Source organism: Scyliorhinus torazame, chromosome 3, assembly GCF_047496885.1.
Source record: "Scyliorhinus torazame isolate Kashiwa2021f chromosome 3, sScyTor2.1, whole genome shotgun sequence".
NCBI lineage: Eukaryota > Metazoa > Chordata > Chondrichthyes > Carcharhiniformes > Scyliorhinidae > Scyliorhinus > Scyliorhinus torazame.
The window spans coordinates 50835908-51119732 of record NC_092709.1 but is presented as its reverse complement, the minus strand read 5'-3'; the positions used below and the strand labels follow the sequence as shown (position 1 = coordinate 51119732).

The 283825-nt window shown below is 48.7% G+C and overlaps 1 protein-coding gene across 1 annotated transcript; it reads left to right on the top strand.

The window, feature by feature from the left end:
- The first annotated feature begins 48130 nt into the window (after positions 1–48130).
- LOC140408452 (ADP/ATP translocase 4-like) lies at positions 48131–242361 on the top strand. Its single transcript, XM_072495676.1, has 6 exons — positions 48131–48432; positions 114467–114594; positions 123192–123309; positions 139169–139323; positions 168923–169048; positions 242060–242361. The coding sequence occupies exons 1-6, from the start codon at positions 48219–48221 to the stop codon at positions 242249–242251; spliced, it is 933 nt and encodes a 310-aa protein (XP_072351777.1). The 5' UTR covers positions 48131–48218; the 3' UTR covers positions 242252–242361.
- The last annotated feature ends 41464 nt before the right edge of the window (positions 242362–283825 follow it).

The window sequence follows — 283825 nt, the reverse complement described above, 5'->3', positions numbered from 1 at the left end:
AAGGATGTACTTTTAAAATAGAAGTGTTCTGAACAAGTAAAGTTGCCATAGTCCCAGATGACCATAGGTTGCTTTCCCCTTTTGAGTGTGTGTGGTGGGGGGGAAGAGGAGCTGACTGGTGGTGATTAACCTGAGGATCACCACACCTCCGGCGAGGAGCAAAGTTGAGAAGGCAGGGCCTTCATGAATAACCTCAGCTGGTACAGGAATTGAACTCGTGCAGTTGGTCTTGATCTTCATCACAAACTAGCTGTCCAGCCAATTGAGCTAAACCAGCCCCTACAGATATGGCTAATAGATCAATGCAGTGAGTAATCTAAAAATTAAAATACATGATTCTTGTTCAGAGATGAACTTCAAACTGCTGAGTTCAAACCTTTTTCTTACTTTAAGCTGACAAAAAGGCCTCTAATTGCACAGAATGTAATTAAGATAGATACAGCTGCTTGAACCTAGACTTTTGACACCTTTACGGTAATTTAGTTCATCAAGAACAAACCCTTTGCAAGCCGTTGCTTTCCTGTTCCCAGGCTGCCTTAACTGTTTCACTCAGAAGACATGAATTCAAACTGGACTATCTAAAAAATGGTTATGGTAAGATCCTTAAATGTTACTTCAAACTGATATTGAACCCTAAAAATTAATAGTATTATCAAAATCATATATTAGGAAAATGAAAGAAAAATGTGTATTTAATTTTGTATGTCTTTAATAAAAAGAATACTTGGAAAAAGTAAGTGCTATTGAGCATGCCATTACTTCACAGGAAGATTATTTAATCCGGAGGATGTTGCTCAAATGAAGTGGCCTTACTGAATCTAGGGAAAAAAACACAAAAGAGAGACTTGGGCTGGGATCCTGTGTAGCCATCTGGGATGGCCACTTCCAGAACACAAAATGGATGCTCGCAATGAATGTAGGGAACTATGGACAATGTTAGGAAAGCAAGCAGGCACAGAGCCTGTATGCGTATTGGGAAGGCAGCTCCCAGATGGGACAGGAACTGTAGGTCAATTAACATATTGATAGCCCATCTCCGGGAACAAAGGAAAGACACTCAAGCAACCGATACAGCTCCAGACATCCCGGCGCCAGTTCCCCAAACCGAAAGTGCAAACAAAGCAAGACCAACGGCCACCTAAGACACGTCCAGCCATCAGGGCACCCACCCCTTTATTGGTCAAGATCAATACCAGTGATCAAGATGCGGCCCAATTAATTGGGGCCAAGTTTAAGGCCCGCCCAAAAGCACGGGAAGCCCCTCCGGGTATAAGAAGAAACCCTGAGAGAGAATCGCTCTCTTGGATTTGGCTCTCAAAGCAGAGAGACCCATCCACCAGCTGCACCAGAAGCAAGTAAGTCCAAGGTCAACGCTCACTACCAGATGAATGACCTTAGCTGTTCTCCTGTACCACTTCGAACCCAACACCCTCCGATCCGAACAACGGCCATTGTTCCTCCTACTGAGTGGGCATCCGAAGCTAAGTATAGGCGTTAGCATTAGAGATAGTTTAGTTTGTAGTACTTTGTGCATGAGTAGATAATACTGTGTGTGTAAATAAATAGTATTGACTTTGAACTAACTAACTGGTGTATTGGCTCTTTGATCAGTATTCGGATTTGAACCTTGTGGCGGTATCGAGAGATACCTGGTGACTCTAAAGCAAACATAATTAGGATTAAGGAAGACGACCATATTGACCGCCATATTCATAACCAGAGAAACAGAGCAACATTACTGGCGACTCTGGTGGGACTCAACCTAGAAGTGGCCTAGTCACTCTGAGAGAACCCAAAATTTGAATTAGAATCCAATTGGAAACAGGAGAAAACCACAAGCGTAAGACCAATACTGATCAAACCTCCAAGATTCGGAAGTGTGTTATTTGCATGTGTACTAACAGGGATATAAGGTAAACCTGAGAGATTTTGTTGCATAAAACTGTCGGGAGTTTTGTAGGCCGGAAAATAGCGTAAGCCGTACCTGTGTTTACATCACCACTTTATCACCCCCTGTTCCAAATTCGGTAGAGATCCCAGAGATAGCTATAGAAATGGCAATGAAGGCAATGGAACGTCTTCTGAACCCCCAAGAATTCGAGGTGGCAGCGACCAGTAGAGTAGGATGTCCCGTATGGGACGAGGAAATCAGAAAGTACCTCAAAGGGAAAGGATGGCCCCTTTGGAGCGAATTCTGCGCGAATGATGAAACAGGTCCCGGACGTATAGGGCATACTTGGTGGGAGAACCTGACAGCGATCCAGAGGAAGAGCTTAGGGAAAGCTCGCAAGCCGATGGCAATCGTGCCCTGCCTGGCATAATTGCGAGGCACAGAGGAGGTCGTAAGGACGCTCAGTAGAGAGATTGAAAAGAGAGAAAAGAATAGTGAAGGAGACGTGAATGAGTATGAGAAAGAGAACAGGGAACTGAGAGAGCAGTTAGCGGCGAAGGACAAGGAGATGGCTGATGCCAAGCGAGCACACCAATATTGTCTCGCCTATTTAAGCAGCTTTCAGTTGCAGTACGACAAAGCCTACCAAGAGTGTAGACTGGGACTGTACTCATTGGAGTTCAGAGGGATGCGGGGGGATCTTATTGAAACATATAAAATTATGAAGGGAATAGATAGGATAGATGCGGGCAGGTTGTTTCCACTGGTCGGGGAAAGCAGAACTAGGGGGCATAGCCTCAAAATAAGGGGAAGTAGATTTAGGATCGAGTTTAGGAGGAACTTCTTCACCCAAAGGGTTGTGAATCTCTGGAATTCCTTGCCCAGTGAAGCAGTTGAGGCTCCTTCTTTAAACATTTTTAAGAAAAAGATAGATACCTTTCTAAAGAATAAAGGGATTCGGGGATATGGTGTATGGGCCGGAGAGTGGAGCTGAGTCCACAAAGATCAGCCATGATCTCATTGAATGGCGGAGCAGGCTCGAGGGGCCAGATGGCCTACTCCTGTTCCTAGTACTTATGTTCTAAGCCACACACCGCACGGTGTTGGTAAGGGAGGAAATGGAACAACAAGTTGAGTAGTTACAGAAACAGTGTAACGATTTAAAAGCAGCCCTACGAGCACTCCACACTTCCATAACGGAACAAAGGCAGAGCTCGGTAGACCACGCAAAGTGCTGGAAGCAAATTGCAGAATTGCAATCTCTGCTTTCTGTCCAAAATGGGTTCCAGAGCACGCTTGGACCCCAATTAGACCAAGAAAATGGCCCCGATTGACAGGAGTTAAATGAGACTGCCCACAGATATGTACATAGCACATGTACACAGGACAAGCCACAAAAGAGAAAAGCACCCCAACCCCCGACTGCAGAGGCAGAGCACAACCCTATGAACCCTGTCACCACACAGCGCAGGGCCACAACAGAAGGAAACCCAGATTTCTGATACACCACCCCATTAACCGTCACTCAATTACGGGACGCGTGCGACAAAATAACACCGTTCCTACCCACATCGGACCCCCACCATTACTTTGCAAGAGTAAAACGACAAGCGACCATGTACGGCCTGGGTGAAAAAGAGCAAGTGAAGCTCACAGTTTTAAGCCTCGACCCTTCAGTCGTGGCAGCCCTTCCCAACCCACAAAATGTATGAGGAGGCACACTCCAAGAAATGCATCCAGCGATCCTCGATGCGATCGGCTATAATAAAGGAGACCCCGTAGAAGGCCTAAACAAGCGTAGGCAAAAAGAGCACCCCATAGCGTTTGCTGGATGCTTGTGGATACATTTCACAGCGGTGTTTGGAGAGTTAGCCTGTGCCCATTTGACCCCAGATAATATGGCCAAATGGACCTGCATCCTAGTCTCTCATGCGACAGAGGCAGGACAGAGAGCTTGCGCAAATTACGACCCCTCAGAAGAGGCCCACAACGAGAAATGGGTTTTGAAAAGATTGTCCCGCACTTGGGAACACTCCATCCAAGGTAAAACAGCTTATGGCAAAGCGGAAGAGCAGACCGGCACCCTAAATAAGAATAGGGCAAAGCCAATTCACAGTGTTAGCGCCCGTTCTGATAATGCAGATATGAACGGCATATGACGTTGTTCAGGCTCCCCAACTTGGGTCTGCGACACCCTTTGGGACAAGTCTGGTAGACCAGTAGTGGCAGACACAGTCCGGGGACCCCCTGTAGATTTTCTTTGGGACACAGGAGAGTCCCGCACCATGCTCAACTCCTCCACGATGTTTCAGCGAGACAAGTGGCCCACTATAGACACCATTACACTCAGCGGTTTTACAGGGCATTTGCAGCAGGGACACTTCACAGCCCCAATCCAGATAGGGAGCATTTTTTGGGGGGGGGGAAATATATTTATTCAAATTTTTCAACAAATTTTCAACAAACCCCCCCCCCCCCCCCACAACAAGAAAAAGAAACAAAAACACAACAAGCAGAAATTATACACTGGATTTCCCCCAAATACAATAACCCCCCATATAACAGTAGAAAACACAAATAGGGAAACCCCCCCCCCCACCTTAACCCAAACGCCACCCCAAAAGGACCCCCTCTTCACCCTCGGGGTCTTATTCGCCCACACAAATCCCATGATACTCCTGCTTACCCGTTTGAAAAAGGCCTTGGGGATCAAAATGGGAAGGCACTGGAACACAAAGAGAAACCTCGGAAGGACCGTCATTTTGATCGACTGTACCCTACCCGCTAGTGAGAGTGGCAGCATAACCCATCTTTTAAAATCTTCCTCCATCTGCTCCACCAACCACGTCAAATTGAGCTTGTGCAGGGCCCCCCAACTCCTAGCTACTTGGATCCCCAGGTACCGAAAGCTCCTTTCCGCCCTCTTCAGTGGTAGCTCGTCTATCCCCCTTCCTGGTCCCCTGAATGCACCACAAAGAGCTCACTCTTCCCTATGTTGAGTTTATACCCCGAAAAGTCCCCAAACTCTCTAAGGATCCGCATGACCTCCGCCATTCCCTCCACTGGATCCGCAACATACAACAACAGGTCATCGGCATACAACGACACCCGGTATTCCTCTCCCCACCGAACCAATCCCCTCCATTTCCTGTGTAGCCACCTAAGTTGGCCAACTCCTGTTGCTCTTTTTAGCCTTAGTTTATTAGCTCTGATTATGTCACCTTTGCTCACGGGTCGCCAGGTATCTTTCTGATACCGCCACGTGGTTCAAGCTCAAGTTATGATTAATAAGTCAGCTTAGTAAGATTGAAATCAACGGTCATTTATTATATATACAGCAATAAATACTTATACAATAATCCTACTATCTATATAGAAACCTATCACTACTGGCCAATACTTAACTTTAGGAAGAGCCCACCAGGTCAGGGAAACGAATGGCTTATCGAATCGGATCTGGCCCGCGGGATTCAAAAGGCTGATACAGGTCGATGGCTAGGAGTCTTTATCGGATATCGATCGCTGGATTCAAACTTACAGTTGCTGGTTGATGTTCTTGCGAAGGTCTCGAGCAGGCGAAGAAGGGAGAGAGAGAGCGATCTGAACTTGGCCCCTCACTTTATAGGGCCCAGGGGCTTCCTGCCTCTCGGGGCGGCCCTTACCCTGACCGTAAGAAGGAGGTTGGCAGCAAAAGACTGAGAGGTGGATGATGCCAATAGGGCACACCAGTCTTGTCTGGCACACTTAAGCAGCTTCCAGTCCCAGAATAAAAGGCTTATCAGGACATGCAACGTGCATTCCTGGTACGTGAAGAAGCCAAGAAGCAGGTAGAAGCATTGCAGAGGCAGTGTAGTGACCTGAAGGCAGCGTTAAGAGCACTCACTGCTGCCACCACGGAGCAAAGGCAAAGCTCGTTAGACCACGCAAAGTGCCGGAAGCAGATTGCAGAGCTGCAATCTCGGTTTTCAGTCCAAAAGGATTCCAGGAAACCTTCGGAGCAAAATTAGATGAGGAAGACGGCCCTGATTAGAAAGAGTTAAACAAGACAGCGCAGAGATATGTTCAGCGAACATGTGCGCAGGGAAAGCCACAGAAGAGGAAAGCACCCCAACCCCCCACAGAGCAGATAGTTCAGGCTCCAATGAACCCAGTCACCACCCACCGCACAACCACATCAGACGACACAGAATTTTTGTACCCCCTTAACTGACCCAATTACGGGACGCGTGCGAGAAAATCACACCGTTTCTCCCCACCTCAGACCCCCACCATTTCTTTGCCAGAGTAAAGCAGCAGGCGACCATGTACGGCCTGGATGAGCGAGAGCATGTAAAGCTCAGTTTTAAGTTTAGACCCTTCAGTCGTAGCAGCCCTTCCCGACCCACAGAATGCAGGAGGAGGCACCCTTGCAGAAATGTATACCGCGATTCTGGATGCGATCGGGTATCACCGGGGTGACCCCGTAGATGGCCTCAATAAATTCAGGCAAAAGAAAACCGAGCACCCCACAGCGTTTGCTGGACGCCTGTGGATCCACTTTGCAGCAGTTTTTGGAGACTTAGACCGCGCCCATTTGTCCCCAGACAACATGGCCAAATGGATCCGCACCCTTATCTCCCATGCCACAGAAACTGGACAGAAAGCGTGCGCGAATTATGATCCCTAAGAGGAGGCTCATAACGAGAAATGGGTCGTAAAAAGATTGTCCCGCGCTTGGGAGCGGTATGTACAAAACAAACCCGCAGTTAAAAATCCCGAAGAAAAGCAGGCTGACGCAGATATACAGGTAGTTAAAACACACCAGAACCCCGCATGGGTAAATGAAGGAAAGAACAGCCCCCCACAAAAGTCACAGGAGTGTTACAAATGTGGAGAGTTGGGACACTTTGCAAGGGAATGCAATGCCCCACGAAAGCCACAGAGAGCCAAGCAGACGGGCACTCTAAATAGGAATAAGACAAAGCCCATACATGGTGTGAGCACCCGTTCAGATCAGGCGGACCTGACCGGAACGGACTGACGGTGTTCGGGCTCCCCCAGTTGGGTCTGCGACACCCTTTGGGATAGGTCCGGATGACCGGTAGTTGCAGCGAAAATTCAGGGACAGCCCATCGAGTTTCTCTGGGACACAGGAGGATCCCACAGCACAATAAATTCCTCCACCATGTTCCAAAAGGACATGTGGCCCACTACAGACACTATCACCCTCAGCAGCTTTACAGGCCACTCACAGCAGGGACACATCACAGCCCCTGTACCCATTCAAATCGGCAACATCACCACCAAGTACCCCGTAGTCTTAGTCGATCTGCCCCACTCAGCAGAACACATTCTGGGAATCGATTTTATGAATTCCCACAACCTATCATTTGATCCAGTCAACCAGTGTGTCTGGAAAATGGCAAAATCCGCAAGAGCCCCCGCAACGCTCAACATAGGTGAATACGCGAACAAAATTAGCACAGTAGACAAATTTTGGTTTAACCCGACCACGCTTAGCACGGACAAGCAGGTTAGGGCAGTTTTACAAAAGAACAGGACAGCATTCGCGACCCACAAACACGACTGTGGACGGATGACTGGTTCCGTACAAATCACAGGACCTGACCCTAGACCCCAAAAACAGTATGATTTCCCCAAGAGGCAGAGGGAGAAATCTCAACGGTAATAGCTTATTAGAGCAGGGCGTACTTGGATCAGTAGCCTCCACTAATAATGCCCCGATTTGGCCAGTGAGAAAGCCCGATGGATCATGGCGACTGACCATCGATTACCGGGAACTCAACAAAATCACCCCAGCAGCAGCCCCCACAGTAGCAACAAGTCCCGAGACCATGCTCAAGCAGGGACTCAATTCCCGATACTTTACGGTTTTGGATGTCAGTAATGGATTCTGGTCCATTCCATTGGCAAAGGCGTGCCAGTACAAATTTGCCTTCACCTTTAAAAATCAACAGTACATGTGGACATGCCTTCCACAAGGATTCCACAACTCCCCCTCCATTTTCCACCAACAGCTGGCAAATGGTTTAGCCAAATTCTCTTGCCCCGAATATCTGGTCCAGTATGTAGACGACCTACTACTGCAGACACCAAGGAAGAGCACATCGAGCTTCTGGCCGAACACCTCGAACTTTTACATTCAATTGGTTGTAAAGTTAACCCCAAAAAGGCCCAGATTTTGGAAGACAAGGTGATATATTTGGGAACAATTATCACACATGGTAAACGCGAGATTGAGCATAAAAGGATTGACTCGATTGCTAAATTGCCCCTTCCCCAGAACGTTCCAGCCCTCCGGTCACTTTTAGGACTGGTTGGCTACTGCCGAAACCACATTGACGGTTTCGCCAGCAAGGCAGCACCCCTCTCAGACCTCCTAAAGAAAGGAGCCCCCTGGGAATGGCTTCCGCAGCATACGGATGCTGTGGACTCTTTGAAACAAGCACTCATAGCAGCCCCCGCACTACAAGTTCCAGACCCGCTTTCCCCTTACACTAGAGAGGTAGCAAGCACAGACCGCACCCTTTTGGCCGAGCTCCTTCAGGAACGGCACAAACAGTTAAGGCTCGTGGCTTACGACTCCAGAGTTTTAGATGCTGTGGAGCAGGGATTTTCAGCCTGTGAAAGGCACCTGCCCGCAGTATTCTGGGCAGTACAGTATTTTTCGTACATTACCGGACTGAACCCCATCACTATCCTCACGGAACACACCCCCACCCAACTTTTACTGGACGGACGACTCAAGGACGGTACAGTTAGTCGGATTAGAGCAGCTAGATGGACCCTTCTTTTGCAGGGACGGGACATCACTGTTAAAAGTACAAAGACCCACACTTTTTTAGCCGACAACCTACAGTACCCCGGAACCCCCCATGAATGTGAAATTATCTCTCCACACCACAACACAGGCCCCTTTATTGCGAAAACACCCCCCAGAAAGATAGGCAGTTCAACCCAGAGTCCCAAGCACACAGACACGTGCAAACCCATAAGGATATATGTGGATGGATCTTCCACAATATTAGAAGGGAAGCGCATAACAGGATACGGTATTTATGTCAAGGACGTGCAGCGACGCGCCCTAGAAGAAATAGCAATAAAACTTCCAGGACACTTGGGCGCGCAGGCAGCAGAACTTGCGGCCATCACGTACATAGTGGAACACCCAGATTCCTTCCCCAGCCCAGCAAACATATACTCGGACAGCCTCTATGTCTGCAACAGCCTTATGGAATTCCTGCCCCTGTGGAAAGCAAGAGGATTTGTTTCCGCAGACAGAAAACCCCTCCCCTCAGCCCCATTGCTCCGTCACATTTTAGAGAGAGCACAGAACAGGACTTTTGGGATAGTCAAAGTTCGTAGTCACCATCGTTCCTCCCCCCCTCTGGAAACGTAAAAGCCGACGCACTGGCTAAAGCAGATTCCTGGCATGGATATTTTTGGACACCCCCCCGAAAGCGCACCAGTGAATGCAGTTCAGGTCTCGCAGACTAAGATCGAGGATTTAGTGCAGGCCCAGAAGTAGGACAGCAATCTCAGGGAGATTTTAAAAGGAAACTATCTAGGACCCTACGAGAGGTTTAAAAATGCTCTGACCACACATGACGGTGTGGTGTTAAAAGACACCCTTTATGTGGTTCCTGAACAGGACAGGAATCAACTGACTTGTTTGTTCCATGACAGTCATGGACATCAGGGAATCGATCCCACTACAGCCCACCTCAGGCAGCTCTGCTGGTGGCCGAGTTTAAAAGAAGATGTTACTCACTACGTTGAGAATTGTCTTATCTGTGCGCAGAACAATCTGGACAAATACGCCAAAAAGGCTCAGCTCAGTCACACCCGACCCGTTAATGGCCCCTGGACTAACCTCCAGATTGATTATATTGGACCATTGCCCCCTTGCAGGAATGGTTATAAATATGTACTTGTGGTGATAGACACGTTTACCAAATGGGTGGAAGCTTTCCCATCCAGAACTAACACAGCAAAGACCACAGCCAAGATTTTGACCCACCACATCTTTACAAGATGGGGACTCCCCCCCCCCCCCCCCCCGCAGCATTGAATCCGACCAAGGTTCCCATTTTACGGGACGTGTCATGCAGAACATCCTCACGATATTTGGCATCACCCAAAAATTCCACATAGCATACCACCCACAGTCGAGTGGTATCGTGGAGCGCATGAATCGGACCCTAAAATCCACCCTCAGAAAAATGGTCCAGCAAAACAACACCACTTGGGACTCAGTCCTCCCTTTTGCGCTGATGTTTTTGCGAAATACGGTTTCCACATCCACAGGTTACACCCCCACACACCCTCACGACCGGACGCCCCATGAAAGGCACAGAATTTTTATTAGGTTTAGACTTGACCAGCCCCGAAGTGCCTTGCAGCAGCAGATGAGCTCGCCCCGCCCACGAACGATGTATTCCTACCCTCCCCCAACCTGTCCAGCCCATCGTCAGACACGACTACGACTCCACCCCCAGAGGCTCCACTCCGCCTCTCCCTTCCTCCAACTGACAGCGACAGCCCCAGCATACCACGCTACGATTACACCCCTGCACCAGGCCCCACTCCCAGCGACTCCGAACACGATTCCAGCGACCCCTTTGAAATAAATTATATTAAAGCCCCTGATATAGACCCACCGCCCGACGATTATGGATTACCCCCTAGCAGCTCCAACCTCGATACAAAACACTGGCACTGAGACAATTCGTTCAGGCTCATCTGGAATGATGAGATGGACCCCAATTCGCCCCAAGCAGCTTTGGCACAACTACTCCAGTCACGAGTATGGCAACCGGGAGAAGATGATGACTTAGAGTCTGACTCCCACCACACGAAATCCTTTGCGACTCTGTTCGCTTTAGAGCAATGAGGTGTCCAGATGATGGTAAAAAGGAACCGATGGAGATTTACGGTGTCCTTTCTGATGGAACCTGCACGATTTTTGTTATGTTTGTATGTTATTGTGAATGTTAAATGTTGTTTGTTAACTCAAGGTTTTCATGGCCCCACGCCACATCTTGATGCAGTCAGAACTACCCTTTTGATGCCAAATAGCTGTTAGAGGAACTAGTTTGTCCGCAGACAACTGATCGTAGCTACTCTTCTGCTTTGAAGGTAGGAGATGACCACAATAGGCAACCCCCACGACGATCACAAATTCTTACTGTTCTTGTCCGGTCACTCAGGCAGTGGAGTAACAGCACTGGTCCCCACCCTGCCTGAGGACCCCCATCTGGTCAGCTATGCTTGATAGAGCACATAAGGCACTGGTCACCGTCCTACCCGGGGATTCCACCAATTCTTGCCCCGCCGCGGCCCATACGCACCCCATTTGGAACTTTTAGTTAAAAACCCTTTTGTTTGTTTTACGGCGACCCTTAGGTTTCTTTCCATATGCTATTTACATCCTCAAACACTGGGATGGTACATTCACCGCATCGCCCACACAAGCTGTGAGACTGCTCACGCTGTGTCAGTATTTTTTTCTCGGATGTCTTGTCCCAAATATTTGGCTTAAAAAAAAAATGAGGGAGTCACAGATGGTGACCAATTATAATTGGTAATTGGCAATGACAGACAGACAGGCATACGAGATCTTAAACAAGATAATAACAGAAATTATGCTTGTGTCCACAGAACTCCGGAACCACAGAAGCCTCAGGAAGATTACGAAAGAAAGAAGAACATGAAGACAACCATCATGGTCTACATTTGGATCTTTGCGGGATCCCTACAGTTGCGCACAGACGCGACCTCCGTGACCTCTACCACACAGGCCGTGAATGTTTCCCATCCCTGATACACCAACCTGGTGTGACAAGTTCATTACTTGGTATTCCCTGTCCTACGTTGTAGAAGCTATTACTACTATTAGTACTTGCACTATTCTGCAGTGTCGTTCAGACACTAAGGCTTAGGAAATGGCGGAAGAAAGCCTCCTGCACTCCGGTATACACATTCAGATCCCCTATTTTCGGACTTCAACAAACCCCCCACCCTCTTTAAGTGAATTAAAGTGCATCCGTTTTTTTTGTGTTTGTTTGTTCTAATAAAAGAAATGTAAAACTCTATGCTTGACTGCCAAGCCAGAGAGATCTGTGTTGCTGCTACTGTACAGTTTAAAATGGTGAACATGTTTCATTGATTTAAGGATAGTTTAGTTAAGGACAGTTAGAGGTTCCAGTTTTTAAATTTTATTTTGTAATGCATGCCTCAATGTCATAGCACCCTGTAGAATTTTATAATGATGTGTGTACATAAAGTAACTTAGGTAAAAGCTCCAATCCATAGGACAGAGTAGCGTAGGGCCTATCCTTGCTTATGGGTGCCCGGGTTAGGAGGAGAACGAAGAAGATGCAGTAATTTGATCCTTCACGCTTTGCGTTGAGGATCACAAGGAGGTAATGTAGCATCTGGGATGGCCACTTCTAGAACACAAAATGGATGCTCGCAATGAATGTAGGGAACTATGGACAATGTTAGGAAAGCAAGCAGGCACAGAGCCTGTATGCGTATTGGGAAGGCAGCTCCCAGACGGGACAGGAACTGTATGTAGGTCAATTAACATATTGATGGCCCATCTCTGGGAACAAAGGAAAGACACTCAAGCAACCGATACAGCTCCAGACTTCCCGGCGCCAGTTCCCCAAACCGAAAGCACAAACAAAGCAAGGCCAAAGGCCACCTAAGACACGCCCAGCCATCAGGGCACCCACCCCTTTATTGGTCAAGATCAATACCAGTGATCAAGATGCGGCCCAATTAATTGGGGCCAAGTTTAAGGCTCGCCCAAAAGCGTGCGAAGCCCCTCTGGGTATAAGAAGAAACCCTGAGAGAGAATCGCTCTCTTGGATTTGGCTCTCAAAGCGGAGAGACCCATCCACCAGCTGCACCAGAAGCAAGTAAGTCCAAGGTCAACGTTCGTTACCAGACGGACGACCTTAGCTGTTCTCCTGTACCACTTCGAACCCAATACCCTCCGATCCGAACAACGGCCATTGTTCCTCTGACTGAGGGGGCACCCGAAGCTAAGTATAGGCGTTAGCATTAAAGATAGTTTAGTTTGTAGTACTTTGTGCATGAGTAGATATTACGTGTGTGTAAATAAATAGTATTGACTTTGAACTAACTAACTGGTGTATTGGCTCTTAGATCAGTATTCGGGTTTGAACCTTGTGGCGGTATCGAGAGATACCTGGTGACTCTAAAGCAAACATAATTGGGATTAAGGAAGGTGACCATATTGACCGCCATATTCATAACCAGAGAAACAGAGCAACACCTGGCAAAGTGGTTAGCACTGCTACCACATGGCACCAGGGAACCGGGTTCAATTCTGACCTTGGGTGGCTGTGTGGAATTTGCACTTTCTCCCCGTGACTGCATGGGTTTCCTCCAGGTGCTCCAGTTTGATTCTATGGTCTGCCTGCTAGACGCAGGATTCGGGATGGCCTGCAAAATCCCACATTAGGCTGAAATCTGGATTTGTGCTGGACGGTGAGTCTCCATGCCAGCCCTGTCAGCCATAGCATGTTTCTCGATGTCCCTACTGGTTTTCCCACCCCGGCGGTACCATGCGACTAGCTCATTAGAGCTATTTTACATTCCATTGAATGCTCGAGCCCCCACAGCTGAGAGTTCCGCTGGCTTGAATTGGTGCAAATATTAAGGAACGTGGACCTGGCGGCTTATAGTGCGAGGAATGGCAAGTTGGTAAGTACCCTCCAACTAAATGCTGTCAGGGTGCTAAGGGGGGTCCTTCATGTGAGATGGGGGTCAGGGGGGTTGTGGGTTGGAGAGTCTCAGGTAGGGGTTCTTCCATGCGACGGGACTCGTTTGGCGGCTCTCTCCATCTGCAGCCTTTAAGTCCATTAAACAGTCAGTCAGTATATAAAAACTAAAGTTTTTTCTGTTCTCAATTTACCCTTTTAAAAAGTCTGTTAGTATGCCTAGTTTAAAGGTCTGTGGGATTAAGATAAAAGGTATCCCTTTAAAGTGGTGGAAACCTTTGAAGTGGTTTTCACACAGCCAATTTCATTGCCCTTTGAGGTTAAGAGTTTGTGTGTATGACTAGTAGGCTGAAAGCTTTCAACTGCATTGTTTACATTCAATTTCACACTCCATTGCCTGCTGAAAGCCTTTTGATTGACAGGTTGAGTCAGTTTCAAACGGGAGAATCAGATTGTTTATTTTCATAGCTCTGCTGGGGTCCATTATGGTAGCAGGTGCTGCATCTTTGATCTTGTGTTTCCTGCAAAGGGTACAGGGGGTTGGTGTTGGAGGGCATTTGGTGATACTGGACTATGATATAAATTATAGGTGGCCCTGTAACTACATTTGTGCTCCTATATTACTTTTGATAGTTCTGATGAGACAAAGGGTACTCATTGGCTTAGATGCCTGTTTAGAAGAGGCAATTTGTAGAAATAGATAGTGTATACACAATGCTTGTTAATATCAGAAAGGACACAAAATAGCTAACTATTTTAGCAATACTAAAGACACAAAATGGCTGAACTAGCCACTTTCCTTTAAAAATAAGTTACAAACTGTGTAAACTACCTCATGAGAACCTGGGGAGTATTTCAACAGCCGCTGATAACAGCTTCCCAGAATAAGAAATGCTATGTGTCCTTGATAAGATCAAGGACCCCAGTTGCAGACAGGACATCATTATGTTAGTTTTGAATGACTTCTGTATGAAGTTAGGGGCGGGTAAGACAACACCCACTTTAACCATATATGTGATAACTGGGATGCTCGGAAAATTGATTGACTGCATGTAATGAAGTGTGACGCGAATATAGTTGATTGATTGTATGTAAATGAGAATACAACTAATTCCGCCCCTTGAATCTGTATATTAACCCGTGTAACCTTAGCTCAAGTGAGGAAAGATGCTGTCAAAGGCTGCGGAGCCTCAGGCCTTTCCTCCCAGAATTCTGATATAATAAACTGCTTTTTTACTTATACTCAGGCCTTCGTGTGAATATTTTCACCTATAACAGTTGGAATGAGGGTCTGCAGCATCTATTTGAGATCATAGCACCCTTTAAAAAAGGTGCAGGACCTATCAGATAGATTTGGTCCCACCCCCCCTCAGTTGCAGTGCGGACCCCGGTGTACCACAGAATGGCACGGGAAAGCTGACTCTGCAAAAATAAATTTCCAAGTGTCATTGCATGGAATGTCAGTGTCGCTCCTAGTGCCAGCAGGAATCACTCTGGAGCACTTAAGTCGCGGTTCGGGAGGAGTGCGCCCTTGATATATTATGTAGATGATTTTTGGAGAAAGGCATTTTAAATCCTAAATTTGCCTTTAAGTTTTATTTTTCAGATTGAAATTTACACATGTAAATCCCATTTTTTTTTTAAATTGTGAAAAAATATATACACTATCTCTATAGATTCAGCCCTATTCCACTACCATAAATAAAACACACAATCCTTATTTGCTACTTGCTTTTGTGTTTCTGCAAACAGTTCTCAAAGGTTTTTCTGGTATTTTTCCACATACTTTAAAATTGGATTATATCTCCACATTTGTCTATTTTCTTTTGCTATTTGTATTTTTGTATTTATTTAAGAAAATGTTGTTTTGTTCAGAGGATGTTGGTGTCACTGGCAAGGCTCTCATTTATTATCCATTCCTAGTTTTCTTTGAGACCTTAAACTGCTACAATCCTTGTACTGTAGGTACTGTTAAGGGAGTTCGGGATTTTGAAACTGCCAAGATAAAGTAACAGTAAATATTTTCAAGTCAGAGTGATTTGAGAGACTTGGAAGTGAACTTGCAGGTAATGCTGTTCCCATGTGCTTGCTGCCTTTGTATTTCGAGATGGTACGGGTCAGATTTGGTAGGTCCTCATCAGAGGAGCGAACTCTTGTCACATTCCTGACTGATGCATTATAGATAGCTTGGAGAGTTCACCACTGAATTTCCAACATCTAGTTTGTTTTTGTAGGTACAATATTTATATGGCTGGTTCAGCTAAGGTTCTGGTTAAATGATGATCTCTGGGATGTTGATGGTGGGGAGGTCAGTGCTGATAATATTGTAGAATGGCAAGGTAAGGTAGTTAAATTTTCTCTTTTTGGAGATATTTATTGACTGACACTTGTGTGGTACAAATGGTACATGCCACTTATCAGGGTGTGAGGGTTGTCCAAGCCTTGCTGCATGTTGGCACAGACTTGTAGGGCTGGGGTCTCTGTCGGCGGGATCCTACATTTTGCCAGTGCACTTACACCCGTGGATTTCCCGACAGCGTGGGGGTGCCCACAATGGGAAGCCTCATTGACCAGCTGCCGGGACGGAGGATCCCGCAGCCGGCAGGGGTGCGCCGCATCAGAAATTAGGTGCAGCAGGATGGAGAAATCCGCCCATTATCTGAGTTGCTCACCAATCTGAATTTTTGACCTCTATGATCGAGGGAGAAACAGCCTTTTTGAAACAGTTGAAAATTCTGAGTCTAGGACACTGCTGAATAACTCCAGCATTAATGTACTGATTGGCCTCCAACAACCAAAACCACTTTGTTATAGAGTGTTCTGATCATGCACATTTTTTTTGGAAAATCTTTCTATTGGCTTTTCTCATATTTATAAACAGTTGTTGTGCATGTACATTACATTTTTCTTGCCCGCACTAATTTGCTTCATTTTACAGAGAGGTTTATTTTGTACATTTTGTTGGCCTCTGGATCGGTTTATGATTCTCCCTCCACCCCCCCACCCCCCTTCCTCCACCCACCCCCCCCCCCCCCCCCGCCTCTTGGCTTCAGCACCCTTCCTCTTCTCTTGTGGTTTCCCCACCTTCCTTCCACCCCGCGCGCCCGCCCCCCGCGCCCCCCCCCCCCCCCCAGTTGCGCAGTCCTTTGATTCCTCATCTCTTTTTTTTCCCCTGGCTTACTCCTCGTTGCTGGCCTCAAATAGGTTTCGGAACAGGCCGACAAACTGCCCCCAAATATCCAGGAAGCCTTCCTCTGACCCTCGGGTGGCGTACTTAATCTTCTCCAGGTGGAGAAATTCCGAGAGGTCAGCAAGCCAGTCTGCAGCTTTGGGTGGTGCTGCCGATCGCCAGCCGAGCAGGATTCTCCGGTGTGCGATTAGGGAAGTGAAAGCAAGGCCGTTGGCCCCCTTCCCCATGTGTAACTCTGGCTGCTCCGATACCCCGAAGATGGCCACTATTGGGCATGGCTTCACCTCACCCCCACAACCTTGGACATTGCCTCGGAGAAGGCTGTCCAGAACCCAGCAAGTTTGGGGCAAGCCCAAAACATGTGAGTGTGGTTGGCTGGGCCCCTCTGGCACCGCTCACATTTGTCCTTCACCTCTGGGAAGAACCTGCTCATTCGGGTTCTGGTCAGGTGCGCTCTCTGCACCACTTTGAGCTGCATTAGGCTTAGCCTTGCACAGGAGTAGGTGGCGTTCGCCCTGCTCAATGCTTTGCTCCAGAGTCCCCACCCTACCTCTGTCCCCAGTTCGTCCTCCCATTTTTGTCTGGTCTCGTCCAGTGGTGTTCGAGCTCTGTCCAGTAGCTGTCCGTATATTTTCCCACATAGCCCTCCCTTATCGCTGCTTGTGCCAATCAGGTCCTCTAGTAGTGTGCTTTCTGGGGCCCCGGGGTACCCTACTGTCACTTTGCAGAGGAAGTGTTCTCTTTGGAGGTGTATCAATTCCTGTCCTTTTGCTAGTTTCCACTTCCTCGTCAGTTCGTGCAGTGTCGCCTGTCTGCGCCCGACGTAGAAGTCCCCGACTATCAGTGTGCCCCCGTCCCACCTCCATCTTTTGAAGGTGGTATCTAGCATAGCTGGGGGAATCTGTAATTGCCGCAGATGGGGGCCATTTTGGTTATCCCGAAGTGCTGTCTCAACTGGGTCCACGTTCTCAGCGTGGCCGCTACCACAGCTCGTTGTGTATCTTGCCGAGGAGGAGTGCTGCTGGAGTCAGGGCACGGAGAGTCGTTCCTTTACAGGATGCCTCCTCCATTTGTACTCAATCTGTGTAGGGTTCTTGTACCCATCCCCTCACTTTTTCTGCCGTTGCTGCCTAGTGGTAATATTGTAGGTTCAGTAAAGCCAAGCCCCCTTTGACTTTTCCTCTTTGCAGTGTCGGTTTAGGAATTCTCGCGTTCTTACCACCCCACACAAACGCCATGATTAGACGGTCTACATTTTGGAAAAAAGTCTTGGGGATGAAGATCGGAATGGATCTAAACAGGAAGAGGAACCTTGACAGTACGTTCATCTTGATCGTCTGCACTCTCCCCGCCAGGGAGAGTGGGAGTGAGCCCCACAGTTGAAGGTCTTTTCTTGCTTCCTCCACCTGTTGATCTGTGTCCAGTCTCTGGCTATTTGGATCCCCAGGTAACGAAATCTGTTCTGGGCCATTTTAAACGGGAGCCCCTCCAGCTCTGTCCCTCCCCTCTTTTGGGTTCACTGGGAATGCCTCGCTTTTGCCCAGGTTAAGTTTGTAGCCCGAGAAGGTTCCAAACTCTTTCAGTATTTGCAGTATTGCCTTCAGTCCCTCCTGTGGCTTTGAGACACAGAGGAGCAAGTCATCTGCATAGAGTGAAACTCTGTGCTCTCTGTCTCCTCTCCGAACTACCTTCCAGCTTTTCGCGTCCCGCAGGGCTATCGCCAGGGGTTTGATCATTGGCGCGAACAAGAGTGGGGACAAGGGGCAGCCCTGTCTTGTTCCTCTCTGTAGCTGGAAATATTCAGAGCTGGTGGTGTTAGTTCGTACACTCGATTTGGGAGCGTTGTACAGGAGCCTCACCCAGGCGGTGAACCCCGCTCCTAGCCCAAACCGTTCCAGCACCTCGAGGTAGTTCCATTCGACTCTATCGAAGGCCTTTTTTGCATCCAGGGAGACAATTACATCTGGGGTTCTCTCCCTGGTGGGGGGGGGTTCATCATTACATTCAGCAGCCGCCTGATGTTCACTGTGAGCTGCCTACCCTTGACAAAGCCCCGTTGGTGCTCTGCGACCACCTCTGGTAAGCAGCCCTCCAGCCTTTTGGCCAGGACCTTTGCGAGTATTTTCGCATCCACGTTCTGCAGTGAAATGGGTCTGTATGATCCACATTCCGTCAGGTCTTTTTATTTTTTGGGTATCAGTGAGATTGTGGCCTGCGCTAGCGTGGGTGGCAGGGTGCCCCCCCCCCCCCCCCCCAGTGAGTCCGCAAACATGTCCCTTAGGTGTGGGGCCAGGACTGGTGCGAAGTTTTTGTCGAAGTCCGCCGGGAACCTGTCAGCTCCCGGTGCCTTCACCGCCTGCATGGAGCTGATGCTCTCCAGGATTTCTCCCAGGTCTATTGGTGCTTCCAGCTCCCCCTGTCTGTCTTCCCCACCACTGGTAGTTCCATTCTGTCTAGGAACTGTTTCATTCCCACGTCCCCGTTGGGGGGCTCGGAGGTGTAGTCCCCGGTAGAAGGTCTCAAATGCTCGACTGGCCTCCTTTGGCTCTGTTACCAGTCTCCCTCTGCTATCCTTAACCTGTGCTATTTCTCTCGTGGCTGCCTACTTTCTCAGCTGGTGAGCCAATAGGCGGCCAGCCTTGTCTCCGTGTTCGTAGAAGGTCCCCCGTGTCTGGTGGAGTTGGTACACTGCTTACCTAGTGGATAGCAGGTTAAAGTCCATTTGCAGCTTTTTTTCTCCCTGCCAGCAGCCCTACGGTCGGGGCCTCGGAATATTTTCTGTCGACTTCCACAATGGAGTCCACTGGCTGTTGCCTGGCCACCCTCTCTTCCCAATCTGCTTGCCTTGTAGGCTGTCATCTCTCCTCTGATAACGGCCTTCAATGCCTCCCAAAACATGGAGGATGAGACCTCCCCATTTTGGTTGTTACTAACGTAATCGCCTATGGCCCGCGATATTTTTTGGCAGATGGCCTTGACTGCCAGGAGGTCTGTGTCCAGCCTTCACGTGGGGCGCTGGGCCCAGCCTGTCCACAACCTCACATCCATATATTGTGGCGCATGGTCAAAGATAACGATCGTGGAGTAGTCCGTTCCCATGATCCCTGGAAGCACCAATTTCCCCACTGCAAAGAAGTTGATGCAGGTGTATACCTTGTGCTCCTGCGAAAAGAATGAGAACTCCTTTTCTCTTGGGTGCAGGAACCTCCATGGGTCCACCGCCCCCATCTGTTCCATGAAGGCTCCTGACTCCCTAGCCATGCCAGACTTTTTCCCCGTTCTGGGGTTTGATCGGTCGGTCAGTGGGTCCAGCACACAGTTAAAGTCGCCCCTCATAATCAGTCGATATGTGTCAAGGTCGGGAATTTTCGCCATGGTCTTCTTTATGAATTCTGTGTCGTCCAAGTTGGGAGCGTACATGTTTGCCAGTACAACCGGTGCCCTGGGTTGGGAGCGTCCTTTTGCTAATTAATATTGCTACCCCCCTAGCCCTCGTCTCATAGCATGAATGGTACGCCGGTCCCACCCAGCCCTTCCTTACCAGCAGTCGATCCTTCTCCCTCAGGTGCGTCTCTTGTCGGTAGATTATGTCTGCTTTTAGGCTTCTTAGGTGGGCAAAGACTCTGGATCTTTTCACTGGGCTGTTGAGTCCCCTTACATTCCAGGTAACACTCCTGGTGTGGGGTTTGTGACCCCACCAGTCCTGCGGGATCACCGATACTTACCTGGTGGACGGGCCCTTGCACTTCGGTGTTTCCCTTTGCTAGGTGGCCGTCCAAAAAGACAAGGGTCGCCGCTCTCACCATGGGGACGGGCCCCAGCGTTCCAGGGTTTCCCTTTGTCCAGGGGGCCCCAATGTGGCCCCCAGCTGTGTGTACGCCACGTGGGTGCGCCCCTGCACTCCGGGGTCTCCCTTCGCTCTGATGCCCTCCAGAGTGGCTGTTTGCGATGCCATCTTGGTTTCTCGCCCTGCTCCATGCCCGCCGAGGCCTATGTCTGTACTGCTTCGCTATCTCACCTTTCTCTCTGCTTCTCTTTTGTTCTGCGCTCTCCCTCCGACTCCTCGCCCCCTCCCAGCCCCCGTCCCTCTGTCCCCCCCCCACCGTGTTCTTCTCCCCCCCCCCCGACCCCCCTCCCCTCCTTGTGCCAGGCTTTCCCTCTCCCCGAGAGGCGCGCCGTGGCCCTCCTTCATTCCTTCCCTCCCGTGTTGGCCCGCCTCGCTAGTATGGTGACTCTCCTCCCAGTATTCGCCCAGTTCTGGCCCTGTCTATGATCATGCATCTTATTTAAATCCATTGCTGATGTCATCAGTAAGTGCTGTCACATTATTAGTTGATCTTGTTACCTGTATATACTCGTAATTAACTGTCGTTAGTTCTAATTCTATTTTGATGTTTAGCTAGTTGCTCTGGTCTTTGACTCCATACTGTATTTTAAACTTCATTATTGTCATGTATGAAGAAGATTAACTTATAATACATTTTTTCTACCTTTTGGGTCAAGTTACCACATCTTTTTGGCAATGAGAATAAAAATATTCTAGTTTCAGGGCATCCAGGAAGCTTTACTAAGTTTACAGAGGCAAGACAAGTAAGGGTCTATCGGTGAGTTTGTGGAAGAGAACAAGAACTGGACTAAATATGTGGAAAGGTTAGAACACTTTTTCTTGGCAAATGGGATCGCAGACGAGGTTAGAAAGCATTTAAATCTGCTGAGTGTTACAAGCGAGTGAGAAATTTAGCTACACCACAGAAACCAGGGGATATTTCATTTGCAGGTTTAGTTGCACTCATTCGGAATCACCACAATCCTAAGCCCGCAGTAATTGCACAACGTTTCAAATTCCACAGTCATATTTGGAAGACGGAATAGTCTGTAGCTAACTTTGTTGCTGAATTGAGCCAGCACTCTGAACATTGCAAGTTTCAGGCAGGTTTGAAGACATGCTTCCGGATAGACTAGTTTGTGGCATTAATGAGGACATCATTCAGTGGTGTTTGCTGGGAGAAGCCACACATACTTTTAAGAAGGCTCTAGAAATTTCTCAGGGCATGGAAATGGCTGCCAATAATGCAAAAGATATTCAGAAGGTCAATGGCGGGACGTAGACAGGTGCACTGCTTCAAATAAAGAAAGAAGCTGCAAGTTAAAAGGTGAAGACAGTGGAGTGTTTTGGGTGTGGATCATTGTATGTTTATGGACACTGTCACCAGTGGAACAAGGGGCATTTAGTGAAGAAGTGCCAGGGTGCTAAGAGAAAGTCAAAGGCTGAGCAGGGAACTTCCAATGCAAGGAAACCTCTGCCCACGGTGCATCGCTTGGAAAGCTCAGACCAGGCAGAGGAGCACTATTACGACATGTTTAATATGAGTGAGGGGCGTACAGCGCCTATTTATGCTACGGTGGAGGTCAATTGACAAAAAAAAATCAAGATTGAGGTGGATACAGGAGCCTTTGCATCCGCAATCAGTGAGGAGACCTTCAGGATGATTTGGGGCTCTAAGCCGGCACTAACCCTTACTTAAGGCAGAAATCAACCTTTGGACGTACACCAGTGAGACTATATGATTGCTTGGAGCGTTAGGAGTCAACATTGCAAATAACAACCAAGAAGCAAGAGCACAGCTCCTGGTAATAAAGGCATGGGCCTAGTCTGCTCGGACATGACTGGCTCAAGAATATTCAGTTGGACTGGGGTGAGATAAAGCACACAAAGGTGACAGGGGATGTCATTCAGAAATATCCTGAGGTTTTCAAAGATGAATAGGGTACATTGCAAGGCACTGCAGTTAAATTGTTCGTGGATCCTCAAGCTACTCGCTTTTTCAACAGTGCCCTGTGCCATGAAAGGCAAAGTGGAGTGGGGGGGTCATCAGTGTTATTGTGCAGATCACAGTGTAGTCGCAAAGTTCCTGAAGACTGACGTATAATTAAGGCATTAGTCTCATTGTATTTCTCTCTTTAAGGGGAATTACGATTTAAGGGAGTCAAGTATTATCGAGAATTACGATTATGCATCTTATTTAAATCTATTGCTGATGTCACCAGTCGGGGCTGTGAAATCATTAGTTGTTACCTGCATATATTCATATTTAACTGTCATTAGTTCTAATTCTATTCTGTTACTTCGATGTTTAGCTAGTTGCTCCCTTTTAAGAGTCCATACCATATTTTAAACGTTATTTTTTATATATTAAAGAAGATTAAAACTAACTTTTTGTGGTCAAGTTACCACAATCTTCCTTTGTACTTGGTATAACTCCAGTCAGTGGAGTATTTCCCCGATTCCCATTGTCCAATTTTGCTACGGCTTTTTGATGCCATACTTGGGCAAATGATGCCTTGATGCTAAGGTCATTCATTCAACTCTCCTGTGGAAGTCAGCTGTTTTGTCCATATCTGTACAAAGGCTGCATACCGAAACTGGACATTGTTGAGCACATTATTGATGGGCAAGTGCCACTTGATAGCGCTGTTGATTCAGATCTTCCATTACATTGCTGATGAATAACAGTAGACTGGGCGATGATTGGCTGATTTGGATTTGTCCTGCTTTTGTAGATGGTAAAACCTGGGCAATTTTCTACATCGTCAGTGTTGTAGCTGGACTGGAACAACTTGGCTAGGGTGTTGCTAGTTCTGGAGCACAAGTCTGCTCCCCAGTACTACAGCTGGATTGCTGTCGGGACCCATAATCTTTGCTGTATCCAGTGTGCTCGGTCATCTCTTGATATCATGTTCAGTGACTTAATTAGCTGAGGTCTGGCACCTGTGATGGTGGGAAGCTCTGGAAGAGGCTGAGATGGAGCATCCAGCAGCGCTTCTGGCTACAGATCGTTCCAAATTGTTCAGCCTTCTCTTTTGCATTGTCATGCTGGATTCTGCCATCATTGGGACAAATGGATGTGCCCAGTGGGCAGAACTTTGATCTGTTAATTCTGACATTACTTTGTTCTAACTATAACCTGCTGCTCTCGCTGTTTAGCAGGTATGTCATAGTCCTATATTGTCACTTCACCGGATTGATACCTCATTTTTAGGCATGCTTGGTCCGGCTCTGTAATGCTCTCTCCTACACTCCATTGAACTAGAGTTGGTTCTCTGTCTTGTTGATGTCTTGTGATGGCGGCACGGTAGCACAGTGGTTAGCATCGTTGCTTCACAGCGCCAAGGACCTGGGTTCGATTGCCGGCTTGGGTCACTGTCTGTGCAGAATCTGTACATTCTCCCCGTGTCTGCATGCGTTTCCTCCTGGTGCTCCGGTTCCCTCCCACTGTGCAAAGATGTGCGGGTTAAGTGGATTGGTCACGCTAAATTGCCCTGTAGTGTCCAAACGTTAGGTGGGATTTCTGGGTTACGGGGATAGGGCGGAGGTGTGGGCTTAGGTAGGATGCTCTTTCAGGGGCCAGTGTAGACTCGATGGGCCGAAACACCTCCTTTTGCACTGTAATTCTATGATAATGCTAGAGTAAGGGATATGCCAAGGCGTGAGGTTATAGATTCTGGTGGAGTACAGTTTTGCTGATGGCGCACACACCTGATGGATGCTTAGATTTGAGCTGCCAGATCTGTTCTGAATTTATCCCATTTAGCATGGTGGTAGTGTCATGCAACAAAATGGAGAATATACTCAGTTTGAAAATGGAACTTTGTCTCCCTAACGACTGTGTGGTGGTCACCCTATCAATATCATCATGAAAAGATGCATCTGTAATATATTGATGAGGATAAGGTCAAGTATGTTTTCCCCTTATTGTGGTTCTGTCACTACATTCCATAAGCCCAGTTTGAAAGCCTAGTCCTCATGACTTGGCTGGTTCAGTCAGTAGTATTTCTATTGAGCAACATTGAAGTCCCCCACCTAGAGTCAATTTTATGATCTTGATATTTAGTGCTTCTTCCCAGTGATGTTCAACATGGTGGAGTACTGATTCGAAAGCTGAGGGAGAGAAGTAGCTGGTAATCAGCAGATTTACTTACCTATGTTTGGCCTGATGCTGTGTGATTTTCTGGGGTCTGGAGTCAATGTTGATGACTCACAGGTTTGCACCTACCCAGCAGTGTACAATTGCTGAATTCTAGCTGAAAGATATAATTCTGTGAGTACAACTATGTTAGGTTTAACTGATGTGTGGGACAGTCCTCAGAAGTTTAGCACAAATTGCAAGATGTTGGAGGACGACTTTGCAGGGCAACAGAGGTGGTTGTCTGTTGTTTTATGTGATGTTTGGGTCATGGTCAGGTGATCCATCTGGTTTTATTCTCATTTGACTTTTATGTAGTGGTTTGATATAACTTTCAAAGTCACTTCAGGGAGCAGTTAAAAATTAACCACATATAATTATGAGTCTGGAATCAGGCCAGGTATGTAGCAGATTTTCTTCCTGGCAGGGCATTAGTAAAACAGGTAGTTTTATTTTAACAACAATCCAGAGGTTTCATGGTCATCATTACTGATACTAGTGTTATAAAACCATGGGCAGAATTTTGCCATTTTTTTGGCAAGGTATCATACCGGGTAGGAAGAAATGAAAAATGAAAAAAAAAAAAATGAAAATCGCTTATTGTCACAAGTAGGCTTCAAATGAAGTTACTGTGAGAAGCCCCTAGTCGCCACATTCCGACGCCTGTTCGGGGAGGTTGTTATGGGAATTGAACTGTGCTGCTGGCCTGCCTTAGTCTGTTTTCAAAGCCAGGGATTTAGCCCAGTGCTAAACAGCCCCAGAAGAGGGTAGCCCGCTGGCAGCGTGTCAGATTTTTCTGCCGTAGCTTTAAATCCTTTGCCAAAAAAATAGCTGGGTCCCACGACGTGATGCTGGCAGAGCCAACAACGTAGGTTTTTAAAAGGGACTTTTTGAAAAATCGTTTTTAAAGGGCGCACCATTTAAAAAAAAAATTGAGACATCCCTCCCTCTCCCGAATACGCCAGTACCAGGGGGCAGTGTCCAGGCATGACCTTTTCTTCCCCTGGGGGCTGTAGTGTACCTCCGGCGGGAACTGCTTGCCAGGTGTACGTCGTGGGTACCTGTCATGATTCACGTCAGTGTGCCCTCAAGCTGACGTAATTGGGCAACTTATTGTGGGAAGAATAACAGGTGTAAAGGCCTGTTAATATTTACTTGATGCAAATGGAGATTCTGACTTTTAAAGTTGGGATTCTCCTTACGTCCTTGGCCTGGACAATCGATCGTGGAAATTCCACTGGCGTAAAAATCATTTGGGGACTCCCGTGCTATTCTCTGTCCCTTCTGCTGTTCTCACTTCCCAAAAATGAATGCAGAAAATGACCACCCATCCTGATGTTTTATATTGAAAATGACCACCAGGATAAGTTTAAAAGTGACTGACAAGTGAACTAAAGAGCAGTTCTTAATATGGCCAAACATATATTTAGCTTTGTAATTTACTATCAAAATAGAGCTGTGCTAACCTGGAAATAGTACACCAGTTGAAATCAACTTAAATGAGTATAAATGAACCATCCGCTGAATTATTCACAGATGGCCAGAAATGGGGCAAAATTCTCCGTTATCGGCGGAAAGTCCGCCGATCGGCGCAAAAAACGGCGCAAATCCCACTTGCGTCACGTCATAAAAATGGGTCGATAGTCTCCGGCCCGAAATGGGCTAGCAGCGACGTAACGGGATCCGCGCTTGCGCAGTGGTTCACGCCGTGCAGCGTCATACGCGCTGCACGGCGTGACGGCTCATAAGGCCGCGCAGCTCCCCCCCACCCGACCGGAACACCCGACCGCAACACCCGACTGGATGGCTGGCCGTCGCTCAGCCCCGAGGTTCGAGTCACGCGATGTGGAGGCGCTCCTGGACGCGGTGGAGCAGAGGAGGGACGCCCTGTATCCCGGGCACGGCCGCAGAGTTGCCCCACGCCACAGCCGGCGTCTGTGGAGGGAAGTGGCAGAGGCCGTCACCGCTGTGGCCCTGACACCACGGACAGGCACCCAGTGCCACAAGAAGGTGAACGACCTCGTCAGAGCAGGCAGGGTGAGCCTCCCCCATATCCCCCCCTCCCCAATATCCCCCCTCCCACATATCCCCCATAACCCCCCCTCCCCCATATCCCCCCTCCCCATATCCCCCATATCCCCCTCCCCATATCCCCCCTCCCCCATATCCCCCATATACCCCCTCCCCCATATCCCCCCTCCCCATATCCCCCCTCCCCCATATCCCCCTCCCCCATATCCCCCCTCCCCCATATCCCCCCCTCCCCCATATCCCCAAGTGAATCCAGCCCTAACCCTAACCTCTGCAATGCACGCGCAACCGATGGCGTGCATTCATATACCTGCCTAACACTGTTGCCTTTTACCCCTGCCACCCCCCCCCCCCCCCCCCACAGGAGAAGCGCGCACACAACAATAGGGAGCATGTGAGGACTGGAGGAGGGCCCGCTGATGAGAGGCCACTGACCGTACACGAGGAAAGGGCCCTGGAACTGGCTGGCGGACCTGAGGACCGGGAGGTTGCTGATGCAGAGGTCGGGGGCGTAGTAGCAAGTGAGCCACTGACAGCCCGTCCCCATATCCCCCCTCCCCTATATCCCCCTCCCCCGTATCACCTGATCACTGCCTGATGTCTAACCATGCATGCTTCATTGTGTATCGCAGGACCAAACGTCCAGGTACCCATCCCCGCAGATGCACACCGCCCGCAGGATGCCCCTCGGAGACCACAGGAGACGGAGAGACCCGCACCCTCCAGCATGCGACGCCCGCAGGATGCCCCTCGGAGACCACGGGAGACGGAGAGACCTGGACCCTCCAGCATGCGACGCCCGCAGGATGCCCCTCGCACACCACGGGAGACGGAGAGACCCGGACCCTCCAGCATGCGACGCCCGCAGGATGCCCCTCGCACACCACGGGAGACGGAGAGACCTGGAGCAACAGGGAGACGACACCCCCGTCACGTGCGGGAGCGACCACCCAGCGATGAGGGGGGCAGCCACAGGCCCCCGTCACATCCGAGCCAGGACACCACTACCCAGGACACCACTACCCAGGACACCACTACCCGGGACACCCCTACCCGGGACACCCCTACCCGGGACAGCACTACCCGGGACAGCACTACCCGGGACAGCACTACCCAGGAAGACGAAATACCGGACAGTGACTCAGAGTGGATGGGTGGAGACGAACCCCCACCCCAAAGTGCCATGGACTCAGAGTGGGACGAAGAGCACGACACAACGCCACTGCTGTCACCAACACCCTCCACCATCGCAGAAACACTCACCACGGTTGGGCACTTTAGTGATGAGGCGTCTGGTACACTCACTGGTGCGCACAACACAGCCGTCCCGGTACAGCAGGTGGAGGTAGGAACAGCAGAGGGACCGGGCGGTCGGAGGGCAGCCCAGGCCAAGCGAACATCTGCCGCCCAGATGGATCCCGGGTTCCTGCAGTTACCACACCCACACATAGATCCGATGCAACCACCGACCCGGAGACGAGCGAAGAGGGTGACGGGTGGCTTGCGGCGGCTGCGGTCGCAGGTGGAGGAGTCCACCCGCGTCCAGGAGCTGGGAGTGGTCCCGGTCATGCGTGCCACCCAGGCTGACACCGCACGGGTGGCGTCCGCAGTGGAGGCAATGGTTGCGACGGTGTCAGACATGGGGAACGGTTTGCGAGGCCTGGGGCCTTCCGTGCAGGCGGCGTCTGTGGCCCAGGAAATGGCTGCCCTCTCACAGGAGGCCATGAGCCAGTGCCAGCGCCAGATGGCAGAGGTGCTCAACGCCATAGCCCAGTCTCTGCAGGCCATGGCCCAGTCTCAGCAGGCCATGGCCCAGTCTCAGCAGGCCATGGCCCAGTCTCAGCAGGCCATGACCCAGTCTCAGCAGGCCATCGCTGAGGGCATCGGCCCCGGTGGCCATGTGCGAGCTGGCGTCGCACTGTCACAGACAGGGTTTGCCAACACCCTGGGCTCCATGGCTCCAAACCTGCAGACCCCTGTCGATACCAGCACGGGCCTCCAGGACTGGCAGCGCCAGATGTCGGGGGGGCGTCGGATGGCCAGTCCGTTCGCATCCCCCACCTATGTAGAGGCCTGGGGGCCATCGGGCACCCCGAGGGAGGAGGAGGTGGTGTGGTCCGTCCCGGCTCCCTCTGTAGGGGAGGTCCCGGTACACCGCGACACCTCGGACTCCCCCCCCTTCCGTCCCAGGTGGGCAACGGGCAGGACAGGCTGGCAGCTCGCCATCCCAGTCGCCCGGGCCGCAGCCTGGCCCATCTAGGCCAGGACGCCCCAGGAAACGGCCGCCAAAGGGATCCAGTGTCAGAGGGCAGGAATCACAGGAGTCCACCTCCAGTTCTGCTGTCCCGTCTGGGGAACCACGTAGACGTAGTCAAAGGGCCCGTAAGGCCAAACAATTAGACACTGAGTAAGTTGGCACGGGTGCAGGGCACAGATGAGTTTTAGGGGCTAGGGCACGTGCATGAACTCCTTTGGTTATTAAAGTCAATGTTACACCTTCCGAAGCTGCCTTTGTGCTCTGTCCAAAGTGTGCGGGCGTGTCATGTATGTTGAGCGCAAGTGTGTGTGTGAGGGGTGGTCTTACCTCAGCTCCAGGTGAGTCTGCCCCCTTCCCCCTGGGCCGCCATCAACATCCCCGGGCAGAGGACGGGACCGTGCGCTGCAGTGTCACAGCCGCATGCAGGGATGGTCCGGGTGGATGGTGGTACTGTGGCCATGGGTCAGACATAGTCCAAAGATGTAGAGCCAGGAGCTCATCGCAGGGCGGGTTGTCATCATCCTCCACGGCCTGCGATAGACACGCGTCCACCCGCAACTGTGTGAGCCCGGCCCGTTGTTCTGCCGGTTGATCGGCAATGGGGGGGGGGGGGGGGTGCATGCGTGTGGGGTGGTGGAGGGGGGTGAGGGTGCTGGATGGGTGGGGGGTGTGGGTGGTCGGCTGTTGCCATGGTGTGCGGTCTGTGGCCATACTACCCGATTCCCACGCCCATCTAATCAGTGAAGCGGGCGTCTATCAGTCTGTCCCGTGCCCGCTGGGCCAGCCGGTAACGGTGGGCAGCCACCCGCCTGTGTCTACCCCGTCTGCCCTGACCATTGCCCCCACCCCCCTCATCTGGGGAGGACTGTGCCTCTTCCTGCTGCTCCTCCACTCCGCCCTCCTCTGCCTGCGGCACATCGCCCCTCTGCTGGGCTATGTTGTGCAGGACGCAGCACACCACAATGATGCGGCCGACCCTATCTGACCGATACTGGAGGGCGCCCCCAGAGAGGTCCAGGCACCTGAAACGCATCTTCAGCACGCCAAAGCACCTCTCGATGACTCCCCTTGTCACTACATGGGCATCATTGTAGCGGTTCTCCGCCTCATTGCGTGGCCTCCGTATAGGCGTCATCAGCCACGATCGCAATGGGTAGCCCCTGTCGCCCAGCAACCAGCCCCTCAGCCGGGGATGGCGTCCCTCGTACATGCCGGGGATGGATGACCGCGACAACACGAATGAGTCGTGTACACTGCCTGGGTGACGGGCGCAGACGTGCAGGATCATCATGCGGTGGTCGCAGACCACCTGTACGTTCATCGAATAGGTCCCCTTCCTATTAGTGAACACGGCCCTGTTATCTGCAGGTGGCCGCACGGCGACGTGCATCCCATCGATCGCGCCCTGGACCATGGGGAACCCGGCCACGGCAGAGAAGCCCACGGCCCGGGCATCTTGGCTGGCCCGGTCCACGGGGAAGCGGACGTAGCGGTGCGCCATGGCATAAAGGGCATCTGTCACTGCCCGGATGCACCGGTGCACCGATGTCTGCGATATGCCGGACAGGTCCCCACTCGGTGCCTGGAATGACCCCGTTGCATAAAAGTTCAGGGCCACCGTAACCTTGACGGACACGGGGAGAGGGTGTCCCCCGCCAGTGCCACGCGGTGACAGGTGTGCCAGCAGGTGGCAGATGGGTGCCACGGTTTCCCGGCTCATCCGGAGTCTCCTCCTGCATTCCCAGTCCGTGAGGTCCTGGTATGACTGCCGGGGCCGGTACACACGGGGCGCCCTCGGGTGCCTCCGTTGCCGTGGGGCCGCGACGTCCTCCTCCCCCTCCTCGTCCTGTCGGTCAGGTGTCCCTCCAGCCTGGGCGGCTGCCGCCTGCCCCTCTGCGGCAGCCTGCGCCGCCTCTCTGGCACGCTCCTCCTCCTCCTCCTCCTCATCCAGGGCAACATAGACATGAGCGGCTGCCACCACGGCGGCCAACATCGCTGGATGATCTGAAAACATGACGGCCTGGTGGGGGGGGAGGGGAACGACGACATGTCATCATTGCCCATATCCCCTCCTCCCCCCAGCCAGGTGGCATGGACCGCATGGGTCCAACTGTTGGAGGCTGGCACCTGGCCAGGTGGACCAACTCATTTGCCCTCCCATCACCCTCCGCGGCACGGACCCCCCCCCAACCTCCACCCCAGCACGGACCCCCCCCCCCCCTCCAACCTCCACCCCGGCACGGACCCCCTCCCCAACCTCCACCCCAGCACGGACCCCCCCCAACCCCCAACCTCCACCCCGGCACGGACCCCTACCCCCCAACCTCCACCCCGGCACGGACCCCCCCCCAACCCCCAACCTCCACCCCGGCACGGACCCCCTCCCCAACCTCCACCCCAGCACGGACCCCCCCCCAACCTCCACCCCGGCACGGACCCCCCCCAACCCCCAACCTCCACCCCGGCACGGACCCCCTCCCCAACCTCCACCCCAGCACGGACCCCCCCCCAACCCCCACCCCGGCACGGACCCCCTCCCCACCCTCCACCCCAGCACGGACCCCCCCCCCCAACCTCCACCCCGGCACGGACCCCCCCTCCCAACCTCCACCCCGGCACGGACCCCCTCCCCAACCTCCACCCCAGCACGGACCCCCCCAACCCCCAACCTCCACCCCGGCACGGACCCCCCCCCAACCCCCAACCTCCACCCCGGCACGGACCTCTACCCCCCAACCTCCACCCCAGCACGGACCCCCCCCCAACCCCCAACCTCCACCCCGGCACGGACCCCCTCCTCAACCTCGACCCCAGCACGGACCCCCCCCAACCCCCAACCTCCACCCCGGCACGGACCCCCCCCCCCCCTCCCCAACCTCCACCCCAGCACGGACCCCCCCAACCCCCAACCTCCACCCCGGCACGGACCCCCCCCCCCAACCTCCACCCCATCACGGACCCCCCCCCCAACCTCCACCCCGGCACGGACCCCCTCCCCAACCTCCACCCCAGCACGGACCCCCCCCAACCCCCAACCTCCACCCCGGCACGGAGCCCCCCCCAACCTCCACCCCGGCACGGACCCCCCCCCCAACCCCCAACCTCCACCCCAGCACGGACCCCCCCCCAACCTCCACCCCGGCACGGACCCCCCCCCCCCAACCTCCACCCCGGCACGGACCCCCTCCCGGCACTCCCCCGGAGCCCAGCCTACTCTAACCACCCCCCCCCCCCGCCGCACACACACACACACAAGCCGAGACACACCTCTCCTCACGCAGTCTGCGGCCACGCCATTTCCTGCCCAGAGCCAACCCCCCAGGCCGTCACTCACCTTCACGCTGTCGGCGTGAGCCTGGAGCGCCGGGTCACGCCGATGAAAAGGAGGTTTGATTCACGTCGACGTGAACGGTCATCACGTCGACGGGACTTCGGCCCATCCGGAAGGGAGAATATCGGCAGGCCGAAAATCGGCTGCCTTGCGCAGACCCGTGGCATTCTCCGCGGCAGCGGCGCCATTAACGCCCCGCCGACTTTTCTTCCTTCGGAGACTTCGGCGGGGGCGGGGTTCACGGCGGCCAACGGCCATTCTCCGACCCTCTGGGGGGGCGGAGAATGACGCCCATGATTTGTTATTCAGGCGGGTGCTGATCAAGCAATTAAACTGAGTTGCTTTGTAAAATGGATCCTGGCTGAAACAGGGGCCCGCACCAACCATGTAATCTAATCAGGGCCCCAACCATCTTCAGCTGCTTCATTAATGAAAAATGAAATGAAATGAAAACCGCTTATTGTCACAAGTAGGCTTCAAATGAAGTTACTGTGAAAAGCCCCTAGTCGCCACATTCCAGCACCTGTTCGGGGAGGCTGGTACGGGAATTGAACCCTATTGCTGGCCTGCCTTGGTCTGCTTTCAAAGCCAGTGATTTAGCCCAGTGTGCTTAACCAGCCCCTGATGACCTCCCTTCCATCATAAAGTCAGAAGTGGGGATGTTTGCAGATGACTGCACAATGTTCAGCACCATTCGCAACTTGTGCAGCACCATTCGCAACTCCTCAGATAATGAAGCACTACATGTCCAAATGCAGAACGACCTGGACAATATCCAGGCTTTGGCTGGCAAGTGGCAACTTACATTTGTGCCACACAAGTGCCAGACTATCTCCTACAAGAGAGGATGTAACCACCGCCCCTTGACAATAAATGGCATTACCATCGCTGAATCCCCCACACAATCAACATCCTGGGGGTTACCATTGATCAGAAACTGAACTGGACTAGCCACATTAATACTTACCAGGGCAGGTCAAAGACTAGGAATTCTACGGTGAGTAACTCACCTGACCCCCCCAAAGCCTGTCCACCATCCACAAGGCACAAATCAGGAGTGTAATGGAATGGCCGCACGGTAGCACAGTGGTTAGCACTGTTGCTTCACAGCACCAGGGACTCGTGTTCGATTCTCAGCTTGGGTCTCTATCTGTGCGGAGTCTGCACGTTCTCCCCGTGCCTGCATGGGTTTCCTCCCAGAAGTCCCGAAAGATGTGCTGTTAGGTAATTTGGACATTCTGAATTCTCCCTCCCTATACCCGAGCAAGCACTGAAATGTGGCGACTAGGGGATTTTCACAGTAACTTCATTGCTTGTTAACATAAGCCTACTTGTGACAATAATAAAGATTATTAAATACTCTCCACTTACCTGTGAAGTAGGCCATTTTCCAAGACCATATTTTTATCTCATCTCATCAAACATTCTTCATTTATGAAACTGTTTTATTGGACTGGTTGGCACCGTTTAACATTTATTGGACTGTTTTATTGGACTGATTGGCACCGTTTATGTGCCCACAATGCAGAAGGGGACACCCGGATGGACATTCATTTAAATCCCCTTCTGCACAGCTGGGAGACCTTTAATTCGAAATTGATGGAAGACCCTTGTTCTGCCCAGCAACAGCACGAAGCTGCATCTTAATGATGGAAGACACTTGTTCTGCCCAGCAACAGCACGAAGCTGCATCTTAAAACGGCCCCATGGCCAGGAGATCGGAATATCTGCGAGTCAAGACCCTGGCAGTGGGATATATGGCACAACTGTATTGCAAAGACTTATGAAAGAATGAAATAATATATTAATAAAATGGCCAAGGCAGGCAAAGAAACCAGAATAGAAGGAATAAAAGAAATGTATAGATTAGATTAGCGTCCACTACACACACAGGACAAAGATGACATTAACACGTCATCTAGCAAACACAGAAACAAAGGCACAGCACAGCCACAGACATCGGAGGTCGATTTAGCTAAGGAGACACATCAGGGAGATAATGGAAAACAATTAGAGAAGGGAGGGACACCGGAGCGAGCACAGATAATTTCATCAACACGGGGACACACCATACAGATGCAAAATGACAAAGATGCATATTCTCAGTTTAAACCTGTCTGAGAGATCTAAATCAAAACTACCCTTTAACTATTATGTATGAGCAAATGTTCCTGCTCGAATTTGGATTCCTATAAAAATCCAGAGCGAATGTGTAATTGTCGAGATCAACGTGGGCAAGCCACTGTTTCTGAGCTGGGTGCGTGGGGCTCCCTGAAGGCTTCAGTAATTGTACAATAAAGAACAATGCTTTGAACCTTGCCTTGAGACTCGGCCTCTTGAATGCACTGGTACAAGGGATTTTTCCCTACAACAAATGGCGCTGCGAGAGCAGGGTTTGATGTCTGATTTCTGACTGGTGGCCACGGTCTGGAAGCCGGGATCAAATTCAAACAAATCTGATAAAAATCCAGGGCAGTCAACAACGGGTACAAGTCTCCGTTCAAAAAAGGCACCCTTTAAGGGTTAGGGCTTGTCCGTTTAAATGTTGTCCTAGAGAATTGTATAATCTTGCCTAAGTTTTTTTGAATTAAAACAGAGAATTTCTTTGGAGGAAAAGAGGACGCCGGACAGAGATACCGTGCGTTAAAGAGGTATAGGTCAAAACGACCGCGTGGAAGAAGGTAAGTAAAACCTTATGTGAAACTTTTAATAGAAGAAATAGAGGACCAGAGGTAAAGATAACAGTTTTTGGGGTATTTTGATAACGAGAATAAGGAATTAAGATTAAAATAAGGATAAGAACCGCATGCAGAACTAATTGGTGTGACTAACCCAGGATTGTAAGTGAAACCGCTGTCTGTGCCAAGGCAATAGGACAAGGGAGTGCTTGACTCAAGGTGCCCTACCTTAAATCTAACGTTAAGAGGAGGAATCTCCCACGCTAAGGTTGGGTGTTGAAGCAGGCACTGAGAGGCACAGGCACTCAGGGTGCAAGGCATGGACAGTGTAAATCGGGTAACAGCACAGACTCTGTAGGGGCGAACAACGCAGAGTCGACACAGTTACTGATTATAACAGGGGCTTTGATAACAGATACACATGTGTAAGTGTTGAGGAAAAGGGGACCCGATCCACCCTGACCAAGAGACACGACGACAGAGAGTCCATTAGGGGCCCGGGCGGAGTTTGATAACCTTGTTCGTCTGTAGGGAACACCACAATCCATAGCAGGGTACCAGGGAGCTGAGGCTCCCTCTTTGGGGTGACGGATCAGCCTTGCTAGTGGAAGTGGTGGTCAAGCGGGAGGCGTTGTACTTAAAGTGGGCTGGGGACTGGGGCCGACAAACCCACTAAAGACCAGCACACATCCCAATAAGACAATACAAAATAGACCAAGCGTGAGGTGTCAGGAATAGTTGGGGGAGCACAGGGGCCGAGACTCACTGGGGCCCCACTACGAGACCCTACAGCAATACAGACGGTGCTGGAGCAGTATCAGTGATAAGGAGATGAGAGAGAGAGTTGGGGCGCTTTTACTGTTGGAACCAGCACACAGGGGTTGCAGGACTGCTAGACAGAAAAATGGCAGACCACATTACTAAGGGAGAAACTGCAGTAGCTCGCATTTTTAAGTATTTGTTAGCCAGAGAAGCGATAGTTGCAAAGATGAAACAGAAAGGGTAGAACGCATCACAACCTTTGGAAGATCAAAGAAAATGGGTGGACGGAGTAAAACGGGGTAAAACAAAAGTAATGGGAGTAATGTTGGTGACCCAGTTAGCTGGACTAATTGAGAGGGTAAATGGCTCCATGGAGGAGAGACACAAAGAGACAGAACAAATTAAGGTGTTGCAGGAGAGAGTGAGGGAACTAGAACGCAGAAACCACACTGCGGAGATAGCGCTGAGATCAAAGGAAACGGACCCTCTGCCCTCATACGAGTCAGTGCAGAGCGATGCAACCGCTCCAGTATCAGAGTGGGACATAAAAAATTACAATCTAGCGCCAGTCACCAGAGGAGGGACGGCAGCACAACCGAAAGCAACCTATAAGCTTTTCACCCCAGGGGAAAGGCAGCAGATTATGGCCTCACTGGGGAAGTTAAAACCCAGAAGCGCAAACCTGGAATTTTGGGGTGAATTAGATACACTCTGGGTAGGGCACCAGTTGCATTTAAGGGACATACACCAGCTGGTATGGGCAGCCTGTCCAGCGCATAAATGGAGGCTAGTGGCAGGAGGGCCAGCGACCCAAGCAGCACAGGCCTATAATGGAGGAAGGTGAACACATGCCGTTCCTGTAACAGCTGAGATAGACGCCCAGCAGGCACCCTTCCACTTCACATTATTTAAGACTAGAAATCCAACGGGTCTTAGGGAACTCCCCCACTAATTGGAGCAGGATCACAAATACTAAACAAGGATGGGGGGAAAGTGCATCAGAGTTTGGAGAGAGATTATTCCAGGTATATAAGGAGTGTTCAGGACAGGACAATGTGGATAGGGGAGACAGGGCTTTTATCCAGGCATTCAAGGACGGACTATCAGAGGCACACCAAGAAATCCTTAAGATGGGGGTGATAGCATCCCAGGACTATGACGAGCTAGTCGAGTGGGCTAGCGGGATAAAGGAAGGGAAGGTTGCCCAGACAAAGCCCAGACCAGAGAGGACCGGAACCCCCCATAACGGAGGTGAGGGAAGAACCGAGCTCAGCTGCTACACGTGTGGCCAACCAGGGCATATGGCTAGATTCTGCAGGGGAGCACCATTCAGGGGGAGACCAGAGAATGGCCACAGGGCAGGGCACACCGAGGCAACGTGTTGGGGGAAATATGGGAGACCCCAAGACCACTACAGACCAACCCCGGACGCACCACATCCCCGGAATTCACAAGGGTGACTAGAAGGGACCCCAAACCCGGGAGATGGGAGACAGGAGAGGATTAGTGTAGCCAGCCCACAGAAGACAATGAATCCCGACAGAAGCCGGTGTCCACACACCCCACGCGTCGACCAACACCGGTCGAAATCTCACAACCTGTAGCTCCCGTTCAAAGCAGTAAAGAGGGAGATAGGATATATGTGGAAGCCTTGGTGGGGGGTAGGGAATGCCACATGTTAGTAGATACGGGAGCAGCAATATCAATTACAAACCTGCCCCTGCCACTGACCAACAAAAGAATATACATAACCGGGGTAGGGGGAGAGAGAATGCCCGCCTATCTTAGCGAGGCCACATTAGTAGAAGTCAACCACAAGTACATTCCAATGCAATTTTACGTATGTCAGAATAATGAGGGCACAATCATGGGGAATGACTTAATGAGGGAATACCAGGTGCTGATAGATTGTGGGAAAGGAAAAATAATTTGGCCAAAACCTGACGGTAGGAAGACCGAAATAGGGACATTAGCAAGCCACCTGGGGACGATCGGGGTAGCCCCCATTGTGGCCCAAGATTGGGATAAGGAAAGAGAAGGGTTCGGAGCCATCTGCGCTTCCATTCCCGAAGCCTGGGCTAGGACGAAATTAGATACCAGGCTAACCGACACAGAACCGATAAAAGTCCCAGGACCGGAACACAAGCCCCACTGGCAATACCCTATCAAGCGAGAAGCGCAAGAGGCAGTAGTAGAAATAGTCAAGGTTTTGATAGAAAAGGGCATCCTCAGGGAAACCACCAGCACCACCAATTCCCCCACATGGCCAGTCATAAAACCTGATGGGAGCTACCGGCTTACCATCGATTACACAGGTTTGAACAAAGTGACACCTAAATTACACCCCGTTGTGGCAAATCCCTTGACTATTTTAAACGGATTGGCACAAGACCACAAAATTTTCACGCTATTGAATATAGCAAATGGGTTTGGTCCCTTCCACTGGACACAGAATCCCAACACAAATTTGCCTTCACTGTGGGAGAGAAACAGTACACATGGACTCGCCTCCCACAGGGATTTCACAACAGCCCCGCCATATTTCACAGAACAATGAGCAATATCCTGAGTATGGTGAAATTGCATGAGGACAATACGGTCCTCCAGTATGTGGACGATGTGTTAATAGCGTCCAAAACAGAAGAGGGGCACAAAGCAGCCCTGTATTCAGTATCAAAAGGATTGGGGAATGCCGGGCTGAGAGTCAGCCCACATAAGGCACAAATTGCAAAACCTCAGGTCCTGTACTTAGGACACCTAATTTCCCAGGGAATTAACAAAATGCCTGAAGATCGCAAAACCGCGATTAAAAGGATGCCGTGACCAGTTACAGTAAGAGGGGTCTGGAAAGTTTTAGGCCTATTCAATTACAGTAGGAGTTTTATCTCTGACTTCGCAAAAATCGCAGAGCCAATTCAGAGACTAGTAAAGGGAGGAAAGCCAGCCTTAGAAAGTATAAAGTGGGGACAGGAGCAAGAGACAGCATTTGCAGAGTTGAAAGCTAGGTTAGTTTCAGCCCCAGGGCTGGGACTGCCAGATGGAAGCAAGGAGTTCCACGTATTCTGTGATAACCAGGACGGCTTCTATTCGGCCGTGGTGGCACAGATTCATGGGGATAGGAAGAGACCCGTAGGGTATTATTCAACGGCTGAGGGACCAGTAGTCACCGGGATGCCCAGGTGCATAGCCGCCCTAGATTGCGCAGCATGGGCTGTGAGGATAAGTGAGTGCATTGTCATGACAGACGATATTGTGTTACACACAAAACATATACTGGTGGAAATGCTAAACACGGGCAAACTCAAAACAGTCTCGAATATAAGAAGGGCAAGGTGGGAGGCCACACTCCTACCACCTAACAAGTCAGAGACCATCATTAGGGATACGGGAGAAAACCCCGCGGAAGGGATTTTAGCTATTGGGGAAGCGCACAGCTGCGGAGAAATTGACAAAGATAGCGAGGAAGAGAAGATTAGGGACGAACCCCTCCCAACAGCAGATCAGACCCTCTATGTGGACGGGTCCCGCAAATATGTATCCGGATCACCAAGGACGGTGGGGAGTAGTAGACCAGAACCTGAAAACCCTAGAATCGGGACGGATCGACGGGAGTCAGTCCGCTCAGGGAGCAGAATTAGTTGCCCTCACCCAAGCCTTGAGATTAGCAACAGGGAAGACCGTAAATGTGTACACGGACAGCCAATACACGTTCGGCGTGGTCCACGACTACATGTCCGCATGGGGAAGAAGGGGGTTCATTACCACAGGAGGTACCCCCATTAAACATCAGCAGCAGATAAGGGCACTGTTAGCAGCTAGTGAGCAGCCTAAAGAGGCTGCGGTAATTAAAATAAAAGCCCACCAGCGGGAACCAGGAGGTGACACCCCGGGGTGGATTAATTTCAAAGGGAATCAGGCCGCAGACACAGCGGCACAGAAAGCCTTAGAAAACAGCGACATTAAAAGCCTGCCCCTTGCAGCGATAGTGGTAGAACAGGAAGTAATTGATATACAGAAATTACACAGGGACATTCCCCAACAAGGACGAGATAGTTGGGAGGAGTTGGGCGCAGTTAAAGGGACAGATGGGGTGTGGAGAAAAGATAACCGGGTATTGGCACCAGGATGCATCCAGACCACATTACTGGAACTACACCACGGACTCCCCCACACAGGCAGGGATGCAATGATACATAGCCTGGGGAGAGAGTGGTGGTGGAAAGGATTGGGACGGGATGTGGCCACATACTGCCGCAGATGCACACAACACAACCCCGGGAAGCCCACAGAGGTAAAGATGGGACACCAACCCAGACCAAAGGGACCCTGGGAACAGATACAAATGGATTTCATAGGGCCATTGCCTCCCTCTCACGGGAAAACATACTGCCTGGTAATAGTAGATGAATTCACCACAACCAATTGTACAGCCCCAACGGTAGCCAGGATCTTGGCAGCAGAAGTCATTCCCCGATGGGGGATGCCAATTCAGGTTGATTCGGACCAGGGAACACACTTCACAGGAAAAGTTATGAAAAATATTTGCCAACTATTGGGAATAAAACAGAAATTTCACATCCCCTACCACCCACAAAGTTCCGGGATGGTGGAGAAGATGAATCGGACTCTAAAAGTAACCATAGCAAAAGCAATGCAATCCTCAGGTAGAAATTGGACAGAAGTCCTACCTGCAGTTCTGATGAGGCTTAGGGCGACCACAAATCGAACTACCGGCTTGACTCCATACGAGCTGATGACCGGGTGAGCAATGCACTTACCCGAAAGCATTATTACAGGCGGGACAGATGTGGGCCCGATAAAGGATAAGATCCGTCAATACATCCGAGACCTTAGCACCCAATTAAAGGGGATGCGCCAGTCCGTAATTCTAAATCAGGCACAGGTCGACACAAAAGAGGACTCAGAAATATTACCGGAGGTCCCAAAAGCCAGGAGTCGGGTCTTAACAAAAATGCTTCCTGCAAAACCAGGATTTGCCCCAAGATGGCACGGACCTTACGAGGTAATTATTAGCGGAGATACCTGTGCCTGTAGAGATATAAGGGGACATGGGATCTGGAAACACTGGACCGATTTGAAGCTGTATGAAGACAAATGAATTAAAGATACTATTTTTCTTTTATATTTAAATTCCACAGGGACCAGGACCAGATCTACTATCAAGACGTCGAAACAAACAACTTTTAATTTAATTACCGGTTTATTTTCTGTATATACTATAACTATAAAAAATACTGTTGCAAAAAAAAACGATTTGGGAATTGGGACACATTTGATGATAGCCATGACCGTAGTAAATATTGCTCCAACACATGAGGGTTAGGGGAGCAGCACCACCAATCGTAGAAGAAAACCTATTCCTGAAAACACATTCAGATCGATGGGAATAGGACCGCTTGTTACCCTTCAACGCGATCAGTAAACTCCCTATTCATCGCGACACCAGGGTGGCTCCCGCAAGAGTTATTCACTATCGACACATCAGGGGCACCCTGCAAGGAACATAGTGGGTACTTTAAACAAGAGATACAAGGGAGATGTGTAGAGCTCACTGAGCTGGGAATTCCAGGGTGGGTGGGACCCCAACAGGTAAGAGACACATGGGGACTACCCACAATGTTTTAAGGGAAAGGGATGGGGGTGCGTGCAGGCCTTTGTCCCTAAAATCGATTTGTGCGCTGAGACACATTGTGCTCTCCGGGAGTGCCGGGTCCGGGAAGGACACTTCACCTGTGACTGCAAGCAACAAAAATGCATTGCAGCCACCGCGGGTAGGCAGCTCATGTGTGGCAAGTGCAACTGCACCCACGTAAGCTCAGCCTTGTGGACATACCCATTCCATTCTCACCAAGGGGTACAATCGAATGGGCAGACCCAGGGGAGGGGAGGTTCCACAACATGGAACCATGGGGTCAGGTGACCCTGGGGTAATGCATGTTATCGGGTTAAAGAGGGTTATGTGTTTTTATTTAAAAATATATACATGACGGCCACAGACAGGCCTCCAAGGTTCTTTGCCGTAGGGACAATCAGACCCCTCACGGTTCCATGCCCAAGCGAAGGCCATGTCCAGAAACACATAGTGACCAGGGCCATCAGCTCAGAATTCTGCGCCGACTGGCAGGCCCCTGTCATATTAGAATCTTCTTTGGGATATGGATTTCTGGGGACACTATCCCTAGGGGGCGCAGCAGGAGTGGTCAGTGCCAAGAATAGGAATTTCTTCATATGCGGACTGACCATCTTAGGGAACAGCACCCTACAAGCACTAGGTGCAATTGACCAAGAATTCGCGGAGCTCAGACTATACACACAGCAAACGAGATATGCAGTAGACTATCAGTTAGCCAGACAATGAGGGGTATGCACCATCATCAAAGAAAAATGCATTACATATGTACATGACGAAACATTAAACATAACAGCAGCCATGTCCAGGATACAAAAGCAATTGGATAGCTTTAAACAGGGATTCGCAGGGACTGATGAGTGGTTAGGGTGGTTGTTTAACACAGTTTGGGGAGCATACATCATGAAAGGATTAATTTTAGTAGTAGCCATCCTGTTCACACTCTGCCTGGGCCTAACTTGTATTAAAATGATATGTGCGAATATTGTATCGAGAACGCTACCCACTGCCTGTATCCAGATGCAAGAATTTCACCACACCATAGAGGAAGAGGAACAACAGCAAGGACGCCATCTGCACAGGTCTATATACCTCTGAAGATAGTCCAAGGGGGGGTCAGCCATGAATGGGACCCCCTGGTCGAGAGGAGGGATTGAAGTAGGCCATTTTCCAAGACCATATTTTTATCTCATCTCATCAAACATTCTTCATTTATGAAACTGTTTTATTGGACTGATTGGCACCGTTTATAATGTGCCCACAATGGAGAAGGGGACACCCGGATGGACATTCGTTTAAATCCCCTTCTGCACAGCTGGGAGACCTTTAATTCGAAATTGATGGAAGACCCTTGTTCTGCCCAGCAACAGCACGAAGCTGCATCTTAATGATGGAAGACACTTGTTCTGCCCAGCAACAGCACAAAGCTGCATCTTAATGATGGAAGACACTTGTTCTGCCCAGCAACAGCACGAAGCTGCATCTTAATGATGGAAGACACTTGTTCTGCCCAGCAATAGCACAAAGCTGCATCTTAAAACGGCCCCATGGCCAGGAGATCGGGATATCTGCGAGTCAAGACCCTGGCAGTGGGATATATGGCACAACTGTATTGCAAAGACTTATGAAAGAATGAAATAATATATTAATAAAATGGCCAAGGCAGGCAAAGAAACCAGAATAGAAGGAATAAAAGAAATGTATAGCTTAGATTAGCGTCCACTACACACACAGCAGGACAAAGATGACATTAACACCTCATCTAGCAAACACAGAAACAAAAGCATAGCTCAGCCAGACATCGGTGGTCGATTTAGTTAAGGAGACACATCAGGGAGATAATGGGAAACACATTAGAGATGGGAGGGACACCGGAGTGAGCGCAGATAATCTCATCAACACGGACACACACCATACAGGTGCAAAATGACAAGGGAGGGACACCGGAGCGGGCACAGATAATCTCATCAACAAGGACACACACCATACAGATGCAAATTGTCAAAGATGCATATTCTCAGTTTAAACCTGTCTGAGAGATCTAAATCAAAACTACCCTTTAACTATTATGTATGAGCAAATGTTCCCGCTCGAATTTGGATTCCTATAAAAATCCAGAGCGAATGTGTAATTGTCGAGATCAACGTGGCCAAGCCACTGTTTCTGAGCTGGCTGTGTGGGTCTCCCTGAAGGCTTCAGTAATTGTACAATAAAGAACGCTTTGAACCTAGCCTTGAGACTCGGCCTCTTGAATGCACTGGTACAAGGGATTTTTCCCTACAACACCTGGATGAGTGCAGCTCCAACACCACTCAAGAAGCTGGGCACCATCCAGGACAAAGCAGCCTGGTTGATTGCTCCCCCCTTCCACAAACATTCAAACCCTCCACCACCGATGAACAGTGGGAGCAATGTGTACCATCTACAAGACGCAATGCAGTAACTCACCAAAGTTCCTTAGACAACACCTTCCAAACCCACATCTAGAAGGACAATACCAACAGATATCTAGGAATCCCACCACCTGGAGGTTCCCCACCAAGTCACTCACCACCCTGACTTGGAAATATATCGCCGTTCCTTCACTGTCGCTGGGGCAACATCCTGGAACACCCTCCCTAGACAGCACAGTGGATGTACCTATACCCCAAGGACTGCTGCAGTTCAAGAAGGCAACTCACCACCACCTTCTGAAGGGCAGCTAGGGATGGGCAATAAATGCTGGCCAAACCAGCGACACCCACATCCCGTAAATGAATTTTAAAAAAATGTTTAAATCACTGAACAATGGACCTGGAATTTGGGGTTCCTCACCTTGCTGTGATCAGTTTTTGATTGGAGGCCATTGGATAGCAAACTAACCTTTTTGTGTTAAGAATCTGCTTTTCCAGGCACAAACAGACCAGAATTAGTCGGTAACAGCGAGGAGAACTTGAGTCTCTCGCTGACCTTTCTGTAAGCCTGTGACCTATCTGACTAGCAAAGCACCACAAGCAATGTTTTCAACATAAACCAAGCATCTGCTGACTCCATAATAAAAAAAAGATGGTTTATCAAGTATTTAAATTGTTTCAATGCTGAATCTGGATAATAAAATCACCAAACATGGCTTGAAACTATCCAGTGCATCAACCTACAAAAGCTGTATATGCTTGACTTTGTTTTTGAATACCGAACAATTTAACCACCCCTCCCTCCTTGGAACTGAATATCTTGGATATATGTGAGTTTGGTGTTAAGTACAATACTTTCCTCTTTTGAAGCTTACGGGTTTTTCATGTATCTTTTATGGTTACAACACTTAAGAGGTTAAATAATAATAATCACTTATTGTCACAAGTAGGCTTCAATGAAGTTACTGTGAAAAGCCCGTAGTCGCCATATTCCGGCGCCTGTTAGGGGAGGCCGGTCCGGGAATTGAACCCACGCTGCTGGCCTTGTTCTGCATTACAAGCCAGCTATTTAGCCCACTATGCTAAACCAGTCCCTTGCTAAACCAGTCCCTTGCTAAACCAGCTGAAAAGCAAATTCGAAGTACCTGTTGTGTTTAATCGAGAGGTGAAAGGAGCGAACGAGAAGCTATTCTACCATTCATCACCTGGCCACACATAGCACTCGCTTTTAATACTTTATTTGGAATGAGTATGGAGGCTTTGGGTAGTGTAGCCAGTTAAAATGGCTAACTTCCGATTTAGAATGGCTAACTCCCAACTTAAAATGGCGAACGGCAAAGGCTGATGGGAAAGTCAGCCAACAGGACACAAACGAGCAGCTGCAGGTTGAGTGTGTATTTACCTCTGGAAAGGCCAGACAAGATCGATACCAGCAACCATCAGCATAACAAAACACCAGCCATCTGCATATTAATGAGCAATCCCCGGGAACAATGAGCAACATTTAGACACACAAAGCAAAACCAGACTCTTCGGCGCCAGCAGAAGCCTACACAAAGGGAGGTGAACGACCACCTCAGGACCGCCCATCGATCAGGGAACCGCTCCAGCATTGGAGAAAATCGAACCAAGTGATTGGGACAAAGTCCAATTACTTGGAACCAGGTACAGGGTCCGCCCCGAAAGGCGGGAAGCCCCTGGGGACTATAAGAATCAATCCCAAGTTCAAATCGTCCTTCGCTTCTTGACCGGGTCACTCAGCAACGCAAACCAACCCTTGACAGTGACCGGTCCAGCCGCCGCTGATATCCAGTAAGTCTTACTTCAACACTCGCTACGAGATAGGCGCTCCTAGCTACCAATCTGTACCAACTTCGAATCCCGCAGGCTCAGAACCCGAACGAAAGACCATTCGTTTCCCTGACTTGGTGGGCCAGTTCCAAGTTAAGTATTGGCCTGTTAGTCGTAGAAGTAGCTTAGACGTAGAATTTGTACATGAGTAGCGATTACTGTGTATAATAAATGTGCTTTGATTTAAATCTTACTAAGTGGTGTATTGGATTATTGATCATTACTCGGACTTGAACCACGTGGCGGTATCATAAAGATACCTGGTGACTCAAGAGCAAAGGTGATAAAACAGCAATTAAACTAGGGAAAAAGTTAGCAACAGTAGACTGCAGAAAGATTTATGACAGTGATTCCTGGGATGTGGGACTTCACAGATTGGGGAAGCTGGAGTTGCTCTCCTTAAAGAGAAGGCGGACAGATTTGATATAGGTAGCCAGAGGAGATAGAGAAACTGTTCACATTGACATAAGGGTCAAAAATCAGATTCAGGTGATTTAAAGTGAGGTGGTGATAGGAAAAACTTGCACGGTAGCACAGTGGTTAGCTTTACAGCAGGAGGGACCCGGGTTCGATTCCCAGCGCAATCTGCACGTTCTCTCCATGTCTGAGTGAGTTTCCTCCGGGTGCTCCGGTTTCCTCCACAGTCTAAATACGAGTTTGTTAGGTGAATTGGGCATTCTGAATTCTCCTTCAGTGTACTTGAACAGGCGCCAAAGTGTGGCAACTCGGGGATTTTCACAGTAACTTTCTTGCTTGTTAATGTAAGCCTACTTGTGACACTAATAAAGATTATTATTATTCTTTACACAGCTAGTCAGAATCTGGAATGTATTGGCTGAAAGCATGGTGATGGAATCAATTGTGGCTTTCAAAAGGAATTGGAAAAGCAACTGAAGAGAAATAATGTGCAGGGCTACAGGGAAAGGATGGGCAAGTGGGCTTGTCTCAATGAGTCACAATGGCCCGAATGTGTCCGTTTACTTTTTAAATTCCCCATCTGCCATGGTGGGTTTTGAGCTTTTGTTTCGCGAGCATTAACTTGGGCGTCTCACTTACTAGTTTTAGATCGTTATGCTAGGGCCAACAACAATTAATCCATTCTTACAAAATAGATGCATGACCATCATCCTTCAAGTAGCCAGGATGGAACACTTTGCAATATATAAATATTAAAAACTGCTGAAAATGTTCAGTACATAAATAGTAAGAACTGCTGGAAATGCTCGAGTCCAGGCAGCATCTGTGGCGAGGTAAACCAGAGTCAACATTTCACTTCTGTGCCTTCTTGTCAGAATTGGAAAATGCAAAATATAACATAGCAAGTACAAAGGTTAAAAAAGGGGGACAGAGGTAAAGAACTTGGGACCATTCTGTACCTCAAACCTTAGTAGTTTAATTGAACAGGATGCTACCTTAAGTGCTGAGCAGGTCCAGCATTTTCTGCTCAGATTTCAAAATTACAGCATTTTGCTCATGGTGTTACGTTTGGTACACTTCTGTGAATTAGAATTTCTACAGTACAAAAGGCCATTCAGCCCAGCGAGTCAGCACCGGCCCTCTGAAAGAGCACCCTACACCCAGGTCCACTCCTGCCCTATCCCGTAACCCCATTTAACCTGCATATCTTTGGATTGTGGGAGGAAACCCACAGACACAGGGAGCTGGTGCAAACTCCACAGACACCCACAGCAGGAATTGAACCTGAGTTCCTGGTGCTGTGAGGCAGCAGTGCTAACCGCTGTGTCACCATGTTGCCCATTACTAGTAGCAATTCCTGCAGACTATTGGCACGATGAAAACTACCTGTATCTACACACAAAAAATTAAATTGCGAGACACAAAGCTCTCTCCCACAACTTTCATTTTAAAAAAGGACACCGTACCATTTAAATCAACTCCAGTTTGCCCTGGCTCTGAATTCCTGGTGAAATTATAAATTATTTATGACTTTCAGGGAAAAAAATGGAGAGAATCCTTATGATCTTGAAAACATTAATAGAAATACTGGAAAACTACAAAACAGCTATGAAAATTAGCATTTTGAATTAATCACTCAGTTTTCCCCACCGTTACCGTTGTTTTCCAGACGTAACAGATCACCCCCGTGATAGAGACAAACGGGCTGGAAACATTAACTTAGTTCCCCTTCCTTTCCTATGCTGCCGGACCAGCTGGGTTCTGCCAGCCTGCTCTGTTTGTACCTGCGATACTATCGTGGCACGTGAGAGGTTGCTTCCCGCCTTTTTGCGGAAAAAAGTGGTCTGCGCAGTGACGTCTCATTGTCCGCGGCACGTGCGCTGTCGTAACAACCGGCAAGCTCCTCACGTGACCTCAAGGCCTCGGCAGATCACGTGTTCGGTGCTGCTCTCGCTCTCGGACGCTGGTTAACGGTGCTGGCCGCGTGCATTTCTCTCAATCTATCCATTACACATATAGAAATAAATATATACCGCTCTCGCTGTCAGCCATGGCCGCCCCTGGGTCGAATTTGTTTGACATGGCATCCTTTGTCAAAGACCTACTGGCTGGCGGTATCGCCGCTGCCATCTCCAAAACCGCGGTGGCGCCCATCGAAAGGGTCAAGCTGCTGCTGCAGGTCCAAGCGTCGAGCAAGCAGATCAGCGTCGACCAAAGGTACAAGGGAATTATTGACTGCGTGGTCCGGATACCAAAGGAGCAGGGTAAGTCGAAAGCAGGGGTGGAAGGGGAAATTAGGGGGGGGTGGAAGGGGAAATTAGGGGGGGGGGGTGGAAGTTTTTTTAAAAAACATGCCTGGTTGAAATCTGTGGACCTTGCCACTGATTTCCTTCACGGGAAATCTATGCGGATCGGATAGATTGTCATTCGGCCGTTACCTCAGGGCTTTAGGCTGCCATTGCCTTTCGCATGTTTAATGCTCGACGGCGCGATGGTAAACGTTTTGAATGTGATGGCGGTTTCGGGGAGGAGGGGAGCCGCGCGCGCGCGCGCCACCAGTCCCAAACACGTGGCCGTTTCGCTGCCGCAAGCCATCAGCCGGGCGCGGCGGCCCCGAGCCTGAGCCGGAGGTTCACACCCGTCTCCGCCGTGCTCCAACCCTGCCTCTGCCACTACTAGTCTCTTACCGCCGAAGGTTCGAGGTGACGATGACACACGACTGGCACAAACCGGCGTGTGCGCCAAGGATTCAGATTTGCTTTTGTATAAGCAGGCGGTTAATATATATATTTTTTGAACGGTGTACGCCCATTTTGGTTAAATGGTTCGATGGGCACTCTTCAGAGTGGTTTGCATTGCCCTTTTTAAATCAGAGTTGCGTTTTTTAAATCAGAGTGTAAGCATCCTTCCTTATAAGGTGAGACTTGGGTCTTGGATTGACCACCACATGATTACACACAATGGAAGTGGATATCTTTTCCAATAATTGATAATGTCAGTCATGCATCCGCTTTCTGCATGGTTCACGTTTTAGACAGTGAAGGAAATTGTCGGAATATTCTATATTGCGACCAGAAACGTGCATTTATGTCACTAACAGGAACAATGTTTTATATTCTGCGGTGTTAAGGGTATTACAGAACAATGTTGAAGTTAGGAGAGATTCACTATAAAATGTTAATTTGTGCAATTATGGTTTGTAAAACACATAATCTTCCTCATCCAACTTTTTTCCAGGATGGGAGTAGTGCACCTAGAGATTTGAGATTACAGTATCCGGTACATATAACAATGGATTTCATTGTTGCAGCCCCTGCACATGCTAAAGTATACCCAGGTAATAGTAAAAGTGAAGGATGGGGAAATCCACTTCTGGTGTAGGCCAGATATGCCGAACCCAAAGAAAATATAGTGCAGACAATAGCAATGATGCTTTGTCTTGCAATATTGCCTCCATATTGTTGCCTTTTGTACCTACTGTAAATATGGCAATCAATGAGATTGCCCTTCTTTCTTTGGATATCGATATATTGCTCAGAGTCGCCAGGTATCAAATGATACCACCACAAGGTTCAAATGGGCATCGATCAAAGAGCCAAATACCAGTTGGTTAGTTCAAGGTCAAGGGTACTTTATTTATACACACAATCATCATGCAACATAAACACTACTATTTAAACTACACCTATCAACTTTGACAACCTGTACTTAACTTCAGGCACCCGGCTTAGGTCAGAGGAACAGTGGCCGTTCTTCGAATCTGGGTCTATCTGGTCTGCTGCTCAGCTGGGCTCATCCGTCTGGTAGCGGGCGTTGAACTTGAACTTGCTTCTGGTGGTGCTGCACTTGGAAGGAGACGTTGCCGAGCGCCAGGTCAAAGAGAGGCCGAACACATGGTGGTCTCTCTTTTTATCCTTGGGGGGTTTTTGCGCTCTTTTGGGCGGTCCCTCAGTTTGGACCCCACTAATTGGGTAATTCTTAATCACTGTTTTCGATTTGAACCAATAAAGGGGTGGGTGCCTTGATGGCTGGGCGTGTCCTAAGTGGTCATTGACCCTGTTGTTTACACTTCCTGGGTACAGGAAGTGGCGCCGAAATGTCTGGGATTGTATCGGTCGCTCAAGTATCAGTCCTTTGTCTCGCGGAGATGGGCCATCAAAATGCTAATCGGTTGGGGGTTTCGATACAGTCTGGATTCCTCGCTCACAAATATACATTCAGGCTCATCTTGGCTTTTTGATTCGAGTCATGTCGAGGGTATCGGAAACTCCCCAATAACTTTCGTTTTCACATCCCGTGGGACCAATCGACCCTGTCCGATTGTATGGCCAAGGAAAGTGACTTGGGCTTTTCCAAATTCACTTTTGGCTAGGTTTATCACCAAACCCGCCTCCTGAAGTTGATCGAATAACTCCATAAGATGTTTTAAATGTTCTTTCCATGTCTGGCTGAAAACTACCAGATCATCGATATATTCCGCACAATTGGGTAATCCTGAAACGACTGTATTAGTTAACCGTTGAAATGTGGCTGGGGAATTTTTCATGCCAAACGGCAGAACTTTGAATTGGTATATACCATCTGGAGTCACAAAAGCTGAAATCTCCTTCGTCCTTTCGGATAAAGGTACCTGCCAGTAACCTTTAAGTAAATCCAATTTGGAAATAAAAGCGGATTGTCCCACTTTCTCAATGCAAATCCTCCAAACGTGGGATAGTCCGTTCTTGTAACTGCATTCACCTTTCTATAGTCCACACACAACCGTTGGGTACCGTCTGGTTTAGATACCATCACTATGGGTGAGCTCCATTTGCTGCAACCCACTTCAATTATGCCATTTTTAAGCATACTCTTAATCTCTTTGTTAACCTGTGCCAATTTTAAAGGGTTAAGTCTATATGGATGTTGTTTGCTAGGAACAGCATTTCCCACATCTAGATCATGTATAGCCATTTTAGTACTCTCCAATTTATCTCTACAAACATGCCCATGTGATATCAATAACTCTTTCAGGTCAGTTTGTTTTTCCCCTGGAAGGTAACAACAATTCATCCCACTTTTTAAGAACATCCTCATTTTCCAATTTAATTTGAGGTATGTCAAATTCACAGTCATCTGGATTTGGTTCGTCACTTTGAGTTAGAATCATGAAAACCTCCTTTTTCTCTCCTTCCCTTTCAAAGTATCTTTTAAGCATATTCACATGACACAGTCGGTGAGTCTTCCTTCTATCTGGTGTTTTTACCACATAATTCACCTCACTTAATTTCCTTTCAATCTAATACGGTCCACAAAACCTAGCTTTTAAAGGTCCACCTACCACTGGTAATGAGGAATTGAACTAAAGAGAATGGTACTAGACTGGGATGACCAGTTAGGATGTTAAGTAATGGGTTCAGAGACATTGCAATTAGTTGTCTCATTTATGTTAAGTATCCATTAATTGACACTGATATGTAAAGGGGCTTCAGGTGGCCTCTGTCAGGTGGTGTGTTAAGAGTTTTGTGCAGAGGCTGTGGAAGGGAAATAAATGGTGTTTGGTGAAAAGGAACAAGAACTTTAGACTCTTCATTTCACAGCAACTAAAATGTCTAACATAGGATAGTGTAGAAGTAGACCCTAATATAGGAGAATAGAAGATTATGATAGTGGATCTTAGACATTACTCCAGGTTGCAGAGAATGAACAAAGGGGCTGTGCAAAGCATGGCAAGAAGGGGGATGGGTAACCATTAGGACTGTTTCTTGGTGCAGAGGATGCTGGATGAAAAGGGCTGAGGAATGTAGAATGGGCCTATCAGGATTAGTAATTGTGACGATCAGCTTATATGGCCAGGTCAAGGAATGTGTGAGAAAGACCTATGAGAATCTTGCATTTGTTACCGTTACCTTATTTGGTCGTGTGTATGTGAAACATGATGCTACATGAATGTATATGAAAACAGATGCTTTGTCTCTTTATTCACTCACTCTGGAGAAGTCGGGAGGCTATAGTCTCTGGCCTTTGTCAGGGTGAGTGTAGCTTGCAAGCTGTTTGAAATAAAATAGATTGATACTTACGAATCCGACTCAGCGTTTGACTGAGACCAGACTGAGGGCAGAAAGAACTCAATATCGTCATTTGTTGTCAGAAGTGGGATTTCAAGGGCGAATTCCCGACTATCTGAAATCAGAATTAAACCAGCCTTGGACGGAGAGAGGGGAAATGGGCCCCCGGTGTGAGTAGATTATAAAGGACAACGTCAGTTTTCCGCTGCCTCATAGTCCAAAGCGGGTTTGGTCACTCGCCTATGGTCGGGTAAGATCGTTCGACGAAATCAAAGGTCAGTCTGACGGATTGGAAAAATTAATTTCAGTCGAATAGGTATGGCTGAGGGTCAAAACGTGACTGAGGGAATACGGGGTAATATAATTCAGTTGGTAACTGAGGTAATATTGCTTGGTAATTCAGTTGCGTGTGAGTTGAAAATTAAAATTGGTTATATTAAATTACACTTTCATTCGGCTACGGTCTTTAATGGGTTGAGGGAATGTCACAGAGACGATTCAGTCAAGACCGCTGATGGAATGTTCTGAAGACAATTCAATTCTGTACAATTACAATTGGCTAAGTTAGATTTTGTCCTTGGGAGATATGTCTTATGAGGTTTTTTTTTTTAAATGTTGGGAGGTGAATGGCCACTACGGGAAACCAAAGACTTGGAAAAGTAAGGGCAGTATCGGGGGAAAAAAGGGGAGGCTTCAAGATTGTTTAAATTTACTTTATATTTTGGGAGAGAAGTTTTCTTTGAGTTTTATTTACAGTTTTGAAGAAGGGGAAAGGGAAAGCCCCGTCCTTTACATTGTGTTTTCTTCGCAAATTCAAACTTTTATTGTCCAGTTGGTTGAGATGAATGAAGTATAATGCTTTGAATTTCTTTCGTTTGAGTGGAGATCTCAGTGGATGAATGAGCGTGTTTAATAAGAATTTGTGAACTTCCTCTGGTATTCCTAGTTTTTAAAATGTTGTATTTTGCAAAACGAAGTTGCACATCAATTAGGAGGTATACAAGGCAGTTAAAGTGAGATTTAAAACGGGGTAAGTATTTGAAAGTTCTTTAGAAAATCAGTAATAATGATTAACATGGTGGAAGTTATTTAGAACACAATTCTGAGGAAGTAAACAAAAAGCAAAATCAAAATGTATAAATTGGGATTTGTAAATGATTAGTTGAACTCGACATAGTCTTAGCTGCTCAAAAAAAGAGAGAACAAAGGAATCTAAAATTGAAATGCGAAGACGAGGCATTTGGTGTGGACTGGCCCATGTGCTCCTTTGTTAGAGGTAGCCATGATGTACCTACATTTAAAAATATTGTTCTGTGTGTTCCAAATTTGTAGAGATTTCAGTATTTTCATATAGCAAAAACTATGGATTATTAACTTTATTTTAAGATTACACGGGGAAAAGAAGATCCCAATAGAAAGGAAGAACGTCATTTTAGAGATTCCCAAACCGTAAGAGGGTTTAGGCAAGTACTGGGGACTATTTGACTACTGTAGGGCCTTGGTGTATAAGCACTCAGAACTTGAGGGGACGCTGCAAGCACTGACCCCAGGGGGTTAGGCAGTCCAGAGAGCAGGTAGAATGGGGACTGTAGCAGGATACCGCTTTCAAGAAAAAATTAATTAAACATGCCCTCGCGTTATATTGGGATAGTGAAGAGGGGCATTTTGGCAGTAAGGGGCCAGAGACATGGGGGACTGAATGTGACCAGTATTAGGAGGTAGTTGGTGAAATTGATATGGCACAGCTCCACCGGGTCCTAGTGCCCGCTGACTTGCAAGAAAGTCACTAGCAGAAGAAATGAAGTTTAGAATGTTTACTAAAGGTGCTGGCAACGAGGATAGAGGACTGTGTCCCGGGGGTGGTGCACGAAGACCAGACAGGATTCGTAAAGGGGAGACAATTAAATGTCAACATGCGACGGCTATTAGGGGTGATAATGATGCCCCCAGCAGAGGGGGAGGCAGAGATAGTGGCGGCAATGGATGCAGAGAAGGCATTTGATAGGGTGGAGTGGGAGTATCTATGGGAGGTGCTGAGGAGGTTCGGGTTCGGGGACGGATTTGTTAGCTGGGTCAAACTCCTCTATGGGGCCCCAACGGCAAGTGTGGTCACGGGTCGGCAAAGGTCAGAGTATTTCCGACTATACAGGGGAACAAGACAGGGATGCCCGCTATCTCCATTACTGTTCACGTTGGCAATTGAACCACAGGCCATGGCGCTAAGAGACTCCAGAAAATGGAGAGGGGTGATTAGAGGGGGAGAGGAACACCGAGTGTCACTCTACACGGATGACCTACTGCTGTATGTGACGGATCCAGTGGGGGGGATGACAGAGGTCATGCAGATATTGAGGGAGTTCGGAGATTTCTCGGGATATAGACTTAACATGGGAAAGAGTGAACTTTTTGTGATACACCCTGGGGACCAGAGTAGAGGGATAGATGGCCTGCCTTTAAGGAGAGTGGAAAGAAACTTTCGATACCTGAGGATTCAGATAGCCAGGAGCTGGGGAACCTTGCACAGACTCAATCTGACACGACTGGTGGAACAAATGGAGGAGGACTTCAAGAGGTGGGACATGCAGCCACTGTCACTGGCGGGCAGAGTGCAGGCAATTAAGATGATGGTCCTCCCGAGGTTCCTATTTGTGTTCCAATGTCTCCCTATACTGATCACTAAGGCCTTCTTTAAAAAAATAGACAGGAGCATCACGAGCTTTGTGTGGGCAGGGAAAGTTCCGAGGGTAAGGAGGGGGTTCTTACAGCGTAGTAGAGACAGAAGGGGACTGGCGCTGCCGAATTTGGGCGACTACTACTGGGCCGCCAATGTGGCGATGATCCGTAAATGGATGATAGAGGGAGAGGGAGCGGCGCGGAAAAGATTAGAGAGGAAGTCCTGTAAAGGGACGAGTCTAGAGGCGCTGGTGACGGCGCCACTACCGTTCTCACCCAAAAAATTTACCACGAACCCAGTGGTGGCGGCAACATTAAATATCTGGGGGCAATGGAGGCGACAGAGAGGTGTGCTGGGAGCCTTGGTGGGGTCCCCAATTAGGAACAACCATAGGTTTGCCCCAGGGAGGATGGATGTAGGATTCCAGAGCTGGCACCAGTTGGGAATTAGGAGGGTGGGAGATTTATTTATAGACGGGACGTTTGGGAGCGCTGGAGGAAAAGTATAAGCTGCCCCGGGGAAATTTCTTTAGGTATATGCAGGTGAGGGCGTTCACAAGACAACAGGTGAGGGAATTTCCATTGCTCCCGACACAGGGGATCCAGGATAGAATGCTTTCGGGGGTGTGGGTCGGGGAGGGCAAGGTATCAGAGATATACCGAGAGATGAGAGAAGAGGGGGAGGAGCTGGTGGGCGAACTGAAAGGAAAATGGGAAGAAGAACTCGGGGAGGAGATAGAGGAGGGTTTGTGGGCTGATGCCCTAAGCAGGGTAAATTCCTCTTCCTCGTGTGCCAGGCTTAGCCTGATTCAATTTAAGGTGCTGCATAGAGCACACATAATGGGAGCAAGGTTGAGCAGGTTCTTCGGGGTGGAGGACAAGTGTGGAAGGTGCGGCGGAAGCCCGGCAAACCACACGCATATGTTTTGGTTGTGCCCGGCACTGGAGGGGTATTGGAGGGGAGTGATCTCGAAGGTGGTGAAGGTCCGGGTCAAACCAGGCTGGGGGTTAGCTTTATTTGGAGTTGCGGATGAGCCGGGAGTGCAGGAGGCGAAAGAGGCCGATGTCGTGGCCTTTGCGTCCCTAGTAGCCCGGCGTAGGATTTTATTCATGTGGAAGGAAGCGAAACCCCCCGGACTGGAGGCCTGGATAAACGATATGGCGGGGTTCATAAAACTGGAGCAGATTAAGTTTGCGCTGAGAGGATCGGCCCATGGGTTCACCAGACGGTGGCAACCGTTCCTCGACTACCTAGCGGAACGTTAGAGGGAAGATAGATGACCAGCAGCAGCAACCCAGGGGGGAGGGGGGGGGGGGGAAGGGAGGGTGTGGGGCGGGGGGGAAGTTTCATTTTATGTTATTTGGTTAATTTACCATGTTAGTTAGTTATTCATTATTAGATTGTAGTTATCATGTTACTTGTACTGTTAACTTTTCTTTTTGTTTGATGTGTAAGGGGAAAAAATTGTGAATGAAAAACTTCAATAAAATATATTTTTTTTAAAAAAGAATGTTAACTACATTGCAGACAGAGCTTTAGGGAATAAAGATATGGGACCGGAGCTTAGATTAGGAGTATTACTTGCAGTATCAGGAAATGAGAATCTGATGGCAGGGGAAGATTTAATAAAAATAGAGGCAGAAATAAAAAATTAAGATATTAAAACCAATTGATAACGTAGAGGAAATAAGGAAACAGAAAGAAAAGTATTTTAAGTGACGAAGCTTAGAAGGAGTGTTAAGGAAAGCAAACCTAGCAATATAAGGAATGACACAGGGTTAATCAGCACACAATTCCAGCACACAATCCAGGGAGGCCGACACAGGCCGCAAAAGCAATATCCTTTGACCCGAGGTGCCAAATGTGAGCTGGAGATAACGATCAAAGAGTTAGAACAGCAGGGAATCATTCAAGAAGTCACATATGCATCAATAAATAGCCCACTTCAGGCAGTTAGCAAGCCTGATGGTACATTTAGAATGGTAACAAATTACAAAGCATTAAACAGGGTCACAAAAAAAAAGGATAAACGGTATTTAATAAATCCACAAACTACATTGGAGAAGGTGGCAATCAAAACTTATTTAACTAGTATAGATTTAGCCAATGGATTCTGGAGTGTTCCGTTAGACCCAGACAGCAGGGAAAAGACAACATTTACCCTTGGCACTGAACATTACGTATACTGTAAATTGACACAAGGATATGTTAATTCCTCAAACCACTTTCAGTCAATAGTAAGGGAGCTGATTAAAGATGATTTGGCTTTAGTATATATTGATGATGTGTTAATTGGAGATGATGATCAGGAGGACACATGTTGAAAGAGTGACCAAAATTATTAAAACACTTAGTGAAGCAGGATTTAAGATAGGATTAAAGAAATGCCAGATTGGCAGGAGCGGAGTCGACTATCTAGGGTATTCAGTGTCAAAGGCAGGTAGGGAAGCCAGTGTTGGGATGAGAGAGAAAGTTGCTAGAATCACAGTGCCCGTTTCACGAAACAGGGTTCAACAAATCATGGGAATTTTGGGGTGTTTGAGACCAGTAGTGGAAGACTTTAGTCTTTATGCTAAACCCATTTATGAAACTTTGGAAGGGGGATTTTAGGTGGACCAGTGAAGCACAGAGGAGTTTGGGCCAGTTAAAAACAGCTGTAGCAATATCCGGGCCATTAGAGGAGAGACATGAAGAGGATGATTTGAGCATTAAATTCGATCTGTACGCAAATGGATATGGTATGGTGCCATAGTACTCGGGCACCTATCAAACATTGACAGGAAATTGGTCAAGGGCTGAACAAAAGTTTTTGGAAATCGCTAAATGTCTGGCAGTCATAACAAAAAGGATAGCAGAGATTGAAAATTTATCAGCCGGGAAGAAAATTTATGTCACAACTGAATTTTTAGAATTGACAGAGTTGACCAAGAGACAGGGTTGCCAGCAAGGCGCGAATACAGCTTGATGGGAAAGATGGGAAACCATTCTTTTAAACCCTGCCTTAATGTTTATTCATAACATTACAAAGAGACAGAAACTTGACAATCAGTTAGCAGAACAGAGTTGGTAAATGCTTGGGTGGTATATACGGATGGTAGTAAAGTTAAGGAGGACGAAGAACAAGCCAGGTGGACATCCATTTTTTTTTTAATTCAGGAAAGAAAATGGTGGAGAAACAGGGGGTAGCATAAAAAAACAGACACCGATGGAAGAATGGTCATTAGAGTATGCAGACCCTCTTTTTCCTAGGAGCAGCAAAAGTAATTTGTACTTTTTAATCAAAGCTGATAGCAGCACGGGGGAAGTTGAATTAAAGAATCGGTGGCATCTGGAGCAAAGGAAATTGTATCAGAACTAAAACATCAGACCCCCAATTAAACAATAACAGGGATTATTATAATCCATAGGCAACCTATCGGCAGCAAATGAAGAAACGTAATCAGTAAGGAATTGAGAATATGGGATGATAGATCAAGGGTTGTTATTAATGGACCTCAGTTATAATGATTAATTGTGAACATAATGAAACATTGTGTCAAGGGTGTGGCACGTTCTGTAGCCCAGTAGTTAGGACAGGGAGTAATATGAAACCTAGGAGAATGGCAGATATAGAGTATTCAGGTGAGTTGATATTGCATTTAGAACAACAGAAATGGGGAAATGCTTTGGCTCCCAGGGAAATTTGGGGAATTCAGTTTGTCATGATTGTTTTGTGAAACATCAGGCAGCACTGATGATTGAAGTTTGCGACCACAAGATAGATTTTGGACATGGGATGGTGTGATAATGACAAATTGTAATTACTGCAGAGAAAACTAAGCTGACAACGAAGTGATTGGGAAAGGTGCAGGATTGTGGAGAAGTGACAAACTTGTGGTACCAATTAGTGAGGGAGTACGTAGTTTAAGAGATGTTGGGATGACCTGGGGACGTAAAATTAGCCTAACAGTGTTTCGAGACTGTATCACTGCAATGATGTTGTGCCACAGGATGGATCATATCCCCAAACCGCTCGGACAAGGGACAAAGGAATGTTTGGTTATGAGTGTCAGGGGATTACTGCACTTACTAGTATTATGTAATCAGTGGAGTGGGATGCCAGTGAATTGAAACCTGTTAGCAGCATTGATTGGACAGATGATAACGCTACAATGTCATGGTTGGAAATTACTTTCATAAAAATCCGGTCGTAATCAAAAATAAAGAAATTAAAGTGAATGCAGTAGCAATATCCAAAATGTATCAGGGAAAGTTTCGACCCGCTTGGATCACTGAGTTAGCAAAAGTGGAGGAGTTTGAGATTCTTCGAGTCTCACTCGGGTGCAATTATAGGAGGAGGAGGCCTAACAAGCCTTAATCGTATGATGTACGTCAATGATCAGGAACACAAATCCGTTTTTTTAAAAAGAGAATGGTGGCAATGGAAATCTGGAAGTCCTGGAGAGGGCACTTCTGGAACATCCAAACAAGAATAGAAAGATACAAATTAAGAAATAGGGCCCTCCCCGCCTTTGACCTGTTCATTTGGTTTTCAGATGGAGCAAAAATAATACAAACGAAGAACGAAAACTACACCCCAGAGAAGAATGTTTTAGAGAGTATGGGGGGGGGGGGGGAACTAATGATACAATTGGCTACATATTTGAGGGAATTATATGACAGAGCCCGGAGGAAAAACCTTACGGGTTAGAAACAAATCAAAATATCAAATTATTACTGAATAGTGAAACCTCTGGTCAGACATCTCTAACTGGACATTAGCTGATGGATGATCTGTGGTCTCCACGGGGTGCGTACTACGCGGTGAAGTTGCTACGGGTCTCGACAGACAGCCGCGACTGACTAGGAACCCCCACATTCTAAATGACAATAGTTTAAGAATCTTGGCAACTTGATGCCACAGCGGAAAATTTGTAACCAGTGCAGCAAACAATATTGCATTGGAGAGTGTAATAGTTATTACAGATGAAATGTCCTGAAAATTGTTAGGAACTGTTATGTATGGATTCATTTGGATTGTAATCCCAAAGGTTGACTGTATTAAATATGCAAGTGGTGTTGTTGCAAAGTACAAAAAAAACAAATAAATAATGGCAAGTATACACTTCATGCTGTAAGGAAAATGATAACGGACAAAAGGGATTTGAAGAAAACTGAGTTATTGTCTCAAGTGAGCCCGGGCTGGCAGACTACATGGTTCAGTACAATGTTAGACGTTAGTTTGAGGAAATCGGGAATAAATACAGCAAGATAATCAGTGGATAATACATGATATCATAATTTACCATTCCAATGAGAAGAGGAAAGCACTTCCTAAAAAAAACCAGGGAGGGACAAAAGACCTTTCTGGTCGCTGATGGACTGAGTTGTGTGCTGTTTCTAAGGGACATGAGGAAGCTTCTACGGTGCTGCTACCCCAAGGTAGTCAGATGCCTTGGAGGTGGTGGAACACACGGATATAGCTATTGTGTTACCTTCCGGAGTAGCGACAGCTATGGTTCACGGTGATTGGACTTGAGGAAAGAACAATACAAAGAGTCTATCGACACTGGTCTGCGAGGTGGATGAATTTACAATTGATTTCCGTGCACAGTTTACAAATCATGACATGTACACACAAATGACAAGGATCAGGGATATCTGCTAGTCAGTACAACTAGAAGGGGGATATAAACCCTAAAGCAGGATTCAGCTCAGAGTCCGCTCTCCTAGCTCGGTCATGGGGTTTTACCTGATGCACGGATTGATAATACTTGTTATTATAATGGTATACTGTATAATCATTGGATGCCTTAATATGTGTTGTAAGATGGCTATGACTCGGATGATGCCGATAGACTCGGCCCATCACCACTCACGAAGATGACATTGCGTTACTGGCGACCATCAAACCAGAAGGAACCCGGACGGAGAGCCAGTGGCTGTAAAAATGTGATGAGGTGTTTATGTACAGAATGTAATGAATTGCGGGACGGTCTTTCAGACCAGACATCGATACAGGTTATTAACCCGGGGATGTTAGGAGGTGGAATAGTTATCATTAAATGATAAAAGGAGGGAATGAGGAATTGAACTAAAGAGAATGGTACTAGACTGGGATGACCAGTTAGGATAGTGTAGAAATAGACCCTAATATAGGAGAGTAGAAGATTAGGATAGTGGATTTTAGACATTTGCAGAGACTGAACAAAGGGGATGTGCAAAGCATGGCAAGAAGGGGGATGGGCAGCCATTAGGACCGTTTCTTTGTGCAGAGGATGATGCAGAGGATGCTGGGTGAAAGGGGCCCCAGGGCTGAGGAATATAGAATGGGCCTATCAGGATCAGTAATTGTGAAGATCAGCTTATATGGCCAGGTCAAGGAATTTGTGAGATAGACCTATGAGAATCTTGCATTTGTTACCGTTACCTTATTTGGTTGTGTGTATGTGAAATTTGAAGCTACATGACTGTGCATGAAAACAGATGCTTTGTCTCTTTGTTCACTCACTCTGGAGAAGTCGGGAGGCAAAAGTCTCTGGCCTTTGTCAGGGTGAGTGTAGCTTGCAAGCTGTTTGAAATAAAATAGATTGATACTTACGAATCCGACTCAGCGTTTGACTGAGACCAGACTGAGGGCAGAAAGAACTCAATATCGTCAGTAACAACACTAAAACTTTATCTTCACTGGCAAAACTACGAACTTTGGAGTTTGTGTCCGCTACCCGTTTCATCACATTTTGTGCAACTTTCAAATGTTGTCTAGCCAATTCACCTCTATTTAATCGTTCCCTAAAGTTTGACACGTAATCAATAGTGTAACTTCCGATTTCTCACCCACCAATTTTTCTTTAATCAATTTAAGTGACCCTCTTACCTCATGACCAAAAATTAGTTCAAAAGGACTAAATTTGGTTCACTCATTAGGTGCATCCCTAATTTCAAACAGTACGAAGGGAATTCCTTTATCCCAATCCTCTGGATAACCTTGACAAGAAGCCCTCAACATTGTCTTTAATGTCTGATGCCACCTTTTTAACGCTCCCTGCGATTCTGGATGGTACGCAGTTGATTTAAATTGTTTTATTCCTAAGCTATCCATAACTTCTTTGAATAACCTTGACATAAAATTCGATCCTTGATCCGATTGAATTTCTGTGGGTAGTCCATATCTAGTAAAGAATTGAAGTAACTCCTCCACAAATAATTTTAGCTGTAATATTACGTATTGGAATGGCCTCTGGAAACCTAGTAGACACATCCATTATAGTCAAAAGATATTGATTCCCACTTGTGTTAGGAAGCGGTCCTACACAATCAATTAGGACCCTTGTAAAAGGGTCCTCAAATGCTGAATGGGTATTAAGGGCGCTGGTTTTATCACTGCTTGAGGTTTCCCTATCACTAGACATGTATGACATGATTGACAAAATCTAACTACATCTTTATGTAGTCCAGGCCAATAAAAATGTTTCTAGATTTTACCTTGAGTTTTCCTTATCCCGAAATGACCTCCCACTGGTACCTCATGTGCCACTCGCAACACCTCCTTTCTATACCCTACCGGCAATACTACTTGATGAACTTCTGCCCACTTTTCATCCGCCTGCATCTGAACAGGTCTCCATTTTCTCATCAAGACATCACTTTTACGGTAATAACACTGTGATGTACTCTCAGATTCCTCTTCCGTATATGCTTTCTGATATATCCGTTTTATTTCTACATCTTCCTGTTGGAACTCTGCCTATTTTCCTGAACTAAAAATATCCGCCTCATCCTCCACCTGTTCTTGTTCTTTTTCAACCATCTGATCATTTCTGATAATTGCACTTCAACTTCATCTTCACTCTTTGATTTCTCCTCTTGTCTTAACCTGTGACTTTGCGACCTGGTTACTACACAATCCGGAAAAATCCCAGGATATTCGTCCTTCAACACTTCAGTTGTCTGATTTTCCACTGGCTTATCAACCACAGTAGGCATCACTCCCACCTGCAATCCAGCTATATCATTACCCAAGATGAACTATTCCTGGACAAGATAGTTTCTTTATCACTCCTACTACCACTTCACCATTCTTCACTGGACTTTCCAACCTTACCTTATATAATGGAATGCTACTTCTCTCTCCATGAATTCCACATATCACCATCTTTTCTAGCAACATTCTTCCCAAACTACATAATTCCTCATCTCTTACCATTAAAGATTGACTAGCTCCTGTATCTCTTAAACTTGTGACTTCTTTACCTGCTCCTCCTGATACACATGAGTAAACTTTACCCACACAAGTAAATTCTTTAAAGATATCTGGCACCTTCTTATCAATTACTTCTTGAACAGGCTGTACAATTGTTTGCACCTCCTTCGCTTCCCTTGGGCTTTCCTTTACCACTCTAACAAACCCCACTGTCTTATCCTGTTTTGCCACATCAGCCTTCCCAGTGTTTTTCTTCAACCACCAACACTGTGACTTTACATGGCCTAGTTTATTACAGTGAAAACATTTGAAACTTTTCATTTCTCTTCCACCCTCCTGGATTTCTTTTTTAATCTGAGGTACACTCTCTTTATTATCTCCCATCAGATCACCTTTACCTTTACCATTTGAGTATTTCTCATGTCCCCAGTTTCTGTCCCTCACCGGCTGAAACTGATGTCGGAAACCAGGCCTTGATTTATGAACTAATTCATAATCATCTGCCATTTCTGTTGCTAAACTCGCAGTTTTAACCCTCTGCTCTTCCACATGAGTTCTCACTACATCAGGAATTGAATTTTTAAACTTCTCCAAAAGTATAATTTCTCTGAGAGCTTCATACGTCTGGTCTATTTTCAAAGCCCTTATCTACCTATCAAAATTACTCTGAGCTTTTCAAAGGTTTGACCAAATTATTTCCTTAAATTTCTAAAGCTTTGTAAGCTTCAGGCACTAGCTCATATGCACCTAAGATGGATTTTTTCACCTCCTCATACGTTCCAGGTACCTCCTCCGGTAGTGATGCAAACACTTCACTAGCTCTACCTACCAGCTTTGTTTGAATTGGTAATATCCACATGCCCTGTGGCCATTTCATTTGTTTAGCTACCTTCTCAAATGAAATGAAAAAGGCTTCTACCTCCTTCTCGTCAAACCTTAGCAATGCTTGGACATATTTAAATAGATCCCCACCACGTCTTCAACTATGAAGCTCTGTCTCACTATCCTCACCAATCTCATCCAACTGTATGTTTCCCTTTGCATTTGCCAATTTTAACTGATTTTCATGTTTCATTGACATTTTATGAAGTTCAAACTCTCTCTTTTTCCCTTTCCTCTCTATCCCTTTCTTTATTTCTTTCTTATTTTCTTTTTCCTCTCTCTATCTCTTTCATTGTTTCTTCTCTCTCCTTTTCTTTTTCTCTCATTGCATATTCAAGCTGCTTTAATTCTTTTTCATGTTCAAATTGCTTAATCTGCAACTGGAGCTTTGCCATTTCTAATGAGTCAGAACGTAGCTCCGGCAAATGTAAATGCTCGGCTACCGCTGTAAGTACCTCATTTTTTGCATTTTGCCAGGTAATGTTAACTGCAATGCTTTTGCCAAATCTAATAGTCTGCTTTTAGTCTCTGTCAGTAAGGTATTGCATGTTACCGTGAGCACCCCCAAAAACTCCTGAGCCTCTGAAAGAGCCATTGTCCACAACACACTCCCCACGTAAACTAAAATACCACATTTGAAAGCAACCACAATATGCTCACCCCTCACTGTCTTTAAGTTCGTTAAGCCAGTCCAATCGATAGACTTTTATCCCCTTCGAGCCCCCAATTGTTATGGGTCCGGGTTTACAGAACCCCAAAGTGTTTCATGGAGTAAAACCGACCCACAACTTTTAGTAGATTGTGGTGTGGGAAGTGCACAGCGTGCTCTCCAGGTGTGATACAGCAGAGATGGACAAATGGTTTTTACAACAAAACAATGTATATTCTATGAACTCAAGTTAACCTTTTAAAAACAAACATTGAATATCTTAACACCCATTACTTCAAAGATAACCCCAAAAGACTACAACACTAACTAATCCTTTAAACATTCAAAAGACTTCAAACCTTCAAAAAAATAACACATATTAGGTAACATTCAATATATTTATAGTCTTTGGATTTCAGAAATCAACAGACCAGCTCTGTGTTTCTTCCTGCAGCTCTCAGCAAAACACACAGCCACTCCCAGCTGCCTTCTCAAACTGAAACTCAAAAAAGCAGAAGGGAGCTCAGCTCCCCCCACCCTCTGACATCACTTCAGTAATATGATCAGCACCATTTCTTAAAGGTACATTGCTTAAACATCCATTTCTTAAAGGTACTCTCACATGACACTGCCCAACGCTAAAACTCACTCTGTCCTCTTTCTCTCTCAATCTGAAAGTTGGAAACTCCTACCCCGGAACTGTTTGCAACCAGGAAGCAGCTCCCAGTGCAGTTTGACTTGGTATCCACTGGAAAGTAGGTGAAACAGCGATGACGTGCGAAGGGCATAGTGTATGAGTAGGGGAGAAGGCAGGTCGTCTGTTGGCGCACCAATTGAGCCGGCAGGCGATCTCTTGGGAGATTATACAGGTCAGGAACTCGAAGGGTGGCTTAGTGATAGCACCGAGAGAAGTCAGTGCAGCATTTGAGGCTTTCTACAGGGATCTGTACAGGTCGGAGCCACCGGAAAGGGTGTCAGATATAGAGGTTTTTCTAGACAGGCTGTCCTCCCAAGAGTAGGGACGAGCTGAAGGCCCCATTGGTCCTAGATAAGGTGCTGAGGACAATTGGGTTGATGCAGACGAACAAGTTTCTGGGCCCTGATGGGTATCCTGTTGAATTTTACAAAATTCTCAGACCAGCTAGTACCAGTAAAAGTAGATATGTTCAACAATACTGTAGCTCAAGGCTATCTGCCTGATAACCTTACACAGGCCTCCATCTCCCTTATTTTAAAGAAAGAAAGGGACCCCAAGGAGTGTGGTTCTTACAGGCCCATTTCAGTGCCAAATGTGGATGTCAAGATGCTGGTTCTGCGGTTAGCCATGTGTCCCAGATATAGTGATAGAGGACCAGGCGGGACTTGTGAAGGGTAGGCAGCTGTCATCCAATGTACGGCGGGTTCTGAATGCTGTCCTCTTGCCGCCTTCGGCCCCCAACCCAGAAGTGATTATAGCTATGGATGCAGAGAAAGCGTTCGATAGAGTGGAGTTGAAGTATATCATTGAGGTACTTGGGAGGTTTGGGTCCGGGAAGAAATTGATTTCATGGGTGCGGCTGCTGTACTAGATCCCCATGGCTAGCGTTCGTGCCAATGGGACAAGTTCGGGATACTTCCCTCTGAGCAGGGGGTACTATTCAGGGATCCCCAATGTCGCCGCTCCTTTTTGCTCTCACGATAGAACCTCTGGCGATGGCACTAAGGGCTTCTGGAAGATGGAAGGGGATTGACCGGGGAGGAAGAAAACATAAGGTGTTGCTTTATGCTGATGACATGCTCCCATATGTCACTGATCGGGTCTCCTCTATAGACGAGATTGAGATTGCTGAGGACTTTGGCTCCTTCTCTGGCTATAAGTTAAACTTGAGGGAAAGTGAGTTCCAGTTAATCTCCCAGAAAGGGAGACAATTTGGGGGGTATTACTCTTTTGCCAGGCCAGACACACTTGGTATCTTGGCATCCATGGCATAGGTTTCTTAAGTTAAACTTTATAAGTTTGTTAGGTAAGGTGAGACTTGATTTGCAGAGATGGAGTAGCCTCCTGTTATCTCTGGCGGGCAGAATTCAAACCATTTAGGTGAACATTCTGCCAAGGGTACTATTTTTGTTCTAATGCCTTCCTATCTTTCTTTCTATATCGTTCTTTGCTAGGCTCAACAAGTAAGTGAATTCCTTTATAAGGGTGGATAGGGTGCTGAGAATTTGCAGGTTGTACCTCCCAAGGGGCCGGCAGTCGGGGGCTTGGCACTACCAATTTCCTCATGTATTATTGGGTGGCCAATGTGGAGAAGGTGTTGAGAATCGGACACCATGTTGGGAGGAAGGAGGCAAGTTTGATTGAACCTCTGGGCCCTAGTAACGGCACCACTCCCACGCCAACGAAATATACCTCAAACCCAGTGGTGATCTCTACTTCGAAGATATGGAGGCAACTCAGACAACATTACAAGCTGAGTGCCACATCATAATTGGCTCCTATAAATGGTAACCATTTGTTTGTCCAATCGGGTTTAGATTCAACTTTTAAGGCATGGAAAGGGAATGGGCTAGCACGCTTTAGAGACCTGTTTATAGATGGACGACTCGCCAGTTGGGAGGACTTCTCAGCAAAATTCCAACTAGCAGTGACACACCTATTTTGATATTTTCAACTGCATGACTTGGTTTATGGGGTTTGCCCTGCATTCCCCTCGGTGTCTTAGACTCCCCTTTTGGGGGAAATCTTATCAGTTGGCAAGAACTGGAGGGGGGGAAGATCTTGAATATCTATGAGCGGACCATCTCATTGGAATCTGTGACACTTGATTGGTTGAGATGAAATGGGAGGAGGAGTTGGGACCCATCTTAGATGAGGATGTGTGGAATGAGGCTCTCTAGGGTAAATTCCACCTTATCCTGCGTATGGCTCTGCCTCATCCAACTCGAGGGCCAGGATTCTCCCGCAATTGGCGCGATGGCCCGACGCCGCGCCAAAAGTGGCGCGAACCACTCCGGCGTCAGGTCGCCCGGAAGTTGCGGAATCTTCTGCACTTCCAGGGGCTAGGCCACTGTGGGGGTCCTCCACGGGGCCGCCCTTCAAGCCAGGAGGCGGCCGCTTGGCCCATCGGGGCCCGAAGAATTGCCGGGGGGACTGCTGCCAACGGCCCCCGACTGGCGGGGCGGGATTCACGCCACCCCCCCGGCGATTCTCCGACCCGTGGAGGACACGTGTGAGCGGTGTTCATGTGGGCCTGCCAACCATACCCACACGTTCTGGTCCTGTCCAAAGCTGGTGAGCTTTTGGGTCTCCTTCTTTAACACCATGTCAACGATTCTTAACATTTATCTGGAGCCTTGTCCGTTGGTGGCCAATTTCGGGATGTCAGACTCACTGGGGTTGTGGACGGTAGTGAAGGTGGGTGCACTCACCTTTGCCTCACTTATAGCCCGAAGGTAAGTTCTGCTGGGATGGAAAGTGTCTGCTCCACCTAGTGCTTCGTCCCGTTGCAAACCTTATTGAGTTCATTGAAAAGGTGACCAAACAGGTGGATGAGGGTAAAGCAGTTGATGTGGTGTATATGGATTTCAGTAAAGCGTTTGATAAGGTTCCGCATGGTAGGCTACTGCAGGAAATACGGAAGCATGGGATTCAGGGAGATTTAGCCGTTTGGATCAGAAATTGGCTAGCTGGAAGAAGACAAAGGGTGGTGGTTGATGGGAAGTGTTCAGACTGGAGTCCAGTTACTAGTGCTGTACCACAAGGATCTGTTGTGGGGCCACTGCTGTTTGTCATTTTTATAAATGACCTGGAGGAGGGTGTAGAAGGATGGGTGAGTAAATTTGCAGATGACATTAAAGTCGGTGGAGTTGTGGACAGTGCGGAAGGATGTTACAAGTTGCAGAGGGACATAGATAAGCTGCAGCACTGGGCTGAGTGGTGGCAAATGGAGTTTAATGCAGAAAAGTATGAGGTGATTCATTTTGGAAGGAATAACAGGAAGACAAGAGTACTGGGCTAATGGTAAGATTCTTGGCAGTGTGGATGAGCAGAGAGATCTCGGTGTCCATGTACATAGATCCCTGAAAGTTGCCACTCAGGTTGAGACGGTTGTTAAGAAGGCGTACGGTGTGTTAGCTTTTTTGGTAGAGGGATTGAGTTTTGGAGCCATGAGGTCATGTTGCAGCTGTACAAAACTCTGGTGCGGCCGCATTTGGAGTATTGCGTGCAATTCTGGTCGCCGCATTATAGGAAGGATGTGGAAGCATTGGAAAGGGTGCAGAGGAGATTGACCAGAATGTTGCCTGGTATGGAGGGAAGATCTTATAAGGAAAGGCTGAGGGACTTGAGGCTGTTTGCGTTAGAGAGAAGAAGGTTAAGAGGTGACTTGATTGAGGCATACAAGATGATCAGAGGATTGGATAGGGTGGACAGTGAGAACCTCTTTCCTCGGATGGTGATGTCTAGCACGAGGGGACATAGCTTTAAATTGAGGGGTGATAGATATAAGACAGATGTCCGAGGTAGGTTCTTTACTCAGAGAGTAGTAAGGGTGTGGAATGTCCTGCCTGCAACAGTAGTGGACTCGCCAACACTAAGGGTATTCAAATGGTCATTGGATAGACATATGGACGATAAGGGAATAGTGTAGATGGGCTTTAGAGTGGTTTCACAGGTCAGCGCAACATCGAGGGCCGAAGGGCCTGTACTGCGCTGTTATGTTCTATGTTGCGTGACCGTATCGACTTTTTATACCTAGAAAAGATCGAGTACACTGTTAGGGGATTGGTGGAGGGATTCTACCTGAGGTGGCAGCCCTTTACCTCTCACTTTTTAAAGAGTTAATTACATTCCAAAAGGGATGCAGGGGCGGTGGTAATTGATGAGAAAGGCACATGAGACACTTGTCTTTGTCAATCGAGGCATAGGTTACAAAAGCAAGAGGTCATGTTAAAGTTGTATAGAACCTTTGAGGTCACAGCTGGAGTACTGTGTGCAGTTTTAGTCGCCACATTATAGGAAGAATGTGATCCACTGGGATGTTTCTGGAATGAAACATTTATGAAGAGATGTTGGAAAGACTTAGGTTGCTTTTGTTGGAGCAGAGAAGACAGAGGGGCGACTTGATTGAGGTGCACAAAATTTCAAAGGGCATGAGACAGGCTGGATAGGGAGTAGCTATTTGGCTTAGTTGAAGGGTCAGTCACAAGTTCAAGGTAAAGGGGCAGGAGGTTTAGGGGAGATGTGAGGAAAACCTTTTTACCCAGTGGGTGGTGACGGTCTGAAATGCACTCACATGGAGGGTGGTAGAGGTGAGTTGCTTCACATCCTTTAAAAAGTACCTGTAAGCACTTTGCACATCATATAATTCAAGACTATGGGCCAAGTGCTGGCAAATGGGATTAGATAAAGGTCAGGTGTTTTTCATGTTTCCGTGCAGACCCATGGACTGAAGGACCTCGTTTGCACTTCTGCAATGTGTATTTCTGTGAAACCAAGGAGGAATTCAAACATGGAGAGTGGAGATAGAACTGTAATTTTGAAAGACACTTTTTCTTTAGGGAAGGGATGATGACGGAAGAGAGATAACACCTGAAAAAATAAAAACAGAAATGCTGGACAATCTCAGCAGGTCCGACAACATCTGTGGAGAGAGAACTGAGCTAATGTTTCGAGTCTGGATGATTCTTTGTCAAAGCTAGAGAGAATACCTTGGTACACTCCTCCACCACCACCTTGATAAAGAGTCATCCAGACTCAAAAGGTTAGCTCCATTCTCTCCACATATACTTTCAGACCTGCTGTGATTGTCCAGCATTTTCTGGTTTTGTTTCAGATTCCAGCATCCGCATTGAATTAAATTTGGGTCAAGCTAGAGGAGAAAGTTTTCAATCTAAAGCTGTTGAACTCAATGTTGAATCCAGAGGCCTAATCAGAAAATCGGGTGTTGTTTGTCTACTTTGCGTTGGGCATCACTGGAACATTGCAGCAGGCCAAGGACAGACATGTGGGCATGAGAACAAGATAGTGAGTTAAAATGGCAAGCAACAGGAAGTTTAAGGTCATGCTTGTAGGCTGAGCAAAGGTCTGCAAAGTGGTCACCAGTCTACGTCTAGTCTCCCCAATGTATAGGAGACCATATCGAGAGCAGCAAATACAGTAGACCAAATTGAAGAAACGCTGCTTCACCTGAAAGGAATGTTTGAGGCCTTAGACAGTGAGGACGGAGGAGTTAAAGGGTCAGGTATTGCACCTTTTGCAATATGGGAAGCGGGTAGGTTAAATAGCAAACTGATTCGTACCTGGCGCAAATCTGAACCTTGACTTTTCCTGCTATTTAACCGCCGCACTCTGGCCTGGCACAAATTGTGCCCTACATGTATCTTAATAGGTGCGACCCTGGCGCTGTGAAGCAACAGTGCTAACCACTGGTGTTGCTATATTTACTTGCTATAAATATGGCGGTTAATAAGGTCGCCTTTCTTAATCTTAATTATGAATATGCTTTCAGAGTCGCCAGGTATCTCTCGATACCGCCACGAGGTTCAACCGAATACCAATCAAAGAACCAATACACCAATTCGTTTGTTCAAAGTTATTTACACACAGTATGATTTACTCATGCACAATAACACAACAGGCTAAACTATATCTATCGCTAACACCTATACTAACTTCGGGTGCCCACTTAGGTCAGAGGAAAAACTTACTTGATTCTGGTGGTGCAGGTGGAAGGGTCTCACCGCTCGCGAGCCAAATCCAAGAGACTGAACCTTTGGCGGGGGTTCCTTCTTATACTCGGAGGGGCTTTGCGCGCTTTTAGGCGGGCCTTAAACTTGGTCCCAATTAATTGGGCAACTTCTCGATCACTGCCATCGATCTGAGCCAATAAAGGGGCGGGTGCCTTGATGGCTGGGCGTATCCTAAGTGGACGGTGGCCTTGCTTTGTCTGTGTCTTCTTGCTGGGGTAGTGGCGCCGGAATGTCTGGGACAGTATTGGCTACCTGAGCACTAGTTCTTTGTTTCCCGGAGATGGGCCATCAATGTAAATCGGCCTGGAGTTTTGGTTCCGTCTGCAGACTGCCTTCCAAATATACATTCAGGCTCTGTGCCTGCTTGTTGCTTTGCATTGTCCGCTGTATGCTCTGCGAGTGTCCATTTTATATACTGAAAGTGGCCACCCCGATGGCTACACTCACTCCTTGTGATCCTCAACATGAAGCTTGAAGGATCATATTACTGCATCTTCTTTGTTCTCTGCCCAAGTCGAGCACCCGCAATCAAGGACAGGTTCTATCCTACTCTGTCCTATGGATTCGAACCTTTACCTAAATTGCTTTTATTTACATCATAGCATTATAAAATTCAATGGGGCACTATAACATTCAAGCATGCATTAATTTCTTTTTCATTTAAAACACGGGGACCTCTAACTATCCTTCTCTAAACTATCTCTAGGCTGTTTAGTCAATCAAAAGAATTTACAAACAGTATAAACTATATAATAGCAGCATTACATCTCTCTGTATCTTGGCGATCAAGTACAGAATTTCACCTCTTTCTTTATTAGAACAAAAAAATTAGTCGATGCACTTTATTTGTTTAGAGAGAGTGGGGGGTTTGCTGGAATCCGAAAATAGGGGGTCTGAGTGTGGGAGACTTTCCTTCGCCATTTCCGAAGTCTCAGTGTCTGGATGACACTACAGAGTATTGCTATGACTAACAGTGCTTCTACGATGTATGAAAGGGAATACCATTTTATAAGGTTGTCGCACCAGTTTGGTGTGTCAGTGGCTGTCTCTGGGTGTAGTGTATGGCAGGGATGGGAAGCATTCACGGCCTGTGGGGTAGGGGCCAGGGGGGTCGTGTCCGCGCGCAACTGCAGTGATCCCACAAAGATCCAAACGTAGGTCGTGATGTCCGTTTTCACTTTTTTCTTGGTCTTCCTTTGTCTTCTGGTGTTTTGGATTTCCTGTGGACACAAGCATAATATCTATTATTATCTTGTTTAAGATCTCGTATGTCTGTCTGTCTCTCCTTTTATCATCAATTGCCCATTAGAATTGACACCATATGTGACTCCTTCATTTTTCTTTTTTAAACCAAATATTTTTGGGGACAAGACATCCGGGGAAAAAAATGCTGTCACAGTGCGAGCAATCTCGCAGCCTGTGTGATCTATGCACTGAGTGGGCGGACCATTTCTCCGTCCAGTAGCAAAGCGTTTCATCCAAGTGTTTGAGGATGTAAATAGCATGTGGGATAGCGACCTAAGCGTCGCCGGAAAACAAACAAAACTTGTGGCAAAGAGCATTCTTTAAACCACAGACTAAAAGAACAGTAAAAAAGTGTCAAACCAAAAGCTCCGAATGGGGTGCGTATGGGCCGCGGCGGGGCAAGAATGGGTGGAATCCCCGGGTCGGGCGGTGACCAGTGCCTTGGTGCACTACCCGAGCATAGCTGACCAGATGGGGGTCCTCAGGCAGGGCGGGGACCAGTGCCATTACTCCACTGCCTGGGTGACCGGACAAGAACGGAAAGAATTTGTGTTCGTCGTGGAAAACTGCCTCTTATGATTGCCGTTGAATCAGAAGAGTAGTCATGACTGTATCAATTGGTATCTGTCAACAAACGTGTTCCTCTAACTGCCATGTAGCATTAAAGGAGTAGTCGTGATTGCCTCAAAATTGACGTGGGGCCATGAATAAACTGTATCAAAGGGTCGTACACAATACAAACATTCAACATGTAGCATATCAAACTAAAATAACAAAACGGGCAGGCTCCATCAGAAAGGACACCGTAAATCTCAATCGGTTCCTTTTTCCATCATCTGGACACCTCATTGTTCTACTGCAAAGGGCTGGCCTGGTGGGAGTCAGATTCTGAGTCGTCATCTTCTCCCGGTTGCCACACTCGTGACTGGAGTAGCTGTGCCAAGGCTGCTTGGGGCGATGTGGGGTCCATCTCATCGTTACGGATGAGTCTGTAGGCATTGTCGTGGTGCCAATGCTTAGTGTCTAGGTTAGAGGCGTTATGGGGCAATCCATCGTCATTGGGCGGTGGGTCCAGTTCAGGGGCTTTTATATAAGTGGTCTCGAAGGGGTCGAACGTATCCTGTTTGGAGTCGCTGGGAGTGGGGCCTGGTGCAGAATTGAAATCGTGTGGCGGTTCCATGGGGTCTAACGTATCAGTGCTGTCGTTGTCGGTGCTGGTCGAATAAAGGGAGAGACGGAGTCGTGCCTCTGGGGGTGGAGTCGAAGTGGTGTCCGAGGACGGGCTGGACTGGTTGGGGGAGGGTAGGAATAGGTCGTCCATGGGCAGGGCGTGTTCGTCTGCTGCTGCAAGTGAGATGTGGTGGCTCTGTGTGCCATAAGCATTAAGCTGGTTTCTGTGAAACCATCCTGACTTGCCATTGGGATAAGTGATCTTATAAACGGAGGGGCTGACTTTATCTGAAATTGAGTAGGGTCCTGTGAATTTGGGGGAAAGGAATTAACTGGGGTTGTACAGGCAGAGCATGGCTTGCTGTCCTACTGAAAATTCTGTGGGGTGTACCGTTTAATCAAAACATACTTTACTTTTTTTGTGTGTGCTAAGCCTAACAGCTGCAGCGAGCTGGGCTGCTTTAACATTTTCGAGGATCTGGTGTATTGCTTTCTCATGGGGAGGGTGGTGACTGTGGGGCTGGCCAAATCAAGCCCTAACAAGTATTCTGTCCCTTTCATGGGTCGTCTGGTCATCAGGGTGTGGGGGGGTGTATCCTGTCAAAGTTGATAACGTGTTCCTTATGAACATGAGTGCAAAAGGGAGAACTGTGTCCCATGTGGTATTGTGCTGTTGCACCATTTTCCTGAGGGTTGCTTTGAGGGTTCTATTCATACGTCCTACGATTCCGCTTGATTGGGGGTGATAGGCGATGTGATATTTTTGTCGGATGGCGAAAATTGTGGGGACATTTTTCATGACGCGTCCTGTGAAATGTGAGCCTTGGTCTGACTCTATGCTGCGGGGAAGGCCCCATCTTGTGAAGATGTGCTGTGTTTGAATCTTGGGTGTCGTTTTAGCCGTGTTATGTCGATTACTACCAACACATACTTAAAACCATTCTTGCAGGGGGTAGGGGACCTATGTAATCAATCTGTAAATTCGTCCAGGGGCCATTAACGAGTGGGTGTGACTGAGCTGACCTTTCCTCGCATACATGTCTGGATTGTTCTGGGCGCAAATCAAACAATTTTCAATGTAATGCGTCACATTGGATTTTAAATCTGGCCACCAGCAGAGAGGTCTGAGGTGGGCAAGGGTTGCATCGATCCCTTGGTGTCCATGGTTGTCATGGAATTGGCAGATAATTTAGTTTCTATCTTGGGTGGGGACCACATAAATACCATCTTTGAAAATTATGCCGTCATGTGCTGTTAAAGCTTTTCTGTACTTATTGTTGGGGGCTGGGAAGTTCCCTTTGAAAACTTCCCTGAGCTTTTCGTCTTCCTTTTGGGCTTGAGCTAAATCTTGAATACTGGCCTGTGAGACCTGGACCGCGCGAGTGTACTGGGGCACTCTCGGGGGGGATTCCAAAAGTGACCATGTCTGGAACCTGCCTTTGCTAGGGCGTTTGCCTTAACGTTACCAGGGGGGAAGAACGATAGTGGTTACGAACTTTAATGATACCGTATTTACGATCTTTAGCTGTCCTGAGGATATGCTGGAGTAATGGGGCTGAGGGTAGGGGTTTTCCATCCGTGGAAACAAAACCTCTAGATTCCCACAGGGGTAGGAACTCAGTTAAGGTGTTGCAGACATATAGGCTGTCGGAGTATATGTCGGCTGGGGTCCGGAACCAGTCGGGGTGCTCTACAATGTATGCTACGGCTGCTTATTCTGCTGCCTGCGAACCTAGATGTCCAGGCAATTTCAGTGATACTTCCTCTAACGCGCGTCCCTGCACATCCTCTACATAAATGCCACAACCAGTGATTTGTTTACCGTTTAAAACTGGAGCAGCCATCCACATAAATCAGGAGCAATTGTGTCTGTGGGCTGGGGTCTCTGGGGTGTAGTACCTGGTTCTGGGGGAGCTGACTTGGGTACAAAGGGTCCTGTATTGTGCCTGGTGATGATGATCTCACACTCATGTGGGGTGCCTGCGTACTGTAAATTATCTGCTAGAAACATGTGTGTCTTAGTCCTTTTAACCGTAATGTTCCGTCCTTGTAGGAGTAGGGTCCATCGTGCTGCGCGAATTTGGCTGACTGTGCCGTCCTTTAGTCTACCGTCTAGTAGAAGTTGGGTTGGGGTATGCTCTGTTAAAATGGTTAAGGGGTTGAGTCCTGTTATGTACGCAAAGTACAGAACAGCCCAAAAAACTGCGAGCAAGTGCCTTTCGCAGGCAGAAAATCCTTGCTCTACTGGATCGAGAACTCGTGAGGCCGCTGAGGGTAATGGTGTCTGTGGTGGGCCATGTATCCCGTTGGAACATTGTGGAGGAATTTAGCATGGTGCGGGACCCTCCTGTGTCCCAAAGAAATTCTACGGGGTGTCCCCGGACTGTGCCAGCTACTAACGGTCTTCCGGACTTGTCCCAAAGGGTGTTGCAGACCCAAGTTGGGGAGTCCGAACACCGTCAATCGGTGCCGTTCATGTCTGTGTTCTCGGAACGGGCGCCAACACTATGAACGGGCTTGGTCCTGTTCTTATTTAGGGTATTTGCCTGCTTGTTTCGATGCTGTTTCTGGGGGGCATTGCACTCGGGCGTAATGTCCTAACTGTCCACAATTGTAGCACTCTTGGGATTTAGGCTGCTGTGGGCTGTTTTTTCCCCTCGTTTACCCATGCGGGGTTTTGATGTGTCCTGACTGGATGCATGTTAGCATCTGCCTGCTCTTTATCTGCTTTTCCGTATTCTGACTTTCCCTGAAGGGACTGTTCCCAAGCTCGGGATAATCTTTTTAAAACCCATTTCTCATTATGTGTATCGTCTGAGGGGTCATAATTGGCGCAAGCTCTCTGTCCTGCTTCGGTCGCGTGAGAGACTAGGGTACAAGTCCATTTGGCCTTATTTTCTGGTGTCAAATGGGCGCAGGCTAACTCTCCAAAGACTGCTGTAAAGTGAGTCCAAAGGTGTCCAGCAAACACTGTTGGGTGCTCGGTCTTTTTCTGCCTGCATTTATTGAGGCCTTCTACGGGATCCTCCCTTATTGTAGCCGATCGCATCGAGGATCGCTGCATGCATTTCTTGGAGGGTGCCTCCTCCTACATTTGCGGGTTGGGAAGGGCTGCCACAACTGAGGGGTCGAGGTTCAAAACTGTGAGCTTAACTTGCTCTTTTTCGTCCAGGCCGTACATGGTCGCCTGTTGTTTAACCGTTGCAAATTAATGGTGCGGGTCCGATGTGGGTTGGAATGGTGTTATTTTGTCACACGCGTCCCTTAATTGGGTGACGGTTAATGGGGTAGTGTACAGAAAATCAGGATCTCCGTTTGTTGCGGGATTGTGGACTACTTTGCAGTCTGAGGTGGGGGTACTTTCCTCTTCTGGGTTTTGTCTGGAGTACATGTTCCATGTACATAGCGGTGGGCAGTTTCATTTAGCTCCTGCCAATCGGGGCCATTTTCCTGATCTAGTTGGGGTCCAAATGTATGTTGGAAACCATTTTGTACTGAGAGCAGGGATTGCTGGTCTGCAATTTGCTTTCGGCATTTGGCGTGGTCTACCAAAGTCTGCCTTTGTTCCGTCGTGGAACTGTGGAGTGCTCGTAGAGCTGCTTTTAAATCCTGGCATTGTTTCTTTAATTGCTCAACTTGAAGTTCTGTGTCTTCTCGTACCAACACCGCGCGTTGCGTGTCTTGGTAGGCCTTATCATATTGAGACAAGATTGGTGTGCCCGTTTGACATCAGCCATTTCCTTGTCCTTCGCCGCTAACTGCTCTCGAAGTTGCCTGTTAACATTCTCGCACTCGCTAACGTCTCCCTCACTATTCTTCTCTCTGACCTGAATCTCTCTGCGGAGCGTCTTCACGACCTCCTCTGTGCCTCTCAATTGTGCCAAGCAGGACACGATTGCCATCGGCATACAAACTTTTCCTAAGCTTTTCTTATGAATCTCGGTCAGGTTCTTCCACCAAGTCTGTCCTATACTTCCGGGACCTGTTTCCTCATTTGCACAAAATTCGCTCCAAAGGGGCCATCCTTTCCCTTTTAGATACTTCTGAATTTCCTCTTCCCGTATTGGTCGCTACGACCTCGAATTCTTGGGGGTTCATAAGGCGTTCCATTGCCTTCATTGCCATTTCTACTGTAATCTCCGGGTTTCTACCGTAAATTTTGAACAGGGGGGAATAAAGTGGTGATGCAAACTCGGGTACGGCTCAAGCTAATTTACGGTCTACAAAACTCCTGACAGTTTTACGCAACAAAATCTACCAAGGTTATCTTATATCCCTTGTTAGTACGCATGCAAATTACACACTTCCGAATGTTGGAGGTTTGATCGATATCGGTCTTACGCTTGTGGTTTTTACTTTTTCCAATTGGGTTTCTAATTCAAAGTTGGGTTCTCTCGGAGTGACAAAGTCAGTTCTAGGTCGAGTCCCATCAGATGTCGCCAGTAATGTTGCTATATTTACTTGCTATAAATATGGCGGTTAATAAGGTCGCCTTTCTTAATCTTAATTATGAATATGCTTTCAGAGTCGCCAGGTATCTCTCGATACCGCCACAAGGTTCAACCGAATACCAATCAAAGAGGCAATAAACCAGTTAGTTAGTTCAAAGTCAATACTATATTTAGACACAGTATGATTTACTCATGCACAATAACACTACAGGCTAAACTATATCTATCGCTAACAGCTATACTTAACTTCGGGTGCCCACTTAGGTCAGAGGAACATTGGCCGTTGTTCGGATCCCGTATCAGCCTCCCCGAACAGGCGCCGAAATGTGGCGACTAGGGGCTTTTCACAGTAACTTCATTTGAAGCCTACTTGTGACAATAAGCAATTTTCATTTCATCTGAGGCTGTTGGGTTCGAAGAGGTAACAGGAGTACAGCTAAGGTCGTCCGTCTGGTAGCGAGCGTTGAACTTGAACTTACTTGATTCTGGTGGTGCAGGTGGAAGGGTTTCTCCGCCCGAGAGCCAAATCCAAGAGACTGAACCTTTGGCAGGGGTTCTTTCGTATACTCGGAGGGGCTTTGCGCGCTTTTAGGCGGGCCTTAAACTTGGTCCCAATTAATTGGACAACTTCTTGATCACTGCCATCGATCTGAGCCAATAAAGGGGCAGGTGCCTTGATGGCTGGGCGTGTCCTAAGTGGCCATTGGCCTTGCTTTGTCTGTGTCTTCTTGCTGGGGTAGTGGCGCCGGAATGTCTGGGACAGTATCGGCTACCTGAGCACTAGTTCTTTGTTTCCCGGAGATGGGCCATCAATATGTAAATCGGCCCGGAGTTTTGGTTCCGTCTGCAGACTATCTTCCAAATATACATTCAGGCTGTGTGCCTGCTTGTTGCTTTGCATTGTCCATTTTTCCCTGTACACTCTGCGAGTGTCCATTTTATATACTGAAAGTGGCCATCCCAGATGGCTACACTGTGCTACCATGCTGCTTGCAGATCTAACCATGATGCAGATGGCTAATATCGCCACTTTCATTACAGTATAAGTAGTAGTTCATTGGATGTGGGCATCGCTGGCTGGGCCTGTATTTATTGCCCATCCCTGAGGGCATTTAAGAGTCAACCACATTGCTGTGCATCTGGAATCACAAGTAGGCCAGACCAGGTAAGGATGACAGATTTCCTTCCTTGAAGGACATTAGTGAACCAGATGGGCTTTTATGACAATCAACAATGGTTTCATGGTCATCTTTATACTTTGAATTCAAATTTCACCATCTGCCATGATGGGATTTGAACCCGGGTCCCCAGAAAATGATCTGGGTCTCTGGATTACTAGTCCAGCTACAATACCATTACGCCACTGCCTCCCCCGTAAAGTGCTACAGCGGAAGCTCAGATTGCAGTCATTTGAGGTCAGCTTTAACTGCTGCTACAATCATGATTGTGGATTGCAGTGTTCACTATGGCCTGAAGGCTGTTGCTGTTTCAGTACCATTGTGCACGGTCATACAGCAACCAAAAAGTACCTGCACAGGCTGAGAGGTAAATTTGAGATCTGAGGCTTCTTAGATGTCCCTTACAATGGAATCTTACAATCTGCCAATGAAGATTAGTGAAAAATCAGGCTGTCAGTGTTGCAATGGCACAATGGTAGATGTATCCCAAGGACCGAGGGGGTAAGCCCATTGGCCAATGTTTGGTGGAAATCAGGAGAGGATTTAAGTAAGGAGCCAAGAAGAGCAGCAGTGCTTGCATACATTACTTACCTTTGTTATATGCCAGCTGTTCCTAAACTGGTGCACATAGTACTGGATATACAGGAGCCATCTTTGGGGATTATGGGGAATAAACTGTCGAATGGTGGAATTAAGTTTTGACACAAGTTAGGATGGTTCCTTTGGATGTTTGCTCTGCCTGTTGTATTTTTCCCAAATGCAAGTGCATGCAGCATAGTCAGGAACAGAATGGTAGATTAGTCCCAGGGGGAGGTCTGTGTGCCATTTGAGCATTCCCTCAGTCCACTCTTTGAGCTTCATTGAGGATTAATTCTTTACTAAATTGCTTGGAGCTGGCAGGATCACTTGAAGCAAAGTATCGTCCAGAAGGAGATCATCACCCACACTTAATAGCTTTGCTTTGGAGAAGCGAGACAACCTCTTTGGTTGGTGGCAGTTCCCCAACAGTGCAAGATTCCTGCTGGAGATTTGTTAGACTCGAAAAAAGTGGATGAGGATCAGGTGTGATGAATTCTGGCAATAGACTTTATTAGAGATCTCGAAGCGGCCGGAAGAGCAGGTCTGTCTCCCTGTCAGGCAAAACTCAACTTGCCTTACAGATGCGAGAGCACAGATTATATACATTATAGACAGTCTTTCTCACCCCCCCCCCCCCCCCAATATTCTGTAGTCTGACCTCTTTCAAACAATGTTTATTCAAGACCCTCAAGATCTCCATGGTGATGCTATTATCTTTAATATCTGAGGAGTCTCCTATTACCGTAGAATTGATAATGGGTCATGCTTCTAGATATTTGCTAGCTGAGACTCCTTCCTTCTAGAGGGGAGGAATTTATGGCTTTCCTTCCCATTACGAAAACAGTTAGTCGCTTATCGACTATCTTACCATGAGGCCCCAACTAGCTTCTTACTGCGAACTTAAAAACCTTCACTAGATCATTTTACTTTTAATACAAAGGATAATATGGTCACCATTCCTAATTACCGAATATTTTATAATGTTTGATGTATTAGATTTTAATGGTTTATACAAAGTGTGTCCTTAATATAAGCGTGTATCCGTGATTACCGTTTATAAAGGATATACAGAGGAATTCATAACAAATGTATGGCATTAATCACAGTTTATAATGTGACCTTCTACACCATTCCCTAAACATATTTTAGATAATACATTGTGTTGGATAATAACAATAGCTAAAACTTGTGTCATAGAATTTACAGTGCAGAAGGAGGCCATTCGGCCCATCGAAACTGCACCGGCCCTTGAAAAGAGCACCCTACTTAAGCCCCACGCCTCTACCCTATCCCCGTAACCCAGGAACCACACTTAACCTTTTTGGACATTTAAGGGCAATTTAGCATGGCTAATCCACCTAACCTGCACACCTTTGGACTGTGGGAGGAAACAGGAGCACCCGGAGGAAACCCACGCAGACACGGGGAGAGCATGCAGATTCCGCACAGACAGTGACCCAAACCGGGAATCGAACCTGGGATCCTGGAGCTGTGAAGCACTGTGCTACCGTGCTGCCCACATTACGGGTTAACCATATACTGTTACAAAGTCCAATAAAGGATCAAAAGTGATTACGTCTTTGCAACACTTAGAAGATAGATCATTATGTTAGCACCTGTGATTCTACTTCAGGTCTCTGATATCACACTCCTATACTAACAGCTGTTTCTGTTGATAGCAAAAGCGGAACAGTCCAGTTGTCTTGATGGATTAACACTGCTGTGATAATTGTTCTTTGTTCGCTTGGTCTTGGGCTTTGAATCAATGGGTATCATAAACAGCCTCTTGGTTTAATGAAAGCCACATTCATCTAGGCTACTCGAATTACACTTGTTGGAGGGAATAAACAACCTTGAGTCTTTTGAGATCGTATCGAACTTCAACAAAAACGGCTTTTATTCAACAAGCATGAGGGAGAGCAGAACTCGGAGCTGTATTTCCAGCTTGCTTCCAAACTACTGTGTTCCTCAAAGGTTCTTACACATTCTTATACCCTTTTTTGCTTACAACGCATTACATTTACATTAGGTCATATTTGTTATATTTCTGTTTTGATCACATTATGTGGATCCATTGTCCTGTGTGCTTTAACTTTAATCGTTTTCTGGACATATCCTGTTTACAATATCAAAGTGCTGTGTCTTGTCAAGGCGATTTTGATGGTTTATTAATTGTCCCCATTTCCCTGATACTTGATTAGTTTCCAGAGGTACAATGGTTCCTCTAGACTTCGTGGAGCCTCGTTAAGCGATATTGATTTTCTTACTGTTGCTGTAACCTCGGAAAGATCTCACCTGGGGTGCAACTGTGTTAATGCTGTCTGGGATGTGGTAATTTGTCGTGTCTCCACAGTTAGTGTGAATACTACAGTCAGGCTGCTGTCTGTTCAACCCTTTCCATTCATTCCCCTCATGCTGCAGCCCACACTCCCTGGGTTTTCCCTACTACAACACGTATCTGCTATCTTAAGCAGAGACCCCTGTCTGTTGCCTCTTAAGTTATCCACTGGCCAACCGGACATATGTTGCTGAGGTAAAAGTTAATTAAGTTTCTGTCAACAAGCCATAAGTTAATTCTGAAGGCAAATGGAACAAAAATTGTTAATGAGCAGGAACCAATGCCAGATGGCCTTGAGCTACTCCTGGGAGTGAGTATAGCAGATAAGAGGGGCCAGTCTCCTTTGATTTTGTCTAGTTTGCATGTTTTGTCAAAAATTAAGCCCTCCACCCCAACTGGACCCGCCTATGAGCGATCAGCAAAGCAAAGGCTATATCTCCTCCAACAACCAGAAGGTCGGCGCTATCGAGAAAACCTTCCTTGCAAAATCTTGAACCTGCAGGTATCTAAACCCTTCTCCATGTACCAACCCATACTTCTCTCCCAGCTCCTCCAAACTCGCAAATCGTCCCCCAAGAAACCGATCCTTCATTTCCTTAATTCCCCCTCTCATCCCATATCTGAAACCTCACATCCATCCTCCCAGCTCAAACCCATGATTCCCCTTAATCGGCATCTCTCCTGACCCGGCCCCCAATTTAAAATGTTGCCTAAACTACCTCCAGATCTTCAAAGCGGCCAACTCCACCGGACTTATGGAATACTTATCCGGTGTCATTGGGAGCAGCGCCGTTGCCAGCACCCGCAGCCCCAACCCCCTACATGAGCCCTCCTCTATCTTGCCCCATTAGGTCTCCCCTCTCCTTAGCCCAACCCCGCACCTTCTCCACATTCGTCTCCCAATAATTGTATAGTAAGTTTGGGAAACCTAGTCCCGTAGCCTATCGCGCTTTCTGCAAGACCACCCACCTATTCTCCCCCTCCCGCCCCTTCCCAAATACACAAGGAGGTCAATTTGTCCACCTGGCACTGAACTAGGAACATAAATCTCGGTAGCACATTCCCCCACCTGCCAATGACAGAGGGAAGTTGCCCTACATTACCAAATTGGCCTTCACCCTCCCCACCAAACTAGTAAAATGGAGCCTTTGGAGCCACCCCAATCCTGTGCCACCTGCACCCCCAAGTACCTAAAGTGCGTTGCCGCCAAACAAAATGGCAGCTTCTCCCCCATCCCTACTCTCAGCTTAGAGACCATAAAATACTCGCTTTTGCCTAGATTCAATTTATACCCGGAGAACGACCCAAATCTTTGGAGCGGCATTATACTCCCTTCCGATGTGCTCGTCTCTGAAATGTACAATAACATCATCAGCATATAAGAATGCCCAATGCTCCAAACCCCTCCACCCCCCACCATCCCCTTCCACAAACCCAAGCTCCTTAGCACAATGGCCAAAGACTATAGCCAGTGCAAACAACCGACATAGGACACCCCTGCCTCAGATCCTGTGCAGAGCAAAGTATCTCGAGTTCATATGATTAATGCAACCACTCGTCATCGGCTCCTTATACAATAGCCATACCAACGCCGCGAACCTCGGCCCAATTCCAAATCTTTCCAATACCGCCATCAAATAACCCCACTCTATCCGATCAAACGCGTTCTCTGCGTCCAGTGCCGCCACCACGTCTGTCTCCTCTCCCTCCACCAAAGACAGGATCACATTTAACAACCTCACATTCAAAAACAGCTGTCTTCTATTCACAAATCCCGTCTGATCCTCTCCTGTCACCTTCGGGAGTTACCCCTCCATCTTTGCCACCAGAACCTTTGCCAATATCTTGACATCTACATTCAATTGGGATATGGGCCAGTATGACCACCGGGTCCTTATCCTTCTTTAACAGCAGGGAAATCGAAGCCTGCCCAACACCTGTGGCAAGACACTCCCTACCTATCATATCCACAAACATTCCCACCATCAGCCATGCCAACTTATCCTTAAACTTCTTATTGTATTCCACTGGGAACCCATCTGGTCCCGCCGCCTTCCCTGGCTGCATCCTCCCAATTGCCTCCTTCACCTCCTGCTCCCCCACCGGCCCCTCCAACCCTGCCCTGTCCTCGTCCCTCAACCTCGAGCACTCCAATCCATCCAGGAACTGCTCATCTGTCGCTCCTTTTCCGGTGGCTCCGATCTATATAACTTCTAAGAGAACTCCTCAAATACTTTATTAATCTGCTCTGGGGCCACAACCAGCTTCCCCATCTTATCCCACACCTTAACTGTCTCCCTCGCCGCCTCTCTTTGGAGCTGGCCAGTCAACATATGTCCTGCCTTCTCCCTATGTTCATAGATCACCCCCACACCCTTCTCAACAGGCAGCACAGTAGCACAATGGTTAACACTGTTGCTTCACAATGCCAGGGTCCCGTGTTCAGTTCCCGCTTGGGTCACTGTGTGGAGTCTGCACGTTCTCCCCGTGTCTGCATGGGCTTCCTCCGGGTGCTCTGCTTTCCTCCCACAAGTCCCGAGAGAAGTGCTTGTTAGGTGAACTGGACATTCTGAATTCTCCCTCTGATACTCAAACAGGCGCCAGAGTGTGGCGACTCGGGGATTTTCACAGTAACTTTATTGCAGTGTTAATGGAAGCTTACTTGTTATAACTGACGCACTGCTTTCCCTGTGGACGCCTGGTTGAACTTCACCTGAAACTCCTTCCTCCTGGCTAAGAGAGCCGGGCCTGGGTCCCCCACATACCTCCTATTCACCTCCAGCAGCTGTTATAAATTTTTGGTGCGCCTTTCTCTCCTTGTCCACCTTAGCCTTAAAATAAATCCCCCCGCGCACTACTGTCTTCAGAGTATCCCAAACCACCGACTGCAAAACTTCCCCCGTGCAATTAAACCCCACATATTCCTCTATCACCATCCCAATCTTATTGCAAATACTCCGGTACCCTAACAGCCCCACGTCAGTTCTCCACCCCGGTCTCTGAGCCATCCCTTTCTCCAAAACCAAATCCACCCAATGCAGCGCATGGTCTGAAATCAATATTGCTGAATACTCCGACCTCCTGACACCCGGCCAATAACGCCTTCCTCACCATGAAAAAGTCTATTCTCGAATACACTTTATGTACCGGGGAGAAAAACAAATACACCCGCTGTCTGGTGCATAACCTCCACAGATCCACTCCCATCTCTCATCAGCCCAGAAAGAACGGCATAATCCCAAAGCCCAATATTCTCGTACCCACTGCAGCCCATAGCAGAGGGTGCACTACCCTTCCCACCAACCAATCCAAAAACCAAACCCCCAACTGTTTCTCCCGCAAATACAAAACAAATACACATCCTGAAACAAGAGATAAGCCTCTACACTGCATTTCACCCCTACCCCCTTCAGTCTGAAGCCAAATCCCAGTCCCATCTCTCAGTTTTACCTCATCAGTCCTTCAACTTTCACGAACATCTCCGCCGCTTCCACCGTCTCAAAGTTGAAGTCCCTTGAATTATAGGTCATCCCCAACTTCGCCAGGTAGACCACACCGAACTTCACACATTACTGAAGAGTATCCCAAAGAGTATCCCTGAAGAGACCAAAGGCTGCTCGCCAGCTCCACAGTTAAGTCCTGGTATATATGAATACCAGCTCCTTCCTCTTGTGTTCTGTTGCTTCCTTGATCATGAAGGTACACATAGAACACAAAGATGTGATTGCTACAAGTATTTATTCTTGATGATAACCATGCATTTCTATTTATAAACGATTCCATCTCCGTTACTGGAAGATGCGAACAAGTGCCCGCATCCCATCCGTCCCCCGACATATATAGGTCATAGAATCAGACAATTTATAGTGCAGAAGGAGGTCATTCGGCTCATCGAGTCTGCACCGGCCCTTGGAAAGGGCACTCTACCCAAGCCCACACATCCACCCTATCCCCATAACCCCACCCAACCTTTTTGGACACTAAGGGTAATTTAGCAAGGCCAATCCACCTAACCTGCACGTTTTTGCACTGTGGGAGGAAACCCAGGGGGAGAGCGTGCCGTCTCCGCACAGACAGTGACCCAAGCCGGGAATCGACCCTGGGACCCTGGAGCTGTGAAGCAACTGTGCTAACCACAAAGCTACCGTGCTGCCACAGGCACAGGTCTGTCGTGTCTGGTTCCACCTGATGGCAGGAGGTCATAGCTGTCCCTGCATGTATTGGTCAGTGTCTATGTACAGTGGCGCTAATATATACACATATATACATTGGTACTACTATGGACAATTATACATAGATATGCCCATACGCATATCACCACACAACCCTTTGGAGAAATATTTTTTTACAATCATGTGTCTTAAATATCCTTATTTACAATCACATTCCTGTTTTAAGAAAGAAGTAGTCAGTCACAGGTTCAGTCTATCAGGCTACCACCGCATTCTGGACGACTGTCTGAGTACCAGCTGAGCTGATGAGCATGCCCCATCTGCATCAATCATTGATCCTTCCCACTTCATATTTTATGCTGTCGATCATGTGACTGAACTTGTGAAAATGATGTTTCCAGACAGCTCGATTGCTTCTAAGTTTGCTTCACGCGGACCAAGACAACAGCAATTTCCAAGACTCTGGGCCAAGAGACAAAAGGTGACATCCTTGGGAAAATCAGGGAAATCCCATTCTCTATCTCCGATGGGACTTCTGACTGTGGTCCGGAGGAACAACTGTATCTTATTGTTTGGTTCTTTGACACCGATGCGAACAGGGTGATTAGTATGCTACTTGAAATAGCAATAACGAAAGAGAGATCAAGCTGCAAAAACATTTTCCAACGTCTGGGCAATGTTCTTAAGGAAAATCTCATTCCTTAGAAAAACGTGATATGCTTTTCTGCAGACAGTGCAACAGTGATGATGGGAGTCCACAATGGTATCGCTTCCTTTGTGAAGAAAGAAAACCCAGATATTTTCATTCTTGGATGTTCATGCCACCTTCTTCATCTGGCTGCAGAGAAAGAGGCAAGTCAGTTGTCATTCTCTCCAGTGGACTTGCTTGTTTTCCCAGTCTATTACTACCTTGAGAAGTCCAGCAAGCGCCACAAAGAGTTCACGGAAATACAAATATTGTGCAATCTAGAAAATCACAGAGTACTGAAACAGGCCTGCACGAGATGGTTGTCCTTGGAAAGAGCACTAGACAGATTTCTGGAACAATGGTCTGCGTTACAAGAGTACTTATCCCAAGAAGCCGAATCAGATAAAGGGTAAAAAAAGAATGAAGGGGGCTTGAGAAATGCTAAGCGACTGAAGATTGACACTTCTAGAAAGGCTTCTACCAAGCCTCCAGCGGCAGAGACCATCACCAAGGAGATTGCTTAACCTCCACACACACACACAGGGTAGTGTTACATGTAGCACATCATCACTGCTGTCATGAAACCGGCCCCATGCAACAGTGAGACCCAAAACTGCTGTTCTGGTGCATGGTAGCAAGACTGACAATAGTAAGAAAGATGGAAAAAGCAGCAGTTCAAGTGCTGGAAGCAATAAGAAGTCTCCCACAGCTAGCAACCCTGTTGCTACAGTCGAGCCATCTCAAGGCAAAGCTGCGGGATTTATGCAAAGCTTTATGACAGAAACAAACTATTGTATCTTTCTTCAGTATACACTTCCTGTGTACAACAGGCTCAATCTAGAGCTCCAAAATGAAGCTCCCAAGATACAGATTCTACATCAGACGTTGCTTGACTTTCTTCTGTGGTGATATACATCACTGAGTACACACGGGGTTAATGTACATACACTACACCTAGCTAGACACTAGAGGGAACACCAGAGACATGACACACAGACATTCAACCAATAGATCAGTAAGATAGGACACGACCAATGGGCAGTCACGATCCACACAGAGGTGACACTACCACAGGAGGGCATTACACCAACCCATATAAAAGGACACATCACACATGCTCAGTCTCTTTCCAGTGGAGACTCTCAGTGAGTACAGACACAGGGTTGATTGAATATCACTCCCACCACATGGATTGTAGCAGACTGGTTCGTCAGTCTGAGTAGCTATAGCAGGATTAACAGTAGCGTTGAATCCAAGTAGGAGAATTGTTAATAGTTTAATAAACGTGTTAAAGCTATCTCCCAAGTTTGAACCTTCCTTTGTCAGAGTGCACATCAAGGAAGCAGCTTATGCTACGTCAAGAGCATAACAAAACATGGTTCCAGGAGTGAACTGTTTCAATCCACATAGTTAAAAATCAGCAGACAGTGACTACCAGCAACAGCAGCCAGGCAAGATGATGTTCGAGATTCCGGTTCCGCAGTAGCTCGGGTACCAAGGCAATCTCGGTGAAAACTGGCGTTGATTCAAGCAGAGATTCGAGATCTACCTGGTAGCATCCAACCTAGATGGCGTGGCGGATGCAGAGAAAATAAAGCTTCTACTTACCATCGTGGGTCCAGAAGCAGCTGAAATCTTCCAGACCTTCAAATACTCAATGGGGCAAAACAAGAGCGATTTCCAGGCAGTCCTAGATAAATTCCAAGAGTTCTGCGAGGAACATACAAGAAGAAAAGGTAAAAGAAGCACCAAAACCCACCGCGAGGTAGGCTTGCAACAACGAACGGCAGTTTTGAATTGCAGCCATCTTGGAAAAGGTGCTGCACATGCGCAGTTGCACGAAGAGCGCACAGAACAGGAAGGTCCGTTTGCACATGCACGAGAAGCCGCGCATGTGCAATTGAGAACAAGGCCCCGAGTAAAGGAACAGCAATCTGCTCATGCGCAATCGCTTCCTACACACTACGTCCCACGCTTCTTGACGTCAGAGGCCCCGGACCACGCCCAATTAAGGGGGAAATGTCCCAAAACACGAGAGAAAAAATTTAAAGCCTCAAAACCAGATTCTTTCACCTGGAACGACAGCACAATGCCTGAAATTTGACCAGTAGCTGAAAGTAACCTCCGCAGAACCCTGCAACAAGCAGTTAGCACCGCCCAAAGAGATGCTTCGGTCCTTGAAGACTATAACTCAGACCTTGAATTCTTCTTTGGACATCGCGAGCCCAGTGCCAGCTCCGACACAAAACGTGATGATATGGTCTTGGAAGACAACGACTCAGACGAAGCTTTCACCTTGGGAGGCTACCCCAGTACCAAATCCGATCCGCAACTAGACGTGTTGTACATTGACGACCCCGACGACAAGTTCTTCGGATTTGAGGATTTTCAGCCCAGCAGATATGACATCCCGACTCGTGAGTGCAGGATTATGCTGCGGCCTGACACCAAGAGACAGAGAGCGGTACAAGCCCACAGAGAGCGGCCTGCTGCCACACAGAGAGTGGTCCACACACCGCGAAGGGTCCCCGACTCCGCACAGAGAGTGGTCCACGCACCACAAAGGGTCTCAGCCTCCACAGAAAGCAACGCAAGACTCCACAGTGCAGTCCTTGCATGAACAGTAAGTGATGACAGTTTCCACAGAGAGACCAATGCACAATTCCACACAAGAAATGTTGCAAGACTCCACAGAGGGAGTGACACAACCTCCACAGCGAGCTCGTGGACAGCCTCCTCTACATCAGAAGTTGCTTGACTTTCTTCAGGACTTGTTGCTTTGCTTTGTGAAAACTGCTGCAATTGCCAGTGTTCCATTGTCTGCTAGCTGCATGTACAAGGACAAATGCAATCAGAAGTCCGATGAAGACCTTGCCGTTGGTGAACAAGCCGGGCGGTTTTGCAAGATGGGATACCTTGCCTCGGAAGATAGGAGTAACATCTACTCATCAGTATGAAAGTACTATGTTGCAGTGTGTGATTATGTCACCACCAAATTTCCTCTTCTGGACAAATTGCTGCTACATGCAAGAGTGGCAAATCCAAGGGGGAGGGTGGTGGGAATCTTTACATCAGTTTGTTACTTTGCAAAGCGATTACATGTCACGGAAGATGTTCTGGATGATTTAGAAGTGGAATTTGCTCAATTCCATGTTGACACATTGGACAGTATTGCATTAGACAGACGATCAAATGAAGTTCGGATGGATATCTCCCAGCTGGGGGGGATAATCAATCGGTGAGCTGAAATATCGTCATCTTCCAAAAATCATGCTGCCAATCGCATATAGTAACGCCGAAGGTGAACGAATTTTCAGTCTGGTCAGGAAGAACTCCACAGTGTGTTGGACCAGTTTAGGAACCGAGACACTTTCTGACTTAACCCAGAAAGTCTAGGCTCAAGCCCAAGGACAGTGCTGTCATAAAATGCAATTGAATGCAAAACTGCTTGATTAGTGTAAAAGAGCTATATGTGCCGAGGTAAACCCTGAAATTAAGATGAAAGCAGGTGATTGCAGCACTGTCTTGACAAATGCAAATGACCTGCATCAGTAAAGTTGAATTGAGCTATGATACTGGTATAAGCACAATTTTGAACTTCATGTAAAAATGTGAATGTTTTGTTCAATTGTTTGATTCTTGGATTTACTGAATGTTTGAAACTTAATTTGTAAACACCCACTCATGATGATGTACATGTATGAAGTATTGGATTTGCATTTTCCATTTGTGTTTTTGATTTGTGCAATAAAGGTGTAAAGCTATACTTCAGATTGGTGGCCATTTTTCCTTTGAAATGAAATTCTGGATTTCACTGCCAACATATTGATTTTTGGTATCTGGAATACGGAGTTCTGTTGGGAAAGGTTGGCAGCAAACAACAAAATACTAAAACCCCATAAACCATTGCACTCCAAAAGGAAGCTATATATTAACATAAACCGAACAGAGCCCCAAATCTAAATCCAAACTGTAAAAACTCAACCCCAAGAACAAGAAAAAGCAAGAACAAACATGGAACCCCAACAATTCAACAAGCTTGTCCCCAACTCGATCACACCACGCCCAACCCATGTTTCATAATCAAAGACCCCTCTCACCTGGCTTACTAACTCTTCTAACGTCTTTCATCGGGAAGGAGATACAAAAGTCTGAGAACACGCACAAACAGATTCAAAAACAGCTTCTTCCTCGCTGTTAACAGACTCCTAAACCACCCTCTTATGGACTGACCTGATTAATGCTACACTCCTGTACACTTCACCCGATGCCGGTGTCTATATGTATTTACATTGTGTACCTTGCATTGCCCTAGATTGTATTTTATTTTCCTTTCATGTACTAAATGATCTGTTTGAACTTCTCACAGAAAAATACTTCTCACTGTACCTCGGCGGTACACGTGACAGACAAATCCAATCCAATCCAATCTTAACAAAGGAGTCCGTCTCTCCCTACATGTCAAATAAATAGTCCTTTCCATCGAAAGCCACTCTTAGCTGAGCCGGGTAGTCCACACCAAACCAGACTCTTAATTTTATACAGGGTGGCCATGGCTCTATTGAACACAGTCCTCTTCTTCAACAGCTCCCATGTTTTGGTCGAACCTTATGGCGTGGCTATCTCATTTAATGTCTCGAGGCTCCTTCGCCCATCTCAGAACCCATTCTTTCTCTTTGAAGCTATGGAACTTTACTATTGCCGCACATGGTGGATCCTCAGGAGGAGGCTTCTGCCAGAGTGCACGGTGAGCTCAGTCTAACTAAGGAAGGGACGTGACTCCACACTCCACCATCTTGCCCAACATCTCTGCGGCGAAGTACTGCATCCCCTCTGGCAGCCCCACAATTCGAATGTTTTGCCTCCTGGACCGATTCTCTAGATCATTCATGTTAGCCTTCAACGACTTGTTTGCTTCAGTCACCAAAGACATCTCCGCTTCCAATGAGGCAATCCGATCACTGGCTCGAAAGGGCCATTCCATATATTTTATCGTGACTCCATTGTTCACCGTTTTAGTTGCTGTGATATGAAGAGTCTAAAGTTCTTGTTCCTTTTCACCAAACACCATTTATTTCACTTCCACAGCCTCTGCACAAAACTCTAAACAACACGCCACCTCACAGAGGCCACCTGAAGCCCCTTTACATACCAGTGTCAATTAATGGATACTTAACATACATTCACCTGAGGAAGGAGCAGCGCTCCGAAAGCTAGTGACATCGAAACAAACCTGTTGGACTTTAACCTGGTGTTGTAAAACTTCTTACTGTGCTCACCCCAGTCCAACGCCAGCATCTCCACATCATAACATAAATGAGACAACTAATTGCAATGTCTCTCAACCCATTACTTAACAGTCTCCCCTTCCTTGGAGTAAAAAAAATAATTAGGTGAAAACAAAATTTCAAGAAACTCAAAAACAAACATGATTTCGTAAAACAGTCTTGACAGTTGATAGCTCATGTCGACCCATTTAATTTTTGTTATTTCCCTTCTGTCCATCATCTGCTTCAAACTTGCGATGTCTATCCGTAACCTCTTTTCATTGACACTTTTTGCCGAGTGCACATTTTCCCACAGGGATTTATTGTCAATGTGACAGTCAATAGGTATATTACCCAAATCCCCTAATCCCAAAATTTCTGTCAATATCATACTTATATAAAAGGCCATATCCACCGCCTCTACACCGTCTCAGCAGCCAAAGTGCTTTTTACCGCTCTCCTTATTTTCTTTGTTTCCCACACAAGCGGGCAACATTTACCATTGTTCCCCAAAAGGAAAATTATAAAACCTCCTGCGCTTGAAACCCCATCACATAAATTTGCGTAGGACGCATCACTATAAACTATGAGTTTCAAGTGCTTAAGGTCACCTAAAACCGGGAACTTCAAAACACACTCCTGTATTTTTAGTTTGGCCAACGCTTTATTTGCTCTTATTATGTCTTCCACTTTGGGATCATTCATTTTTGTACTCAACTCTAAGACATCAAAACTCACGTCCGGTCTAGTCTGTCTACCTAACCAGTTCAGTTGCCCAATTAAACTTCGCAGTTGCTCTTTTTCTATCTTTGAAACCATTGCGTCTTTTTGTGAAACTCGGCCACGACTAATTGCTATTGGGCTGATGCTTTCCAAATAAGATTTCTAACGTAAAGTTGCCCCAAACTTAGTCTGTCCAATTTCCAGTCCAATATATTTAAATGCACCGGAAGCCTGACTTCCAACCCTGAATTCTTTCCTCAAACCAGAGATTACAATAGCTTCAAAATCACTAGTCCCACCCCACAAAAAATCATCGACATGCATCATAAAAATGCCAGAAAGATTTCCTTTATACTGCCAGTAAAACATTGCAGGATCTGCTTTCAACTGACAACAGCCTAACTGTAACAAAACTGACCTTACCGAAAAATACCAGACTCTAGATGCATCATTTAATCCATATACACATTTGTTCAACTTCCAGAGTACCCCTTCTGTGTTAGCTGCTTTAGGAGGACGGAGATAAATGTCTCTCTGGAGCTGATGCCCCTGCAAAAAGGCAGCTTTTATATCTATCAATTTGCATTCCCATGCCTTTGTGGCTAATAGAGCCAAGAAGGTCTTTAAAATAACCTTTCCTGCTGTAGGTGAATCTACCCTTTAATCCTGATCTTCTAAGTTTTCTTCAAATCCCCTTGCCACAAGCCTGGCCTTTGCCTTATAAGTTCCATCCGGAAGAACCTTTTCCGTGCAAATCCATCTGTGGGATAGAGCTATTTGTCTCCTATCCGGTACTTCCGTGTATATCCCAAATTCACTCCAACTATGCAATTTTTGCTGTTTAGCTTCTTTAATAACTTTTTCATCTAATTTATTTGAAGCCACCAAAATCTCACGTGCATGTGGGCTTCTACTCCTATTAGTATTTGTAGTCCTACTCCTGTTCCGAGATCTTGACAAACTACGTCCCCTCTCCCGCCTGGTATCTCGTTCTGTACTGCTACTGCTTGATCTTTCCCTTCTGCTGTGGGATGTCCTTTCAATAGTTCTCGACCTTTTCCTGCGGACCTGTTCACTATCCGATGTACTATCTGAACTGGCACTGCGTTTCTGTGCCCTCCATTTTTGAACTTTGTTTTCCCAATCCATTGTCTTGACTCCTTTCCCTGAATGCTGTACATTCAACCAATGTTTATACTTTCTAGTGGCCTTCCCTGCTCTACTAATAACAGTTGCATCCTTCCATTGACTAGACCCTTCAGGCAAGTCTGTCACTTTTGTACCAACTTTTGGCAGTTGCCCTTTCGGAAAAATGGCCTGTTCTAATTCACCAGAAGTGTTGTGTTCCTCCACAGAAACCCTGTCTATATCAGTTAATTGGTCCTCATAGTTCTGTAACACATGCGTACCAGATGACTCTGGTTCCCCGTCATGTCTGTCTGCTCTGTCTAAATTTGAAAATTTGTAATCTGTACCCATTATCCTTGATGAATGGACCCTAACAGTTTGATTACCATGTTGCAAAATAATTGTTTTGCAATCTATGCCTATGATCTTCCCTGGGCCTTTCCATTCATTAGAATTGTCTCTCTTACAGTATACCATGTCTCCTTGCTGAAAAACGGCATCTGATGGCCGTACGTTATGTCTTAAAGCTCTGCGAATTCTTTCAGAGACTTCTGCTTCCAAAAAAGCTTTTCTACTGCTATGTAATGCATTTAAATGTTTAGCAAAACCAGAGCTAATTGTAGTCCCCTCCCAAGCTGGAGGCTGGTCATCCAAAATGGACGGAATTTTAGGATTTCTACCAAACACTAATTGATAAGGACTAAAGCCCCCAACCATATGCAATGAATTCTTTGCATGTACTGCCCATGCTAAAGCTGAATTTAGCCTGCAATTTGGTCGATCTGCCAAAATTTTCCGAAGCATGTCATCGTTGACAGCATGATTTCTTTCACAGACACCATTACTAAATGGGCTTTCTGCAGCCGTATTCATACCTCTGATATTCATGTTTTCACACATATCCCTAAACTCATCATTAGCAAATTCTCCCCCATTGTCGGTAAGGAATTTTGCCGGTGGACCCATTCCTGTCCCTATCCATTTTTCCACGATTTGATCCAGAATTACTCTCTTTTCTTTACTTCGTACAATCGTTGATTGACTAAATCTGGTTGCTAAATCGACAAAATGCAAAATAAATATATTATTTGCTTTATCCCAGATCTTAAGGTCCATGGCCACAATGTTGTTAAAATCCCTGGACAAAGGTAGGGTTAGTATCGGTCGTGCTGGTGTCCTTCTGTACTTCCTACAAACTTCACAGCGGTCACTAACCTGTTCTATTAGTTTAGTATAGTCATCATCCCTTACCCCTGCATCCTTTAATACATTTTTCAGCCTCCGAGAAGACGGATGTGCAAATTGCCTATGCAGTTTTAATACCACAAGCTTTTTATCAGCTAAAGTCTAATTTTCAACTGCCATTAACACATCCTTAACCACTCTACTTGAAAAATTATTTGTCAGTAATGGAATACAATAGTGTCCTGACTGTAAATTGTAAGTCCACCGTCTTTCCAAAAACTGTTGCCTTATCCTATTCCTTATCCAGTTTCATGTGTGCTTTCTTCATCGACGGTCTGCTCAGAAGCAAAGGTATCTCACTTGATACAACATCCGTGCTAGTGAAATGATTCACTCCGGCAATATTGCAAGGGATCACCACTCTTTTCAGCGACTTCAGAGTATTATCATTCCCAAACCTGAAACTTGTGGAACGTTCAAATTCCTTAACCTTGTTACGATTTTCAGCATTCAAAGAGTCCAGGTAACATTTTAACCAGTCAATTCCACACACAGTAGATGTGCAGCCACTGTCCAATACAGCACAGTTGAAGGATTCTGCAACCAACACCCTCATTACCGGCGTAAAACTGCTTGTCAATAGGACAATGCCTTCTTTCTGGTCACTATCTTTTTCCTCTTCTGACTCTTCCGTGTCATGTGTCGCTTCAAACACTCTTATCATAACGAGTTGGACAGTTGAAAGCATAATGGTATTGAGAGTCACATTGAAAACATCGATTTATCATGCCCCGTGCATTTCTGGGGTTCATCTTCCTATAGTAGGTTCTAACTGGGTTTCTGTCTTCATAATTTCCTTGTCTCGGTCTCCTTCTATAGTCTTGAGCCCTGTTCGTAGCCATACGATTTTGCCATTCTGTTACTAGTGTATCTTCCATATTCTGCCTTATTGCAGGCTGACCTATTTGGGTCATCAGAGCCATCGGAATCGAATGTTTCCGCAGAAACCTTTGTAAAGCTTTTGTCATCTGTTTGAATAAGGTATTCTTATCAGTAAACTGAACTCCTGTCAAAACCAGGAGCCTATCCATGTTGCTCACTCTAGCACAGTCAAGTAATTTAAAGGCCAACACAGACTGTGGAAATTCCAGATTGTGTTACTGCAGCGTTTTATATAGTCTGCCAAATTCCATTGTATAGTCTTCCATGGAGATATCCTCCATTTTCCGGTACTTATCAAAATCTGACCATGCTTCATACGCACTTAACAAGTCATGTTTCTGACTTCCGGGTGCGGCGATGACCAGCTGAGTCGCACGTTTCGGCAGCTCCCGGTGAAACGGACTTTTGGGCTCTTGATAGGAGCCCCAACGGCAATTTTGACGGCTAAAAACACTGTGCGGTAAACCAGAAGGGAATCCCCCCTGGATACGGATGAAAAAAGGAGGAGAAAGTGGCCGGATTGCAGTGGATCCTTTAAAACAGCAGCAAGGAAGGCAAGCAAAAACCAAGATGGCGTCGGAAGGTGGCAGTTTAACATGGGGCCCTGAACAACAAGAGTTCTTGAAATGCTGTGTGGAAGAGCTCAAAAAGGAAATGAAGAAAGAGCTGTTGGCCCCGATACTACAGGCGATCGAAGGGCTAAAGGAGGAACAAAAGACCCAGGAGCGGGAGCTTCGGGTCGTGAAGGCAAAGGCAGCCGAGAATGAGGACGACATACAGGGCCTAGTGGTGAAGACGGAGACGCATGAGGCACATCAGAAACGATGTGTGAAAAGGTTGGAGGCACTGGAGAACAACGCAAGGAGGAACAACCTGAGGATTCTTGGTCTTCCTGAAGGTGCGGAGGGAGCGGACGTCGGGGCATATGTGAGCACGATGCTGCACTCGTTAATGGGAGCGGAGGCCCCGGCGGGTCCGTTGGAGGTGGAGGGAGCATACCGAGTGATGGTGCGAGGACCGAGAGCAGGAGAAATTCCCAGAGCCATAGTGGTGAGATTCCTCCGTTTTAAGGACAGAGAGATGGTCCTTAGATGGGAAAAGAAAACTCGGAGCAGTAAATGGGAGAACGCGGTGATCCGCGTATACCAAGACTGGAGTGCGGAGGTGGTGAGAAGGAGGGCGAGCTTTAATCGGGCCAAGGCGGTGCTTCATAAAAAGAAGATAAAATTTGGAATGCTGCAACCGGCAAGACTGTGGGTCACATATCGAGGGAGGCACCACTACTTTGAGACGGCGGATGAAGCGTGGACTTTTATTGTGGAAGAAAAACTGGAAAGAGCGGGTTATTAAAAAGAACGTTTGAACAAAGTGGTGGGGCGAATGTGGGGGGCGTAGAGGGGGGTTAAAAAGGGGGGAAAGAGGAGTTTTATGTACTAATCCTGCGATGTGGTAACTTTTCTCTCTTCCACAGGTGGTGATGGGGGGAGGTGGAGGAGATGGGGCGACGCGGGCTTGGTTCCCGCGCTATGATAATCATGGCGGGAATAGAGAAGCAGGAAGGAGGGGGCGTCGCACGGTGTGAGCCGAGGTCACGGGGGGAAGCCGAGGTCGGCCAGAGTTTGCTGACTTCTGGGAGCAACATGGGGGGAGTAATTACGCTAGCGGGGGGGTGGGAGGGGGGAATTACTGGGTTGCTGCTGCTGGGGAGAGGGGGGAGCTGGTATGGGAGGGGATGGGCGGGGGGGGGCCCCGCCTGGGGGAGATACAGCTGCGTGGGAACCAGGTGAGGAGCTGGAAAAAGGGGATGGCTAATCGACAAGGGGGGGGGGGGTAGGAAGCCCCCCAACCCGGCTGATCACGTGGAACGTGAGAGGGCTGAACGGGCCGATAAAGAGGGCACGGGTATTCGCACACCTTAAGAAACTTAAGGCAGATGTGGTTATGTTACAGGAAACGCACCTGAAACTGATAGACCAGGTTAGGCTACGCAAAGGATGGGTGGGGCAGGTGTTCCATTCGGGGCTAGATGCGAAAAACGGGGGGGTGGCTATATTAGTGGGGAAGCGGGTAATGTTCGAGGCAAAGACTATAGTGGCGGATAACGGGGGCAGATACGTGATGGTGAGTGGCAAACTAGAGGGGGAGACGGTGGTTTTGGTAAACGTATATGCCCCGAACTGGGATGATGCCAATTTTATGAGGCGGATGCTAGGACTCATTCCGGACCTAGAGATGGGAAAGCTGATAATGGGGGGAGATTTTAATACGGTGTTGGAACCAGGGCTGGATAGGTCGAAGTCCAAGACTGGAAGGAGGCCGGCAGCAGCCAAGGTACTTAAAGATTTTATGGAGCAGATGGGAGGTGTAGACCCGTGGAGATTTAGCAGACCTAGGAGTAAGGAGTTCTCGTTTTTCTCCTATGTCCATAAAGTCTACTCGCGAATAGACTTTTTTGTGCTGGGAAGGGCGTTGATCCCGAAGGTGAGGGGAACGGAGTATACGGCTATAGCCATTTCGGATCACGCTCCACACTGGGTAGACTTGGAGATAGGGGAGGAAACAGGAGGGCACCCACCCTGGAGAATGGACATGGGACTAATGGCAGATGAGGGGGTGTGTCTAAGGGTGAGGGGGTGCATTGAAAAGTACTTGGAACTCAATGATAATGGGGAGGTCCAGGTGGGAGTGGTCTGGGAGGCCTGAAGGCGGTGGTTAGAGGGGAGCTGATATCAATAAGGGCACATAAAGGGAAGCAGGAGTGTAAGGAACGGGAGCGGTTGCTGCAAGAACATTTGAAGGCGGACAGACAATATGCGGAAGCACCGGAGGAGGGACTGTACAGGGAAAGGCAAAGGCTACATGTAGAATTTGACTTGCTGACTACGGGCACTGCAGAGGCACAATGGAGGAAGGCACAGGGTGTACAGTACGAATATGGGGAGAAGGCGAGCAGGTTGCTGGCACACCAATTGAGGAAAAGGGGAGCAGCGAGGGAAATAGGGGGAGTGAGGGATGAGGAAGGAGAGATGGAGCGGGGAGCGGAGAGAGTGAATGGAGTGTTCAAGACATTTTATAAAAAATTATATGAAGCTCAACCCCCGGATGGGAGGGAGAGAATGATGGGCTTCTTGGATCGGCTGGAATTTCCCAAGGTGGAAGAGCAGGAAAGGGTGGGACTGGGAGCACAGATCGAGGTAGAAGAAGTGGTGAAAGGAATTAGGAGCATGCAGGCGGGAAAGGCCCCGGGACCGGATGGATTCCCAGTCGAATTCTATAGAAAATATGTGGACTTGCTCGCCCCGGTATTGACGAGGACCTTTAATGAGGCAAAGGAAAGGGGACAACTGCCCCCGACTATGTCTGAAGCAACGATATCGCTTCTCTTAAAGAAGGAAAAGGACCCGCTACAATGCGGGTCCTATAGACCTATTTCCCTCCTAAATGTAGATGCCAAGATCCTGGCCAAGGTAATGGCAATGAGAATAGAGGAATGTGTCCCGGGGGTGGTCCACGAGGACCAAACTGGGTTTGTGAAGGGGAGACAGCTGAACACGAATATACGGAGGCTGTTAGGGGTAATGATGATGGCCCCACCAGAGGGGGAAACGGAGATAGTAGTGGCGATGGATGCCGAGAAAGCATTTGATAGAGTGGAGTGGGATTATTTGTGGGAGGTGTTGAGGAGATTTGGTTTTGGAGAGGGGTATGTTAGATGGGTGCAGCTGTTGTATAGGGCCCCGATGGCGAGCGTGGTCACGAATGGACGGGGATCTGCATATTTTCGGCTCCATAGAGGGACAAGGCAGGGATGCCCTCTGTCCCCATTATTGTTTGCACTGGCGATTGAGCCCCTGGCGATAGCGTTGAGGGGTTCCAAGAAGTGGAGGGGAGTACTTAGAGGAGGAGAAGAACACCGGGTATCTTTGTATGCGGACGATTTGCTACTATACGTGGCAGACCCGGCGGAGGGGATGCCAGAAATAATGCGGATACATGGGGAGTTTGGGGATTTTTCAGGGTATAAATTGAACATGGGGAAAAGTGAGTTGTTTGTGGTGCATCCAGGGGAGCAGAGTAGAGAAATAGAGGACCTACCGTTGAGGAAGGTAACAAGGGACTAACTTTCATTACCTGGGGATCCAGATAGCCAAGAATTGGGGCACATTGCGTTGGTTAAATTTAACGCGGTTGGTGGAACAAATGGAGGAGGATTTCAAGAGATGGGATATGGTATCCCTGTCACTGGCAGGGAGGGTGAAGGCGGTTAAGATGGTGGTCCTCCCGAGATTCCTCTTTGTGTTTCAGTGCCTCCCGGTGGTGATCACGAAGGCTTTTTTAAAAAGGATTGAAAAGAGCATCATGGGTTTTGTGGGGGCCGGGAATACCCCGAGAGTGAGGAAGGGATTCTTACAGCGTAGCAGGGATGGGGGGGGGGGCTGGCACTACCGAGCCTAAGTGAGTATTATTGGGCCGCTAATATTTCAATGGTGAGTAAGTGGATGGGAGAAGAGGAGGGAGCGGCGTGGAAGAGATTAGAGAGGGCGTCCTGTAGGGGGACTAGCCCACAGGCTATGGTGACAGCCCCATTGCCGTTATCACCGAGGAACTACACCACAAGCCCGGTGGTGGTGGCTACACTGAAGATTTGGGGACAGTGGAGACAGCATAGGGGAAAGCCTGGAGCCTTGGGGGGGTCCCCGATAAGAAACAACCATAGGTTTGCCACGGGGGGAATGGATGGGGGATATGGAATGTGGCAAAGAGCAGGAATAACGCAACTGAAAGATTTGTTTGTGGATGGGAAGTTCGCGAGTCTGGGAGCGCTGACCGAGAAATATGGGTTGCCCCAAGGGAATGCATTCAGGTATATGCAACTGAGGGCTTTTGCGAGGCAACAGGTGAGGGAATTCCCGCAGCTCCCGACACAAGAGGTGCAGGACAGAGTGATCTCAAAAGACATGGGTGGGGGATGGTAAGGTGTCAGATATATATAGGGAAATGAGGGACGAAGGGGAGACTATGGTAGATGAACTAAAAGGGAAATGGGAAGAAGAGCCGGGGGAGGAGATCGAGGAGGGGCTGTGGGCAGATGCCCTAAGCAGGGTAAACTCATCGTCCTCGTGTGCCAGGCTAAGCCTGATTCAGTTTAAGGTATTACACAGGGCGCATATGACTGGAGCACGGCTCAGTAAATTTTTTGGGGTGGAGGATAGGTGTGCGAGGTGCTCGAGAAGCCCAGCGAATCATACCCATATGTTTTGGTCATGCCCGGCACTACAGGGGTTTTGGATGGGGGTGACAAAGGTGCTTTCAAAAGTAGTGGGGGTCCGGGTCGAACCAAGCTGTGGGTTGGCTATATTTGGGGTTGCACAAGAGCCGGGAGTGCAGGAGGCGAGAGAGGCCGATGTTTTGGCCTTTGCGTCCCTAGTAGCCCGGCGCAGGATATTGTTAATGTGGAATGAAGCCAAGCCCCTGGGGGTGGAGACCTGGATAAATGACATGGCAGGGTTTATAAAGCTAGAGCGGATTAAGTTCGTTCTAAGGGGGTTGGCTCAAGGGTTCACCAGGCGGTGGCAACCGTTCGTCGAATACCTCGCAGAAAGATAGATGGAATGGAAAAAAGAAGGCAGCAGCAGCAGCCCAGGATCGGGAGGGGGGTGGGGGAGGAGGAACCAGAAAGACTCTCAGGGTTGTTAATATATACTGTATAATATGTATAGGTCGTTGCGACAGATAATTATATATTGGACTGTTAAATTATATTTTTGGAGAGTGTTACTTGTGATAAGGCAGTTTCCAATTAGGGTTAGTTTTCATTTTTGTTATTTATTATTTATTCATTTTTTGTTCATAAAATAGGCCATTGTTATTTGCGTTGTTATAATATTGTGTAAAGGATGCACAATGTACTGTGTTGGTTGACCAAAAATTTTCAATACAATATTTATTTTTAAAAAAAGTCATGTTTCTTATAAATCTGATCCATATAATGTAATAAAGTCTCCAGACCTTCTTCTGAGTCTAACTCTTCCAATTCCAGCTCAGAAAGTACTTTGTTTCGGATTTTACTGCCATATGGTAGAGAAAGAGCCAATGCCTACCTTGTTTTCTCTTTCCCAAAGCAGTTACCTTAGTCCACATAACTACTGCACTTCTCCATTGGTCGTACGATTCCCTTTCAGAAAATAAGGGAGGATAGTCATATCCAGCCATCTTTATTCTCGGTTCAGCCATAAATCACTTTTCTTTTCCTTTCTCACTCACTCCTTAGTTTGATCTGGAAAAGTTGTATCTTTCAACCCTCCACATTTACACAGCAACCATTCTCTGCTACCAATTGTTAACCATTTTAGTTGCTGTGATATGAAGAGTCTAAAGTTCTTGATCCTTTTCACCAAACACCATTCATTTCACTTCCACAGCCTCTGCACAAAACTCTAAACAACACGCCACCTCACAGAGGCCACCTAAAACCCTTTACATATCAGTGTCAATTAATGGATACTTAACATACATTCACCTGAGGAAGGAGCAGCGCTCCGAAAGCTAGTGACGTCGAAACAAACCTGTTGGACTTTAACCTGGTGTTGTAAAACTTCTTACTGTGCTTACCCCAGTCCAACACCGGCATCTCCACATCATAACATAAATGAGACAACTAATTGCAATGTCTCTCAACCCATTACTTAACAGTCTCCCCTTCCTTGGAGAAAAAAAAATAATTAGGTGACAACAAAATTTCAAGAAACTCAAAAACACCCTTTTTGATTTCCCACCCTTTTTTTTGTTTGGACGAGAAAGATAAAAAAAGTCACAGAAACAAGCGCCCTTCATTAACAATATCCAAAAGTTTCTGTGAACTCGCCCCTCTTTTCGTAAAACAGTCTTGACAGTTGATAGCTCATGTCGACCCATTTAATTTTTGTTATTTCCCCTCTGTCCATCATCTGCTTCAAACTTGCGATGTCTATCCGTAACCTCTTTTCATTGACACTTTTTGCAGAGTGCACATTTTCCCACAGGGATTTATTGTCAATGTGACAGTCAATAGGTATATTACCCAAATCCCCTAATCCCAAAATTTCTGTCAATATCATACTTATATAAAAGGCCATATCCACCGCCTCTACACCGTCTCAGCAGCCAAAGTGCTTTTTACCACTCTCCTTATTTTCTTTGTTTCCCACACTAGCGGGCAACATTTACCATTGTTCCCCAAAAGGAAAATTATAAAACCTCCTGCGCTTGAAACCCCATCACATAAATTTGCGTAGGACGCATCACTATAAACTATGAGTTTCAAGTGCTTAAGGTCACCTAAAACCGGGAACTTCAAAACACACTCCTGTATTTTTAGTTTGGCCAACGCTTTATTTGCTCTTATTATGTCTTCCACTTTGGGATCATTCATTTTTGTACTCAACTCTAAGACATCAAAACTCACGTCCGGTCTAGTCTGTCTACCTAACCAGTTCAGTTGCCCAATTAAACTTCGCAGTTGCTCTTTTTCTATCTTTGAAACCATTGCGTCTTTTTGTGAAACTCGGCCACGACTAATTGCTATTGGGCTGATGCTTTCCAAATAAGATTTCTAACGTAAAGTTGCCCCTAACTTAGTCTGTCCAATTTCCAGTCCAATATATTTAAATGCACCGGAAGCCTGACTTCCAACCCTGAATTCTTTCCTCAAACCAGAGATTACAATAGCTTCAAAATCACTAGTCCCACCCCACAAAAAATCATCGACATGCATCATAAAAATGCCAGAAAGATTTCCTTTATACTGCCAGTAAAACATTGCAGGATCTGCTTTCAACTGGCAACAGCCTAACTTTAACAAAACTGACCTTACCGAAAATTACCAGACTCTAGATGCATCATTTAATCCATATACACATTTGTTCAACTTCCAGAGTACCCCTTCTGTGTTAGCTACTTTAGGAGGACGGAGATAAATGTCTCTTTGGAGCTGATGCCCCTGCAAAAAGGCAGCTTTTATATCTTATCGATTTGCATTCCCATGCCTTTGTGGCTAATAGAGCCAAGAAGGTCTTTAAAATAACCTTTCCTGCTGTAGGTGAATCTACCCTTTAATCCTGATCTTCTAAGTTTTCTTCAAATCCCCTTGCCACAAGCCTGGCCTTTGCCTTAAAAGTTCCATCCGGAAGAACCTTTTCCGTGCAAATCCATCTGTGGGATAGAGCTATTTGTCTCCTATCCGGTACTTCCGTGTATATCCCAAATTCACTCCAACTATGCAATTCTTGCTGTTTAGCTTCTTTAATAACTTTTTCATCTAATTTATTTGAAGCCACCAAAATCTCACGTGCATGGGGGCTTCTACTCCTATTAGTATTCGTAGTCTTACTCCTGTTCCGAGATCTTGACAAACTACGTCCCCTCTCCCGCCTGGTATCTCGTTCTGTACTGCTACTGCTTGATCTTTCCCTTCTGCTGTGGGATGTCCTTTCAATAATTCTCGACCTTTTCCTGCGGACCTGTTCACTATCCGATGTACTATCTGAACTGGCACTGCGTTTCTGTGCCCTCCATTTTTGAACTTTGTTTTCCCAATCCATTGTCTTGACTCCTTCCCCTGAATGCTGTACATTCAACCAATGTTTATACTTTCTAGTGGCCTTCCCTGCTCTACTAATAACAGTTGCATCCTTCCATTGACTAGACCCTTCAGGCAAGTATGTCACTTTTGTACCAACTTTTGGCAGTTGCCCTTTCGGAAAAATGGCCTGTTCTAATTCACCAGAAGTGTTGTGTTCCTCCACAGAAACCCTGTCTATATCAGTTAATTGGTCCTCATAGTTCTGTAACACATGCGTACCAGATGACTCTGGTTCCCCGTCATGTCTGTCTGCTCTGTCTAAATTTGAAAATTTGTAATCTGTACCCATTATCCTTGATGAATGGACCCTAACAGTTTGATTACCATGTTGCAAAATAATTGTTTTGCCATCTATGCCTATGATCTTCCCAGGGCCTTTCCATTCATTAGAATTGTCTCTCTTACAGTATACCATGCCTCCTTGCTGAAAAACGGCATCTGATGGCCGTACGTTATGTCTTAAAGCTCTGCGAATTCTTTCAGAGACTTCTGCTTCCAAAAAAGCTTTTCTACTGCTATGTAATGCATTTAAATGTTTAGCAAAACCAGAGCTAATTGTAGTCTCCTCCCAAGCTGGAGGCTGGTCATCCAAAATGGACGGAATTTTAGGATTTCTACCAAACACTAATTGATAAAGACTAAAGCCCCCAACCATCTGCAATGAATTCTTTGCACATACTGCCCATGCTAAAGCTGAATTTAGCCTGCAATTTGGTCGATCTGCCAAAATTTTCTGAAGCATGTCATCGATGACAGCATGATTTCTTTCACAGACACCATTACTAAATGGGCTTTCTGCAGCCGTATTCATAACTCTGATATTCATGTTTTCACACATATCCCTAAACTCATCATTAGCAAATTCTCCCCTATTGTCGGTAAGGAATTTTGCCGGTGGACCCATTCCTGTCCCTATCCATTTTTCCACGATTTGATCCAGAATTACTCTCTTTTCTTTACTTCGTACAATCGTTGATTGACTAAATCTGGTTGCTAAATCGACAAAATGCAAAATAAATATATTATTTGCTTTATCCGAGATCTTAAGGTCTATGGCCACAATGTTGTTAAAATCCCTGGCCAAAGGTAGGGTTACTATCGGTCGTGCTGGTGTCCTTCTGTACTTCCTACAAACTTCACAGCGGTCACTAACCTTTTCTATCAGTCTAGTATAGTCGTCATCCCTTACCCCTGCATCCTTTAATACATTTTTCAGCCTCAGAGAAGACGGATGTGCAAATTGCCTATGCAGTTTTAATATCACAAGCTTTTTATCAGCTAAAGTTCCATTTTCAACTGCCATTAACACATCCTTAACCACTCTACTTGAAAAATTATTTGTCAGTAATGGAATACAATAGTGTCCCGACTGTGTAAATTGTAAGTCCACCGTCTTTCCAAAAACTGTTACCTAATCCAGTTCCATATCCAGTTTCGTGTGTGCTTTCTTCATTGATGGTCTGCTCAGAAGCAAAGGTATCTCACTTGATACAACATCCGTGCTAATGAAATGATTCACTCCGGCAATATTGCAAGGGATCACCACTCTTTTCAGCGACTTCAGAGTATTATCATCCCCAAACCTGAAACTTGTGGAACTTTCAAATTCCTTAACCTTGTTACGATTTTCAGCATTCAAAGAGTCCAGGTAACATTTTAACCAGTCAATTCCACACACAGTAGATGTGCAGCCACTGTCCAATACAGCACAGTTGAAGGATTCTGCAACCAACACCCTCATTACCGGCGTAAAACTGCTTGTCAATAGGACAATGCCTTCTTTCTGGTCACTATCTTTTTCCTCTTCTGACTCTTCAGTGTCATGTGTCACTTCAAACACTCTATCATAACGAGTTAGATAGTTGAAAGCATAATGGTATTGAGAGTCACATCGAAAACATCGATTTATCATGCCCCGTGCATTTCTGGGGTTCATCTTCCTATTGTATGTTCTAACTGGCTTTCTGTCTTCATAATTTCCTTGTCTCAGTCTCCGTCTATAGTCTTGAGCCCTGTTCGTAGCCATACGATTTCGCCATCCTGTTACTAATGTATCTTCCATATTCTGCCTTATTGCAGGCTGACCTATTTGGGTCATCAGAGCCATCGGAAACGAATGTTTCCCCAGAAACGTTTGTAAAGCTTTTGTCATCTGTTCGAATAAGGTATCCTTATCAGTAAACTGAACTTCTGTCAAAACCAGGAGCCTATCCATGTTGCTCACTCTAGCACAGTCAAGTAATTTAAAGGCCAACACAGACTGTGGAAATTCCAGATTGTGTTTCTGCAGCCTTTTATACAGTCTGCCAAATTCCATTATATAGTCTTCCATGGAGATATCCTCCATTTTCCGGTACTTATCAAAATCCGACCATGCTTCATACTCACTTAACAAGTCATGTTTCTTATAAATCTTATAAATGCTGTGAAATTAAGAGTCTAAAGTTCTTGTTCCTTTTCACCAAACACCATTTATTTCACTTCCACAGCCTCTGCACAAAACTCTTAACAACACACCACCCAACAGAGGCCACCTGAAGCCCCTTTACATATCAGTGTAAATTAATGGATACTTAACATAAATGAGACAACTAATTGCAATGTCTCTTAACCCATTACTTAACATCCATGGACTTTCACGGTTTCATTGGTCTTCTCCAGAGCCTCTCGGAGGGGGGCCTAGGCCTCTTCCATTGATTTGTAGCGGTCCTCTGACACAATCCATCAGTGTTTATCAAATTTCTTCGCCAAGGTACTAGAAAGCACCCCGACTGTTAGTAGTGTCTGGAGCCTCCAAGGCTGCCTCCGCCATTTTATCTGCCGACAAACTCTGAGAGTACTCCGTCGACGAACATCTGTCCACATTCTTTCTGAAATGTCTTTTCCGGACATTTCAATCATACCGGACCCTATTCCATAATGTAGGTTTTCAAAAGGAACACCCCCCCCCCCCCCCCCGATACTTGAGAGAAAGGGGTAAAAGGTGCAGTACTCCAGCGGGAGCCACCTCGTGCATGTCTTCGCCTGCATTATGCCTCCGAAAATCCTATTTTATATAAATGTGGGACGGTGTGGTACTATCCTGATAGAAAAAAGTCAGTTGATTTGTTTTTTTTATTCTTGCATGGGGTTTCCGCATTCCTGGCTGGGCCAGTATTTATTGTCCATCCCTTATTGCCCTTGAGAAGGAGATGGACTTTGGAATAGCTGCAGGCCATGTGTAGGTAGACCCATGATGCTGTTAGGGAGTTCCAGGATTTTGACCTCTTGAATAATGAAGAAATGACGATGTAGCTCCAAGTCAGGATGGTGTTCCCATGCTGCTCATGTCCTTTTGAGATGGTAGAGGTTGCTGGTTTGGAAAGTGTAGCAAATGCAGCATTATTACCTAAGTAGTAAGTTCACCAAAAACTTGCATTCATATTCCACCTTGTAACACAAACTGTACCAAGGGACTTCACAACTGGAAGTTGGCAGGGAGAGGAAAGGGAGCCTGTGATGAATGGGAGGAATAAGTGAGGCAAGCAATGAAAATAGAATGGATAATTCACGAGGAAATAGTAGCCATACAGTAGTGATGAATGGATGCTTCTCTGATTGGTGGAAGGGGGTGGCGAGTCCCGAGGGTTTGTTATAGTGACCATTGTGTTTCTTGTTACACATCAATGAGGTGGACTTGGATAAGGCCTCCTTCTGTGATATAATAATCTATGATTCTAAGGAAGTGGAGTAGATGGCTCCCACTTTTACCTACATCTATCCTCACAGCATGGTGTACAGCAATAGCAGACAATGAGATAGTAGTCCCAAAATCAGACAATTGGTAACAATTTGAAAAATCGTGAGTGAAAGTTTTTAAAGAGCAGAGATAGTCTGAGGTCGGGTGGATCCAATGCAGTTGACATTGTTCACCTAACTGGAGTGTACAAAATATTGCTGTTATACTTCTCTTTAAATTTACTCAGCAACTGATGACTCAAAGTATCTCCTACAACTCCAAATAGCACCTATGCTTGAATAATTGCAATCTGTCATTAAGGGATTGTTTAAACTGTAAATGTAAATTATTGTTTGTACATTTTAAACAAGGTTTAGATATTAAAGGAATTAAGATATTGAACCTGTAAGCTCGTAGTGGGGTTGGGTCGGGGGAGTGAGTTGGAGGGTCAGGTGGTGGAATCAGTTGATGAGGTCAGGTCAGATCGGATTGGATGGTCAGGGGAGGAGTGGGGTAGGTCATTTTTGTAAGGGCCCCGAAGAATCCAGCACGAGTTTTAAGGATACAAAATAATAACGTTTATTCACTATAACAATATATACATAGCAGTAGCAGTAACTTCCCTTGCTACCTTCTCCTTCCTCCTGGTTCCTGGACTGGCCAGCTTATTTATAGTAGGAGTTTCTCCGCCCCCCTCATTGGGGAAGTTCATACTCCCATAGGATTGTGGGATAATCATTAGGCCCCAGCCAATCGTCAGTAGGCAGGTTATAACATCCCTCCCCCCCAAAGTCCAAGGAATCCACCGTAGGCCCTGGCGAAGGGAGGCGTCGAACTCGTTTGGCCGCAGGCCGGACGCCATTTGCACGCGGCGCTGGATCAGGCGGCGTATAACGAGACGGAGACCGGCACTTCCGTGATGAACGGCGCGGTTGTACATCCACGGCCTGTGGACCCGAGGATTCCCCCTCTGATTCATCCTGTCTCTCCATCTCGGAGTCAGAGTCTGCTGCCTCCGTCATGTCAGCGTCTCTGTCCCCATTCGGTCCCGTCATGACCTGCGCAGGCTTTGAGTGAGGCACCAGTGGAAGATTTGGAGGACTACCTTCCCTTGTTTCTGGTCTTTGCCGCTGTTGAACTGAGCTCCGGGGGCGGGGAATCTTTTGCGGGGATGATCTTCTGGACCGGACGTGGTCTACATGTTTTCGCTGGAGACGACCCTGGGCTTGCACTTGGTACGATATAGGGCCCGTTTGGCGAAAGATTACCCCAGGAACCCATTGGGCACCACCAGCAAAACTCCGCACGAATACTGGGTCACCCGGCGCAAACTGCCGAATCGGACGATGCTGAGACAATCCCGGTCCCTGCCGTTCTTGTGTGCGGCGTACTTTTGCGCCAATGTCCGGGAAGACCATACTAAGGCGGGTGCGAAGTCTCCGGCCCATTAGGAGTTCTGCGGGAGCTACCCCAGTCACTGTATGGTGGGTGGTCCTGTACGTAAACAAAAACCGAGCCAGTCTCGTGTCCATTGATCCGGAAGACTGCTTCTTTAGGCCTCTTTTGAATGTTTGCACTGCACGCTCTGCCAACCCATTTGAAGCCGGGTGGTAAGGGGCAGTGCGGATATGGCGGATGCCGTTCATCTTTGTAAACCTAGCAAACTCCTCACTCGTGAATGGAGTGCCATTATCCGTGACCAGCACCTCGGGGAGGCCATGCGTGCTAAATGATAAACGCATTTTTTCAATTGTTGCACAGGACGTTGTCCCCTGCATCTTATGCACCTCCAGCCATTTGGACTGGGCGTCAATTAGTAGAAGGAACATGGATCCCTGAAAAGGGCCTGCGAAATCTGCATGTAAGCGTGCCCAAGGCCGCCCTGGCCATTCCCAGTGATGTAGGGGCGCGGCCGGCGGAAGCTTCTGATGCTCCTGGCAAATGGAGCAGTTTTGGGCCACCTTCTCAATGTCGGTGTCGAGGCCTGGCCACCAGACATAACTCCGGGCCAACATTTTCATCTTGGTCACGCCCGGATGCCCATTGTGCAAGTCTGATAATATCAGCTCCTGGCCTTTTTCCGGGACAACCACACGCGTCCCCCACAAGAGGATGCCGTCTTCCACGCTGAACTCTGACAGCTTGGAGGAAAATGCCCGTAACTCGCCTGGGAGCTGTCTATGCTGCCCACCATACAGGACTATGTGCCGAACCTTTGACAGGACTGGCTCCGTCTGGGTCCACTCACGGATCTGTGATGCCGTGACAGGCAAGGTGTCCATAAAATTGAGGGTTGCTACCACCTCACCGGTCGTGGGGGTCGACATGGGGCCGGTCGATAAAGGCAATCGGCTCAGTGCGTCGGCATTTGCTATCTGCGTACCTGGTTTGTGCTCCAGAGAATACTCATATGCAGCAAGCAACAAAGCCCAGCGCTGGATCCGTGCAGAAGCAATGGGCGGTATCGGCTTATCCTCTCTGAAGAGTCCCAGCAGGGGCTTATGATCAGTCACGATAGTGAAATGGCGGCCGTACACATACTGGTGGAAGCGTTTCACCGCGAAAACCACTGCCAGGCCCTCCTCGATCTGCGCGTACTTCTTCTCCGCTGCAGTCAATGTGCGGGAGGCGAAAGCTATCGGTCGCTCGGCCCCGTTCTCCATCTTGTGGGACAGGACAGCCCCAATACCATACGGGGATGCATCACATGTGACGAGCAAAGGCTTTCCCGGATCATAGTGGGTTAGTAACCCAGACGACGACAATTGTTGCTTTACCCGCCGGAAAGCGGTTTCTTGCGGCTGACCCCAAACCCAGGTGTGATTTTTCTTTAGCAGCAGGTGTAAGGGGGCCAGCGTAGTTGCCAGATTGGGGAGGAACTTCCCGTAATAGTTTACGAGACCGAGAAAAGAACGAAGATGCGAAGTGTCAGTCGGGGTGGGGGCATGTTGAATTGCACGCACCTTCTCTGCGACGGGGTGCAGACCCTCGCGGTCCACCCGATAACCTAGGTAGACTACTTCTTTTGCCTGAAATACGCACTGTGTGTGACGTAAACGGACTCCAGCCTCCGAAAGGCGTTTAAGGACAGCCTCCAGATTTTCCAAATGCTCTTGCTCCGACGTCCCTGTAATCAACACGTCATCGAGGTAGACAGCCACACGTGGTAAACCTCTCAAAATGCCCTCCATAACACGTTGAAAAATTGCGCAGGCAGAGGATACTCCAAAGGGCAACCGTGTATATTCATACAGGCCCCGGTGTGTGTTAATTGTTACATATGGTCGGGAGGCAGGGTCCAGCTCCAACTGCAGGTAGGCGTGACTCATATCTAATTTTGTGAATGAGAGTCCGCCTGCAAGTTTCGCGTAGAGATCCTCTATGCGAGGCATTGGGTATCGGTCGAGTCGGGAAACTGTATTCACTATAAGTTTATAGTCGCCACACAAGCGAACTGGCATCTGGCTTCATTACTGGCACAATTGGTGCTGCCCAGTCAGCAAAACGGACAGGCCTGATAATACCCAAACTCTCCAAACGAGTGAGCTCCCCTTCTACCTTCTCGAGCAAAGCGTAAGGCACTGGGCGTGCCCGGAAATAGCGCGGTGTGGCTCCTGGTTCAACTTGGGTACGGGCTACGGCCCCTTTTATTTTCCCCAGACCAGGCTGGAATACCTCTGGGTATCGTCCTAGCACCTCAGTCAACCCTCCAGAAACTGTTTGGAGGATGTGCTGCCATTGCAACCGCAATTGGCGCAACCAGTCCCGACCCAACAGGCTGGGCCCATGGCCACGCACTACGATAAGTGGGAAACGCCCCTCCTGGCGTCCATAGACAACAGGGGTCATTGTAGTTCCTGCAATGTCCAGTGGTTCCCCCGTGTAGGTGGCCAACTTGGCCTGTGAGTCAGTTAGTGTAAGGGTCTGTATACCCTGCTTGATGCGGTCGAATGTCCTCTGGGCGATCACGGAGACCGCTGCGCCAGTATCCAACTCCATCTCCAGCGGGTGGCCATTGACCCGTACTGTCACCTTAATGGGGGCCACACGGGGAGCTGCCACACAATGCAGCTGCAGGCAGTCGTCCTCCGTCTCCACGTCCTCAGGAGTGGTCGCCGCAGGTTCATCCACATGGAAGGTATGGCCTCTGGGCTGGTCCCAGTTACGGCCCCTGGGCTGGTCCCAGTTTCGGTCGGAACGACGGCGCCTCTGGCGTCCCCAGGACCGCCGTCCGCGACGGGGTCGGCGCCTACAAGTCTGACACGGACATGGCTCCTCATCCATTGGCTCTGGAGAAGGCTCCCTTCGGGGAGGAATGTCCGATGGCCACTGGCGTCGGTCTGGTCGTTGCCTCGCCCAAGGTACCGCAGGAGTGCGGGGGGACGTTTTTGGGCGGAAAGGGTTTCACCCCAAGGCATGCACTTCCATTCCCTGTAGCTCCTGTACTCCTCGCTCTGCGCTCTCTCGGGACAAGACTATTTGTATTGCCTGTTGAAAAGTCAATGTTGGCTCCGCTAACAACTTTCTCTGGGTGGCCGCATTGTTAATACCGCAAACCAAACGGTCGCGTAACATTTCTGACAAGGTCTCACCATAGTCACAGTATTCCGCAATCCCGCGTAGCGTGGATAAAAAATCGGCAAGGGATTCTCCAGGGGTCCTCTCAGCGGTATTAAACCGGTAACGCTGGACTATCGTGGACGGGGTTGGGTTAAAGTGTTGCCCCACTATATTCACAAGTTCGTCAAACGTTTTGGTGTCCGGCGCAGCTGGGTACGTAAGGCTCCTAATCACCCCAAACGTATGCGGTCCGCAGGCAGTGAGCAATATGACCACCTGGCGCTCATTTTCAGTGATATTGTTTGCCCGGAAATAGTAACGCATCCGTTGTGTGTACTGGTTCCAGCTTTCCAGCGCAGCATCAAAAACATCCAAACGTCCGTACAGAGGCATGGTGTAATAGAAAACGACTTCCAACCTGTATCCAACAAAAATCCAGGGAGGTGGCTTCAGCAGTGTAGACAGCTATTCACTTTTACCTTCGTCGCCAGTTTTGTAAGGGCCCCGAAGAATCCAGCACGAGTTTTAAGGATACAAAATAATAACGTTTATTCACTATAACAATATATACATAGCAGTAGCAGTAACTTCCCTTGCTACCTTCTCCTTCCTCCTGGTTCCTGGACTGGCCAGCTTATTTATAGTAGGAGTTTCTCCGCCCCCCTCATTGGGGAAGCTCATACTCCCATAGGATTGTGGGATAATCATTAGGCCCCAGCCAATCGTCAGTAGGCAGGTTATAACAGTCATGGATGGTCAAAGGATGGAGTTGGGGGTGGAAGGATCAGTTGTATAGTTACACAGGTGTTACACAGGTCTGTCTTGGCATTTCCTGGGAGACTATCCAGGTAAGTACATAGGAACTGTCCAAAGACACTCAGTTGGAGGAACTGTCCAAAGACACTCAGTTGGAGACTATGTGGAGGGTCCCAGTAGCAGGGGAATTGTCCATCGGAAATTTAAACTTACTGGATAATTCCCACAGAGTCATTGCATTCGGACTTCTGAGAGGTCCTATAGCGCAATCTTGGAGTGTATGTCTGGTTTCTGGCCATCTTGAGACTGGATGATCTGAGCCCTTAACTGCTTAATTTTCAGTATCTGCAAATCTTTCTGACGATATTGTTTTACATATTTGCCATCAGTTCTTACAAAAGCTCTTTCTATTTAGGATTTATAAGTTTTTGGCGTGGCAACTTAGCGAATGTGATTCGATATTTCCCAACTCAGGCTTTGAACTTTGCCTTCAAGGACAAGTACAAGCAAATATTTATGGCAGGAATTGACAAAGAGAAACAGGTACGATTAAATGATATAGCATTATCACAAATGTCTGGAACATTACTGTTCTAATGCTGAACATGCTATAAACCCTTCTGTCCAGTAACTTACGCAGTTAAAACTGTACTGTAATGATGTGTGGATTTCAAAGGAAGAATTGAGGATACTTTTATTCATTACATTTAAGGACTGCAATCATAAGTAGTGTCTTGTTTGAAGTAAATCGAGCTATTAATATTAGTCATGCCACTACGGACAGTCTGCAAATAAAGGCTTAATACTTGACCAAATGAGCAAGAAAAAAGGGCCCAAGGACAAAATGTATTTGGTTAGAGTTTAGGGATGTATAGGTGTATCCATTCGACCACCAAAAAGTGGAAAATATATAGAGAAGTAAATTTTCAGTGAGATCAAAGAGAACTATATGTAATAATAACGGGGGATTTAAATTATCTCAATATACACTTGGGTACTAATCGTGTAGGACGAGAGAGGGAAAAGAGGTTCATGAGAATTTTCTTGACTAGTATGTTTCAAGCTCAAACAGGAAGGGAACATTGCTGAATCTAGTTCTTGGGAATGAGGGCAAACAAAACTGGAGCTCCCTGGATGACAGAGACAGAGTAAGATGGAGCAGAAAATGGGCGTTGTGTGTGACAGATGCAAGTGTCAACCACGCTGAAAATAAGAAGTTTAGATGGGAAGTGAAAAAAGAAATGAGAGGAGAATGGCACCTAACATGACAGGAAATCCAAAAGTCTTCGACAGGCATATAAATAGGAAAAAAGGTACTAATGGGATGGTGGGGCTGATCAGGGTCCAATAAGACAATCTATGTATGGAGGCGGAGGACTTGGCTGAGCAGCAGCTAAATAAAACTTTTTTGAAAAGGTGTCTTTGGGATGTGGCACTGGCAAGACCACGATTTATTGCCCATCCCTAATTGTCCCTGAGAAGGTGATAGTGAGCTACATTCTTGAACTGCTGCAATCCAAGTCGTGTAGCTACAGGGCTGTTAAGCAAGATTCAGGATTTTGATACAGTGACATGGAAGGAAAAAGTCAGTGACTTGGAGGGAAAGCTGCATGTGTTCTTCTGTGTGCTGCCATTGGCCTGACTGGAGAAGTCAGGGTTTTGGGATGTCCTGGTGAATTGCTGCAATGTATCTTGTAGATGGAACACGCAGCTGCTACTTTGCCAGTGATGGATGGTGTGCTGATCAAGTAGGCTGCTTTGTCCTGGATGGTGTCAAGCTTCTTGATGTTATTGGATAAGTGGAGAGTATCCCATCCCACTCTTAACTTGTACCTTGTAGATAATTTACAGACTTTGGGAATTGGAAGGTGTTATTTGCAGCAGAATTCCCAGACTCTGTCCTTCTTTTGTAGCCATAGTATTTATGTGCTGGTCCAGTTAAGTTGCTAGTCACTTGACCCTCAGGATGTTGATGGGGGGAATCCAGCAGTGGTAATGCCAAAGGGCGATGATTCAATTCACACTTGTAGCAGAATGTCATTGCCTCGCACTTGTATGACTTGAATGTTACTTGTCAGTTATCAGCCCAAGCCTGAGTTTTGCCATGTCTTGTTCATACAGATATGGACTGTTTCAGCGTCTGAGGCATTGTGAATGGCACTGAATGCTGCAGTTATCAATAAACATTCTCACATCTGACTTACTGTTGGAAGGAAGGTTCTTGATGAAGTTGCTGAAAATGATGGGCCTAAGGATACTGTTACCCTGGGGAATTCCTATAGTCATATCCTGGTGGCCTCCAACAACAGAAACATTCTTCCTTGTGCTAGGTCTGACTTAACCCAGTAGATAGTTTCCCCCTGATTCCCACAGACTTATAGGGTTCCTTGATGTCTGACTTGGTCAAATGCTGTCAAGAGCAAATACTCTCACTTACTCTCTGGAACTCAGGGCTTTTATCCATGATTGGACCAAGGCTGTAATGAGGCAAGACTTGCATCTCTAATGTTGGGATCTCAGGAGGAGGCCAAGAGGAATCATCCACTCGGCATTTCTGGCTGAATGTGGCTGCAAATACTTCAACTTTGACTTGCATACTGATGTGCTGGGCTCTCCCATCATTGAGGCTGGGGAAATTTTATGAGGCTTCTACTCGAGTTAGTTGCTTAATGGTCCACCATTGTTTACAACTGGATGTGGCAGGATTGCATAGCTTTTGATCTGATCCATTAGTTGTGGGATAGCTTAGCTCTTTCTGCTGCATCTGCTATTTAGTACACAAGTAGTTTTGTATTGCCCCTTCACCAGGTTGGCATCTCATTTTTAGATATGCATGGTGGTGCTCCTGGTATGTTTTCTGTAATATAAAGGTATCTGGCATAGCAAGGATTAAAGTGGGACTGGGAAACAGTGCTACCCGCTGGAGCGTGATGTGAGGAGACACCTGAAAGTAGGGTCAGTTGTTGACTGGACAGAGACCTGGCAACCCTGGAGTTGGCTCATGGCTATGTATATATTCAGGAGGGACGATGACCAGCTAAGGTCATACCTCATCCATACACCTGAAGGTAGCGATCAGGAGGAACCTCCTCCTGATCCATCAAGGTGAAGCTCCGATTATGCACTTGAATAAATTAGAAGAAGATGACAACCAGGAGAGGGGGGGGGGTGTTAATGTAACACATGATCTGACTCTAGGGTCAGTTTGGACTGGACAGGTACTGGTGTGGATGCAAGCATGGAGATGGCTTGTAGCTTGAGATACCCTGTATATATGCTCCTGTTATCAATAAAAAGTTAATGTTCAACCATACAAGGCGCAGAAGCTCTTCGTAAGATCTACTGAACATACAGCATTTTCCTGCACTCCTCATTCAACCAGGGTTGATCCCCTGGTTTGATAGTAATGGTAGAGTAAAGGATATTCTGGACCATGAGGTTACAGATTGTGGTTAAATACAATACTACCGCTGTTGATGATGGCTCAGAGTGCCTCATGGATGCCCATTTTTGAGTTATTAGATCTATAAGTCTGTGCCATTTAACACGATGAATGGTATCCTTAGTGTGAAAGCAGAACATTGTCTGCACAAGGACTGTACAAATACTGTTAAGAATAGATGCATCAGGGACAGGTAGATTGGTGAGGATGAGGCCTCATGTTTAACCAGCTTGAGTTTAGTTTTTGTTGAGGTAAAGAGATTTGAAGTTGGTAATGTGATTGATGTTGTCCATACGGATTTCCAAAATTGATTTGGTATGGTGCCACATAATAGGTTGCCAACATAATTGAAGCCCATGGAATAAAAAGGGCAGTGGCATGAAGCAGAGTAGTGATGAATAGTAGTTTCTCGGACTGGAGGAAGGTATACAGTCGGGTTCCCCTCAACCACTGTTGTGTTTGATGTATAAATATTAATGACACACTTGGGTATACGGAGTACAGTTTCAAAATCACGATGACAGGACATTGAGCAACTAGTGGAATGGGTAAAACTGTGGCAGATAGAATTTAATACAGAGAAGTAGGAAGAAGGAGAAGAGGAAAGAAATATAAATTAAAGGGCGCACAATTCTTAAGTGATTGCGGGAACAGGAAAACCTGGAGTTGTACGTTGACGGTGGCAGGTTGGTTGAGAAAGTGGTTAAAAAGTCATGTGGGTCTCTTTTATTACAAATGGAGGCAAAAGTGTACAAAAGCAAGTAAGTTATGATGAACCTTTATTAAAACACTGGTTCAGCCTCAGCATTGCATCCAATTCTGGGCATTGTGCTTCAGGAAGGATGTGAAGGATGGTTTAAACTAGTATGGCAGGGGGGTGGGCGCGGGAGCAATAGGTCAGAAGGTGAGAGCATTGAGGGAGAACTAGGGAATAGGGACAGTGTGGCTCTGAGGCAGAGCAGACGGGGAGAAGTTGCTGAACACAGCGGGTCTGGTGGCCTGAAGTGCATATGTTTTAATGCAAGGAGCATTACGGGTAAGGCAGATGAACTTAGAGCTTGGATTACTACTTGGAACTATGATGTTGTTGCCATTACAGAGACCTGGTTGAGGGAAGGGCAGTATTGGCGGCAGCTAAACGTTCCAGGATTTAGATGTTTCAGGCGGGATAGAGGGGGATGTAAAAGGGGAGGCGGAGTTGCGCTACTTGTTCGGGAGAATATCACAGCTATACTGCGAGAGGACACCTCAGAGGGCAGTGAGGCTATATGGGTAGAGATCAGGAATAAGAAGGGTGCAGTCACAATGTTGGGGGTATACTACAGGCCTCCCAACAGCCAGCGGGAGATAGAGGAGCAGATAGGTAGACAGATTTTGGAAAAGAGTAAAAACAACAGGGTTGTGGTGATGGGAGACTTCAACTTCCCCAATATTGACTGGGACTCACTTAGTGCCAGGGGCTTAGACGGGGCGGAGTTTGTAAGGAGCATCCAGGAGGGCTTCTTAAAACAATATGTAAACAGTCCAACTAGGGAAGGGGCGGTACTGGACCTGGTATTGGGGAATGAGCCCGGCCAGGTGGTAGATGTTTCAGTAGGGGAACATTTCGGTAACAGTGACCACAATTCAGTAAGTTTTAAAGTACTGGTGGACAAGGATAAGAGTGGTCCGAGGATGAATGTGCTAAATTGGGGGAAGGCTAATTATAACAATATTAGGCGGGAACTGAAGAACATAGATTGGGGGCGGATGTTTGAGGGCAAATCAACATCTGACATGTGGGAGGCTTTCAAGTGTCAGTTGAAAGGAATACAGGACAGGCATGTTCCTGTGAGGAAGAAAGATAAATACGGCAATTTTCGGGAACCTTGGATGACGAGTGATATTGTAGGCCTCGTCAAAAAGAAAAAGGAGGCATTTGTCAGGGCTAAAAGGCTGGGAACAGACGAAGCCTGTGTGGCATATAAGGAAAGTAGGAAGGAACTTAAGCAAGGAGTCAGGAGGGCTAGAAGGGGTCATGAAAAGTCATTGGCAAATAGGGTTAAGGAAAATCCCAAGGCTTTTTACACGTACATAAAAAGCAAGAGGGTAGCCAGGGAAAGGGTTGGCCCACTGAAGGATAGGCAAGGGAATCTATGTGTGGAGCCAGAGGAAATGGGCGAGGTACTAAATGAATACTTTGCATCAGTATTCACCAAAGAGAAGGAATTGGTAGATGTTGAGTCTGGAGAAGGGGGTGTAGATAGCCTGGGTCACATTGTGATCCAAAAAGACGAGGTGTTGGGTGTCTTAAAAAATATTAAGGTAGATAAGTCCCCAGGGCCTGATGGGATCTACCCCAGAATACTGAAGGAGGCTGGAGAGGAAATTGCTGAGGCCTTGACAGAAATCTTTGGATCCTCGCTGTCTTCAGGGGATGTCCCGGAGGACTGGAGAATAGCCAATGTTGTTCCTCTGTTTAAGAAGGGTAGCAAGGATAATCCCGGGAACTACAGGCCGGTGAGCCTTACTTCAGTGGTAGGGAAATTACTGGAGAGAATTCTTCGAGACAGGATCTACTCCCATTTGGAAGCAAATGGACGTATTAGTGAGAGGCAGCACGGTTTTGTGAAGGGGAGGTCGTGTCTCACTAACTTGATAGAGTTTTTCGAGGAGGTCACTAAGATGATTGATGCAGGTAAGGCAGTAGATGTTGTCTATATGGACTTCAGTAAGGCCTTTGACAAGGTCCCTCATGGTAGACTAGTACAAAAGGTGAAGTCACACGGGATCAGGGGTGAACTGGCAAGGTGGATACAGAACTGGCTAGGCCATAGAAGGCAGAGGGTAGCAATGGAGGGATGCTTTTCTAATTGGAGGGCTGTGACCAGTGGTGTTCCACAGGGATCAGTGTTGGGACCTTTGCTGTTTGTAGTATATATAAATGATTTGGAGGAAAATGTAACTGGTCTGATTAGTAAGTTTGCAGACGACACAAAGGTTGGTGGAATTGCGGATAGCGATGAGGACTGTCAGAGGATACAGCAGGATTTAGATTGTCTGGAGACTTGGGCGGAGAGATGGCAGATGGAGTTTAATCCGGACAAATGTGAGGTAATGCATTTTGGAAGGGCTAATGCAGGTAGGGAATATACAGTGAATGGTAGAACCCTCAAGAGTATTGAAAGTCAAAGAGATCTAGGAGTACAGGTCCACAGGTCATTGAAAGGGGCAACACAGGTGGAGAAGGTAGTCAAGAAGGCATACAGCATGCTTGCCTTCATTGGCCGGGGCATTGAGTATAAGAATTGGCAAGCCATGTTGCAGCTGTATAGAACCTCAGTTAGGCCACACTTGGAGTATAGTGTTCAATTCTGGTCGCCACACTACCAGAAGGATGTGGAGGCTTTAGAGAGGGTGCAGAAGAGATTTACCAGAATGTTGCCTGGTATGGAGGGCATAAGCTATGAGGAGCGATTGAATAAACTCGGTTTGTTCTCACTGGAACGAAGGAGGTTGAGGGGCGACCTGATAGAGGTATACAAAATTATGAGGGGCATAGACAGAGTGGATAGTCAGAGGCTTTTCCCCAGGGTAGAGGGGTCAATTACTAGGGGGCATAGGTTTAAGGTGAGAGGGGCAAGGTTTAGAGTAGATGTACGAGGCAAGTTTTTTACGCAGAGGGTAGTGGGTGCCTGGAACTCACTACCGGAGGAGGTAGTGGAAGCAGGGACGATAGGGACATTTAAGGGGCATCTTGACAAATATATGAATAGGATGGGAATAGAAGGATACGGACCCAGGAAGTGTAGAAGATTGTAGTTTAGTCGGGCAGTATGGTCGGCACGGGCTTGGAGGGCCGAAGGGCCTGTTCCTGTGCTGTACATTTCTTTGTTCTTTGTTCTTTGAAGGCTTTAGAGACAGTGCAGAAAAAGATTTACAAAAATGGTTCCAGAGATGAGGGATTTCAATTGCATTTTAAAAAAGTAAATCCATTTAAGGGGCAATTTAGCGTGGCCAATCCACCTACCCTGCACAACTTTGGTTGTGGGGGTGAGACCCACACAAACACTGGGAGAATGTGCAAATTCCACATGAACAGTAACTCAGGGCCAGGATCAAACCCAGGTCCTCGACCCCGTGAGGCAGCAGTGCTAACCACGGCGCCACCATGCTGCCCTGTGGGGTGGGGGGGGGGATTTCAAAAACAAGGATAGATAGAAGATTGTTGTTCTTAGACAAGGGAAGGTCTCCTTACCAGGTCAACATTGCAATCACGATGCAGGCAAGCAGCAGCGTGTCTCCCAAGGGCCATTTGTGAAGATCTATGAACTGGAAATGGACCCTGCCATTAATATGCCATTAATATGAAAACAACATGCCTGACAAAGTATGTCAGTCAAAGTACACCAGTTTCAGTTTACATAATAGCTGTACTAGTACGCCTTACCGTTATAAAATTCTATAAATATTCTCCTGTCACGGGAACCCACTCACATTTTCTCCGAGCTTCTCTAGTGATGTTGTTAATGGAAAGCAGCCATCTGCATCTTAGTCTGATCATATAGTTTCTTACAAGCAACCTTTTACTGGTTTGCACACAAAGCCATCTGACCCCAGGAAGACACTCCAGGGGTATATCCCTGCAGTACTCCTGCAGAATATTTAGCCAAGTCTAGCTTACTTTCCCAGGAATATCTTGGTAGGAATTCTCTCTTCCCCCCCCCCCCCCCCCCCCACCCCACGCCGGGTGGGAGAATCGCCCGGGCGCCGCGCGAGTCCCACCACGCCGTCCCGACGCCCGCACGCGATTCTCCCACCACCACCCCCCCCCCCCCCCAAACCGGCGCAGCGCGAATCACGGCTGGCCGCTGGGAGAATTGCCGCTTGCCGTTGGTAATGGGTGAGCGGTCATTTTCCGGCCCAGATGGGCCGAGCGGCCTGCCCAACACGACGGGTTCCCGCCGGCGCCATCCACACCTGGTCGCTGCTGGCGGGAACAGCGCGGGAACGCTGGGGGTGGGGGGGTGGCCTGTGGGAGGGCGAGGGGGGTTCCTGCACCGGGGGGGGGGGGGGGGGCGCTCAAAAGGGGTCTGGCCCACGATTGGTGCCCACCGATCGGCGGGCCGGCCTCTCTAAAGGGGGACCTCCTTTCCTCTGCTGCCCCACAAGGTCGATCCGCCATCTTCTTGCGGGGCGGCCGCGGGGAGGACGGCAACCGCGCATGCGCGGGTGACATCATTTACGTGGTGCCGCTCCTAGCCCCCCGGGGGTGGGTGAATAGGGGGGCTCCGACGCCGGAAACGGCCTCCGACGCCGGAGTGAAACACCGGTTTTCACTCCGGCGTCGGGACTTAGTCTCCCGATGGGAGAATTGCGCCCCTTGTGTCTTGCTCATCAAATACCAGTGGCTCCAGTAATGGATCTTAAATAATGCATTGCAGTTTCATGTTTTTAATGATTCTGTTTTTCTTTATTATGTAACTTTGCCTTGGTACCTTTTAAACCATATACCTGACCTAGAACCTGGAAAGATGTAAAACTTGCAAGTAAACATCAGTGACTTAAGGAAGTATTGATTAGATGAAAAATAGTTGCACCATGTTTAGAAGCCTTGACAATTGTTGAGAAAACAAAATGAGTAGCTGCAATTGAAAGTGCTAATAACCAGTTCAAATATTATTTTACAAGTGTGATAATCTTTCCTTTTATGTTACAGTTTGGAAAATGGTTCTTAGGAAATTTAGCATCAGGAGGAGCTGCAGGTGCCACATCCCTCTGTTTTGTGTATCCCCTGGATTTTGCGCGAACACGCTTAGCTGTTGACATTGGGAAAGGTAGGAATGTTTGAAAGAAATTCCAGCCTGTTACTGAAACAACAGTATGCACGGTCAATGCGCTCTATACATGAAACTAATTAAACGGTGTGAGAAAACTCAGTTTAACAGGGCCAAAGCAGATGGGGTTGCTGGGTTACGGGGATAGGCTGGAAGTGTGGGCTTGAATAGGGTGCTCTTTCCAAGAGCCAGTGCAGACTCGATATGCCAAATGGCCTCCTGCACTGTAAATTCTATGAACCCCTGCCCCCATCTCCCCACTAACCTTCTACTCACCCCCCACTGCACTTCCGTGAACTAGCCCACCCAGCTATCCTGGCAGCCCCCACCCATGGCGCCTAGCATCCTACCCCCCACTGATTCCCCTCCAAGCGACTCGAACATTAGTGCAAACAAACCAAAACAACCCCTTCCCAAGCCCAAACAAAGAACAAAAAGCAAACCTGACGCCGAAAAAGAAAGAAATGGCCCCAAACATAAGTTGACAGCAGCATCACCACCAAATTCAAGGTCCACCTTCTCCTGTCAGTCTCTGACAAATTCTACCGTCTCCTCCACCGATCCAAAGTACAACTCCCGGCTTCGTAGGGCATCCACAGACGTGCCGGGTACAGTATCCCAAACTTCATCCCCTTCTTGTAGAAGGCCGCATTGACCTTGTTAGAACACTCTCTCCTCTTGGCCAGCTCTGCACCCAGGTCCTGGTGCACTTGGATTTCCCTGCCCTCCCAGTTGCAGCGCCTCGTCTGCCTGGCCCACCCCATTATTTGATCCTTGTTCAGGAACCGGTGCAACCACACCACCATCGCCCTCGGCGGCTCATTCCCCTGAGGTTTCCTCATTAGCGCCCTGTGCGCTCAATCCACCGCCAAAGGCCATACAAATGCACCCTCTCCTAGCAGTTTCTCCAGCATCCTCCCCACGTACGCGCCAGCATCGGCTCCTTCTATCCCCTCCGGCAGGCCCACAATCCTTATGTTCTGCCTGCGTACCGGTTCTCCAGGTCTTCAACCTTCTCCTGGAGCCGCCTCTGCTGGTCCCACATCAGCCAGATCACATTCTTAAGGGAATATTTATCTATGCTTTAGCCCCTTATTGAGTTTCATTGGTTCTAATTCTCAGCTGAGACCCCCTTGATTCATTCAGGAAAGTATCAGTCACTTAACAGGTGATTGGTTAATTAGACATTAATCAATGACTCCAAATTAATGATCTTTCTCATGGCTCCTGTCCCACGTTCAAACTCTCTGGGCTGGATTATCCAATTGGGAGAATATGTCCCCACGCCGGAGTGGAAACGATGGCGTTTTACACCAGGAAAACTGGCACAAAACGGCCACCAATTCTCCGTTTTGCTGGGGCTAACAGGACGGCCCGTAGAATTGCCTTGGCCGCGCATGCGCATGTGTATGGCGGCGGCCTGCAGTGGTCGACCATGCTTCATGGCGGATGCAGCCCGCGGACCCAGCCCGTGAAATAGTCCCCACCTTCGGCCGGCTCGCACACCCCGGACCGCCCCACCACAGTGCCCCCACCCCGAATAATGTGTGTGTGTGTGTCCCCGCAGATCGGCCTCCCCCAACTGTGGCGGCGCTGGACTGATTCCGCAGCCGCCACGCCGAGTTCCCGACGGGTGAGACCATGTGCCCCATGCCGTCGGGATCTTGGCCGGTCGGGGGTGGAATATCGGGGGACGGGCCTCAGGCAAAGGCCTGAGGTCGTTGGTCCGGCCAGAAGAGTACGCCGCTTTAGAGGGACGGAGCATCGCGTGAGTGGCACGCCTCCAATTCAGTCGGGAAATGTGATTCTCCGGCCGTTCGCCGAACGCAATACCACCATCGGTGACCAGAGAATCCAGCCCCCTCTGTCACGTCTGGTCTCAGTTACGATATTGTTTCAAATTCGTTGAATGTACCCGCATATCGCTTTTCTACAGTACATCTTTTGCAACATTTGAGACGGTCATGGTCAGGATTCAAAAGTTTAGTCAATTTTTTAACTTGATCATATTTCTACAAATTTAATAATTTTCAAGAACCATTTTATTTTCCACTATATTTTAGCTAATATTTTAAAGGACCCCTCTATAATTGTTGAACCCAACACTGCCGCTGAATCCAACTTTGCATTGATTTTAGTGAGACTCCGCATCACAAATTGATCAGTAAATTAAAAGCTTGTGGGATCTAAAACGTGTTGCCCTCATGGACTCTCCTTGTTACTTCCTCAAAAAATTCAATCAAGTTAGTTGGATATAACTTTCCTTTAATGAAACCATGCTGACTGTCCTTGATTATTCTTTTCTATAAATGACTTTTTTTTTAAATTTAGTGTACCCAATTCATTTTATTTCCAATTAAGGTGCAATTTAGTGTGGCCAATCCACCTAGCCTGCACATTTTTGGGTTGTGGGGGCGAAACCCACGCAAACACGGGGAGAATGTGCAAACTCCACACGGGCAGTGACCCAGAGCCGGGATCGAACCTGGGACCTCGGCGCCGTGAGGCTGCAAGTTTAACCCACTGCGCCACCGTGCTGCCCATAAAGGACAATTTATATTGTCTCTGAATTGTTTCCAATAATTTGGGTACCATTGAAGTTAGTCTGTATGACTCAGGTTAGACCATAAGACATAGGAGCCACTCGGCCCATCGAGTCTGCTCCGCCATTCAATCGTGGCTGATATTTTTCTCAACCCCATTCTCCTGCCTTCTCCCCATAACCCCCGATCTCTTTATTTCTCAAGAACCTATCTATCTCTGTCTTTTTAAAAAATATATATCTTATTAAAGTTTTCTAACACAATTTTTTCCCTTACAAACCAAAGAAATAAAAATAAAGGTAACATGATAACTGCAATATAACATTGTGTAACTAACATGGTAAACTAACCAAATAACACAAAGTAATACTCCCCCCCCCCCCGTCCCCTCTCCCCCCTCCAAAAAACCCAAACAATTTACCCCCCTCCCCCTGGGTTGCTGCTGCTGGCCATCTATCTTCCCTCTAACGTTCCGCTAGGTAGTCGAGGAACGGTTGCCACCGTCTGGTGAACCCTTGAGCCGATCCTCTCAGCGCAATCTTCATCTGCTCTAGTTTTATGAACCCCGCCATATCGTTTATCCAGGCCTCCAGTCCGGGGGGTTTCGCTTCCTTCCACATGAGTAAAATCCTACGCCGGGCTACTAGGGACGCAAAGGCCACGACATCTGCCTCTTTCGCCTCCTGCACTCCCGGCTCATTCGCTATTCCAAATATAGCTAACCCCCAGCCTGGCTTGACCTGGACCTTCACCACCTTCGAGATCACTCCCGTCACTCCCCTCCAATAACCCTCCAGTGCCAGACACAACCAAAACATATGTGTGTGGTTCGCCGGGCTTCCCCCGCACCTCCCACACTTGTCCTCCACTCCGAAGAACCTGCTCAACCTTGCTCCCGTTATGTGTGCTCTTATCAGCACCTTAAATTGGATCAGGCTAAGCCTGGCACACGAGGAAGAGGAATTTACCCTGCTTAGGGCATCAGCCCACAAACCCTCCTCAATCTCCTCCACGAGCTCTTCTTCCCATTTTCCCTTCAGTTTGCCCACCAACTCCTCCCCCTCTTCTCTCATCTCCCGGTATATCTCTGACACTTTGCCCTCCCCGACCCACCCCCCCGAAAGCACCCTGTCCTGGATCCCTTGTGTCGGGAGCAGCGGAAATTCCCTCACCAGTTGTTTCGTGAACGCTCTCACCTGCATATATCTAAAGAAATTTCCCCGGGGCAGCTCATACTTTTCCTCAAGCGCTCCCAAGCTCGCAAACGTCCCGTCTATAAATAAATCTCCCACTCTCCTGATTCCTACCCGGTGCCAGCTCTGGAATCCTCCGTCCAGCCTCCCTGGGGCAAACCTATGGTTGTTCCTGATCGGGGACCACACCGAGGCTCCCAGCACACCCCTCTGTCGCCTCCATTGCCCCCAGATACTTAATGTTGCCGCCACCACTGGGTTCGTGGTAAAATTTATTGGGGAGAGCGGTAGTGGCGCCGTCACCAGTGCTTTTAAACTCGTCCCTTTGCAGGACTTCATCGCCAACCTTTTCCACGCCGCTCCCTCTCCCTCTATCATCCATTTACGAATCATCGCCAGGTTGGCGGCCCAGTAGTAGTCGCCCAAATTCGGCAACGCCAGTCCCCCTCTGTCTCTGCTACGTTGTAGGAACCCCCTCCTTACCCTCGGGGCCTTCCCTGCCCACACGGAGCTCGTGATGCTCCTATCTATTTTTTTAAAGAAGGCCTTAGTGATCAGTATAGGGAGACATTGGAACACAAATAGGAACCTCAGGAGGACCATCATCTTAATTGCCTGCACTCTGCCCGCCAGTGACAGCGGCTGCATGTCCCACCTTTTGAAATCCTCTTCCATTTGTTCCACCAGTCATGTCAGATTGAGTCTGTGTAAGGTTCCCCAGCTCCTGGATATCTGAATCCACAGGTATCGGAAGTTTCTTTCCACTCTCCTTAGCGGTAGGCCATCTATCCCTCTACTCTTGTCCCCAGGGTGTATCACAAAAAGCTCACTCTTTCCCATGTTAAGCCTATATCCCGAGAAATCTCCAAACTCCCTCAATATCTGCATGACCTCTGTCATCCCCCCCCCCACTGGGTCCGTCATATACAGCAGTAGGTATCCATCTCTGTCTTAAAGACACCCAGCCATTTTGCCTTCACAGCCTTCTGCGGCAAAGAATTCCACAGATTCACCACCTCTGGCTGAAGAAATTCCTCTTCATCTCTGTTTTAAAGGATCGTCCCTTTGGTCTAAGATTGTGTCCTCTGGTTCTAGTTTTTCCAGCAAGTATAAACATCCTCTCCACGTCCACTCTATTCAGGCCACGTAGTATCCTGTAAATTTCAATAAGATCCCTCTTCATCCTTCTAAACTCCTAATGAGTACAGACCCAGAGTCCTCACCCGCTTCTCACATGACAAGCTCTTTAGGCCAGCACATCCTTCTGCAGATCCGGGCCCCAAACTGCTCACAATTCTCCAAATGGGGTCTGACCAGAGTCTTATACAGCCTCAGAAGTACATCACTGCTCTTGTATTCCAGCCTTCTTGATATGAATACTAACATTGCATTTACCTTCCTAACTGCCGACTGAACCTGCATGTTAACCGTAAGAGAATTTTGAACAAGGGCTTCTAAGTCCCTTTGTACTTCTGATTTCCTCAGCGTTTTCCCATTTAGAAAATAGTCTATACTTCCATTCTTCCTTCCAAAGTGCATAAACTCACAGTTTTCCACATTGTATTCCATCTACCACTTCTTTGCCCACTCTTCTAGCCTGTCCAACTTCTTCCGCAGCCCCCTGCTTGCTCAGTATTACCTGTCCCTCTGCATATTTTTGTATCATCTGCAAACTTAGCAACAGTGCCCTCAGTTCCTTTTTCCAGATCGTTAATGTATATTGTGAAAAGTTGTGGTCCCAACACCGACCCTTGAGACACACCACTAGTCACCGGCTGCCATCCTGCAAAAGACCCCTTTATCCCCACTCTCTGTCTTCTGTCAGTCAGCCAATACTCTATCCATGCCAGTATCTTACCCTTAACGCCATGGGCTCTTAACTTAGTTAACAGCCTGTCTATGGCCCCGCTGTCAAAGGCCTTCTGGAAATCTAACTAGATCACGTCCACTGGTTCTCCTTTGTCTAACTTGCTTGGTATCTGATTTGTCAGTCATGACTACCCCTTGACAAAGCTTTGCTTACTCAGTCCTATTTTATCATGCTCTTCCAAGTACTCACAGTCTCATCGTTAATAATGGACTCTCAAATCTTACCAATCACCAAAGTCAGGCTAACCGGCCTATAATTTCCCGTCTTCTGCCTCCCTCCCTTCTTACACAGTGGTGTTACATTAGCCACTTTCCAATCCTCTGGGACCCTTCCTGCCTCCAGTGATTCCTGAAAGATCACCACCAATGCCTCCACAACCTCCTCAGCTATCTCTTTTAGAACCCTGGGGTGTAGTCCATCCGGTCCAGGTGATTTATCCACCTTCAGACCTTTCAGTTTTCCCAGAACCTTCTCCTTCATGATGACCATTAGCCTCACCTCTGCCCCCTGATTCTCCTGGAGTCCTGGTATCTCACTAGTTTCTTCCAATTGTGAAAACTGATACAAAGTAATTATTTGGTTCCTCTGCCATTTCTTTGTTTCCTATTACTATTTTTCCAACCTCATATTCCAGTGGTCTAATGTCTATTCTTGCCTCTCTTACCTTTTTATATACTGAAAAAAACCTTCAAATCTTTTTTCATATTACTAGCCAGCTTACACTCCTATTTCACTTTCTTCCGCCTTATTGCTTTTTTAGTTGTCCTCTGCTCGCTTGTAAAGGCTTCCCAGTCCTCTGGCTTCCCACTAATTCGTGCCACTTGTATGCTTTTTCTTTTGCTTTTATGCTGTCCTTGATTTCCCTCGTCAACCATGGATGCCTTGTCCTCTCCTTGATTGATTTGATTTGATTTGATTTATTGTCACATGTACCAAAATACAGTGAAAAGTATATTTCTGCGGCCGAGGAACGTACACAGTATGTACATAGTAGACACAAGAATAATCAACAGAGAACATTGACAAATAGTACATCAACAAAACAGTGATTGGTTACAGTGCGGAACAAGGGGCCAAACAAAGCAAACCTTAGCATGTTTCCTCCTCCTTAGGATGAATTTCTGTTGTGCCTCCCGAACAATCCCCAAAGCTCCTGCCATTGCTGTTCCACTGTCTTCCCAGCCACACTCCCCTTCCAATCAACTCTGGCTAGCTCCTCCCTCATGTATTTGTAGTTACCTTTCTTTAATTGTAATTCCATTACATCTGATTTCAGCTACTTGTGGACACTGCCCTCTAAGGGTTCCGTCATGTCTGCCTCATTACACATCACCAAATCTAGAATTACCTGTTCCCTAGTAGTCTCTGTCACAAGCTGCTCCAAAAGACTATCTCTTAAACATTCCACAAGTTCCTTTTCTTGGGATGCACTGCCAACCTGATTTTCCCAGTCCATCTGCATATTGAAATCCCCCATGATTATTGAAATATTGCCTTTCTTGTATGCCTTTTCTATCTCCTGATTTCTTTTTCCCCCACATCCTGATTCTCCCCCACATCCTGACTACTGCTACATCAGGACCTTTTTACCTTTACGATTCCTCAACTCTACCCACACAGATTATATGCCTTCTGATCCTATATCGCTTCTTGTTATCGATTTAATTTTATTCCTTACTAACAATGCAACCCCAACCGCTCTGCCCATCTGCCTGTCCTTTCGATAGGACACCCAGCCCTGATCCCCTCGCAGCCACGTCTCTGTGATGCCCACAACATCGTACCGGCCAATTTCAAAGTGCGCAACAAGCTTGTTTACCTTGTTCCGTATACTGCGTGCATTTAGGTACAATAATACCCTCAGTCCTGCATTGACCACCTCTCTTCTCCTATTTGTCACCTTTCTTGCTCTGCCTGAAGTTAGATTCCTGCCACCTGATATACTCTCTGTCCTGTTAAGTGTTCTGGAAACTGAAGTAACCTCTCCTGAGCCCTTGGCTCCTTTAACTAGTTTAAAGTCCTTGTCGTTAACCTGCACTTCTACCTTCTCCTTTAACTTTGATTTTCTAATTCTCCATACAACTGAACCCCTCCCCCCACCCCACTATTTAGTTTAAAGCCCTATCTACAGCCCTATTTATTTGATTCACCAGGATTCTGGTCCAAGCAAAATTCAGATGAAGACCATCCCATCGGATCAGGTCCCCTCTTGCCCAGTAATGGTGCCAATGTCCCATGAATTCAAACCTATTTCTCCCACACCAATCTTTGAACCATGCATTTACCTCCTTAATCTCATCGACCCTGTGCCAATTGGCTTGTGACTCAGATTGTAATCCAGGGATTGTTACCTTTTGGTTCTGCTTTTTAATTTGGCTCCTAGCTGTTCATACTCCCTTAACAGAACCTCTGTCTTTGTTCTACTTATGTCATTGGTACCTATGTGGACCACATCAACTGGATCTTTACCCTCCGACTCCAAGTTCCTCTGCAGCCTACATGAGATATCCTGAACCTGAGCACCAGGCAGGCAACACAACCTTCAAGATTCTCAATCCTGTTCACAGATAACAGTGTCAATGCCCCTAACTATACTATCCCCAATTACGACTAGATTTCCTTTCTCTCCCCCACTTGAACGGCTCCCTATACCATGGTGCTGTGGTCAGTTTGCTCCTCCTCTCTCCAGTCCCCCTTCCCGTCTACACAGGGAGCAATAATCTCAACCTGTTGGGCAGGGACAAAGGCTGAGGCTCCTGCAACCTTACCTCCTCCTGGATCCCTCTATCTGCCTCACTCGCAGCCACACCGTCCTGTCCCTGACCACTGGCTAAATTCAAGGTATTTAATCTAAGGGGTGTGACTGCCTCCTGAAACACAGTTTCCAGATACCTCTCCCCCTCCCTGATGTGTCGCAGCGTCCGAAGCTCAGAATCCAACTAATCAACTCTGAGCTGGAGTTCCTCGAGCAACCAACACTTATATAGACGTGGTCACTGGGAGCCACAATGGGGTCCACCAGCTCCCACATTATGCAGGGAGAACACATCATGTGACCCTCCATCTATTTTATTTAATTAGATTCTAATTTTGTTTTTACTTAATTTTTTTATTTTTCTCCTTATCACCTCAGTCTAAAAGCAATTTATAAACAATATTTTAAATGAATTTTCAAATTTGGCACAGCTTTTCTATTAGCCAATCAAATCACAGCCCTTCTGTGATGTCACTTTTCAGTTTTCTTTCAGACCACTCAGAGAATCACTTACCTTCCCAGGCTGCACTCTGAATTTCCCCCGCTCACTGCTCCTGAAGTAAAAGTCTGGGAATCCCCAAAGGAAGTTTTTTTTATATCACTTATCTTCCCAGCCTGCACTCTGAATTTCTCCCACTCACAGTTCCCGAGCTGCTATCACTTCTTAAACAGAAGTACAACAGTAACAGTCCACCAGCATCAATCCTGCATTCAGAGAGGATTGGAAAATATGGTCAGCGCCTTGCTATTTCCTCCCTTGTCTTCCTTATCAGCCTGTGATACATTTTATCTGGAATTGTTGATTTATCCATTTTATGGATGCTTATCATTTTAATTCTGTCACTATGTTTACCCCATCCAATTTTTCACATTCTTCCTCTTTGCAACATGTTTTATCCTTCTCTTTCATGAAGACATGTGCAAATCATTCATTAAGAATATGCCCATGCCTTGCACCTCTATACACAAGATATCCTTTTGGTCTCTAATTGGCCCTGCTCTTTCCTTAGTTATCCTCTTGGTCGTTATGTATTTTTAAAATATCTTTGGCTGAGGCAAGAAAACCAGCATACAGCATGTTGGATGTACTCTCCAGATAATCCAGCATTCTGTGCAGAGAAACTTTGGAGATGTGGCTGCTGGGAATCCCAAAATCAAAGGTTGCCCGATCTCTGATAGGCAACACAGAAACACCCCCACAAACATGGGAACACTCATCCCCACATAGTTGAATGTACTGTACTTAGATTCCCAGAAGGCTTTTGTTAAGGTTATTGTGGAAAATAAAAGCTCATGGTGTAGGTAATAACACATTAGCATGGCATGAAAATTGGCTAGCTAACAGTAAATAGAGTTGGCATAAATGGGTATTTTTCTGGTTGGCAGGATGTGACAAGTGGTGTGTCACAGGGATCTGTGCCGGGGCCTTAACATTTTACAATTTATATAAATGATTTGGATGATAGGGCCAAAGGTATCGTTGCTAAATTTGCTGATGACTCAAAATAGATGGGAAGGAGGACATAAGGAGGCTACAAAGGGACATAGGAAGTGGGGAAAGATCTTGCAAATGGAGTACAACGTGGGAAAATGTGAAATTATCCATTTTAGCAGGAAGAATAAAAAATAAGCATGCTATCTAAATGGTGAGAGATTACAGAGCTCTGAGACTGAGAGGGATCTGGGTGTCGTGTGTGAACCATAAAAAGCTAGTATGCATATTCAGCAAGCAATTGGGGAAGCTAATAAATGTTATTGTTTATTGCGAGCGGAATTGAATACAAAAGTAGGGAGGTTATCCTTCAGTTATAGAGAGGATCGGTGAGACCATATCTGGTGTACAGTAGTGGTCTCCTTATTTAAGGAAGAATGTGAATGCATAAAGTGCATATTAGAAGCAGTTCAGAGAAGGTTTACTCTGGAATGGGCGAATTGTCCTAAGAAGAAAGGTTGGACAGGCTAGGCCTGTACCCCTTTAGAAGAGTAAAAGGTGACTTGATTGAAACCTTTGATCCTGAGGGATCTTGATGGGGTGCATATGGAAAGGATGTTTCCTCTTGTGGGAGAATCTAAAACCAAGGGTCATTGTTTAAAAATAATGGGTCGCTCATTTAAGATAGCGATGAGAATTTTGTTTTCTCTGAGGGTCATGAGTCTTTGGAACTCTCTTCCTCAGAAGGCAGTTGGAGCATAATCTTATTGAATGGCGGAGCAAGTTTGAGGGGCCAAATGGGCTACTTCTGCCCCTAATTCGTTGTTCATACATTCTTGAATGGAGGGAAATCAGAATATCATAGTTGGGGTACCTTATTTTTTTGAACATGGTGATATGGAAACATTCTGGTCATGAGGATTTGTCAGTCTTTGTGCCCTTTTTTTTATTCCAGTTATTTTGTCTATGATTTTTAAAAATTGAGTTAGTTTTGATATATCTTGCCTGTTTCTTGTCATGCTTTCATTTAATAACTAACAGTTTTCTCACTCTATTTGATGTTCTTTGTATCTTCTCCCATTTGCTATAATCTCTGCTACTTGGATTTTTATATGATGTTTCTTTTAATTTTATGGGCTTGTATTTGTTGGGCCAAGTGGGTCCGAGAGCCATAGCGAACCTCAGTCAGCTCCTTAGAACTTAATTGGCCACCATCATGTCTTCATGTGATTGATGTGCCCAGAAGCAGAGGTCCTATTTGCCAAGAACTACTAGCCTCTGATTGGTTAGCAGCTTTTGGCAGCCAGAGTGGTGGCTTCTAGTAGCAGTTTATCCACCCAATGTCCAAGATTTCAGGAAATACCCAAGCCCCAAGTGAGTGAAGACGATATTGGGGTCACAGGAGGGGATGTTGGATGCAACAATTGGGTGACTTTCACCAGCCACCCCTCTTCCCAATGTCAAATCCCTTGATTGTGCACAGAATGCTTTATAGTGAGGGATCCAGCCTAGGAAGCCAATGGCAAACCTAATAGATTTTGTTTGGCAGCTTTTGGGGTTTAATAGGTTTTATATCAATTAAATTCTTCCTGCTTGTCTTCCTTTATCCATTAACAGATTTTCCCAGTTTTTGATGGACAATATCCATCTCATCCCAATGAAGTAGGTGAAGAAAATAGGATTGAAGGATGCGATGATGTGCTCAAAGGAGGAGAAAAAAGGGACAGAGCTCCTTGGTGATGAGCACCACCGTACCCCCATGACAATTTGGGTGGGGATTTTGGTATGAGGAGAAATACTCAGTTATAAGACCATAAGACGTCGAAGCAGAAGTAGACCCATTGAGTCTCCTCCACCATTCAATGAGATCATGATTGATCTGATATAATCCTCAACTCCAATTTCCCACCTTATCCCAATAACCCTTGATTTCCTTACTGATTCAAATTCTGTCTATCTCAGCCTTGAACATACTTAACGAACCAGCCTCTACACCTCTCTGCGGTAAAGAATTCCACAGACCTTTTGAGAGAAAAATTCCTCATCTCTGTCTTAAATGGGTGACATGTTACCCTTTGATTATGCCCTCTGGTCCTAGACTCTCCCACAAGAGAAACCATCCTCTCGGCATCTACCCTGTCAAGCCCCCTGAGAATCATATAGAATTTACAGTGCAGAAGGAGGCCATTCGGCCCATTGAGTCTGCACCGGCCCTTGGAAAGAGCACCCTATCTAAGCCCACGCATCCACCCTATCCCAGTAACCCCACTTAACCTTGTTGGACACTAAGGACAATTTAGCATGGCCAATCCACCTAACCTGCACATCTTTGGACTTTGGGAGAAAACCGGAACACTCTCAGTAAGGTCATCTCTCATTCTTCTAAACTCCAAGAGTACAGGCACAATCTACCCAAACTCGCCTCGTAAGAAAATCCCTTCATACCTGGGATCAACCTCGTGAACTTTCTCTGGACTTTCCATATATAAGAGGACCAAAGCTGTTCATAGAATGCCAGGTGCATTCTAACTTGTGCCTTGAATAGTTTTAGCAAGTCTTCCCTATTTTTATGCTCCATTTCCTTTGAAATAAAGGCCAACATTCCATTTTCCTTCCCAATTACCTGCTGAACTTGCATGTTAGCTTTTTGTGATTTATGCACGAGGATCCCCAAATCCCTCTATGCTGAAGTTTTCTACAGTCTTTCTCCATTTAAATAATACTTAGCTCCTTCATCCTTCCTAACAAATGCATAACTTCATATTTTCCTGCATTGTATTCCATCTGCCAAGTTTTTGCCCACTCACCTAACCTGTCTATATCCCTCTGTAGACTCTTTGTGTTATCATCATTACTTGCCTTTCCACCTATTTTTGTGTCATCTGCAAATTTGGCAATAGTGCATTTGCTATAAACTGGCAGGTGATTGTGTTAACGTCTCACCTGGAAGAAATAACACCTGCAACAATGTAATATGGGTACACTATGATTTCAGACTAAATTATGTGCTCAAGTCCTGGAGTGGGATTTAGATCCTGACTCAAATGAGAGTACAGCCACTGAGACGGTGTAATGCAATTACTGTGATTAATTTGTAATGTGCAACCACAGTGACTCATTAGTCCAGCATGTTTCTTCACAATTCCATTGAATCCCTACAGTGCAGAAAGATGCCATTGAGTCTCAACTGACCCTGTGAAAGAGCATTCTTCCTAGGCTCATTCCTCCCCCCAATCCCTAACGTGCATATCATTGGACTGTGGGAGGAAACTGGAGCATCCCGGAGGAAACCACGCAGAAAGCGGTAAAGCATGCAAACTCCACAGTCAAGGCTGGAATCGAACCCGGGTCCCTGGCGCTGTGAGGCAGCAGTGCTAGCCACCATGCTTCCTGTGGTAGTCACCACTGTTGTATTATATTGTATATATGGGTATTACGGTAAGACCCCTGTACTACAGGTACGGGGGTAGATCCCTGCATCCTGGCTCTGCCCAGTAGGCGGAGTATAAATGTGTGTGCTCTCCGAATAGCAGCCATTTCCTAAGCTGCTGTAGGAGGCCACACATCTCTGTGTTATAAAGCCTCGATTACATTCTACTCTCGTCTCGTTGTAATTGATAGTGCATCAATTTATTACACAGAGATTTTTCAGAGATGGACCCCCCCATCAAGCCGGATCGCCTGCAGCTGCATCCTCAAGCGGACAACGCCAAAAAGGACTTCCAACATTGGCTAGCTTGCTTTGAAGCATACATCGGGTCTGCACAAGACCCAATCTCAGAAGCACAGAAGCTCCAGATTCTGTACCCGCGGCTGAGCTCCAACGTTTTTCCCCTTGTCCAGGACGCGCCTACCTACGCAGAGGCCATGGCGCTACTGAAGGAGAATTATGCTCAGCAGACCAACAAGATCTACGTCAGGCACCTCCTATCCACGTGGCACCAACTTCCCGGTGAGTCTGTGGAAGAGACTGTGACTGCCAGGCTGTTTTGGCCACTGAACATTCGAACTTGCTAATGAAAGACACGTTCGTTATGGGCATACGGTCTGACTACATCCGCAGCGCCTCTTAGAAGGGGCCACGCTTGACCTCGCGGTGACCAAGAAACTAGCGCTCTCGCTCATGGTCGCCTCGCGCAACGTTCAGGTTTATGCCCCCGACCACATGGCCCACCTCCCCCCCCCCCCACCCCCCCCCCCCCCCCCCGTGCATCGTGGACCCCATTAGCGACCGCCGTCAGCCAACCCCACGCCTACGCCGTGCGGCAGCCAACCAACCCCGGGGGACCCAAGTGCTACTTCTGCAGACAGACAAAACACCCCCGGCAGCGCTGCACGGCGCAGAGCGCTCTCTGCAAAGTCTGTGGCAAGAAGGGACATTTCGTTGCAATGTGCCAGGCGCGCTCAATCGACGCTATTGTCCCGGCACCACGCACATGCGGCCAGTGGGCGCCGCCATCTTCCTCTCCTCAGACCACGTGCGGCCTGTGGGCGCCGCCATCTTGCTCCCCTCACAACACGTGCGGCCCATGGGCGCCGCCATCTTGCTTGTCTCGGAACCAATGGGCACCGTCACCTTGCCTGCCCCAGGACACGTGCAGCCCAAGGGCGCTGCCATCTTGCCTGCCCCAGGACATGTGCTGCCCGGGGGTGCCGCCATCTTGTCCGCCTCAGGACCCCTGCCTGTCGGGCTCCTCATCGGGCCACTCATCGCCTGTAACCGCCGACGACCAGCCGTGTCTCGCCTCGGTCACGATCAACCAGTCTCGACCGCACAACCTCACGACCGCTTCGACAAAGGTGAAGGCCGACGGGCACGAGATATCCTGCCTTCTGAACTCCGGGAGCACTGAGAGCTTCATCCACCCTGATAAGGTAAGGCGCTGCTCCCTCGCAGTACACCCCGCTAACCAAAGAATCTTCCTGGCCTCCGGATCCCACTCCGTGGCGATCCGGGGGTACTGCATCGCCACCCTCACCGTCCAGGGCGTAGAGTTCAGCGGCTTCCGGCTCTACGTCCTCCCCAACCTCTGCGCTGCCTTGCTACTCAGCCTGGACTTCCAGTGCAACCTCCAGAGCCTAACCCTGAAATTTGGCGGGCCTCTACCACACCTTACTGTTTGCGGCCTCGCGACCCTTAAAGTCGACCCGCCTTGCGCTCACCCTAGATTGCAAACCCATTGCCACCAGGTGCAGATGGTACAGCGCCCAGGACAGGACCTTCATTAGGTCTGAGGTCCAGTGGCTGCTGCGGAAGGTATCATCGATGCCAGCAACAGCCCCTGGAGAGCCCAAGTGGTAGTGGTGAAAACCGTTGGTTGAGAGAGTACAGCTACTCCACGCAAACCCGCAGTACGCCTACGTAGCGTACCCCGACGGCCGCCAAGACACAGTCTCCCTCAGGGATCTGGAACCAGCTGGGTCCCCACACACCCCACCCCACCCCACCCCCCCCTTCCCCGGCGCCACCCTCCCTCCCCGGCGCACCCCACCTCAGCCCCCGCTCCAGGGCAATCCGTCCTCCCCTTACTCCCACCCGGGGATGAAGAGGATTTCGACACGCTCCCGGAGTCACCGAAGACCAAGCCGACGCCTGAGCCGCCACCAGCACTGCGGCGCTCTCAACGACAGATCAAGGCGCTCGATCGTCTAAATTTGTAACCTTCTCTGTAATTTTAAAACCAATCTGTATGTATATAGTTTTCCACCACCCTGCTGGACTCATTTTTAACAGGGGGTGAATGTGGTAGTCACCACTGTTGTATTATAGTATTATATTGTATATATGGGTATTACGGTAAGGCCCCTGTACTACAGGTACAGGGGTAGATCCCTGCCTGCTGGCTCCGCCCAGTAGGTGGAGTATAAATGTGTGTGCTCTCCAAACAGCAGCCATTTCATAAGCTGCTGTAGGAGGCCACACATCTGTGTAATAAAGCCTCGATTACATTCTACTCGCCTCGTCGTAATTGATAGTGCATCACGTCCCTAATTTTATATACGGAAATTTTTATTTGTAACTAAGATATCTTTCAATATAACTAAACGTGTTCTCTTAAACTATAGGCTCCAATGAACGGCAATTTACAGGCCTTACTGATTGCCTCGTGAAAATTGCAAAGCGGGATGGGCCTCGGGGACTTTATCAAGGATTTCTTGTGTCAGTGAATGGCATCATTGTATATCGAGCTTCCTATTTCGGGTGCTATGACACAATCAAGGTAACACCTCAAAAGCATTTCTGACCAGAATATGTGAAAAATTATGTTTACTTGGTGAGTAGGTATGATGCTTTCTCCAGCTACCTATTGCCAGGTAATTATGCTTTGAGAGTTTTTTTTTTACCTGTTAGCTTGTATATTTTTGATTTCAGTGCTTCAAACTCCTCTTAGTTCCTGGGTGCCAGAGATATCAGGGTGAATTCATAGTATATACAGGGAACAATTTTTTTAAATGTTTATTAAATAAGTTGTTTTGTTTAGTTTTTAAAATTTTGTTTATTTCAGCTACTGATTTTATCATGTGGCCTGTTGTGAAGTTCCTTGCCTCCGAAAGACAATCAGAAGAAAATCAAAGAAGACTGGCCTAAATTTTCACAAAGCCATGGCAACTCCAGGGACCTTAAAAATGCCAGGCAGGACACAGATCCGGAAGTCTCTAGTTCCTCCAATCCTATTTTCGCCGGTAGGGGCAGGGGTGGAACGTGACTCCCAAAGTTCAGGAAACGCTCAGTGGGGTCTTTTGAATTCAATGCTGAGTTCAAACAAACTCTACTCTCGCTAGAGTGGGGCCTTAAGCCACACTGTGACAGTTTGACATTTTTAGGGTAGATATAAATGCTCGTGAAGGCTAGATAAGATCTGTAGAACTGTCGAGCTGTGAAGTGATTTAAATGGCCTGCCCATAAAAATAAAAAAATTGCCTGCCACTGCCTGTTAATTGAAAAACAGTTTTCATATTTAAGAGCTATCATTACTGCTTGACTATGTTTCACAACTTATTATCACAGTGGAGCGCTGTACGTTGACAATTTAATGGATAATCCAAAGAGATTATTGAAGGAGCTAATTAAGACAAATGTTTGTTTTATAAAGGATTATGCACTTGAGGGCATTTAAATGTATTGATTGGTCTTTCATTAATGAAAGTGGTTTGTTTATAGGGAAGTCTGTACTATATATTTAGAATTTTCTTTTATCTTGGTTCCTGAGGTTGGCTCGTGGCAGATACTAAGTGAGTTAGGATCAAGGAGCTCAGGGCAAAGGGCGGTGGAGGCATCAGTTGGCATAGGGACTATAAAAGATCAGGGGGGTGGCTTGAGGGCGTAGTTGGCAATGGGTCCATAATGGGCTATGGAACAGGTAAGGGACACGAGTTGGTATGTATGGACAGGAGTTGAGAAGGGATGAGTTCTAGCAGATGTATTGAAACAACAAGGACAAATTACCAGAAAACAAAGGTGGACATTTTAATCTGCACACCTTGGCACTTGACAGCTCCTCCAATGCCAGGGAATGGTCCCACATTATTGAAGATTTCTTTGGATTCCTGCCATAAAATAATTGATAGATGCTGTAGCCCCCAAACATATGGAGCATGTTTTTTGCATGTACTGTCCATGTTGGAACAGTTGTTAATTTACAGTTTGATTGGTTAGCTAAAACTTTTCGAAGCATTTGGTCAGTCATGGTGCGATTTCTCTCGGATACCCCAATGCTAAAAGGAATTTCTGCTGGCATGTACATTTCTACATTATTCAGATTTTCACACGTACTCCTGAATTCATCATTGGCAAATTCTCCTCCACTGTCTGTTAAGAATTTCACTGGTGCTCCCAGCACTGTTCCTATCTACCCATTATTTTATCGATAATTACTTTTGTCTTCGCTAAAATTTATTGTTGACAGACTAAATCTAGTCGCTATGTCTACAAACTGTAGAAGAAAATTGTTTTCTTGTTCAGCCCATATGTTGAAGTCCATTGCTACAGTTCTGTTAAAAGTCTCCGGCAAATAAAAGACTTATTTATTACTGGTTGCGATAGCACTCTCCTGCACTTTTTACAAACATCACATTTTTCACTAATATCCTCGTCTAGTGTATTCCTAATCCTTCCTCTGCATCCGTTAACAGAATTGGCTGGACGGCTGGTTTGTGATGCGGAGCGATACTAACAGCGTGGGTTCCATTCCTGGACCAGCTGAGATCATTCATGAAGACCCCGCCTTCTCAACCTTGCCTCTTGCCCGAGTTGTGGTGATCCTCGGTAAATCATCGCCAGTTAGCTCTCAACCAGAAGAGCAGCATATGGTTCTCTGGGACTGTAGCGACATTTTGCTTTTACTGATCAAAGTGATTCACCCCTGCTATTTTATATGGAATTACTATTTTTAGTGATTTCAGTGTGTTACCATCACCAAACTTGAAACTCGTAGAACAGTAATAATCTTTGACTTTACTTAAAGGATCTGTGTAACATTTTAACCAGCCCACTCTACATACCATGTATGTACACCATATCTAGAACAGCACAATTGGACCAATCTGTGACTGCAATATTATTAAGAACCATGTTAAATGTTAGGGTATCCCAAATCCCAGAAGAGTAACTTGACATGCCAGTTCTTAATTGTTTTGCAATTTGATATGTGAGAAAAGATATTCAAACCAATAAGGAAAGGTAATCATTCAAATGAAAGAATGTTTATTAAACTAAAACACACAAGAAAGGCAACAATTTGAACAAAAAATTACAATTAACTACAATAATGGCTACCCATGCAATGTACCTGAATTAACTCCGTACCAAATCTATTTTCATAAACTCTGAGAATATCCTTTTCTAAAAACAACATCCCATAAATGTTAACATCGAGTCAAATGCAGCAAATATTTACGATAAATGATCTGTATCTTTACTGGTTTTGCGTACAATCTCTAGGGTTTAAAACAGCAGCAGCAACAGCAGATATCAGATGGGCTGATTTTAAATACATGGTAGAACTTACAAAAGTCCCAATCACAAGCGATAGAGCATCTGAGAAGCTCAGGGGGCTAAAGGCAGACAAACCTACCCTTGATCTGAAAAGAGCCATAGAACTGGGACTGCAGCATGCTCAGTGTTGTACGTTCCCCGTATCGGAAAAAAAGGTCTCCGAGTGGACAGCACCTCTGTGCCCTGTCCACCACCTGTTCACTACTTAGCCATGACACACAAGGACATGGGCCGATGGCCACAAAACTCCAGGATTGTGAAGGAAGCCTCTCCAGAAGATTTGGGGGAGCAGTCGCGAGAGTGCTGTGCCTGGGGCCTAAGAATACGCCCAAGACAAGGCTGTCAGAATCTTCAGTGCACTTACCGTCCAGGCCTGGGCCCTGAAAATCCACCAGGACAAACAAATGCAGTTGAACTACATCATCACCCCAAATTTGCCCCATCAAAATTAAACATTGGGTCAAAGGTCACACATTGGAAATGGAAGTGGACAAGGGAGCCATTGTTTTCACTGTGGGGGAACAGACCTTCAGGCTCCTCCAAGCTGGCATCATGAGCCCGCGGGACACGGAGTAAGTTGGTCACTTACACGGGGAAGCCTCTACAAACCATAGGAATCACCTTGACCCCATTCGCTCATGGGCAAAAATGGTCTAACTTCCCCTAATAGTTGTGCAAGGATCAGGCCCCCGTCTTCTGGAGAGAGACTGGCTGCAAAAAAAATCCAATTGGACTGGCAGCAGATCTTCAGGATGCAAACCTGGGAGCGGATATGAAGTCGTCAGGAAATATCCCAAGGTGTACAGGAGAGCCGTGACAGGATCAAAGGAGAAAGGGCAAAGATCTACGTGGACCCGGATGCTTTGTCTAAATATTTCAGACCACGACCAGTCCCTTGTGCCATGCTTACCAAGGTAGAGGCCTAACTTGGGCGTCTGGAGCACCTTGGCATAATACGCCTTGTACAGTTTGCGGAATGGGCTGTTCCAGTACTATTACATGACAAGGCGGTCCGCCTTGCAGAGACTATAAATTGACGATCAACAGCCCGGTATTCCATGCCGCATCTCGAAGATCTCTGCGCAACGCCGGGCATGAGCCATACGAACCTCCAGCTGGAGCTCAATATGGCATCCAGGAAGTTGGTCACCATCAACACCCATAAGGATTAGGGTTAGGGTTTTGGAGTCTCATTGACATCGCCATTTTGCAGCGCGTAATGGAAAATATCCTGAAAGGGCTGCTTAGGGTGGCAGCGTACCTAAATGTGTTCATCACAGGAGCCATCGACTAAGAACAGCTGCCAAACTTGGAGGGAGTCCTGTGACGATTCTCAGACTCAGGCTGATTCTCAAGTGGGAAAAGTACATGTTGCAAGCCGGCAAGGTGATAAAGAAGGCTTGCCACCCTGTAGAGGACAAAGTGAAGATCATGAAAGGGGCACCGACTTCGGAGAACATGACGGAATTGATGCTGTTCCTAGGCCTCATCAACTATTATAGGAAATGTAACCCCCACCTGGCCACCTTACTGGCACCTTTACACGCGTTGCTAAAGAAAAACCAGAAGTGGTCTTAGGACAAAGCATTCACGAAAGTGAAGCAACTGCTGCTGTTGTCCCAACATCTTGGCACACTATGACCCCACAAGGCTGCTGGTACTAACGTGTGATGCCTCTTGCTATGGAATTGGGAAAGTTGTCTCCCATCGGTGGACAAACCCGGTCTGGTCCTCATCAATCACTCCCGGGTCACAATCCTCAATTCTAGTGGCCAGGATCTTGGCCAACAGTTTGGCATCTACATTAAGGAGCGATATCGGCCTGTAGGAGCCACATTGCAACGGGTCCTTATCTCGTTTAAGGGTGAGCGAAATCAAGGTCCATGACATCGTCAGGGAAAGGGTTCCCCTTACCTTAGCCTCGTTGAAGGTTCTCAACAATAACGGGCTCAACAGCTCTGAGAATTTCCCATAGAATTCTACAAGATATCCGTCCGGTCCCGGGGCTTTGCCCAACAGTATACCCTCCTAACCTTTAACCAACTCCTCCAACTCAATCGGGGCCCCTAACCCCTCTACTAGCTCCTCCTCCACCTTCGGAAACCTTAGTTGGTCCAAGAATTGCTTCATCCCTTCCCTCCCTTCTGGGGGTTCTGACTCCTACAATTTACCATAGAAATCCTTGAAGACCTCATTAATCCTTTCCGAGCTCAGGACCGTGTTACCCCCCCTGCCCCTAATTTCCCCAATTTCCCTGGCCGCCTCTACTTCCGTAGTTGGTGCGCCAGCATCCTGCTTGCCTTCTCCCCAGACTCGTACACCGCTCCTTGTAACTTCCGCAACTGAGCCTCTGCTTTCCCTGTGGTAAGCAAGTCAAATTCTGCCTGCAGGCTCCGGCGCTCCTTTAGCAGCCCCTCCTCGGGTGACTCCGCATACCTCCTGTCCACCCTGAGTATCTCCCCCACCAACCTCTCCCTCTCCATGCTATCCCTCTTCTCTCTGTGGGACCTGATAGAAATTAGCTCCCACCTGATAACTGCCTTTAGCGCCTCCCAGACCATACTCACTGAAACCTGCCTGTATCATTGGTCGCCACATAGTCTTGAACACTCCTCCTAATCTTCCCACAGACCTCCTCATCCGTCAATAGTCCTACGTCCAGTCTCCATAGAGGGCGTTGGCCTCTCTCCGCCCCCAGCCTCAACTCCACCCAGTGCGGAGCATGGTCCGAGATCGCAATGGCTGAGTACTCTACCCCTTCCACTCTTGGGATTAGCGCCATGCTCACGACGAAAAAATCGATCCGCGAGTACACTTTGTGGACGTGGGAGATGAAAGAAAACTCCTTCGCCCTTGGCCGAGCGAATCTCCACGGGTCCACTCCCCCCATCTGGTCCATGAACCCCCTCAGGACCTTGGCCGCTGCCGGCCTCTTAGCCAATCTAGGTCTAGACCGGTCCAGTGCCGGGTCCAGGACCGTGTTAAAGTCCATGGCCCCCCCATTACCAGACTGCATGACTCCAGGTCCGGGATTTTACTCCACATTCGCTTCATAAAATCCGCATCGTCCCAATTCGGGGCATGCACGTTCACTAGCACCACCCGGGCCCCCTGCAGCTTGCCACTCACCATAATATATCTACCCCCTTTATCCGCCACAATACCCCCCCGCCTCAAATGCCACCCGTTTGCTCACCAAGATTGCAACCCTCCTGGTCTTCGCATCCAGCTCCGAGTGAAAGACCTGCCCCACCCATCCCTTCCTCAGCCTAGTTTGACCAGCGAGCTTCAGATGCGTTTCTTGTAGCATGGCTACGTCTGCCTTTAGCCCCTTTAAGTGCAAGAACACATGGGCCCTCTTGACCGGCCATTCGGGCCCCTCACGTTCCACGTGATCAGCCTGGTCAGACGGTTGATTACCCCCCCCCCTGCTGACTAACCATCCCCTTTTTTGGGTGTGGTGAATGTATTATGCCAATAATTCACCATTGTATTTGTATCTGTGCTGTTGCCCTTGTATTTGTATCTGTGCTATGCTGTTGCCCTTGTGGGATCCTTCTATGGGCCATTGTATGGCATTATCCATAGGGGAACATGTTGGGACATGTATGGGCTCTGCCCATGGCTCCTCCCCTTGAAGGGAGGTATAAAGAGCAGTGGACCTGTAGGTGGTTCTCAGTATTGGATCAGTCACAGGCAGGCACGCTTCTAAGTTGATTAAAGCTACAGTTTACTTCTACTCCCGTCTCGAGTGAATGGATGGTCGCATCAATTTAATCAACTTAAACGCAACTATGGAATCGGCCATCAAACCTGACCGACTGGAATTCAATCCGCAGGCTGCGGAGGCGAAAGACATTTTTTCGCACTGGCTCCGCTGCTTCAAGGCCTATCACGCAGCCTCCTCCACGCCTTCCGTCACCGACGAACAGAAGCTGAGCCTCCTCCACGCACGGGTGAGCCATCGAATCTCTGTTCAACTCGACGAGGCCTCTTAAGCAGACGCTCTCGTGATGCTCGATTGCCTCTATGTACGGCCCGTGAGCGAGGTCGACGCGCGACACATCCTCACCACTCGCCGCCAGCGCCCCGGGGAATCGATAGAAGACTACCTACGCGACCTCAAAGTCCTCGCACGCAGCTGCAACTACCAGGCCGTTACGGCCACTCAACATATGGAACTCGCCGTCCGAGACGTCTACGTGGCGGGAGTCCGGTCCAACTACGTGAGACAGCGCCTACTCGAAAAGGGGGCCTTGGACCTGGATCAGACGGTAAAGTTAGCCTCCTCTCTGGAAGTAGCGTTCCAGAGCCTTACCGCATTCCCGGCTGACCACTCGACCCCCTCGTGGACCCCGACCAAAGACTACCCTAGGCCTGTGCCGCGCGGCTGCCCGCCCACCATGGGGGGCTACCCTGCTATTTCTGCGGCCAGTCCCAACACCCCCGGCAGCACTGCCCGGCTCGTAATGCGAACTGCAGCAGCTGCGGGAGAAAAGGACATTTCGCCAAAGTTTGCAGGTCCAGGTCCAAGAACTTTAACTCACAGGCCCAATCCTCAAACTCACAGGCCTGCAGACCCCGCAGTGTGGCAGCGTGTCTGCCGACTCCGCCCCCTGCAGACGCGTCATCAGCCTCGTGCTATCTGTGGGGGCAGCCATCTTCCAGCCCTCTCAGCACGTGTGACTCACAGGGGCTGCCATCTGTTACGCCGCTCGACGCGTACGATCAACAAGGGCAGCCATCGCAGAACCGCCCCCGCACCTCCGTCCACGCCGGCTACCCGCAACTCAGCGCGGTCACCCTGGACCAGTCGCGACCCAAGCACCTCTGGAGCTCCATGGTGACCGTCCGGGTAAACGGGCACGAGACGCCTTGCCTTTCGACTCCGGGAGCACAGAGAACTTCATTCACCCGGACATGGTAAGACGCTGCTCGCTCCCAATTTTCCCGGCACACCAAACCATCTCCCTCGCCTCTGGGTCACACTTGGTGCAAATCCGAGGGTGCACTACCGCAACCCTAGCAATACAGGGCGCCAAGTACACCAATTTTAAATTATATGTGCTCCCAGACCTCTGCGCTCCTCTCCTGTTGGGACTAGATTTCCAATGCAACCTCAGGAGCCTAACCCTGAAGTTCGGGGGGCCCCTACCCCCACTCACCATATGCAGTCTCGTGACCCTACCCCACTCTTCGCAAACCTCACCGCTGACTGCAAACCAGTTGCCACCAGAAACAGGCGGTATAGCATACAGGACAGGACTTTTATCAGGTCCGAGGTCCAACGACTCTTGCAGGAGGAAGTCATCGAGGCCAGCAATAGCCCCTATAGAGCTCAGATGGTGGTCATCATGAACTGGGAAAAGAACCGGATCATTGTAAATTACAGCCAAACCGGTACACGATGCGTAGCCCCTTCCCCGGATTGCAGACATGGTAAACCAGATTGCTCACTACCGGGTGTTCTCCACGGTGGATCTGAAGTCTGCATACCACCAGCTCCCAATCCGCCCAGAGGACCGCCACTACACGGCTTTTGAGGCAGACAGCCGCCTTTTCCACTTCCTCCGGGTCCCCTTTGGCGTCACGAACGGGGTTTTGGTGTTCCAAAGAACAATGGACCAAATGGTGGACCGGTACGGGCTGCGGGCCACATTTCCGTACTTGGACAATGTCACCATCTGCGGCCATGATCAGCAGGACCACGACGCCAAACTCCACAGATTTCTCCAAACCCTGAACGTCACGTACAACAAGGAGAAATGCGTTTTCCGCACAACCAGACTAGCCATCCACAGCTACGTCGTGGAAAACGGGGTTCTAGGTCCCGACCCTAACCGTATGCGCCCCTTCCTGCAATTCCCCCTCCCCCACTGCCCCAGGGCCCTGAAGCGGTGCCTTGGGTTCTTTTCATACTATGCCCAGTGGGTCCCCAATAATGCGGACAAAGACCGCCCATTAATCAAGGCCACCATCTTCCCACTGGCTTTGCTAGGGTCGAGTGGGGCTATTTGTTTGCAGTGCTGGAACGGTTTGGGATCGGGCCTTAATTTGTGGCATGGATCTGGTTACTATATATGGCGCCTACGGAACAAATAACGTGAGTTCGAGATATTTTCAGCTACACGGGAACGAGACATGGGTCCTATGTTCGCTCTCCTTCTCGTGTTGCCGATTGAGCCTTTGGCCATCACTCTTGAGAGGGGAGGTAGAGCATAGGGGTGCCCCTGTGCGCTGATGATCCTCACTTGTATGTCACGGACCGATCCCCACAATGGGGAACCTAATGATGCTGTTGATGCAGTTTGGGGTGTGTCTCCACAATGGGCGACATAATGATGCTGTTGAAGCAGTTTGGGGTGTTTTCAGGATATAAATTGAATCTGGTGAAAATTGAGTGTATTTCAGTTACTACACCGGGGAAGGGAGCCATCCGGGGGGGGTGTTGCTGTTCTGCTTAACGGGCACTCATTTCAGGTATTTAGGAGTGCAGGTAGTTCGGGATTTGGCCCTGCTTCGTAAGTTAAGCTTTGAGCCTGGTGAGTAGGGTTAAGGCCCATTTACGGAGGTGGGATAGCCTTCCTCTCTTTGGCGGGCCAAGCCCCAATCGATTAAAGTTGAACATTCTGCTGAGATTTCTGTTCCTATTCCAGTGTTTGCCGGTTTTTCTACCAAAACGTTCTTTGTGGATGTGGAGAGATTGATTTCATCCTTCATCTGAGTGGGCAAGGTAGCAAGGATTTGACAAACGGTCCCCCAGAGGGACTGGCATTCAGGGGGTTTGGCATGGCCAAATTTGACATATTACTATTGGGCGGCGAATGCAGAGAAAATGTTCAGCTGGTATGGGGATCAGGAGGTAGTTTGGGTGCAGATGGAGTCAGGGTTGTGTAGGGGGTCAGGCTATGGGCATTGGTGACGGCCTCATTTCCGTTCTCCCCAGAGAAGTATTCGGGTAACCCGGTGGTGGTCTCCACATTGAGAATATGCACACAACTTTGGCAACAGTTTAAATTAGGGGCAGTCTCTAAGTTAGTGCCGATTTATGCAAACCATATGATTGAGCCGGCAAGGTTAGATGCCAAATTTAGAAGATGGGAGGATAAAGGGGTGGAAGGAATGAGGGATTTGTTTTTGAAGGAGTTGTCGGAGAAATTTGAGTTCTCGCAGTCAGAAATCTTGCTACATCTTCGATTGTGAGATGTGGGCTAATACAGTTGAATGTGGTGCATTGGGCGCACTTAACCATGTCTAGGATGAATATGTTGTTTGCCGGGGTGGAAGATGTGTGAGCATTATGGGAAGGGCCCGGCCAACCACGTGCACATAAGAACTAGGAACAGGAGTAGGCCATCTGGCCCCTCGAGCCTGCTCCGCCATTTAATGAGATCATGGCAGATCTTTGTGGACTCAGCTCCACTCAGCCCGTACACCATATCCCCGAATCCCTTTATTATTTAGAAAGGTATCTATCTTTTTCTTAAAAACGTTTAAAGAAGGAGCCTCAACTGCTTCACTGGGCAAGGAATTCCAGAGATTCACAACACTTTGGGTGAAGAAGTTCCTCCTACACTCCGTCCTAAATCTACTTCCCCTTATTTTGAGGCTATGCCCCCCTAGTTCTGCTTTCCCCGACCAGTGGAAACAACCTGCCCGCATCTATCTTTTCTATTCCCTTCATAATTTTATATATTTCAATAAGATCCCCCTGCATCCTTCTAAACTCCAATGAGTACAGTCCCAGTCTACTCAACCTCTCGTCATAATCTAATCCCCTCAACTCTGGGATCAACCTAGTGAATCTCCTCTGCACTCCCTGCAGTGCCAATATGTCCTTTCTCAGGTAAGGAGACCAAAACTGAACACAATACTCCAGATGCGGTCTCACCAACACCCTATACAATTGCAGCATAACCTCCCTAGTCTTGAACTCCATCCCTCTAGCAATGAAAGACAAAACTCGATTAGCCTTCTTAAACACCTGTTGCACCTGCACACCAACTTTTTGCGACTCGTGCACCAGCACACCCAGGTCCCTCTGCACAGCAGCATGTTTTAACATCTTACCGTTTAAATAATAATCCATTCTGCTGTTATTCCTCCCAAAATGGATAGCCTCACATTTGGCAACATTGAATTCCATCTGCCAGACCCTAGCCCATTCACCTAACCTATCCAAATCCTTCTGCAGACTTCCGGTACGCTCTGCACTTTTTGCTTTACCACTCATCTCTGTGTCGTCTGCAAACTTTGACCATTACACTTGGTCCCCAACTCCAAATCGTCTATGTAAATTGTGAACAACTGCGGGCCCAACACTGATCCTTGAGGGACCCCACTAGTTACAGGTTGCCAACCAGAGAAACACCCATTTATCCCCACTCTCTGCTTTCTGTTAGTTAACCAATCCTCTACCCATGCTACCACTTTACCATCAATGCCATGCATCTTTAGTTTATGCAGCAACCTTTTGTGTGGCACCTTGTCAAAAGCTTTCTGGAAATCCAGATATACCACATCCATTGGCTCCCCGTTATCTACTGCACTGGTAACGTCCTCAAAGAATTCTACCAAATTAGTCAGACACGAGCTACCCTTTGTGAACCCATGCTGCGTCTGCCCAATGGGACATTTTCCCTCCAGGTGCCCCGCTATTTCCTACTTAATGATAGATTCCAGCATTTTCCCTACAACCGAAGTTAAGCTTACCGGCCTATAATTGCCCGCTTTCTGCCGGCCTCCTTTTTTAAACAGTGGTGTCACGTTTGCTACTTTCCAATCCTCTGGGACCACCCCAGAGTCTAGTGAATTTTGATAAATTATCACTAGTGCGATTACAATTTCCCTAGCCATCTCTTTTAACACTCTGGGATGCATCCCATCAGGGCCAGGAGACTTGTCTACCTTTAGCCCCATTAGCTTGCCCAATACTGCCTCCTTCGTGATTACAATCATCTCAAGGTCCTCACCTATCATATCTTTATTTCCATCAGTCACTGGCATGTTATTTGTGTCCTCCACTGTGAAGACTGACCCAAAAAGCCTGTTCAGCTCCTCAGCCATTTCCCCATCTTCTATTATTAAATCTCCCTTCTCACCTTCCAAAGGACCAATATTTACCTTAGCCACTCTTTTTTGTCTTATATATTTGTAGAAGATTTTACTATCTGCTTTTATTTTCTGAGCCAGTTTACTTTCATAGTCTACCTTACTCTTCTTTATAGCTTTTTTAGTAGCTTTCTGCTGTCCCCTAAAGACTTCCCAGTCCTCTAGTCTCCCACTAATTTTTGCCACTTTGTATGTTTTTTCCTTCAATTTGATACTCTCCCTCACCTCCTTAGATATCCACGGTCAATTTTTCCCCTTTCTACCGTCTTTCTTTTTTGTCGGTATGAACCTTTCCTGAACACTGTGAAAGATCGCTCGGAAGGTTCTCCACTGTTCCTCAACTGCTTCACCATGAAGTCTTTGCTCCCAGTCTACCTTAGCTAGTTCTTCTCTCATCCCATTGTAATCGCCTTTGTTTAAGCACAAAACACTAGTGTTTGATTTTACCTTGTCATCCTCCAACTGTATTTTAAATTCCACCACATTGTGGTCGCTCCTTCCAAGAGGATCCCGAACTATGAGATCATTAATCAATCCTGCCTCATTACACAGGACCAGATCTAGGACCGCTTGTTCCCTTGTAGGCTCCATTACATACTGTTCCAGGAAATTATCTCGGGCACGTTCTATAAACTCCTCCTCAAGTCTGCCTTTACCAACCTGGTTAAATCAATCGATATGCAGATTAAAATCTCCCATGATAACCGCTGTACCATTTCTACATGCAACCGTTATTTCTTTGCTTATTGCCTGCCCTACCATCCTGTTACTATTTGGTGGCCTATAGACTACTCCTACCAGTGACCTTTTCGCCTTACTATTCCTGATTTCCACCCAAATTGATTCAACCTTGTCCCCCATAGCACCAATATCATCCTTTACTATTGCCCGGATGCCATCCTTAAACAACAAAGCTACACCACCGCCCTTACCGTCCATTCTATCCTTTCGTATAGTCTGATACCCTTGGATATTTAACTCCCAGTCGTGACCATCTTTTAACCATGTTTCGGTAATGGCCACTAAATCATAGTCATTCACGATGATTTGCGCCATCATCTCATTTACCTTATTTCGTATACTACGAGCATTCAGGTAAAGTACACTTATGCTGTTTTTTATTTCTTTGTTATGAATCCTAACACCTTGATCAGTAACTTTTCGCAGTTTATTTTTCCTTTTACCCTTTCTCCTAATTTTCCTTGTCTTTGAACCCATATCTCTACATAATAACCTGTCACGTAACCTGCTACCTTGATCTCCATTAACCATTATACTGTCCATAGCTTTACACTTCCCTTCCCCGTCTGAACTCGTGAGATTCTGGGTCTCCTTCTTGAGCGATTCTGCAAATTGAATTGGAGCCCTGTCCCTTCGAGGCCATATTTGGAGTGTCAGACCTAACTGAACTGCGGACTGGAGTGGAGCTGATGTTCTAGCCTTCGCCTCGCTGATTGCTCGCAGGTGGGTTCTGTTGGAGTTGAGGTCAGCTTCTCCACCCAGTGCTTCAGTATGGCTGGGGATCTTATGGAGATTTTGCACTTCAAGAAAGCCAAATACACAGTGACAGCTGCTATTGACGGGCTCTACAGAAGATGGCAGCCGTTTATTTTGTACTTTAAAGAGCTGGTCACCGTCAGCTGTTAGGGAGGGTGGGAAGGGTTTTTGGGGGAGTGGGTACTGTTGCTTCTATTTGTTCTATTTTATTCTGTATTTATCAAAAACGTTGAATAAAAATATATATTTTTTAAAATTAAATTCAGCTTGATAGTGTGGACGCTGAGAGATGTTTTCGCTGGTTCGGGAATCTAAAGACGGAATCACAGTCTCAGGATGAGGGGCATATCATTAAGGGCTGAGATGAAAAACTACTTCACTCAAAGAGTTGTGAATCTTTGTAAAGCTCTAACTCAAGAGATCTGTGGTTTCTCCATGGTTAAATACAGTTAAGGCTGGGATAGACAGATTTTTGGTGTCTCAGAGATTCGAGGGATATGGCGAGCAGGAAGGAAAGTGGAGTTGAAGCCCAATCATGATCATATTGGATGGTGGAGCAAGCTAAATGCCACCATATGGTCTACTCCTGTTTCTTATGTTCTTGTATTGAAGGTACACAGGAATAAAAATTAGAACAAAAGACACGTTAATTGTGACATTTTGATGAGAATGCAACATTTAATCTTTCCCCAGTAATAGAACATTGTGATTGCTCCTTCCCTAATTGTGATTCATTGAAAACCGCAATAATTTCCATTGGTTTCTAACGGAAATTGTAATCTCATTAATCCTAATTGGGCAGCTAGATCCGATTATCAAATTTGAGACAATATTGTGAAGTTAAAAGAAAGATTCATGTATTTAAATAGGGGGCAATTCTCCGATATTGAGGCCAAGTGTTAGCGCCGTCGTGAACTCCGTCGCGTTTCACGACGGCACAAACAGGGCCCGGACACGACTAATTCTGGCCCCACCGGGGGACAGCACGGCGCTGGAGCGGTTCACGCCGCTCCAGCGTCCTTACAAGGCGCCAAATGGGCGCCGCGCCAACCTGCGCATGCGCAGTTAGGGCAGCCCAATCCTGCGTATGTGCAGTTGGGCCGCGCCATCCTGTGCATGCGCGGGGGACGTCTCATGTGCGCCGGCCCCTCACCAACATGGAGCCAGTGTTCTGGGGCCGCGCGCGGAAGGAGGTAGGTCGGGGGGGGGGGGGGGAAGAGGCCGGCCCGCCAATCGATGGACCCCGATTGCGGGGCAGGCCCCATTGGAGGCCACCCTGGTGAAGGAGCGCCCCCCCCCCAGCGTTCCCGCCGGCAGCGACGAGGGGTGGACGGCGCCGGCGGGAACCTTTCGTGTCGTAGCGGCCGCTCGGCCCATCCGACCGGAGAATCGCCTCCCGCCGGTTCTCTTCGCGGCCCGGTCCGAATCATGCGCCGCTGGTTTCCGGAGGGGTGGGAGAATCACGTGCGCGTGGCGCGATTCGCGTAGCGCCCTGGCGATTCTCCCACCCAGCGTGGTGGGGGAGAATAGCGGCCATAGTGTTTTTCACTATCGTTGGGCGTCATTCTCCGACCCCCCGCCGGGTTGGAGAATCGACGGGGGCTGCCGTGAATCCCGCCCCCGCCGGTTGCCGAAGTCTCCGGTACCGGATATTCGGCGGGGGCGGGAATCGGGCCGCGCCGGTTGGCGGGCCCCCCCGCTCGATTCTCCGGCCCGGGTGGGCCGAAGTCCCGCCGATAAATTGCCTGTCCCGCCGGCGTGGATTAAACCACCTTTTGAACGGCGGGACAAGGCGGCGTGGGCGGGCTCCGGGGTCCTGGGGGGGGCGCGGGGCGACCTGGCCCCGGGAGGTGCCCCCACGGTGGCCTGCCCTGCGATCGGGGCCCACCGATCCACGGGCGGGTCTGTGCCGTGGGGGCACTCTTTCCCATCCGCCTCCGCCACAGTCTCCACCGAGGCGGAAGAGACTCCCTTCACTGCGCATGCGTGGGAAACTGTCAGCAGCCGTTGCCGTTCCCGCGCATGCGCCACCCGGGGATGTCATTTCCACGCCAGCTGGCGGGGCAACAAAGGCCGTTTCCGCCAGCTGGCGGGGCGGAAATTCCTCCGGCGTTGGCCTAGCCCCTCAATGTTGGGGCTCGGCCCCCAAAGATGCGGTGCATTCCGCACCTTTGGGGCGGCGCAATGCCCGTCTGATTGGCGCCGTTTTGGGCGCCAGTCGGCGGACATCGCGCCGTTTCCGGAGAATTTCGCCCCATAGAACAAATTAAAACGCTTTACAGCCAATTTTCGAACATAGTCGCTGTTATAGAAAATGCAGTAGCCAATTTCCACACAGCAAGCTCCCACAAAGAGCAATATGGTAATATCGAAGGTACTGATTTGAAGGATAAATATTGACCAGAATAAAAGATCAAAAAGAACAAAGAACAACGAATGAACGGACATCACGCAACAATCACCAGGCAGGAATGTTCCCTTCCAGTCGGGGAACACTTCAGCAATCAACGGCATTCAGCCTCTGATCTCCGGGTAAGCGTTCTCCAAGGCGGCCTTCAGGACCCGCGACAACGCAGAATCGCCGAGCAGAAACTTATAGCCAAGTTCCGCACACGTGAGTGCGGCCTCAACCGGGACCTGGGATTCATGTCGCATTACATTCATCCCCCACCATCTGGCCTGTGAAATCCTACCAACTGTCCTGGCTTGATACAATTCACACCTCTTTAACCTGGGGTTACCCCATCTCTGGATCTGTAAGGATTTAATCACCTGCTAATGGTCGCATTCCTAGCATTGTTTGGCATCTTTGAATTTGTCTATATATGTGTTTCTGGAGCAGACCTCTTCATTCACCTGAGGAAGGAGCAGCGCTCCGAAAGCTAGTGACATTGATACAAACCTGTTGGACTTTAACCTGGTGTTGTAAGACTTCGTACTGTGCTCACCCCAGTCCAACGCCGGCATCTCCACATCAAAGAAAAGTATAGCACAGGAACAGGTCCTTCGGCTCGCCAAGCTTGCGCCGACCATGTTGTCCGTCTAACCTAAAATCTTCTACACATCCGAGACCCGTATCCCTCTATTCCCATCCTATTCATGTATTTGTCACGATGTCCCTTAAACGGTTCTATGGTACTTGCTTCCATCACCTCCAGCAGCGAGTTTCAAGCACCCACTACCCTTTGTGTAAATAAACTTCCCTCACACATCTCTAAACTTTGTCCCTCGCACCTTAAACCTATGTCCCCTAGTAATTGACCCTTCCACCCTGGGAAAAAGCTGCTGACTATCCATTCTGTCCTTCCCCCTCATAATTCTGTAGGCTTCAATCAGGTCGCCCCTCAACCTCCATCATTCCAGTGAGAACAAAACAAGTTTATCCAACCTCTCCTCATAGCTAATGCCCTCCATACCAGGCAACATCATGATAAACCTCTTCTGTACCCTCTCTATAAAGCCACCACATCCTTCTGGTAGTGTGGCGACCAGAATTGAACATTATATTCCAAGTGTGGCCTAACTAAGGTTCTATATCGCTGCAGCATGACTTGCCAATTTTTATACTCAATTCCCCTGCCGATGAAGGCAAGCATGCTTCTTGACTACTTTCTCCAGCTGTGTTGCCACTTTTAGTGACCTGTGGACCTGTACACCCAGATCCCTCTACCTGTCAATACTCTTAAGGATTCTGCCGTTTACTGTGTATTTCCCACCTGTATTAGACCTTCCAAAATGCTTTACCTCACATTTGTCCGCATTAAACTACATCTGTCATTTCTCCGCCCAAGTCTCTAACCAATCTGTATCCTCTGACAGTCCTCATCACTATCCACGATTCCACCAACCTTTGTATCGTCTGCAAACTTACTAATCAGACCAGTTATATTTTCCTCCAAATCATTTACATATACTATAAAAGAACAAAGAAAAGTACAGCACAGGATCAGGCCCTTTGGCCCTCCAAGCCTATGCCGACCATGCTGCCCGTCTAAACTAAAATCTTCTACCCTTCCTGGGGCGGTATCCCTCTATTCCCATCCTATTCATGTATTTGTCAAGCTGCCCCTTAAATGTCACTATCGTTTAAACAGCAAAGGTCCCAGTTGATCTTGATTTCATGATTCATCTGAAAGACAGCATCTCCAAGAATACAGCACTCTGTCAGAACTGTACTGGCGTGTAAGCTTTATTTTATATGCCTAAGTACTTTTTTTTTTTAAATATATTTTATTCAAATTTTTTCGGTCAAACAGGATTTTCCCCTTTTTACAACTTTAAAAACAATATAAATAATAATGACCGTTTTTTAACAAATAAATAATATATTAACTAAACGGCAACTGCCAACAACAAAATAATAACTCTCCAAAACAATGACGTCCCACACGCCAGTATAAATAGCTAATATACAAACAACTATAGGAAACCCCTGAGGGCCCGCGTGGGCCCTCCCCACCCCCCTCCCCTCCCCCCAGGTTGCTGCTGCTACCTTCCCTATTTCCCTTATCGTTCTGCAAGGTAGTCAAGGAACGGTTGCCACCGCCTGGTGAACCCTTGAGCCGAACCTCTTAGTGCGTACTTTATCCGCTCCAATTTTATAAACCCTGCCATGTCGTTTATCCAGGCCTCCACGCCCGGGGGCTTAGCTTCCTTCCACATAAGCAATATCCTTCGCCGGGCTACTAGGGACGTAAAGGCCAAAACATCAGCCTCTCTCGCCTCTTGCACTCCCGGCTCTTCTGCAACCCCGAATATAGCCATCCCCCAGCCTGGCTCGACCCGGACCCCCGCCACCTTCGAAAGCACATTTGCCACCCCCACCCAGAACCCCTGTAGTGCTGGGCATGACCAAAACATGTGGCTGTGGTTCGCTGGGCTTCCCGCGCATCTCCCGCACCTGTCCTCCACTCCAAAAAAATCTACTTAACCTTTCTCCAGTCATATGCGCCATATGCGCCCTATGTAAAACCTTGAATTGTATCAGGCTGAGCCTGGCGCATGAGGACGAAGAGTTTACCCTACTTAGGGCATCTGCCCACAGCCCCTCCTCGATCTCTTCCCCCAGCTCCTCTTCCCATTTTCCCTTCAGCTCATCCACCATGATCTCCCCCTCGTCTCTCATTTCCCTGTATACATCTGACACCCTACCATCCCCCACCCATGCCCCCGAAATCACCCTGTCCTGAATCTCTTGCGCCGGGAGCTGTGGAAATTCCCTCACCTGTTGCCTCGCAAAAGCCCTCAGTTGCATATACCGAAATGCATTCCCCGGTGGCAACCCATATTTTTCCGTCAGTGCTCCCAGACTCGCAAACGTCCCGTCTAGGAACAAATCCCTCAATTGCACAATCCCTGCTCTCTGCCAGACTTTAAATCCCCCATCTATCTTCCCCGGGACAAACCTATGGTTGTTCCTTATCGGGGACCTCCCCGAGGCACCCGTCACTCCCTTATGTCGTCTCCACTGCCCCCAAATTTTCAGTGTTGCCACCACCGCTGGACTTGTGGTGTACTTTTTTGGGGAGAACGGTAAAGGCGCCGTCGCTAATGCTTGCAGGCAGGTTCCCCTACAGGATGCCATCTCTAGTCTTTTCCACGCCGCTCCCTCCCCTTCCCCCATCCACTTGCATACCATTGATATATTGGCGGCCCAATAATAGTCACTTAAGCTCGGCAGTGCCAGTCCCCCCCTATCCCTGCTACGCTGCAGAATCCCCCTCTTCACTCTTGGGGTCTTCCCAGCCCACACAAAGCTCATAACGCTCTTATCCACTTTTTTGAAAAAAGCCTTGGTAGTCATCACAGGGAGGCACTGGAACACAAAAAGAAATCGCGGAAGGACCACCATTTTGACCGCCTGCACCCTACCCGCCAGTGACAGGGGCACCATGTCCCATCTCCTAAAATCCTCTTCCATCTGCTCCACCAATCTTCCTAAATTAAGCTTATGCAAGGTTCCCCCGTTCCTGGCTATCTGGATCCCTAGGTACCGAAAATCCCTTGTTACTCTCCTCAGCGGCAAATCATCTATTCCCCTGCTCTGTTCCCCAGGGTGCATCACAAACGGCTCACTCTTCCCCATATTCAGTTTATATCCCGAAAATTCCCCAAACTCCCTGAGTGTCTGCATTATCTCGGGCATCCCCTCCACTGGGTCCGCGACATACAACAACAAATCATCCGCGTATAATGACACCCGGTGCTCTTCTCCTCCCCTAAATACTCCCCTCCACTTCCTAGAGCCCCTCAGCGCTATGGCCAGTGGCTCAATTGCCAACGCAAACAGTATCGGGGACAGGGGACACCCCTGTCTTGTCCCTCTATATAGACGGAAGTAGTCAGATCTCTGCCTGTTTGTGATCACACTTGCCACCGGGACCCTATATAAAAGCTGAACCCACCCAATAAACCCCTCTCCAAATCCAAATCTCCTCAACACTTCCCACAGGTAATCCCACTCCACTCTATCAAATGCTTTCTCAGCGTCCATTGCCACCACTATCTCCGCCTCTCCCTCCAGCAGGGACATCATCATCACACCTAGCAGTCTCCGTATATTAGTGTTCAACTGTCTCCCCTTAACAAACCCAGTTTGATCCTCGTGAACCACCCCTGGGACATAATCCTCTATCCTCGTCGCCATCACCTTGGCCAAGAACTTGGCATCTACATTCAGAAGGGAGATAGGCCTGTAAGACCCGCACTGCAGCGGGTCTTTGTCCCTCTTCAGGAGCAACGATATCGTCGCCTCCGACATCGTCGGGGGCAACGTCCCCCTTTCCCTGGCCTCGTTAAAGGTTCTCGTCAGAAGCGGGGCTAGTAGGTCCATGTATTTCCTATAAAATTCCACCGGGAACCCATCTGGTCCCGGGGCCTTCCCTGCCTGCATGCTCCCAATCCCTTTTACCACCTCCTCCGCCTCAATCTGTGCTCCCAATCCTGTCCTCTCCTGCTCCTCCACCTTCAGGAATTCCAGCTGATCCAGGAAGTGCATCATTCCCTCCTTCCCTTCCGGGGGTTGCGCCTTATACAGCCTCTCATAAAATGCCTTAAACACCCCGTTCACCCTCTCTGCTCCCCGTTCCATCTCACCCTCCTCGTCCCTCACCCCACCTATCTCCCTCGCCGCCCCTCTCTTCCTCAATTGTTGGGCCAGTAACCGGCTCGCCTTCTCTCCGTACTCATACTGTACTCCCCGTGCCTTCCTCCATTGAGAATCTGCCCTGCCCGTGGTCAGCAAGTCAAATTCCGTATGCAACCTTCGTCTTTCCCTGTACAGTCCCTCATCCGGAGCCTCTGCATACTGCCTATCCACCCTCAAAATTTCTCTCAACAATCGGTCCCTCTCTTTACTCTCTTGTTTCCCCTTATGGGCCTTTATGGAAATCAGTTCCCCTCTGACCACCACCTTCAGTGCCTCCCAGACCACTCCCACCTGAACCTCTCCATCATCGTTAATCTCCAGGTATCTTTCGATACATCCCCTCACCCTTACACACACACCCTCATCCGACAACAGTCCCATATTTAATCTCCAGAGTGGGTGCCGTTCCTTTTCCTCCCCTACTACCAGATCTATCCAATGTGGGGCATGGTCCGAGATGGCTATGGCCGAATACTCCGTCCCTGTCACCTTCGGGATCAGTGCCCTTCCCAGGACAAAGAAGTCTATCCGAGAATACACCTTGTGGACATGAGAGAAGAAGGAAAACTCCCTACTCCTGGGCCTAGTGAATCTCCAGGGGTCTACTCCTCCCATCTGCTCCATGAAGTCCTTAAGCACCTTGGCCGATGCCGGCCTCCTCCCGGTCCTCGACCTGGTCCAGCCCTGGATCCTGCACCGTGTTGAAATCTCCCCCCATTACCAACTTTCCCACCTCCAGGTCCAGGATACGCCCCAGCATACGCTTCATGAAGTTTGCATCATCCCAGTTTGGGGCATATACGTTCACCAGAACCACCGCTTCCCCTTGTAACCTGCCACTCACCATCACGTATCTACCCCCACTGTCCGCTACTATGGTCCTCGCCTCAAACACTACCCGTTTCCCCACTAATATAGCCACCCCTCTATTTTTCGCATCCAAGCCCGAATGAAATACCTGTCCCACCCATCCTTTACGTAATCTGACCTGATCCGCCAGTTTCAGATGCGTCTCCTGTAGCATGACCACATCTGCCTTTAATTTCTTTAGGTGCGCGAGTACCCTTGCCCTCTTAATCGGCCCATTCAGCCCTCTCACATTCCACGTGATCAACCGGGTTGGGGGGCTCTTTACCCCCCCCCCCCCCCCATGTCGACTAGCCATCCCCTTTTTTAGACCAGCTCCTCACCCGGTTCCCACGCTCCCGTTTGTCCTCCCGTCCCGACCACCACCACCCCCCCCCCCCCCCCCCCCCCCCATAACAGCTCCCCCTTTCCCTTAGCAGCAGCAACCCAGCTAACCCCCCCCCCCCTCCACTAGATCCCTTTCTAGCGTAATTGCTCCCCCCATGTTGCTCCCAGAAGTCATCAAACTCTGGCTGACCTCGGCTTCCCCCGTTTATCCCCCCCATTGTGTAAGGCCCCCTCCTTCCTGCGCTCCCTTTCCCGCCGCAATTACCATAGCGCGGGAACAAAGCCCGCGTTTCGCACTCGGCCCCGCCGCTAATGGCGCAGCTCCCTCTCTCCTTCCCCCCCTCCTTCCCCACCGGCGCCCACAGTTCACCATACCCCTAACGAGGGGAATAGAGAAAATGTCTTCCCCCTTCCCCGTCCCATACAATCCCCCCACTACTTTATTACAGAAACTCTTTCTCTCTCCAGTCTAGTCCAACTTCTCTACAATAAATGTCCACGCCTCTTCTGCCGTCTCGAAGTAGTGATGTTTCCCTTGGTGTGTAACCCACAGTCTCGCTGGCTGCAGCATTCCAAATTTAACTTTCTTTCTATGTAGCACCGCCTTGGCCCGATTGAAACTCGCCCTCCTCCTCGCCACCTCCGCACTCCAATCCTGGTACACGCGGATCACCGCATTCTTCCACCTGCAGCTCCGTGTCTTTTTCGCCCATCTCAGGACCATCTCCCTGTCCCTATAGCGGTGAAACCTCACCACTATGGCTCGAGGTATTTCTCCTGCCTTTGGTCTTCGCGCAAGGACTCGATATGCTCCCTCCACTTCCAAGGGGCCCGTCGGGGCCTCCGGTCCCATTAACGAGTGAAGCAATGTGCTCACATATGTCCCGACGTCCGCCCCCTCTGCACCTTCGGGAAGACCCAAAACTCTTAAGTTCTTCCTCCTCGAGTTATTCTCCAGGGCTTCCAGCCTCTCTATACACCTTTTATGCAGTGCCTCGTGCGTCTCTGTCTTCACCACCAGGCCCTGTATTTCATCCTCATTCTCGGCAGCCTTTGCCTTCACATCACGAAGCTCCAACTCCTGGGTCTTCTGTGCCTCCTTTAGCCCTTCAATCGCCTGTAGCATCGGGGCCAACACCTCCTTCTTCAGCTCCTCCACACAGCGCCGCAGGAACTCTTGCTGTTCTGGGCCCCACACCGAACGGCCTCCTTCCGCCGCCATCTTGCTTCGTGCTTCCCTTCCTTGCCGCTGCTCCTGAGGATCCTCTGCAATCCAGCCACTACTCTCTCCTTTCTCCATATATATCTGGGGGGATTCCCTTCTATTTCACCGCACAATGGTTTTAGCCTTTTTAAAAATATATATTTTATTCAAGATTTTTTGGACAAACATAACAGTACATAGTTTTTCTTTTAAACAACAATAAAGCAATATAAATAACAGTGGCCAGTTTTAAACAAATAAATAAATATATAAACAAAAAACAAAACTAAATGGCAACTGCCTTGTCAAAAATAGTTACTCTCCAAAGATACAATCCAACAGTCCAATATACATTACCTATAACAAATGTCTATACATATACAATGACATCCCTGAGAGCCCGCCCAGTTCTCTCTCCCCCCCCGGGTTGCTGCTGTTGTCTTTCTTTCTTTTTCATTCCTTCTATCGATCTGTGAGGTAGTTGACGAATGGTTGCCACCACCTGATGAACCCTTGAGCCGAACCCCTTAATACGAACTTGATCCGTTCTAACTTTATAAACCCTGCCATGTCGTGTATCCAGGTCTCCACGCCCGGGGGTTTGGCTTCCTTCCACATAAGCAATATCCTTCGCCGGGCTACTAGGGACGCAAAGGCCAAAACATCAGCCTCTTTCGCCTCCTGCACTCCCGGCTCTTCTGCAACCCCGAATATAGCTAACCTCCAGCTTGGCTCGACCCGGACCCCCACCACCTTCGAAAGCACCTTCGCCACCCCCACCCAGAACCCCTGTAATGCCGGACATGACCAGAACATGTGGGTGTGATTCGCTGGACTTCTCGAGCATCTCCCACACCTATCCTCTACCCCGAAAAATTTACTGAGCCGTGCTCCAGTCATATGCGCCCTGTGTAGAACCTTGAATTGTATCAGGCTTAGCCTGGCACACGAGGACGACGAGTTTACCCTACGTAGGGCCTCAGCCCACAGCCCCTCATCAATCTCGTCCCCCAGCTCTTCTTCCCATTTCCCTTTCAGCTCATCTACCATGGTCTCCCCCTCGTCCCTCATTTCCCTGTATATATCCGACACCCTACCATCCCCCACCCATGTCTCTGAGATCACTCTATCCTGCACCTCCTGCGTCGGGAGCTGCGGGAATTCCCTCACCTGTTGTCTCGCAAAAGCCCTCAGTTGCATATACCGAAATGCATTCCCTTGGGGCAACACATATTTTTCCGTCTGCGCTCCCAGACTCGCAAACGTCCCATCTACGAACAGATCTCTCAATTGTACTACCCCAGCTCTTTGCCATGCTCCAAATCTCCCATCCATTCTCCCCGGAACAAACCTATGGTTATTTCTTATCGGGGACCGCACCGAGGCTCCCGTCCTTCCCCTATGCCGTCTCCACTGCCCCCAAATTTTTAATGTTGCCCCCACCACCGGGCTTGTAGTGTATTTCTTCGGTGAGAACGGCAACGGTGCCGTCACCATTGCTTGTAAGCTGGTCCCCTTGCAGGACGCCCTTTCCAATCTCTTCCACGCCGCTCCCTCCCCTTCTCCCATCCACTTATACACCATTGAAATATTGGCGGCCCAGTAATAATCATTTAGGCTCGGTAGTGCCAGCCCCCCCCCTATCCCTACTACGCTGCAAGAACCCCCTCCTCACTCTCGGGGTCTTCCCGGCCCACACAAAACTCATAATGCTTTTCTCGATTCTCTTAAAAAAAAGCCTTCGTGACCATCACCGGGAGGCACTGAAACACAAAGAGGAATCTCGGGAGAACCACCATTTTAACCGCCTGCACCCTACCTGCCAGCGACAGGGACACCATGTCCCATCTCTTGAAGTCCTCCTCCATCTGTTCCACCAATCGTGTTAAATTAAGCCGGTGTAAGGTTCCCCAGTTCTTGGCTATCTGAATCCCCAAGTACCGGAAGTCTCTTGTTACCTTCCTCAGCGGTAAATCCTCTATTTCCCTGCTCTGCTCCCCTGGATACACCACAAACAACTCACTTTTCCCCATGTTCAATTTATACCCCGAAAAATCCCCAAACTCCCCAAGTATCCGCATTATCTCTGGCATCCCCTCCACCGGGTCCGCCACATACAACAACAAATCATCCGCATACAAAGATACCCGGTGTTCTTCTCCACCCCTAAACACTCCCCTCCACTTCCTGGAACCCCTCAGTGCTATGGCCAGGGGCTCAATCGCCAGTGCAAACAATAACGGAGACAGGGGACACCCCTGCCTCGTCCCTCTGTAAAGCCGGAAATAATCAGACCCCCGTCCATTCGTAACCACACTCGCCGTCGGTGCCCTATACAGCAACTGTACCCATCCGATACTCCCATCTCCAAAGCCAAATCTCCTCAGCACCTCCCACAGATAATCCCACTCCACTCTATCAAATGCTTTCTCAGCATCCATCGCCACCACTATCTCCGCTTCCCCCTCTGGTGGGGGCATCATCATTACCCCTAGCAACCTCCGTATGTTCGTGTTCAGCTGTCTCCCCTTCACAAACCCAGTTTGGTCCTCATGAACCACCCCCGGGACACAGTCCTCTATCCTCGTCGCCATTACCTTGGCCAGAATCTTAGCATCCACATTTAAAAGAGAAATGGGCCTATAGGACCCGCATTGCAGCGGGTCTTTTTCCTTCTTTAGGAGGAGCGATATCGTTGCCTCTGACATAGTCGGGGGCAACTGCCCCCTTTCCCTCATTAAAGGTTCTTGTCAGAAGCGGGGCCAGCAAGTCCATATACTTCCTATAAAATTCCACCGGGAATCCATCTGGTCCCGGGGCCTTCCCCGCCTGCATGCTCCCAATCCCTTTCACTACCTCCTCCATCTCAATCTGTGCTCCCAGTCCCGCCCTCTCCTGCTCCTCCACTTTAGGGAATTCCAACTGATCCAGAAAGCACATCATTCTCTCCTTCCCTTCCGGGGGCTGAGCTTTATATAATCTTTCGTAGACTGCCTTGAACACCCCATTCACTCTCTCTGCTCCCTGCTCCATCTCTCCCTCCTCATCTCTCACCCCCCCTATCTCCCTCGCTGCTCCCCTCTTCCTCAGTTGGTGGGCCAGCAACCGGCTCGCCTTCTCCCCATATTCGTACTGTACACCCTGTGCCTTCCTCCATTGTGCCTCTGCATTACCCGTAGTCAACAAGTCAAATTCTACATGTAGCCTTTGCCTTTCCCTGTACAGTCCCTCCTCCGGTGCCTCCGCATATTGTCTGTCCACCCTCAAAAGTTCTTTCAGCAACCGCTCCCTTTCCCTACCCTCCTGCTTTCCTTTATGTGCCCTGATAGATATCAGCTCCCCTCTAACCACTGCCTTCAACGCCTCCCAGACCACTCCCACCTGAACCTCCCCATTGTCATTAAGCTCCAAGTACCTTTCAATACACCCCCTCACCCTTAAACATACCCCCTCATCTGCCAGTAATCCCATGTCCATTCTCCAGGGCGGGTGCTGTTCTTTTTCCTCCCCTATCTCCAGGTCCACCCAATGTGGAGCGTGGTCCGAGATAGCTATAGCCGTGTACTCCGTCCCTGTCACCTTCGGGGTCAGCGCCCTTCCCAAAACAAAAAGGTCTATCCGTGAATATACTTTATGGACATAGGAGAAAAACGAGAACTCCTTACTCCTAGGCCTGCTAAATCTCCAGGGGTCTACTCCTCCCATCTACTCCATAAAGTCCTTGAGCACCCTAGCTGCAGCCGGCCTCCTCCCGGTCCTGGACCTCGATCTGTCCAGCCCTGGGTCCAGCACCGTATTGAAGTCTCCCCCCATTACCAACTTTCCCGCCTCTAGGTCCGGGATACGTCCCAACATACGCCTCATAAAATTGGCATCATCCCAGTTCGGGGCATATACGTTCACTAGAACCACCGCCTCCCCTTGCAATCTGCCACTCACCATCACGTATCTACCCCCACTATCCGCCACTATGGTCTTTGCCTCAAACAGTACCCGTTTCCCCACTAATATAGCCACCCCCCTGTTCTTTGCGTCTAACCCCGAATGAAACACCTGCCCCACCCATCCTTTGCGTAGTCTGACCTGGTCTATCAGTTTCAAATGCGTCTCCTGTAACATAACCACATCTGCCTTTAATTTCTTTAGGTGTGCGAGTACCCGTGCCCTTTTAATCGGTCCGTTCAGCCCTCTCACATTCCACGTGATCAGCCGGGTTGGGGGGCTCTTTACCCCCCCGCCCCCCCCTAGCCATCCCCTTTTTTAATCCAGCTCCTCAGCCGGTTCCCACGTAGCCGTATCTCCCCCCGACGGTGCCCTCCCGCCTCGACCACCCCACCCAATACCAGCTCCGCCTTCTCCCCAGCAGCAGCAACCCAGTTAGCCCCCCCCCCCCGCTAGATCCTTTTCTAGCGTAATTGCACCCCCCATGTTGCTCCCAGAAGTCAGCAAACTCTGGCTGACCTCGGCTTCCCCCCGTGACCTCGGCCCCCACTGTGCGAGGCCCCCTGCTTCCCTGTTCCCGCCATGATTACCATAGCGCGGGAACAAAGCCCGCGTTTCCCACTTGGCCCCACCCCTAATGGCCGGCGCCCACAATTCCTCATCCTCCCTCCCCCCTCTCCCCCACGACATGGGGAAGAGAGAAAAGTTACAGGGTCGCAAGATTAACAACTTGAGAGATCATCCCTTCCCCCTTTTCCCCCCCCCTTCACCCCACCACTTTGTCCTAAACGTTCTTTTTCTGGCCCGCCTTTCCAGCTTCTCCACAATAAATGTCCACGCCTCTTCTGCCGTCTCAAAGTAGTGGTGCTTCCCTTGGTGTGTGACCCACAGTCTTGCCGGCTGCAACATTCCAAATTTGACCTTCCTTTTGTGAAGCACCGCCTTGGCCCGATTAAAACTTGCCCTCCTTCTCGCCACCTCCGCATTCCAATCTTGATATATGCGGATCACCGCGTTCTCCCACCTACTGCTCCGAGTTTTCTTCGCCCATCTGAGGACCATCTCTCTGTCATTATATCGGAGAAATCTCACCACTATGGCTCGAGGTATTTCTCCAGCCCTCGGTCTTCGCGTCATAACTCGATAAGCTCCCTCCACCTCCAACGGGCCCATCGGGACCTCCGATCCCATTAACGAGTGAAGCATCGTGCTCACATATGACCCAACGTCCGCCCCTTCTGCACCTTCGGGAAGACCAAGAATCCTTAAATTCTTCCTCCTCGCATTATTCTCCAGCACCTCCAGCCTTTCCACACACCTTTTGTGTTGTACCTCGTGCATCTCTGTCTTCACCACCAGGCCCTGTATTTCGTCTTCATTTTCAGCGGCCTTTGCCTTCACGACCCGAAGCTCCTGCTCCTGGGTCTTTTGCTCCTCCTTTAGCCCTTCAATCGCCTGTAATATCGGGGCCAGCAGCTCCTTCTTCATCTCCTTTTTAAGTTCTTCCACACAGCGCCGCAGGAACTCTTGTTGGTCAGGGCCCCATACTAGACGGCCACCTTCCGACGCCATCTTGCTTTGTGCTTGCCTTCCTTGCCGCTGCTCTAGAGGATCCTCTGCAATCCGGCCACTTTCCTCTCCTTTTTCCATCCGTGTCCAGGGGGAATTCCCTTCTGGTTACCGCACAGTGTTTTTAGCCGTTAAAATTGCCGTCGGGGCTCCTATCAAGAGCCCAAAAGTCCGTTCCACCAGGAGCTGCCGAAACGTGCGACTTAGCTGGTCATCGCCGCACCCGGAAGTCCTTAGCCGTCAAAAATTGCCGTTGGGGCTCCTAATAAGAGCCCAAAAGTCCGTTCCAACGGGAGGTGCCGAAACGTGCGATTCAGCTGGTCATCGCCGCACCCGGAAACATATGCCTAAGTACTTGAATAGCACTTGGAACACAACCTCTCAAAGACCAGAGTGTTACCGGCTGAACCACAGCTGATACCGAATGTTGGGACCAACCAACATCCTCTTATTATCTGAAATGGCTTTTCTTGTTTCTGTTGCTCTTACATGATTTAAAACAACTGATTGGTTTTGAAATGCCTGTTGTGAGTAAACGCAACATGACAATATCTCTAAAATTTGTGGCGATGCCGAGTTGGGACTGGGGTGGGCACAATAAGAAGTTTTACAACACCAGGTAAAGTCCAACAAGTTTGTTTCGAATCGCTAGCTTTCGGAGCGCAACTCCTTCCTCAGGTAATGTGTGCCATTGTATGGCATTTAAACATGGAAAAGGAGAAAGGCTGAATAATATTCAGTGCATTGGAGTAGATAAATGTGGATCCATTCACCGCTCTGCTGACTTGATTTGAGCATAGGGAGTGAATACACGCCATACAATCGCACCATAGAGGTGAGTGTAGTTAAAGGTTTGATTGAGAGTTCTATAATGCTGTCTATCTGCTGAATGAAGGGGTATTTGAAATGGCCTCGGAGCAAGCTTGATACTTGAAGCAAAATTAGATCAAAACACAAGCTGTTGAAAATTTACCATTATCTTTTTACATTGTCACCACATTAGTGGTAATCTGGGAGAGTGATCCACCTCCTTTTGTAGAGTCTACCCAATTTCACAGGAAAGCAGTCTGTTCTGTCCATGTTACTGCTCATGCTGTGAAGAAGAAAATTAACTCTATGCTTTTAATATTGCTTGCTAAAATATTTTGCTTTCTCCCACAGGGTGTGTTACCAGACCAGAAGAATACTCCTGTTTATGTGTCATTTATGATTGCTCAAGCTGTAACCTCATTTTCTGGGGTACTGTCTTATCCTTTTGACACTGTAAGAAGACGCATGATGATGCAGGTTTGTACTAGAATTTGAAGTTTATTCTTGGGTTCCTGGTTGTGCAGAATACCAACTGTATCCTCAATTGGTTTGAATTAATGAATATTGGATGGTAACTTTCAGCTTCCATTTATAACTGGAAGGTTGCCAGGTCCAAGATTCAATTTCACTAGACACTGTACATTCTTGGACACCCCCTCCCCACCCCACACACACAAACACCCTGCTGTGTCCAGTGTAATTTTGAGATGGACCTTTTTGTTGATTTTCCAGACAATACTCAAAACAGAGTCAGCTACTATTCTTGGAATCCTTAGTGTTACGAACGCCTGGTCAACTCTCAACAGCAGCTAAGAGGCTGGACCGGATACCATAACTTATGCAGTGCGGAAAGATTGATTTGTTTCTGGAGTGATAATATAAGAAATAGGGCTTGGTTATTATAAACAAACTTTATTAAAAGAAAAGAAAACAATATTTAAACTTTTACTTCAGCTCTAACTGTAGCACACTAGTTCCCATTAAACAGCACTATACATGAACACGCAGTTCTCGTTCCACTTACTCAAACAGGCAAAGGCAATACTTGTATTTACGAAGCAATTTCTCTTCTGTTAGAGACATTTGTTCAGAATCCTTTTCCAAAGTCATCTTTGGTGGAAACTCTCTGGTCAATTTCAACAGCCGTCTGCCTGTAACTGTCTAGAACAACATTCTTTCTCTCTCGCTAAGCTCCGCCCCAGCTCCTCAAACAAATGTTCTCGGGTTTCTAGACATGTATCCATTATAGCTATCTTGTCTGATTGCCCACTCCTGTTTGTACAAAAGATTTATATTTATATGCAACTAGCCTTCCATTGACGGACAAATAGGTAATTAGACTCTGATGGGCTAATGGCTTGTCGGACAAGGTTGTCCCGAAGGACAATTGATCTTCAGTGAATCGTCCTGGCTTAACCAAGGCATCCTGTGGATTCCCACTAACGAGTTAAGTATAAATGGCACAAGGTAACTCAGCCTTTGACTCTGCTGTAAGCAGTCTTTTCCCTCAGTCTGTTTAACCCCTAAATTGTCTGCTACGTCTTGGACCCCATTTCTGGACCCAAGATCCTAGTATCTCCCCATCTCAACATTAGCCAGAATCTAAAATAGTGCAGCTAACATTGAGGAAGTTTCAGCAGCTGTACACTGTGAATGGTTTGGACATGGTTATTTGGAAACAACACAGTGCTTGTAGAACATGATTCGGAGCTAGAAGTGGTAATCGAAATCTTTACGGTATATAGCATTGCTTATAGGTAATATAGACTTCATGCTGACAAGAACAGTGCTTTAACCGGTGCAGTGTTCACTGGCAAAAAGTCACCTATATGGCAGAACATGTTGGACGGAGAGAGCAACAACAATATGAAAATAAAACTTCCCAGGGTTTCAGAGTGACTTTGGTCCATTTAATTGCTCCAGTGAATAACTGAGAAAATAAAAAAGGCAGAACTGTGGGAGGGATTCTCTGATTGCCGGCGCCGAAATCGCATTCGGCGATTGGCCGGAGAACCCCTTTTGATGCTAAAACCGGGGGCTCCGCGCACTCCAGGGTAGGTAGTTCAAACATTGGGACTGCCTCAGGACGTCACCTAAAGGCCTCCCCTGATGCTCTGCCCCCGATGGGCCGACTTCCCGACAGTGTGGATCACTTGTGGTCTGAGGTTTCGTCAACCTCGCGTGGTGGCTATGAACTGTGTCCAGCGCCACCACAGTCGCAGGGGTGTGGAGTGGGGACTGTTCCGCTGGCCGAGGGGGCTTGTGAGGGGTGGTCCAAGGGTGGCGAGGGAGGGGGCACTATCTGTCAGGCTAGGTCTGTGCGCTGCCGGTGCCATGTATGATGCGACTGCTGCAGGTCGCCACTGCCCATGCGCGGCCACGGACTCGGCAATTTTCCGTCCATATCTGCAGGTAAAGCCAGGGTGGCGCGGCTGCTAGCTCCCCACCGGGCGGAGCTTCACTGCAGGGTCGGACCTCAAAACGGAGAATCCAGCCCTATATCTTTCACTTTTGAAATTTCCCTCTGAAACTCGGTGACAGTTTGATCAGGGCTATTTCAATCTAGTTTCATAAAATCGCTGCGCTAAAAAGGAACTATTGGCTGGCTAAGAGAGAATTAATGTGATCAAAAGTCATCAGATACGTAAAAGCATGGCCCAGATTTTCAGCAAGTCGGCTTGACTCAGGAGTTCTTTAAAAATGGCAGGACATGATTCTGAAATTCCTGCCCTATTCCCATTCATGACCGTATTGGCCAGCTCAGGATATACGTGAGGACCCTCACGCAGCTTGTCTGCCCATGTCAACTCCATTGCAGGGTAGGTAGTTCAAACATTCCTTTGTGGAGTCAGACCACTTCTGTAAAGTAGATGTGACTCACAGCCTCTCAGAGGAGTCATGAACCATGGGGAAAACTCACACCACCCCCCCCTTCCGAGTTATCAACCAAAGAAAAATGGGAATTCAGCATTCCCATTGGGATACATTGGCCCCTTTTGACTTCTCATAAAACTGTCAACCACTCACAGCCATTCATACTATCAATTTCAAAATGCTTTTATCCACTTCAGACCTCTTACCCGGTGTAAATAAACACACAAATCACATTAAAGAAAAAATAACATTACACTGCATTAGAGATGTCAGTGAAACCAAGCTTTCACTCGCCTGCAAAAAGTACAAACTTTGCCAGCTGAGCTGAGTGCATTAGTCATTCCTGGAGCTCAGCCAGGCATTCATATTGAGGCCAACATGTGTTTCTGTTGATACAATTGGCCAGATGTAATAACCAAAATAGAGAATACAATGGTAAAGGTCAACATCAAGTGGATGGCTTGAAGTAGCAGTCAACTAGGAATATAGGAACAAGAGTAGACCATTTAGCCCCCCAAGCCTTTTGTACCATTTAGTGAGATTGTAACTGACCTGAAACCTAAATCCATGTACACCTTGGGCTATATGCCTTAATTAACACCTTTGGTACACAAAAATCTTATCTCGGATTTAAAATAGAGCATCTATTGCAATTTGCAGATGAGAGTTCCAAACTTCTATCATCCTTTTAATTTGGAAGTGTTCTAGCTTGGCCCCTGGAAGGTTTTGCTCTTAATGAAGATAAATGATGAGTCACATTAGATGCAAAATATTAATTCTATTTCTTGCTCGACAAATGCTGCCAGACCTGCTGAGTTTTTCCAGCATTTTCTGTTTTAATTATATCCAATAATTTGCATTTAGTTCCACTAGCTTCAACTTTAGCTGACAGTCTCTTATTGAATGGCTTCTGGAAGTTCATGTAAATGGAAGCCATGAATATTCATTAATTTAGTCACCTTTTCAGAAGCTTCAGTCGGATTTGTCAGGCATACCCTATCCTTCACAAATCCTCACTGGCTTTCTATCACCTCTGAAAATGTTCAAGATATTCACTCTATCTTTAATTATATACTCTAGAGTTTTCTATGTTCCAGGGAGTGATTTGAAGAGAGACGGTGCATGCTCCTGGTTAATAGTTTGTTCAGTTTCAGCCGATGTATTGTGATGTGAACATAATTGTTTTTGTTAATTCATTTACGGGATGTGGACGTCGTTGGTTAGGCCAGCATTTATTGCCCGTTCCCAGTTGCCCTTCAGAGGTGTTGATGAGTTTGCTTTCTTGAACTGCTGCAGTCCCTGATGTGTAGGTACACCCACTGTGCTGTGAAGAGAGTTACAGGATTTTCCCCAGCGACAGTGAAGGAATGACAGTATATTTCCAAGTCAGGCTGGTGAGTGACTTGGAGGAGAACCGGCAGGTGGTGGGATTCCCAGGTATTTGCTGCTCTTGTCCTTCTAGATGGTAGTGGTGGTGGGTTTGGAAGGTAATGTGGAGGGTTTGCATGTTTGTGGAACGCGGAGCAATCAAGCAGGCTGCTTTGTCCTTGATGGTGTTGCGCTTCTTTAGTGTTGCTGGAGCTGCACTCATCCAGGCAAGTGGAGAGTATTCCATTGCACTCCTCACTTGGCCTTCTAGATGGTGGACAGGCTTTGGGGGGGGGGGGGTCAGGAGGTGAGTTATTCAGCGTAGGATTCCTAGCCTTTGACCTGCCCTGGTAGCAAGTCTTAATATAGCTAGTCCAGTTCAGTTTCTGATAAATGGTAAACCCCAGGATGTTGATTGTGGGGATTCAGCGATGGTAATGCCATTGAATGTCATGGGCCAATGGTTAGGTCCTCTCTTGTAAGCGATGGTCATTGCCTGGCACCTGTGTGGCACGAATGTAAGTTACCACTTGTCAGCCCAAGCCTGGATATTGTCCAGGTCTTTTTGCATTTGGACATGTACTGCTTCATTATCTGAGGAGTTGCGAATTGTGCAGAACATGTGCAATCATCTGCAAACATCCGCACTTCTGACCTTATGATGGAAGGGAGATCATTGATGAAGCAGCTGATGATGATTGGGCCAAGGACACTACACTTAGAAACTCCTGGAGTGATGTCTTGGAGCTGAGATGATTGACCTGCAACCTCCACAAACACCTTCCTATGTGTCAGGTATGACTCCATCCTAGAGAACCCCCCCCCCCCCCCCCCTCCCCCCGATTCCCATTGACTCCATTTTAGCTAGGGCTCCTTGATGCCATACTTGGTCAATTGCTGCCTTGATGTCAAAGGCAGTCACTCTCCCCTCACCTCCGGCATTCAGTTCTTTCGGGGGTTGTTCCAGGCTCTAGTAGCACCAAGAATGACCTCACTATCAAACGGGACACTGTTCTTTTTTTCAGGCCTTGGTGGGGAATGCCTCCGAGGTTGCATGTGGTGTCATTTCCTACACTGAGGAGCTCTGACGAGCCGAGCCCCTCAGTGCAGGAAGAGAATTGGCATCCCGATCTCTCGACTCCCCCCAACTCACCTGTTGGGAGGTCCTCGAGCCCACACCCTCCCCCCGTACTCACCCCACCATATGCGGCTAGGGCACCCCTGGGCTTGATCCCTGGCATGGGCAAAATGCCAGCTTCGCACTGCTGGCCTGACATCCTGGCAGTGTCAAGGTGCCCAGGTTGCGTCAGCAGTGCCAGGGTGTCACCCTGCCTTCAGGCTGACCACCTGTGGGGGTCTCAGGGCACCAGGAATACCCCCTGCGCCCAAAGTCCCGATCTGCCTGGTCCCCATTTGTAGACACCTGTGCTAAATGGCACCCGACTGAGGTCTCCTCAGCAAGGCCGGTATATCCCAGGGGCTGGTTAGTTCTGGCATAGACATAGTTAATTAAGTGTGAAGTTAGTTATGAAAATATGATCGCGACATCTCGGGAGATCTTGGTAGATCTTGCAAGGTGTAACGAGCGTCGGGAATCCTGGAAGAGGCCTCTCATAGATTTATCGGCCGTGTCCCATTTCAATTCTGGCAGGTAAATTGGTAAATTGAGCACAATACCAAAATTGCCAAAAACAACTTTCTGTAATATTTATGCCAAAATACAATATTAATCTGAAGTAAAAAGAAAACTTTAAAACAGTAAATATTTTAACTTTTTTGCCCTCTGATCCAGCCCCTATTTTAAAGATGAAAAGTTGAGAAAAATTTGATTCCATTGTTTACAAAACTGCTTTGAAAATGATTATGTTTGGCTGTTGTTTGTGTTTGGCAAATCTCCCAATTTTGGCACACGTCCCCATACGTTAGGAGGATTCTGCAGGGTTGATGGCTGTGCTGCGGTTGTTTCTGGGCCTAGGCTGATGCCAGATTGTCCACTAGGTTTCATTCCTTTTTGAATTTCTGTAGTAGTTTTGTTACAACTGAGTTACTTGCTCAGTCATATCAGAGGGCATTTTTAAGAGCCAGCCAAGTTGCTGTGGGTCTAGAGTCACAATGATACTAGCAAACTAGATGGGCTCTTGCAACAATTGATAGTTTCATGGTCACCATTACTGAAATTAGTTTCTAGTAAATTTTCTAATTTGATTTACTAATTGAATTTAAATTCCTACAGCTGCCATGTGAGATTTTAACCTGTGTCCTCATAGCATTAGCCTGGACCTTGGCTTTCCTAGCGGCACGGTAGCACAGTGGTTAGCACTGTTGCTTCGCAGCGCCAGGGTCCCAGGTTCAATTCCCAGCTTGGGTCACTGTATGTGTGGAGTCTGCACGTTCTCCCTGTGTCTGCGTGGGTTTCGTCCGGGTGCTCTGGTTTCCCCCTACAAGTCACAAAAGACATGCTTGTTAGGTGAATTGGACATTCTGAATTCTCCCTCCGTGTTCCTGAACAGGCGCTGGAGTGTGGTGACCAGGGGATTTTCACAGTGACTTCATTGCAGTGTTAATGTAAGCCTACTTGAGACAATTATAAAGATTATTATTATAGTCCAGTGACATTAATGCTACACTACCACCTTCCCCAAGGAAATTGGCCGCTGATTACCACCGACTGCACCTCCATGCTCCCAACCCTAAGCTGATGAATCAGTACTCCATTATGTTGAACACCACTTGAAAGAAGCACTGAGGGTCACAATTGCACAGAGTGTACTCTGGGTGGGGGACTTCAATGTCCATCACCAAGAGTGGCTCAGTAGTACCATTGCTGATCAAGTTGGCCAATTCCTGAAGGACATTAGCTGCTAGAGTGGATGTGTGGCAGATGGTGAGTAAACCAACAAGAGGGAAAGCCTATTTGACCTCCTCACCAATCTACCTGTCACAGATGCCTGCATTTGTGCTTGGCAGTCCTTGTGATAAAGTCCCCTTTGTATCAAAAATATCCTTCATCATGTGTGGCACTACCACTGTGCTAAATGGGATAGATTTTGAACTGTTTTAGTAACTCAGAACTGGATAGCCATGAGGCAGAAAAATTGTATTTGCATTACCATTGTACCATTACCAACAAACCTGAGGTCAACCCTTGTGCAACAGCCGCACCAAACATACCTAAAAGTGAAGCGTCACCCGGTGAAGCTACAGCACAGAACTACTGGTATGCCAAGCAGAGTAAGCAATTTGAGATATTTAGAGCTAAATGATCCTACAACTAATGGATCAACACCTATTTCTGTAGTCCTGCAACATCTAGTCGTGAATGGTGGTGGACAATTAAATAACTAACTGAAAGAGGAGGCTTCACAAGTTTTGCTTTGAGATCTGAATGAAGCAAATTCAGATGAGATTTTGTACCATCATTTTTAAGGACAGAAGCGAATGGAGCTGCCCAACGAGAAAACTGAATAGACTCAGTAACTCCAAGCCTTTGCAGCTGATCCAACTCCTTCCCACTTTCCTTTTCTTGGCATAGAGCAAAGCCAACTTGTAGGTCTCTTCACAAATTTTGGATGCAGAGGCTCCTGTGTCCTTCGCCATCTTTATTTGCTTACCATCAACCACCATTGTAGTAAACATAGGCTCTGCTTGTACCTCATTCACATTAAACATGTAAGTATGCACCTCGGCCTGCTCCGTTTCGATATGGTGCATAACTGCTTGACGCTTCCTCTAATTTTAATTTTCTTGCTCAGCCCTCGTTTGTCTTTCGCACCCCTGCGTTTTTTCGCTATATGCCCATATTGCATTGGTCACAAACCACATCCCAGAAGCCTACACTGATTTGCATAGTATTGCAATCCATACCTAAAACACTCCATTGCTTTCACCTTTCTGCTTGCAGCTTCTTTCTGTAATTGGTGCAGCACCCCCCCCCCCCCACACCTTGGCACCGTTAGCTGGCTGAATATGTAGCATTGCGGACAGCCATTTCCATGCCCTGAGAAACTTCCAGAGCCACCTTGGAAGAGTGGAGTTTCACCCAACAACCGATACTGAATGCTTTCTTCGCTGATGCCGCAGACCAGCCTATCTCTGAGCATATCTTCCAAAACTGCTCTGAATAACCTTCGGAATGCTGGTGTAATTCTGCCACAAATTAGCAACCGCTTGACCTTTTTGAAAATGGCTATGAAATTTGAATCTTTGAACAATCACCGACGGCTTCGGGTTATGATGATTGTGGAGCAGAGCAACTAAAACTGCAAATGAAATCTTCTGTGGCATTACCAGATTCCTTATCAACTTCTAAACGTTTGCTCCGCAAACACTCAGGAGAATCTAACACTGTTTTGCCTCATCTATTCCATTTCTAAAAATAAATGCTGCAACCTCTCTACGTATTTAGCCCAGTCCTTGCTTCTCTCATCAAACTCAACAACTGCCCCGAACATAACCACGGTGCTGCTAAAATTGCATTGAATAAACCGGTAATGAAAACTAGTTCCACAAAGAATGTAACCTTGTGTTGCCACGCTGAACATGGAAAAACTGTTTTCTTGGCGTTTTTCCTCAATGCCAAAAAGATGTGGTAAGTTGAGTCCATAAAGAAGGTAGTCAAATGAGTTGTTTAAAAGAAGGAATTTCTTTATACAAAGAAATAATAAAATTTCACAAAAACAGTAACTCAGCTGAACAGCTATAACAGTAGAAACTGTGAAAACAGGAGCAGTAGTAAAACAGGCCTTGCTTACAGGCCACGCCTTGCACACTGAAAAAGCCCGCACATGGTCAGAACCCTCAACTGACACCAGTAAAACAATTACATAGGAGAAAGGTTATGAGAACACTGTAACACATACCATAAAGAAAGATGGTTGTGGTTGTTGGTCAACTAACTCAATCTCAGGACATCACTGCAGAGTTCCTCAGGTTACTCCTCAGTCCTAGGCTCAACAATCTTCAGATGCTTCATTAATGATATTTCCTTCATCATAAGGTCAGAAGTGGAAATGTTGGCAGATACTTGCAATGTTCAGCAGCATTCACAACTCCTCAGATACTGAAGCAATCTGTGCCCATGTGCTTTGCCTGGTAAGTGCAAGTAACATTTGCACCACATAAATGGCAGCGATAACCACCTCCAACAAGAGATAATCTGATCATCTCCCCATGACATTCAATGGTATTATCATTGCTGAATCCCCTGCTATCAACATCCTGGGGATTACTATTGATGGGAAAAAATAGGATCTGGCATATAAATAATGGGGATTTTGTGTCTGCGTTTGCCGCAGGTGCAAATGGTGGCAAGGGTGCAAAATCGCACGAGAGCTGGAAAACGAGAATCTTGCTAGTGAGATCTGGGGCGAAATTCTCCGGAAACGGCGCGATGTCCGCCGACTGGCGCCCAAAACGGCGCAAATCAGACGGGCATCGCGCCGCCCCAAAGGTGCGGAATGCTCCGCATCTTTGGGGGCCGAGCCCCAACATTGAGGGGCTAGGCCGGTGCCGGACGAAATTCCGCCCTGCCAGCTGGTGGAAAAGGCCTTTGGTGCCCCGCCAGCTGGCGCGGAAATGACATCTCCGGGCGGCGCATGCGCGGGAGCGTCAGCGGCCGCTGACAGCATTCCCGCGCATGCGCAGTGGAGGGAGTCTCTTCCACCTTCGCCATGGTGAAGACCGTGGCGAAGACGGAAGGGAAAGAGTGCCCCCACGGCACAGGCCCGCCCGCGGATCGGTGGGCCCCGATCGAGGGCCAGGCCACCGTGGGGGCACCCCCCCGGGGCCAGATCGCCCCGCGACCCCCCCCCCCCCCCAGGATCCCGGAGCCCGCCCGCGCCGCCTTGTCCCGCCGGTAAGGTAGGTGATTTAATTTACGCCGGCAGGACAGGCATTTTAGCGGCGGGACTTTGGCCCATCCGGGCCAGAGAATCGAGCGGGGGGGGCCCGCCAACCGGCGCAGCGCGATTCCCGCCCCCGCCGAATATCCGGTGCCAGAGACTTCGGCAACCGGCGGGGGCGGGATTCACGCCAGCCCCCGGCGATTCTCCGACCCGGCGGGGGGTCGGAGAATTTTGCCCCTGTTTTCCAATTTTCCTGCCCAGAAGGTCGGAAACTTTCTTTCCATTTAAATATAATTAGGTTTCCCCACTATCGTTCCCCCCCCACCCCTTATTGGGAATTCTACCATTGCCAATGTGACATCACATGGGTGAAGTTTACAACTTTTTTTAATGTGAACGGGGTGCAGAGTTAATTAGAGCCCCAGGGTGGGGAGAAGGCTGGGCATTACATTGGCATTGCCATTTGGCATCCTGGAACTGCCCTTGCGGCTCCCCCTTCTGAGGGCAGTGCCAGGAAGGGCCTCTCATGGAAACCCCATTTGGAGGTGGGGGTATATCCTATGTTGGGGAGAGACATATTCCTGTTTTTTATCGGAGAGCGGGGTGCCTTTTTTTAAAGAGATTACCAACGCTGCCTTTTTCCAGACCGGCTCGCCATCCTGGCGGCCTGTGCCAGACCTCCATTTTCTTTTGCCAAGCGCTGCACAATGTGTAAGAACACCCGGCTGTCCGGCCAGCAAGCTACATGCCGCTTTTATTGCCTCAGCCAACAAAATTCTCCCATTGTTTACGGGAGCAGAGACTAGAAAGTCTGCGGCGAGGAATTCATCTCTCCAAAGCTTATCCACCTTGTGTTATGAATGAAAAATGAAATGAAATGAAAATCGCTTATTGTCACAGGTAGGCTTCAAATGAAGTTACTGTGAAAAGCCCCTAGACGCCACATTCCGGCGGCTGTTCGGGGAGGCTGTTACGGGAATTGAACCGTGCTGCTGGCCTGCCTTGGTCTGCTTTCAAAGCCAGCGATTTAGCCCTGTGCTAAACAGCCCCTTGCTCACCATTTGTCTGAATGAACATGGCTCCAACAACATTCAAAAAGCTTGACGGCATCCAGGAAAAAGCAGCCTGCTTGATTAGTACTGCATCCACCACCTTAAACATTCACTCAGTCCACCACCAACGCACAGTGGCAGCAACGTGTACCATAAACAGGATGCACTTTAGCAACTCACCAAGGCTCCTTCGACAGCATCTTCCAAAACTGCTGCCTTCTCCCACCTAGAAGGACAAGGCAGAAGATGCATAGGAATACCACCACATGCAAGTTTCCCTCAAAACCAAGCACCATCATGACTTGAAACTATATTACCATTCCTTCACTGTTGGTATGTCAAAATCCTGGAACTCGCTCCCTATCAGTACTGCGGGTGTTCCTACACCACGTGGACTATTGTGATTCAAGAAGCGACTCACTGCTGCCTTCCCAAGGGCAATTGGGGATGGGCGGCACTACAATAAAAGAATGGGGGGAAATGACTTGATTTTCCCTGCTACTGGAACAGCTTTATTTGTTGCTTCACATCCTCCAGCGTCTGTCTCCTCACTCACCAACCTTAATAAAAAAGAAAGTGAATAGAAGCAGAACAGTAAAAATAAAGGCGGAATATAAAAGTTACATTGAAAGGGAGAGGTAAAAATGCAGACAATAAAACAGAAAGGGGAATAGTGTAGATGGAAAAATGAGAGAGGAAGGAAAGAACTATGAACATGGGAATTAGGAGCAGAAGTAACCAATTCAGCCCTTTGAGCCTGCTCTGCCGTCCAATCAGATCATAGCTGGTCTCTTCCTGGACTCAAAGCCACCTCCATACCTGTTCCCCACATCCATTTAACCTATTTTTAAAATCAGAAATATATCTATCTCTCTTGGACCGATTTAATGATTTGGACTCCACCGCACTATGGGGCAGCGGGTTCCACAGATTCACCACCCTCTGCCTCCTCATCTCAGTTTTAAATCTACCACTTCTCAACATATATCTGAGACCTCTTGTTCTGGATTGCTCCACAAGGGGTAACATTTGGTCTACAGTTTTATCAATCCCTTTTAGTATTTTACATACCTCGATTAGATCCCCTCCCATCCTTATAAACTCCAGCGAGCATAATCCCAAACTGTTTAATCTCTCCTCATATGTCAACCCCTTCATCCCCGGCATCAATCTGGTGAACCTCCTCTGAACTGCTTCCAATGCCACCACATCCTTCCTCAAATAAGGAGACCAAAACTGGACACAGTACTCCAGATGTGGCCTCACCAACACCCTATACAATTGCAACAATACTTCTCTACTTTTATACTCCAGTCCTTTTGCAAGAAATGCTAACATTCCATTTGCCTTTCTTATTACATTTTGTACCTGCATACAGACTTTCTGCGATTCATGAACAAAGACACTCCGATCCCTCTGCCCAGACGCATTTTGAATCTGCTTTCCATTTAGATAATTTCCCTGACTTTTTTCGGACAAAATGGATAACCTCTCACTGTCTACATTAAACTCGCATCTGCCAAATTTTGGCCCAATCTACTAGCCAATCTATATCCGTCTGTAAAATCTGTATCTCCTCTTCACTGCCTGCTTTCCCGCCTATTTTAGTATCATCCCCAAATTTTGCTATCCTACCCTCTCCCTGCTTGCAGATCATTTATATAGATTGTAAATTTGAGGACTGAACCCTGTGGCACCCCACTAATTATAGTACGCCAGCCAGTTCTCTGCTTTCAGTCAGTCAGCCAATCCTCATTCCAATCTAGTATTCTACTCCCAACCCCCTGCAATCTCACCTTCTGGATCAATCTTTTATGCGGCAGCTCCTTGTCAAACGCCTTCTGGAAGTCTAGATATACCACATCAACAGGTTCCCCATTATCTACCTTGCTGGTTACGTCCTCAAAGAACTCCAGCAAGTTTATCAAGCATGACTTATCTTTCTTAAAACCATGCTGGCAATGGTTGATTGAGCCTTGTCTTTCCAAATGTGCAGTCATCTCCTTAATAATTGATTCCAGCAATTTCCCCATCACAGAGGTCAAGCTAACCTGTCTATAGTTTTCTACTTTTTGCCCCTCTCAGTTTTTGAATAAGGGAGTTGTATTAGCGCGTTTCCAATCCATCGAGACCTTTCAAGACTCGAGGGAATTTTGAAATATCATAACCAATGCATCCACTACCTCTGCTGCCACCTCCTTTAATACCCTAGGGCGTCTGTGTGGGTCTCATCCCCACAACCCAAAGATGTGCAGGGTAGGTGAATTGGCCACGCTAAATTGCCCCTTAATTGAAAAAAAAGAATTGGGTATTCTTAAGTTTTTTTTTAAAACCCTAGGGTGCAGGCCATCAGGACCCAGAGACTTATTTGCCTTTAGTCCCATTAGTTTATTCAATACCTTCTCCCTAGTGATGGTTATTGCACTAATTCCTCCGCATCAACTGCAGTTCTTGGAAAAATTTTGTCATCCTCTACCATGAAGATAGCAAAATATTGGTCAGTGCCTCTGCCATCTGTGTTCCCCATTATTACCTCACCAATATCATCCTCTAAAGGGCAAACATTTACTTTAGCTATTCTCTTCCTCTTTATATACTTATAGAAGCTCTTGGTATCAGTGTTTATGTTTTCTGCTAGTTTCCTTTTGTAGTTCAATGTCTGAAGGAGTGAAAAGTAAAGAGGAGCACTTCTAAGTTCAACATGACGGAGCACTAATTCAGCAGCTGAGTGTGGTTGGCAATCAGCAGGAGAGGCCCTTGCCCATGTTTGACCTGATGCCATGAAACCTTATGGATCCAGATCCAATGTTGAGGACTCCTGGAATTCTTAGTCGCAACCGTAATCTATTGCATTGCAGCCACCTTTGATTGGTTTGTTCTACTGGTGGACATAGCCATGGATGGTACTGAAGGAATCTGGAATATTGGCTGTAAGATATATTTCTGAGCTTGACTATTTCAGCCCATTTCTGGATTCATTTGTGAGACAAAATCCCAACTTTATCACAAGTTCATGGACACTAGTGTGGAGAACCTTCAAGGGTCGACTGCACGATGTATGTTGTGTCCCATGCTTTGGTTGATGCTGGGTGGTTCTTCTGGTTTTGTTTCTATTAGACTTTTTCCTTCTAGTTTGGTACAAGTGAATAGTGTTCGGGTTTTAAAATGCAATCATTACTACCTGTCCGATCTGATTGCTGCTTCTCCCTCTCAAACTGCAGGGTAAGTTCTATCATATTGTGGTCACTGCTCCCTAAGGCTTCCTTCACCTTAAGATCCCTAATCAAGTCTGCCTCGTTACATATCACCAAATCCAGAATTGCCTGTTCCCTAGTGGGCTCTATCACAGGCTGCTCCAAAAAAACATCTCTTAAACATTCCACAATTTTTTTTTCCTGGGATCCACTACCAACCGGATTTTTCCAGTCCACCTGCGTACTGAAGTCCCCCATGATTATAGTGATATTGCCTTTTTTATGCTTTCTCTATCTCCTGATTTATTTTCTGCCCCACATCCTGACTACTGCCAGGGGGCCTGTACATCGCTCCCATCAGGGTCTTTACCTTTGCGATTCCTCAACTCTACCCACAGAGATTCTATGCCTTCTGATCCTATATCGCTTCTTGCTAGTGATCCTGGCAATTGAACCCCTGGCAATCACTCTACAAGATGCAAAAAGCTGGAAGGGCATCCAAAGAGGGGGCATAGAGCATCGCTCAATGCGGATGACCTGCTCCTCTACGTCTCTGACCCACAGAGTGGCCTGAAAGCAATTGTGCAACTGCTGGAAGAGTTTGGGGCCTTTTCGGACTGCAAACTCAACTTGGGCAAGAGTGAGGCATTCCCAGTGAACCATAACGGGAAAGGAGCAGAGCTGGAGGGATTAGCATTCAAACTAGCCCAAAACAAATTCCGCTACCTGGGGATCCAGATAACCCATGAATGGAACCGGATTCACAACTGGTATCTGGCCAGCCTGGTAGAGTAAGTTAAAAAGGACCTACAGAGATGGTTTGCGCTCCCGCTTTCCCTGACTGGGAGGGTGAAGACGATCAAAATGAACGTACTGCCGAGGTTCCGTTTACTGTTTAGATCCATACCGATCTTAATCCCCAAGTCCTTTTTCCACAAAGTGGGCAAAATGATCATGGCATTTGTGTGGCGCGGCAGGAACCTAAGAATCCCCAAGACAACACTGCAAAGGAAGAAAAGCATGGGCAGTCTGGCCCTGCCGTCTCTACAGTATTACCACTAGGCAGCCACAGCTGAGGGGATGGATACAAGAGCCAAACACGGAATGGTTAAGGCTGGAGGAGACTTCCTGCAAGGGAACGACCATCCGAGTCCTCTCCATGACAGCACTCCCATCCCCCAACAAAGTACACATCCTGCCCAGTGGTGGCGGCCACTTTGAAAATATGGAACCAAATGAGGCAGCATTTCGGATTAACTGGGACGGCCCCGATCTGCAGCAACCACAGATTCCTTCCAGCCATGCTTGATGCCACATTCAAAAAATGTAGACAGGACGGAGAGACGCTAGCTGTCAGCGATTTTTACATATGAGACAGACTCGCGACCTTGGACGAACTAATGGGTGGACCTGCCAATAGGACAGGAACTCCAACACCTCCAAATTAAACACTTACTCTACAAGGAAACTGCAAGATACCCCAGGGCCCAAGAGATACGATACTGGAGGAACTAATAAACACGGGCAGCAAGGAGGGGGGAAACTGCAGGAACATATATGGATAGTTACTGGATAGGGCAACACTACCTCTCGACCACTCTCGACGAAGCCAGACAAAAATGGAGGGATGAACTGGGGACGGAAATGGGTTGGAGACTCGAGCGAAGCACTGTGTATGGCCAACTCCACCTCCTGCGCAAGTCTCAACCTCATGCAGTTTAAAGTGGTGCACAGAGCTCACCTAACCAGAACCCGAATGAGCAGGTTCTTGCTGGAGGTGGACGACAAATGTGAACGGTGCCACAGAGGCCCAGCCAACCATGCCCACATGTTCTGGGCCTGTCCCACACTTGTTGGGTTCTAGACAGCCTTCTTCGAGGCGATATCCAAGGTTGTGAGGGTGGAGCGTGTCAGAGAGTGGCAATCTTTGGGGTATCGCACCAGCCAAAACTACATATGAGGAGGGGGGCCAACACCCTTGCTTTTGCTTCCTAATTGCACACCAGAGAATCCTGCTCAACTGGCAATCAACGCCACCCACAGTTGCAGTCTAGTTGGCAGCCCTCTTGGAATTCCTCCACCTGGAGAAGATAGAGTACACCATCCGAGGCTTCCACAAAGCGTGGGGGCCATTCATCAACCTGTCCCAAAACATGTTCGAGGCCAACAGCGACGAGGTAAGGAGAGGGGGAGGGGTGGAAGAGGGAGGAATACAAGGGAAGACACACACAAGAGAAAGAGGCAGAGTAGGGGAAGGGAACCAAAGGGGGGGCACAGAGTTGAATACAGGGTAAAAGCAGAGATGGGGAGGGGCCACGCAGCCCCCCCCCCCCCCCTCACCAATGACAAAAAAACTAAAGACTTAACGCAGTGTGTGGTGCCAAAGGCAGAAGCCATCACTAAGACATGCTAAGCCACCAACAAGAGGACGGAGAGTGGGTAGCAGACAGGGGAAACCACATGTAAAAGCTGTGTAAATAAGAAACTACTCTATTTGTAAATATCAGACACACTTGAGCCGTTACTCTGTAAAAACTGGAAAATACCAATAAAAACACTTCAGGGCTTAAGGTGGAAAAGGAGTCTGTTGATCAGTATGTGACTGCTGTAATGTCACTTGTATTTTAAGTAAATTCTGGCAACTAATAGATGAAATCAGTAAAGATAGAATTGTCTTAGATGTAATGTATCCGACAGTGAAAGCGAGTCCATTGAAAGAAAAGAAACTTACATTCAATAAAACAATAAACATGCAGAAAAATGGAGATAAATTGTCTTGTGAGACAGTCCAAGCTAATACAATGAAACAATTGCGGACAAGACGCAAAAAGAATATACAATGAAGAACATCATACAAAGGAGAAGAAGAGTTGTCCATTGTGGGGAAAGAAGTGTTATAACTGCAAGACGCTGTATCATATTGTACACAAGTGCTTGGCTAGGAAGAAGCAAAACAATTATATGCAAATGGGCGGCACGGTAGCACAGTGGTTATCATTGTTGCTTCACAGCAACAGGGTCCCAGGTTTGATTCCCGGCTTGGGTCACTGTCTGTTTTCCTCGTGTCTGCGTGAGTTTCCTCCTGGTGCTCTGGTTTCCACCCAAAAGTCTCGAAAGACGTGCTTGTTGGGTAATTTGGACATTCTGAATTCTCCCTTTGTTTCCCCGAACAGGCGCTGGAATATAGTGACTAGGTGCTTTTCCTACTTGTGACAATGAAAATTATTATTATATGGCCAGTGGAGAGAAAACAGCAGAAGTGTCTAATGGTGCACTATAAATGATATAACCAGTTGATTCCATCAATTCTATAGGTAGTAAATGGTTTGTGATTGTCAGATGACCATAGGATGACAGCATCAAGTGAACATGAAGGCTTTGATTCTTTGGGGTTGCCCGCCAGCAGAGAGAAGGCTGATGGCCCGGTGAATCAGGCTTTGGGCCAAAAACAAGTTTCATGTCGGTCCTGAAACCTGTTGCAATTCTCGCTGCCCAGGCCCAGCGAGAACATGCAATTAGCTTGTCAGACCTGTTTTAAATCTAATTTATATGCAGGACGCCCGATTCATCTGCCTCCAGGGATGTTCTACCCCAACAGCTGGGAGTCCTGTTGAGGTGAATTGGTGCAGGAACTAGGACCTGGTGACCTGCAGTCTGAGGGGAGGCATGGGAGTGGGTGCCCTCCCCACAAATGCCTTCAGTGTGTTGAGGGAAGTCCTTTATAGGAGGTGGGGGTCCGTGGGGCTTGTGGTGGGATGACTAGTCTCGGGCTGTGGGTCTTCGATGGGATGGGGGTCATTGGCTGCTCTTCCCATCTGCAGCCTTTACACCCTTTAAACACAACATGTCAGTATCTCAAAAACACAGTTCTGTGATAATCCAATTAATGTTCCCATCTGTACCTCTAAACCCATTAAACTGTCAGTAGGCTAAGTTCAAAGATCTATGAGATTACGGTAGAGGTATTCCCTTTAATATGATGGAAGCCTTTGAAGTGTTTTTAACAGTTAATTTCATTGCCCTTCGACTTTTTCTAGCCTGTCTATGCCTGGAAGCCTAAACGCTTTGAACTGCATTGTTTACATTCAATTTCAATCACTAATGCCTTTTTGCAAGCTTTCTGCTTGACTGGTCCAGGCAGTTTTAAAGGAGAATTAAGATTGTTTATTTATGTAGCTGTGCAGTGATCCATTAACTCAGGAGCAGCTGTTTTTCTAACCCCGTATTTTTTAAAGAGGCTGTCTCTTTGCATCACCTGGAAACTCTTGAAAAGAAAGAGACAGGCGGACTCTTTTTTTAAAAAAAACAACACTGGGTGGGTGTTGTGTTCTGTGATCTTGTCTATGCAATGAACTATAGAACATAGAACATTACAGCGCAGTACAGGCCCTTCGGCCCTCGATGTTGCGCCGACCTGTGAAACCACTCTAAAGCCCATCTACACTATTCCCTTATCGTCCATATGTCTATCCAATGACCATTTGAATGCCCTTGATGTTGGCGAGTCCACTACTGTTGCAGGCAGGGCATTCCACGCCCTTACTACTCTCTGAGTAAAGAACCTACCTCTGACATCTGTCCTATATCTATCTCCTCTCAATTTAAAGCTATGTCTCCTCGTGCTAGACATCACCATCTGAGGAAAAAGGCTCTCACTGTCCATCCTATCCAATCCCCTGATCATCTTGTATGCCTCAATTAAGTCACGTCTTAACCTTCTTCTCCCTAACAATAACAGCCTCAAGCCCCTCAGCCTTCCCTCATAAGATCTTCCTTCCATACCAGGCAACATTCTGGTAAAACTCCTCTGCACCCTTTCCAATGTTTCCACATCCTTCCTATAATGCGGCGACCAGAATTGCACGCAATACTCCAAATGCGGCCGCACCAGAGTTTTGTACAGCTGCAACATGACCTCATGGCTCCAAAACTCAATCCCTCTACCAATAAAAGCTAACACACCGTACGCCTTCTTAACAACCCTCTCAACCTGGGTGGCAAATTTCAGGGATCTATGTACATGGACACCGAGATATCTCTGCTCAATCACACTACCAAGAATCTTACCATTAGCCCAGTACTCTGTCTTCCTGTTATTCCTTCCAAAATGAATCACCTCACACTTTTCTGCATTAAACTCATTTTGCCACCTCTCAGCCCAGCTCTGCAGCTTATCTATGTCCCTCTGTAACCTGTAACATCCTTCAGCACTGTCCACAATTCCACCGACTTTAGTGTCATCTGAAAGTTTACTCACCCATCCTTCTACGCCCTCCTCCAGGTCATTTATAAAAATGACAAACAGCAGTGGCCCCAAAACAGATCCTTGTGGTACACCACTAGTAACTGGACTCCAGTCTGAACATTTCGCATCAACCACCACCCTTTGTCTTCTTCCAGCTAGCATATTTCTGATCCAAACTGCTAAATCACCCTGATTCCCATGCCTCCGTATTTTCTGCAATATCCCCTGTGGGGAACCTTATCAAATGCTTTACTGAAATCCATATACACCACATCAACTGCTTTACCCTCATCCACCTGTTTGGTCACCTTCTCAAAGAACTCAATAAGGTTTATGAGGCACGACCTACTCTTCATAAAACAATGTTGACTATCTCTAATCAAATAATTCCTATCCAGATGATTATACATCCTATCTCTTATAAACCTTTCCAAGACTTTGCCTACAACAGAAGTAAGACTCGCTGGTCTATAGTTACCAGGGGTGTCTCTACTCCCCTTCTTGAACAAGGGGACATTTGCTATCCTCCAGTCTTCTGGCACTATTCCTGTAGACAAAGATGACTTAAAGATCAAAGGCACAGCAATCTCCTCCCTAGCTTCCCAGAGAATCCTAGGATAAATCCAGGGGATTTATCTATTTTCACACTTTCCAGAATTGCTAACACCTCCTCCTTATGAACCTCAAGCCCTTCTAGTCTAGTAGCCTGTATCTCAGTATTCCCCTCAACAACATTGTCCGTTTCCTGTGTGAATACTGACAAAAAATATTCATTTAGCACCTCTCCTATCTCCTCGGACTCCACGCACAACATCCCAGTACTGTCCTTGACTGACCCTACCCTTACCCTAGTCATTCTTTTATTCCTGACATATCTATAGAAAGCTTTAGGGTTATCCTTGATCCTACCTGCCAAAGCCTTCTCATGACCCCTCCTGGCTCTTCTTAGCTCTCGCTTTAGGTCCTTCCTAGCTAACTTGTAACTCTCGAGCGTCCTAACTGAACCTTCACGTCTCATCTTTACATAAGCCTCCTTCCTCTTGATAAGTGTTTCGACTGCTTTAGTAAACCACGGTTCCCTCGCTCGACCACTTCCTCCCTGCCTGACAGATACATACCTGTACATACCTATAGAACCACTGGTGACTTAACTAGAATTATGTTTTATTGATGTACACGTGGTAAAGTGACAATCAGAATTGCTGTACAGACCAAGTTATCAGAGTTACATTAGACTCTCCTGGAACTACCCTTATATGCAACTGTCCTGATGTACGCCTTACAACCTCTGCTGATAGCCGGATGTCACATGACTGATGCCAACTGTTGGTCGGAGATGGCACCGCTGAGTGCATGCACCATTGCCAAAGGCATATCACCACAGGTGGTGTGTGCCCTTCCCAGCGATTTGGGGATTGGGGGGGCCTTGCCAGCGATCTGGGCACCCTTTAAAAAAGATGTCTTGGTCTCTGAGGAACAGGACCTGTCAGAGAGATTTAAGTCCAGCGAGAACCCCGTGTGTCATTGAATGACACTAATAAAAACACGATTGAGGATAAAAACTTTCTAAGTGCCGTTGAATGACACGTCAGTTTTGCTCCTAGCGCTAGCAGCAATCACTCTGGTTTTCCCCCGTTGGGAGAACTTAGTCTCTGATCGGGAGAATTGCAGCCAAAGTGAGATAAACACTGGTGCATCATTCAACATCATAACCTTCATAGATCTGTGCAATGTGGCTCAACATAGTTATCCAAAAATGAAATCCACAGAGGTAAGATTGAGGCTTTATGATGACATGATACTCATACTTGGGACAAACTGTGTTTTCAGGATCGTGTTTTCAGGATCCTTAAGGGGGAGGGGTGCAGCCACAAGGCGGGGTACACATCGGTACCAACGGCATAGGGACGGGGATGTAAAACAGGAATTCGGGGAGCTAGGGTGGAAGCTGAGAGCCAGGACAGACCGTGTTGTCATCTCTGGTTTGCTGCCAGTGCAACGTGCTAGCGAGGTGAGGAACAGGGAGAGAGTGCAGTTAAACACGTGGCTACAGGGATGGTGTAGGAGGGAGGGCTTCAGTTACTTGGATAATTGGAGCACATTCTAGGGAAGGTGGGACCTGTACAAACAGGACGGGTTACACCTGAACCAGAGGGGCACCAATATCCTGGGAGGGAAATTTGCTACAGCTCTTCGGGGGGGTTTGAACTAATTTGGCAGGGGGATGGGAAACTGATTTGTAGTCCAGGAGATAGCGTTGCTGGAGTTCAGGAAGTTGAGGGTAGTGCAGTACTGAGGAAGGTACCAAGGTCACAAGAGTGGACCTGTAGGCATGAAGGTGGTTTGAAGCGTGTCTACTTCAATGCGAGGAGCATCAGGAATAAGGTTGGTGAGCTTGAAGTATGGATTGGTACCTGAGACTACGATGTTGTGGCCATTACGGAGACGTGGATAGAAGAACAGGGGCAGGAATGGTTGTTGGAGGTTCTGGGGTTTAGATGTTTCAGTAAGATTAGGGAAGGTGGTAAAAGAGATGGAGGAATAGCATTGTTAATCAAGGATAGTATGGACTTCCGGGTGCGGCGATGACCAGCTGAGTCACACGTTTCGGCAGCTCCCTGTGAAACGGACTTTTGGGCTCTTGATAGGAGCCCCAACGGCAATTTTGACGGCTAAAAACACTGTGCGGTAAACCAGAAGGGAATCCCCCCTGGATACGGATGGAAAAAGGAGGAGAAAGTGGCCAGATTGCAGTGGATCCTTTAGAACAGCGGCAAGGAAGGCAAGCAAAAACCAAGATGGCGTCGGAAGGTGGCAGTTTAACATGGGGCCCTGAACAACAAGAGTTCTTGAAATGCTGTGTGGAAGAGATCAAAAAGGAAATGAAGAAAGAGTTGTTGGCCCCGATACTACAGGCGATCGAAGGGCTAAAGGAGGAACAAAAGACCCAGGAGCGGGAGCTTCGGGTCGTGAAGGCAAAGGCAGCCGAGAATGAGGACGACATACAGGGCCTGGTGGTGAAAACGGAGACGCAGGAGTCACATCAGAAACGATGTGTGGAAAGGTTGGAGGCACTGGAAAACAACGCAAGGAGGAACAACCTGAGGATTCTTGGTCTTCCTGAAGGTGTGGAGGGAGCGGACGTCGGGGCATATGTGAGCACGATGCTGCACTCGTTAATGGGAGCGGAGGCCCCGGCGGGTCCGTTGGAGGCGGAGGGAGCATACCGAGTGATGGCGCGAGGACCGAGAGCAGGAGAAATTCCCAGAGCCATAGTGGTGAGATTCCTCCGTTTTAAGGATAGAGAAATGGTCCTCAGATGGGCGAAGGAAACTCGGAGCAGTAAATGGGAGAACGCGGTGATCCGCGTTTATCAAGACTGGAGTGTGGAGGTGGCGAGAAGGAGGGCGAGCTTTAATCGGGCCAAGGCGGTGCTTCATAAAAAGAAGATAAAATTTGGAATGCTGCAACCGGCAAGACTGTGGGTCACATATCGAGGGAGGCACCACTACTTTGAGACGGCGGATGAAGCGTGGACTTTTATTGTGGAAGAAAAACTGGAATGAGCGGGTTATTAAAAAGAACGTTCGAACAAAGTGGTGGGGCGAATGTGGGGGGCAAAGAGGGGTTTTATGTACTAATCCTGCGATGTGGTAACTTTTCTCTCTCCCACAGGTGGTGATGGGGGGAGGAGGGGAGGTGGAGGAGATGGGGCGTTGGCCATTGGGGGCGGGGCCATGGGAGAAGCGCGGGCTTGGTTCCGGTGGGAGGGGGGAATTACTGGGTTGCTGCTGCTGGGGAGAGGGGGGAGCTGGTATGGGAGAGGATGGGCGGGGGGGCACCGCCTGGGGGAGCTACAGCTGCGTGGGAACCGGGTGAGGAGCTGGAAAAAGGTGATGGCTAATCGACAAGGGGGGGGGGGGGGGGGGGGGTAGGAAGCCCCCCAACTCGGCTGATCACGTGGAACGTGAGTGGGCTGAACGGGCCGATTAAGAGGGCACGGGTACTCGCACACCTTAAGAAACTTAAGGCAGATGTGGTTATGTTACAGGAAACGCCCCTGAAACTGATAGACCAGGTTAGGCTACGCAAAGGATGGGTGGGGCAGGTGTTCCATTCGGGGCTAGATGCGAAAAACAGGGGGGTGGCTATATTAGTGGGGATGCGGGTAATGTTCGAGGCAAAGACTATAGTGGCGGATAACGGGGGCAGATACGTGATGGTGAGTGGCAAACTACAGGGGGAGACGGTGGTTTTGGTAAACGTATATGCCCCGAACTGGGATGATGCCAATTTTATGAGGCGGATGCTAGGACGCATTCCAGACCTAATGGGAAAGCTGATAATGGGGGGAGATTTTAATACGGTGTTGGAACCAGGGCTGGATAGGTCGAAGTCCAGGACTGGAAGGAGGCCGGCAGCAGCCAAGGTACTTAAAGATTTTATGGAGCAGATGGGAGGTGTAGACCCGTGGAGATTTAGCAGACCTAGGAGTAAGGAGTTCTCGTTTTTCTCCTATGTCCATAAAGTCTACTCGCGAATAGACTTTTTTGTGCTGGGTAGGGCATTAATCCCGAAGGTGAGGGGAACGGAGTATACGGCTATAGCCATTTCGGATCACGCTCCACACTGGGTGGACTTGGAGATAGGGGAGGAAACAGGAGGGCGCCCACCCTGGAGAATGGACATGGGACTAATGGCAGATGAGGGGGTGTGTCTAAGGGTGAGGGGGTGCATTGAAAAGTACTTGGAACTCAATGATAATGGGGAGGTCCAGGTGGGAGTGGTCTGGGAGGCGTTGAAGGCGGTGGTTAGAGGGGAGCTGATATCAATAAGGGCACATAAAGGGAAGCAGGAGAGCAAGGAACGGGAGCAGTTGCTGCAAGAACTTTTGAGGGTGGACAGACAATATGCGGAAGCACCGGAGGAGGGACTGTACAGGAAAAGGCAAAGGCTACATGTAGAATTTGACTTGCTGACTACAGGCACTGCAGAGGCACGATGGAGGAAGGCACAGGGTGTACAGTACGAATATGGGGAGAAGGCGAGCAGGTTGCTGGCACACCAATTGAGGAAAAGGGGAGCAGCGAGGGAAATAGGGGGAGTGAGGGATGAGGAAGGAGAGATTGAGCGGGGAGCGGAGAGAGTGAATGGAGTGTTCAAGACATTTTATAAAAAATTATATGAAGCTCAACCCCCGGATGGGAGGGAGAGAATGATGGGCTTCTTGGATCGGCTGGAATTTCCCAAGGTGGAAGAGCAGGAAAGGGTGGGACTGGGAGCACAGATCGAGGTAGAAGAAGTGGTGAAAGGAATTAGGTGCATGCAGGCGGGAAAGGCCCCGGGACCGGATGGATTCCCAGTCGAATTCTATAGAAAATATGTGGACTTGCTCGCCCCGGTACTGACGAGGACCTTTAATGAGGCAAAGGAAAGGGGACAACTGCCCCCGACTATGTCTGAAGCAACGATATCGCTTCTCTTAAAGAAGGAAAAGGACCCGCTACAATGCGGGTCCTATAGACCTATTTCCCTCCTAAATGTAGATGCCAAGGTCCTGGCCAAGGTAATGGCAATGAGAATAGAGGAATGTGTCCCTGTGGTGGTCCACAAGGACCAAACTGGGTTTGTGAAGGGGAGACAGCTGAACACGAATATACGGAGGTTGTTAGGGGTAATGATGATGGCCCCACCAGAGGGAGAAACGGAGATAGTAGTGGCGATGGATGCCGAGAAAGCATTTGATAGAGTGGAGTGGGATTATTTGTGGGAGGTGTTGAGGAGATTTGGTTTTGGAGAGGGGTATGTTAGATGGGTGCCACTGTTGTATAGGGCCCCAGTGGCGAGCGTGGTCACGAATGGATGGGGATCTGCATATTTTCGGCTCCATAGAGGGACAAGGCAGGGATGCCCTCTGTCCCCATTATTGTTTGCACTGGCGATTGAGCCCCTGGCGATAGCTTTGAGGGGTTCCAAGAAGTGGAGGGGAGTACTTAGGGGAGGAGAAGAACACCGGGTATCTTTGTATGCGGACGATTTGCTACTATACGTGGCGGACCCGGCGGAGGGGATGCCAGAAATAATGCGGATACTTGGGGAGTTTGGGGATTTTTCAGGGTATAAATTGAACATGGGGAAAAGTGAATTGTTTGTGGTGCATCCAGGGGAGCAGAGTAGAGAAATAGAGGACCTACCGTTGAGGAAGGTAACAAGGGACTTTCGTTACCTGGGGATCCAGATAGCTAAGAATTGGGGCACATTGCATAGGTTAAATTTAACGCGGTTGGTGGAACAGATGGAGGAGGATTTCAAGAGATGGTATATGGTATCCCTGTCACTGGCAGGGAAGGTGCAGGCGGTTAAGATGGTGGTCCTCCCGAGATTCCTCTTTGTGTTTCAGTGCCTCCCGGTGGTAATCACGAAGGCTTTTTTTAAAAGGATTGAAAAGAGCATCATGGGTTTTGTGTGGGCCGGGAAGACCCCGAGAGTGAGGAAGGGATTCTTACAGCGTAGCAGGGATAGGGGGGGGCTGGCACTACCGAGCCGAAGTGAGTATTATTGGGCCGCTAATATTTCAATGGTGAGTAAGTGGATGGGAGAGGAGGAGGGAGCGGCGTGGAAGAGATTAGAGAGGGCGTCCTGTAGGGGGACTAGCCTACAGGCTATGGTGACAGCCCCATTGCCGTTCTCACCGAGGAACTACACCACAAGCCCGGTGGTGGTGGCTACACTGAAGATTTGGGGACAGTGGAGACGGCATAGGGGAAAGACTGGAGCCTTGGGGGGGGTCCCCGATAAGAAACAATCATAGGTTTGCCCCGGGGGGAATGGATGGGGGATATGGAATGTGGCAAAGAGCAGGAATAACGCAACTGAAAGATCTGTTTGTGGATGGGAAGTTCGCGAGTCTGGGAGCGCTGACCGAGAAATATGGGTTGCCCCAAGGGAATGCATTCAGGTATATGCAACTGAGGGCTTTTGCGAGGCAACAGGTGAGGGAATTCCCGCAGCTCCCGACACAAGAGGTGCACGACAGAGTGATCTCAAAGACATGGGTGGGGGATGGTAAGGTGTCAGATATATATAGGGAAATGAGGGACGAAGGGGAGACTATGGTAGATGAACTAAAAGGGAAATGGGAAGAAGAGCTGGGGGAGGAGATCGAGGAGGGGCTGTGGGCAGATGCCCTAAGCAGGGTAAACTCGTCGTCCTCGTGTGCCAGGCTAAGCCTGATTCAGTTTAAGGTATTACACAGGGCACATATGACTGGAGCACGGCTCAGTAAATTTTTTGGGGTGGAGGATAGGTGTGCGAGGTGCTCGAGAAGCCCAGCGAATCATACCCATATGTTTTGGTCATGCCCGGCACTACAGGGGTTTTGGATGGGGGTGACAAAGGTGCTTTCAAAAGTAGTAGGAGTCCGGGTCGAACCAAGCTGGGGGTTGGCTATATTTGGGGTTGCACAAGAGCCGGGAGTGCAGGAGGCGAGAGAGGCCGATGTTTTGGCCTTTGCGTCCCTAGTAGCCCGGCGCAGGATATTGCTAATGTGGAAAGAAGCCAAGCCCCCGGGGGTGGAGACCTGGATAAATGACATGGCGGGGTTTATAAAGCTAGAGCGGATTAAGTTCGTCCTAAGGGGGTCGGCTCAAGGGTTCACCAGGCGGTGGCAACCGTTCGTCGAATACCTCGCAGAAAGATAGACGGAATGGGAAAAAGAAGGCAGCAGCAGCAGCCCAGGATCAGGGGGGGGGGGGAGGAGGAACCAGAAGGACTCTCAGGGTTGTTAATATATATACTGTATAGTATGTATAGGTCGTTGCTACAGATAATTATATATTGGACTGTTAAATTATATTTTTGGAGAGTGTTACTTGTGACAAGGCAGTTGCCAATTAGGGCTAGTTTTCATTTTTGTTATTTATTATTTATTCATTTTTTGTTTATAAAATAGGTCATTGTTATTTGTGTTGTTATAATATTGTGTAAAGGATGCACAATGTACTGTGTTGGTTGACCAAAAAATTTCAATAAAATATTTAATAAAAAAAAAAAAATCAAGGATAGTATAATGGCTGCAGAAAGGCAGTTTGAGGAGGATCTGTCTACTGAGGTAGTGTGTGCTGAAGTTAGAAATAGGAAAGGAGCAGTCACTTTGTTAAGAGTTTTCTATAGGCCCCCAAACAATAATAGAGATGTGGAGGAAAAGATTGCAATGCAGATTTTGGATAGGTGCGGTAGGCCCAGGGTAGTTGTCATGGGTGACTTTAACTTTCCAAATATTGATTGGAACCACTATAGTTCGAATAGTTTGGATGGGGCTGTTTTTATCCAGTGTGTGCAGGAGGGTTTCCTCACACAATATGTGGACAGACCGACAAGTGGTGGGGCCACATTGGATTTGAACCGGGCCAAGTGTTAGATTTGGTTGTGGGAGAGCACTTTGGAGATAGCGACCACAATTTGGTGACTTTCACTATAGCAATGGAGAGGGATAGGAACATACGGCAGGGCAAGGTTTATAACTGGGGGAAGAGTAATTACGATGCGATTAGGCAAGAATTGGGGAGCATAAGATGGAAACAGGAACTGTCAGGGATAGGCACAATTGAGGTGTGGAGCTTGTTCAAGGAGCAAATACTGCATGTCCTTGATATGTATGTCCCTGTCGGGCAGGGAGGAACTGGTCGAGTGAGGGAACCATGGTTTACAAAAGAGGTTGAATGTCTTGTCAAGAGGAAGAAGGGGGCTTATGTAAGGATGAGAAAACAAGGTTCAGTTAAGGCACTTGAGGGATACAAGATAGCTAGGAAGGAGCTCAAGAAAGGGCTTGGGAGAGCTAGGAAGGGGCATGAGAAGTCCTTGGCGGGTAGGGTCAAGGAAAACCCCAAAACTTTTTATACTCTTATGTGAGGAATAAAAGAATGACCAAGGTGAAGTTAGGGCCGGTCAAGGACAGTAGTGGGAACGTGTGCATAGAGTCTAAAGATATAGGAGAGACCCTAAATGAATACTTTTCAGTGTTCACAAAGGAGAGGGGCCATGTTGTTGAGGAGGATAGTGCGATACAGGCTGGTAGGCTGGAGGGGGTGGATATTCGGAAGGAAGATGTGTTAGAAATTTTGAGAAGCCTGAGGATAGATAAGTCCACTGGGCCTGATGGGATGTACCCTAGGATTCTTTGGGAGGCGAGGGATGAATTGCAGAGCCTTTGGCTTTGATCTTTATGTCCTCACTGTCTACAAGAATAGTGCCAGAAGACTGGAGAGAGGCGAATGTTGTCCCCTTGTTCAAGAAAGGGAATAGGTATAACCCTGGGAATTATAGGCCGGTTAGTCTCACTTCGGTCATAGGTAAATTATTGGAAAGGGTCTTGAGGAATAGGATTTATGATCATTTGGAAAGATACAGCTTAATCCAGGATAGTCAGCACGGATTTGTGAGGGGTAAGTATTGCCTCACAAGTTTGTTTGTATTCTTTGAGGAGGTAACTAAGTACATAGATGAAGGTAGAGCAGTTGATGTCATATACATGGATTTTAGTAAGGCGTTTGATAAGGTGCCCCATGGTCGGCTCATGCAGAAAGTAAGGAGGCATGGCATAGAGGGAAATTTGGCCAATTGGATCAGTAACTGGCTATCACATAGAAGACAGAGGGTGGTGGTAGATGGTAAATTTTCATCCTGGAGCCCAGTCACCAGCGGTATACCACAGGGATCAGTGCTCGGTCCTCTGCTATTTGTGATTTTTATCAATGACTTGGATGATGGAGTTGAATGTTGGGTTAGTAAATTTGCTGATGACACCAAGATTGGTGGAGTAGTGGATAATGTGGAGGGCTGTTGGAGGCTGCAAAGAGACATTGATAGGATGCAGAGCTGGGCTGAAAAGTGGCAGATGTTGTTTAACCATGATAGGTGCGAGGTGATTCATTTTGGTAGGACAAATTTGAATGCGGATTACAGGGTTAACGGCAGGGTTCTGAAGAATGTGGAGGAGCAGAGAGATCTCGGAGTTCATGTCCATAGATCTCTGAAAGTTGCCACCCAAGTGGATAGAGCCGCGAAGAAAGCCTATAGTGTGATAGCATTTATTTACAGGGGGATTGAGTTTAAGAGCCGTGAGGTTATGCTGCAACTGTACAAGACATTGGTTAGACCACATTTGGAGTATTGTGTGCAGTTCTGGTCAGCTCATTATAGGAAGGATGTGGAAGCATTGGAAAGACTGCAAAGGAGATTTACCAGGATGCTGCCTGGATTGGAGGGTAGGTCTTATGAGGAAAGGTTGAGGGAGCTAGGGCTTTTTTCATTGGAGCGAAGGAGGATGAGGTGACTTAATTGAGGTGTATAAGATGATGAGAGGGATACGTTCTGCGACTTTTTCCTCTGGTGGATGTAGCTGTCACAAGGAGGCAGAACTATAAGATTCATGGTGGAAGATATAGGAGGGATGTCAGAGGTAGGTTCTTTATTCAGAGAGTGGTTGGGCCGTGGAATGCACTCCCAGCTATGGTAGTGGAGTCGGACACTTTAGGAACTTTCAAGCGGTATTGGATAGGCATATGGAGTGCACTAGAATGATTGGGAGCAGGTTGATTTGATCTTAGTTTCAGACTAGTTCGGCACAACATCGTGGGCCGAAGGGCCTGTACTGTGCTGTACAGTTCTATGTTCTAAACTAGTCTGAGGGCTCAATGCCGCCGCAAGAACAAAGATCTGGAGTTCCAGATCATAAACAGGACGCACCAGCCACTTGACTCAGCTGGAACCCTGAAAATGCCAACAAAGATTTACATTGCGTCGCTGCACACAAAATCATTGACTGCAGAACAGAAAGGAGCACAAAGATGTGTTTACAGAGTTTCAAAGTCTATCTGGAGAATATGATCTCAAAGTAAATGAGAGTGTCAGACCAATTCAGCATCTGCCGATGAAAGTTCCAGCTACCCTTAAGTCGAACCTGAAAGACAAGATAGAAGAGTGAGAAAAGTTGGGAGTAATTAAGCAAGTGGCAATTCCTACAGACAGGATTAGCATTATGGTAACTGCAATAACCTGGAAAGCAGAGTATGTTTAGACCCAAAAGGATCTAACTAATACACTGACGAGATCTTGCTACCTCATGACAGCCATCAAAGGAATTTTGGCACAATTTACCACGGCAAAGATTTTTATCCTAGATTTGAAAGATGGTCACTGGCAAGTGAAGCTGGATGAAAACTAGCTTTCCATCTACATTCTGGATGCCCTTCAGAAGGTGCAGATGGTTGCATTTGCCATTTCCAAAGCTCCTGAAGAGTATCAATGCAGACAGCATGAGCTATTCAGTGAACTTCCCAAATGGAAATCATAGTGGGTGATTTATTCTTCTATGGATGTAGAGAGGCAATAGAAGAAGCCATATTGACTACGATCAGAATCTATTGCGACTGATGAGCTCACCAGATGAACCTGAAGCTGAACAAGAAAAAATTCCAACTTAAGATGCTTGAAACATAGGTCATGTATAGACGGCAACTGGTCTTTACCAGATCCTGATGAGGTGAGAGCAGCCATGCAGCGATCAACAGATGAGAAAACTGGATTTATGAATTATTTGGCAAAATGTTTGCCAAAATTGTTGTCTGGGTGTGAACCATTGTGCAACTTCACTGCCAAGGATGCGCAATGATACTTGGGCACAGACGAAGCAGTATTCACTAAAATCAAACAACTAGTGACGACAATGCCAGCTCTGAAGTACTTGACATCAATGGTGAAGTCACTTTTCTCTGTGACACTAACAAGACAGGAGCAACCCTAATGCAGTAAGGACAACCAGGCGCATTTGAAATAGGGCATTATGCAAACTGAACGTCGCTACACTCAGGTCAAGAAAGAGTGCCTAGTTGTATTTGGTTATGAGCACTTTCTTGAGTACCTGCTCGGGGGAGACAAAGTAACAGTGGATCCGACGACAAGCCACTTCAAAGCATTTTTCTCAAACTGCTATTATCTGCCCCAAAATGTCTGCGAAGAATGTTACTTCATCTCCAGAGATATCATCTGGATGTGACTTACAAGCAAGGGAAACAGATACACATCGCTGACATGCTGTCAAGAGTAGCACGCTCCATGAAAAATGTTGAGGATGCTGTAACAAAATGTGCAATTTGGGTTCAACAGGAAGCAGCAGCTCAACTTGCTCTGCAGTTACAAAGCCAGCAAAGCCATTGAATCTGATGGACAAGTGCCTTGATCAAATCAAGCGAACTAACCAATTAAATGCAACTCCCCAGGTGCTGGAAGAAGTAGTCATGAAAGGAGAACCTGAGAGCATCAAGAACACACCTGTTGGTACGAGCATATTGAGTATACCAAGATGAATTGACAGAATAAGATCACAACTTGTACAAAGGAAACAGATGTAAATAGAGATGCTGCAGTGCATCCATGCAAGCCATCAAGGAATTGAATTGAGTCTGTGTACAGCAAGAGAAACTCTGAACTGGCCAAACATGAGCAGTGAAATTGAAGACCACATTGACCAGTGCGATTGTTTGTAATGTGTACCAAGCGAAACCAGCGAGAGAGCCACTGATTATGCATGACATCCTAGACAATCCATGGATGAAGCTGGGAGTAGACCTCTTCACCACAGCAGGAACTGATTATGTTACTACTGCATTCTACTATTCTTACTACTGGGACGGAGACCAGCTGATTTCCAACAATGACAGGGGAGGTGGTAGAATGCTTGAAGGCACACTTCAGTCATTATGGCATTCCAGACATTGTTAAAAGTGATAATGGCCCTCAGTTCACGAGTAAAGAATTCAGCCGCTTCACAAACGATTGGGAAATTCAACAATATACACCATCTCCGAACAACCCAAGTTGAATGGAAAGGCTTAGACAACAGTGAAAAATCACCAAAGAATCATCAAGAAATCTAGGACAGATGTATAGAAGGCAATCTTTGAGCGGAGAAACACATTGCACACAAACTACTCTTCCAATAGAAAAAAAAAACTACTGAAGCCATAAGTAGTAACAGGCGTGTGACTGAAAAAGATTAAGATGAAATGGCAGAAAGCCAAATTTCATTTTCATAAGACTGTCAAATCATTGCACGAGCTACTCATTGAAGGATCAGTCAGGATATAAACCGTCAGTGCTCTCAACAGGAGTCAGCCTGCATGGCAACTTGGGACCAGTTGACACGTTGATCGTATGTGATGGAAGCGCACAACCAAATATACCACCGCGACCACAGACATATATAGAGAAGCTGTTCCTTCGCTGATTAGGAAGGTGGGATTCCACCAGCTGCACAAAGTACAGAGAAACCATCAGTCCCAGAGGTCCACCGGCCCCCAACAACAGAAAGGCACAATAACAACATTTACCACAATAAAATATGCCACAGGAACGACACTCCCCGGAGAAGGAATAGCCAGGCGCTCAATCGGTAACAATACACACGAGTACCAGTACAAGACCAACACGAGTTAACGCCTCCGCATGCAATGCTTGTGCAGCGATTGACAAGAATAACAAACAGTTTGTAAATTAATATGTTGGGGTGTATTGGACGATTTGGGTAATGCAGTTACACGTGTGTACATGCATATTTTCCTTTCGTTAGGAAAGGGTGAAATTTGGTTACGCAACACAATCATAACTACATGTCCTAGCTGGCATTCCACAGCCATGTGACCTGCCTTGAGGGACTCACAGCAGGCACGTATCTCATGTTCAGTTCAATAAAGCCATCAGCCAAGAAAGATTAGTCTTTCGGCTGATAACAAATAGGTAACCAGGCCATTTCAAAGGGCTGTTGAGGGTGAACTTCCTTGTTGAGAGTCTGGAGTCTCATACAGGCCAGATCAGATAAGAACAACAAATTCCCTTCCCTAAAGGACCAGAGGAGTTTTTATGTCAACCTGGTACATTTTTTATTCCAGATTTATTTCATTAATTGAATTTAAATTGCGCAGCTGCTGAGGTGAAATTGAAATTCATTTCTCTGGATCATTAGTCCAGGTGGATTACCAATCCAGTGACATAACCACAATACTATTGTTCATGTTTCGTTTCATGATGAATGCCAATACTTGCGACAGCTATTTGACAGATGTACAGTGGGTGTACACATAATTGAAGGACTATTCAGTGCGAACACAGGAGGGGGTATACCTGGTAGTGGGAGTGTCTAAAAGATTTTATTTTTATGCCATAGAGATTTACAGCACAGAAAGAGACCTTTTGGCTCATTGTGTCTGCACCGGCCATCAAGCACCCATTATAATCCCATTTTCCAGCACTTGGTCTGTAGCTTTGTATGGTGCTTCAAATACTCATCTAAAAGCTTCTTAAATGTTTTGAAGATTCCCACCTCTACCACCCTTTAAGGCAGTGAGTTTCAGATTCCCACCACCCTCTGTGAAAAAGTTTTTTCTCAGCTCCTTTCTAAATCTCTGGTCCCTTTACTTAAATCTATGGGCCCTGGTTATTGACCTCTACTAAGGGGAAAGGTTCCATCCTATCTACCCTATGTCCCTCATAATTTTGTATACCTCCATCGGGTCCACTTTCAGTATTCTCTTCTCTGCTTTCACCTTCAGCCTCTCTCCCCTGCTGCTGCCCTTGGCTCCTGACATTGCTCCCTGTCCTTAGCTCTCAGCCTTACTGTCCCAGGACCTTCCTCCCAACCATTCCCCACTCACTGGCCTTTCTTCCCACCTTGTCAGCCACGCTTCCCAGCCTTACATTCTGGACATCTCAGCTTGCCATCCTGGCCTCCGGCTTTGCATTGCTGGCCACACTCCTTGCCAGCCTGACCTCCTGCATCGCCGTCTTCGGCTCCCGCTCTCTTGCCCTCGCCACCTGCCCTGCTGGCCTTGCCACCCGCTTCCTGGGTCTTACCTTCTGTAACCCTACTGGCCTCGCCTCACACCCTGCTAGCTTTTCCTTCTGTCACCTAACTTTGTCTCCCACCCTTTTACCATAGGCCTTGGAGGAATATGTCCTTCCACTGGCTGCTCATTTCACTGATGCCTCTGCTGCTAGCTTCGCCAGTGATGAACTCCCACTGAAATCCTTGACTCCATCTATTGGGAGATGTTGGTCAGTGCAGAATATCTGCATTGATCAACCTTTGCCTCTAGATGGAGCCCAGTCAATCTAACTACCTGTACAGTGCGTGTACTTTTATATTGTATGGTGCATTGAATTTTATATTTAGTTATTTTATTTTCCAAGTGTGTTAAGGGATTATTTTATCAGTCTTTCACATTGACTTAAAAGGCATGGGGCGCAATTTAATGGAAAAGGTTCTAATTGTGGTAGCGAATGGAAGCTGCCACGAGCTTCCAGACCATCGGCCTGGCAAGGCCGTTACCATGTAATTGGTTCACTTAACAAGGCCCCACGGGCTTGACACCACAAATGACTGTCCCGCCGGCTGATTCACTGGGACCCTGCTCACCAACTCCTCACTGAGGAGAGCAGTACTTAAACCGCTTCTGCAGTCAACCCCACACAACTCGTAGCCATGCCACCCAGGAAATCATCTGCACATTCGGGAATGCCGGCCTGTCCAGACTGTTGAACACGGTTGAAATCCGATGGAATTCCCTGTACCTCCGAGGGTCTCGGAAGGTCAGCCACAAGGCAGCCAGTGCCGTTCGGGAGGGAGTGGTAGCGGCCATCAGCTCAGGGAGCGTCACCATGAGGACTGGCTCCAGTGTCGTCAACGACCTCCATTGGGCCGCATGGGTTTTTTGTTACTGGCTCCCTGGCACCACCCAGCACTGTCTCATGTCCAGCGGTGCTGCCCACAGCGCCCCCTACCCACCCACTCCCCATATATACTCTCCCCAAACCCCCCCCCCCCCCATACTCACCATCTCTCCCACCCCCCCCACCTCGCCCCGCAATGAACAAGGCGTGTGGCTCACTATGTCCCTTCTGTGTCCCTGCAGGAGAAGCTGGCCCACAATAGACGGGAAAAGGCCCAGATGGGCGGTGTGGTGCCAGACATCAGAGTCCTCGCCCCCTATGAGAAATGGGCCCTGGAGATCGCGGGGGTGACTGAGGATAGATCTGTCACTGACGTGGAGGTTGGCATATGGCGCAGCAGTGAGGTTCCACCAGTCCCTATCCAGGTGACCTGTCACATATGAGTTGTTAATGCCATGCAGAATGACCCATCCCTCCCACTGACCACATGTCCATTCTTCCGCAGAATACTCATCCGACGGTGCCAGCCCATCCAGGGTGGTTCTCTCCGTCTCCCATGAGAACACCTCGGAGGAGAGCTCTGAAGGGACCATCCTCCGCCAGCGCAGAGGCACACCTTGGTGTGCAACAGTAATCTTTATTATTGTCACAAGTAGGCTTACATTAACGCTGCAATGAAGTTACTGTGAAAATCCCTGAGTCGCCACATTCCGGCACCTGTTCGAGTACACAGAGAGAGAATTCAGAATGTCCAATTCACCTAACAAGCACATCTTTGGACTTGTGGGAGGAAACCGGAAACGCCCGAAGAAAACCCAAGCAGACACGGAGAGAATGTGCAGACTCCACAGACAGTGCCCCAAGCAGGAATCGAACCTGGGACCCTGGCGCTGTGATGCAACAGTGCTAACCACTGTGCTACCGTGCCGCCCATATAGTGAACAGGCTTCTGGAGTGCATTCTGGTGAGCACCACACAGTTGTCCATGCACATCAGGTGAAAGTGGGAACACTCAAACGAGATAACAGTCAGAGGTCAACTGGGTCCCAGTCAGATGCTGAGTCTCTGGACCAGGTTTACCCGACTTGATGCAGACACTAGGATGTGGGCGTGAGATTCAGAGAGGGACGTCAGCGACACTCCCAGCAGGTCCATAGCGATTGGAGGAGTCTGAGAGGCTACAGGCAAAGGAGATGCGCCTGGCAATGCGTGTCACAGAGGTCTACACAGTTGGGTGGCGATCGCGGTGGGGAGTCTGGTGCACGACGTCGGCAGAAGTGTGGAGGTGTCTAAGGCGTGGCTCAGTCGGTGACTGCATGGCTGAGGGCATCACCAGCATGTCATAGTCACTGCGGGATGTGTCCCAGGAGGACTTTGATGAACTGCTGAGCTGGGCATTGCCGAGGCCCTCCAGAGCATGTCCCAGCCACGTGGGGAGGTGTCCCAGTCTCAGGTGGGCATTGCCAAGGCGCTGTGGAACATGTCAGACTCAGGTGGGCATTGCTGAGGCACTACGGAACATGTCCCAGTTGCAGGTGGGCATTGCCAGGGCACTTCAGAGCTTTTCTCAATCACGGAGTATTGCAGAGGGCGCCGTGCTGCAGACACTGGGGTTGGCAGGCCCAGATGACGCACGGTCAGCCAACACCTCAATCCAGCTGCTCCCCTGTCCTGAGGAGCACCCCAGGGCCTTATGGGTACCATCCAGGAGGAGGGGGTGCCAAGCTGGAGCCACCCTACGAACTGGCGACGGCGGCCTCCAGCTTCCGTGAGACCCGCCCACCTGATAACGGTGCCTCTCTTGAGTCAGCACCTGGAACAGAGTGGCACAACAGAGCATGTGCTGCCAATATTGGCTGGGTTCCAATGGCCCCAGTGCCCGCAGAGGATACCTGCCATGGGCATCCGAAGGCCACGGGACGTGGTAGGCAGCAGGCTGCCTCTTCTGCATTCTGTGGATACATCTAGGTGCAGTGGTAGAGCACGAAAGGCTGAGCAGTTCGAGAATCACAAGAGGACACTGGGGACTGGGGGGGGGGGGTTGAGTGCGATGAGATGGGGAAGGGGTGGGGGAAGGAGTTGGATTTTCATAACTTGTCGGTACCTGAAACTTATTTTTAATGGTGCGAAGCCTTGCTCAGTACACACATGGTGATCATCTGGCTCTTGGTATAGCACTCCTGCACATCACTGCTGTCATAAACCAAGTTGAATCATAATAATAATAATCTTTATTAATGTCACAAGTAGGCTTACAGTAACACTGCAATGAAGTTACTGTGAAAATCCCCTATTCGCCACACTACGGTGCCTGTTCGGGTACACTGAGGGGGAATTCAGAATGTCCAATTCACCTCACGAGTACGTCTTACACCTTGTGGGCGGAAACTGGAGCACCCGGAGGAAACCCACACAGACACGGGGAGAACGTGCAGACTCCGCACAGACAGTGACCCAAGCCAGAAATTGAACCCAGGTCCCTGCTGCTGTGAAGCAACCGTGCTAACCACTGTGCTACCGTGCTGCTTCCTTGTCTCTTAATGCCACCCCAACGTAAAAATTGTTGGACAGCTACAGTCTATTGTGCTATGACAGTTTGTAGGGAATCTAGCGCACCTGTTGCACATCAGCTGGATATTGATGAACTGAAATCCCTTGTGATTTATGAAAACTAGTACCTGATGTGGTGTTGCTGAGATCCTGTATGTTTACAGTTGATGGCACCTGTCAGCCAATCAGGAATGCAGGAAGTGTGCGCAGCCAGGAGGGTAGGAGGTGAGGCCATGACACTGGGAGACTAATAACAATTGATGGAAACAGACGTAAATTTGCCTTGGTACACAATTAGGTATAGGAAGCAGATAGTAGATTTTCTAAAGTCTTTTATATATCTGTTACAACCTGACACAGCAACCTCACCCTGCAGAAGCATTGCCCCTCCTGAAACATCAAGAAAGCGGAGCCTCTGTCTGTCTGCAAACTCTATTGCATGAGTCGTGGTTCCTCTGAACCTCCACCCAATGCATGTGCTGAGTCCAAAACAGCATATTATTGCTGTCACGAATGGTCTAACTCTTCTATCTTCATCTTTCCAGTTAAAAAACCCTGAATCAACAGGTGTTTGCGAGAGTGAACTGAGAGAGCATTTGTAAATAAGTGAGGAGTTTTATTCAGATAGGACAGCCACAAGTTTAAATATAAGTCTGAATTCTATTTTCTTCCACTTTTCCGCTTTCCTCCAGCGTTCCTTTCTTAACATTTTTGAAAATAAGATTTTCCTTGTTTTAAAAATCCAAAGACCTCTTTAACAAATCAAATTAGAATGATAAAAACAAACACAGGGCCCAGTTTTAACTCCACACACTCCTGGCAGTACTAGGTCAGGATGAAATTAAAATCTTTTTGGGTACGATTCTCCGGAAACATTCCTCAGTGTGGAAGCGAACAGGAATTGCCACAAACTTCCCGGAGGCTCGGCCCAGCGGGTTCGGCAACACAATTCAGTGTTATTTTTTTTTAAATAAATTTAGTGTACCCAATTCATTTTTTCCAATTAAGGGGCAATTTAGCGTAGCCAATCCACCTAGCCTACACGTCTTTGTGTTGTGGGGGCGAAACCCACGCAAACACGGGGAAAATGTGCAAACTCCACACGGACAGTGACCCAGAGCCGGGATCAAGTCTGGGACCTCAGAGCCGTGAGGCTGCAGGGCTAACCCACTGCGCCACTGTGCTGCCCCCCCCCCCCCCCCAATTCAACGTTAATTGGCCCACTAAACGAGGCCTCATGGGCTTCTCGCTGCAAGTGAAGGCCCGCCAGCTGATTCGCCGGGACAGTGCTCACCAGCTCCCGCTAACAAGGTCGAGCAGCACTTGCTCAGCCAACCACAGCCAGCTTGCAATAATGGCGCCGAAGAGACCAGCCCCAAGATTCGGCAAACCAGATCTGGGGAGGCTGCTAGATGCCGTGGCGGCCAGTAGGGATGTCCCGTTCCCCCGAGGATCCAGGAGAGTCAGCCACAGAGCAGCCAGTGCTGCCTGGCATGAGGCAGGGGCAGCTGTGAGCTCGGGGAGTGTGACCAGGAAGACTGGCCTTCAGTGTCGCAAAGGTCAATGACTTACACCAGGCAGCACAAGTGAGTAGACTTCAAAGCCCCCACCTCCGCATAGGTGAGGAACCACCGGGCTCCGCCTGGAGGATCTGTCGAACATGACTTGTTATTGCTTTACTGATTGACCCATCCCTCCACTGACCGCGGGTCTATTCTCCAGCCGACGGCGCCGGCCCATCCTAGGCGACACCCACTCTTGCCTTCCATGAGACCACCTCGGAGGAGTGCTGAAAAGATGCAACCGTTATAGTCACAGCACAGCTGTCATCCCCACCCTCCACCAGTGCAGATACACACACCTCGGTGGGACATGTTAGTGGTCAGGCTTCTGGGGCACAATCTGGTGAGCACCACGCTGCTGCGGATGCACATCAGGTGGAGTCAGGAACCCCCAGGCGAGGCAGCAGTCAGAGGTCTCCTGGATCCCAGGACCCAGCTAGTTCCTAGTCTGATGCTGAGCCTTGTGGTACAGAGGTACCCGGAGTTGATTGAGATGATAGGGAGCAGCCAGGACATTCAGAGGGAAATTTCAGCATCACTCCAGCAAATCCATAGCCGCTTGGATGAGTTCCAGTGGCTACAGGCACTGGAGGTGTTGCCGGCAATGCATAGCACCGAGGCCAACACTGCTTGGGTGGTGACCGCAGTAGGCCTCCTTCTGCACTGTAAATTCTATGGCATCGACACCATGTCCAAGGCGTCACACAGTTGGAGATGGCCATGGCTGAGAGTCTTGGAAGAATTTGCAACTCGCTGGGGGATGTCACCCAGTACGAGGCCGACCTTGATGAGATTTTGAGGGACATATCCCGCTCTCAGGCGCTACAGAGCATGGCCGAGTCACTGAGGAGCATCGCCAAAGACGGGAATGATGATGCGGACCTTGTGGAACCGCCAGGGCTGGCGGAAACATGATGAAGGGGCAGCCGGGCCTTGAATCAGGTGCCCCTCCGTCCCAAGATGAACCCCAGGGCCCTATGGGCACCAACCGGGAGGAGGGAGCGCTGAGTGCCAGCCTGGACCCGTCTCATTGTGAGACCCCAATTTCTCCTAAGGGAGCAGGCTCGTTGCATCGTAAACTGTTCGGCGCCTGGCGCAGTTCTTGTTTTTGGCTTCTCCCGCTATTAGACCATAAGACATAGGAACAGAATTAGGCCACTTGGCCCATCGAGTCTGCTTTGCCATTCAATCATTGCTGATATTTTCTCATCCTCATTCTCCTGCCTTCTCCCCATAACTCCCTGATCCCCTTATTGTTCAAAAACCTATCTATTTTTAAAAAAAATAATTTTTATTAAAATTTTCACAAAATATCAACAACAAAATGTAAAAGAAACCCAATAGAATTAAGTACAAAACAAAACAACCCCGTGCCCCCCTCCCCCCTATACATAAATAATAAATTAACACCCCGAATTAACACAGCAAATATATACACCCCCTCAGATCCACCAGTATAGACAAACAAAAATAAAATAGAACCGCCGCCGCCTCCCCCCCCCCCCCCCCCCCCCCCCGGGTTGCTGCTGCTACTGACCATTGTCTACCGTTCTGCCAGGAAGTCCAAGAACGGTTGCCACCGCCTGAAAAACCCTTGCACTGATCCCCTTAAGGCAAATTTCACCCTCTCCAATTTAATAAACCCCGCCATATCGTTGATCCAGGATTCTACGCTTGGGGTCCGCGCATCCTTCCACTGAAGAAGAATCCTTCGCCGGGCTACCAGGGACGCAAATGCCAGAATACCGGCCTCTTTCGCCTCCTGCGCTCGCGGCTCCCCTGCAACCCCAAATATTGTGAGCCCCCAGCCCAGTTTGACCCTGGATCCTACCACCCTCGACACCATCCTCGCTACGCCCTTCCAAAATTCCTCCAGTGCTGGGCATGTCCAGAACATATGGGTGTGGTTTGCTGGGCTCCCTGAGCACCTAACACACCTGTCCTCACCCCAAAAAAACCGGCTCATCCTTGTCCCGGTCATGTGTGCTCTGTGCAGCACCTTAAACTGTATGAGGCTGAGCCTCGCGCACGAAGAGGAAGAGTTCACCCTCCCAAGGGCATCTGCCCACGTCCCCTCCTCAATCTCCTCCCCCAACTCCTCCTCCCACTTACCTTTCAGCTCCTCCACCGAGGCCTCCTCCTCCTGCATCACTTGATATGTTGCCGAGATCTTCCCCTCTCTCATTCCACACCCCCGAGAGCACCCTGTCCTATACCGTGCATGGCAGCAGCAGCGGGAATTCCACCACGTGCCGCCTGGCAAACGCCCTTACCTGTAGATACCTAAAGGTGCTCGCGAACTTCCCATCCAAAAACAGGTCCCCCAACCTTCTTATCCCTGCGCTGTGCCACTCCGAAAACCCTCCATCTATTCTCCCTGGGACAAACCGGTGGTTCCCCCGTATCAGGGTCCACACCGAGGCCCCCATTTCCCCCTCTGTGCCGCCTCCATTGCCCCAGATTTTGAGGGTAGCCGCCACCACCGGGCTCGTGGTATACCTCATTGGAGGGAGTGGCAGCGGCGCCGTTGCCAGCGCCTCCAGACTCGTACCCTCACAAGACACCGTCTCCAGCCTCTTCCATGCAGCCCCCTCCATCACCCAATTGCGCACCATTGGCGGCCCAGTAGTACCCACCGAGCTTGGGCAGCACCAGCCCCCCCCCCCCCCCCATCCCTACTCCGCTCCAGGAACACCCTCGGAGTCCCTCGCGCCCACACAAACCCCATTATGCTCCTGTTGACCCGCCTAAACAAGGCCTTTGGGATAAGAATGGGGAGGCACTGGAACAGGAACAAAAACCTTGGGAGCACCGTCATCTTGACTGACTGCACCCTACCCGCCAGGGACAGCGGCAACACGTCCCACCTCTTAAACTCCTCCATTTGCTCCACCAGCCTCGTGGCCCCCCCAGCTCCTGGCCACCTAGACCCCCAAATACCTGAAGCTCCTCTCTTCCCTTATTAGTGGGAGCTCACCAATCCCCCTCTCCTGGTCCTCTGGGTGAACCACGAACAACTCGCTCTTCCCCATGTTGAGCTTGTACCCTGAGAAATCCCCGAATTCCCTGAGGATCCTCATTACCTCCGGCATTCCCCCCACCGGGTCCGCCACATATAGCAGCAAGTCGTCCGCATAGAGCGACACCCTATGCTCCTCCCCACCCCGCACCAACCCCCTCCAGTTCCTCGACTCCCTCAGTGCCATAGCCAGGGGTTCAATCGCTAGTGCGAAGAGCAGGGGGGACATGGGACTCCCCTGCCTCGTCCCTTGATGCAACTGAAAGTACTCAGACCTCCTCTTGTTCGTGGCTACACTCGCCACCGGGACCTCGTACAACAGACTAACCCACCTGATGAACCCCTCCCCAAACCCAAACCTCTTCAGCACCTCCCACAAGTATCCCCACTCTACCCTATCGAAGGCCTTCTCAGCGTCCATCGCCACCACTATCTCCGCCTACCCCTCCCTCGCCAGCATCATAATAACGTTCAGGAGCCTCCGCACATTTGCGTTCAACTGCCTCCCCTTCACGAACCCCGTCTGGTCTTCGTGGATAACCTGCGGCACCCAATCCTCAATTCTCGTGGCTAAGACCTTCGCCAGCACCTTGGCATCTACATTTAACAACTAAATCGGCCTGTACGACCCACACTGCAGGGGATCCTTGTCCCGCTTCAGGATCAAGGAGATCAGTGTCCGGGACATCGTCGGGGGCAAAGCCCCCCCTCCCTTGCCTCATTAAAGGTCCTAACCAGCAACTGGCCCAACAGGTCCACATATTTTTTGTAGAATTCGACCGGGAAACTGTCCGGCCCCGGTGCCTTCCCCAACTGCATGCTCCCTATCCCTTTGGCCAGCTCCTCCAGCCCAATTGGGGCCCCTAATCCCACCACCAGTCCCTCCTACACTTTCGGGAACCTCAATTGGTCCACAAAGCGGCCCATCCCTCCCTCCTCCAGTGAGGGCTCGGACCGATACAGTTCCTCATAAAAGTCCCTGAAGACCCCATTGATGTCAACCCCACTCCGCACCACACTCCCTCCCCTATCCTTAACTCCCCCGATCTCCCTGGCTGCGTCCCGCTTCCGAAGCTGATGCGCCAGCATCTGGCTTGCCTTTTCCCCATATTCATAAACCGCCCCCTGGGCCTTCCTCCACTGCGCCTCCGCCTTCCTGGTGGTCAACAGGTCGAATTCGGCCTGGAGGCTACGCCTCTCCCTCAACAGTCCCTCCTCCGGCACTTCCGCGTACCTCCTGTCTACCCTCACCATCTCCCCCACCAGCCTCTCCCTCTCCCTCTGCTCTCTCCTCTCCTTGTGGGCCCTAATGGAGATCAGCTCTCCCCTAACCACCGCCTTCAGCGCCTCCCAGACCATCCCCACTTGGACCTCCCCGTGATCGTTCGCCTCCAGGTATCTCTCTGTGCTTCCTCGGACCCGCTCACTCACCTGCTCGTCCGCCAACAGCCCCACCTCCAAGTGCCACAACAGCCGCTGGTCCCTCTCCTCCCCCAGCTCTAGGTCTACCTAGTGCGGGGCGTGATCCGAAATGGCTATCGCCGAGTACTCGGTATCCTCTACTCTCGCTATCAGCGCCCTGCTCATAACAAAAAAGTCGATCCGGGAATAGGCCTTATGAACGTGCGAGAAGAATGAAAATTCCCTCGCCCCCGGCCTTGCAAATCTCCAAGGGTCCACCCCTCCCATCTGGTACATAAACCCCCTCAGCACTTTAGCCGGCCTCCTACCCGTCCTAGACCTGGAGCGATCCAGTGCCGGATCCAACACCGTCTTAAAGTCCCCCGTCCCCCCCCATTATCAGGCCCCCCACTTCCAAGTCTGGGATCCGACCCAACATGCGGCGCATAAAACACGCATCGTCCCAGTTCAGGGCGTACACGTTGACCAGCACCACCCTCTCCCCTTGCAGCTTACCACTTACCATTACGTACCTGCCGCCATTGTCTGTCACAATGCTCGACGCCTCGAACAACACCCTCTTTCCCACCAAGATCGCCACCGCCCGATTTTTTGCATCCAGCCCCGAGTGAAACACTTTGTGTCACTCCTGCCTCTCCTTCGACTCCTCACATTGTGGGACCTCCCCTTCCCCTCCATTACCCACCAGCAGGCACTCCGCCTCCCCCTTCCATCCCAAGCGCGGGAAAAAACCTGCACTTCCCCGCCCCCTCCAGCCTTCAGCGTGGGAAAAGGCCCGCGCTTTCCACCTGTCCGGCCCCGCCTCCTCTGGTGCAGCCCCCTTTTACAGGCCCAGTCCCCTCACCCCCGACTCGGGCCTCACCCTCCCCCGCGGGGCCCCATCCCCCCTACCGGCCATCCACCCCCTACTACGTTTACTTGCCCCCCTCCCAAGAGCCCACCTGACAGACCCAACCAAAACAGTGCTCAACCCACCCTAACCACCCACACCGAATCAAAAAGAAACAAGAACAAAGACTCCCCCCCCTCAAAATGTAACACAACAACAACAATCCCCGACCATCCCCACGCCCGACCCCCCATCCCGACCCTCAGTTTGTGTCCAGCTTCTCGGCCTGAACAAAGGCCCACTCCTCCTCCAGGGACTCAAAATAATGGTGACGGTCCTTTTAGTTGACCCACAGTCGCGCCGGCTGCAGCATGCCAAACTTCACCCCCTTACTGTGCAGCACCGCCTTTGCCCGGTTGTACCCGGCCCTCTTCTTCGCCACCTCCGCACTCCAGTCCTGATATATTCGAACCTCCACGTTCTCCCACCTGCTGCTCCTCTCTTTCTTGGCCCACCGGAGTACGCACTCCCGATCAGCGAACCGATGAAACCGCACCAGCACCACCCGCGGCGGCTTGTTAGCCTTGGGCCTCCTCGCCAGCACTCTATGGGCCCCTTCCAGCTCCAGGGGCCCATGGAAGGACCCCGCTCCCATCAGCGAGTTTAACATGGTGACCACATTGGCCCCCACGTCCGACCCCTCCAGCCCCTCCGGGAGCCCCAGGATCCGCAGATTCTTCCGCCTTGACCGATTCTCCATCTCCTCGAACCGTTCCTGCCATTTCTTGTGGAGCGCCTTGTGCGCCTCCACCTTTACCGCTAGGCCAACGATCTCGTCCTCGTTATCGGATATCTTTTGTCGGACCTCGTGGATCGCCACCCCCTGGGCCGTCTGGGTCTCCAGCTTATCAATAGAAGCCTTTATCGGCTCCAGCAGGTCCGCTTTGAGCTCCCTGAAGCAGCGCTGGATAAGCTCCTGCGCCCACTGCATCCACGCTGCCTGGTCCCTGCCCGCCGCCATCTTGCTCTTCTTCCCTCGCACTTTCTTTGCGTTCACCACTTTTTTGTCGTCCCGCTCCTGGTCCAAGCCATACACTGTTGGGGGAATGTTGCAGTCTTCTTCCCACACTGGGAAATGTCGAACAAATGCCGTTGGGGGCCTTGAAAAGAGCCCAAAAGTCCATTCCAAGCGGGAGCTGCCGAATGTGCGACTTAGCTCTGCATAGCCGCAACCGGAAGTCTTCTATCTATCTCTGTTTTAAAGACACTCAACGATTTGGCCTCCAAAGCCTTCTGCGGCAAAGAGGCCCACAGATTCACCACCCTCTGGCTGAAGAAATTCCTCCTCAACTCTGTTTTAAAGGATCGTCCCTTTAGACTGAGATTGTGTCCTCTGCTCCTAGTTTTTCCAACAAACATCCTCCCCACGTCCACTCTATCCAGGCCTCGCAATATCCTTTAAGTTTCAATGAGATCCCCCCTCATCCTTCCAAACTTCAACAAGTTCCTCATACGACAAGCTCTTCATTCCACTTGAGCGAAAGCATAACGAGGCCGGAAGATCGTGCCCTTCGTGCTCTTTTAAATCAAGCAAGTGGAAAAGTTGCAGTGGGGTGTAAGATCCTTGTTTCAATTTGTTGATCGGGTTCCGTGGCATCAAATGGTAGCCTCAGCAGGGGGGATCGTTGATGGTTTTCCTGTCAGGCCAAACTTGCTGTGCAGTATTGTGGGTCAGAGGACACCCAGGAAACTAACTAATCAAATGTAATTTCATTTATTTGTGTGCCTGAAAGAACGGCATTCAGATGATCTCTTGTCGTCTTAATAACAGATACCTGAAAGCTAGACACAGAAATATTTCTTTTTTTTTAGGAAATATTTTATTGAGGCATTTATAATTTTAACAATTTTAAACATCAAATTACAACAAAAACACAATAATATAACCAACAATGCCCCCAGGCACAAACCCCAGCCAACGTGGCTTCTACAAACAATGCCACCTTCCCCAACCACCCCTCCGTTGGTTCTCTTATGCTTGCTGATCTCTCCCGTGCCCCCCCCCCCCCCCCCGACAGCTTCATTTTTCTCAAAGAAGATGATGAACGGCTGCTACCTCCGAGCAAACCCCTGCAACGAACCCCTCAAGGCAAATTAAATTTTTTCAAGTCTGGGAAACCCCGCCATGTCGCTAAACCACACCCCCGACTTTGGGGGCTCCGAGTCCCTCCACCCTAGTAAGATCCACTCCAGGGCACCAGGGAGGCAAAGGCCAGGATGTCGGCCTCTCTCATACCCTGGGCTCCTGGGTCTTCCGACACACCAAAGATCACCACCTCTGGACTCAGAACCACCCTCACTTGTAAGACCTCTGACATGATGTCAGAAAACCCCTGCGAGAAACCCCTCAGGCTCGGACACACCCAAAACATATGGACATGGTTACCAGAACCCCCCGCACAGCGCCCACATCTATCCTCCACCCCCTCAAAAAATCTGCTCATCCGGGCCACAGTCATGTGTGCCCTGTGGACCACCTTAAACTGTATCAGGCTGAGCCTGGCGCACAACGAGAATGCATTAACCCTTCTCGGGGCCTCCTTCCATAAGCCAGCCTCCAACTCCCCACCCAGCTCTTCTTCCCACTTCCTCTTCACCTCCCCTATCGGGGCTCCATCCCACTCCCATCAGCGCCTTATAGATCTGTGAGACCTTCCCCTCTCCTACTCCTGCTCGCGGCACCAAATATGCCCTCTCCAAGCAGCCTCTGCAGCATCCTCCTCACATACGCACCAGTATCGGCTCCTTCACTCCCCTCCGGCAGGCCAATGATCCTTACATTCTGCCTGCGTGACCAGTTCTCTCGGTCCTCGACCTTCTAAAGCTGCTTCTGCTCATCACACATCAGATCCATCTCTGTTGCCATTGAGGCAAGCTTCTCCTTGTGTTCCCCTACCTCCTCCATCTTCTGGATCGTCTGACCCTGGGCTGCCAGCTTCATTTCCACGCGGTCGGCCACCGCCTTGATTGAATCTACCGTCCGGGCCAGGTCCTCCAGACTCTCCTTCCGTTGCTGGGTGAATTTCTCGTTCAGGAAGCTCACCAGCTGGTCCATCGACCACTGAGCGGGCAGGGCCGCTCCCTGCCTTTCCAACATCTCCACGTGCGTCGCAGGCGCCGCACCAGCTCCAAGCAACTGATTCCCTCGTTTTCGACCGCTTCTTGCCATCAGCTCCATACACCAGAGAGTACATTTTTTCCCATCACTCTCCTGCACCTATATTCCACTTCACATCCAACTGTTGGTCGGGGGAAATGGTGCGAAAACACTGCCACAAGCGGGAGCCACCAAATGTGTGACCACTCACTCCATGGTCGCAACCAGAAGTCATACAGTAATATTTCTAACATAACTTCCATTTTTGTTTCAAAACAGTCACAACTACATTGACTAGCATATATACAGTTCAAGTGTAGAAAATTGTGTAAACTTACCAGAGTGATTACCTGTCCAGGCAGTTCACTGTACCTCTACTTGAAGATGGCTAAAGTTTCTAACTGAATGACATTTTATGCCATTTTTCCCAAACCATCACCCTTGTTATTAGCAAGTACGTTGTCCACTGTAAACCCTGAGTTTCAACTTTGGGTAGTTTATAACATTTCGACCATTGAACAGATTGCTATAATCATAGGTGACCCTCGTTCTGGACATTTTTTTTAATTCTCCAGTGTTTTTAGACACTCCATTGTGGTAAGAAAATTTCAGAAATGGTTTGAATCGGGAAGTCCTGCTCCTGAACACGGCATGTACCATTTTTACGGGAGCAGCAGTGGGCATGGATCAGGATTTGTGCATGTGCATTTCATGGAGGCAACTGGCCATAGAAATCAGTAGCTGTCCATAGCAATCTGCAGCTGCCTCTGCTCATATCATTTTGGTATGAAAGTGTCTTACAAAGGGAAATATGGCCACTTGCAAAGAATCATGGGAGATATGGCCAATGCAGGATCCAGACAAACTCAGAGCTTAAGTGTATATTTGCCACTAGATAACCAGACACGATCAAAACCCCCAGCCAATTTGCATTCTAATGGCCCATTTCCCCAGAACAAAAGACTTGTACTCAGGTATCAGATACAGATACAGACTCTCCCTTCACCCAGGAAGCCCAAACAGCCACGGTCAATGACCGCTCAGGACACACCCAGCCATCAAGGCACTCACCCCTTTATTGGCTAAAATCGAAGGCAGTAATCGAAGCCTGCCGAATTATTGGGTCCAAAGCTAAGGACCGCCCAAAAGAGCGCGAAACCCCCGAAGGATAAAAAGAGACACTGTCATGTGTTCACTCTTGGCCCCGGCGCTCGGTCTCTCATGGCCCCGGCTTACGCCTAAAACTAATTGCAGCATCATGACCAGAAGCAAGTTCAAGACCAACAATCGCTACCAGACGGATGAGCCCAGCCGAAACGAAGTCACTTCTCCAGACCCAGCCATGCAAGATCCGAACAAAGGCCTTGTTCCACTGCATAAAGCCGGGTTCCTGAAGTTAAGTACAGGTCGTTGTAGTGTTAGGTGGAATTTAACTTGTAGTGTTTTATGTTGTATGTTGAAGTAATTCTTGTGTGTAAATAAACTATCATTGAACTTGAACAGTAACTGGTTGTTGGTATTTGATCGATATCCGGTAAAAACTTGTGGTGGTATCATTTGATACCTGGCGACTCTGAAAAGCAATATCATCATTAATAACTGTCATATCAGTAGCTAGTTAAAAATAGCAACATTATTGGCGTCTCTGGTGCGAATTGGCAACATTATTGGCGACCTCTGACGGGACCTCGACCTAGAAGTGATTTTGTCACGCCGAGAGAACCCACAAAACTTTGCATTAGAAACCCAATTGAGACAAGTGAAAGAAACCAACAAGTGAAAGGCCCGTATCGATCAAATCACCAAGATTCGGAAGTGTGTATTAACTTGCATGCGTACTAACAGGGATATAAGGTAACCTCGCTAGATTTTGTTGCGTAAAACTATCGGGAGTATTGTAAAACGGAAAATTGCTTAGGCCATACCCGCTGTTCGAATTGCTGCCTTATTCCCCCTGTCCCAAATTTACGGTAGAGAAACAGAGATTACAGTAGGAAAAGAAATACTAGTAGCAATGGCAGCAAAGGCAATGGAACGCCTAATGAACCCAGAGGAACCCGAGGTCGCAGCGATCAGTAGAGCAGAACAGTGCCCCATATGGGAAGAGGAATTACGGAAGTATTTGAAGGGGAAAGGATTGGCCCAAGTTTTGTTCAAATGAAGAGTCCGGTCCAGGAAGCATAGGACAAACCTGGTGGGATAACCTAACCGAGGTACATAAAAAGAACGCAGGGAAAGTTTGTAAGCCGATGGCAATCGTGTCCTGTCTGGCACAATTGCGAGGCACAGAGGAGGTTGTGAGGACGCTCCGCAGACAGCTAATTGAGAAAGAGAAGAATGAGGGAAACTTCAGTGAATGTGAGAAAATTAATGAGCCACTCCGGGTACAGTTGGCAGCTAAAGACAAGGAGATGGCTGATGTCAAACAGACACACCAGTCTTGTATAGTTCACCTTATCAGCTTTCAGACCCAGTACAATAAGGCCTACCAAGATACACAGCGCGCAATTTTGGTACGAGAAAAGGGAACAGCAGGTAGAACAGCTAAAGAAACAATGCGCAGATTTGAAGGCAGCTTTACAAGCACTCCATAGTTCTACAACGGAACAAAGACAGAGTTCAGTAGACCACGCCAAATGTAGGCAGCAAATATCAAGGTTACAGTCACTGCTTTCAGTGCAAAACGGTGATGCACGATCAATTACACTCAAAGACGAGGTTGTAACATAACTGAAGGCTTTAATCGACTAGAACTGTTCCCCAGCAGCTTCGGTACAGAAAGTGAGGGCTGCTGTGACGGCACCGGTTCTTATACCCCACCTGTCAAGGCGGAGCTACATACCAACAGCCAATGGTAAACTCCTAGGTTTAACCAATGGTCTTCGGCCTCTTGGGTACTGTAATACCTGATAATACCACATTCACCCCCTGTTAAAAAAAGAGTCCAGCGGGGGTGGTGGCCAGTGGTTGCAATTGCATCTACATGGTACGATCAAATATGGAGGTACCATGATACCTCTACAGAGTTGTCGAGAATATTTTACAAGCGTGGAAGATATATACATTCAGTGTACGTTTACGGTTATAGTTACAGTGAAACAATCAGTCAGTCGGGTGGTCGTCCTCCTGGATTGTCTGGGCTTCGGTGGTGATTCTGGTGGGGGTCCGGGCGTCTGCGACTCCGGGAGCGTGGCGTCGGCCTCCATGGCAGCTTCGTCACCCCTAGACGGCGCTAGTGGGGCCAACGGTTTGGCCGAGAGGGTGGCGCCTGTAGAGGGCGTCGGTGAGTGGGTTGGCCTAGGCAGGAGTGGCGGGAGGACTGACCCTCCAGTGAGGTGCTGTGGGGGGGGGGGGGGGCCGTAAATGGTTCGGGTGCGCGTGGGGTTCCGGTGGGCACCAGGTCCCGGAGGGAGACTATCTTGCCGGCCATCAGGGAACGCCACGTAGGCGTACTGGGGTTAGCATGCAGCAGGTGGATCCTCTCGACCAACGGGTCCAACTTGTGCGCCCGCACGTGCTTCCGAAGCAGGATGGGTCCGGGTGTTGCTAGCCAGGTTGGGAGCGAAGTCCCGGAGGAGGACTTCCTGGGGAAGACAAGGAGACGTTCATGAGGTGTCTGATTGGTAGTTCTACAGAGCAGAGACCGGATGGTGTGGAGGGCCTACGGGAGGACTACTTGCCAGCGGGAGACTGGGATATTCCTGGACCGTAAGGCCAGTAGAACGGTCTTCCAGACCGTTCCGTTCTCCCTCTCTACCTGCCTGTTTCCCTGGGGGTTGTAACTGGTCATCCTGCTTGAGGCGATGCCCTTGCTGAGCAGGAATTGACGCAGTTTGTCGCTCATAAAGGAGGACCCCCTATCACTGTGTATGTACGCAGGGAACCCGAACAGTGTAAAGATACCCTGGAGGGCCTTGATGATGGTGTTTGCGGTCATGTCGGGGCAGGGGATGACGAATGGGAACCAAGAGTACTCTTCAATCACGTTCAGGAAATACGTGTTGCGGTCGGTGGAGGGGAGGGGGCCTTTGAAGTCCATGCTGAGGCGTTCAAACAGACGGGAAGCCTTTATCAGGTGCGCCCTCTCTGGCCGGTAGAAGTGCGGTTTGCACTCCACGCAGATTTGGCTGTCCCTGGTGACTGTCCTGACCTTCTCGATGGAGTAGGGAAGGTTGCGGGTCTTAATGAAGTGGGAAAAAATGAGTGACCCCCCGGGTGGCAGAGGTCCTCGTGGAGGGCTCGGAAGCGGTCCACTTGTGCAGTGGGACACGGCATCGGAAGCCTCGTTTGTGCAGTGGGACACGGCATCGGAAGCCTCGTTTAGCTTCCCAGGACAATACAAGATCTCGTAGTTGTAGGTGGAGAGTTCTATCCTCCACTGTAAGATCTTGTCGTTCTTTATCTTGCCCCGCTGTGCATTATCGAACATGAACGCCACCGACCATTGGTCAGTGAGGAGAGTGAACCTCCTGCCGGCCAGGTAATGCCTCCAATGTCGCACAGCTTCTACTATGGCTTGCGCCTCTTTTTCGACCGAGGAATGGCGAATTTCTGAAGCATGGAGGTTATGGGAGAAGAATGCCACGGGTCTGCCCGCTTGGTTGAGGGTGGCGGCCAGAGCTACGTCGGACGCATCACTCTCGACCTGGAAGGGGAGGGACTCGTCGATGGCGCGCATTGTGGCCTTCGCAATGTCTGCTTTGATGCGGCAGAAGGCCTGGGGGGCATCCATCGATAGGGGGAAGGTTGTGGACTGGGTTAGGGGTCGGGCTTTGCGTAGTTTGGGAGCCACTGCGTAATAACTGAAAAACCCGAGGCAGCGCTTCAGGGCCTTGGGGCAGTGAGGGAGGGGGAATTCCATAAGGGGGCGCATGCGTTCAGGGTTGGGGCCTATAACTCCATTTCGCACCACGTAGCCGAGGATGGCTAGGCGGTCGGTGCTAAATACGCATTTATCCTTATTATATGTTAAGTTAAGGATTTTCGCGGTCTGGAGAAATTTCCGGAGGTTGGTGTCGTGGTCCTGCTGGTCATGGCCGCAGATGGTGACGTTATCAAGATACGGGAACGTTGCACGTAAGCTGTACCGGTCAACCATTCGGTCCATCTCGCGTTGGAAGACCGAGACCCCATTCGTGACACCAAAGGGAACCCTTAAAAATTGGTAGAGCCGCCCATCTGCTTCGAAGGCAGTGTACTTGCGGTCACTAGTGCGGAGGGGTAGCTGATGGTAAGCGGACTTGAGATCCACCATGGAGAAGACCTTGTATTGCGCGATCCTGTTCACCAGGTCGGATATGCGGGAGAGAGGGTACACATCCAGCTGCGTAAACCTGTTGATAGTCTGACTGTAGTCAATGACCATCCTATGTTTCTCCCCGGTCTTCACCACCACTACTTGAGCTCTCCAGGGACTGTTGCTAGCTTCAATGACCCCTTCCCTCAGTAGTCTTTGGACCTCTGACCTGATGAAGGTCCGGTCCTGGGCACTGTACCGTCTGCTCCTGGTTTGCAATCCGGGGTGAGGTTCGCAAACAGGGAAGGCGGGTGGACCTTAAGGGTCACGAGGCTGCAGACAGTAAGGGGAGGTATAGGGCTACCGAATTTGAAGGTTACATTGAAAGTCCAACCCCAGGAGTGTAGCCGCGCAGAGGTGCGGCAGGACATAAAGGCAGAACTTGTTGAATTTCCTGCCTTGGACAGTGAGGTCTGCTAGGCAGAACCCCTTTATCTCCACCGAGTGTGACCCGGAGACCAGGGAGATTCTTTGGTTTACAGGGTGGATAACAAGTGAACAGCGCCTTTCCGGGTCGGGGTGCATAAAGCTCTCCGTGCTCCCAGAGTCGATCAGGCAAGACGTCTCGTGGCCGTTGATGAAGACCGTCGTCGTTGCTGTTGCGAGTATCCGAGGTCGATTTTGGTCCAGCGTCACCGAGGCCAGATGGAGCAGTTGCGGGTTGTAGTCGGCCGTGCTGGGGGCCTGGGGCCCCATCCAAGATGGCGTCTCCCATGGATCGCACATGGTGGTCGGGGATGGACAAAATGGCGGCGCCCATCCATCCAGCGTGGTGTCCGAGGGGCAAGATGGCCGCGCCCGTGGGTCGGACATGGCCCTAGGATAGGGGGGGTGGCGGTGAGTGCTGGCCGCCTGGGGCCCGAAGGGAAGGTTGCCACGGCGGTCCAGAGTCGCTGGACACCGCGGCCACGGCTCGTGCCTGGCAGACCCCCACAAAATGGCCCTTCTTGCAGCACCCTTTGCAGGTGGAGGCGTGGGCCGGGCAGCGCGTGCGGGAATGCTTCACCTGCCCGCAGAAGAAACAGCGGGGCCCAACTATTCCCCGGGGCTTTGCCGTCTAGTTGCAAGCAGGTGACGTGCGTAGACCTGGTTTACAGGGCGGATATAATGTCCTTTTAACAGTTTGATCGCAGCATCGTAGTCCTCCGCTTCCTCGATGAGGGTGAAGATCCCAGGGCTTACTCTCAAGTGCAGGAGATGCAGTTTCTGTTCTCCTGAGTGGGTGCCTCCGGCCGTCTCGAGGTAGCCTTTAAAGCACGTCAGCCAGTGCTTAAATATCGCCGCCGAGTTCTCCGCGTGGGGGCTGAGTTGTAGACACTCCGGCTTGATTCGGAGATCCATTCTTTCAGCTTAAGTGTAGTCGATTAAGTTGATGCACGATCAATTACACTCAAAGACGAGGTTGTAACATAACTGAAGGCTTTAATCGACTAGAACTGTTCCCCAGCAGCTTCGGTGCAGAAAGTGACGGCTGCTGGGACGGCACCGGTTCTTATACCCCGCCTGTCAAGGCGGAGCTACATACCAACAGCCAATGGTAAACTCCTAGGTTTAACCAATGGTCTTTGGCCTCTTGGGTACTGTAATACCTGATAATACCACAAACGGATTCAGAAACACCTTTGGACCGAATTTAGATCAGGAGAATGGCCCCGATTTGCAAGAACTCAAGGATATGTAGAAGACACTGAGAATCAGAATAGAGCCCCCCAGGCCCCGAAAAGGAAAGCACCCGCACCACCGACTGCACAGGCAGCACACACACCCATGAATCCAGTCACCACACAGCGCACGTCACAGGATCGCGAGGAGCCCGATTTTGTTTACACCACCCTACTAACCATCACACAACTGAGAGATGCATGCGACAAAATAGAACCATTCCAACCCACAGCAGACCCGCATAATTTCTTTGAGCGAGTGAGACAGCAAAAAGTTATGTACGATCTGGACAAACCGGAGGAAGTTAAGCTTATAGTCATGAGCCTTGACCCGTCCGTTAGCTCAGCATTACCAGATCCCAGAATGTAGGAGGAGGAAGCCGCCAGGCGATGAAGGCAGCCATTTTAGACGCGATTGGTTACAACAGAGGAGACCCCGTCAAAGGTCTAAACCAATGTAGACAAAAGAAGGGAGAGCATCCGACTGCATACGCAGGACGCATTTGGATACACTTTAAAGCGGTCTTTGGGGATTTAGTCCACGCGCACTAAGATAACGACAACACAACCAAATAGGCCCGCACTTTAGTCTCCCACGCCACAGAAGCAGGTCAAAAAGCCTGTGTGACTTATGACCCCGCAGACGCCACACATAATGAACTGTGGGTTTTAAAAAGACTCTCCAGCGCTTGGGAACAATCCCTACATAGAAAGGCAGATCAGGAGAAGGCAGAAGTGAATATGAACCCAGTAAGGACACATCAGGACCCTGCATGGGTAAATGAGGGTAGAAATGAAGGACAGCACCCCAAAGCACAGGCACCACGAGGTTGCTATAATTGTGGACAAAAGGGACATTACACCGCAAATGCAATGCCCCCCCGAACCAGCAACGGAACCAGCAATCGAACGCCCCACCTAGGAACAATGTTAGGCCCATACATAGCATATTAGCGCCCGATCAGATAATGCAGCGACCAATAGCACAGATTGACGGTGTTCGGACTCCCCAACTTGGGTCTGCGACACACTCTGGGACAAATCAGGCAGACCAGTAGTCACAGGCACAGCCTGGGGACACCCAGTAGAGTTCCACTTTAAACTCCTCCATAATGTTTCAGCATGACAAATGCCCACCACAGACACCATCACTCTTAGTGGATTTACAAGACATGTACAGCAGGGACAGATTACGGCCCCCGTAGATATTCAAATCAGAAACATTAATACCAAGCATCCCATTATTTTAGTCGACTTGCCCTAAACAGCCGAGCACAGTTTAGGAATCGACTTTGAGCTCACACAACCTTTCCTTTGACCCTGTGAATAAGTGTTGGAAAATGGCCAGAACAGCAAGAGCCCCCGCCACGCTCACAGTAGGAGACTACGAACACAGATTATGCTCAGTGGGAGATTATTGGCTTGACCCACAAGCGATTACCACAGAGAGGTCTTAAGGAATCATAAAACGTCCTTCGCCCAGGATTGTGGAAAAATTCCGGGAACAGTCAACAATTACAGGTCCCGATCCCAAGCCCCAGAAGCAATACAGTTTCCCACATCAAACCGAGGGCGAGATTGCAAAAGTAATACAAGCTTGTTAGATCAAGGCGCAATTCGGCCCATAGCCTCAACAAACAATGCCCCGATTTGGCCCGTAAAGAAACCAGACGGTTCTTGGAGATTAACCATTGATTACCGAGAACTCAATAAAGTAACCCCATTAGCAGCCCCCACCGTTGCCACGAGTCCCGAAACAATGCTTAAGCAGGGAGTACATGCTAAGTACTTTACTGTGCTGGACATTAGCGATGGCTTTTGGTTTATTCCTTTAGATAAGGCTTGCCAGTACAAGTTTGCGTTCACATTCCAAGGACAGCAGTATACATGGACATGCCTCCCTCAAGGTTTCCACAACTCCCCCTCCATTTTTCACCAACAATTGGCCAACGGACTATCCAAATTCTCCTGACCCGAATGCCTCATTCAGCAACGACTTACTCCTACAAACTGACACAAAGGAGAGCACATTAAGCTTCTTTCCGAATTACTAGGTTTCCTACAATCAATTGGATGTAAAGTTAACCCGAAAAAAGCCCAGATCCTAAAAGAAAAGGTCCTTTACTTAGGCACCATTATCACACACGGAAAAAGAGAGATAGAACAGAAACGGATTGAATCGATAGTTAAATTGCCCTTGCCCCACAATGTCACTGCACTCCGGTCATTTTTAGGATTAGTTGGGTGTTGTAGGGACCATATAGATGATTTTGCCACAAAGGGAGCCCCACTTTCGGAGCTCCTTAAAAATAACGCCACATGGGAATGGCTTCCTCAGCACATGGACGCCATCGATGAATTAAAACGCGCCTTAGGTACAGCCCCCTGCTTTGCAAGTTCCAGACCCACACTCTCCCTACGCCATAGAAGTAGCGACCACTGACCGAACCCTATCGGCCGTACTACTCCAAGAAAGACATGATCGTTTAGGACCCGTAGCCTATGCCTCATGAGTTTTGGATCCCAAGGAGCAAGGATTTTCAGCCTGCGAACGGCACTTGCAGTCTTTTGGGCAGTTCAATATTTTGCATATATCACAGGCCTCAACCCCGTAACGATTTTAACACACCCCAACGCAACTACTGTTAGATGGTAGGTTAAAAGACGGTTCAGTTAGCCAGATCAGAGCAGCTCACTGGACACTGTTATTACAAGGAAGGGACATCACAGTTAAACGGACAAAGTCCCACACATTTTTAGCGGACAGTTTACAGTATGAAGGAACCCCACATGAGTGCCAGATCATTGTAGCCAAACACCACACAGAACCCTTTATTCCCAAATCGCTACACCCACGTGTAGGTAGTAAAGCTCAGAATTCCCCGACCGCGGATAACTCTTTAAAAATTTATGTAGATGGTTCCTCGACCATTGACAATTGGAAAAAGAATAACCGGATGCGGTATTTATGTGGCAGACGCGCATTAGAGGAAATATCTTTAAAATTGCCAGGTCACTTAGTATCGCAGGCCGCCAAATTAGCCGCAATTGCATATGTAGTGCAGCACCCAGATTCTTTCCCGACCCTCGCAGATATATATTCGGACAGTTTATATGTCTGTAATAGTTTGACAGAATTCCTGCCCCTGTGGGAATCTAGAGGATTCATATATGCTGATGGTAAACCCCTACCCTCAGCCCCATTATTGAAGTATATTCTTGAGACAGCAAAAGACTGCACATATGGCATAATCAAAGTCAGAAGCCATCATCGTTCCTCCCCACCCGGTAACGCAAAGGCAGACGCCTTAGCCAAGTCAGGATCACAACACGGTCACTTTTGGCAACCCCCCAAGAGTGAGCCGATACACGCAGTCCAGGTCTCACAGACAAATATCGAAGATTTAGCCCAGGCCCAAAAAGCAGACAACACTCTTGAGCAAGTTTTAAAAGGAAACTACCCAGCCCCCTACAATAAATTCAAGGACTCACTGACGGTACAGGACAATTTAATTTTAAAGAATGGAGTTTATGTGGTCCCCACCCAGGACAGAAACCAGATCATTTGCCAGTTTCATGACGGACACGGACATCAGGGGATAGAAACCACCATTTCCAACTTAAGACCTTTGTGCTGATGGGCCAATTTAAAAGCAGAGGTCACGCATTATGTTGACAATTGTTTAATCTGCGCACAGAATAACCCAGAAAGGTACTCCAAGAAAGGACAGTTAAGACACACTCGACCTGTTAATGGCCCATGGACGAATTTACAGCTCGATTAAATTGGTGTGTCCCCCCCCCCTCCCCCCGCACCCTGCAGAAATGGTTTTAAATATGTATTGGTAGTGATCGACACCTTCACAAAATGGGTGGAAGCATTTCCCTCCAGGACAAACACGGCTAAGGCAATAGCCAAGATTTTAACGCAGCAGATAGTTACACACTGGGGTCTCCCCCGCAGCATTGAATCAGACCAAGGTTCTCATTTTACAGGCAGAGTAATGCAGAATGTCCTAACGATTTTTGGAATAAAACAAAAATTCCATATTGCTTATCACCCCTAATCCAGCGGCATTGTGGAACGTATGAATCGGACCCTGAAAGTGACTTAGGAAAATGGTGCAACAGCATAACACCACATGGGACACAGTTCTCCCATTCGCCCTTATGTTTATTAGGAACACAGTATCAAGTTCCACAGGATTCATCCCCCACACCCTCATGATCGGACGAACCATGAAAGGAACTGAATATTTATTAGGACTTGATTTGGCCGCCCCACAGTCACCGCCCTCACCCACGAAAAAGCAGTCCAACTAGTCACGGAAAATATTAAAGCAGCCCAGCTCGCTGCAGCTGTCCGACTAGGCGCTAGGAAAAAGCAGAGTACGGCCAGCTTTGATAAAACAGTCCACCCAGTAGAGTATACAGTCGGTCAAGAAGTGATGGTGTCCCTGTATAATCCCAATTCGTTCCTCTCCCCTACATTTGCCGGACCCTACTCCAATTCGGATGAAGTGAGCCCCTCCCCTCGGTGTACAAAATAACATACCCTAATGGAAAAACAGGTTGGTTCCATATCAACCAGCTTAAAGTTTATGGAACCCAATGCAACCACTCACAACACGTCTCCCTGGCAATAGCAGATGAGTCCGCCCCGCCCATCAACAACCTAGACCAACTCTCCCCCAGCCAGGACAGCACATCCACGCTCACAGACCTGACCTTGTCCCCGCCCACAGGAACAACTTTCCACCTCGAACTTGATTCAGACGCTAGCGACAGCACTCCTGAATTAATTGATATTAATGACCACTGCCACAACGCCCCTGCTCCAGTCGCTCCAGCTCCTGGAACCACGACCAGGACATGTTTGGTCCCCTGTACCCCCTTTCACTGCCACAGCCAGAGCCACCACCCGACAACGGAAATTTGCCCTTCGCAGCTACCGCCCCTCATGACCAAAGAATTCCCCATTGGCACCGCGACATCTCTTGTCGATTAATAAGGAATGACGATGACTTCCGGGTGCGGCGATGACCAGCTGAGTCGCACGTTTCGGCAGCTCCCGGTGAAACGGACTTTTGGGCTCTTGATAGGAGCCCCAACAGCAATTTTGACGGCTAAAAACACTGTGCGGTAAACCAGAAGGGAATCCCCCCTGGATACGGATGAAAAAAGGAGGAGAAAGTGGCCGGATTGCAGTGGATCCTTTAGAACAGCGGCAAGGAAGGCAAGCAAAAACCAAGATGGCGTCAGAAGGTGGCAGTTTAACATGGGGCCCTGAACAACAAGAGTTCTTGAAATGCTGTGTGGAAGAGCTCAAAAAGGAAATGAAGAAAGAGCTGTTGGCCCCGATACTACAGGCGATCGAAGGGCTAAAGGAGGAACAAAAGACCCAGGAGCGGGAGCTTCGGGTCGTGAAGGCAAAGGCAGCCGAGAATGAGGACGACATACAGGGCCTGGTGGTGAAGACGGAGACGCATGAGGCACATCAGAAACGATGTGTGGAAAGGTTGGAGGCACTGGAGAACAACGCAAGGAGAAACAACCTGAGGATTCTTGGTCTTCCTGAAGGTGTGGAGGGAGCGGACGTCGGGGCATATGTGAGCACGATGCTGCACTCGTTAATGGGAGCGGAGGCCCCGGCGGGTCCGTTGGAGGTGGAGGGAGCATACCGAGTGATGGCGCGAGGACCGAGAGCAGGAGAAATTCCCAGAGCCATAGTGGTGAGATTCCTCCGTTTTAAGGATAGAGAAATGGTCCTTAGATGGGCAAAGAAAACTCGGAGCAGTAAATGGGAGAACGCGGTGATCCGCGTTTATCAAGACTGGAGTGCGGAGGTGGCGAGAAGGAGGGCGAGCTTTAATCGGGCCAAGGCGGTGCTTCATAAAAAGAAGATAAAATTTGGAATGCTGCAACCGGCTAGACTGTGGGTCACATATCGAGGGAGGCACCACTACTTTGAGACGGCGGATGAAGCGTGGACTTTTATTGTGGAAGAAAAACTGGAATGAGCGGGTTATTAAAAAGAACGTTTGAACAAAGTGGTGCGGCGAATGTGGGGGGCAAAGAGGGGGGTTAAGAAGGGGGGAAAGAGGAGTTTTATGTACTAATCCTGCGATGTGGTAACTTTTCTTTCTCCCACAGGTGGTGATGGGGGGAGGTGGAGGAGATGGGGAGTTGGCCATTGGGGGGGGGTGCCAAGGGAGAAGCGCGGGCTTGGTTCCCGCGCTATGATAATCACGGCGGGAATAGAGAAGCAGGAAGGAGGGGGCGTCGCACGGTGCAAGCCGAGGTCACGGGGGGAAGCCGAGGTCGGCCAGAGTTCTGGTGACTTCTGGGAGCAACATGGGGGTAGTAATTACGCTAGCGGGGTGGGTGGGAGGGGGGAATTACTGGGTTGCTGCTGCTGGGGAGAGGGGGAGCTGGTATGGGAGGGGATGAGCGGGGGCGGGGGGGGCACCACCTGGGGGAGATACAGCTGCGTGGGAACCGGGTGAGGAGCTGGAAAAAGGTGATGGCTAATCGACAAGGGGGGGGGGGGGGGGGGTAGGAAGCCCCCCAACCCGGCTGATCACGTGGAACGTGAGAGGGCTGAACGGGCCGATAAAGAGGGCACGGGTACTCGCACACCTTAAGAAACTTAAGGCAGATGTGGTTATGTTACAGGAAACGCACCTGAAACTGATAGACCAGGTTAGGCTACGCAAAGGATGGGTGGGGCAGGTGTTCCATTCGGGGCTAGATGCGAAAAACAGGGGGGTGGCTATATTAGTGGGGAAGTGGGTAATGTTCGAGGCAAAGACTATAGTGGCGGATAACGGGGGCAGATACGTGATGGTGAGTGGCAAACTACAGGGGGAGACGGTGGTTTTGGTAAACGTATATGCCCCGAACTGGGATGATGCCAATTTTATGAGGCGGATGCTAGGACGCATTACGGACCTAGAGATGGGAAAGCTGATAATGGGGGGGAGATTTTAATACGGTGTTGGAACCAGGGCTGGATAGGTCGAAGTCCAAGACTGGAAGGAGGCCGGCAGCAGCCAAGGTACTTAAAGATTTTATGGAGCAGATGGGAGGTGTAGACCCGTGGAGATTTAGCAGACCTAGGAGTAAGGAGTTCTCGTTTTTCTCCTATGTCCATAAAGTCTACTCGCGAATAGACTTTTTTGTGCTGGGAAGGGCGTTGATCCCGAAGGTGAGGGGAACGGAGTATATGGCTATAGCCATTTCGGATCACGCTCCACACTGGGTAGACTTGGAGATAGGGGAGGAAACAGGAGGGCGCCCACCCTGGAGAATGGACATGGGACTAATGGCAGATGAGGGGGTGTGTCTAAGGGTGAGGGGGTGCATTGAAAAGTACTTGGAACTCAATGATAATGGGGAGCTCCAGGTGGGGGTGGTCTGGGAGGCGTTGAAGGCGGTGGTTAGAGGGGAGCTGATATCAATAAGGGCACATAAAGGGAAGCAGGAGAGTAAGGAACGGGAGCGGTTGCTGCAAGAACTTTTGAGGGTGGACAGACAATATGCGGAAGCACCGGAGGAGGGACTGTACAGGGAAAGGCAAAGGCTACATGTAGAATTTGACTTGCTGACTACAGGCACTGCAGAGGCACAATGGAGGAAGGCACAGGGTGTACAGTACGAATATGAGGAGAATGTGCGAGCAGGTTGCTGGCACACCAATTGAGGAAAAGGGGAGCAGTGAGGGAAATAGGGGGAGTGAGGGATGAGGAAGGAGAGATGGAGCGGGGAGCGGAGAGAGTGAATGGAGTGTTCAAGACATTTTATAAAAAATTATATGAAGCTCAACCCCCGGATGGGAGGGAGAGAATGATGGGCTTCTTGGATCGGCTGGAATTTCCCAAGGTGGAAGAGCAGGAAAGGGTGGGACTGGGAGCACAGATCGAGGTAGAAGAAGTGGTGAAAGGAATTAGGAGCATGCAGGCGGGAAAGGCCCCGGGACCGGATGGATTCCCAGTCGAATTCTATAGAAAATATGTGGACTTGCTCGCCCCGGTATTGACGAGGACCTTTAATGAGGCAAAGGAAAGGGGACAACTGCCCCCGACTATGTCTGAAGCAACGATATCGCTTCTCTTAAAGAAGGAAAAGGACCCACTACAATGCGGGTCCTATAGACCTATTTCCCTCCTAAATGTAGATGCCAAGATCCTGGCCAAGGTAATGGCAGTGAGAATAGAGGAATGTGTCCCGGGGGTGGTCCACGAGGACCAAACTGGGTTTGTGAAGGGGAGACAGCTGAACACGAATATACGGAGGCTGTTAGGATACTTGGGGAGTTTGGGGATTTTTCAGGGTATAAATTGAACATGGGGAAAAGTGAGTTGTTTGTGGTGCATCCAGGGGAGTAGAGTAGAGAAATAGAGGACCTACCGTTGAGGAAGGTAACAAGGGACTTTCGTTACCTGGGGATCCAGATAGCCAAGAATTGGGGCACATGCATAGGTTAAATTTAACGCGGTTGGTGGAACAAATGGAGGAGGATTTCAAGAGATGGGATATGGTATCCCTGTCACTGGCAGGGAGGGTGCAGGCGGTTAAGATGGTGGTCCTCCCAAGATTCCTCTTTGTGTTTCAGTGCCTCCCGGTGGTGATCACGAAGGCTTTTTTTAAAAGGATTGAAAAGAGCATCATGGGTTTTGTGTGGGCCGGGAAGACCCCGAGAGTGAGGAAGGGATTCTTACAGCGTAGCAGGGATGGGGGGGGGGGGCTGGCACTACCGAGCCTAAGTGAGTATTATTGGGCCGCTAATATTTCAATGGTGAGTAAGTGGATGGGAGAGGAGGAGGGAGCGGCGTGGAAGAGATTAGAGAGGGCGTCCTGTAGGGGGACTAGCCTACAGGCTATGGTGACAGCCCCATTGCCGTTCTCACCGAGGAACTACACCACAAGCCCGGTGGTGGTGGCTACACTGAAGATTTGGGGACAGTGGAGACGGCATAGGGGAAAGACTGGAGCCTTGGGGGAGTCCCCGATAAGAAACAACCATAGGTTTTCCCCGGGGGGAATGGATGGGGGATATGGAATGTGGCAAAGAGCAGGAATAACGCAACTGAAAGATCTGTTTGTGGATGGGAAGTTCGCGAGTCTGGGAGCGCTGACCGAGAAATATGGGTTGCCACATGGGAATGCATTCAGGTATATGCAACTGAGGGCTTTTGCGAGGCAACAGGTGAGGGAATTCCCGCAGCTCCCGACACAAGAGGTGCAGGACAGAGTGATCTCAAAGACATGGGTGGGGGATGGTAAGGTGTCTGATATATATAGGGAAATGAGGGACGAAGGGGAGACTATGGTAGATGAACTAAAAGGGAAATGGGAAGAAGAGCTGGGGGAGGAGATCGAGGAGGGGCTGTGGGCAGATGCCCTAAGCAGGGTAAACTCGTCGTCCTCGTGTGCCAGGCTAAGCCTGATTCAGTTTAAGGTATTACACAGGGCGCATATGACTGGAGCACGGCTCAGTAAATTTTTTGGGGTGGAGGATAGGTGTGCGAGGTGCTCAAGAAGCCCAGCGAATCATACCCATATGTTTTGGTCATGCCCGGCACTACAGGGGTTTTGGATGGGGGTGACAAAGGTGCTTTCAAAAGTAGTCGGGGTCCGGGTCGAACCAAGCTGGGGGTTGGCTATATTTGGGGTTGCACAAGAGCCGGGAGTGCAGGAGGCGAGAGAGGCCGATGTTTTGGCCTTTGCGTCCCTAGTAGCCCGGCGCAGGATATTGCTAATGTGGAAAGAAGCCAAGCCCCCGGGGGTGGAGACCTGGATAAATGACATGGCGGGGTTTATAAAGCTAGAGCGGATTAAGTTCGTCCTAAGGGGGTCGGCTCAAGGGTTCACCAGGCGGTGGCAACCGTTCGTCGAATACCTCGCAGAAAGATAGATGGAATGGAAAAAAGAAGGCAGCAGCAGCAGCCCAGGATCCGGGGGGGGGGGGGGGGGGGGAGGGGAGGAGGAACCAGAAGGACTCTCAGGGTTGTTAATATATACTGTATAATATGTATAGGTCGTTGCTACAGATAATTATATATTGGACTGTTAAATTATATTTTTGGAGAGTGTTACTTGTGATAAGGCAGTTGCCAATTAGGGTTAGTTTTCATTTTTGTTATTTATTATTTATTCATTTTTTGTTTATAAAATAGGTCATTGTTATTTGTGTTGTTATAATATTGTGTAAAGGATGCACAATGTACTGTGTTGGTTGACCAAAAATTTTCAATAAAAGATTTATAAAAAAAAAAAATAAGGAATGACGATTCGGATCCCACGACGGCCCACGCAGCTACGGCACAAAAACGCCAGACATGAGTTTGGGAACCGGGAGATGATGATGACTCAGAGTCTGACTCCCGTTACAGTAACCCTTTCGCGACGCTTTTTCATATTGAACCCTAAGGTGTCCAGACGATGAGAAAAAGGAACCGCATGTGAATTACGGTGTCCTATTTTCTGATGGAACCTGCCCGTATCTTTCTTTCTTTCTTTCTTATTGCTACATGGTTTTAATTAATGTCGGTCAGTTACAAAATTTCTTGATGCAGTCATCAATACTCTTTTGAAGCCATTTACTGCCCAATGACCGTTAAAGGAACATGTTATAACTTCTTTCCGCTCGTGTCAGGTCACCCAAGCAGTGGAGTAACTGCACTAATCCCCGCCCTGCCTGAGGACCCCCTATGTATCCGGTCAGCCAAGCTCGGGTCGTGGAGCAACGGCACTGATCACGGCCCTACCCGTCACTGCGAGTAATTTGGAAAAGTTCTTAACACTCCTTACTGTCCTTGGCAGGTCTTTGTTTCCCCCTTATCTATTCTTTTTGCGTGTGGTTTAAAGAATGCTCTTTGCCACAGTCTCTGCACTCTTTACTTTCAGCGACTCTTTGGTCGCTACCCCAACTGCTATTTACATGTTTGACACACTTGGTTGTTACGCATTTGCTGCTATACATGAACTACCTCTGGACCCTGGACAGAGCAATTGTCCGCCCACTCACCGCATCGACCACACGCTGCGGGATTCCTTGCACTTAAACAGAATTTTCTTTCGGATATCTTGGGCGAGATTCTCCGACCCCCCGCCGGGTCAGAGAATCGCCGGGGGCTGGCGTGAATCCCGCCCCCGCCCGTTGCCGAATTCTTCACCACCGGATATTCGGCGGGGGCGGGAATCGCGCCGGTTGGTGGGCCCCCCCCCCCCCGCGATTCTGCGGCCCGAATGGGCCGAAGTCCCGCCGCTAAAATGCCTGTCCCGCCGGCGTAGATTAAACCACCTACCTTACCGGCGGGGACAAGGCGGCGCGGGCGGGCTCGGGGGGGGGGGGCGGGGTGGCGTGGGGCGATCGGTGGCCTGGCCCGCAATCGGGGCCCACCGATCCGCGGGCGGGCCTGTGCCGTGGGGGCACTCTTTCCCTTCCGCCTTCGCCACGGTCTCCACCATGGCGGAGACGGAAGAGACTCCCTCCACTGCGCATGGGCGGGAATGCCATCAGCGGCCGCTGACGCTCCCACGTACGCGCTGCCCGGAGATGTCATTTCCGCGCCAGCTAGCGGGGCACCAAAGGCCTTTTTTCCGCCAGCTGGCGGGGCGGAAATTCGTCCGGCGCCGGCCTAGCCCCTTAAGGTTGGGGCTTGGCCCCCAAAGATGCGGAGCATTCCGCACCTTTGGGGCGGCGCGATGCCTGACTGATTTGCGCCGTTTTGGGCGCCAGTCGGCGGACATCGTGCCATTTCCGGAGAATTTCGCCCCAGGTCTCTAAAATGGTTATTTCAAAAAACAAAATGAGGGAGTCACACGTGGTGACGATTCTAATGGGTAATTGAAGTTAAAGAGAGAAAGACAAACAAAACGAGATGTTAACCAACGATAATAACAGATACTATGCTTGCACCCTCAGCAATATACGAAGAACAAAATGACAAGATGAAGACAGAACTGATGACCCCCATTATGATCATCGTTGGACTCCTACAACTGTGCGCGTTACAAGCTTTTGTACCCTACACCACACCAGCCCCGAACATGACCACACAACATGATAACCCTAGCCCGGACACCACACCACAAGAGATACACACTGATACCCCCACATGGTGCAAAAACATTGTAAAATGGTATTCCCTTAGACATACAGTATATGAGCAATTTTGAGACACAACCTAGGGATATAGTATGCTTGAGAGGAACAAGAAACTTTGGATTTATGTGTCCTAAAGCTTTTCATCACTGAGTTTCTGCTCCTCATGTCTGGGCCTATTGTAAACTAACTGATAGAGATTGCCGTGGATTTTCTATTCTTTCACAGATATGGACATTGTTAATTGCTTTTGCGAAGGTGGTACTGAGCCGTCTTGAACCACTGAAGTCCAAGCGGTATAGGCATTCCACAATGCTGTTAGGGAGTCCCACGATTTTGATACAGTGAAATGGAAGGAATGGCGATATAATTCCAAACCAGGATTGTGTGTGGCTTTAGGGTGGTAATGTTTCTATGCACCTGCTGCCCTGTCCTAGGTGCTATCGAAAGAACCACGGTGAAATCCATCATGTCGATAGTAAAACTGCTGCCACTGTGCTTGTGCTGGAGGAGAGTAAATGTTTACAGTGATGGATGGGATGTCAGCCAAGTGTTGTTGGAGCTGCCCTTATCCAGCTAAGTGGAGAGTGATCCATCACAATCCTAAATTGGTTGATAGGCTTTGAGGAATCAGGAAGTGAATTATTCTACACAGAATTCCCAGCCTCCTAACTGCTCTTGTAGTCACAGTGAGCGCAATCTAACCAAATTCGAACAGAGCCCCCTGTTGAATGTGTTTAGTCATATGTTTCCCGGGGCTCGCAGCGCCAACAAAGACCACGCTATCGAATGGGACTTGGATTGGATTTGTTTATTGTCACATGTGCCGAGGTACAGTGAAAAGTATTTTTCTGCGAGCAGCTCAACAGATCATTAAGTACATGGGAAGAAAAGGGAATAAAAGAAAGTACATATTAGGGCAACACAAGGTATACAATGTAAATACATAAGCACCAGCATCGGATGAAGCATACAGGGTGTAGTGTTAATGAGGTCAGTTCATAAGAGGGTGATTTAGGAGTCTGGTAACAGTGGGGAAGAAGCTGTTTTTGAGTCTGTTCGTGTGTGTTCTCAGACTTCTGTATCTCCTGCCCAATGGAAGAAGTTGGAAGAGTGAGTAACTCGGTTGGGAGGGATCTTTGATTATGCTGCCCGCTTTCCCCAGGCAGCGGGAGGTATAGATAGAGTCAATGGATGGGAGGCAGGTTCGTGTGATGGACTGGGCTGTGTTCACGACTCTGAAGTTTCTTGCGGTCTTTGCCCAGCAGTTGCCATACCAGGCTGTGATGCTGCCAGATAGGATGCTTTCTATGGTGCATCTGTAAAAGTTGGTAAGAGTTAATGTGGACGTGCCGAATTTCCTTAGTTTCCTGAGGAAGTATAGGCGCTGTTGTACTTTCTTGGTGGTAGCGTTGACGTGGGTGGACCAGGACAGGTTTTTGTAGATGTGCACCCCTAGGAATTTGAAACTGCTAACCATCTCCATCTCGGCCCAGTTGATGCTGACAGGGGTGTGCACAGTACTTTGCTTCCTGAAGTCAAATGACCAGTTCTTTAGTTTTGCTGGCATTGAGGGAGAGATTGTTGTCGCTGCACCACTCCACGAGATTCTCTATCTCCCTCCTGTATTCTGACTCGTCGTTATTCGAGATCCGGCCCACTATGGTTGTATCGTCAGCAAACTTGTAGATGGAGTTGGAACCAAATTTTGCCACGCAGCCTTGTGTGTACAGGGGATAGAGTAGGGGGCTAAGTACGCAACCTTTCGGGGCCCCGGTATTGAGGACTATTGTGGAGGTGGTGGTGTTGTTCATTCTTACTGATTGTGGTCTGTGGGTCAGAAAGTCGAGGATCCACTTGCAGAGTGGGGAGCCAAGTCCTAGGTTTTGGGGTTTGATATGAGCTTGGCTGGGATTATCTTGAAGGCGGCGCTGTAGTCAATAAATAGGAGTCTGATGTAGGAGTCCTTGCCGAGATGCTCTAGGGCTGAGTGTAAGGCCAGGGAAATGGCGTCTGCTGTGGACCGGTTGAGGCGGTATGCGAATTGCATTGGATCAAGGCGTTCTGGGAGTATGGAGGTGATGCGCTTCTTGACCAACCTCTCGAAGCACTTCATTACGACTGAAGTCAGGGCCACCGGATGGTAGTCATTGAGGCATGTTGCCTGGGTCTTCTTTGGCGATGGTGGTCTTCTTGAAGCAGTTGGGGACCTCAGAGTGGAGTAGGGATGTGGTAGTCACCACTGATGTATATATTAGGTGCTTTGTGGTAAGGCCCTGTACTACAGGTACGGGGATAGTTCCCTGCCTCCTGGCTCCGCCCAGTAGGCGGAGTATATATGTGTGTGCTCGTACAGCAGCCATTTCGCCAGCTGCTGTAGGAGGCCACACATCTTAGTGTAATAAAGCCTCGATTGCATCCAACTCTCGTCTTTGTATAATTGATCGTGCATCAAGGGACAGGTTAAAGATGTCCGCAAACACCTCTGCCAGCTGATCCGCGCAGGCTCTGAGTGCATGACCAGGGATCCCATCCGGGCCCATCTCCTTCCGAGGGTTCACCTTCATGAAGGCCGATCTGACTTCAGAAGCTGTGATGGTGGGTATGGGTGAGTTATGAACTGCTGAGGCACTCAACAGCGCATTTTTGGTTTCCTGCTCAAACCGAGCATAGAATGCATTGAGTTCATCGGGGAGGGGTGCACTGCTGCCGGAGATACTGCTCGGCTTCACTTTGTCGCCCGTTATGTTATTTAGTCCTTGCCACAACCGCTAAGAGTCTGTGACTCTAGCTTGGTTTGATATTCTCTCTAGGCATCTCGGATGGCTTTGCGGAGGTCGTACCTGGATTTCTTGTATAGGTCAAGGTCGTCTGACTTGGACGCCTCAGACCTGTCCTTCAGTAGGGAGTCAATCTCGCAATTGAGCCGTGGTTTCCGGTTGGGGCACGTACATACTGCTTTCTTAGGCACGCAGTCGTCCACACATTTGCTGATGAAGTCTGTGACAGTGGTAGCACACTCATTTAAGTTGGTCGCTGAGTTCTTAAATATGGACCAGTCCACTGTCTCTAAGCAGTCACGTAAGAGCTCTTCTGTTTCCTCGGACTAGCACTGCATGACCTTCTTAGCTGGATTCTCCCGCTTGAATATCTGCTTGTATGCCGGGTAGGAGCACCGTCTTAAGGTCTGATTTCCCAAAGTGCGGTCTGGGGATGGAACGGTAGGCGCACTTGATTTTTGAGTAGCAGTGGTCAAGAGTGTTGTCGCTCCTGGTGGGATAGGAGATGTGCTGGTGGACTTTTGGCAGTACACTCTTGAGGTTGGCCTTGTTGAAGTCTCTGGCCACGATGAACAAGGCCTCTGGGTTTTCTGTTTCGTAGTTGTTTATAACTGTGTATAGTTCGTCCAGCACCTTCCTCACTTCTGCCTGGGGTGGGATGTAGATCGCTGTGATAATGGCCGAAGTGAACTCACGTGGAAGATAGTATGGGTGGCACTTCACGGTCAGGTATTCCAGGTCCGGGGAGCAGTTGGTCGCCAGGGTCGCCACATCCAAGCACCAGGAGGAGTTGATGAGGACCCAAACCCCTCCACCCTTTGCTTTGCCTGATGACGCAGTGCGGTCCGTCCGGTTGAATTGAGAAGCCTTCAGGTTGTAGGGCACAGTCCGGTAAGGCGAGGGTGTGCCATGTCTCTGTGAAACAGAGCACACAGCAGTCTCTTCCCTCTGAGAGGTAAGTCTAGCGTTAAGTTCATCCAGCTTGTTTTCGATCGCTTGGACGTTTGCCAGGAGTATGTTGGGGAGAGAGGTCTTGAAACCGTGTTGCTTCAGTCTAACCTGCTGACTGCCGCGATTCCCTCACTTCCTCGGTCGCCGGCTGTGGCTGGATGGTCCTGGGATCCAATTCTGACCTTGTGGAAGGTAGGTGGTTGTGTCTGGCAGGGTCCAGGGCGCTGGCGGTGACCAGGGCGCTGGTTACATTTCCGAGGTTGCGTATGGCAGGGCCCCGGGCGCTGGTTGATGTAGAGGGGTTGCTGAGGCGGCATATTTGCGATCCAGGCATTCTGTGGGCATGGGAATGCCTTGCAGCGCGTTTGGGTCCTCGCGCGGGGTCTCCGCCATTTCAGGCGGGGGTCCTGGGTCGTGGGCAGCGGCTTCCTGAGGCAGGTTAGGCTGGGTCCCTTGGTCTGTTCCAACTCTAGTCTTTCTTCAATTGATCGTGCATCACTGGGGTCGGGTCTTGAAGTAGGCCCAGTTGGACCTCTGTGGATTTTTCTTTCTTCCATTTCCAGTTAGGTCGGGTTGCTGGGCTTGCCTCTCCGGGTCGGGTCGCTGGGTGGGCCTCTCAGGGTCGTGTTGAGCCGGGTCTCGTCGTCGGGGGTTGGGTCGGGAGCTCCGGCAATTGAGCTGGGGGATCTGGGGGCTGGCGTCGGTTGTTAGGCCGGGTTGGGAGCTCCAAGATCTGGGTCGGCTCCAAATCGAGGTCGGGGCTTCACATCCGGTTTGGGCCCGATCCGCTTCCAGGTCGCGGAGGTCAGGTCAAAAGGTCTCCACGGGCCTCGGAAGATGTTCAAGCCTGCAAGAAAAGATACAAGAGGGAGGTTAGTAATAATGTTAGTCTATGTTAAGTAAAAAGTGGATCTGTTGGGGAGAGCTCTCAGAGAGACGCCTCGTTGCGGCGCCATCTTCTGGAAGATTTGTTGCAATCCGAGGCTGAGGCCCCACTTCGTCCCATAACTTGAACTGAGGAGCTCCAATCAGCGAAACTCTTTGGTGCAGGAGGAGATCGGGATGCCATTTCTAAATGGTGTTCCTATCTCTCGACTCACAGAATCCCCAATTCACCTGTAAGGGAGTCCTCAGCATCCCCACCTCTCATGGGCAGGGCACCCCCAGGCCTGACCCCCAGCACAGGCACAATGCCAGGTGGCACCAGCAGTGCCAAGGTGCCATCCAGCCCAAAGACAGCCACCTCGGGGCCTCCAATCCCCTGGGCTACCCCCAAGAGCTGATCCCCATTCGTGGGACCAGTACTGAACGGCACTTACCTGAAGTCTCTTTAGGTGAAAGAGTTAGATCTCAAGGCCTTGGTAGATCCGCCGAGCTGCATATTAGAGTGAGACTAGATGCCTCCTCTGAATGTGCAGATTTGCCAAATACAGATTCTGCCCACAAAGGGCGGGATTTAGATTACGACGTCTAGGAAGATCCCATTAGATCTCGCAAGGGGTGGCGAGCTGGTAGATCACAGAAGAGGCCTCTATCGGCCACGCCACGCCCCCATTCGCCCAAATGGAGGTGTAACGCAGCTGGTAAATTGTGCCCAGTATTTAGTATTTATATGGCTGATCCAGTTCAGTTTCTGATCAATGATAAACCCCAGGAGTAAGTTATTCTGAAAATCTGAAATAAAAACAAGTGCTGGAAATACTCAGCAGGTCTGACAACATCTGTGGAAAGGGAAACAGAGTTCTGGGGCGGGATTCTCTGACCCCGGGCCGGGCCAGACGCGATACACGCGACGCCGATTCTCCGCGCGGGATGGGCGGTGTGGCCGCCGAGATAGGCGAGTCCCGCCGGCGCCATTCACATGTGGTCTTACCCGGTGGGATCTTGGCGTACATCCTGCGGGGGTCGGCCTGGTGCGGAGGAGGGAGCACTAACCCCGGGGGCCTCCACCATGGCCTGGCCCGCGATCGGGTCTACCGATCAGCAGGCCATCTTCTCCTGGTGGGGGCCTCTTTTACTCCGCGCCAGGCCCCTGTACCATTACGCCATGTTGCGTCAGGGCTGGCGCGGAGAAGGAACCTAGAGCGCGTTCGTGTCGGTCACAGCGCGCATGCGCAGACCCGCGGCGCCCGTTTGACGCCGGTATTGGCAGCTGGAGCTGCGTGAGTTGCTCCAGTGCCATGCTGGCCCCCTGTAGGGCTCAGGATCGCTGCTCCTGGGGGCCTGTTGACGCCGTTATAAAACGTAACGGCGTTTACAACGGCGTCAATATTTAGCCTCAGGATCAGAGAATCCCGCCCAACATTTCCAGTTGAATTTAACTCTTATTCTGAAGATGTCATTTTTTACTCAATGTTAACCCTGTGTCATAAAAGGAAATATCTTGCTATGAACGTGCATGAAAAGTACTGATCCAGCCTGCAAATGTATATTCATAAGCATACTGCATAATTCAAATTCATCTCTTCAGTCAATTGAGCAAAAGTATCATGTCTAAACCAAGGCTTTGTGAAGAGACTGAAGCATTAAATAAAAGTTGAATTAAAAATATGAAAAGACAATTAATTCAGTGTATAAATTTAGTCATGTTATTATGAAGTATGTAATTTCTTAAATTTGTTGAACTGTTATTTTCCATTTTGAAATTTCAGTTAATGACGAGAAAAATGGCATTTGAAAAAAAATTATCTTATGGGAACCTGGCAACTATTGCATATCACAATATAGCATCTTTCACGTTGTAATTATATCTCTATTGAAAGTATTCATAATAAGTTTTCAGTGAAATATATATTCTACATAAATATGTTCAAGATCCTGTAAATTTGAATCCTACATTTTTTTAAACTACAGAGCGGTGAAGCGATTAGACAGTACACTGGAACAATCGACTGTTTCATAAAGATCTACAAGAATGAAGGAGTGGCTGCTTTCTTCAGAGGAGCCTTTTCAAATATCTTGCGTGGCACTGGTGGTGCTTTAGTGCTTGTTTTCTATGATGAAATTAAGACACTGCTAATTATGCTGGAAGAGAAAATGATATAAAAAGTTCATTTCAGAATTTAAGTGTAAGTGTTCAGTGTTCTACATTTGCTTGAATGGATTTTTCCTTGGGCAATGTATTTTTATAATGAAAAAAAATGAATATAAAAATCTTTACTTGCTCTTATTTTTAATTGGTACTTTCATGCTTGGCCCTTAACTTTGACCCATAACTAGAACTTTGATTTAAATTCCCAGTGCTGTTTGTCATGATTTAATAAGGTTGTCGAGTTAATATGGTATTATGTTCCTGCTGCTTAATTGAGCCCTGTAGATGACGAGGCATTCCAAAATGCTGACTGGTCATGAAAATTCATAGGTCAGGCATTCTGCCCTTCTAATTAGAGAATGGTATATATTGACAAGAGTCTTTAAAGGGCCATAATTCTTCTAATGTATATCCCTGTTGATGTTCCCTGCTATCATTTATGCGGGTGTCTAGTCAAAGCATTCTCGAATCGTATGCAGCTCTTAACTTCAATGTCTACAATATTTAGGAGAGATTCCTTGAGGTTTCAGTGAAACTGCCTAAATATCATGCCAGGCCACCACTTCAACATTAATAAATCCACACAGGGGAATATATTTTGAGAGTGCAATGTTTAATGGTTTTATCAGTGGTGTGGATCAACATAGTATTATGACAGGTTCCACCGTAATTACGAGATATCTAAACAAAAATGGGTTTTAACACAAAAACAATATCAATACAATGTTAGCAACATTGTTTCTGTGGACCCATAACTTCCAATATTTGGGGCATTACACCTGGGGGCAGGGACACACACCAAAAAACCTGGATACAACCACCCACATGACGATTGCATGGAAATTACCAGTGCAGTTCAAACTTCTGTTGGGTATGTTCCCTGCACTGAAAATCATCCAAAACTCCAATTTAAATAGACTCCTGACCCCGACAATCTTCTCAGATGCCCATGCAATCCTGTGGCTACTTCCCATTCTCCTGACCTCCCATAGGACCCCCCATCAACCCATGACCAACCCCCAGCAGCCCTTCTAACTACTATCACCAACCACCCAACGTTCCCATCCTAACCCCCCATCATATCAACCCGCACTGCCCACTGACCTATATACTTAACTTATCCATGCCTTCTCAAAGTGGATGGACCTTTAAACTTAGTGCTGTTTTTTTTTAAAAGACATGTCTTCCTTTCATCCAACTTTACTCGACTCGGCAGAAGGCCTTGGGGAACTTAACTGCACTATTCTCATCCAAGTCAAAGTTTGGCCGAGAAAGGTACGGCTGCATTTTAGTGCAAGTAAAAATGGAGTGGGGTGGTCATTCTACAGAGGTTATGGCCCGTTATCTTCAAGCAGTTATTGGTTATTCAAGTCATAACTCAATATAGCATGCATAATGCTTCATTCTAACAACTGTAATAATGAAGGTGGAATGTAAATTATTTCTTTAATCATTCAATGAATTGGATTTCTGTGCAGTCTCTTTTTGTAGATTACTGACAATTTAGTACAAAAATAAAACACAGAAATCCATACTGCTGTGTATGTATATATAATATTTTTGGCTCTTCGGTTTCCAAACTAGAATCTTTGGAGTTAAGTCTTTGGCTTTGATGAACCACAATTTTGTGTACCTGTGAACTGTAAAGCACTTGGGTATTTCAGTAAAGGCTTTTTGATGGTGGGTAGATATGCTGCGTAGTCTAAAATTGAACTATATGGAAGGAAAAAAATCCCAGATAGGGAGTGCGATTCAACAGACTCAAGTCTGCTGAACAGCACGTTTAGCGGGTGCCGAGAAAGACCCCGCTTTTCAACAGCACTGTGCCGTTTTATTTTGACCGCTGCAAGGAACTCCCTGTCGAGGCCACTCTTTAAGTAATTTCCTGAAGACGACTCGTGGATTGGGATGCCATTGTTAAAGACAGCCCCAATCTGTTGACCCCTCTCTCTGCCCCCACCATGGCCTCAGGATCCCCCCACCACCTAATTTACTTCTTCTGGGGTCCTTGAGCCGACTCTCACCCCATCTCTTATGGAAAAGGCTCCTCTGGTACTGACAACCTGGGCACCCTGCGGCTAAAGGCTATTGTGTTATGGGCCAGGTTTTAGAGAACCCCAAAGTGTATCATGGAGTTCACCTGACCCACAACTTTTAATAGATTGTGGTATGGGGAGCACACGGCCCACTCTACAGGTGTGGTACAGCAGAAATGGCAAAGTATTTTTTAAAGCAAAACAATGTTTATTCTATGAACTCAAGTTAACCTTTTTTAAAAATACAGTGAACATCTTAGCAACCATTAATTCAAATACAACCCCCAAAGAATACAACACTAACTAATCCTTTAAGCTTTCCTTTTAACATCCATAAGACTTAAAACACCTGTTACCAGAAGCACATCAGGTTAAAGTCACTACTGGACGGGAGGCGGCCGCACAATGGAGGGCTGCCGTTCGGGAACGGCATTTTCGGGGCTTTAAGCCCGGTCCCAGGGTCCAGGGAGGTGGCAAAAGCTGGGAGAAGGCACAGTGAAGAAAAATGTCGAGGGTGAGCAAATGAACGTCCTTAAGGAAAAAACAGCTGAAGGTCCGCCGGGGAGTGGAAAGGTCACCGTGAGGTCACCAAGGAAAATGGAGGCTGGTGCACCACGGGAGGCCGCATTGCTTACGGCTGAAGAAATAACTAAGGTGATGGCTGCGGAATTCGAAAGGCAGTTTACAAAATACATGGAGACAATGAGGAAGAAGATGAGAGAGGTTTTGAGTGGGCTGGTGGAGGAGGAGATTTCCCCGGTGACGAAGGCGGTGGCGAGCGCAGTGGCGGAGGTGCGAGAGCAAGAGGAGACGCTGAAGCAAGTGGAGGAGACGGTATTGCAGCACGGTGATCAGCTTGCCTCGATGGGGAAGGAGGTGCGGAAGGTGATGGACATTAACAAGGATCTACGAGGAAAAATGGAAGACCTGGAAAACAGATCCAGGCGACAGAATTTGAGGATTGTGGGGCTGCCCGAAGGAGTTGAGGCCGACTGAGTATTTTGCCGCGATGCTGGCAAAACTATTGGGGGAGGGGGAGGATCCCTGCCGATATGAACTGGATTGGGCTCATTGGTCGTGGAGGCCTGTACCAAAGGCGAGTGAGCCGCCAAGGATAGTGACTCTGTGCTTCCATAGGTACAGTGTGAAGAAGAAGGTCCTGAGCTGGGCCAAGCAGAAGCGGGTGGTGCAGTGGGCTGGAGTTGGTATACAGGTGGAGTTGGCGAGGAGGCAGGCTGCCTTCAACCGGGTGAAGAGGGCACTGTACATTAGCAAGGTGCAGTGCGGCATTGTATATCCAGCGAAGCTGAGGATGACTTTCAAATGGGAATAGAGGGATACGGACCCAGGAAGTGTAGAAGATTGTAGTTTAGGCGGGCAGCATGGTCGGCGAGGGCTGAAGGGCCTGTTCCTGTGCTGTACATTTCTTTGTTCTTTGGGTGAAGAGGGCACTGTACATTAGCAAGGTGCAGTGCGGCATTGTATATTCAGCGAAGCTGAGGGTGACTTACAAGCTCAGGGACTTTTATTTTGGAACGGCGGAAGCAGCGGAGGAGTTTCCGAAGGCAGAAGGACTGTGGCAGAACTGAGATATTGAGAAATGGCCATGTGCCAATGTAACCTCATGACTATTTTCTTCTTTTTTGTTTCACTGCGTGTGGGTGTATGGGCTAAAGGAGCCAATGTTGTATATATTTGGACAAGGGAAGTGATGGGACTTTCACTCGAAATGAGGGCTCTTTGGGGTGTCGGTGGATATGCGGGGTTTGTGTGCTAAAAGGGAATTTCTGGGCTTTCCTAGGGCCGGGCACGGGGGAAAGGGACCCGGGCGGGGGCCTCCACGCTGGCTGGTTTAAGCCGGCCAGTGAACGGGAGTGAGGTGGGGGGAGGGGCTGCGGCCATCGGAGCCTGGCAGAACAGGGTCCGAGAGGTCTAGCCGGGGTGGAAAGTTGGCGGGATGGAACCCAGGTTGGGAGAAGGAGTTTTACAAGAGGCAGTGGACGGGAGGAGTTGGAGACCTGGGGGGGGAGGGGGGGGGGTACAACTCTTGGGTATCATGTACGGTACTCTTTCACAGGTTGGAGGGCGTTGAGTGTAGGGGGGGAGGGGGAGTAGACTCTATAGGTCAATGGTGACCATGGGCGGCCCGGGACTCCTTTTTCTTTTTCTCTTTTGTTTTTTTGTTGTCACCGTGGGAGGGTTTGTTTTATTGGATGCATATATTGACAGGTAGGCCATTGTTTGGGGTGGTGGGAGGATGGGATCGTTGGTATTGTTAAGGGGATTGATTTTGTATTTGTTACCATTTACTGTTTGTGGGTGGGGTGCCTGTTATTAGTTTTAAATCACCAGGATCGATTTAGTCTTTCGGTTACAGAGAGAGACTGTAATACACCTTCTGGCTGTGACTACAGCTGTCCAGCTCTGAAAACGAAACTAAAACACACCCTGCAGCAAACAGCCTAAAACAAAAGTAAAAAGTTTTTTAGACTGCCCAGCTCCACCCACACTCTGACATCACTGATAAACACCCATTTCTTAAAGGTACTCTCACATGACACCTCCCACCATTAAAAAAAATAAACCATCAACTTCAAGATGGTTTCATTTTTCACCTTTTCACTATCCTTTTAGAAATGCACACAGTAAATATACTTTTCCGTTTCAAAAAGCAACACGCGCAAACGGGTATAATATAGTCCATTTTTTTTCCGTTCTTCCAACTGAAATCCTTCTCGATTGACAGTCTCTTTGAACAAGAAGGTCTCTGCACGATCCGTCCATTTGTCTATGCCTCGGCATGTCTCTTTAAAGTCAGATACTTTAGTTCAATCTGATCACAGAGTCCCTTGTAATTCTCCAACACATGAGCATTGTTTATCACAGCTTTCAGGCAGTCAAATTCCTGTTGAAAGTCCGCTGTCCATTGAAATTTTTGACGTTTCTTCAGCAAGTCCATCAGTGGAGCCACCACGCTACAAAGATTTAGCACAAATGTTCAATCAAATCCACTCATGCCAAGAAATCGTATTATTTCCCTTTGTCTTGAGGGTATTGAAAACTCCTCAACAACTGTTGGTTTCACATCCCGTGTGACCATTCGACCCCGTCCGATTCTATGGCCAAGGAAAGTGACTTGGGCTTTTCCAAATTCACTTTTGGCTAGGTTTATCACCAGACCCGCCTCCTGAAATCGATCGAATAACTCCATCAGATGTTTTAAATGTTCTTTCCATGTCTGGCTGAAAATTACCAGATCGTCGATTTATACCGCACAATTGAGTAATCCTGAAACAACTTTGTTAGTTAACCGTTGAAATGTGGCTGGGCATTTTTCATGCCAAATGACATAACTTTAAATTGGTATATACCATCTGGAGTCACAAAAGTTGAAATCTCCTTCGCCCTTTCGGATAAAGGTACCTGCCAGTAACCTTTAAGTAAATCCAGTTTGGAAATAAAAGCTGATTGTCCCACTTTCTCAATACAAATCCTGCAAACGTGGGATAGGATAAGAGTCCATTCTTGTAATTGTATTAACCTTTCTATAGTCCACACACAACCGTTGGGTACCGTCTGGTTTTGGTATCATTCTATGGGTGAGCTCCATTGGCTGCAACCCACTTCAATTGTGCCATTTTTAAGCATACTCTCAATCTCTTTGTTAACCTGTGCCAATTTTAAAGGGTTAAGTCTATATGGATGTTGTTTGATTGGAACAGCCTTTCCCACATCTACATCATTTATAGCCATTTTAGTACTTCCCAATTTATCTCCACAAACTTGCCCATGTGATATCAATAACTCTTCCAGGTCACTCTGTTTTTCCTCTGGAAGGTAACTCAACAATTTATCCCAATTTTTAAGAACATCCTCGTTTTACAATTTCATTTGAGGTATGTCAAATTCACAGTCATCTGGATTTGGTTCGTCACTTTGAGTTAGAATCATTAAAACCTCCTCCTTTTTCTCTCCTTCCCTTTCAAAGTACCTTTTAAGCATATTCACATGACACACTCGGTGAGTCTTCCTTCTATCTGATGTTTTTACCACATAATTCACCTCACTTTAATTTCCTTTCAATCTAATACGGTCCACAAAACCTTGCTTTTAAATGTTCACCTACCACTGGTAACAATACTAAAACTTTATCTCCACTGGCAAAACTATGAATTTTGGATTTCTTGTCCGCTACTCGTTTCATCACATTTTGTGCAACTTTTAAATGTCTAGCCAATTCACCTGCTCTATTTAATCGTTCCCTAAAATGTGACACGTAATCCAATAATGTAATTTCCGATTTCTCACTCCCCAACTTTTCCTTACTCAATTTAAGTGGTCCTCTTACCTCATGACCAGAAATTAGTTCAAAAGGACTGAATTTGGTTGACTCATTAGGTGCATCCCTACTTGCAAACAGTACGAATGGAATTCCCTTATCCCAATCCTCTGGATAATCGTGACTTCCGGTGGCGTTCGTGAGTGGTCGCAGCAAAGAGGCTCCCGCAGGTCCACGAAGCCAGGGCTTCGGGGGGTTTCGGTTAAAAAAAAAAATTAAAGTCCCACGAAATCGGGAGCAGGGGAACTGGGCCCTCGGGAGTGGAGCGATCCGGCGGCACGCCCTCCCCACGGCAGCAAAGTGCAGGGCAGGACAAGCGGCGGACCGGACCGAAGCTGGGTCCGTACCTGCAGGAAGGAATGAACAGGAGCGACTGACGCCCCTTCCCCCCCCCCCAAGCAGGAGAGTGCAGGGTGTGATAAGCGGCGGCCTGGACCAAGCAGCGGGGACCGACCCCCCCCCCCGCCCCCCCCAACCGGCGGCAACCACCACGAGGCAGGAACAAAGAGAGACTCGACCAGAAGCCTCTCTCGACCCTGGGTGAGTGAGGGAAATGGAAGGAAAAAAGAAGTTTTGATAAAACAAAACTTTGAAAAGAAAACTTTTAAAGGGGGGGGGGTTTGCACTTTTTTTCTCATCCAAAACAAGTTCTCCTGAAAAGAATTTTATAAAAGAGGAAAAATAAAGTGGTAAAGGAGAGAAGGGAGGGGAAAAGAAAAAGGGAAGGGGGTGAAAAAAAAAATGCCAGAAGGGAGCCAAAGCAGAGGGAGAAGGGGCACCAAAGGCAGATAGGGCAATGGGCGAGCTAGTTCAGACAAGCTAATCAGCGCACGAAGCGGCAGAACGGAAGTATCGCCGCATCAAAAAGAGCTGGGCAGACAGGTGTATTCTCCCCGGGGCCAGGGGGGATCTGGAACTGGAAGGCAGCCTTTGCCGAGGCGCTGAGGGAACATCAGGTAACCAAGGCAGAGGCTAGGGCAGACATAGAGGCCGCAGTGCAGGCAGCAATGGCCAAGGCCCTGACGGAGGTGCAGAGGAGAACTGGAAGCCCAAGAGGCGATCATTAAGGAGCTGGAGAAAGCAGCTACTGACATGAGTGACCGGATCATGGCCCTGGAGAGGGAGGTGGCAAGACTGGGCACAACACGGGAGCCTGAAGGGCAGAGTGGATGACCAGGAAAACCGCTCTAGAAGGCAAAATGTCAGGATAGTGGGCCTACCAGAGGGGATCGAGGGGAGAAACCCCACGACATACGTGGCCGAGGTGCTGGGCAACTTAGTGGGGAGGAAAACCTTTCCCAACCCATCAGAAATGGACAGAGCACACCGGTTGCTGCGACCGAAGCACAAGGCAGGGGACCCCACATGGAGGTTGGACGTTACCCTACTAGCTGACAAGTCCTTCAACGAAAGGATATCGTGGGCCATAGCAGAGTACACAGAGAACAACCAGAATGGGGAGGTCTCACCCTCCACATTCTGGGAAGCGCTAAAGGCCGTACTAAGAGGGGAAATCATCGCTTTCAAAGCGCAAAGAGATAGGGAGGAAAGGGCGGCTAGGCAGCAGCTGGTCGACTCCATACTGGAGGTAGACCGTAAATATTCCGAGGCCCCAACCGTAGAGCTCCTGGCGGGGAGGAAAGAGCTACAAAGGAACTTTTACCTGCTCTCCACCAGGAAAGCAGTGCACCAACTCCGCCAGGCACGTGGGACCCTATATGAACACGGAGACAAAGCCAGCCACCTGTTGGCACACCAGCTGAGAAAGCAGGCAGCCACCAGAGAAATTGCACAAATCAGGGATACCAGAGGCACATTAGAAACAGAACCAGCAAAGATCAACAAAACCTTCAAGGCCTTCTACCAAGGACTGTACACCTCAGAGCCCCCAATGGGGGAGTCTGGGATGAAACGGTTCCTTGATGGACTGGACATTCCAGTCGTGGGGGAGGGCAGAAAACGGGGCAGAAAAAGAACCACGAGCACTGGGAGAGATCATGGACAGCATTAGCTCCATGCAGGCGGGGAAGGTGCCGGGACCAGACGGGTTCCTGGTGGACTTCTACAAAAAAGTTGCGACAGTACTGGCCCCGCACCTGCGGGACATGTTCACAAACTTACTAGCTGGGGGCACATTGCCACCCATGCTAGCACAGGCCTCAATCTCGCTGATACCTAAGAAAGACAGAGGAATGTGGGTCATACAGACCCACCTCACTGCTGAATGCGCATGCCAAAATACTGGCCAAAATCCTAGCCAAAAGGCTCGAAGACTGTGTACCTGAGGTGGTCACAGAGGACCAGACGGGCTTTGTCAAAGGTAGACAGCTTACCTCGAACATCAGGCGCCTGATGAACGTGATAATGACCCCCTCCAGGGAGAGAACGCCAAAGGTGATCATCTCCCTAGACGCAGAAAAGGCCTTCGACAGAGTCAAATGGAAATACCTCATAGAGGCACTGGAGCGGTTCGGGCTTGGAACAGGGTTCACCTCCTGGGTAAAGCTCCTATACAACGCTCCCATGGTGAGCGTACGGACCAACAATACCAACTCCCGATACTTCCAGCTGCACAGGGGCACCAGACAAGGATGCCCCCTGTCCCTGCTGCTGTTCGCTCTAGCGATCGAACCACTAGCAATCGCACTCAGAGCAGCAAAAAGTTGGAGTGGGATCCGAAGGGGAGGCAGAGAGCACAGAGTCTCACTCTATGCAGATGACTTGCTCCTCTACATTTCGGACCCACACAGCAACATGGACGGAATCATCGCGCTCCTGAAAGAGTTTGGCGCCTTCTCGGGCTCAACATGAGCAAAAGCGAGGTCTTCCCAGTACACCCACAAGTAAGGGGGGGGGAGCACTAACGGGACTGCCATTTAAACAAGCCCGACACAAATTCCGCTACCTGGGGGATCCAAATAGCCCATGACTGGAAAGGGATCCACAAATCGAACCTCGCCAGTCTGACGGAGGAAGTAAAAAAGGACCTGCAAAGATGGAACACACTCCTACTCTCCCTCGCGGGGAGAGTCCAGACGATCAAAATGAACGTACTGCCCATGTACCTCTTCCTACTTAGATCCATTCCGATCTACATCCCCAAGGCCTTTTTCAAAGCGCTGGACAAACTAATCATGGTGTTCATATGGGGGGGTGGGGGGGAAATGCTAGGATCCCAAAGAAGGTCCTACAAAAAACAAAATCCGGGGGGGGCCAGCCCTCACAAACCTACAATTCTACCACTGGGTGGCGACGGCCGAGCAAATAAGGGGATGGATTAAGGAGCCAGAAGCTGAGTGGGTGCGCGCGGAAGAGGCCTCCTGCCTGGGGACCTCCCTCCGGACCCTCACCACGCCAGCACTCCCATCCCCGCCCAAAAAACACTCCAGCAGCCCGATGGTGATAGCCACCCTCTAATCCTGGAACCAACTGCGGCAGCAATTTGGCCTGACCAAAATGTCGGACAAAGCTCCCATCTGCAACAACTATAGGTACACATCAGCACTGACTGACGCCACCTTCAAACGGTGGGGGCAGGACGGAGGGACACTGACAGTCAGGGACCCATACACGGACGGCAGGATCGCATCACTGGACGAACTGACAGAGAAATTCCAGCTAGCCAGGGGGAACGAGCTAAGGTATCTCCAGCTCAAAAACTTCCTACGAAAGGAAACAAGGACGTACCCACAACCGCCATGACAGACACTACTGGAAGAGTTACTGGACGCAAACATACTAGATAAAGGAAACTGTTGCGACATGTATGACCGACTGATAGAAAGAGCCGACACCGTACTGGATGCAACAAGAAAGAAATGGGAGGAGGACCTGGGGATTGAGATAGGGTGGGGACTCTGGAGCGAAGCACTGCCATAGGGTCAACTCCACCTCCACGTGTGCAAGTCTCAGCCTGACGCAGCTAAATGTGGTACATAGAGCCCATTTAACAAGAACCCTGTATGAATAGGTTCTTCCCGGAGGTGGAGGATAGATGTGAACAGTGCCAAGGAGGCCCGGCCCACCACGGCCACATGTTCTGGTCTTGCCCCAGACTTGCAAGGTACTGGACAGCCTTGGTCGAGGCAATGTCCAAAGTGGTGGGGGTGAGGGTGGAGCCATGCCCAAAAGTGGCTGTTTTCGGGGTTTCGGACCAGCCAGATCTATTCCTGGGGAGGAGGGCGGACACCCTTGCCTTTGCCTCCCTGATCGCCCGCCGTAGAATCCTGTTCAGCTGGCAGCCAGCAGCGCCACACAAAGCTGCAGACTGGCTGTCTGACCTCTCGGAATCTCTCCAAATGGAGAAAATCAAATTCGCCATCCGAGGGTCAGACGGCGGCTTCCACAGAATGTGGGAGCCATTCATGCAATTGTTCCGGGGCCTGTTTGTGGCCAATGAACAAGCGGAAGAATAACCAGGTAGCCAAGAATCTGGGGCAAGTAGCCAAAGTATGAGAGGGCGAGATAGACCGGGAGAGGGGGGTGGGGGGCAGCTAAACCTAAGAGGAAAGAAAGGTGAACCACAGGAGGGGGGGGAGGAGAGGGAAGTGACAGGGAACAAGAGAGGAGAACCAGGGAGGTGGGGGGGAGGCAGGGAATTGAGAGCCGGAAGGAAGGCACGGAATACAATAACGAAAATGACATCTCCAGGAGCAGGGAACAAGAAGAATAAAGACGAAAGACTGGAGGAACGGCAGAAGCGGAGGTGAGTGCGAGACGGCAGTGAGATCCGTCCGGGAGAAGCAAGCAACAACACCAACACCAAACCCATTCGAGTATTGCCCACTGTAATTGTTTCTCCGGCACCCAAATGTATATTTAGCTCCCCAGTCTTCACCTCCCCCCCACAAACAATCACCTACTTATGTGTTGTAAATAATTTTGCCAGGTGTACAGAGTTGCTGCTGTTGAGCTGGTGCACAATACTCTACCAGTCATTCTATTTTATTTTTTATTATTTACTATTTTCTTACGTTTGGGTGTGCCCTTCTCTTCCATATATGTGTATATATATATATATGTTTCTTATCCTGTGTACATAACGGTAAATATACTTTGTTCAAAAACCCAATAAAAATCATTTCTAAAAAAAACATTGTCTTTAGTGTCTGATGCCACCTTTCTAACGCTCCCTGCGATTCCGGATGGTATGCAGTTGATTTAAATTGTTTTATTCCTAAGCTATCCATAACTTATTTGAATAACTTTGAGGTAAAATTTGATCCTTGATCCGATTATATTTCTGTGGGTAGTCCATATCTAGTAAAGAATTTAAGTAACTCCTCCACAATCTTTTTATCTGTAATATTACGTACTGGAATGGCCTCTGGAAACCTAGTACACACATTCATTGTAGTCAAAACATATTGATTCCCACTTTTTGTTTTCGGAAGCGGTCCTACGAAATCAGTTAGGACCCTTTTTGCTAACTTTCCGGTTGGTTCAATTGCTCTGTTTTATTACCTTTGCTCTCGAGTTGCCAGGTATCTTTATGATACCGCCACGAGGTTCAAGTCCAAATAATGATCAATAACTCAATACACCGATTAGTAAGATTCAAATCAAAGCACATTTATTTTACACAGTAATCGCTACTCATGCACAAATTCTACGTCTAAGCTACTTCTATAACTAACAGGCCTTAACTTAACTTCGGACTGGCCCACCAGGTCAGGGGAACAAATGGCCTTTCGTTCGGGTTCTGAGTCTGCGGGATTCGAAGTTGGTACGGATTGGTAGCTAGGAGCGCCTATCTCGTAGCGAGCGTTGAATTAAGACTTAATTCTTTCGGTGGTCACTGCACCGGTCCCGGTCAAGGTTGGTCCGCGTTGCTGGGTGACCCGGGCAGGACGAAGAGGTGAAGAGCTGAAGAGAGCGATTTGAACTTGGGGCTTAACTCTTATAGTTCCCAGGGGCTTCCTGCCTTTCGGGGCGGACCCTGTACCTGGTCCCAAGTGATTGGACTTTTTCCCAAACGCTTGGTTTGATTTCTCCAATACTGGAGCAGTTCCCTGATCGATGGGCGGCCTTGACGTGTTCGTTCACCTCCTTTGTGTTGGCTCCTGCAGGCGCCGGGGAGTCTGGCTTAGTTTTGAGTGTCCCAAATGTTGCTATTGTTCCCGGGGATTGCTCATTAGTATGTAGGTGGCTGTGACATTATTATGCTGATGGTCGCTGGTATCGGTGTTGCCTGGCCTTTTGCAGAGTTTTAATACACAGCAAACCTGCACTTGCTGGTTTCTGTCTGTGTTGGCTGGCTTTCCCATCAGCCTTTGCCGTTCACCATTTTAAATCGGGAGTTGGCCAATTTTGGTGGCTACACCTTGTAAAAGGTTCCTCAAATGCTGGAATGAGTATTAAGGGTGCTGATTTTATCACCACTTGAGGTTTCCCTATCACTTGACATGTGTGACATGATTGACAAAATTTAACTACATCTTTATGTAGTCCAGGCCAATAAAAATGTTTTTGGATTTTAGCTTGACTTTTCCTTATCCCCAAATGACCTCCCACTGGTACCTCATGGGCAACTCGCAACACCTCCTTTCTATAGTTTTGTAAGGGCCACGAAGAATCCAGCACGAGTTTTAAGGATACAAAGTAATAACATTTATTTACTATAACATATATACATACCAGTAGCAGTAACTTCCCTTGCTACATACTCCTTCCTGCTGGTTCCTGAACTGGCCAGCTTTATTTATACTAGGAGTTTACTAGTGGTTTCTCCGCCCCCCTCATTGGGGAAGTGCATACTCCCACAGGATTGTGGGATAGTCATTAGTCCCCAGCCAATGGTAAGTAGGCAGGTTATAACATCCCTCCCCCCCAAAGTCCAAGGAATCCACCGAAGACCCTGGCGAAGGAGGGTGTCGGACTCGTTTGGCCGCAGGCCGGACACCATTTGCACGCGGCGTTGGATCAGGCGGCGTGTAACGAGACGGAGACCGGCGCTTCCGTGATGAACGGCGCAACAGTTGTACATCCACGGCCCGTGGACCCGAGGATTCCTCCTCTGATGCATCCTGTGTCTCCATCTCGGAGTCAGAGTCTGCTGCCTCCATCATGTCAGCGTCTCTATCTCCATTCGGTCCCGTAACGACCTGCGCAGGCTTCGAGTGAGGCACCAGTGGAAGATTGTTAGGACTACCTTCCCTTGTCTCTGGTCTCTGCGGCTGTTGAAATGAGCTCCGGGGGCGGGGAATCTTTTGAGGGGATAGTCTTCTGGACCGAACGTGGTCTACATGTTTTCGCTGGAGACGACCCTGGGCTTGCACTTGGTAAGATATAGGGCCCGTTTGGCAAAAGATTACACCAGGAATCCATTGGGCACCACCAGCAAAATTCCGAACGAACACTGGGTCACCGGGCGCAAACTGCCGAACCGGCCGATGCCGAGAAAATCCCTGTCCCTGCCGTTCTTGTGTGCGGCGTACTTTTGCTCCAATGTCCGGGAAAACCATACTAAGGCGGGTGCGAAGTCTCCGGCCCATTAGGAGTTCTGCGGGAGCTACCCCAGTCACTGCAATCCATTGATCCGGAAGACTGCTTCTTTAGGCCTCTTTTGAATGTCTGCACTGCACGCTCTGCCAACCCATTTGAAGCCGGGTGGTATGGGGCAGTGCGGATGTGGCGGATGCCGTTCATCTTCGTGAACCTCGCAAACTCCTCACTCGTGAATGGAGTGCCGTTATCCGTGACCAGCACCTCGGGGAGGCCATGCGTACTAAACGATAAACGCATCTTTTCAATTGTTGCGCAGGACGTTGTCCCCTGCATCTTATGCACCTCTAGCCATTTGGACTGGGCGTCAATTAGTAGAAGGAACATGGATCCTTGAAAAGGGCCTGCGAAATCTGCATGCAAGCGTGCCCAAGGCCGCCCTGGCCATTCCCAGTGATGTAGGGGCGCGGCCGGTGGAAGCTTCTGATGCTCCTGGCAAATGGAGCAGTTTTGGGCCACCTTCTCAATGTCGGTGTCGAGGCCTAGCCACCAGACATAACTCCGGGCCAACATTTTCATTTTGGTCTCGCCTGGATGCCCATTGTGCAAGTCTGTTAGTATCAGCTCCTGGCCTTTTTCCGGGACAATCACACGCGTCCCCCACAAGAGGATGCCGTCTTCAACGCTGAATTCTGACAGCTTGGAGGAAAATGCCCGCAACTCGCCTGGGAGCTGTCTATGCTGCCCACCATACAGGACTATGTGCCGAACCTTTGACAGGACTGGCTCCGTCTGGGTCCACTCACGGATCTGTGATGCCGTGACAGGCAAGGTGTCCATAAAATTTAGGGTTGCGACCACCTCACCGGTCGTGGGGGTCGACATGGGGCCGGTCGATAAAGGCAATCGACTCAGTGCGTCGGCATTTGCTATCTGCGTACCTGGTTTGTGCTCCAGAGAATACTCGTATGCAGCAAGCAATAAAGCCCAGCGCTGGATCCGTGCAGAAGCAATGGGCGGTATTGGCTTATCCTCTCTGAAAAGTCCCAGCAGGGGCTTATGATCAGTCACGATAGTGAAATGGCGGCCGTACACGTACTGGTGGAAGCGTTTCACCGCAAGAACCACTGCCAGGCCCTCCTTCTCGATCTGTGCGTACTTTTTCTCCGCTGCAGTCAATGTGCGGGAGGCGAAAGCTATCGGGCGCTCGGCCCCGTTCTCCATCTTGTGGGACAGGACGGCCCCAATACCATACGGGGATGCATCACATGTGACGAGCAAAGACTTTCCAGGATCGTAGTGGGTTAGTAACCCAGACGACGACAATTGTCGCTTTACCCGCCGGAAAGCAGTTTCTTGCGGCTGACCCCAAACCCAGGTGTGATTTTTCTTTCGCAGAAAGTGCAAAGGGACCTGCGTAGTTGCCAGATTGGGGAGGAACTTCCCGTAATAGTTTACGAGACCGAGAAAAGAACGAAGATGCGAAGTGTCAGTCGGGGCGGGGGCATGTTAAATTGCACGCACCTTCTCTGCGACGGGGTGCAGACCTTCGCGGTCCACCCGATAACCTAAGTAGACTACTTCCTTTGCCTGAAATACGCACTTTGTGCGACGTAAACGGACTCCAGCCTCCGAAAGGCGTCTAAGGACAGCCTCCAGATTTTCCAAATGTTCCTGCTCCAATGTCCCTGTGATCAAAACGTCATCTAGGTAGACAGCCACACGTGGTAAACCTCTCAAAATGCCTTCCATAACACGTTGAAAAATTGCGCAGGCAGAGGATACTCCAAAGGGCAACCATGTATATTCATACAGGCCCCGGTGTGTATTAATCGTTACATATGGTCGGGAGGCAGGGTCCAGCTCCAACTGCAGGTAGGCGTGACTCATATCTAATTTTGTGAACGAGAGTCCACCTGCAGGTTTCACGTAGAGATCCTCTATGCGAGGCATTGGATATCGGTCGAGTCGGGAAACCGTATTCACTGTAAGTTTATAGTCGCCACACAAGCGAACTGTGGCATCTGGCTTCATTACAGGTACAATTGGTGTTGCCCAGTCAGCAAAACGGACGGGCCTGATAATACCCAAACTCTCCAAACGAGTGAGCTCCCCTTCTACCTTCTCGAGCAAGGTGTAAGGCACTGGGCGCGCCCGGAAATATCGCGGCGTGGCTCCTGGTTCAACTTGGATATGGGCTACGGCCCCTTTTATTTTCCCCAAACCAGGCTGGAATACATCTGGGTATCGTCCTAGCACCTCAGTCAACCCTTCAGAAACTGTTTGGAGGATGTGCTGCCATTGCAACCGCAAATGGCGCAACCAGTCCCGACCCAACAGGCTGGGCCCATGGCTGCGCACCACGATAAGTGGGAAACGCCCCTCCTGGCGTCCATAGACAACAGGGGTCATTGTAGTTCCTGCAATGTCCAGTGGTTCCCCCGTGTAGGTGGCCAACCTGGCCTGTGAGTCGGTTAATGTAAGGGTCTGTATACCCTGCTTGATGAGGTCGAATGTCCTCTGGGCGATCAGGGAGACCGCTGCGCCAGTATCCAACTCCATCTCAAGCGGGTGGCCATTGACCCGTACTGTCACCTTAATGGGGGCCACACGGGGAGCTGCCACACAATGCAGCTGCAGGCAATCGTCCTCCGTCTCCACGTCCTCAGGAGTAGTCGCCGCAGGTTCATCCACATGGAAGGTACGGCCTCTGGGCTTGTCCCAGTTACGGCCCCTGGGCTGGTCCCAGTTTCGGTCGGAACGACAGCGCCTCTGGCGCCCTCAGGACCGCCCTCCGCGACGGGGACGGCGCCTACAAGTCTGACACGGACATGGCTCCTCATCCATTGGCTCCAGAGAAGGCTCCCTTCAGGGAGGAATGTCCGACGGCCACTGGCGTCGGTCCGGACGTTGCCTCGCCCAAGGTACCGCAGGAGTGCGGGGGGACGTTTTCGGATGGAAGGGGTTGCGCCCCAAGGCATGCACTTCCATTCCCTGTAGCTCCTGTACTCCTCGCTCTGCGCTCTCTCGGGACAATACTATTTGAATGGCCTGTTGAAAAGTCAATGTTGGCTCCGCTAACAACTTTCTCTGGGTGGCCGCATTGTTAATACCGCAAACCAAACGGTCGCGTAACATTTCTGACAAGGACAAGGTTCAGTAGGGTCGCTTGAGGGTTACAAGGTAGCAAGGAATGAGCTGCAAAAAGGGCTTAGAGAGCTAGGAGGGGGCATGAGAAGTCCTTGGCGGGTCGGATCAAGGAAAACCCCAAAGCTTTTTACTCTTATGTGAGAAATAAAAGAATGACAGGGTGAGGGTAGGACCGGTCAAGGACAGTAGTGGGAACTTGTGCATGGAGTCAGAAGAAATAGGAGAGGTGTTGAATTAATACTTTTCTTTAGTGTTCACCAAGGAGAGGGGCCATCTTTTTTGAGGATGAGAGTGTGATTCAGGCGGGTAGGCTGGAGGAAGTAGATGTTCTGAGGAAGGATGTATTAGCAATTTTGAAAAACCTGAGGGTCAACAAGTCCCCTGGGCCAGATGGGACATACCCAAGGATTCTTTGGGAGGTAAGGGATGAGATTGCAGAGCCTTTGGCTTTGATCTTTGGGTCCACGGGGATAGTGCCAGAGGACTGGAGAGTGGTGAATGTTGTTCCTCTGTTCAAGAAAGGGAATAGGAATGAGCCTGGTAATTATAGGCCGGTTAGTCTTACTTCGGTGGTCAGGAAGATAATGGAAAAGGTCCTGAAAGATAGGATTTATGACCATTTGGAAAGATGCAGCTTAATCCGGGATAGTTACCACGGATTCGTGAAGGGTAGGTCTTGCCTCACAAATTTGATTAAATTCTTTGAGGAGGTAACTAAGTGTGCAGATGAAGGTAGAGCAGTTGATGTCGTATACATGGATTTCAGTAAGGCGTTTGATAAGGTTCTCCATGGTCGGCTCATGAAGAAAGTAAGGAGGTGTGGGATAGAGGGAAATTTGGCCAATTGGATAAGTAACTGGCTATCACATAGAAGACAGAGGGTGGAAAATCTTCAGACTGGAGACCAGTTAGCAGTGGTGTACCACAGGGATCAGTGCTGGGTCCTCTGCTATTTGTGATTTTTATCAATGACTTGGAGGAGGGGGCTGTAGGGTGGGTCAGTAAATTTGCTGATGACACCAAGATTGGTGGAGTAGTGGATGAGGTGGAGGGCTGTTGTAGGCTGCAAAGAGACATTGATAGGATGCAGAGCTGGGCCGAAAAATGGAGTTTAACCCTGATAAGTGCGAGGTGTTTCACTTTGGTGGAAAAAATTGAATGCTGCTTACAGGGTCAACGGTAGGGTTCTGAGGAATTGTGGAGGAACAGAGAGATCTTGGGGTTCATGTCCACAGATCTCTGAAGGTTGCCACTCAAGTGGATAGAGCCGTGAAGAAGGCTTATAGTGTGTTAGCGTTTATTAACGGGGCTTGAGTTTAAGAGCCGCGGGGTTATGCTGCAACTATACATGACCCTGGTGAGACCACATTTGGAGTATTGTGTGCAGTTCTGGTCACCTCATTATAGGAAGGATGTGGAAGCATTGAAAAGGGTGCAAAGGCGATTTACCAGGATGCTGCCTGGTTTGCCGGATAGGTCTTATGAGGAAAGGTTGAGGGAGCTAGGGCTTTTCTCATTGGAGCGGAGGAGGATGAGAGGCGACTTAATAGAGGTTTATAATATAATGAGGGGGATAGATAGAGTGGACGTTCAGAGACTATTTCCTCGGGTGGATGTAGCTGTTACAAGGGGGCATAACTATAAGGTTCAGGGTGGGAGATATAGGAGGGATGTCCGAGGTAGGTTCTTCACTCAGAGAGTGGTTAGGGTGTGGAATGGACTTCCAGCTGTGATATTGGAGTCGGACACTTTAGGAACTTTCAAGCGGTTATTGGATCGGCACATGGAGCACACCAGAATGACAGGGAGTGGGATAGCTTGATCTTGGTTTTGGACAATGCTCGGCACAACATTGAGGGCCGAAGGGCCTGTTCTGTGCTGTACTGTTCTATGTTCTATGTTCTATGTCTCACCATAGTCACAGTACTCCGCAATCCTGCGTAGCCTGGATAGAAAATCGGCACGGGATTCTCCAGGGGCCCTCTCAGCGGTATTAAACCGGTAACGCTGGACTATCGTGGACGGGGTTGGGTTAAAATGTTGCCCCACTATATTCACAAGTTCATCAAACGTTTTGGTGTCCGGCGCAGCTGGGTACGTAACGCTCCTAATCACCCCAAATGTATGCGGGCCGCAGGCGGTGAGCAATATGACCACCTGGCGCTCGTTTTCGGTGATATTGTTTGCCCGGAAATAGTAACGCATCCGTTGTGTGTACTGGTTCCAGCTTTCCAGCGCAGCATCAAAAACATCCAAATGTCCGTACAGAGGCATGGTATAATAGAAAACAACTTCCAACCTGTATCCAACAAAAATCCAGGGAGGTGGCTTCAGCAGTGTAGACAGCTATCCACTTTAATCTTCGTCGCCAGTTTTGTAAGGGCCACGAAGAATCCAGCACGAGTTTTAAGGATACAAAGTAATAACATTTATTTACTATAACATATATACATACCAGTAGCAGTGACTTCCCTTGCTACATACTCCTTCCAGCTGGTTCCTGAACTGGCCAGCTTTATTTATACCAGGAGTTTACTAGTGGTTTCTCCGCCACCCTCATTGGGGAAGCTCATACTCCCACAGGATTGTGGGATAGTCATTAGTCCCCAGCCAATGGTAAGTAGGCAGGTTATAACATATACCCTACCGGCAATACTACTTGATGAACTTCTGCCCACTTTTCATCCGCCTGCATATGTAAAGGTCTCGATTTTCTCATCAAGACATTACTTTTACGGTAATAACACTCTGGTATACACTCAGATTCATCTTCCATGTATGCTTTCTGATACATCCGTTTGATTTCTACATCTTTCTGTTGTAACTTCGCCAGTTTTCCTGAACTAAAAATATCCGCCTCATCCTTCCTGCACCTGTTCTTTTTCTTTTTCAACCATCTGATCAAAAATCATTTCTGATAATTGCACTTCCACTTCATCTTCACTCTTTGATTTCTCCTCTTGTCTTAACCTGTAACTTTGCGACCTTGTTACTACACAATCTGGAAAAATCTTAGAATATTCGTCCTTCAACACTTCAGTTGTCTGATTTTCCACTGGCTTATCAACCACCGTATGCATCACTCCTACCTGCGATCCAGTTATATCATTACCCAAGATAAACTGTACTCATGGACAAGATAGTTTCTCTATTACTCCTACTACCACTTCACCACTCTTCACTGGATTTTCCAACCTTGCCTTATATAATGGAACACTACGCCTCTCACCCTGAATTCCACATATTACCACCTTTTCTGGCAACATTCTTCCCAAACTACATAACTCCTCATCTCTTCCCATTAAAGATTGACTAGCTCCCGTATCTCTTAAAATTGTGACTTCTTTACCTGCTCCTCCTGATACACATGAGTAAACTTTACCCACACAAGTAAATTCTTTAAAGACATCTGGCACCTTCTTATTAATCACCTCTTGATCAGGCTGTACAATCTTTCGCACCTCCTTCGCTTCACTTGGGCTTTCCTTCACTACTTTAACAAACCCCACCGTCTTATCCTGTTTTACCACATCAGCCTTCCCAGTGCTTTTCTTCAGCCACCAACACTGTGACTTTACATGGCCTAGTTTATTACAGTGAAAACATTTGAAACTTTTCATGTCTCTTCCACCCTCCTGGATTTCCTTTTTAATCTGAGGTCCACTCTCCTAATTATCTTCCATCAGATCACCTTTACCTTTACCACTTGAGTATTTCTCATGTCCCCAGTTTCTATCCCTCAGGCTGTAACTGATGTTGGAAACCAAGCTTTGATTTATGAACTAATTCATAGTCATCTGCCATTTCTGCTGCTAATCTCGCAGTTTTAACCCTCTGCTCTTCCACATGAATTCTCACTGCATCAGGAATTGAATTTTTAAACTCCTCCAAAAGTATAATTTCTCTGAGCTTCATACGTTTGGTCTATTTTCAAAGCCCTTATCCACCTATCAAAATTACTCTATTTGAGCCTTTCAAACTCCATGTACGTTTGACCAAATTCCTTAAATTTCTAAACCTTTGTAGGCTTCAGGCACCAGTTGATATGCACCTAAGATCGATTTTTTCACCTCCTCATACGTCCCAGATACCTCCTCCGGTAGTGAGGCAAACACTTCACTATCCCTACCTATCAGCTTTGTTTGAATCAGTAATACCCACATGTCCTGTGGCCATTTCATTTGTTTGGCTACCTTCTCAAATGAAATGAAAAAGGCTTCCACCTCCTTCTCATCAAACCTTGGCAATGCTTGGACATATTTAAATAGATCCCCACCAAGCCTTCGACTACAACACTCTTTCTCACTATCCTCATCACTATCCAACTGTACATTTCCCTTTACGTCTGCCAATTTTAACTGACTGTCATGTTTCATAGCCATTTTCTGAAGTTTAAACTCTCTCTCTTTATCTTTTATCCTGATCGGTATCTCCCTTTCTCTTTCTTTTTGTTCTGCTAGGGCTATTCTTTCTTTTCTTCTTTCTTCTCGCTCTCTTTCTTTTTCCTCTCTATGTCTTTCGTATTCAACCTACTTTAAATATTTCTCATGTTCCATTTGTTTAAGTTATAACTGAATTTCTGCCATTTCCAATGAGTCAAACTGTATCGCAGGCAACTTTAAATGCTTAGCCACTGCCATACGTACCTCATCTTTTCGCATTTTGTCAGGTAATGTCAACTGCAATGTTTTTGCCAAATCTAACAGTCTGCTTTTAGTCTCTGTCCGTAAGGTACTGCGTGTGACCGTCTCCACCCCCAAAAACTTCAGAGCCTCTGAAAGAACCATTGTCCACAACACACTCCCCACTTAAACTAAAATACCATACCTGAAAAGCAACCACAATATGCTCACCCCCCACTGTCTTTAAGTTCACTAAGCCAATCCAATAGATAGACTTTTATCCCGGACGAGCCCCCAATTTGTTATGGGCCAGGGTTTAGAGAACCCCAAAGTGTATCATGGAGTTCACCTGACCCACAACTTTTAACAGACTGTGGTATGAGGAGCACACAGCAGAAATGGAAAAGTATTTTTTAAAGCAAAACAATGTTTATTCTATGAACTCAAGTTAACCTTTTTAAAACAAACAGTAACATCTTAGCAACCACTAATTCAAATACAACCCCCAAAGAATACAATACTAAGTAATCCTTTAAGCTTTCCTTTTAACATCCTTAAGACTTAAACCACCTGTTACCAGAAGCACATCAGGTTAAAGTCACTACTGTTCTTAGTTTTAAATCACCAGGATTGATTTACAGTCTTTAGGTTACAGAGAGAGACTCTAATGCACCTTCTGGCTATGACTGCAGCTATCCAGCTCTGAAAACAAAACTCAAACATACCCTGCAGCAAACAGTCTAAAACGACAGTAAAAAGCTGACAGACAGCCCAGCTCCACCCACAATCTGACATCACTGATAAACACCCATTTCTTAAAGGTACTCTCACATGACAATTGCTAATAAGGAATTGGCAATCGTGGTTAAGTGGACATTTCACAAATCCCAAGTGGATTCCCGTGGGTAGGTGGGCCATGCAGCTGTGAGAGTCATTGCCTACCATACCAGTCACACCTTGATGTCTGTACACTGTGCCTGAACACTGCGGGAGGCAACACCACACACGCAACAGCCAACATCCGAACACCCAGGGGATGGGACACAGCTCCAGGGACATGTCCACGGCCGTAGGATGGGTGGGTGCCACGGGAAGGGGGAGATGCCTGGAGAGATAGACTCAGGGTTTGGAGTTCAGCCCGCATTGTGGAAGAAAGTGACACAGGCATTATGCTGGTTCTGCACAAGGGTATTTAATGTGTAATACAAGTCCTCCTCTCCCTGCGTTCCCTCAGCAACCCTAAACGTGCTTGGCCCTCCTAGCTCTACCGCTACGTGATGATGCACATCTGAGGTGGAGGCAGCCAGCTGCTTACCTCATCCCGTGGCCTTCGATGCCCCGGCAGGTGTCCTCTGAGGCCGGAGGACCCCGGCTCACTTGACACATGCACAACCGTGTCGCCGTGTCCAATGTGCTGACTTTGAGACGCAGCCTCATCAGAGGGGTGGAACTCAGGGAGGCTGGTGGCCACTGTTGCCATACTGTGGGATAGATCCAGGTTTGCACCTCCCGTTCGGTGCCCACAGGGCCCTGGGGTTCACCTTCAACTAGAGTGGTAGCTAGTTCGAGCCCTGGCTCCTCCTGCGTCATCTGCCAGCCCTGGCACTTACCCATGGTCCGCACCATTGGGTCAACGCCCTCGGCGACTGCAACATGTTCTGCAGTGCCTCGGCAATGCCCACCTGAGAGTGGGACAAGCTCTGCAGTGTCTCGGCCATGCCCAACTGAGAGCGGGGCATGTCCCACAGAACCTCATCAAGGTCAGCCTGGTACTGGGTGACATCCCCCAGCGAGGCGGACATTCTGTCGAGACCCTCAGCCACGGCCGTCACCTACTGCGCGACGCCTTGGACACCTTCACTAATGGTGCCGACGTCGTGCAGCAGACTCTTCACTGTGGCCGCCACCCTAGTAGTGTTGTCCTCAGTTCCACGCATTACCAGTGACATTTACAGTGCCTGTAGACTCTGGAACTCATCCAATCGTCTATGGATCTGCTGAAATGACGCTGACATCCTCTTCTGAATGTCCCGGCTGCACTATCTTCTCCAACAGCTCCGGGTAACTCTGTGTGGTAGTCGATATTAGGGGTATTATGGTACCTAGGTTGAGGCTGTAAGATCATTGGTGTGGGAGGTACCTGAGACAGGAAGATCATTGGTGAAGCCTGCCTGCTGGTTCCGCCCAGTAAGGCGGAGTATAAGAGTCTGTGTCTCCCTAGCAGCTGCATTCTGTACCAGCGCTGTTGGGGGAAACATCTAGTCCAATAAAGCCTTCAATTGTCATCCAATCTCGCTTCTGGAGTCATTGATTAAGCATCACTCTGTTCCACAGGCTCAGAATCAGGCTTGGACCCATCTGGGTCCTGGCATCCATTAGACCTCCAACTGCTGCCTCACCTGGGGGTTCCTGCCTCCACTTGATGTGCATCAGCAGTAGTGAGGTGCTCACCAGATTGTGCCCCCGAAGCTTGTCCACTAACATAATCGCAATGGGGCGATTTATTGCTCCAAGATCACTCATTCATACAAAGATCTTTTTACTGAACTTTGACAATTTATTTGGTTAATGCAAAAATAATTAGTTGTCTATAAACATTCCTGATAAATAGAACTGATTTTTTGAAAAGTATTTAATATTTGTTGTGATTCACTGATCTTTCATCCCTTATCCCATGGCCGTGATTCTCTGGCCGCATTGCACTCAAGCGAGAGCACAACACGGCCGGAGAATCCCAAGAGAGCCCTCTCACAGGCCTCCTGGCAGCCTCCGCACCTCGTGGGATTCATCCAAGTCCCACGAGGCATCAGGAATCAGAACTCCACCGAAAAGGGCAGGACCAAACAGCTCTCCCGGAAATAGGTTTAACCTCCTTAAGACCTACTCACCTGGGATACACCAGCCTTCCTTGATTCACTGGCCTCCCTAGGGAGGCTGCAGCCGGGCTCTGATCAGTGCTGGTCCACTCAAACGTGGACCAGGTGGAAAGGCACCCAGGGTCTCCCAGGCTATCGAAGACCCCTGGGTGGTCAGTGCAGGTTAGCCCCCTGACCCTACCTCTGGAACATGGGTCGTTTGCACTGCCCAGCAGGCACCTTGGCACTACCACTCTGGCACTGCCAAGGTACCTGGCTGGCACTGCAAAGCTGGCGTGCCGAGGCTGAGGGGAACCGTGCCCATGAAAGGAGTGGGGGTTTGAAGGTGCGGGTGTGCCGAGCAGGTAAGTAGGGGCCCCCAGGAGGTTGGGAGGGTGACAGCTGGGGATCCTGGAAGGAAGTGTATGCAGAAAGAGGGCTTGAGCGGGTGGAGAACCCAGAGCGAGGTGTCCTCACTTGGGGGGTGTGGGGTAGTGCTTATTTGTGTGGGAGGTGACATTGGCCATGGGTGGGGGGGACAAGCTCACTTAGAGATCAAGGCACCCTTTCAAAATTGCGATTTGATCTTGGAGTTCAGCTCCCCAGTGCTGAAAAAAATTCAAAGTGTGGGCTAAACCGGTGAGAAACTGCCCAAGGTCCAAAAACGTGACCATGTGCGCGATTCTCCGGGATAATTTCTAAATGTGTTGGTGTGGTAGTCGGTATTAGAGGTATTACGGTAATACCATTGGTGTAGGAGGTATTGTTTTCATTGGTTAAGCCTGTCTGCTGGTTCCACCCAGTAAGGCAGAGTATAAGAGCCCATGTCTCCCCAGCAGCTGCCTTCTGAACCCGCGCTGTCTCCCATCTCGCTTCTGGAGTTATTGATCGAGCATCAATTTATTGCACTAGATTTTAAAGAATGGAGCTCCGAATCAAGCCAGAGTATGTGCAACTCAGCCCCCACACGGCAAACTCAGCAGCAACATTCAAGCACTGGCTGGCGTGCTTCAATGGATATCTCAGGACGGCCACAATTACACCCACGGAGGACCAGAAAATGCAAGTTCTGCACTCGAGGGTGAGCCCAGAGATCTACACTTTTTGAGGACGCGGACGATTTCATGGTCACAATGAATCTGCTGAAAGGACACTATATTCGCCCTGTAAACCAGGTCTATGCCCGGCATCTACTAGCGACAAATCCCCGGGAAATCGCTGGAGGAGTTCTACCGTGCGCACCTGGTGTTGGGGAGGAACTGTAACTGCCCGCAAGTTTCAGCCAGCGACCACATAGAACTTTTGATCCGGGACGCATTTGTTGCAGGTATGCTTTCCTCCCAAATCCGCGAGCGATTGCTGGAGAAAGAGACACTAGGCCTCAAGAAGGCACAGGCCCTTGCTAGCTCCCTGGATGTGGCCTCCCGAAACGCCCGTGCTTACGTCCCGACCACGCGGCAGCCCCCTGGGCAGCGTGGAACCCCCCCCGCGCCGACTCTGATGCATCCCCCATCCCCCCACAAGCTTGTGCTGCGAGACTGCCGGGGGGCCCCGCTGCTATTTTTGCGGGCAAGCTAAGCACCCCCGACAGCGCTGTCTGGCCCGCTCATCCCTCTGCAAAGTATGCGGCAAAAAGGGCCACTTCGTGGCGGTATGCCAGGCCCGGGCGGTCGCTGCGGTCCCCGGAGGCGAATCGGGATCGCCACCACAACCCTCTCCACGGGCCATGTGCGGCCAGCGGGCGCCGCCATCTTCCTCCTTCAGGGCCACGTGTGGCCTCCGGGCGCCGCCATCTTGTCTCTCGGACACCACGTGTGATGGATGGGCGCCGCCATCTTGTGCACCCCCAGCGATGTGTGACCAGTGGGTGCCGCCATCTTGGCTGGTCTCTCAGGACCCCGACTCGGATGACAACACACCGCCCGAGGTGAATATCCAACTTCTGCCACGACTAGCCTCGGTGACCCTGGACCAGTCTCGGCCCCGAACACTCTTGACTGCAACAACGACCGTGCTCATCAATGGGCATGAAACATCCTGTCTGATCGACTCTGGGAGCACAGAGAGCTTCATACATCCCAACACGGTAAGGTGCTGTTCCCTCCCCATTCACCCAGTTAACCAAAAAATCTCCCTGGCCTCCAGGTCTCATTCAGTGGAGATCAAGGGGTTCTGCATAGCGAACCTCACGGTCCAGGGAAGGGAGTTTAAAAATTGATGCTCGATCGATAACTCCAGAAGTGAGATTGGAGACAATTGAAGGCTTTATTACGCTAGATGTTTCCCCCAGCAGCGCAGGTACAGAAGGCAGCTGCTGGGGCGACACGGGCTCTTATACCCCGCCTTGCTGGGTAGAGGCAGCAGACAGGCTTAACCAATGTGTACAGAGTACCTTCTACACCAATAGTCTTCCAGCATTACAGAGTACCGTAATACCTCTAACACTGACTACCACATTCACCCCCTGTTAAAAAAAAGTCCGGCAGGTGTGGTGGCCTCACATTACAGAGTGGTAGAAGTTAAGGTTATGAAGGTATACCTCCGTACAGTGTTTCGCCTTGTCACATCGCAACTATTTACAAAATTTATTTACATTTCAGAATGAAGCAATTAGTCGATCGGGGGCCCTGGTCGTCCTGTGCGATCGTCGTAGCTTCGATGGTGATGCAGGCGGCGGCTCGGGCGTCTGTGGTTCCAGGACGGTGGCTTCGGCTTCTTCGGCAGCTGCTTCATCACCCCTCGACGAGACCGCTGGGAGAGCCGATCCACATGGGAAGGGGACAAATGTAGGGTGCGCCGATGGGAGGGAGGGGGGTACTGCTGGTGGGGGTATGTGTGGGGATCCAGCGGGTGCCAGGTCCTGTAGGGAGACCGTATCCTGTCGGCTGTCGGGGTACGCCTAGGCGTACTGAGGGTTAGCTTGGAGGTGATGGACGCTCTCGACCAATGGGTCCGATTTGTGCGCCCGCACGTGTTTGTGGAGCAGGATGTGTCCAGGAGCTGCCAGCCAGGTCGGGAGCGAGGTCCCAGAGGAGGACTTCCTAGGGAAGACAAGGAGACGTTCGTGAGATGTTGGTTGGTCGTGGTACACAGCAGTGACTGGATGGAGTGGAGGGCATCCGGGAGGACCTCCTGCCAGCGGGAGACTGGGAGATTCCTGGACCGTAGGGCCAGTAGGACCGTCTTCCAGACCATTCCATTCTCCCTCTCTACCTGTCCGTTTCCCCGGGGGTTGCAACTGGTCGTCCTGCTCGAGGCAATGCCCTTGCTGAGCAGGAATTGAAGCAGATCGTCACTCATAAAGGAGGACCCCCTATCACTATGTATGTAAGCGGGGAACCCGAACAGCGTAAAGATGCTATGAATGGCCTTGATGACGGTGGCTGCGGTCATGTCGGGGCAGCGGATGGCGAATGGGAACCGGGAGTATTCATCAATCACGTTCAGGAAGTATGTGTTGCGGTCGGTGGAGGGGAGGGGGCCTTTGAAGTCTATACTGAGGCGTTCAAAGGGACGGGAAGCCTTTATCAGGTGTGCTTTCTCTGGCCTGTAGAAGTGCGGTTTGCACTCCCCGCAGATTTGGTAATTCCTGGTGGCTGTCCTGACCTCCTCAATGGAGTAGGGCAGGTTGCTCTGATTTGCTATGTCATGGATGTGTCATATGTTGAAGTTGGATAAGAATGTACATACTGGTTCTGGCCACATGCTGTGCAGGAAGGGTGATCCTGCTGAGAACCGTTGAAGCTTGTCGAATTGGAAACAGAATTGCTGCTCGCATAAATACCTGGTGATGGTGTGAAACTAGAACCTTGCATCTGATAGGAATATGCCGTCTGGCCAGGCTGGGGTGCAGCAAATCCTGGGTTGTAACTAAGGCATCCAGTCTGTAGTGCAGATTGCACTTGCGCCTTCGGTCTTGATTCCATTAGTGGGCAATCCGTAGTGCTGGCCTGTTTGAGAATACGCTGCATAGACTGCTGGCTGCTGCATGCCTGAAACTGGGTTTGTCCAGCATGAGCTGTCATTGGCTGCACTGCTGGTGTGGGAAAAATGTGTGGATATAGCTGTGGTGAGTATTGGTGTATTCCTCTTGGACTGTAGCCGCTGCTTGTTATTACTGACCCAGTGTAATTGTTAAGTGATCCATCTCCTGTAGTTGTGGCATCTGCTGTCACCCTGAGCATGCCATCACTGAGGTTGCGGCACTCCCTGTCTGGAGTAAAGTCCGGCTTGCGTGAATCAGAGTTGGCGTTTGGTTGCTCCCCATCTGGAGTCTGGTCTGTTTTAACTGAGTCAATGTTGATTTGTTGATGCTCCCCGTCCGGAGTCTTAGCAGGTTCACTGGAGCCAGCTGAGATTTCTTGAAGCTGCACGTCTGGAGTCGGAACATGCAGGAATGCATTGACTTGTGGAGAGGTTCGAGCGAATGAGGGTGGAAGTATCGTGGTGTCACCGGAGTCACCAGTGGTCTCACAGTGATCGTCGAGTGCCTCTGTACACACTAGCTGAGGTCTGTCACTTTGCACATCTTGCATGGGAAGTGGGATGCTGTCGTCACTCGTCTCACATACCGTGGGTAGAGCCTCAGTAGCTGCTTGTTGTTCACTTGGGTTGGGTAAATTGTCATAGTCTTCATCTGGTGGTGCAAACAATATGGGTGGACTGCCATTGTCTTGCTGTTGTCCTTCATTTGGGCTTGGACTGTCAACGTCGAGCAGCACTTAAGCTGCACTTGCTCAGCCAACCCTAGCCAGCTCGCAACAATGGCGACAAGGAGACCTACCCCAAGATTCAGGGGTGTTGAACTGGGGAGGGTCCTGGACGTGGTGGAGGCCAGGAGGGATGTCCTGTTCCCCTGGGGGTTCAGGAGAGTGAGCCACAAGGCAGCAAGGGCTGCCTGGGTCGAGGTGGCGGCAGCTGTCAGCTCGGGTAGTGTGACTAGGAGGACTGGCCTCCAGTGCTGGAAGAAGGTCAATGACTTACTCCGGGCAACATGAGTGAGTAGAGACCAACGTCCCAGCCCACCCCCTAAGGGAGCACCCCCCCAGGCGACCCCCGACCCTCCCTCCACCACCTCGCCCTTCAGCCCTCCCTCCACCCACCCCTTCAACCTTCCCTCCATCCTAACCCTCCCTTCACACACATACACCCCCCCCCCCCCCCCCCCGCCCCCCCGCCCCCAACTATGAACCACACGTGTGGCTAACAATGCCCTCTGTGTCTCCTCAGGAAAAGCTCTTCTATAATCGGCGGGAGGGGGCCCACACTGGAGGGGGGTGCCGGATTTGAGAATCCTCACCTACGAGGAGTGGGCCCTGGAGGTGACGGTTGGCTGAGGACAGGGCAGTCACCCACGCGGAGGCTGGTGGACGCCGCAGAGGTGAGGATCCACCAGGAGTGTCATGATATCCACATCAGCATATCATGGTGCAATCACACACACACTGATGGACAGGCAGTTGGACCAACCAGCACACACATAACAATGCAGCCAATCACCAGTGAGAGCACACGCACCATAAAACAGGGAACACCACAGTTCCCGCACATTCTACCAGGAGATAGCTCAGAGCTCACAGCGTGCCACTCAGACATATACCATGTGCTGAGTGCCTCACCAGGATAGTGATAGGGCTGGGTCCACAGGTTAGCTGGTGAAGCACGTACCCAAGCCAGCAGTTAGTGGGAACCGTTGTTAAGATAATAAAACAGAGTTGTACCATCTACAGCCGTGTTGGATCATTTGTGCAGCAGAACACCCAACACGACATGATATCAGTAGTGGAAGCTAACCAGCGACTGTGAGACCTACCTGCACCCTTTCAGAAATCTGCCATCCTGCTCCATGGAAACCATCAGCCCGCCGCTGCCGCTCCGAATCGCTGGAAATCTTGGCGTCAACTGGAAGCTGTTTAAACAGCATTTCCAGCTCTTCCTAGAAGCCACAGACAGGGAGAATGCATCGGACACCAGGAAGATCGCCCTCCTCCCCTCCACGGCGGGGCAACACGCCATCCACATCTATAACTCCCTGGCATTCGCGGAAGGCGAGGACAAAACAAAATATAAGACGGTGCTTCTCAAGTTCGACGAACACTTCAGCGTGGAAGTCAATGAGAGCTTCGAGAGGTACCTCTTCCAGCAGCGCCTGCAGAGTAAGGATGAGCCTTTTCAATCTTACTTGACACACCTCCGTATCCTCGCGCAGTCCTGCGGCTATGAGGCCACCTCCGACTCCATGGTATGGGATCAGATAGTTTTTGGGGTCATCTCGGACACCCTACGCCAGCAGCTCCTTAAAATAAAGCGCCTCACCCTAGCGACCAGCCGCTACGCCCAAATCCAGGCGGCCGAAACGACACGGCACGGGCCCTACGAGGCGGAGCGGGTCCAGTCGATCGAGTTCCTCCCGGCCCGCGGCCCGGACAATGGCGGCCATTTTGCGCGCTTTCCGAGGCCTCCCGCGCTTGTATGTGACAAGAGGGGACGTTGACGCAGAGGGAACTGATGTGCAGGCGCGCACTACGCAGGACCGCACCGCGCATGCGCGGTGGCACAACGAACGCCATGACGTCATGACGTGTGGCAACTGTGGCTCCGCCCACTTAAAGCGGCAATGTCCGGCCAAAGCGCGACAATGCCTCCGCTGTGGCAGGATGGGCCACTACGCTGCCTGCTGTCGAGCAGCTCAACCTGCCAACTCCCAACAATTCCGCCAGCCTCGCAGGGACGTGCAGGCGATTCAGCCCCGCTACACTGAGTCATATCCAGACAGTATGCAGACCAGCGATACCGAAGACAGGGAGCCCTTCCACGTTGCGGTAATCCACAAGAACCGGATGTCCCCAAGTCGGAACCACCAGCCGCTGCCAGTGCACAGCATTGATCCGGGCGATGAGTGGTGTGCCACCCTAATGGTCAACAGATCACATTTTGCCTGGACACTGGTGCCTCCGCCAATCTCCTCGCATGGTCAGCCTTCCAGACCTTGAAGGTGAAACCACCGATTCTGCCATCCCATTGTCAACTGGGTGACTACAATGGAAACGTCATCCCGGCCACGGGGTCCTGCCAGCTCGATGTTACACACAACTCACACAAAGCCACATTATCATTTGAAATCGTTGGATCCTCGAAGGACTCTCTGTTAGGCGCACAGGCCTAACCTCGTTCAGCGGGTACACACTTTGTCTCCAGAAGGCACGTCTGATTTCCCGGATGCAGACTTTAGGGCACAGCTCCACTCACTCCTCGCGCACAACCAGGAGGTTTTCGAGGGCATGGGCACACTGCCCTACACGTACAAAATACGGCTCAAACCGGACGCCACCCCGGTCATTCGCACACCTCGTAGGGTCCCAGCACCACTCAAGGACCGCCTCAAGCAGCAGCTGCAGGACCTGCAGGGCCAAGGAGTGCTTTCCCGGGTCACGGAGCCAACGCCATGGGTCAGCTCCATGGTGTGCGTAAAGAAGCCCTCCGGCGAGCTCCGGATCTGTATCGACCCAAAAGATTTGAATCACAACATTATGACGGAACACTACCCCATACCCAAACGAGAAGAAATCACGAGCGAAATGGCTCGGGCAAAAATATTTACCAAGCTTGATGCCTCCGAGGGCTTTTGGCAGATTCAATTGGATCAGTCCAGCAGGAAGCTGTGCACTTTCAACACACCATTTGGCAGATACTGCTACAATAGGATGTCATTCGGCATCATTTCGGCCTCCGAGGTGTTCCATCGCATCATGGAACAGATGATGGAAGACATCGAAGGGGTACGCGTCTACGTAGACGACGTTACCATATGGTCCACCACACCACAGGAGCACATCAGTTGTCTCCAGCGTGTCTTTGCAAGTACCGCCAGTCCTGCAGACTCTGGCTGGGCCTCAGGTTCCTTCCCGCCCTCATCCTCCAGCCCCTGCTGGTCAGGCACCTCATCAACATCCTCGTCGCCATCCCCCTCTTCCTTGTCCTCATCCTCCTTCTCGGAGCTGGCCACATGGACGCTCCCCGGGAAGTGGGCACACACGTGCATTATCTTAATCTGGTGGTTGCAGACGAGTTGAATGTTCAGGAAGTGGAATCCCTTTCGATTGATATAGGGCATCCCCAGATGGCCCCGTGAGCGCAGGGCAACTTGCAGGCATCTACAACCCCTGGACCTGGGGCATCCTGGTGAAGGTGCAGAAACCTGCTGCCCGGGCATCTTACTGGGCTTGGTCCATGTCAAACACAATGTAGTCTTCCGCCAGAGCATACAGGGCATTTGTGACCTGCCGGATGCACCTGTGGGCGATGGCCTACGAGATGGCACACAGGTCCCCGCTCAAGCCCTGGAATGATCCCGAGGAGTAAAGGTTCAGGGCTGCGGTGACCTTGACGGCCACCGGGAGCAGGTGTCCTCCTCCAGTGGTGCAAAGTCAGTGAGGATATGGCACAGATGCTGCACCGTCTCCTTGTTTTTTTAAATAAATTTAGAGCACTCAATTATTTATTTTTTCCAAATTAAGGGGCAATTTAGCGTGGCCAATCAGCTGAGTCCTCAGGGTGTGGGGTGGGGTACGGCTCATGGGCCGTGAGCACCTGTAGACACTGCTGCTGCTGCCTTCTCTGGCATCTGGCCGCATCGCGTAGCACCAGCACCACTAGGGCCACATCTGCGTCCAACATCCCATCCTTGCCATTGTTTTCAATATATGTCAAGCATTGGGAGAGGGTGTTAGACCGACAAAAAGTGGTGGTTCCCACCCCAGGACCCTCCAATCCACCAATGATACCCCCCCTCACCCCTATCTGGAACGGCCAGCACACGCACACCTGTCTGCAGCGGGCCCCCTCACTGGGCCCCAGACCCTGTACCTCGGACACCCGCTTACAACGTCAGCCGGACCGCGCAGTGGTTCCTTCCCCGTGGCACTCACCCACCCTCCACCAATGGACATGTTTTCCCGGAGCTGTGTCCCATCCCCTGGGTATTCAGATGTTAGCTGTTGCATCCGTGGTGTTGCCTACCATAGTGTTCTGGCACACTGTACAGGCAGCAAGGTGTGATTGGAATGCTAGACAATGACTCCCACACATGGTCTGCTCACCAACGGGGATTCACTTGGATTGTGTGGTGTTCACCTAACCATGATTGCCAATTCCCTATTGACAATAGCCTTCAGGCGCACAGCCAGAGGCCACGGCAGTTGGAGGGGGTTATGGGTGGTCAGTGGGGCAGACGGGCTGGGACAAGGGGTTGCCCCAGGAACAGGTACACACGATCCAGGGGTTGGCACGGTGGTGCAGCGAGCGGTTACCCCCAGCACAGCTCCCACCCTCCCATGGTGGCCCACACCTGCGGAGAGTCCACCATTCCCCGCTGAGCACAGGTTCAGGAAGCCCGGCGCTCCTGGGCTCTTTGCCTGTGAGCAAGGATGACTACTCACCTCCTCAGCTCGCCACAGACGTCCTTCCACCAGGTTCACGTTTCTCAAAAGGAGTACTGATCGGCGCCAGTTTGAGCATTTGCTGGGGAGGCCGCTGAATGACGGGAGACCATTGGCTCTCGTTAATTGTATGGAAATGGGGCTTAAGTGGTGAGAATTGGTTTTTCGCCACGCTACGGCGAGATCCCGATTTCACCCATGGGAGCGGGCCGGTTGCATCGCAAACTGTTTGGCACCTGGCACGGATCTCATTTTTGGCTTCTCGCGCTATTCACCGACCTCGTTTTGCTTAAGCGAGAGCGTTAAGAGGCCAGAAGATCACACTCTAAGTGTCATTGAATAGGAGTGGGAAACCCGCTGAAACTCCCTGAAAAATCCACCAAAAATGAACTTAGAACTTTTGGGAGAATCGCACCCAATGTTTCAGGAATCCTTTGAATTCATGTTCGGTGCGTCTGCAAATATTTTGTTGAGGGACTAAATGTAAAATTGGTCTATTTAAAGTGTTAAGATAGTTCTTCGAGACCAGGAATCTTTTGGGCCTGCCAGAAGTGTGAAATATGGTAGGTGGGCAACCTAATTTGGCATGTGGCCAAAATTCAATTTCCCACTTTAGTGGTGAACCGTAGGAATTTGCACTTGAGACTAGGTGGTTCAAAGCAATGTTGGGAAATTATTTTACATGCAATAGCATGTCATGCATATCCACTAAAAGGCCACCTCGCCAGAATTACATTCCCCACCATGGGGAAGTTAGTGATTGACTCATGGGAGTGGGCACAAAATGTTAAGAGTACAGTTGGCCTTCAGAACAGGAAGGGTATGGGCACGTCGACAACAAAGGGAACAGAGGGAGAGCAGGAATATCAACATAAATGTTAACTGTTCCAGGGTAATGAGCGGGGAGGCTGAATGGTTACAGGAGGGAGAAGAATGAGAAGGCAGTGATTGTGGAGGAAGATGGGAGGACATTAGTAGATAACAGGTAGGTTAGGAGGTGCTTGACGCACTGATAAATCACACACCTTGCTGAAACTCTACAGTTTGTTGCACATTCTATAAAACTTATCAAACATTCGACATGGGAGGTGTGCCAGAAAGGATGGGAGGAGTTAATGTCTCATTTTTTGGGCCAAGTAAATTTAATTATTGGTCCATTTCATGGACAACAAGGCTCTTGGTTCAAACACCCATATACCAGCATGATTAATGGGTTGCATTCCAACGAAAATCCAACAAGGTCTGGCACTGAGGTTCATTTTGTGCAATTTGCCATATTCTGCTGTCAGAGGCAGGGATCGAAGTGACTGTCTCCAAGGGACATGGGTGGTGAACATTAGCAAACCCCTGACTCCAAATCTCTATTCTCCCTGGTAGCTAACAGATTATGTAGCAAACCCTATGATTCCAAAGCCATGGTCTCTATAGAGTCTTGAGGATAATGGGGAAAGCTAATTATAATCTGAGGAAGGATTTTTGCTCATGGTTGCCATCACCCTGGTCAACGTGCAATGTCTCTTGCCATGAACACTCATGTATGAATGGGAGGGACACACCTCTGGTCCTCCATTTGGAAAGGATGGGATGGAAATGCCATTTCTTTTTTTAAAAATATATTTATTAAGAATTTTTAACAGAATTTTCAACCATATAAACAACCCCCCGCCCCCCCACCCCCGTAACAAAAAAGAAGAAAAAACTTGCATAGCAAAACATAAACATGGCAAATCAATATGATACAGAACTTTGTACATTGGATTCCTCTCATACATATCAGTTTTCCGGATCATTTATGTTTTTCTTGCTCAGATGCCTCCACCCCCGAAGAACCCCCCTTCCCTAACCCTCCCTTCCACCACCCCCCCCCCCCCCCCCCAGAAAGAGATGTCCCCCTCCTCTCCCCGGGTTGCTGCTGCTGTCGACCGAACTCCATCTAACGCTCCGCGAGATAATCTAGGAACGGTTGCCACCGCCTGGAGAACCCCTGCACAGACCCTCTCAGGGCAAACGTTATCCTTTCCAACCTGAGAAACCCTGCCATATCATTTATCCAGGCTTCCACTCTGGGGGGGCTTCGCATCTTTCCACACTAACAAGATCCTTCGCCGGGCTACCAGGGACGCAAAGGCCAGAATGCAGGCCTCTTTCGCCTCCTGCACTCCCGGCTCGCCCGTTACTCCAAATAGTGCTAGCCCCCAGCTTGGCTTGACCTGGACTTTCACCACCTTAGATACTGTTCTCGCAACTCCCCTCCAGAACCCATCCAGTGCCGAGCATGACCAAAACATATGGACATGGTTCGCCGGGCTTCCTGAGCACCTCCCACATCTGTCCTCCATCCCAAAGAACCTACTCAGCCTCGTCCCCGTCATATGCGCTCTGTGAACAACCTTAAATTGTATCAGGATAAGCCTGGCACACGAGGAAGAGGAATTAACCCTACTTAGGGCATCAGCCCATAGACCCTCCTCAATCTCCTCCCCCAGCTCCTCTTCCCATTTACCCTTCAGCTCCTCTACCAAAGCCTCCCCCTCTTCTTTCATCTCCTGGTATATTGCTGACACCTTGCCCTCTCCGACCCATACGCCCAAAATCACCCTGTCTTGAATCCCCTGTGCCGGGTGCAGCGGGAATTCCCTCACCTGCCGCCTCACAAACGCCCTCACTTGCATGTATCTGAAGGCATTTCCCGGGGGTATTCCAAATTTCTCCTCCAGCGCCCCTAAGCTCGCAAACGTCCCATCGATGAACAGGTCCCCCATTCTTCTAATCCCTGCCCGATACCAGCTCTGAAACCCTCTGTCCATCCTTCCTGGGACAAACCGATGGTTATCTCTGATCGGGGACCACACCAAGGCTCCCATCGCGCCCCTATGTCGTCTCCACTGCCCCCAGATCTTTAGTGTTGCCGCCACCACTGGACTCGTGTACCTTGTCGGCGAGAGCGGCAGCGGTGCCGTCACCAGCGCCCCCAGGCTCGTTCCTTTGCAGGACGCCATCTCCAACCTCTTCCATGCCGCCCCCCTCTCCCTCCATCACCCACTTACGGATCATCGCCACGTTGGCTGCCCAATAATAACCACCCAGATTCAGCAACGCCAGCCCTCCTCTATCTCTACTACGCTCCAGGAACCCCCTCCTTACCCTCGGGGTCTTGCTCGCCCACACAAATCCCATAATGCTCCTGCTTACCCTCTTAAAAAAGGCCTTGGTAATCACAATTGGGAGGCATTGAAATACAAAAAGAAACCTTGGGAGGACCACCATTTTAATCGACTGTACCCTGCCCGCTAGCGAGAATGGCCACATGTCCCACCTTTTAAAGTCCTCCTCCATCTGTTCCACCAGCCGCGACAAATTAAGTTTGTGCAGTGCACCCCAGCTCCTAGCTACCTGGATCCCCAAGTATCGAAAGCTCCTTTCCGCCCTCCTCAACGGTAGGTCGTCTACCCCTCTTCCCAGATCCTCCGGATGCACCACAAAGAGCTCACTCTTTCCCACATTGAGCTTCTTGCCCGAGAAGTCCCCAAACTCCCTTAGGATCTGCATGACCGCAACCATCCCCTCCACTGGATCCGCCACATACAGCAACAGGTCGTCTGCGTACAGCGACCCTCGATGCTCCTCTTCCCCTTGGACCACCCCCCTCCATCTCCCCGACTCCCTTAACGCCATGGCCAAAGGTTCAATTGCTAATGCAAACAGCAGGGGGGACAGGGGGCACCCCTGCCTCGTCCCTCGATACAGCTGGAAATACTCCGACCTCCGCCGGTTCGTGACCACACTCGCCACCGGGGCTTTATACAGGAGCTTAACCCAACTAGTAAACCCTCCCCCGAACCCAAACCTCCTCAACACTTCCCAGAGATACTCCCACTCTACTCGGTTAAAGGCCTTCTCCGCGTCCATAGCTGCCACTATCTCCGCCTCTCCCTCCACCGATGGCATCATAATCGCATTCAGTAGCCTCCGCACATTGGTATTTAGCTGCCTGCCCTTTACAAATCCCGTCTGCTCCTCGTGAATCACCCCCGGGACACAGTCCTCAATCCTCGTAGCTAACACTTTCGCCAGCAACTTAGCATCTATGTTGAGGAGCGAGATCGGCCTATATGACCCGCATTGTAGTGGGTCCTTATCCTGCTTCAGGATCAAAGAGATCGTCGCCTCCGACATTGTCGGGGGCAGGGTCCCCCCCTCCCTTGCCTCATTGAAAGTCCTTACCAGCAACGGAGCTAACAGGTCTACATATTTTCTATAGAACTCCACCGGGAACCCATCCGGTCCCGGGGCCTTCCCTGCCTGAATGCTCCCCAGTCCTTTAACCAGCTCCTCCACCCCAATTGGTGCCCCCAAACCAGCCACCTCCTGCTCCTCCATCCTCGGGAACCTCAGTTGGTCCAAGAATCGTCGCATCCCCTCTTTTCCCCCTGGGGGCTGGGACCTATACAGTTCCTCGTAGAAGGCCTTGAATGCCTCATTCGCTTTCACCGCACTCCGCACCGTAGTTCCCCTTCCATCCTTGACTCCACCTATTTCCCTCTCTGCCATCTTCTTATGGAGCTGATGTGCCAGCATCCGGCTCGCCTTCTCCCCATATTCATACATTGCCCCCTGTGCCTTCCTCCACTGTGCCTCTGCCTTCCCTGTGGTCAAGAGGTCGAACTCCGTCTGGAGACTGCGCCTCTCCCTGAGTAGTCCCTCATCAGGGGCCTCTGCATATCTCCTGTCCACTCTTAAAATCTCACCCACTAACCTCTCCCTTTCCCTGCCGTCTCTCTTCTCCCTCTGAGCCCTGATCGAGATTAACTCTCCCCTAACCACTGCCTTCAGTGCCTCCCATACTGCTCCCACCTGCACCTACCCGTTGTCGTTGGCCTCCAGATACCTTTCGATGCACCCCCGCACACTTCCTCGTCTGCCAACAATCCCACATCCAACCGCCACAGCGGGCGTTGGTCCCTCTCCTCCCCCAGCTCTAATTCCACCCAGTGCGGGGCGTGGTCCGAAATGGCGATGGCCGAATACTCCGTTCCCTCCACTTTCGAGATCAATACCCTGCCCAGAACAAAAAAATCTATCCGGGAGTAGGCCTTGTGTACATGGGAGAAAGAAGAGAATTCTCTGGCCAAAGGCCTGGCAAATCTCCACGGATCTACTCCTCCCATCTGGTCCATAAACCCCCTGAGCACCTTGGCCGCAGCTGGCCTCTTTCCGGTCCTGGATCTGGAGCGATCCAGTGCTGGGTCCAACACCGTGTTGAAGTCCCCACCCATTATCAAATTTCCTACCTCCAAGTCCGGAATACGCCCCAACATACGTTTCATGAATCCAGCGTCGTCCCAATTCGGGCGTATACAATTACCAATACCACCCCCGTCCCCTGCAACCTACCACTCACCATCACGTATCGGCCCCGTTGTCCACCACTATGTTCTTGGCCTCAAACGACACCCGCTTCCCCACCAGTATTGCCACCCGTCTATTCTTCGCATCCAGCCCCGAATGGAACACCTGTCCTACCCATCCCTTTCTTAACCTGACCTGATCTGCCACCTTCAGATGTGTCTCCTGAAGCATGACCACGTCTGCCTTCAGTCCCTTTAAGTGCGCAAACACTCGGGCCCTCTTAACCGGCCCATTTAGGCCTCTCACATTCCACGTGATGAGCCGGATTGGAGGGCTAACCCCCCCCCCCCCCCCCCCCCACCCACCCCTGCCGAATAGCCATCTATTTTAGGCCAGTCCCGTGCCCGTGTCTCCCACACCCTCCAGTCCCCCAGACGGGGAACCCGCGCCCCGACCACCTCTTCCATTCTCAGTTCCCCCTCGGCCATTGCAGCAGCAACCCTATTGTCTCCCCCCCCCCGCCCCCCTCCACGCTAGATCCAAATCTAGCTCTTTTGCTCCCCCCATAATACTTCCGTAAGTCAGGTGACTCCTGCTGACCCCGGCTTCCCCCGCCTTCCCGTTGACCTCCCCGTGTGGAAATCCCTCCTCCTCCTTGCGCTCCTCCATCCCCCCCCCTCCCTAGCGCGGGAAAAAGCCCGCGCTTTCCTGAGCCAGCCACGCCCCCTGTGGCGCAGCTCCTGTTGCGGCCTTATCCTAATTCCCCCATCCCCGAGTCTCACCTCCCTCCAGCACCAACGCCCACATTCCTCACTGTCCCCCTTCAAAAACTCTTCCCTCATCCATCATCCCACCCGTAAAACATTCTTTACCCATATTTACATCCCTGTATACAGTCAACATCTCCCCCACTACCACAGCCCCTCAGTTCGAGTCCAATTTTTCCGTTTGGATAAAGGTCCAGGCCTCTTCTGGCGTTTCGAAATAGTGGTGTCGGTCCTGGTACGTGACCCACAGTCGCGCTGGCTGCAGCATTCCGAATCGCACCCTTTTTTTATGCAGTACCACCTTGGCCCGATTGAAGCCAGCTCGCCTCCTTGCCACCTCCGCGCTCCAATACTGGTAGACTCGGATCACCGCATTCTCCCATCTACTGCTCCGCTCCTTCTTGGCCCATCTCAGGACACACTCTCTGTCCGCGAAATGATGGAACCTCGCCACTATCGCCCTTGGCGGCTCACCAGCCTTGGGTCTCCTCGCCAGGACCCGGTGAGCCCCTTCTAGCTCCAGGGGGCTCGGAGAGGCCTCCGCACCCATCAGCAAATGGAGCATCATGCTCACATACGCCCCAGCATCAGCGCCCTCCACTCCTTCGGGGAGTCCCAGAATCCGGAGATTCTTCCTCCGCGACCTGTTCTCCAGGACTTCGAATCTCTCGGCCCACCGCTTGTGCAGCGCCTCGTGCGCCTCCATCTTCACCGCCAGGCCCAAGATCTCGTCCTCGTTCTCATTAGTTTTTTCCTTCACCTCTCGGAGCTCTAGCGCCTGGGCCTTCTGGGTCGCCTTCAGCCCCTCGATCGCCAACAGCATTGGCGCCAGCACCTCCTTTTTAAGCTCCTCCACGCAGCGCCTGAGAAACTCCTGCTGGTCCGGCCCCCATGCTGCTCGATCTCCGCCCTCCGCCATCTTGTTTTCTCCCCCTCGTTTCTGCCGCTGCTCCAAAGCCTCTTTTTTTGTCCCTCCACTTCGCGTCCCCTCCATACACGACCGAAGGGGGACCTTACTTCACCTTCCCACACGGGATTAGATCAAAAAAGTTCCGTTGGGGCTCCTCCGGAGAGCCCAAAAGTCCCTTCTAGCGGGAGCTGCCGAAATGTGCGGCTTAGCTCCGCATCGCCGCAACCGGAAGTGTCGGAAATGCCATTTCAAGACAGATGCCAGGCAAAGGACTTAGTACTGGAGCTGTTTAGAGATGGAGGGAAACTTGTAAAGGATATGATCAGTAAATCTATTTCTTCAATTCATTCACAGATCCACTGAGGTGTTGATGAAGCAGTCTCCAGGCAACCCTGTCTTGGTATTGGCTGTCACCCAGATGAGAAGGAGGACCAGTCAAAAGTAGACACAGGGCCAGGAGGAGAAAAGGCCTAAGCTGCAAGAGAGCGGAGCCTCAAGAAGGTCAAGATGCTGGTGCACAGGGTCCACTGCAACAGCGAACGTTGGGATAACCACGGGTGCATTGAATGCAGTGCTCTTATAAGCAATAGGCAATGTCAGAAGCACCTTCATATGTCCCAGAATGTGGCTGCTCACATGTGTCTGCTTCTCCACAATGAGCTGCAACCACAAGGATTTGA

Coding starts and splice junctions, on each gene's coding strand:
- LOC140408452 (XM_072495676.1), top strand. CDS start 48,219: ATGGCCGCCCCTGGGTCGAATTTGTTTGACATGGCATCCTTTGTCAAA. Junction 123,310..139,168: donor AGCTGTTGACATTGGGAAAG/GTAGGAATGTTT, acceptor CTTAAACTATAG/GCTCCAATGAACGGCAATTT. Junction 169,049..242,059: donor GAAGACGCATGATGATGCAG/GTTTGTACTAGA, acceptor TTTAAACTACAG/AGCGGTGAAGCGATTAGACA.